We start from the raw sequence: 266008 nt of genomic DNA, 5'->3' as shown, positions 1-266008 counted from the left end.
GCTGAACTACAACAGTCCTTTTTGGCGCCGAACATGGGGCTCGAAGGGTTGAGATAATAACAGTTGCTGGTCACAGCATAGACTATTCTCAGGATTAGTTTGTCCTATCTGCACCATGCTCTTGTACTTGCTGTGTCTGTTAAAGATTGGTGCTGGTTTTTGGGGTCTGCTGTGCTCTGCCGTGATTAGAGATGTTTTCCCTGGCAGATTTGTTATTAAAACACTGGCCTTGAGTGTTATCGGTTATTTTGGTCTTGCATGAAAGCTTGTACCCAAAGTCCAGTAACACCTCATAGAGACAATTGGCAATTGTATCTCCTCCTCTGAGAGGTTTTTTATGGAGGAAATACAGAATGGCACCTTAGCTACCTTCTTCTATAATGCCGCCTCCTTCATTATAACAACTTCTCAGTCTCTTGAACATCCTTGGGTAGTTAAGATACACCTGTTGATATTGCTTTGGCAGATGGTTTCAGTTCTGTCTAAGGTTAATAAGCAATTTAAGAATATAATCCGGAGGCCTGCCCCAGGGCTCGATAGCTATGCGTGGCAGGGTATGTGGGACAGTATGGGCAAATGCCTAAGACGGAGGGCACCCCCAGTGTTCTGGGACTTCACCCGGGAACAAGTGCAGAATCCTGAAATATTAGTAGAATATTTAAGGGAAGTGTGTTGTCACCCTGGCAATCCCAGAGAGACACAAATCACTGCCATGTGCTGGGGCCTGGCCCATGCCTACTGAGCCCTGTTTAACACTATTCTGTACCCCCAAGGGGAAGAGGCGGCCTCTGGATCTAAAAAGACAAAGACAAGAAAATCGACAAGCACCACGGCCTCTCAAACCCCCACAACAGACCCTGTGGCTGCTCCAACTCCCACAAGCACTGCAGCTGAAGCAGAGGACCAACCTGTGCCAGTATCAGTCGTCCCTATAGACAGAAGAAATTCTGGAAGACAAAGCCAACTCATTTAGAAAGAAATGATGAAGAAGCAGGGCCATCACGAGGAGAGGAGGAGGAAGAGGAAAAACTCGTACAAGAAACAGAAACTACCCTGATCCCTATCCTTGAGTGAGCTGCGAGATATGCAAAGATTTTGGCGTTGTTCCGGTGAGCACATTGTCACCTGGCTGCTCCGATGCTGGGGTAACAGGGCCAGCAGTCTGGAATCAGAGGGGAAGGAAACCAAACAACTGGGTTCCCCCTCTAGGGAAGGGGGCATTGACAAAGCAATTGGAAAAGGAACACAAGCCCTCAGCCTATGGAAGTAGATTGGACATAAGGAAGGAATTCCTCACTATGAGGGTGGTGGGGCATGGGAACAGGTTGCTCAGAGAAGTTGTAGATGCCCCATCCCTGGAAGCATTCAAGGCTGGGTTGGATGGGGCTTTGAGCAACCTAGTGTAGCAAAAGATGTCCCTGCACATGGCGTAAGGATTGGAACTGAATGTTCTTTGGGTTGGAAGGGACCTTATTTTGTGATTTTATGATTCTATGATCTGTATCCTTTTCATACCTACATGGGTTTCAGCTGCAAAGTGTAGAAGCTGACATGTTCAACTGCCGCATAAAAAGAGCTTTCCTACCTGTTATCTTTGAAAAGTGCCCTGTGTCATTCTTCAGACCTTGCCTAGTAGTAAAGAATTCCTCTTGTGCTAAGAGACAAAGCTCAAACATTTTATTTTGCCCCATGTTAACTCTTGGTGAATGCAATACAGCTATAAAAATGCAGATTTGTTTGTGCAGCACTGAATATAGTACTAAACCCTTAGACCTTACTTATTTTGGGATGGTTGTTGAGGTGAAACATTAGAACAGTACGAGTAGGAGCTGGCTGACTAGCAACAGATTAGAAAATCTGTCAGTTACCTGGGAAATCAGCAGAGAACTCAGAAGTTGGAAGGAAAGAAGCAGAGAAGAGACTAAGGAGGAGACCAAGCAAAATACCTGTAGATCTAAAACCAGAAGACTTTTAACTGAGTCTTTTTTGTGAACATGCTGTAGCACTAAGCAATTTCCAAAGCAAAGTATGTGTGAAGACAGCACTTCACTGGGAGGCAGGGGAGGAAAGCAGGACAAAAGCACTTCTCAATGAACGTACTATGAATCTGTAATGCTTTTATAGTTAGCAGTGACTTCTGAAAACTAATACCATGAAGTTGCTAACAGTGGAATAAGACTTTTCTAAGAAACTAGGCATTGGAGCTGATAGCCCATAATTATTCAAAATTCATAACAATGCTGGAGGTCTTATTGTAATTTCACTGATCTGTTTGTCCTACCTTTTCTTTGTTTTTTTGGTTGGGTTTTTGATTGTTTTGTTTTGTTTTGTTCTGGCCAGTTCTTTGAAAATAATTTCCCAATACTGCGTCCTCAGGATGGGACTGATTTTTCAGAACTGTGAATTCTGTGACCTCACGAAACCGGAGTATCTTATCCTGGCAGATAAAACTACTAGGTGGAACAAAGTAATATGGGTTCTTACTAATCTGATAAAAAATAAAACCCCTTTATTTGGCAAGGTGGTATGTTTTCCATTGTCTCCTGCCCTACAGGAAGTACTTACTAGAACAAGACCATGACTTTTTTTCTATTTCAGTTCAGTGATGTCTATAAATTGAAGATGTGAGTTCTTTTCTAACATTCTTGTATTTGGAAGCAATTTTGAATTAGGAAATCCAGCCTATACATCTTTTCCCAAATCTAATCAATCTGTTTCATGGTGCTATTATATTGCTAAATTATATTTAGAGAGAATAATTCAAAGTTCTATTTCTTCAGCTGCCTAGAAGCCAAAATCCTAAAGATTGACTACCTGCTATCCTATAAATTTGTCTTTCTCTAAGCTTTAATTTGCCCATTTGTCCCTATTTGAAATAGGCCCCTTTCCCTTCCCCCAGTAAGAGCTCCCCCACTGCCAAACACTGGAGAACTAACCTTTGCTTTTTCTCGTGCTACTGAGTTTGTCATAAATGAAAATTAGTTTGTATGATGCTTGCTGATTAACAACATAAAGAATTCTACTGAAATGAAACAGAAGCTGTATTCTAAAAGTGCATGTTAATGTCCTCATAAAAAGCTACATTCTGGTTTTAAGTGCTAAAGAAGTACAACACGCATTTCTAATTTGGACAATGGTGAATACAGGTCTCACTGTTCAACACAACTCCTTTCCCTGTTTGCCACTTTGTGTACTAACTGGTCCACTATGAATGACACAGAAATTCTTCCACCACCTGATCTGTTCTCTGCTATGTCTCTCTTAGTCCGAAATTTTTGTATGACTCTTGGGAAAAAAAAAATTGTACTTTCTCATATTTAGTTCCTTTTATATTTTTAATAACTGAATGTCCATAAAGACAAAGCTTTTTTTGTATAGCTGTTGCAACCTGTTTTGGGTGGGATATTCCCAGTGTGCTTTCTTCTGAAAATTCAGCAATTGTCTTGCTATTACTTTCCCACAGTGAGTCATTTTAGACAGAGAGTGAACTTGGCAATAGCCAGCTTCATCATCCTTCTGACTTCATGTATGAATCTTCAACAGTATCCTGTATCTGTCCTAGGTGCTTTGAAGTAAGCTGTAAATTGTATATGTAGCAACAGAACAAAACCTTTTTTTAAAAACAAATTAATTTAAAAAATAAAAATAAAAAATCATCAGAATCTCATAACCAAAGAAAAGTGAGGTGAGAAAGACAAAAACAGAAGGAAGAGAAAAAGGCTCCTATTTACTGAACATTAGAAAGAGTTTAGACTGCATAGATTCTGTACTACCTTTAGAGTAAGTGGTTACAGCAATACCACAGATAAAAGTTTCCCATGCTGAAAGTAGAAACACTAATGATTTTTTTTGGAAAAAAACCCAACCCCCCCAACGCCCCCCTCCAAAGTCTTAAATGAGGGAAACTGAGGTGGTTTTGGCCAAAGAAATGAAAAGCTCCCCCCAATAGAGAGATTAGGGAGACCAAGAGGCTGTTGTAAAGACCAAAGCGTGCAGCGTGGAGCTGGAGAAAAAAATTGCTGGGATGGATACGGTTAAACTCAACTACAAACCTTTAAATATGACTTTTGTAAATCAAACCAACAAAAATAAGAAAGGATAGGGCTTAGGGAGTAGAGTACAATTGGAAAATACCTGTTAACTGATCAGGGTAATAAACCAATTACTTTTTTTTTTTTTGAGACTTCTGTGTGTGTGATTCTAGCTAAGAACTAGCAGTCACAGTTCAGAAGCTTGGGGCTCCATTCCTGTCTAATGCTGCTTTTATGAAGATCTTTAATGTCTTCCAAAGGGTAAAGCAAACCCCACTGGAAACAAGACAAGAGCGTTTAATTTCTTAGAATTACTGATGAGGTGAAAAGGATGTTGCCTTCTGGTTCAGATCTAACAAGGCATTGTGCTTGTGGTTTCCCTTACCAAAGGCAGAGTATCCACACAGTAAGCCCCACATCCACATCAGGAGATAATGGCTGTCTACCCAGTTAATGCTTCAACATGCCAATTTTTTAATTTAACCCCTTTAACTGTATCTAAAACAAGAGTCCTGACCTTTGTTCTGGTAAATCAGGATTGGGAAACAATACACAGAATATCTTTTTAAGGTCATGTGAAAATAGAAGTCTATACTTTTCCCTTATACATCAGGAATAAATAACAAGTGTTTGTGTTCTGTTCTGGTTTTCATACTCAGAAATAAACGGAACGTTATAGCAAAACTTTGGAGATCTTGCACATATGGTTTATTGTCATTAGACCACTTGAGACCTTGTCTAAATTCAAAATTGTGTCACTAACTTCAGGTAAAACTTTAAATTGAGTTTAGCCAAACTGCTTCAAAACCCTGCTTCATTTGGTTCAACTCGACCTGAGCCAGTATTTTAATTCTGATGCAAAATACACTCTGGTCACTGCACATTCATTTTCAGTTTGTTCGTTTGTTTGCTTCAAGCCAATTTAGATGACTTTCCATTGGTTTTAATAACTGCGTATGGAAAAAATACCGAACAGAATATATCTACTCAGAGTTGGGTATTAAGCTGAACTTCTCCAGAAAATACCATAACCATGGGTGCAGGAAATGGAGCGGCATAAAAATCAAGCTGCTCTGATAAACATTAGTAATTACACTCTTTAGTACCAGAAATTTATGAAAAAGAGTAGCACAGATGGTTACAGAAAGGGGAAATAAAAGCACAGGGGGAAGGAAGTGAGAAAGAAAAGAAAAAAAACAAGAGGAAAGAAGTAAGTGTTTAAAAACCCATCAGCCTAGGAAGGATTAAGAACTTAAAATTTTTTTGCTGTTGATGAAGCTCTGGCATGTGCCGAAGTGCTCTGCTGCCACAGAATTCAACGCCTCATATGGTTGTGACTAATGTGGAAAAGGAACAAGTGTGACCAAGGAAAGGATTAGTGGTTAAATATGCCTGAAATTACTTTTATCTGCAACAAACAAAAGGTCTAGGGGTGGCAAAACCGGGAATTGCCTTCAGTCTTTGGTACTCCTGCTTTATAAATCCATAAGCAGGTATTAAATTGTTTTAGGAGGAGTTTTAGAACGTTTTAGACTTCCCTGGTGAGTCAGGCTACTGTGGGAAAGTACAATTTTTATTTTAAGGTAAGGATTACGCCCCATGCGCGCTCTACCCACCAGAGACCCCTCCGTTTCCCCAATGCGCATGCGCCGGGCGCGCCCGGGCGCCCGGCGCATGCGCACTGGGGAAACAGGGCGGGCGCGTCCCCTCCCTCAGAGGCAACTCCCCTTTCTAGTAACTTCCCCGACGCGCGACGTCATCAGCGTGCGCCGCGCCGGAGCTGGACATATTTCCGCCCGCCGGCGCAGGAGCGGGTAGTGCGGGCTGGGCGCTGCGCCGTGCTGCAGGTCAGTTCGGTCTCACGCCTCCTTCATCACCCTTTCTCCCCCGCACCCCTCGTTCCGTTCGCTCCCCGCCATGTCGGAGAGCGCGGAGGGTCCCGCGGGGGGTCGCAGCCCGCCGGATTCCCCCACACCCGGGGCATCGGCTGGTCCGCGGATCATCAAAGTGACGGTAAAGACTCCCAAGGAAAAGGAGGAGTTCGCCATCTCCGAAACCAGCAGCATCCGGCAGGTGAGGGGCTGGGGGTTGTCCGGGGAGGGCCGGCGGGAGCCCCCGGGCCGGGTGAGGCAGCCCCGGGCCCGCCGTTGCTGCCCCGAGCAGGGCGAGGTCCCTTCCCGGTGACAAAGCAGCTCCTGCCCGCGTGGAGCTGCTCGGGCGCTGCCTGGCGGGCACCAGGCCTGCGAGAGGACGGCCGCCGTCTGAGGCTGGCGCGGCGAGTGAGGAAACCTACCGCTTCACCCGCTTTTCCCTGGCTTCTCCCTGCCGCAGTCCCGAGAGCCGGCCCGGGAGGAGGATGTAGCTCGCTTTCTAACTGCGAGTTGCCCCCTCGAGCTGACTCAGTCCGCAAGTAGGAGGGTGGCTGGCTGGCATGACTATAGCGAACGTATGCGGTCACCGCGTCGCAGCGCTGTTTTGCCAGCAGTTATCCTCATACAAAACTGCCTTTAAAAACAGCGAGAGGGTTACGCAAAGTTGCCTTCGTTTTAGGGAAGTCTGTCTTTAGAGTGTGTTTGTAAAATGTGCGGTACAAATAAAGTGTGCCTTTTACTGTACTTAAATGTGCTCGTTATTGATATGGTATTTAGCATGGTTGCACTGTAAGATAACCCTGAATTATTCGGGTCTTTTTTGCTTCCTTGTGGAAGCCTGTGGCCCGCGGTGCCTTTGGCTCAGAAGAAGCAGTGACACCTATTGAATCATTGACACTATTTCCTGTAACTCTTCTGTTTTTCTTGCAGGTTTTCCATGCAAATATTGTCTAGAGATTCATTTATTTAAGATTAGAAGGCTACAAATCATAGAAAAAGTGTAATAAAAGTGTAAGGTAGGGGCCCTGTAAAGCCTGCTAAAGAGTCTCCCGCTTGTGAAGTATGTATACATTGCTGTGCTAAAATACTCCAGAAAGTGAAGTTCTGTTTTATATTCAGTGTTTTTTATGTCAGTGTTTGGCTTATAAGTATCCCAGACATAAGTTTCATCGAGGTCTTCTCTCCAGCTGCCAGACGGATGAGACTACTCTCTTGTCTTCATCGGTTTTTTGGTAGCTGCAGCATTGTATGCCATCAGCTACTCTCTCTGCAAGCTTAATCTAGGCATTTCTCCCAAAGGTAAAATGACTGTGTTTGCTTTTTAATGTTGTTCACTGTGTTCCCAGCAATCTCATTCTGAAAGGGGTGCTTTTCACTTCTCTGTTCACCATAGATTTGTAGCAGCGTCAATGCAGTTTTTGTAAAAGTCTTTGCAAGTTTGGGGGTTTTGGTTTTGTTTTTTTAAAAAAGAGATTCATCTGCCGGAACTAAGCTGAGGATCACATTTGTCCTGAAAAGCAGTCTGCAGTTAGTTTGGGTACTGCAGGAATTATATAAACAGATTTACTTAGGACATGAATTTTGTTATCTGTTTGACTTTAACAGGATTGTCTCAAATGTGAGTGCCAGAGGGGCTCCCAGGTTTTCAAATAAGCAATTATCTTAAAAAACTGAAGTAGTTATACAGGCTAGCCAGAAAACTAGTTTTTTCTGAAAGCACCCATGTAAGTTTAGGTAATTAATAGAGTACGCTGCTTAAAATGTCTTTGTTGTCCACAGATATATTAAACTCTGAATGTTGTCTCCCTTGGAAGCTGCTGTTAACGGATTAGATCTGCAGTTCTGTTTTGATTCCTGTGAAGTAAGATTACCCCTGTGGGTTGCCTGTTTGCTTGGAGTCCTAGACAATGTCATACGTAGTGCTAAAAAATGCGCTCTCCCTGTAGTGTGACTAGTATTGGTGGTTTCTCTTAAACTGTAAAAATGAGCTGATGTTTATAATAAGCATCAACAGTAGATGTGATGTTTCTAGAGCCAGCCTTGAAAATGGGTTAATCTTAAATAAAAAGCAGGTTGAACATCTGTTCAGAAGCATCTGGGATCAGCAAGTGGTTTGTTCTGTTGGCGTAGGTGGGTCTACAATGCCTGCCATATTTTCAGGGTGAAAAAAACCCTAAGCAACCCTAAACTCACACAGCAAAATAAAACCCATTCAGCTGCATGTTTCTGTAGCTAATGTTATGGCCTAGTGAGTTGACTTGTTTATTTGTTTGCAGTCACTTCAGAGTACTTCCAGAATAAAAATCCAGATTTTTAGGTAAACATTTTGGGTCATCAGGGCCAAATTTAGGGCTACACAAAGTGTATTTTATGTTGTTCCATTAATGTAGATCAGGTCTGCAACCATCCCAAGCTAGGGAAGTTTTTTCCCTATGTTGGAACACTTCAGCAACGTAGGATTTGTTACTGCTGATCCTGTGTTGTGAAGCTAGAACAGTGAGCATGTGAGCTGGAATGGAAAATAGCCTTCAAGTAGAAAGCTACTCGGGGGTTCAGTTGGTAGCAAGTGCCACCCATCTGTCTCTTTCTCTGGAACCTATTTGATTGTGCTGAGAACAGTTTGGCACAGTATTAGGAGAAGGACCAAATATTTGCTTCGTTAACTGCGTGTGATACTGATCTTGCTCTGTGCAAAGGCTTCCTGAATACATGGTGAGTAAAGATGAGTACCTGTAAGCCTGCTGACTTTAGCTGACCCCGTCAGTGCTGACTTTTCAGCTCAGTAAAACTGTTTCTTTTGCCTGCTGTCTTTTCCAGGGTCATGAATTAGCTTTCTGTTGGCAGCAAGGCACTTGAGTATGTGAATTGTTTATAGTATCAGGTTTTCCATTGTTTGGTGTCTCAGCCTTGAAAGACATCTGTGTGACTTTTTATAGAGTCTGCCTTGCAACACACTCTGACTATTAACGTTTCTTAAGCTATTTTTTCCTCAGTTTGGAAGCTTGATTGAAATTGTTTTAGAGCAATGGTAGATGGCTATTTGGTAGAATGAAAACCTTTAGGAGAAGGTATATTGACTTTCCTGGTAGTTGGCTTAGTTCAATGTAAATCGAAAGTATCAGTTATCTAACTGTGGTACTTAGCAAGTGTTTTCTGATAAGTGATGGGCAGATATAGTAAAATAAGAATACCTTTTTGAAAAAATACTGTGAAGTGTCTTGCGGGCAGATACTTTTCTGCAGGGTAACAGATGCATTTTGATATTTCAGTTTTTAATCCTTTTTAAACTTTACCCATGTCAAGTAGGGCTTTCCTTCCGCCTGTGATTATAGAAGAAGGTAGCTAAGGTGCCATTCTGTATTTCCTCCACAAAAAACCTCTCAGAGGAGGAGATACAATTGCCAATTGTCTCTATGAGGTGTTACTGGACTTTGGGTACAAGCTTTCATGCAAGACCAAAATAACCGATAACACTCAAGGCCAGTGTTTTAATAACAAATCTGCCAGGGAAAACATCTCTAATCACGGCAGAGCACAGCAGACCCCAAAAACCAGCACCAATCTTTAACAGACACAGCAAGTACAAGAGCATGGTGCAGATAGGACAAACTAATCCTGAGAATAGTCTATGCTGTGACCAGCAACTGTTATTATCTCAACCCTTCGAGCCCCATGTTCGGCGCCAAAAAGGACTGTTGTAGTTCAGCCCCAGTTGGCAACTGAACACCACAGAGCTGCTCACTCACTCTCCCCCCTCCTGTGGGATGGGGAGAGAATTGGAAAAGCAAAAGAAAAAAACCCAACAAAATATAATAAAAAAGGGGGGAAAAAACCAAAACTACAAATGATACGACTGCTGACCGACACTGCCAGCCCCCAAGCCACGATTGCAGCCTGCTGCACCCAGCCGGCTCCCCCCTGTTAACATACTGGGCATGATGTTATTGTGATAAAATATCCTTTTGGCCAGTTTGGATCCGCTCTCCTAGCTGTACTCCCTCCCCTCCCACCTTCTTGTGTACCCGGCAGAGCATGGGAAGCTCGAAAAGTCCTTGACTAGTACAAGCACTGCCCAGCAAGAACTAAAACATCGGTGTGTTATCAGCATTGTTTTCATACTAAGTCCAGAGCACAGCACTACGCCAGCTGCAGTGAGGAAAATCAACTCTACCCCAGCTAAAACATGGCACCTCAGAAGCAGCACATTAGATCCTGATAATTAGAAGAAGACAAACCCACAAGTATTGATAATGGTTTTGGGGTTCTGTTTTAGAAATGTATGGGTGATTCTCATCCTGCCTCAGCAAAAATATAAGTCTGCGAACCTAATCTGTTATTGGTGGTATTTTTGACTAGTAACACTAAACAGCAGGCTCATTTGCAAAATACCTTGCACGGTAACCTGGGTTTTATGTGACAGTCGTCTGTGAATGAAGTGCCAAACAGAGGGCTTGCTCTTGCTTATACCTTGTTATTTCAGAAGTCCCAAGCTTGTGCTGAATGCAAGTGAAGCTGATGAAAAGACCTGACGTTGTTGTTGTTGTTGTTTTTTCTTGTTAGGCTTTTTATGTTAATATGCCTCTGTTAGCCAAAATTGGCTTAGTATTCTTGACAATTTTATTACTCTGTCTGGAAAGAGATCTACTGTGCATTTGGATCATGCATGTATGCTGCTATAGAGGTTATTTTGGGGGTCTTGGTATATTGGGTGTTGCATTCATGTCTTACTGTAGAGTTGCTTTTTTCAGATCATCTAAATGACATTACATGCAAGTAGGGAAAAGGAAATGTATAGCCTTTGATGCTCATATACTGGTAGTATTAAGTACTGTTTGGTTATGTTGTATAAATGTTTTGCTTCCTTGACCTTATGAGTAAATAATAGCTTCTAGAAATGCACGACAGGGCTTGGTTTAAGGTAAAGTAATAAGAAGGACATCAAGGTACCTGAGTGTGTCCAGAGAAGGGCAACCAAGATGGTGAAAGGTCTCAAGGGCAAGACTTCTGAGGAATGTCTGAGGTCACTTGGTCTGTACAGCTTGTAGAGGAGAAGGCTGAGGGGTGACCTTATTGCAGTCTACAGCTTCCCCAAGGTGGGCAATGAAGAGGGAGGTGCTGGTCTCATCTCTCTGGTGACCAGTGATAGGGCAGGAGGAAATAGTGTGAAGCTGCCTGAGGGAAAGTTCAGACTGGACATTAGGAAAGACTTTTCACTGGGAGGGTGGGTGGTCACTGCAACAGGCTCCCCAGGGAAGTGCTAATGGCACCAAGCCTATCCAGATCCTCCCTGAACTCTGGATGATGCTCCTAGTGGTACCGTTTAGTTTTAGGTAGCCCTGCACAGAGCAGGGAGTTGGACTCTGTGATCCATATGGATCCCTTCCAATTTGACTTACTCTATGAATATTGTTTATACTACAGCATCAGCCTTCCAGTGAGAATTAAGTTGTGGTTCTCACTGTTACAACATGTTGTGGAAAATACAATAATAAATAAGTTTGGGTAAATTGCATTGCTCTTTGGTTTGGCACAGTATGGTAGTCCTTATCCTTATGCATTAGCTTTGTACCAAATCGTGAGTATTTCTGCTGGTTTTATGTTACTTTGGAATGTGTATTAGGAATAATTAACCAGAAGAATGCAGATCTGGAAGCAACTGCCTGAATAGTTGGTCTGCAGAAGAGGGTCTAGAGTTTACAGCTGTTAAAGTCAGTGGTGTTACACATTTTTCCACATGGATTTCTCACTTTTTCTTATAAATATGAATATAGCTTTCAGAATGTGGGGTTCATCCTGTTGTTCCACTAAGTATAGATAAGAACTGGTGTGGAATATTTTGGCCGGTTTTGAGCCCCACACTTACAAAACAATGTAATTAGCTTTGAAAGTCCAAAGAGTGGTGGGAATGATCAGACTAGAAGAAGGCCCTCAAGGAAAGATTAGTCTTGCTGCAACCCTTTATTCTAAGGAGAACAACAGTCTGCTTGCATTGTCCATTGTGGGCAGGACAATGAAGAAATAAGATAGTGAAATAATGGAATAGGTTTTTTGGAAAAAGCTGCTGGGGGCCTTAGAACAGACTAGATAAACATGTCAGGAGTAATTCAGGTAGGTAGTCCACTTTGGGAAGGAATGGACTGGGTGACCTTCTGGAATACATGCTAGTCTAAATATAGCCAGTACAAAGGCTGCCTTAAAAGTTGTTTCCCCAAGAACTGGAACCTGTCCTGTGTGAGTAGACTTTTGACTAACCAAGGGCAACCTCCTGCCCGAACAGATTTCTTACCTTTGTTGTGTCTCAGACTGTCTTTTTTTAATCTGGGTTTTTTTTCCACTTCCTATACTATAAAACCTTTCAGTTAGAGACTCAACCTTCAAAGCGTAATACAGTGGGATTTTACTTTTAGTCCTGCGTGTTATAAAATGTAATTATTAATAACTAACTGCAAAATGAATCTTTTCCTATATGGAGTGAGAATTCCGTAGGATGTTTGGGGTGTTTTTTAAAGTAGTGTGGTCAACTTAATTTTAAAATGTTCAATAGGCTGACCTTCTGAATGGATTTCTAAATGCCTGGGATCGCTTTAAAAATACTTAGCCTAGTGACTAGTCTTGTTAAGTAAATTTATCTGGCTTTCTTACAATCAAGTCATTCCTTAGTGGTGTTCTTCAATATCTTTCCTTTTAAATTTTGTGAACTTTTTGCTCTTGGTAAGAGCATTTTTCCAGAGTATAATAAATCTCAGTCAGAATTCAATCAAAGCTTAACCTGGTTATTATTGGCTAGGAGGGCAAGAAGGTATACAGTGGGCTTCCATGTTCAGTTGTTTTAATGAGGACATGATTGTCCTGGTCAGGTGAAGAATGTGGCTGTTCACCATGCCCTGGGCTGCAGTCTCATTTCATGTAGATATGTCATCAGCTGAATGAGAAAGCAGAGCTACCTGATAGGTAACTTTTGCTTGTGTGGAAACGAATGCTAGTTTTGACGCATGGAAGGCAGTAAAAATGTGTCTGAGAGGATACTTCACTGTGCAGTTCCAGCAAAAGTGTGGACAGACTTACTTTACTTGTGACATTGCATCCTCAGTCTTTCAGCAATGGGTGCCTTCAGTGGTGTGTGTGTGTGTATCTATATCTCTTAGTGTATACTTGCTAGTATATCATTATATACATACTTTACAGTGTGAATATATATGTATATCTATAAGTGGTATGTATACTAGTATATACTTTTTGTCATGGATGCATGCCTGATTGAAGTCACAGTAGTCTTCAAGTGGAGTCAGATTTTTGTAGATAGTTACAGAACTAGTGATCTAGATCTGAAACTCTTCTGGTACTTATTGTACAAAAAACCCACAACTATTTCCCATCATTCTATGGACAAAAATTGAGAAAACTTAATAAAGAATTTCTAGATTGTGTAAAAATATGCAGTGCAAGTGGGGTAATACATTAAATGTGAACAAAACAGCCTGTCCTTATTAAAAAAAGTATAGTTCAGTATTCAATTACATAAATGTATAATCTTAACTTTTTTCTTTAGTTCAAGGAAGAAATCTCTAAGCGTTTCAAGTCCCACATTGATCAGCTTGTGTTGATATTTGCTGGAAAAATTTTAAAAGATCAAGATACTTTGACTCAGCATGGAATTCATGATGGACTCACTGTTCACCTGGTTATCAAAACGCAAAACAGGTAACCTTCCTAATGAGTGATCTTCTGTTTACCTTGAAGAAGTAGAAATATTCTTAATTCTTAAGTTTTCTGTTGGACAAACCTGGATTTGGCCAAATCACTTTTATCAGCTCCTTAGTCAACAGTTGGCGTAGAAAACCAGTCTGAAATTACAGTGCTTTTTTGGGGGTTTATCTTGTATTTTAATTGGAGTCATGTTTCTAAAATGGAAGTCTCTCTTCTGTTATTTCTTTTTTGTTTTAGTGCTGAGTACTAGCTGTGTTTTGGCTCTGTACTCCTCAGATAGCAGCACTTATTGTCCATAAAGATATGTTGTGCAGCTTGTCTTTTCACATGTGAAAACATCCAGTGAATCCTTATTCAGTGTTTTGGTAAAACAAGGAAAGAAAATTTTTGAGAACTGCTTTAGTGCAACTAATTTATTTCACTGAACAGAAAGAATTGAATTTTAAAATAGTTTTTGTTGTTGTATAGGTGAGGAAACTTTAAAATGATGAAAGTTACATGAATTGAGCTATTTCATAGAATCATAGAATTATTAAGGTTGGAAAAGACCTCTAAGATCAAGTCCAACCATCAACCCAACACCACCAAGCCTCCTAAACTATGTCCTGAAGAGCCATGTCTACACCTTTTCTGAACACCTCCAGGGATGGTGATTCCACCACCTCTCTGGGCAGCCTGTTCCAATGCCTGAGACCACTCCTTCAGGAAAGATATTTTTCCTAATACCCAATGAAAGTCTCCCCTGATGCAACTTGAGGCCATTTCCTCTCATCCTATCACTAGTTACTTGGGAGAAGAGACCAACACTTACCTCACTGCAGCCTCCTTTCAGGTAGTTACAGAGAGCAATAAGGTGTGCCTTCAGCCTCCTCTTCTCCAGGCTAAACAACCCCAGCTGCCTCAGCCAATCCTCATAAGACTGGTTCTCCAGACCCTTCACCAGCTTGTTGAAGTGCTGGAGTGTGTCAAGAAAAGGGCAACGTCCTTCTTGTAGTGAGGGGCCCAAAACTGAACACATTATTTGAGATGCAGCCTTACCAGTGCTGAGTACAGGGGCACGATCACTTCCCTACTCCTGCTGGCCACACCATTCCTGATACAAGCCAGGATGCTCTTGGCCACCTGGGCACACTGCTGGCTCATGTTCCACCAGCTGTCAACCAGCACCCCCAGGTTCTTTTCTGCTGAGCAGCTTCCCAGCCACTCTTCCCCAAGCCTGTAGTGTTGCATGGCGTTGTTGTGGCCCAAGTGCAGGCCCCAGTACTAGGCCTTGTTAAACCTCATACAGTTGTCCTCAGCCCATCGATCCAGCCTGTCCAGGTCCCTCTGCAGAGCCTTTCTACAATTGAGCAGATCAACACTCCTACCCAATTTGGTGTCATCTGCAAACTTACTGGGGTCACACTCAATCCCCTCACCCAGATCACTGATAAAGATGTTAAACAAGACTGGCCCCAAAACTGAGCCCTGGGGAACACTCCTTCTGCCCTGGCTGCGAACTGGATTTAGCTCTGTTCGCCAACTACAAAACGCATGCATGATGTCATCTGCACATTACTTCCTGTGGAGTGCCCAGACATAAAAGCTTCAACTAAAAAATCCTTACAGCAAGTTGGGTAAGATTCTGTTGAGGGATATATATCTTGCTTCGTCAATAACGTGTGTGTTCTAGACTGAAAGTTGTCTTTCTCCTGTTCTATGTAAGCCTTGTTTGTGGTAAGGGTCTCCTCCTATAGGAAGAGATCAGGTGATGAAGGAAAGAGCATGGAACTTAGGAGAGAAAAGATTTCCCTTTCCAGGCCTCAGCATGTCACAGAGGCCTATTACTAACTGTTGTGGTTTGACACCAGCTGGTGACCAAGCACCACACAGCCACTTGCTTACTCCCCCTCAGTGGGATGGGGGAGAGGATCAGAAGAGTAAAAGTGAGAAAACTCGTGGGTGAAATGAAGACAGTTTAATATGTAAAGGAAAAGCCCCACATGCAAGCAAACAAAACAAGGAATTCATTCACCACTTTCCATTGGCAGGCAGGTGTTCAGCCATCTCCAGGAAAGCAGGGCTCTATTTTCTTGGGAAGACAACGTTCAGAGTGATGGTGTTTCCCTTGCTTCCTCCTTCTTCACCCAGCTTTGTATGCTGAGCATGATGTCACATGGTCTGGAATATCTCTCTGGTTATTTGGGGTCAGCTGTCCCAGTCGTGTCCCCTCCCAGCTTCTTGTGCACCCTCAGCCTGCTTGCTGGTGTGTTGGTGTGAGGAGCTTACATTCTGGCAGGACTGTCTTGTCTGTCCTGGAGTTCTCTCTCTGTCAAAACCCTTTTGTCTGCACTCGCAGAGGTCTCACTTCCTTCCCCTATGCCTCCCCATCCTGAAATGTAGAGCTGATAGCCATCCCAATCTTATACCCAGTAGTAGCTAATACTGCAATTTTGTGCTTCGTGCATCTGAACTTACGTTCTGCTGTTGTAATGACTTCTGCTTTTTTTTGCCTCCAGTCTTGAGTATGGCAGAGAGGCTTCAAGAGTAGTGATAGCAGGATGCTTTTAACTTGCAGAACCTTCAGAGGGTCATACGTTGGACCTACAATTACTATACACACTGAAATAACAGTGCCGGTCTTGTACCTTCTTGCACTTTGCCTCTGGGCAAAGGAACATCTTTGCGCAATGCCACATTTATGGCTTTTGGGGAATTTTTGGTGTCCCTGCATTGGTCCTGTCAGCATTGCAGTCTATGTCTCAGTTCTCTCCCACTTTTTGTATAACTTTAGAGGAGTATTACCATTACGTTCAGGATGTTTTAATCATGTCTCCGACAGGGATGTACAAACAAAAAATTACAGACCCTTTGCATGTATCTACCCTATTTTCAAATGAGGCAGTAAGGTTTTCACCTACTAGCTTTGCTTGAATAAACTAAAAGTATGCTCATAAGACCTGCTAAAAAGAATTCCCAGCACAATGGAATTCAGCTTTGAGAAAGTATAACATAGCCCTGAACCATCTCAACATTCTTTTTAGTAAGGTACCTGGATTTTATGCTTGACCCAAAAGACAAGACTTAGACCCTGCCAGTGTGGCCTGGCAGTTGCTGATTTTTAGCCATGAGTATCAAGACTGGATTGCTACAAACCACTGTACACTATACCATTTACTTTTCTGTTGACTGCTGCTGCTACTGTTGCTGCCATATGTCTGAATAAACAAAAGTTCTTTCCAAAACTAGATTTGAGGATGATCCTTTCCCTTCTAAACAATATTAGACGTGTAACTTTCAAACAGGAATCCTCATATATCCCAGACAATCCTTGTTGAAAAAAAAAGGTAATTTTATAACAGCACTACGTTTTCTAGAATGATGCAGGCTTCCAGTATGATCTTGTAAGCTGGCCTATACAGTGTCAGTGTAGCAGTGAGTGATTAGCAATGGGCAGTGCAGATGCATTGAATTTCTGAATACAGAGTTCGAAGTCAACACCTGTAATTCGTTCACAAGTAACAGGAGGAAACATAACAGCAAAGTGGATATAAAAGATCATGTGCACTTGGCAGGAATTTCAAAGTCTTGAGGCTTACAGATTTGACACTCAAACCATTATCTTGAGTGTATATATCTCCAGCTTCCATAGAAGCACTATGAACTGCAAGTTTTCAGGCTTGTCTACTTTTCTGTACTGCTTTGAGAACTTTCCTTGTCTGTTACATGAAAAGGTATTCCTGTATTTAATGGCATTATTTAAATTAACTTATTAATCTTGCAACTCTTAAACTTGCTTTTTTAGATCACAGGAGCACCCAGGTCAACAAGGAAATGCCACTGGGAGTACTGCTACTACATCAACATCAAGCAGTAGTACCTCAACAGCAGCTTCAGCAAGTAGTAACCCTTTTGGCTTGGGTAAGAATATTTGTTAGGTAGCATAGTGGGTATCTTTACTTGGATTCAGGTAACTGTCCCTGAAGCTTTATTATAATGTAGACAGAACTTTAAACAAAAAAAAAGGCAAAAAACTTATTACAGATATCTATGTTACTGGATGTAGAAGGTTTCTGATCAGTAAGTTATCAGAGGACGGTTGTTTTCTTAATTTTATATGTGCTGTTTTTCCTTCAGTAGTAAGGTGCCACTGATGTTATATTCTGGGACTATGGGTAATGAAAATCCTTCCAGTGTCCTTGTGCTCCTTAAAAGTGCATCTGAATTGCTGTGAGGAGAGTATTGATGAAGTTGGACCTGTAACATGAAGCCAAGATCTGGAACAAAAGTAACAAAATTGCTGCTAAACTTAACAATTCAGTGTTTCTCAGGTTCTGAGTCTGATAGTGATATCAGTCTTCTCTTTCATGAATAAAGAGGTTGCAGTCTGTTGACTTAAAAACACTATTTCTGTAATCACAGTAGGGTTTTTGGTTCATTGTTTTTTCACCTCATTTGCTTTTAGGGGGTGGGTAGGAGTAGAATTGGAAAAGCTAACCAGAGTAAGCAATTGCTTTCTTAGGTGTAAACAGTTCTTCAGACTGACTAGTACCTTCTGAAACTTTTTGTTTGGACTTGGCAAAGGAGGGGAATTCAAAGCATAATTAGTTCTTGGTGCATTAGTAAGAAGAGCTCTATTTTTAATTAGAATAGGGAATATGAGTCATATTGGGAGATCTCTCTTGGTTGTAGTCTAACCAAGAGGAGACAGATAAACAATGATTTTAAATGCATTGGAAAGTGTTGCAGGGTGGGGGGACATACAACTTGTTAAAATTCTAACAGCTTTTCTTCTCATTTTCCACAGCTAAGATGCAAGGGATGTCTGAGTTTTGGGGCCCTAAATGTTGTGTGTATTTCCGAGGCGGTTTGTTGGATTTTTAGTTATATATCTTGTTATTTAAAGAAGCAAACTCTTGGTGGATAACTCCTTAACAGCCTTGCAAAGATGGACTTTCCATTCTTTTTCACTATTTTGAAGTGTGGGATGTTTCAAGTATTTTTGTGTTTAGAAAGAACCTGGGTATGTTAAAAGTATACTATAAGCTGAAAGTTCAATTATATTTTTTTTCATCCTTTTAAAGGTGGCCTTGGAGGTTTGGCAGGTCTGAGTAGCCTGGGATTTAATACATCAAACTTCTCAGAGTTGCAAAGTCAGATGCAACGGCAACTTATGTCCAACCCAGAAATGATGGTTCAGATAATGGAAAATCCATTTGTTCAGAGCATGCTTTCAAATCCTGAGCTGATGAGGCAGTTAATTATGGCTAACCCTCAAATGCAGCAACTGATACAGAGAAATCCAGAAATCAGTCACATGCTGAATAATCCAGATATAATGAGACAGGTATGTAGATCTCTCTAAGTTCATGACCTTTGATTATACTGTAACTGTGAACAACAGAGCAGGAATTGGACACGCTTAGTCAAGTGCTTAAACATTCTTTAAGTATTTAGGCTTGTTAAAAAAATCCATAAAAGGATGCTGTAGGCAGCTGATATTTGTATTTCTAGTTGTTAATGTCTGAAATAGACTGATAATTCAGAAAATCTGCAGAATAGTTTTGAAAGACTCTGAAGGCTGTGTAATCATGTCTTCTGAGGTTAGAGTTAGATGTCCCTGTGTGTACTTGAAATCTTTTGTTGTATAGATGAGTTTACCAGAAGTAGTAATTCTCCAAAATACCACACATTTTCATTTAACTTCTGAGTGCTTTCAAAATTAGATAGTATGTAAGATACATTGTGTGGCAGAAGATATCAAAAAACAAATGGGTACTTTTGAAAATGTAGGTATTTATTTTAAAGTTCATATTATAGTCTGCCTGCTGTAACTATGCTAGAAATGGTAGGAGTATATTGTGTTGAAAAGATCAAGAAAGAAGAAAATAGTTCATTCAATATTTTTCTCCTCTTCAGCCAGTGCTTCCTGACCTGACCAACATAGTGACAATTGTGGTAGAATGCTGGCTAAATATCTAATTCAGTTGACTCCCACTAATCTGACATCTTGATTTGACTTTAGCCATAACTTCAAACTGGATAATACAGTAGTAACTGAGTTATTGCCAAATGCTGATGTTTTCACTTTAGAACTGATTTCTTATTAATACAGATTAAATGTTCCACTTCCCTAGACACTAGAACTTGCTAGAAACCCTGCAATGATGCAAGAAATGATGCGAAACCAAGACCGAGCCTTGAGCAACCTAGAAAGTATACCAGGTGGATACAATGCCTTACGACGTATGTACACAGATATTCAGGAGCCAATGTTGAATGCAGCACAGGAACAGGTGAGAGAAGATTGCAAGTGCCACTGAAAGTAATTTTTTTTTTAAATAAAGGCATGTAGGTAATGTATATTTCTAAATGTATACTTGACAAAAGATTTCTTGGGACTTGAAGTCAATACATGGCCTCTTCCTCTTGAGAGGAAAGCTTTAAAAACTCTATGCTTTTCTAAGCTTGAAGAAATACAGATATCACTTTGTGTGTTTGAGAAGTTATTTTGAAGTTAATGGATTTCTGTATTATGTAAATTTGAATTCCTTCCATTCTTTTCCCTAAAATTCTGAGGTCCAGGAAATTTTTTTAAGGCTGTGTTTAGCAGCTGCGAACCCAAGACAGGAAGAAAAAACGACTTTGAGGTTGGAAACCAGCATGAAAGTTATAATTCTACTGTGATCAAAATACCCATGTAGTCGCAACACTGCTTTCAAAAAGAAATGTGATTTAATGTTTTTTGGAGGTGCTAGTATCTTTCAATGTTGGTGTCTTTTCAGAATATTTACAGTTAATTACTGCAGGATGGTGAGTATAACTGATCAAGAGCCATCAACATTTATCTTCATGTGTAATTTTGGAAAGGTAACTTGCTATTTATAGCAGACTAAAAAGTGGTTTACTTTAGTAGATGATACATGTTTGCTTTCTTTCCTCTATAGTTTGGAGGTAACCCGTTTGCTTCTCTAGTAAGCAATGCACCAACAGGAGGGGACAGTCAGCCATCTCGTACAGAAAATAGAGATCCTCTACCAAACCCGTGGGCTCCTCAGTCCAGCTCACAGGCTTCCACAACAGGTACCAGCACCAGTGGTGAGAGCGGTGGCAGTAGTAGTGCTGGAAACAGCACCTCTGACAGTGCGGGACAGGGCTCAACTGTACCAAATTTGGGACCTGGACTAGGAGGTATGTGTGTGATTGCAGTTACATATATTTCACATACTTGGGAGTTTGCTGAAATGATTCTTTCATTAGAAAGAGGTTTTGGTTCAAAGCTTTTATTGCTATTTACTTTCGTAGAACGTTGGACTAGTATGAAAGTCCCCTGTAGTAAAACAAACATGAAGAGTAAACTTGGATAATAGTACTTGTGTATTGCCCTAAAATAACAAAGGTGGAGAATCTCTATGTGAATAATAGTATTCTTCTTTGGAGGCAAATGTGAAAACAGCTAATAATGTGGGTACTTTGGTACTGCTTGTGGGATACAACCTCTGTCTTAACTTCTAGGGTAGATGCATCTCTCTAAGCAGAACCACACTGAGGTGTATTTCAGAGACTAAAATTCTTAGAGACCAAGTGCTTATATCCTCGTTTTATGTAGTCTAATTCCTGTGATAATAGTCAGGATGTTTACTAAAGTGGCCTCTTACTTTTTTTAAGCTGGTATGTTCAACACACCAGGAATGCAGAGCTTATTACAGCAAATAACAGAAAACCCGCAACTTATGCAGAATATGTTGTCTGCACCCTATATGAGAAGCATGATGCAGTCATTAAGCCAAAATCCTGATCTGGCAGTACAGGTAAATGCATTTGGTGTAGTAATGTATTGTGTGAATTGAAGAAAAACAAAAAAAGAGTTGCATCTCTGATACAGTGAAATTTTCAGTTATGCAAACATCTCAACTGTGGTAAATGGCCCAGTTTTTAGTGTTAATGCCTAACTCACTGAAATTACTACCTACCTACACTTAAGAATTTGTTGCAGAGAGCTTCTTCAATTTGTAGTTGGACATCACACTATTCATGCTTCTAAAATAACTTGTAAGTTTGTGTGTTATGTACAGCACTAAGCTTCTGACCCAGCATAAGAACGAGTTAGACAAAACGAATACTGTGGTTGTAAATTAATGTAGATCTGCCAGTAAATAAATACCCCACTAGCTTGGGAGGAAAGACATGACAAGGAGAGGAGTTGATGCCATATCTAGTTGTTATTCTGGTTTTAACTTGTCTTTTGTGACCTGTGCTCACTGTAAAAGTGCAGGTGGTGTTTTATGAATGGTATTATAGAAGTGCTTTCAAATTTTACTTAAGTAATATCCAAAGTCAAATCCTGAACTGAGATTAAAAAATAATATCTTTTCTGTGTTAAATACTCACTTGGAAAGTATCCCTGACTTCAGATGATGTTTATAGGGAAATTATTATTTAGATCTGTAGTGGAGGCTGAGCAGAAAAGGATTTTCTTGTAATGAGGTTGTCTTGGCAAGGATCTGGCAATTCATTCACTTAAAAGATCGAAACAAAAACCAAATAATACCAAAATAACAACAAAACCAAACCAACAACAACAAATAATGCCTGCAACATGTTCTGGCTGGTGGTTTGTAATAAGTTTAAGCCAAAGTAGTAGATGATGATTATTCTGTGAGGTTGTGTTCATAGACTATTGGCATGTAAGTTGTTGTCTTAAAACCCCCTGTGGTTTTTACTGCTTTATCTTTGAAGCGAAATATTTTTTCCCCATAGATGATGTTGAATAATCCTTTATTTGCTGGAAATCCTCAACTTCAGGAACAAATGAGACAGCAACTTCCTATTTTCCTTCAGCAAGTAAGATGAGATACTAGCTGTTAACATGCCTGCAAGTCAATGAGCAATATTTTTAGTAAACTAGTGTGTGTCTGTGGCTAAAAGCTAGATTCTGTAATATATTCGTATTAGCTTTAGACACCACCTTAGATTGCCCCTTGATAATAAATTCTGGCTTAATGTCTCTATCCCCTTCATCAGTTAAACCTGACTTTTAGTGGATATTTTTGTCTGTGGCTAGCACAGCTGCTTGGATTTGCTCTTGCTTCTTTGCTTGCAAGGAATAATTTTTCTTCCTACACATCAGCCAAAGAACACCAGCTTGTGACGTGATTTGTATCATAAATTAAAAGATCAGTACTTTACCTACTGCTAGAATAAAGTTTCACTATGCTTTTCTCATACCTCTTCAGACCTGCCTTAAGTGTTTGGGTAAAGAGATCTTGCAGCATACATTGAAAGACCCAAGTCATTACCTAATTCAAAAGAAGTGGGTTCTGAAGCCTTTTGCCTGTAAAGGCTGCTGTACTGCTATCTTCCCCTCGTAACACTGTGCCTGCAGTGCAGGTATATGCTTGATATTAGCTGTCACAGTGTGTAGTAGTACTGTGTTCCCTAAATAGGAGCAAGCAAGACTTTTTTAGAAATTGAAAACTTAATGCAATGCATGAGTTCTATCATTAGGCAGTCCTTGCAAATTAGTGTAGATGTGCATTCCTGAGATCTGATTGTACACAGGCAGTTTTGTAAGTAATTAATACATACATGAATTACAGTAGCAAGTTCAGTGTTCAGAAGAAACTGTTTAAATTGTTTCAACCACATGAAGGGCTATAGTGTTTTGTAATGCCACCACTTGTGATGACTCAGTATTTGAAGAGCAAGCACTTCATGTATGTTTTGAAATCTATGCATAAATGGTAATTAATGAGGCCACAGTAGGAATAATTTGTTTCCTCTGGGTATCTCCTTCTATGAGTATCACCTTGGGGTTTATTTGCACAGCTAGTTTCTCTGTTGTATTCACTATGTTAGGTCAGATGATCAGCAGCATTAGCAGGTAAAGTGAAGTGGAAAAATATCTGGGTATTCGCAGAATGTTGACAATATTGCAGCTCAGTCTTCCTTGCTTATCCACTGGTGTTTGTATTATGGGATCGGGTGACAGAAACCATAGAAAGTTCCTCTCCGTAGTGGAAGGCAGTTTTTGCAATAAAGGGCAATTGAGTAGTAGAACTAGGAAAACTCACCTGTGAGCTGCTCCATCTGCAGCTTTTATATGACTCTTAACAAGAGTTGCAGCTACTTAACAGCTGGAATTAATAACATTAATAGAGACATGATCCAGGTCACCTAAGTGCTCTGAGAATTGTTGGGCCACCATTTCTGTGAAACAGCTGCAAATATCAGACGGTAAGTTGTGATTTAAATATTTTCTAAAATTAAATGCAGCAGCTTTCTTTGGAGAACCCAAAATGTTTCCCTCTTTAAAATTTAGGTAAACTTTGCCAGCTATATATTTAGTTATTCTCTGACTTTAAGCTGTCAGGAAAATAATAGTCCAAGAGATTAACAACTTGCCATGCTAAAGTCTCATTATGTACCCATATTCCAGACTAGAGGTTTTCATGTCCTATTCTGCAGTTCTCCCTTGCACCAGAGGAAGTTTGTCCATAATATGCGCATTTCTATGTGAATCAAAAATGTTTTTGCAGAGAAGGAATTTGGTCTAGTTGCCAAGTGAAGGCTGCTAAGATTAATAAGCTTGTCTGCTCTTTGAAGTAGGTCTAGCTACCAAGACTGTCACTTGTGTGTGAAACATTACTTTTCACTTAGCTGCAGCACCTCTAAGCAGAGGTGAGCATAAGCCATTAGTTTTGCTTTTGTATCTGAAATACTCATGTTTCTGGACATTTAATTTCAGAAATGCCTTTTAATTATCTGTGGATGTGAAAGCCAGTTCTTAACTGAAGTCACACTAGAGTGAGGGCCCTTGAATATTACACATTTCACAGAATCAGAATCACAGGTTGGAAGGGACCTCAGGGAATTTGCTTGCTACTACGTTTTGCAGTGCATATATTCGCATTTCTCTGGTGCTACAGATACTAAAATAGTCATGCTCAAACTGCTGTGGTCTGAATTTAGCTAGGAAAAAAAAATTATTGCAGAACTTTTTCTTAGGTATCTCTTGGTAAAATTTCATTGTGTTCAGTGTTGTTGCTTACCACTAGTATGATACAGGAGAATGATGTTGGACTAATAACAGTCCTATGGCTTTGAAAGATGAAGTCTGCTAGAAGAGGTAATGAAAAATACTTTTCCTAATGTACTTCTCATTTGAAAGACTTTGTCCACATCTAGAGAGTTCATTCATGACCTCCTATGAAAGTTTAAAAAAAAAACACCAAAGCATTTCCTGTAAATATTCAAATACAAAGTTGAAAAACAAGTTCTGAAATTATGTTAGGCTCTAAAAAAATCTAGTGATAAAGATTAACTTTGAACATCTGCATATGATTAAGAGTTTCTCTCGTTTTCTTAGATGCAGAATCCTGACACCTTATCAGCTATGTCAAACCCTAGAGCAATGCAGGCTTTGCTACAGATACAGCAGGGTTTGCAGACACTGGCAGCAGAAGCACCGGGGCTTATACCAGGGTAAGAATCAGTCTTATCAATTTAGACAAGAACTTTTCTCTTGTGTTATGTTGTTCATTCTTCTTACATGTAGAGATTTACACAGTTTTTATTAAAGACTCCTCTTCCTGCCTCTTCTACTTTTTAACTAAACTTGTATTAGAATTTGTCACATTTTGCCTGCCATCCACTTCTAAATAGTGATGACTCTGGTCTTTGTCTTAGTACTTTACTTAAATTGTCATTCCCTCTTTGACAGGATTTTTACTCAGTAATTAAACAAATGAGAATAGACAAGCCAGTATTTATTATTCAAGTGCTATATTTCTTTTTCCGCAGATTTAATCCTGCATTAGGTGGATTGGGAAGCACTGGAGCTCCTATAGGGTCCACTGTACCTAGTTCTGTTCCCAGTGAAAGTACAAGTCCAGTATCAGGAACTGCTGAGCCTGGTCACCAGCAGTTTGTTCAGCAAATGTTGCAGGCACTTGCTGGTGCAAATACTCAGGTAAAGTACATCACTATATTCTAGATTTTTTTTTTAAATTCTTCCTTTATTTTTTCATTATAAACAGCTAGAAGGGAGGCTGATAGTTGAGAGGAAAGCTCTCTGGATGCTTCTCGTCAAAGGAGAGCAGAGGAGGGTTAAAAGTGGTATTGCAGCCATGCAAGTAAATGCTGGAAAACATAAAATTTGAGTAAAAGTGTCCTCTGAACAGTTGATGATTTTTTTTTTATAAACTCATCTTCATACCCTTGAACTTCTGAAATACTTGGAAAGCTTGAGGCAGATTGAGATGCTAAGGTTCACTGGCAAATGAAGTGTGGGCTGAGGCAAGAGAAAAGCTTAGGCATATTGAACGCCATTACCTCTGTGGGTTTTGTCTGTGTTGCTGTTACACTCTCGCTGTAACTAAGTCTCTCACCTACACTTTGAAATAGCCATGCTTTGGTTAGTTAGAGCATAGACTTGTTGTGTGGCTTCACTGGCATCCTGCAAGTCCAGTCTGCAGTGCATTCTGTTAACATACTGAGTGGGACTATCAGTTTCCAGAGAGGCATTTTGTTAATACTGTGTGGGATTAAGGGTTTCCAGAGAGCTCCAGAAGTCAACCAAAGCAGCATTGCCAGTAGTTGTAGGGTGATGAGCAAGACTGCATTTAAAGGAGACACGCTGTTAACTCTCGTGAGTGCTGTGAGTGTGAGTGTGAGTACCACCTTTACACTGTGGTACATACTCAGTGTAATAGCAGGCTGCTGGTGGAAGGGGTGGTCCTGCTTTTTCCTCCTCTGTTGCCACAGGGTGAGCTAGTTCAGCTTGCTGATCTGATAGACTTCTTCTCTTGTTATCTCACCATGAGAAAGCCATATTATCATTCATTTTGACTTATTATGCTGTCAAATCTTAAACCAGTGGTCAACATTCTGTTTAGTTTTGCTTAGAAGCAGGTGGGGGCCAGTTCTTAAATTTCACATTACATCTTTACATTGTATTGGTTTGGAAACCACATGCAGACTGTAAATACTGGTAGTGATGTCATGATGTATGAAACTGAATTAGAACAAAAGCAAAATTAGCAATAGCTGCACAAGTTTTGTGTTGGTATCTAAATCGACCCCGTGACTTCTCAGTACTAGTCCAGCATATTTGTGCTGGTTTTTCCTGGGATAGGGTTCACTTTCTTTACAGTAGCTCGTATGGGACTATAACTTTGCTATAATTCTTCTGATTCAAAAATGCCTCTGAACTGAAGATCATAGCACTGAAATCATGCAGAATTTTGCCGTGAGTTTATGTGAGCAGGATCATCCCATAAAGCACAGGTGACAGTTTGCCTTATACTGTAGCTTTCTAACAACTAGACTTTTGGTAACTTTAGTCAACAAATACTTGGAGCATTAAAAAAGAGGTGAATTTTATGTCAAGGAAGTAAAAAAGCCTGTGATATTCACCATTGCTGACAGTGACATCATAATCCTTGCTCTTTGTCATTGCTAGGTTGAACTTTATTCCATTTAAAAAAATCTATATGCATATGTTTAAGAATCTGTTCATAGGACATGAATTTATGCAATTTAATTTTAATTTTTTTATCAAACAGCAGCTTTTCCTGTAGTTCAAGAATGGCATGTGTAAGTACTCTTACACTCTTACTCTTAAAATTGAAGCTGCTCTGACTTGTCAAAGAGTAATTCAAGTGTGAATTGAATTTATGTCACAGTATAGTTTTAAGATCTTGAAAAATGTCAGAAATTATTAAAGACGGGGAGTGGTGCAGGACTACCTATGTTTAAATACTGTGCTTTGCTAAATGTGTTATGCTTTTATAACTTGACATTTTGTTCTTCGCAGTTAGAAAATCCGGAAGTTAGATTTCAGCAACAACTGGAGCAGCTGAGTGCAATGGGGTTTCTGAACCATGAAGCAAACTTACAAGCTCTAATAGCAACTGGAGGTGACATCAATGAAGCTATTGAAAGGCTCCTTGGCTCTCAGCCTTCATAGCAATGTTTCTTTATCTTGAAAAATCTAATTTATTTTTGATAACAGCTCTTAAATCCTTAAAATATTTGCTTTATTTCATTCTGACTCTTGGGATTGTCTTGTTACAACTGAAACTGGTCTGACACATTTTAAGGTGGAGTGCAGTAGTTTTCTTCAAACAGTGGGAATCAATGCAGTTGCATCCGTTGCATGCATCACACTTCTTTTGTTCTGCATCATTCGTGATGTTTTTTGTTTGTTTTTTTTTTAAACGATGTCACCTTCCACAGTTGGGTGAACAGGTTTTGTCTGACCTACAACTGTCCAATTTGCTTACTCCTTAAACATTAGCCTTCAGTAGTAATTTATGTAGAATACATAAATGAAAAGAAAAATTAATTGAAGCTACAATCTGTGGGTACCCATACTGCTTACTGTGATTTTGGCATGTACTTTTTTTGCTAGCAAAATGCTGTAAGATTTTACCACCTGAGTAATCTACCATTTTTTGCTTTAATTTGTATAAAAACAATATATACAATGGAGGCAGCTCATTTCTAGAGCTCTACACACTGCAATAGAATGAGATCATAAGTAACGCAAAAAACCGGGGAGAGAGGGGGAATTCGTAAGACATGTTTTTGGTGTAGAATCTTCCAGCATCTTTGGTAACCATCTCAGCAAAAATGCTTAAGCAAGTTCAGTTAAAATATACTAGAATTACAGTTCTGGTTATCTCTTTACATCTAACTGTACAGAAACTCGCATTGTAACATTGTCTCAGTATTCACAAAGATTAACTAAATTACCTCTATCATTGTGCAAATTAAAGGGGCACTGCCTTGTGCTCTGGAATAGCTTCTGAGGCTTTTTGGCTTGTTCCACCGAGATTCTAATATGTACTCTGATTTGTAATTGGAAACAATACTTTCACTCACGGTCATGTGATATTCTAATTACTTTTAACTACCATGTAAAAAATACTGTATATCTTTTGAGTTTTTATGGGTAGTTACTTCTCTTGTGCACAGGTAATAAGTGAATTAAAGACTCTTCAAGCATCTTGTCTCTGTGTGTTTGCAGTTGATGATTACCTAGAATTTGAGATGACTGACCAGCTTAAGAGTTGGCATCTGAGTGTAACCTCTGGGACTATTCACTACCTCTGGGCTAAGATTAATGAACAACTCTTTGAGAGTGAGGTCGAGGGGAGAGCATAAGAGGCGTACTAATGATGATAAAGTAGGGGTAGAAGAAATAAAAAACACTACTGTATGTTACTGAATTGCATCCGCTTTTTATTGGCCTTGCAGGTCAGTGCAGTTGTGAACATCCTCACTCAATTCCTATATTGCTTTTAAATACTTGGCTTCAACAGTCTCTTTCTTCTGATGGTACAGGTATAAGTTGAGTCTGCTCTAAAACTCATTGCTTGCAAATGGTGTAAAACTACCCATTTTAACTCCAAGTTGTTGATCAATGTGCTGGTTTTGGCTGAGAAGGGGTTAATTCTCTTCACTGTGGTGCCTGTGGTGGTTGGACCTTTCCAGCTTCGTGCAATGCGGCTAATCGCCTCAACAAGGTGGTATCCAAAGTACAGTAATAGTTTCAGCAAAAACCCCAAATACTGGATAGAACTGAAAACCAGTGTCTGCATAACAAATCTTGTAGGCAAAACATTACTCATCACAGCAGAACACAGCAGACTAAACAAACCAACATCAATCTTTGACAAAAACTGCAAAAATGAGAACATGATGCTGTGACCAGCAGCTGTTATTATCTTGAACCCTCGAGCTCCACGTTGGGCACCAAGAGAGACTCATGGTTTGGCTGGCAGCTCAGCCCCACACAGTCGCTCGCTCACTCCCCCACTGGTGGGATGGGGGAGAGAATCAGAAGGGTAACGCTCATGGGTTGGGATAATAACAGTTTAATAATTAAAATAAAACAACAAAAGATGCAATGGAAAGGAAAACAATGAGATGCAAAACCCGGGGTGGGGCGGGGGAAGGGGGAATGAACCACCAAAAGAAACTGCATGTGATGCAGCCGCCCACTGACCCAAAGCTGCCAGTCCCTGAGCAGCAACCACCCCACGCCAACGGCTGCCGTTAATTTACTGGTCATGGTGTCACATGGTATGGGATGAATGTGCCATTGGCCAGTCGGGGTCAGCTGCCGTGGCCCCGCCCTTCCCGGACCCCTGCCCACATTGCACGAAGCTGGAAAGGTCTGGAAAGGTCCGACCACCACAGGCACCACAGTGAAGAGAATTAACCCCTTCTCAGCAAAAACCAGCACAGTCAGTTTGAAGCAAAATTATAATGCGGTATAAATGAAAAGTTGAGCACACATCAGCATATAGTCTAATTTAAAAACCTTTGGAAAAGCCACGTGCAATTTTGTTGGCAGTAACTGCATTGTATTCTTCTCACAGAAGAGGAGTTTCACTCACTGTCCCGTGATCTTGTCTCTTTGCCAGTAAGTAAATTGATCAAATACTTCTGATGCATGGTACTGGAGAAAGTGCAAGATCTCTTGGTTGGCCTTGTCACGATCCACTGTTGGGTTGAACAGTTTGGCAGAGGTTAAACCCCTTTGCTTTCCAACCAAATTCAGACAATTCTTGGAGGTTGGGGGTGGCTGGGCTGAACTTCTGATTAATTCCAATGTGTTATGGTGACTACGTTCCTTTTACATTCTCAGAAACAGAATTAAGAGTCAAAATGGAGTCAAGTGCCAAGTCACTTTATTTGGCCAGAAATAGATACCCTGTGGCTCAACATTGGTGGTGAATATTGAGACAGTGATGAGAGAAAGAATACAAAGAAAGGCAGAAAGATTAGATCAATAACAAAAATTTTAGCTATGAAGGCCAAAACATTGTAATAGTATCAACTCTAAACAAGGCCAATGCCTAACATCCATAACAATTCAGTTTTCAATTAAAAAAAAAAAACAGACTGGGGAGACAAACAGTTTATGCAGTTTGGACTGTGGATGACACAGGCTGATGTACAGCTTGAATTTGTTTAATTCCATCAGGTGACACAGTGGGTAGAAACTGCATATTTGCGACAACACATCAGATTAACTGCATGAAACATGGGATGACACATGGCAAAACCAGTAACATTTCTAGACCACACAATAGGTAAAATAAGATTCGTTTAACCCAAGGACCTTCTGGAAGCCAGGAGAGCATATCAACATTCCAGCCTTGGACGGGAACATGAACTAATTTCTGTATTCCAGCAGTAATTTGTTCTACAACTTTGCCATTGTCATCAATCTTTAAACAACAATTAGAATAATTCAATTTCCCACAGACTCCACCTTCTTCGGCTAGAAGGAGAACCATGCGATGCTGATGAATTGCAGTTCGCATTTGGGTTGCCTGATCTGTCAATAGGTCTTGCAGCAGGATAATGTGATTTAGGTTGTAAATGGGTTCTTGAGCACCACTAACCCATTCATTGGGGTTCCATGTTGCGGGTCTGTAATGTCGTATGATACGTTGAGGGGTCCACACATCTTTACCCCAGGACTGGCCACTCCCATCAGTGAGGGAGGTATCAATAATTTTGGATCATTTTTCCCGCTTCAAATCATCAAATACTTGAACACCTAAATGTTTTCCACCTGCTTCTAAGAGTAAGAGAAGCTAGGGACAATCACACCAACATAACATATTTCCGACCAATTTGCTGGCAGTGCTTTATATGCATGGTTTCCACATATCCAGTAGTGTCCCTTAAGGGCCACTGATCCATTAGCAAAAGGTCCTCTCCAACGTCCTACATGGGGTGAAGGGTCAAAGTAAGGGGTAGGTTCTAAATCAAATGGGTCACTTCCACCACAAAAATATTGTGATTCCATTGTGGTGTTTTCACAGCAGGGTGAGTCTGAACAAAGTTTTTCCCACATCCCTCAATAGAGCCAGTCTATTCTGTTATGAGGTTTACAGTTGTAAGCTCCGGCTTCCTGGTCCCAAAGAAAATCATGGTCTACAGTGTCACCTCAACTGGCATTAGGTGTAAAAGACCAAAATCTGGGAAATGCATTTGTGTATCCTTTATCATTCACTCAGTCATATGTATATATGAATTCACCCTTCCTAGGTGGCTCTTCACCCACCTGAATGGCTATGCTTAATTCTGATACATCCACTCAATTGTGCTGTTGCCCATGAAGGGGCCATCCTTTTGTGTTCTAGCCAAACAATATTTACCTTTCTCAGGAAATTGTATGTGCCATGGTGAATCATGTGAGCTTTCCCATGTTTTGTTCCCATTTGCTTCACTGTACCTGCTCACCAACCATTTCGGTAGCAAAAGTATAGCTACCCAGGGCCAACCTGATAGACCAAACGGCCCTCCACCTATCCAGCATTTCATGAGATTGTAAACACCTGCTATTTGTTCAGCCAATTGCATGAAAGAATTCTTCATATCATTCCCTTCAGCCCCAGAGTCCCTGAGGGGGTAACTGATTGATCCAGGGGTCGCGGTCTGTACAATACACCAAAACAACAAAATTGACATTTTGCTCTACACATCCAGCCTAGGATTACAAATGTTATAAAAAAGATCACAAAACCACAAATGGTTACATAAATCAAATGTTGATCTTGCCACATTCAGTCCTTTCCAACCAAGGTCTCCTGTGAAATGAAACTCAGTATTGACTCACCCTGCTTGGGCTTTGTCTGCACAGTTAAAATGAGGGGACAATCCAGCAAGTGTTAATTTTGTGCTCCTTTCTCCAGGCATCTTTAGCCTTCCAGGCATGCCTAGTAAGGGGTTCAGCGAGTACGAGGGGGGTGGCCCCAATGGTAACACACTCCATACTGCCACTAACTCTCCCACTTGGGCACTGCCCTTGTCTTCGGTTATTTCCCTCTTGGTATCCACATTAATAGCCTCAGCCCAATACTTCCACTGTTTGCCCTCTCACTTGGCAGAGGCATCTGTGAACCACACATTTCGCAGCTCCTCTGAAAAAGGTGGAGCAATTTTAACAACAGAAGGGCAGTGGGGGTACCCTCCTCCAGAAGGTTTGTCACTTCTTCCTGTGTGTTTAACACCTTTGGGGAACACTACAATAATGTTCAATTTTAGCATACCATTTTCTCACACTATCCCTCTGAGCCACCCTGTCAGGGGGAGGTGTCCCTGCTAACACAGGCTTAATTACCTTAAGGGTCCCCCTAAAACTATAGGTTGTTGGTGTATGGTTTGCTCTGCTTTTCTAAGGACTAAGCTCACTGCAAACAAACCCTTTTCCCAACTGGATTATCGTTTCTCGGTGTACTTAAAACTTCTAGAACAAAACCCAATCAGTCGGATAGGACCTTCTGGTCCCTTCTGCCAAAAACAAAATAATTCCTGCACTACTTTCCCCCACACCCACACTTTCCTTCCTGACCGCTGACGGTCGGGGTTGTTGTCCCTCCTAGAGCGGCCGTAGTTCTTTCTCCTTCTGAGGTGTTTAGAATTTTTCCCTGTAATTTGATCCCGATGGGTTTCAGGGATTCAGGGAGTTCCCAGATCAGGGGAGTCATCCTCTCTGTGTCCACAGTCATCATCATTGGAGAACTCTGGTTGGGCTTGAGCTCCTGATCGTACATCATTTGGAGACAGGCTGCCTTCTGCACAAAGGAGAGAAAAGAAGAGAGAAAAAAAAATTTGAAAAAGGGTACGAGAGGGAGGGAGGGAGGGAGAGAGGGGGATTGTTGCGATAGCTATCACCACGGATCTGTGGCAGTCCATCTGCTCTGGGCGAGGGGGGAGTCCGGGTGTCTGATGCATCTTTGAAGCCAGTGGAGGGGAGGATGTTCCTGTTTATAAGGTTGCTCTCCTGCATAGTCAATAACATTCCGCATACCCCTGCCTCCCACACGGCGGTGGGGCGCATGCCCAGTACTGTCACTAGAGGGTGATAGAAAGTTCTAGAGGGTCCAAGCCCCCCCCCATATGTTGCCAGTCGGCCTTGGGCCCGGGTGTATGCGCGGGACGAGTACTCCAAGATAACAGGGCACACATTCCTGTCCGGTCAACCTTGGTGATTAAACTGTTTTGCTCAGCTGCCGCAGTAATCAGGCTTTGTTAAAGAAACTATCCTGCCAACAATGTTGAGACAAGTTTCTAGCCCCTGACAGGCCTTCAGATCGAAGTCTCATAGGTGCAGCAGCGCAGAGTGTTAAACAGAGATAAATAATAGAATCTGTTGGTAAAATTAATTTAATAAAATCAAAACCTTTTAAAAATGCCTACAGTTTGGGTACAAAATTATTATTACTTTTATTTCCTACTGGGTGATCAGGCTCACCACCACATCTTCACAGTGACTTCTCTTGGGTGGGTGGCTTTCATTGCACTGAGGACAAGGCTGTGATATGGAAGCGATACAGAGCAAGTAGATTCTGTAGAATAATCACTACCTTTTCACAATGACTGTTTATTAGGCTCTTCAAAGTAACTCATTTGACTTGACTTTACAGCGTGCCTTACTGGGACCTTGCCTTGAAAAAGCAAGACCCCCTGCATTCAGAAGGCAGGTCCTTTTAAAAACACAATCTGTAATATCCACAAAAGGCTACTGTCAAATGAAGGGGCAAAGGTGAGATGGGGAAGGGAATAATTTTTACCAAGTTTTACCAAGACACTCAAACAATGAATCTTAACAAGCATGAACACCTATCTTGAGACAACATTCAGTTCACCTACGTATTTTAATTGCACGTTACGAATTAAAAGACACTATATTTGAAGTAAAATTTTATTGCATTTCCACAAGAGATGAAGTTCAACCTAAATTTTCAATTAAGCCCTTGAGCTAAGTTTCCTTCTTGAAGTACAATTAGTATTTATCAGTACCAACTGTCAACTAGTAACAACAGTTACTTTCTTGTAAGTAGTGGTGAAACACTGAGTCATCTCTTGCATAGGAGGAATTTTAGTTTTGTCAGAAAACACAGTAACTAGAACAAGGCTGATAAGTAGGGTAGACTTTTTATTACATCTTTAACAATAAAAGAAAGATCACACTTACTGGTTTAATAGCATATTACACTGTTCCTCTTTGTGTCCCCTGCCCCTGTACTCGTTGCCCCCTTTCAAAATTATTTCTTCAGAAGTACCATACTCCCATACACCTCTTCTTTCAGAAGCAATCTTATAGTTAACTCCGAGCACTTTGTCAACTTGTATTTGAAAACTGCTGCTTGCCTCTTGGACCAGAAGAAGGGCATGTGTGCGTGAAGGTTGTCTCTTTATTTTCCTACTTTCTTCTCTTCCCCTACACTGGACCAAATGATCTCATAGGATTGTCTACACAACTGCCTTGCCTGATCATCAAACTGCTGCTAGAGAAAGTAACTGCTACAGAAAGAAAAAAGCTGGAGGTCGTGGTAGTGTGAACTGACAGGTGCCTTTAAAAAGATTTAAAATGCAAATATATTGAAATCAAATGCTGTTAGAGTGCTATTGGGAACGTGACAGCAAGGTGGCTAGTTTTGTAAAGGATGGGGGTCTGCCTACGCCTCTTGGTTCAGTGCCTGCATAATAAAATAACCACCTCAACATAGAGCTGACCTGGCAGGCGGCTGGGTCTGTTCCTTTGCTTGTGTAGGTAACCTGTGATGTTTAAGACAACTATCATTCCTGGGAGTAGTTTAATATATGAACGGATACTGCTGTTGGATCTAACATTTCATTTTTATTTCCTCACTGTAGCATTGCAAAATACTTATGCTGTAGTAGGTACAGTATCCACACAGCATGTTATGACCTGTGCTTAGCACATGTTTTTGAGGAGGTATAGTGCATGTACCTTCCACAGATAACTTGTGCTCATGGCAGAGACAGGAAAAGCAGTTTCTAACTCTGGATGTTTCCTCGTTCATTTTTGCTGCCTTTGCTAAATGTATTTCAAAATATGGACAGAAAACTTGCATCCAAATAACCTGAGCTAAATATAAATAAGATGCCCAACTAATCTGAATTGCAACTAACCTAGATACAACATCCCTGATACAGTGTTAACTTCATTTAAAAAAGAAAAAAAACCAAACCAAAAACCAAACCAACAAAACACCTAAGTAAATGAAATGTTGTAGGGTTGTGTTTGGGCAGGTAAATGAAACTTATGTACAGGGATTGTTCTGTGATCTTTTCCTTCCACTGTACAAATGCACATCATCATTAAAATCAGAGAGGGTTTGTATGTGGCTTGCATTTGGATGACTGACATCTTAATCTTTTAATTTGTGATGCACAGGATATAAGTGAACACAAGTAATGCTTTGTTGTCCTTCAGACTACCAGGAACAGACTATTTAACTACCTAAGTTGACAACAACCTTCTACACAGTATCTGGAACTGTCTCGAACTGTGGAGCTGGCATCCACAGATCGCCCTGTGAAATGCAAGGTCGCTATCCTTTTTAAGCAATTTGTGCATTCCTGCAGCCACACGTGAACAGGCTGGCAGAAACCAAGTGGGCTTTCCCTGTAGAGGGGAAAAAGCAACCACTCCTGCAAGCCCCCGTGGAATTAGCATTGTAAAGTCCGGAGACACGGCACTGTGGCAGAAGTTTAAGAAATAATAGTAAATTTTAACAGTTCTGTCCAGCAAAGTACACAAGCCTGGTTCTGTGTTGGGGAAAATAAATCAAACACCAGAGGGAGCTAATGAAAAGTTTACCAGGAGCCTTTCAACTGTCCTTTCCTAAAGGAAGAGTTAAGAGGAAAAGTGTCTGTAAGAAGTTGTATTCCTGAAGATTGAACCCTCACTTTCCAGTGAAACTAATGGCTTCTTGGTTTCTACTTTTTTGTTGTGAGGGGCAGATTCTGCAGTTTTTCTGGCTATATCTATCCCCTTCTGAGATGGAGCAAGGTAGAGGCAAACTCCCTCCTCTCCTGAGATTCTGAGAGAGAAGCACAGATGCTTGGCATTATTTTCAGATCAGCATTCTGAAAAACAACTGGTGTATTTTTAACAGCTTGCTGTGTTCATCCATGTACTGCCAGCTTCCCTTTCTTGGGAACAGGAGGATCTCATGGACACTAGGTCTGCAAAATACGACTGACTTTAGGTGCTGATAATTTCTAGTAAATGCAGAGGCTAGAATAGTGAGGGTAATGGAAGGCTGTAGGTGGGAATTACAACCTTCAAGCACAGATAATTAGGATGTAACAGACTAAAGTACTGAACTCTGGTAGTGAAAACTGCACCTGCCATTCACAAGATTAATGGCATGTTAATTTAAATGGTGGCTTCATTCTCCTGTCAGCATAATTTGAACTGTGGAAATACACTGTTTTGTTTTAAGTAAAAGCAAAAAGCCAATATATTGAAAGGTTACGGGAAAGAAATATTCCTGTCATTGGATCAAAGAGTGAGGAATACCTGGACCTAATTTGCAGAAGCATGAACTGCCTGTAAGTAAGAACATACTATTTTGTTTAGAAAAGGCTTCCAACACCCAAGGTGCTTACACAGCCTTCCCTAAGAGAAAATGGATTTTAGGTGTTGAGTACAATTTTCTGTTAGTGCCAGCCACTCTGTAAGCATGTTATACACGCTGGCGAACAGATCTGAAAATTGGAGTCTAACCTTTTTGGCACTCACACGTGAGAATGTTGCCTAATACTGTTTTTAATTTGAAGGTCTGATCATTTGTTAGTGATAGGATGGAGCTGCTTTCCCATCACTGTACAGTGACCTGATCTAGTTTTATTGTGGCTGAAAAAAAGTCGGTGTAAATCTCTACTTAATAGTGGGTATATTAGGAAAGCTCTTTGTAAAACGGTGTATTGGAAAAATATGAAGACTTCTTTAAAAGCAGAGGTACCACAAGAGGGTGCCATTTCTTCGATTTTCTTAGCTACCAAACTCACTTCTACGGTTCTGATGAGCCACTTGGTCTGTAGAGGTGCCTAGTCTCTGAAATGTGAGGGTGTTAAGAACCAGCCAGACATGCCTGGCTCTTGCACTTAACTTTGTCTCTGAGTCTTAAGCTGGCACACTGGCTCTCAGAAGACACAGGCTCTGAACTGAGACCAAGCATTTTTTTCTAGTGCTGCTGTAGCATACAGCAGCAGACTAGAACAGGTAACTGACTGGTATTCTCCCTCCAGGTCATGAACAAACAGGAAAGGACCACTTCTGACCGGGTGTGTAATGTCTACAATCCCAAATCTGTATCTAAAATTGGCTGCTTTCAGTCAGATAATGACCATTTATTGCACTGATTTAAGCACAGTAGTTTGTCTAGTAAACTGCAAAGTCCTTGCTACTCATACAAAATGAGAACCAAACCAAATGTTTTTAAACTAGTTATCCAGGTGAAAAATGGCAGAGAGATGCTGCTAAACATGAGTTTTGCTTCTACAGGAGTTCATCCATCATTCTAGAAATAAAAAGTTGCATGAGACACTAAAAATAATCCATGTGCAACTGGGCTCATGGGGATGACTCCAGCCGTGACTCAAATCTTTCTTAGAAAAACTATATGTAGTTTTCATTGTTAAACTAAAAAGGCACCTCTTGTGTAACAAGGCATAATGAACTTTTAAAGAAACCCTTATGCAATATAAAAGGGTTTTAACCTTAAATTCTGTGAGCTAAGTAACTGATTAGATAGGATTTTCTGATCACAAAAGAAAAAAAAAAAGATGTGAAAACTGTATTTGAAATAGTTTAATCTTAAGCTTTAAAGCAGTTGTATAAACACCTATCAATAAGCATATATTGGACTGGACATTGGCTGAGACGGAAGAGTAAAGCACACCAGAAAAGGGAAGTGAAGGAGAAGGTCCAACTGTGAAACAGTAAGTGTTTCTAAAAGAAGGAAAGTTCTGTCAATCTTGTATTCAGTATCTTAGATCACTGGTTGACTCTCTCTCCACTGCACTTCTGTGGGTATGCTTTGAACATGAATGATGGGAGTTCAGAGCCAGTAAGATGCCACGTATACTTTCACAGAATCATAGAATGGGTTGGGTTGGAAGGGACCTTTAGAGGTCATCTTGTCCAACCCCCCTGCAGTGAGCAGGGACATTTTCACCCAGATCAGGTTGTTTACTGTTCTAAAGCTTTCCATACAATTATATTTTGTACAGTCTCACATCCCTCCCCCTTTTCTCACATTTTTTCAGCTTTTTTGATGCATATAATAAAGAGTTCATGAAAGCTCTCATGAAGGCACCAGTGCCCTGGTGAGGTTAGCAAGGACACAAACAGAAGCTACACCTTGTTGAAAATCTGGCAGTGAGACAGTGGTAGTGTCAAGCACAGAACCTCGTCATGTGTGTTCCTGCCTCTTATACTTCTAGAAAAAAATATATTGCTTCTAAGACAGCTGCAAATTATTTCATCACTTAATAGAAGTAGTGCCCATCTCCATCTTTGACAGAGTAAAAATTAAAATGGAGAAATCAAATTATTGTCACCCTTGGCAGACATCCTGGTTTCGGCTGGGAGAGAGTTAATTTTCTTCCTAGTAGCTGGTGTGGTGCTGTGTTTTGGATTTAGTATAACGTTGGTAACACTCTGTTGTTTTAGTTGTTGCTGAGCAGCGCTTACACCAGTCAAGGCCTTTTCAGCTCCCCATGCTCTGCTGGGTGCACAAGAAACTGGGAGGGGACACAGCAAGGACAGCTGACCCAAACTGACCCCAGGGATATCTCACACCATATGACCTCATGCTTAGAATATAAAGCTGGGGGAAGAAGGAAGGGGAGGACTTTCAGAGCGATGGCGTTTGTCTTCCCAAGTAACCGTCACGCACGATGGAGCCCTGCGTTCCTGGAAATGGCTGAACACCTGCCTGCCCATGGGAAGTAGCAAATGAACTCCTTGTTCTGCTTTGCTTGCATGTGGGGCTTTTGCTTTACCTATTAAACTGTTTTTTCTCAACCCATGAGTTTTCTCTTACCCTTCAGATTCTCTCCCCCATCCCACTGGGGGGAGTGAGCAAGTGGCTGTGGGGTGCTGAGTACCATTTTCAAAAGAAGGGTCTTCCTAAAATGGGGGGTTTAACTTCGTATGGTGAAGGGTTAAAAAAGTTGTTTTTTGAAAATTTCATCTTGTATGTCTTTTACAGAGCCATGATAAAAATATCAACAGTAGTAAACCAGCTCTTAACATTGCAATTCATTTAATTATTGGAAAAAAATAACTTGTTTTGATGTAATAATCAATTTAATAATTAAAATGCTGTTTCAATTCCCTACCCTTGATATCCTTAAGGGAATTTCTGTATGTTAAATTCAGAAACTTACTCCAGAAAAGCCTCACCCTGAAAAATGCTCAATCTCCAGCAGTATTTCAGGGAGAGATTTTTCTAGATTGACAGTAATGAAGTGTTCTGGTGAACTAGGAGGCTCCAGAATATCAAACTGAGACTTGAGAAGTCCAGGTGGCATAAAATGTTCTCTCCTTTTCTCCAGGCGGCCAGCAATGATGTCTGTAGGCCCATCCAAATGAACAAAGAGAATCTTCAGTGCTGCATTTTCTCCCGGTTGCTCTGGCTGGTTGCTTTCAATTGCAGATGCTCCACTAACTAATACATGCCTATACATCTTCTTCAGTGCAGAACAGGCCAGAATTGCATCTTGCCCAGATAAGTCTTCTCTATCCAAAAGAAAAAAAGAAAAAAACAACCATCCACATGTGGTACAATAAAATGGCTCATTAGTTCTGCTGAACAAGGGAGGCAAGCCCTGGATCCTTGCTGAGGACAGCCTTGGGAGTAGTGGAATTTTTTTTGGTCATTTTGACAGGATTTTGAAACCAAATTTCCAGTGCAGGTAAAGATGTAATTTGAAAGTAAGGACAGTCTAGCCAGCCTCCTGGTAAAAATCTCCATCTTGGCAACCTTCCTTATTAGCCACCATTCTTTCCTAAATTAAATTAAATTCTAGCACAAGGAAGTATCATGATCATTTCCTTAACTGCTGAGAACAGCAGCAACTGAATATCCACATAAAACCCCATCCGTTACCTATAAAATTACTGTACTAATCTGTCTGGAGAGTAAGTGGTTGCTGAACAGCACAGAGCTTTGTTCTTAAATACATATGCAGGTACACTTCCAACACCTGTTTTCACTGTCTCAGATTTAACTGTTGTGTTAAATTTTATGTTTCCTGTTATTCCTGTGTTCCTAAATTTTGTGTTTCATTGGCAGCACTCCACATATGCCAACTTCAAGTTAAACAACGAGTTTGATGCAGCTAAATTAATGCATTGCACACGTGCTTTTTATTGGCAAGGTTTCTTAAAATAAAACAAGCATTAAACTGTGGGTGTGTCTCTTCCACTGAAAAGCAAATCCAGAATTAGTTGTCTCTATGAAGAGTGACTGAAATGTGAGCTAAGATTTGGTATAAACCTATTTAAAAATCATGCTATGTTCATCAGATTTTGGTTCACAGGAAAGTAGGAACTTACAATACTTACTATTATCACCTAGGTAGGCCAATGCCAGCCTCAGCTACTTACACGTCCTAGTAATTAAACATTGGCACTAGGCTCTTTTAAAATATACTTGATTTTGCAAGGTTTCTGGAGCTGGGCAGTGGCCTTGGGCTAGCAGGTCACATAAAACAATGGACCCAGCCTAACAATCCAGACAGATAAATTTCTCAGTGAATTAACCCATGCTCCATGGAAGTACACTCACCTGACAGGCACAAGCAAGTAACTGCCACTGTGTAAAGCCAGGCTAAACAGTCCCTGATCTCCCAGCCTTTCCTCATTTGGGAGATGCTGCCATCCCTTCATCATCTACACTGCCCTTCGTGGGATGCTCTCCAGTACGTCCATGTCTCTCTTGTAAACGGGAGCCCAGAACTGGACACAGTACTCCTGGTGCAGCCTCACCTCCCTTGACCTACTGGCACTACCTTGTCTAATGCAGCCCAGGATCTCTCTGGCCTGCTTTGCCAGAGGAACATATTGTTGGCTCATGTTCAACTTGGGTGTCTACCAAGGCCCCCCAGGTCCTTTTCTGCACAGCTGCTTTCCAGCTGGGTGCTCCCCAGTGTCCGGACTGGTGCCTGGGGTTGTTTCTCCCCAGGGGCAGGACTTTGCACTTCTTAAACTGCACAAAGTTCCTGTCAGCCCATTTCTACAGCCTGACAAGGTCCCTCAGGATCAGCCACTCTTCCCAGTTTGCTGTCTTCTGCAAACATCCTGAGAGACCACTCTGCCTCATCATCTGGACCATTAATAAAGATGCTAAATGGAACAGAACCTAGTATTGACCCCTGGGGTAAACTGCTAGTTACTGGCATCTAGCTAGAATTTGTGCCACCAATCATCACTCTCTGGGCCTCGCTGTTCAGCCAGTTTTCAGTCCACCTCCCTGTCTGCTCAACCAGCTGATACATCCATCAGCTTCTCTATAAGGATCCTATGGCAGATGGTGTCACGCGAACCTGACACCGTATCTCACTCAAATTGACAACATTTTACAAAACTTTGTCCTACTGTCGTGACTGGTGTATTTTGTGGTTATATTCTTTGTAAGTAGCTAATGTCAGGTTTATTGCTGAGCTGGATCCTTGAAGTTACTTTTACATAGACAGTAGAAAACCAACTATCATTGGCAACAATTTTCCTAATGCTATTATTCAGGGATTTAATCACCCTCAGGAGTTATTATGACAGCTTAGATTAGTCAAAATAGAACGGCTTTACTACCTGCAGGATGTTTTTACACTACTACATGCATTTCTGCTTTGGAATGCAATGGGAAAAATACTTTTGATACATTTTTTTTTGTTTTAGCCCAAATTCTTTAAAGCTATGTGTTCTCTTACCTCCTTAGTATATCATGCAATGCACAAAGCCAAGGAATCCTGTCCTAGAAAGAAAACAAGTTAGTTCAAAATTAAGAAATTGATTTGGAACAGTTGCTTCTAACACTGTAAGCATTTGACTACAGATGAAAATTAGCATTAAACTGTACAGCAAGTTCAGTTTTGATTCTTTCTTCCTAATGTGGATTTGTTACCACTGCCCAAAGGCTAACGAGAAACCCTAGGCATATTATCAATAAGATGTTTTTAGTGGAATAGTACTTTTTATATTACAGACACCTAGAAGTATCTGGTGGAAGCAGTATGTATTTATATGTCACATACACCCTGTAAACCTTTGGATGACAGTCAACTTTTCACTTGCGTCTATTATATGGTTCAAATATACAGTCCCACCTGTTATTTCTTTTTCCTTATATCTCGGCATACACACAATGCTTTGGATCGAAGTTGAGGTTTTCAGGAACAGACAGATCTAAATTTAGTTATCCGCAATAACTTAATTATATCATTTTTAGGACAGTAGCAATCACCAATAAATGTAATCCTAGCCACAATTTTGCAACGCTTTCACTCAGCAGTTAGGCAAACACAATGCGAGTGATTGATCAGCTTCTCGTTATAGTCCTATTTCAAGTTTTAAGCTCCCACAAACTTTTGTCATGCCTGTTGAGCACTGGACAACTGCTCCCATTTCATCTTTCGATGCTGTTACTGCTGGGTGCACACCAGAAATGATAATATGGACAAATAAATGCAACATTTTTTTTTGTTATTGTCATTACAGAATAACTTCCCACCGGCTTTCAAGAACACTCTCGCGATTTTGCACCTCTGGTGTTTCAGAAGAGATGCTTTCCTCTTGCTGGGCACCGCACACCCATGGTTGTTGAGTCTTTCAACTGTGAAATGCTGCTTTAGATGACATACTGGCTTATACAAACTTCCACTAGTGAAAGATTTTTAACGAGAATCTAGAATATTTTTTCAGTCGATAGAGAGTGCTTTGAAGAACTCCCTAGTTCAGCTTTATGTTTCTAGAGGTTTCCCAGAAAAAGTTCAAGCGGTGTTATCTTGTAACTTTTTTCATTTACTCAAGTCTCTGAATTTGTTAAGTATCGTACAACTAAACTCAATCACTTTTATCCGTTTAGGCTGAAGAACAGGTTGAAGGAAGCACATTCTAAGTACAAGCGTATAAAACATAAGATTGTGGAGTAATCACTGCAATAACTGGAAGTTATGAAATACTTCAGCAGAAACATTTGTCTGTCTTCGTGTATTTAACCGAAAGCAGCAGCATGCAATCTAAAGCTGCAATTCTGTATATTGATGTAGAGGGAGAGATTTCTGACAAATCCCGGATCAGCATCGAGCCCCTTGTGAGCTACCAAGCACACTTTGATAGCTTTTCTTTTTTTTAAAACAGAATCCTTTGTAACACAAAAAGCCTCCCCCTCGTGTCAACTGCAGGCCTATGCCAAGGTGAAGACAAACATGTCCGTGACTGTTCTTTCTGGGTTTATACCAGGTACCTCATCGTTTAGTGGCATCCCTTCTGCCATCTTCTTTTTATTCTCTGGAGAGTGATAATCATCTGCATCGTAGAACTTCCATCCCAGCTAAGGGAGAAATAAGTAGGATTACGGATCATTCAGCAAAAGCTGCCGAGGTAATAAGGATGCCAGAATTTACAAGGAGGGCACCTAAGGAATTACAGGCCTCCTACACCACAGCAGGAATCACCACCTGTGCCATGAGGACGAGCAGAAATCGCAAAGCCAGCGCGGCAAGCGGCAGCAGGGGCTGGTGCCGGAGGGCGCGACGCCACAGAGGGCCCTGCAGAGGGGCGGCAGCCCCCCACACCCCTTCCCCACACACCCACGGGCACGGGGAGAGGCGGGCCTCACGGCCGACGGCGGCGGACAGGCCGTGGGCCCAGGCCGCCTGCCCGCCGCCGGGAGGGGGGGAGGGAGGGGGGACAGGAGGAGGGGCAGGAGGGGGGGAGGAGGGGGAGTGGGGGGAAGAGGGGGGAGTGGGGGGAGGAGGGAGAGGAGGCCTCTCGCTGGGCGGCCCGGGCGGAGGCGCATCAGCCGCGGCGGCCGGCGGCGGTACCTTCGCGGCCAGCCGCGACCCAACCGTGGTCCTGCGGGGAAGCACAGACAGCGGGTTACAAACCCCACCGGGCAAGGGGCCCAGACCCGCCGCGGGCCGCCTCCGGCAGCGCCGAGCCGGAGCCCCCCCGGTACCTACTTCCCCGAGCCGCTCACGCCCATCACCACCAGCAGCACCATGGCGAGACCGAATCCCTCTGCGCCTTCCTTTCCCTTCCCTTCCCTTCCCTTCCCTTCCCTCCCCGCCCCTTCCTTCCTGCCGCCACGGCCGCGGGAGGTGTCTGCGGCGAAAGCGCCTCCTCCTGCCCAGGCCGCCTCCTCCCGCTGCCCCGCCGCCCGGTCCCCCGCTCCCCTGCCCCGGCACACGCCCGCCGCTCTCTTCTCCCGCCGTCGCTCCTTGTGCTGCAGTTACCCCATCCTCCCCCTGACCCTTCCCCTCGGAGCCCTTCTGTCTGCCTGGTCGGGCGCTTCTGTGCCAGCCATCCCCAGCTGTGTTCACTGTCTGCAGCCTCGGTAACGCGCGAATTAATAGAAACAACGATTCCTGCCATGTGTGTTAAAGCGTGCGTTAGCGCCTGTTGGATGCTGTTTTACCCTTCGCTTGTAAAGCTCTGCTTTTAAAATTTAATTAACCCGTTAGCCATAGAACCATAGAATGCCCTGAGCTGGAAGGGACCCACACGGATCATTGAGTCCAACTCCCTGCACAGGACAACCCCAAATTCACGTCATATCTCTCAGGGTGTTGTCCAAAGTGCTTCTTGAATAGCGTCAGGCTTGGTGCCACGACCACCTCCCTGGGGAGCCTGTTCCAGTGCTCCACCGCCCTCCGGGGGAAGAACCTTTTCCTAATACCCAACCTAACCCTCCCCAGCACATCTTCCTGCCATTCCCTCGGGTCCTGTCATTGGTCACCAGAGAGAAGAGATCAGCGCCTGCCCCTCCTCCTCCCCTTGTGAGGAAGCTGTAGACCGCCATTAGGTCTCCCCTCAGTCTCCTCTTCTCCAGCCTGAACATCCAAGTGACTTTAGCCACTTCTCATACGGCTTCCCCTCTAAACCCTTCCCCAATTTTGTGGCCCTCCTCTGGACACTCTCTAGTACCTTTATATCCCTAATGTACTGTAGCACCCACAACTGCACACAGCACTCGAGGTGAGGCCCCACCAGCGCAGAGCGGAGCGGGACAATCCCCTCCCTCACCCGGCGGCAATGCAGCGCTTGATGCACCCCAGGACATGGTTGTCCCTCTTGGCTGCCAGGGCACGCTGTTGGCTCACGTTCAACTTGCCATTGACCAGAACCCCCAGATTCCTCTCTTGGTTAGCCATGCCACAGCTAACTCAATTTCTGTATTTTTCTTAAGGATTAACCAAGTCATATTTTTAAATTGTGGCAATGCCCTTAGACACAAAGTATTTGCGCCATTAGCATGCATGTATTCTGAGCTTAAGGATCAAACGCAACACTGCTGCCGATCAGCTCTGATGGGAGCTTTGCTGGTAGGGGAGCAGCATTTGCAGTGGGAGCTGCTCCACCTGCATGTTCCAGAAGAACATGGTGCGTGGCCTGCTCTCCTGTCAGGCATGAGCAAGGCTGCTGCTGTATGTAGGCATTTATGTTGAAATATAACCAAGAAAATCTGTGGTGTTTGTGTCAGGTGCTTTGTTTTCAGCTTCCTCTCTTAAAATTCAGCTTTGCAAGATCACATTGTATCCTAGGTGGAGAAATTGCTGCCTATGGCTAATGCTGCAACAAGGACCGCAGCGTGGCAGTAGTCGGGAATAACAGAAATCCCTGCACATACAAGAGGCTTTGGGTGCGAGGCTCTTCACAGGAAAGGTTCCAGTCTAAATAAATATGGATGACATAATGTGCAAGTGGAGTAACGTGGGTTTTTTTCTTTTTTTCCTTCTGGCAAGTATTGTAGCAGGTCTGTGTCTTGCCTGGAGGTGCGGAGGGAACACCTCCCGAGAGAGACGAGGTAGAGTGAGGCAGGGGAATAGGCGTGCCCAATGGGTGTGGGATGTCCCAGACCTGCACCTCATGCTCCTGACTGATGGCCTGTGCCTGCACAGCAAGTTGTGTTACTGTAAACAGTGTTTGTTATTCTTGCACAAGCCACGTACGCCGTACATGAGTGGCAAAGTTGATTTGCCCAGTGGGCATGGTGGGCCTGGTAGGGGTTTACAGACTTTGGCAGATGGGTCTGAACTGGCACTTCAACTAAACAACCAAACATCTGGAAATTCCAGTCCAAGGTCTATGTATTCTACTTACACACAATCCACAGGCCGAAAAAGAGGTAACGGTCAATTGAGCTCAGACGTCTTGTAATGTTCCAGAGGGGCGGGCAAGCAGGTACCTAGAGTAGATGGCCTGGTGGTAGGGCGTTGGGAAGGTAAGAAGTATCCATGAAAAAACGGCAACACTGGTTGGACACCGAGGAGGCTCGTATCATATTGAATGTTGCACTGTAGCTGTAGGATTCAGCTGCTAATGCCTTAGAGACCACAGTTACCACTGTAGAATGGTGCATAGTAGGTATGTACTTTAGGTTACAGGAACTGAGTTGTTCCAAAATAGGCAGTAGTGCTAATTCTAAAGATATTGATGTAATGTTGCTTGTACAGGTCATAATTGTTTGACACAATATGATAGATCTATCCATGTTTAAAAAAGCTCAGATTTTAAAAATCATGGTGTTTTTGTAATTACTCCTCAAATACACTGTTATATGAATTTTGAAATGGTGTACCTTGCTTACTTATCCAAGGCTTCATCCATCTGTGTGAGAAATTGTGGTTTGAAATAATAAAAGAGGTCTTAAATGAACACGTTATTAATGATACTGATTCATCCAGTTAGTTTTAACTCTTTCTTTCTGCAATTTGCCTTCTGGTTTCTCTGCTATGGGACAGATAGAAAAGTATTTTTATTCTTCTTTAATTAAAAAAAAAAGTTTCATGGGCACTGCCATAACAAAAGACGTGTATTGAAATTTGAAAAATTCATTTTATGGGAAAATATCTCCCTGTTTTCATTATATACATTGGATTTCCTCTTTGGGGTTTTTCCTGTAAGGAAAGACTATCTAGGTAATTGCAAAATGAGTAAGTTCATTGCTCAGACATAAAAAAAAAAAGCAACAAAGAAAACCCACCAAAACTTTATCTAGATAAAAGATCTGATAGTGGTAGTGATTCTTAATGAACTAAACTTAATTTGTTTCTTCTTTACTACTATTTTAAGTTAGCTCCTCCTTTGAAGGAATAGATTTATTAAATGTGTATCAGTTAATTAGATTATATCACTAGTTTCTCAAATAGAAGTGCTTCTTCAAAATGAGGAAGATTGAGTTAATCCTAGTTTCTGAAGCTAAAAGGGGTAATGTGACCTTATATGAATCAAACTTTGAAAGAAATTCTCAGAAAGTACATTAAGTCTCCCAGTCTGCATGAAATTTCATTTCCTTTGCAGTGCACTTCAAATAACGTTATGAATGATGGATGTCTTGCTTTTTTTTTTTTTTACTGTTATCTGTCTCTGACTATTTAATTGAGGTTGGAACTGCCTGTATTTCACATACCTATTATGAGTTTCTTAACAAAGACCAGACCCTTCCAAGTTATTAGGCTACTACCCAAACAGCCCAGTCCTCAAATTACTAACAGGCCACAATGATTCCTTTAAGGCACCCAGTGACTGAACACAAATTATACTGTAATAGCAGCATGATTGTGCTAAAGTAATTGAATTTGCCTGCATCTTTTCAATTTCTTGGCTGATTGATTGTGAGGCGGGGGAAATGTTTCATTCTGATGAGAGTTCTTGAGAAATCCAAATCAAAAAACCCCAAAATACCTGTGGGTCGCTTCACCCCTGGAAGCATTATCACAATTGCTATTCCCATTCCCAGAATTGAAACCTTAATTGCTCTGTCACAACAAATCTTGAGATTTTGTTAGCACCAAGAGCAAGTGTCTGCCCCACCTAGAGTGCACATCCAACTGCTTTTGTAGCCACCTTATCACAATTTTATCCAGCTTGATTACTACAAAGCAGAGAAAACATCTGTTTCTCTGTTTGACAGCTTTTTTTTTTCATAATACAGAACTTTGCATTTTATAATCTAACTGCTATTTTATATCAGTGTATTTGCAGGAAGTCTTGCCAGAAGTTCTCTTTTACTCAAGCCCAGGCTAACAAATCACGAGCATTCATTGTCAGAGCTGTACAGGCAGCAGTGCACTCTGCAGATGCTGCTGCAGGGAGGGGAAAAGGAGAGGGAGAAAACTGATTGAATTATACAGACGCCAGAGCCTGTAGGCAATGTGAAGAAGGCAATTATATTCAGACTTCCTGCTGGTGTGGTTCATTTGGTTTGTGCAGATATAATTCAGGTTAGTGATCAACTGGAGAGATGACGGGATAAAACTCAGCTAAATGGTTGACTTAACAGGATCACATTGCGGACGCTTCAGTATCCACTTACGGTGTGTTTAACTAAGTTGTAGATCCAATAAGATATGTGGATACTTTTGGTTTGAGTTGAATGGGGACTTCTTTTCCAGTCTGTCTGAGTCACAGACAAAATAAATATTTTTTCCACTTAGTATTTCTTCGATAACATGGAGAGGCTTCACGTTAGTCTTCGTCATTTAACGATATATGCACATCTTAGAGAATCTATTCTGATGCTGTCATTCCATTGAAGACCATTTGCCATAATTGGCATGGGTGCCTTCTCTCTGGCATTTAAAATTATTTTTATTTGTAATGTTGGCAGAATATATGACTTGATCCTGAAGCTTTGATATAGTTATACGAAAAAGTAGTATGGTTTCATAAATTCCAGAGTACATTTACATAGCTGAAATAGGAGACAATGGAATGTAAATGTATTCCGATGTTTTGTTTATTATATTTAATAACAAGTGAAGTTAAAATATAATGCTGAAGGAGGAAGTGTCAAGAGTTAAAAGGCAAAAAATCTCAAGAATACCTACCATCATGTGCTTCTAGCTGCTAAATAATTTTCCAAATACTATATTTTCAAAATACTTTAGAAAATGGAGTTCAGTGTATTTTTTGGCTTTTTGGAGTATTTTCAGTGTCTTTCTGAGCCTCTCTGGTTTGACTAATTGTCTGATGATGAACATGTGGAATCCAGTAAAACTCTATCCTCTACTTAAATCAGCAGCCTAATTTTAGAGAAGGGTAACACGAAATATGAATGAAAGAATTTCACTTTCCTGGAGCTATTTCTATTTGCCTTTACTGTACCTGTCTCCTTCACAAAGATAACAGGAAAGGTCTGTTGTATTCAGAATATTGCCACATTCAAAGTAGAAAAAAAAATTCCCACACTAACTCCTAATTGAAACTTATCACAGTGTAATGGTGAACTACCATAAAAGTGCACAGACCCATTAGAGCTTGCCAGCAACATCCAGCACCATGGACGTCTGTTTCTTATAAAAGTGAGGGTTGAGATACATTGGGTAATTTCAACTTCCTGAATCTTAAGGAGAGAAATAGAAGCAGCTAAGGCCCAAATTTATGTAGACCTTTAGGGGTTCAAATTAAATCCTGGATATATATTGACAGTAAATACAAGTTAGAGAGTGTTAATGAGATGTGTTCACTGTGAGGAGAGTCACTGAAATAGCCTATACTGCAGTGTTCTGTTAGTCACAGTTAGTCCTCATTATGAAGTAAATCAGCTTCAGATTATGCCTGTGTTAAAACTGTACCAACACGTGCTGGTTTTCACTGGGATAGCGTTAATTTTTTTCCACAGTAGCTAGTGTGGGGCTATGTTTTGGATTTGTGCTGGGAAAAAAATTGTCAATTTGAGGAATCTGTCAAGCTGTCAGACATTTGGGATCAGTAAATTAAACTGAAGCTGTTATAGGTTTAAAAATCACATTAATTATTTGTGCTATCTTATCCCATTTTTTCATACTGAAGTGCAGAGCTTTAGGTACAATGTTCATAACATAAAATACTAGAGTTGTAAATAACTTCTCTTTTTTTTTCCAGTTTGTGGTACAAAGAACCCAGGTAAGAGGGAATGGAAGTGACTGAACTTTGTTGCTTCTAAGTGACACACGTTATTTCTCAGCTTGATTGTTGAAGCTGGAAGAATGACAAAATGAACTGAACCTAGCTAGAGGTAAAAGGAGAATGCAATACTTCATACCATATTATAAGCTGTACCTGTCCTAGCTCACTAATTTCTGCATAGAGAAGCCTAAGAAAACATTGATTTAAAAGTTAAATACACATAATTCTAAACACAGAAGGTATTGTTAATTCATTTTTATTTTTCTAGCAACAACAAAGGCAATACTACAATATGCTTATGCAACAGCTAGTTGACTCACTTTGAAGAAAATCGATGTAGATAAGCAATGGAAGATTAGCTGTCTTTTTAGATGGTTGTTCTTTCGGTTTTGAAAACATCTTAATTTTATGGGCTACAGTTTATCAGTGTAATCTGGAGTAAACCATTCAATACTAACTCCAAGTTTGCACAAGTATCTTACCGAATGTAATTGTGTATAAGAAATCAAAGTCTGTTTCCCCACATAAGAATTTCTCCATGCAACCAAAATCAATGGATTAACATAAAGAATCCCGAGAACTGCTCAACAAATCAAAATCTGTCAGAAACCCTCAGGCAATAAAATTTTATTTATCTGCCATGTTGAGAGTGTAAAAAATGGGAAAATTAGAGTGGTTTCAGTCCAAAGTAACAACTAGAGCTGCAGAAGTGTGATTCAAAAGTGACTGTGAAAGCTAAGGGATCATATCTGGTTCTTGGAGCAGAGTAAGGAAAAGACACAGATCCTCCCACCTGGCCATGGGAGGCTGCCGGCATATGCAGCGCTCACGTAAGTGTACAGCTGCTGCTTGCAGGCCACAGCCAGGTGTAATCTGGAGTAATTTCAGTGTTACTGCAGGGGCAGACTAGAAATAAAGACCACAGAGTGATGGGAAGAAGATTTTATTTTCTTTAGACTCCTCAAAAAGAAACCAGGCATAGCAAAGGAGGACACCAGGAGAACTATACTGTTCCTATTTCAGTCTAAGTGAGACTAAAAGTAGCTTCTCCAGGATTACTTTGTCACTTTGAAAGCTTCTGACCTCCACTGGAAGTATAGGTTCTGCAACAGATCTATTATTTTATCTTCTCATCTTGTATTTGCCTCCTAACACCCAGGGTGTAAAAGTTACATACTCTATATTTCAGCATTACTTACAATGGCAGCAGCACACACTGATGTAGAACCATTAATTTTGAAAGCACTCAAAGCATTAGTACGATGTAGCCACCCGCTGGTTTTGGAAATGGCAAGGAGAAAATAGATGTATCTTAAAATGCTGCTCCTACAAGGAAGTCATAAGATTACTATTACTGAGCAGTTACTAATGAATACTTTTGAAGTGTACTTTCTTAGTGTCTCTGATGTTTTTTTGCATTTGTTTAGTCGACAGCTCTTCCCTGGATAGACAAGCCTTTATTCTGCATTCACTTACAAACATACTTAGCTCTTGCACCACAGAGCCTCTCATGTGCCAGAAAGATCAGCAACAAAGGTAACTGCAGCTTTAAATCCAGTGCTTATTAGCTCTTACATAATTAAAAGAGCCAGATCAATAAAAAGCAATAGTCCTTACAGTAATTTGGAACAAATTAATGACAAAAATCAGAGGCTATAAAAAGAGCTGTATCAGAGACTGAATATTGTTGCATATTATTTTTTAAAAATCACAGTGCTAATTACTGCAATAACAGACTCTGGATAGCGATAAGATGCTGGCAAGATTAACAAACTTGAACTACCTGTTGTATATGATACATGTTTTTCCTGTACTACTTAATTTGTTCACAAAATGTACTGGGAACTTGACTTACCTCATGTGCAAAGCACAAGTTTTATTTGCTGGACTTCACCTTGATTTATGCAAATTAGACGCGGGTGTAAAATCTGATTTCTCATACAGACCCCAACTTCAAGGATCATTCCTGGTTGGAAAAGTGCTTTGCCCACATTTGAAGTTAGACAACTACCAGTGCAGACAAATGATGTAAAATTCAAATTGTACAATGGGAGTATTAAAAAACAGAATAACCCCAGAAGAAGAAAAGGAACTATAAAACCAGCCAAAACTGGTCTAAGCACTTCCAGCTGTTTCAAAGTGCATGTGCAGCAGCCATGGAAACAGGACGTTACTGCAAATGAGTTCTGCCCGTCAGCATCCAAATTCTACCCAGTAACAAGAACAGCATAAAAAACCTACAAAGCAGGTCTGTGGTGGAGATTATTTCTCTGTGCTCTCAGTAACAGGGTCTTTTGGCATGCTGAGAGCTCTTCAAAGCCTGGCTCTGAAGAGTTCGCTGGACTGGTCACCTGGTAATGTAGTTTTTGTATATTTTATGACTAGTGTTAGTGTCACAGTAATAATCAACTTTCACTCTTGGTTTTATCCTCTGTGCAATGATAAAGTTGAAAAAATGTGACTATTTGGTGTAACATTAGACTGTATTTTGAATTGAAGCCTTACTAAACATGCATTTAGGTACATACTATTAAAAAATTGACCTGTTCAAGGTGTAAGTGGGCAATACATCTTTTCTCCACCTGCCAGCACGGTCTGCAAATATACCTCTACCTACTTAAAAAATGAACTTTTTTTTGATGGGCAGACGTGCATTGTGCTATTCTTTGTCTATGCACAAACACAGTCAGGAGAGCAGAGCCCTGATTTTCATCTTGATCAGGAGATGCAGAGTAACTTTATTTGGATTACTATGTCACTGGTGCAGGAATGTTTTTTTAATTCATCATAGGCTGGGCAGACACATGGATGTTGCAACCACTCTGCATTCGGTAAGAGATAATCAAGTTCCTGTAGGTACTGAATTAACTGTAGACACTGAAACCACCAGTTGTGCCATATGCAAAACCTGTTACTCTTTCAGTGGTGGGAGCTGCAGGGTTTCTCTGCTGGTGTTAACAAGCTGGGATGCTTACTGCATGGATTGTGTGAAAGCAACTAGAGAGAACCAGTAGCAAAGAAAGTATTTGGGAATAAACATGGTCCTCAGAGGAGAGAGACTCCTTGGAGGGGCAGCTTTGGAAGCTCTGAGAGAGTACACTGCCTTCTGTTTTTTTCCTGATGATAGTATCAGAAAAACAGGACTGGCTGTGTGTTCCCTGAAAAGATAAGAGTGTACCAAGAAAACATTTCAATCTCTACTGGTAAAATCATCTTGGCAAGTCCCAGGACCCAGTCAACCATGATAATCATCTCACTGACTTTGTAGACTCCGAACCAACGGCTGGGAGCTGACATTTCCCTTCATGGTGGCCGTCTTGTGTGGATAAAAATCAATGTAAAGTTTTCTCCAGTAAGAAACTTTCCAGTGTGGTATTATGCCATACAGTTTAATTCAGACAAATGCTGATTGATATTTCAGCTTCCTGGTAACATCTGGAGGAAGTTTGCTAAGAAGTTTGTACAGTAAATTCAACCCATTATTCTCTGCTGGAAAGAAGCATTGTAGTGTTCTTCCCATACTTCTTAATCTTTGCAGAGATTGCTAAACTTCAGCAGTGGAAAAAAATGCGTACTTCTGACTTGCCCCTGCTCCCCCTATGAGCCATGGTTGTGACCACCCTTGCAGCTGCATCCAATGAATTAGGATGCCAGCAGGAGCACCGGTGCCATGCAAGCTGTGATACATCCCTGCTGATTTCAGTAGGACTTTAGGTCTTTTTGCTTATAATTGTTGCCAAATATGTCACTGTTAGCTCTGCATTTTGGAGTGGATTCGGAGTGAGAGCTTGTTTGGCTCACAGTAGAAATTCCCTTTGAAGTACAAACATGAAAACCCAGAGTACTCTGGCACTACTGTCCAATAATGTTGTATTTTACAGATCTTGCTGCCTTCTCGCTCCCGCAGTGAATATGTGATGTTTTTGTAGAGTTTTTGTAATGTAAAAGAAAGTAGAAAGCCTATGTGAATTAAAGTTTCAGCTTCTGGCTCAACTCTGCCCTCATAGCAATCAGTAGAACTTACGCTATTTAAATACCTTTTCCTTGTAAATGATGTATCTTTAAATACTCTTAGGGTTTGTTAGTACAGTAATAGGCATATAGGAATATGCATTAATATTTTATATATAGTTTTCAAATTACTAATGTAATATTCAGATGTGAGCGACCTTTTATTTCAAGATGCAAACCCCCCCCTTTTCCTTACAACTGTTGTTTGCTATAAAGTGAGATTGATTTTTTACCTTCCAAATGCTTATGTAAGATTGAAACAAAAGCATCCTCTAGGTGTGGGATCTCTCTGTATGCATAACATTTGAGGAGCTTGTCTGCTTTCATATTTTGAGTGCTGCCCGGTATGCCCAGCTCTATTGAGTTATCTCATTGCTAATTTCAGCATGGCTTCTGGATACATCTTACAAAAATACAGTGTGTGTCTTAAAGGTAATTCTGTAATTCCACTGAACAAAACAAAGTATATGCACAAAAATATGAGGCGTTCACATGAGGCAGTTTTTTGCCAGGTGAACTGGGTCCTTCAGGCCTCCAAACCTTCTTCTGTGTAACGGGGACTCTAGGACACCTAGGAACTAGCTTTCCTGTGGACCTTGTGACTTTGCAAGCGAAACTCATACTTCCCTGACTATAGTAAACTGCTCCCTTAAATACTGGTTCACTCCTAGCTCAGTCCCCACCCTCCCACTCCTTAGGATATGTTCTGGAGAAGCGTAGTGTCCAGATCATCTGTCTTCAGCTGAAATAGAGTTGGAGATCCTAACCCTACTGGAGAAGGGAACTGAGTCAAATCTAAACTGAGGGGTGGCTGAGGGAATTGGCGTTGTTTAATCTGGAGGAGGCTGAGGGGAGACCTTACCACTCTCTACAACTGCCTGAAAGGAGGTTGTAGCGAGGCAGGGGTCGGTCTCTTCTCCCTAGTAACAAGCGATAGGACGAGACGAAATGGCCTCAAGCTGCACCAGGGGAAGTTTAGGTTGGACATTAGGAAAAACATCTTCACCGAAAGGGTTGTCAAACGTTGGAACAGGCTTCCCAGGGAGGTGGTGGAGTCTCCATCCCTGGAGGTATTTAAAAGAAGGGTAGATGTGGTGCTTGAGGATATGGTTTAGCGGTGGACTTGGCAGCGATAGGTTAGCGGTTGGATGCGGTGATCTTAAGGGTCTTTTCCAACCTTAATGATTCTGTGATTCTAAACTGTGCTAGACAGTCTATTTTAATGGAGTTACTGTTGTTTGCTTATGGCACAGTGATCTCTGAGAGTCTTAGTCAGAGCTAATTGCTGTACATGCTGTTATGACCTGGCTGTGAGAACCTTGTGAGAGGCCCAAGCCCAAGGTGATAGGTAGGTGTGGGGAAGGAGGTTAGTGTGTCGTGCAGGGCATCCCTGTGGGGACAGTGAATCCTGTACCTGTTCTGCCTGTGGTGAAACCCAAGGCCTGACCCAAGGCAGGTGTGGTTAGAGCTGCACCAGTTGCATTTATGGATTAATCTTTTGAGTATTTGGAAATACATATACATATATATGTGTGTATATACTTGTTTAAATTATAAACGTTAAATTAAAGAGGTAAAGTTGCTGTGATGATCAGTCACTGAAGGGAAAACTCTTTGCTAATATGTTCTGTAATTTGGCTCCATGCGGAATCATCCAGAAATCAAAGTACTATGCAAGCTCATTAGTACTCCCTGCTATCCCTGATTCTAACCACATCTGGCAGCAATTCCTAGGTAAAAAGAAAGTATAGGCTACTGTGCCTTACTGAGATGTACTCAGCTCAAAGAAAATTCATACAGCGACCAGTGAGATGGACAAAGAATGAGAATGCAGCTGTTGCGTTCAGTGGTGACTCTCCTGAGACTGATGAATCTCAAATGCATTTCAAGCATGTACCTCCCCACCAACATTTGTTCCTACAGCCATAATTACCTGGTGTTGAGATCTCCCATCCGATCTCCCAAGCTCTGCAGTATGAAGCCAGGTGAGTGCTTGGATAGACCTCTCTACAACATGCCGTGGTCTTGGCAGCAATAGCAGCAGCTGATAACCTTCCACTGAGACAGAAGTTGGACAGGTGTATGAGCAGTGTATTTTTCTTTTTTACTCCTTCAGCTCAACATTTACCTGTAGCTGAATTGAATTTATTTTTTTAATTTACCTTTGTGTTTTCTAGTAATGGCTGTGCTATTTAATGTGAGATCCTGAAGTACCTGACTTTTCAGGTGATCCTTCCAAATGCTAGCTGCATAAGGATTGTTTGACCACCAAGATATGGCAAAAAGGGGTGCACTCAGTCAAGAATGGCTGTTAAAATAAGTTTGTGGGGTTCTCTGAACAATCTGTAATGATATGAGACATTTAAGAGCCTTCTATTTCTAGTAAAAAAAAAGGCCTATAATGCTTTTTGAATAAGGAAGGGATGGCAGCCCTAACATCTGATGCAAAACCCATCTGATGGTTTCACATCCTGCAGTTCCAACTGGGCAGAGTGTTTGCTTTCATTGCCTGGGGTTTGGTTTTTTTTTTTCTTTTTGCTATGGGATGGAGATTTTTAAAAATAATTTCATTGATTTGGTGACTTCCTGCTAGACGGCTGCTGTCTTCTGTGCTAGTAGTGACTGTATTTCTGTGGTAACTAACATATAAATCTGTCTCTTGTCTCACAGAGATCTCAGGCACCTCAAGTCTACAACCCCATGCAACGCTACAGTCTTGGGGAGGAGTGGCTGGAAAGCTGCTCAGCAGAGAAGGAACTGGGGGTGCTGGTCGACAGCCGGATGAACATGAGCCAGCAGCGTGCCCAGGTGGCCAAGAAGGCCAACAGCATCCTGGCTTGTATCAGGAATAGTGTGGCCGGCAGGAGTAGGGCAGTGATCGTGTCCCTGCTCCCTAAAGCTTCAGCTCCCTCTTCTGGTTCCCCTTTTGGATGGAGACAGGCATGCTGCAGAGACTGAAGGGAAACGTAAAGTATCTGGCTTGGAAAGTAAAGATTCCTTCTCTACTGTAGGCAGGAAAATCTGTGTTGCCTGAGTGCCAACCCACATGCGAGCTGAAATCCTGCCTCTGCTGCGCTGCCACGCTGCAGGACCATAGGACAAAAAGTGTAATTTTGCTGTTAATGAGTGGGCGTCCACAACTGGTGTCTCAGCTGATCAGGACCTTATTCCATACCTTGCACGCTGACTGCGGCTAGTGAGGTGAATACTCTGCTTTCAGTACTCACTGGTTTGCTTCACTATTCACTATGCAATTGAAAGTGTTTATCATTTATGAGAAGCATATATTTAGTTTTTCTTTTATGTTCCACATTAAAGGGCTTTGCATATTTATTAGCTGATGGCAGTGAGCATTATATACATCTCATTTGTTTGTGGTTCTCTGTATTTCCTGCTGTTAACAGTCCAGCAGAAAGCCAAAGGAAGAGTTTACAGAAGTAGCGGCACTTCGCCTTTTCCACTGGATTTTCAAAAGAACATTACATTCTCACAGAACTATTTTCAAAATATGGAAGTTTAGAGGTGATCAAGGACAACAGGCAAAATGACTTAAATACACCTTGTGCGCAACCATCAGTATCTTTTTTCTCTTTGTCTCATTTAGCCCTGGCTGTTTTTCATTTCACACCGAAAAAGGGCATTCTTTTTCAACACAGCGCTCGTCAAGGCTGGTCAACTTTAAGTGCTTTCTTTCTGCGAGGTTTTGCACAAATGTGCGTAGCTTTTTTCTGTGGTGGAAAGCATACCAGTGGAGCCACCGGGTGCTGTATTTTCTTTCCCACTTGCACAAGAAATGGGATGAGACCACTCCTCCCTAACGGACCACTCTTCTTCCCTGAGGAAACAAGTTTCCAGGACTTCCACTCTTACGTGAAGTTGCATTATGTTTTCTTCTGTTTCCGTACACCACACCCATCTTCTTTTGTAAATTTCCTTGTATATATGACTATATATATACACATACACGCCTTTCAAAGGGTCCTGCTCCCGCGTCGGGCTGCGTTGGGATGTCTCGGAGACCCACGCTGTGGGCCCTCGGGCAGCGTGCGGACCTCACTCCCCGCCGGCAGCTGAGGGGATGCCGCCCTTTGCGAGGCACCGGGCGCTCCCCTCCCACGCGAGTACCCGTCTCTCGTGTGCGCACTCAAAACCAGGCGAAGCACGCCCGTGGCGGGGAAGGCGAACAAACGCGCTGACCGTTTCCCTCTCGGGCTGCCCCGTTCCGCCGGCCCGACGGCGCGGAGCCCCGCCGGGGCGGGCTGGGGCGGCGGAGCGGGCGAGGGCGGAGCGGTGCCCCGCGGCCCGGGCCGGGCCGGAGCCTGACGCAGCGGCGGCCCCAGGCGCGGCGGCCCCAGGCGCGGCGGGCGGGCGGGCGGATGGCGGGCGGCGGCGGCGGGGCGCCGCGGGGCTGAGGGGCGGCGCCGCCGTGCCGCGCCGTGCCGTGCCGCGCCGTGCCGCGCCGCGCCGCGCTGTGCCGCGCCGTGCCGCGCCGCGCCGCGCTGTGCCGCGCCGTGCCGCGGTCGGCCGGGCGCCGCTGCAGGCTGGCCCCCTGCGGCTGCCTGCGGGGCGGCGGCGGCGGCGGCGGCGGGCGGGCTGCCGGGATGATCCGGTTCCGGAGCTCCAGCATCAGGTCGCTGAGCCCGGAGATGAAATGCACCGTGCGGCTGCTGGACGACTCCGAGATCTCCTGTCACATCCAGGTGCCGGCGGGGAGAGGGGCGGCGGCGGAGGCTCGGCGGGCGGCGGCACCCCGGGCCGGGGGCGCGGAGCCGGGCCGGGATTCAGGCGGCGGGCTCGGCGGCGCGGAGCCGGTCGGAGGGCCCGGGCGGCGGCTCGGCGCGGCGCGGCGCGGCGCGGCCGCGGCGGGGGCTGCCCGCACGCCCCGTTCCCCTGCGCGGGGCTCCCCGCACCTGCGGCGCGTCTCCGTGGCGCTGCGCCACGGCGTTGCACAGGACGGCAGCGAGCCCGCCCGGCCGCTGCGGGAGCCGCGGGGTCCGCCGCGCTCCCCGCCGGCGGGGCATCGCCGCGGGAAGGAGCCCGCTGGGCTGCGGCGGGCCCGGGAGCTGCCGGCCCGGGCGGGGAGGGAGACCCTCGGCGGGGGAGCGCCCCGGAGGGCGCTGCTTGCTGCCAAGGGGATCCGCGGTCAGGACCTGCGCTGCGCGGCCGGGAAAGCCCTGGCTTGGGAGCAAGGCCCCGCGGCGTGCGGGGTCAGGGAACGCTGTTTCTGAGATAGCGGGCAGAATTCAAAATGAAGTGCTGCTCCCCCTTCCTCCTAATTTAAGGCAAAAGATAACTTACAGGAGGATTTTCGGTGATAGTAAGTTGTGCAGTTGGAAGGAAAGCAGCTTTGCTGTAGTCCCTCTTTCTCATTACTTTAGTCCCTTTCAAGTCATAAGGATAAGGAGGCGAAGAGTATGGAGTCTGAATTTCTGGTGGAGCAGCAATGTTTGTAGTGTGTGCAAGCAGGGGTATTTTAGGCGTCCTAACAGATCCGAACTCTGGTGCATTATGGAAGTCTTGCAGATTCTTAAACTGTGAGCATTAGAAAACAAGTCCCCCTGTTTGAAAATTCCATGGCATTCATAGAACCACGGAGATGAGCTTGGCATCTGGATTGGAAGATGTGAGTGGTCCTTTGGGAAGTTGTCACTCACAGTTGGTCCTTCTATCTTTCTGGTAGCATGAAATATCCACAGCTTTACATCAAGTTGGTGGTCTTATACATGGACCAACTATGGCTGAAAAAAATTAAGTGCCATGAGATGCAAGCTATGTTTTTACCTGGACCAAATTCTGGTTTTTATTAGTTCCAAAGGACCCAGAATAGAACAGGTCCAATTGGACAGGACCTACAGTGATCACCCAGTCTAACTGCCTGACCAGTTCGGGGCTGATCAAAAGTTAAAGCATATGATGAAGGCCATTGCCCAGATGCCTTCTTTTTAAGGCACTGACAGGCTTGGGGCGTCAACCACCTCTCTAGGAACCCTGTTCCAGTGTTTGACCACCCTCTTGGTAAAGAAATGCTTCCTAATGTCCAGCCTAAATCTGGTGCAGCTTTGGACCATTCCCATACAGCCTGTCGCTGGATCCCAGGCAGGAGAGATCAGCACCTCCCTCTCCACTTCCCCCCTCAGGAAGCTGTGGGGAGCAGTGCGGTCACCCCTCAGCCTCCTTTTCTCCAAACTAGACAAGCCCAGAGTGCTCAGCCTCTCCTCACAGGACATGCCTTCCAGCCCTGTCACCAGCTTTGTTGCCCTCCTCTGGACGCATTCAAGGACCTTCACATCCTTCTCAAATTGTGGGGCCCAGAACTGCACACAGTATTCAAGGTGAGGCTGCACCAATGCTGAGTACCACAGGATAATCACCTTTTTTTGACTCTGTTGTGCTTGGTGCACCCGAGGTTGTGGCTTGCCCTCCGTGCTGCCAGGGCACGCTGCTGACTCGTACCGAGCCTGCTGTCAACCAGCACCCCAGATCCCTTCCTGCAGGGCTGCTCTCCAGCATTTGTCTCTCAGTCCATATTTGTGTACTTGTTACACTCAGATAGCATGTAGTGTGGAAGTAACAGGATATTACTGAAACATCTTGTACCTGTATCATTGTAGTGCTCTTATTAATTAATAGTGTGGTTATGAGATCATGGCTTTAATGGGTAAGAAACAGGATGGCCTTCAGAGTTTTTGTTCAGAGATTAATGCAAGCTTTGCATAATTTATTTGGCATCTTTAAAAATTAAGTGTCTTTAAACAATGGTGAATTTAAAGTCAAAATCTTGAGATGGTATCATTGCAGATCTGTGATTTATAGCGCTCAACAGATTTATATGTACTAGGAGTATGCCCTTCCACGCCCCCAGGGTAGAAAAAAAACAGTCATTACTTTAGGTGTTACATTGTGCAAGGTGAGGTGATGAGCTCAGAACCAGCTGAATCCTATTGCATTGTTGTGGCTCCTTCCACATGTAATCCATGCAGGGGAAAAGTGCTTTACACCACAGTTGAAAATGTTTTAACTATTATAGTTCTAAGGGTAATCCTGAAAATTGAATTCTATTATAAACTTGTCTATAACTTGTTTTCCTGAGTCTGTGCACTGGCCAAAAATATTTAAACTGTGGGAATGGCTCCTGTTGTTTTTCCCTAGGATTTTTTAGGTACTGAAATTCTAAATGTAAATGCAGATCCTAGTGTGAGGAGTTACTTTGCTCTTCGTCACTTGAGCAGAAACATGGAATTAATGATGATATTTCATAGTTCTGACTTACCTTTCACTATTCCCTGTGCCACATGTTTCAAACTGCTTAATCCTATTTGTTGATAGCTACCTATGACTCTGTGTACAGAGGATGTATAATTTAGCTGTATAGTTTATTTATCCTCTTATATGTGCATAGCTGTTAAGATCCTAGACTAACGAATCTCAAACCACTCAACTTTTTGTCTTTAGCCTCTCAGTCAGATCTGTATTTGCACTTCATAATGTGAACAAAGCTCGCTAGGAGCTTTCACAATGACACAATTTTATTTTTGAATGGAAAAAAAAAAAAGGTTGCAACTTAGTTGTGTATATGCATTATCGATGCATATTCAGTGGGACAAAATAGCGCAGACGATGTGCTGCTGGGTTAAGGGCAGAGATACCAGGGTTGTGCGAGCTGGAACATGTTGGACAGCTGTGTTTTGGTCATTAGGAGGATAAGAAAGCCTAATTCTACAACACTGAGAAATGCCAACAGAGTCTCTTAAGGACGTGGGATGCAGTAAGGAACGGTGGTGACTGAAATTCTAGCTGTGCATTTTCAGGGTGAAAGGAGGGGAGATATGCAACTAATTTGGATGGTGATATGTGTAGCTGATGATTTGCTGCATTTTAGCATGTTAAATTTCGTCAAACCCTACTTTTTCAAGCGTATCTTTCCAGCAGTTGGCTTGTACACATAGGCTAGTATCAGAGGGTCCCAATACCACTTCAGCGCAGAGGTGACTGCTAATTAAAATCTTTGCAGATGCAGTGTAGGTCTTTGGCCCTATGAAATGTGCAACCAGAATTGTGTGTTACTCAGCTAAAATGTTAGGAAGTAGCATTAGGAAAAGTAAGCGGGAGCAGATGTATTTAGGTGCTGCATGTGATACTGTAAGTTGGCAAAAATAAGAACCTTCTAAAACTCAATTTGTAGTTTTAGACATATATAAGAAGTTTGGGTTTTTTTGTCTCCCTGTGTAAATTTCATAGTAAACATTATGTAGTAAAAAAATATTTTTTTCTTTTTACTATTAAAGTTCTTTCAAAGTGGTGTTTCAGCAAGCCAAGAGGGTAATAGAGCCTGCTGTTGAAAATTACATTTTATAGCAACGAGTCTGGTGACAGCATATGGGGTGGTGTGGGGAGAATCAGAGATGAATCATGCATTTGCAGACTCCAGCCAACTAGCTACCGAGCTGTGCGGCTGCCATGTAGGTCACCAAGTTGCTCAAGGCTAGGTTTGCAGCTTAAAGGTCGGGATTCAGTGTGTCATCCTCCTCATCTGAGAGACTTCATGACTGCAAATTAGCTGAAGTGGTGGCAGACATGAGAAAGGGCTGGGGCCCGAGGGACGCTTAACTAATTCTTGTGATGACATTTATTTTCCCATGTTTTTCGGCTGGTTGTGAAGCCTCTCTGGGACCCCGATGTCGGGCAGACTTACAGCAGCAGTTGGGTGAAGTTGTAGTGGCACAGCTAAAATGGGGAGGTTATGAAAAACAGCCTGAAGGGTCAGCGGCCACTGTCTGTTGCCATGTGCAAGAGAGGTGACCTGCTTGCGCAGGCTGCCTGATAAAGCACAGACCAAGGCTAGAAAGAGGGCAGTGGGGGAAGCAGGTCTTCATAACTATTGGAAAAGTGTCTGGAGCAGCAGGAGGACCTCCTTTCTGGATATACTAATGAGATACTTGTTTTCTAAGTAATTGACATAACAAGCACTTTATTCTCTTTTTTGCAGGCTTCCTGCAAAAACTTAAAAACATCTAACTGACCTTTTAGTAACAATAGGCTAAACATCTTAAACAGTAAGGAAAAATAGATTTTTTTTTTTTTGGTCTGGCTTGTTCTTAAGATTACTTGTGCTTATTTCAGTTGTGACTAAAGTTAACTGTCAGGGTTCTGTTATGGTAGACTGTTTGTTATGAGATACATAAGTACAGCCTGGGTTCAGTGGTGCCACTGGCGTGCTCTTATTTAAAGCATTTATTTAAGGCATGGGTTTCAGTATATCTTGTTTAACTGAAGTGACTCTCGAGCATGCTACTGTTCCTCTAGATTTTTTAAAATATGAGCATGTATTAGTAACCATTATAACTCTAAATTTATTTCTCTATATGAGGTTAATAAAAAATTATAAGCTCACTCATGAAAAATGCTACATTTAATGTATTACTGAATTTTTAAATTAATGCAAGGTTTAATTTCTCCTTGAGCTGGTCAGGTCCAGCTGTGGCAAAACTGGCAATGAGGTTGGCATGAATGAGGCTTTTCTCTCAGCTGGAGCTTATTATTGACAGTGGTAGTGAACTTTGCTGTCTGTGTGTTCATTTGTAGAAATACTGTATGACTGGATCTTCTTGTGCCTCAGCCCATATGTAAAATTATGTAGCGATGGGGCCTTTATTATGCCACAGGTTTTGCATTGTATGAGCTTTTCCAAACAAATATCTGTATAGATATCCCCCAAAATATCACCTGGCTACACTACTGATTTTTTTATATATGTATCTAAATGATTACTTGATTGCCATTTAAAAGAACAAACTTGAATTTCTGTGTATGTCCAGCTTTTGAGCAAGGAGAAGACATAATTTTTGAAAACTGGTTTAGAAATCAGGAAGAAAACAAGCAGACCAAAGCTTTGATTTACATGTGGTCTGTTCTTAGACCTTTTACCTTCTTTTGCATAAGTAAAAATGAGCATGATGAAATCTGAGAAGGCTCATTTCTTTCTGCTGTTGGTGGTCCAATAGTGTAAGATGGCCTCATGTCTTTTTAATCTTAATTCAGAAGCAGTTTATATGCAGTTTGAGTACTGCTTCCTGTAGTTTGGTATTATGTTTTAGTTTGATTTTTTTCTTTTTTAAAAAATGGGATATACACTGCCCTGTCTAGTTCTTTTCGTGGCACATTGATGACTGGAAACTTACCTTCTTGCTTAATATTTTCTGCTTGGTCTGTCTCTTGTGGGCAGATGCTAAATTTAATAGAAATCTGTTAACTGAAGAACTCTCTTTAAACTTCCCATCCCTCAATAAAGTGCAAAAGACAGAATAACATGCTGAAGCAGGCTATGAGGTAAAAGAGCAGTGCCCATCAATCTTACTGTTAAGATATGATGAATGTGTACGATTTGGAAAAATAAGTGGGAGAGGGAAGGCAGCATGAGAAATGAAAACAGCAGAGAGGCCAGAGATGAGAAGAAGGCAGAGAACCTTAGCTGCGGAAAGGGAAAGGTTAAGGGATTATGTAGACAGCAGGCAGGAGATTTAGTGAATTTATATTTATCCTGTAAGTGATGTCAGAACCGTAACCAGCAAGCGCCTTGAGCTGCTGGGATGATGCTGTAACAGTTCAAAATAGTAAGACGAGAGAAAGAAGGGGATGTAAGTTAGGATGGATTCTGTGCTGTGTTCTGTTGACGTATTTTAGAAACCGCATACCAGGGCTTGCATTTCTAACTTCATGCTTGAGCCTCTAATTGTACAGTTACAGCAGCTACTCTTGGTGAGAGTTGCAGATGAGAAGCCTCTGTAATTAGGCTAAGCCTATGGATTAAAGCTATGTCTGTTGTCATTTCATGTGTTTGATTAAATTTGCAGTAACATGTTTTCTTTTTAAAAGCACTTATGGATATGCTCTTAGCTCCTTCCAGGGCTGCAAAGGAAACAAGGAGTAGAAAGTGCTACCAGAAAGTTACTAGGGTGTCTCGAGTTTTCATTACCAAATTAAGAAATTGATTGTCTTGATGGGTTTTGCTAAGTGTTTGTGAAACTCAGTATGCCCCATCCCTGGCAGTGTTCAAGGCCAGGCTGGATGGGGCTTTGAGCAACCTGGTCTAGTGGGAGGTGTCCCCGCCCATGGCAGCGGGTTGGAGCTAAGTAATCTTTAAGTTGGCTTCCAACCCAAACCACTCTATGATTCTATGCTTTATTTACTTTGGTTTCTATATCTCTGGTAGGGGGAAGGCACATATCTATATGTAATGCTTAACATGTCACTACCAATGCACAAACTCTGTTGTTCTTTCTTGTTACTCTTAAATGAAAATACTCGCCAAGTTGGTTTATGCAGGATTTTATCCAATATATACTAACTGCAGCTGAGCTGCTTGTGTTGGATAAAGCTTATTAGTGATGTTGAATTAGTTTTTGTCCACACTCCATGTTGTCTGATTAATGAACAAAATCTGAAAATTCACTGTCCTAAAGACAATGCTCCTACCTTTCATTTTAACTGTGTATTTCCTGTGTATTGCAGTTGACATTGTCATTCATGTTTTGATTGCTAGTAAACAAAGGTGGGGGAACTTGCATGTGTGCTTAAAGACTTGCCTGATCCAGGGTTGAAGGTGAATGTGTGTTTCAGTAAATACAAGCAGACTAGATGATAAGTATTTCAGTAGATTGTTGAGGTGTAGGGCTGCAGTGTGGAGGAAAAAAATGTGAAGAATGCAGGTATCCTTAGACAAAGTTAGCTAGTTAGCAGGGATAAGCTAAAAGGATAGCCGCTGGTTTAAAATGTAGCCTTTTTACTTTTATTCACCTTTCATTTTTCTTACAGCTTTGAATAAAATTTTTTACATTCTCTGTTGTCATGCATGTTTGGACACTGGCTGAACAGTAGGGGTGGAGCTGTAGTAATAGTAAAAGTCAACTGGAAAATCAATAATACAGTGCAGCACAGCTTAGATCTCCAAACTGCAAATCATTGGTTTGATCCCGTGAGGTAGAAAGTTACTCCTGTAAGATACAGGGCGCTTTATGCTTGCAAGAACTTCATACGCTCTTCCATCTTGAAAGGGCATTTGGCACCTCATGAGGCTTAGTCTTCTTGCACCTTGAGATGCTTTTGCCTGTCTAGGCACCTTCAGCACACTGATACAGATCTAAAATAGGAGGCTGCTGAGAAGCAATCTTTTGGCAGAATTAATTGACCTAAGAGTAGAGCCAAAATGAATCATTGGTGAGGAAGTACTGTGTTTTCACTTTTTGGCTGTATTTGCGTAGATTGAGGTTTCTGTATAGGTCAGGAATGATATGGTAATGTATATAAATTAATCTGAAATGACCTTTAACAAAAGAAGATATTAGTGCCTTTTCCATGGGAAGGTGAAATAGGGGGTCTGGATTTTGCCTGGATGGTTGTTGCTGGTCCCCTGGAACAGAAAGTATATTAAAAACTCAAGGTTTTAAAAACTCAAGAATGGGAGAAATGGCAGCTGATTTTTCTCTTCTCCCTCAAAAAAAGCAGGTGGGTTGGGAAGACTGGAAAGCAATTCTTTCCGTAATAAAATGCTTGTTTCCTGTAGCACAAGTGTCTGTCCTTCTGGGTGTTTTGGCTCATTAAATCAAATGTACTGAAAGTGGCTCTCTTTTTCTTATTCTCTGTTTTTGCACACCTGCTCCGCTCCCTGTTGTGGATAATATCAACCTGTTGGCAAGGTTCATAATGTCCAAATAATCTTTCTGTCCTTTTCCTGTTGAAGTCAAGCTGTCACCAAATTACTTTTGCTGTGTATTTCCCAGCTGCATATGGAAAATACCTCCTCACAGTTTTTCCTTCAGCTGAGGCTGCCTGTCTGTTTCTTCATTCTTTGTTTGCTTAAATACAGCCTCATTTTTCTCCCTAGCCTTGCTTTCTCGGAGATCCTTGCTAGAGATCCTTGCTAGGCCTTACAAATGATCTTTTTGTTCCTATGGGATTACCTTGTTCTCACTCTGTTTCTTGTTTGACCGTGAAAACACACTTGTAATAATTCAGCAGTAATTAAATTAATACTAAATCCCTTTCTTTGTGGCATAAAACTAAAAAGAAGAGGCAACAAGCACTCTTTATTCCTTCAGTCCTCCACTGCCAGTTTATTTTATCCTTTCCAGCTACAGGCACTCAGTTCATAAAAGTGTTCCTGTTTTCCTCTTTTCAGGGTTTAATATGTTGTTTTTGATGGAGCTGTGTTGATAATCAGCTCTTGCCATTTCAGTGTGTTGACCAGATAGATGCTGTTCTCCAGCTCATGGTTAATTATGGCAGTAGTAGGCCAAGTGTGAACGGTAATCATCCTGTTCATGGTTGCCGTTCACAGGAGTTGCTGAGAAACTTGATTAAGGAGGACCCAGGGATGAAGAATGAATGTTGATGCTCTAGTACTGTTACATTTGGAGGAAAAGTTTCCCCTGACTGAAAGTAATGATGGAAACTTGAGATGAAATGGATCATACCAATCTATATAAGGTTAAGTGTATATATTTAACTTTTCAAGGTTGCTCACAGCCGGAAATGAGGTGTGGGCTATATGACTGTTGTGGTTTAACACTAGCAGGCAACTAAGCACCACAAGCCGCTCACTCACTCCTGGGGGAAAGAATCAGAAGGGTGAAAGTGAGAAAACTCGTTGGCTGAGATAAAGACAGTTCAATAGGTAAAGCAAAAGCTGCCTGCAGAAGCAAAGCAAAACAAGGAATGCATTCACTGCTTCCCATGGGCAGGCAGGTGTTCAGCCATCTCCAGGAAAGCAGGGCTCCATCACGCGTCAGTTACTTGGGAAGACAAACGCCACCACTCCAAATGTCCCCCCCCTTCCTTCTTTTCTCCGGAGCTTTATATGCTGAGTGTGACATCATATGGTGTGGGATATCCCTCTGGTCAGTTGGGGTCAGCATCGCAGTTGTGTCCCCGCCTGGATTCTTGTGCACACCCAGTCTGCTCGCTGGCAGGGTGGGGTGAGAAGCAGAAAAGTCCTTGACTCTGTGTAAGCCCTGCTCAGCAGCAACGAAAACATCTCTGCACTGCCTTCAGCACAAACTCAAAATATAGCTCCATACCAGCTACTGTGAAGAAAATTATCTCCATCCCAGCCAAAACCAGCACAATCCCATGAGTTCTTTTTCAGCAGAAGGGTTTGCAAACAGAAATAACTCGTGTAATAATTGGAATTCTGGCCATTTAAAATAGTTACAGTAAGAAACATAAGTATTAAGTGGCTGTAAAATGATTGCTCTTTAAAGTCTTCCTTTAGTAAAATGTTAAATGAGTCAATATCTTCATTAAAAACACTTGTTATTTTTCCCTTGTTTACTTAAACCTCAAGAAGAAATAAACAATCTGGACTGAAGACATGCTTTGCTCCCTGCAAACATATTATCTCACAGTGATATTTTCCCCATGGCAACTCTCCTTGGAAGAGAATTGTGCTTTAAAAAAAAACAACAACCAAACAGAAAAACAGGATTTGCACCTGGCTATTTTTTGTCTTGATATTGTAGTACATCAACTTACTGTAAAAGGGCATATGTTGCGAAGATAACTTTGAGTATTTCTGATAACACTGTGTAAGACCTCTTTCCTACAGTCAGTCTGTATGCCTGCTTTTTCTGCCCTTACATATAACTGCAACAGAAACAACAAAAAAATAGGATTGCAAAGCGAAAAAAACCAAACAAACAATCCTGTCATCCCCTCAAACCCATACATTATGAGGAGAATCTACAAAAGGGCTTCATTATTTATTAAAGACACTAAAAAGCAGTCACGAACAATTTCAAGTTAATGGTGAGATCCTGTGTATACTGATGCATAAAGTTCAGACTGTAATCATGTATTTGTATTGTTTCCAGGCACGAAGGCTAGTCAGATGTTTTTGTCTCCAAAACAGAGTGCCTGCTTGTGAACTGCTCTTTGGGAATCATTCCTGGACCCTTCTATCTGCCAGGCAATGTCTGGGAACCGGGTAGCAGGAATGCTAATTGGCACAGACCAGATTTTTGTCAGGCAATGCCCTACCAGTTTGCTAGCATGGGTACCCCAAAATGCTTGGAAACTTTTAGTAGCGTTAGTATAGATGCAATCTTGGTTTTCAAAAAGAAAAAAAAAAAAGAAAAAATGATTTTGTGAATGACTAAAGATGTATTTTATAGTTCTGATACTAAACATGTGAAACGGTAACTGTGTTCCTAACAGTGTCCTTCTAAGTGCAAAATCTGAAGTATTGTGTGGAGCATCTTGAACAGTTGGTGGTGGTTAAACTATGGGTAGCATTAGTTTTAGTAGGTGCTTACAAAATAGCTGTGTTTAGGATCTGTGGCTGTAATCTTGGATTTGAACCTGTAATCTCTTCTGGGATGACAGATTCTTGATTTTTTTTTTTTTTTTTTTTTTTAATGCTTTTAGCAACAGTGTCTAGTACAAAAGTACTCTGCAGGATCGGGAGATCAGGACATCAGTTGGTGGTTTTTTTTTGGTTTTGGTTTTGTTTTTATTTTTACGGACAGAAACTCCAAGCCCTATAGTGAAATGATAAATGAGGCGTGGCTATTTCTTTGAACAGTAGTTGCAAAAGCGCAGATGAGAGGCTCTACGGAGTGCTATGCATGCCACAGAGATGCTATAGAACATACTTTTAATCCTATTTCTTTACGTTTTTCAGAATAAAATACAGCTAATCCTTCACTTCCGCTCTGTTACTTTAAAACTGGGTAACAAAGGTAAATACTTCGCGGTCAGAGAGTGATGGTTGCTCTTGTGTTAGATGGGACTGCTATCCAGGGTGTGAATTGAACTCTGAAGCTGTGCAGTGCCAGCCTGAACTTAGGTGACTTCAAGGATTTATCTCCAGATGTTAAGTGTGCCAACAGGTGGAGTGCATCAGACACACTGGCTCTCCTGCTCTATGTGAATTTTCATTAGCTCCATCCGGGGAAAAGAAGGAAACAGCAGAGGCTTTTACAGACGGTGCCGTGAATGATTCAGCATGCAGACTCAGCCGTTCACATGAAATCGTTCCAGCAGCTTGCGGTGCCCCTGCCAGTTGCTAGGTGCAGATCCAGAGAGGCTTTTCTGTTTTGACTGGAGAATCCACTCATGGTGCCAGGATTTCCGGATTAGTTTTCTCAGAGGGTCTGGCAGTTGTTACTTTACAGCCACCAGAACGGAGAAGACTTGAGTGGGAATCATCAGTCCCCAAACCAAATGATGCTGCTAACTCGTGGGCATTAAAGTAGAAAGAGTGGCACATCTAAGTGAAAGATGAACAATAATGTACACAGTTTCAGGACAATGTGTTCAGGACAGTTCTGGTTATTTTTTGTGTGTGGATTACATGCACCAAATAAGTAGCAGTTTTCATCCTGTATCTTTTTGACATTCAGAGGCTGGTTTGTATCTTGCCCAGAAGAGTTTATGATGTAATTTCAGGGGAAACACAGTAAGAAAGTGCTTAGTTCATGTTGTGATGATGAGACTGCACGAAGTAATTATGTAGTTGGTCTGAGTTTTAACTTAAGTAAAGGGATGAAAATACTACTGTAGAAGAAGAAATTCCAGCACTTGGATGCTGGTATGTATGGGGAAGAGAGCAAGACTCTAGTTGTGTAGAGATTTCAGCGGTTACATGGTGCATTGCAGAGAAGATGGCAGTATTGACTACACCCTTCCAGTGTTTGCCCCTGTTTTTTGTCTTACTGTGTCATGAAAAAATAGATACAAACTGAATGTTTTTGTATTCATATCTCCAACTAATGTCTTTTTACAGTTCTTTTTTAGTCTGGGAATATTTATGCTGCTGCTTTGTTATCAGAGATTGTAATCCAAAAAACACAAAAGAGTTGTATTTCCTTTTCAGTTTTTCCATATATAGCTGGTATTCTGAGGATGTAAGAACTTTTGTTTGCATTTCCATTAACTTGCTTTTAAGAGCTCTGGCTGGCCATATCTTTCATTAATCAGGAAATAGAAGATGCAGATATGGATTTAGGTGCCTTCTCCTTCTTTCTTCTTCTCCCCACCATCCAGAGGTGGAGCTTTTGGTCCTTTTGAGGGCACTGATTTCCAATAGCGATTTTGGTGCTCTCCTTCTGCTTAGCCAAGCTGTGCTTTGGTGGTAGTCCACGAAAGTTGAAAACTCTACCAGGAGTTGGCAGGTATGGCCCAAGTGATAATATATACTTCTTGATGTCCAGGCAGGATGCTAGTTAAGCCTGTGATGTCCTCGCTCTTCTCCTGCCCTAAACTGACCTCTGTGGTTCTCTTACTTCTTGCCTGTCTCAATATTACTAGTATTATTTGTATTACCCTTTTTTTCTATGAAGTAAACCTCTTTACTTTCAGTCTTGGCCACACAGGTAATCTGCTGAGGGGGGAACTTCCTTTTTTCTGTTCACTGCATCAAAACTGGTTTTTATCCCCTGTCCTAGTTTCTGGTTCTTTAAGGGACAAGCAGGTAGGCACAGTGACATATAAATCCTTCTTGAAATTCCGAACTGGTTGACTTGACAGTACTCTGAGAAGAAAGAGCTACGTTTGTGGTGAACCTGCAGAGCTGGTTTGTGCCCTATATAATGTTTGGTGCTTCTCTGAGAGATACAGAAGGAATTGCATTTTCTGACCTCTCTCTGCCTCCTCTCTCTCCAGAGGATTCACTGCTTACGCAGAAACCAAAATGTTTGCTGGAGGAGGATTCTGAGGGTTTTATCCTGCAGGCTGAATGATGAAGGAAAGCTATGAATCCGGGGGAAGCCAGTTTAATGAATTCTGTTTTCCTATTGTGTCCATACAGATTGCATACAAAGCAATTAAAATTGTTTTGTAATTAAAATTGGATCAGCTTCTACAGAATATTGTTTTTCTCATTTTGAACTATGTAGCCTTTCCCATGTATTCCTGAAATAGAACACCTAAATATATGCTTAAAAAGGACGGAAATAAAAGGGAAAGTACTGTCCTCCCGAAGGTGCACTGGAATTCCTGTAGCAGTATTTCTTGCAGAAATACCATGAGTTGAGTTTTCTTGCCGAGAGAGAGGTTTCTGCTTTATGAACAAGATAACTGTGTATTTCTGTTCAAAGTAAACATCATTCTGACACATTTCATGACCGCAAGATATTTTATGCGCTTACTGGAATAAACAACACACAGGGCTGTCTCGGGCACTTAGTCAATGGATAATATTGTGCCTGCTTTTACACATCTTTCAGCTAAACCAGAGATCAAAACCAAACTCCAGCACTTCAGGGCATGTGGGGAGGATTTTTGACACTCTGGAGGAATGCAAGCCTGTAAAGCCTTAATGATTGCTCTTTCATCTATGCAGATTTGCTTTAACTGGTGCCAGATCTGCTGCAATATTGATGACATCCTTCACCTTGTTAATGGCCCAAATGTAACGGACCGCATGCTGGTAGTCTAATTTTGTTTTTTATGTGGGGAGACCACAAACGGTGAAGATTGCATATAAGGATGTGAACTATGACTACAAATTTGGCATGTAACATGCTTTCTGTTAAGTGCATGAAAAATGTTTAAAACTCTGATTTGCATGCACTGGGCATATCCCATGGCTTAGCTGTCATGAGCAATTTTATTAAGCAAATTCTGGAACAATTCCCTGACAGTGAGGCAGTTAATAAAATGTATATATGTATATGAGAGTGCATAGAGGTACAGATCGCCTGTTGCCTTCCGTCCATCTTGGTCTGTGTGGTTTGGGATTTTGGTGAAGCATTTGGCATTAGAGCACAGCAGTAGTTGTTGAAAAATTAAACAAGTTATATGAATGTTTAGCCCGACTGAGCAGTAATGGAGTTCAGGTTTACTGGTTTACAATATGGGATCAAAAATGCCTGAAGCGGGACTGCAATGATCCATGGTCATAGTCAGGGCTGCTCCTGGGAAATGGGGTGCTCATGTGTTCCAGTCCTCAGAGGAATAGGAAACGCTTTCCATGACTTTTTGTGGTCGTAGTGGAACCTTTTATCCTCAAATGTCTATATATGGGATTCCCATAGGGCATGCTGAGAGGTGTGTATCTGGATTTTAAGGATAAAAGCTGCTCTTGGGAGAGAAAGAGGCTGTAATGGAAGTTGTTTCCTTTCAGCACTGTATGAGTTCTGCAAGAATGACTACAAAATTTGCAAATCTGGGATGGAAACACTAATGCTCTGTATATGTAGATACATTCACGTGGGAACATCTTCCCTGAGATTCATAAAGAGCATTTAGTTCCTCAGGTGACTGTGTGGGATGGAGTGTCTTGCATTGAAATGGAACTTGTCTGCCGCAGAGCTCATCAATGAGAATGCGTTTTGCTACGGGTTGTGTGGAAAACCAATTATCATTCATATTTATTGTTTGCCTTCCTGAGCCTCTCCTGCTTTGCAGAGAGAGGAGATGGAGCTTGTATTGATCACAGCGTAGCTGTAACACTCTTCCTGGGCTTGCAGAGTCACTGTGTCTCTCCAAAGTGACTGGGAAAGAAGTAGCCATCCAGGCTGTCTCTACATTGTCACTACTCCAGAGCTGGAGGGGATTAAGTGATAAATGTCTTTTTCTGCTGGGTGGGATAGATATTGTGTCCCAGGGGGATGTTAAGCATTAAGCTTTCCTGTGTCTTGTGATTCTCACAAGCAGGGCTATGGACGCTGTGCACGGAGTGTTACTGCCAGACCTCAGGTACTCCAGGTCATCTGAAGCGTTATGTTTTTCTATGTTATTTACAAAATAACCATCAGGACTGCAAACAGAGAGCACAGGACGGAGAGCATTCAGAATTTCCATAAATTACCCTATATGCCTTTCAGGTGCTTATAATTTGGCGAAGGCAGAATCATGTTTCTTTTGGAGCCCATTGTTCCGCAGCGCTGGTATTGTCACAGATTTTCAGTGAACCCTTTTCTGCTTTCATGCAAAAGGAACTGATAATATTTTTCCTCCATGCTAGTTATTTGTTTTTCTCTCAGGATTTGCCATTATTAAAGGATAAATGTGTGTCTTAGAAGCTTGGGTGACTTTCATTAAGAATGTCTGCTATTACATTTCTGTAATTTAAAAAAAAACAACCACACCAAGCAACCAAAACTCAGATGCTTTGGTTGTCTCAGTATATCTAATGAATGCAAGGAGCTTTGAGCCAACATGCAAATGGCCGCTTGACACAAGGAATGAAGCATGTGGAGTGCATTTCCATGGGTGGTGATAGTGGTGTTTACTGTGTTATCACAATAGCACCTCAGAGCCTAAGGCATGGATAAGGACCCCATTTTTGCTATGCAAACACAAAGTAAGGTACACTTCCTAGTCATGTCTGAGGACACGGACATCCGGTGGAATAGTATGTTGCATAAATAAAACAGCTTGCTGTCAGTTGGGTGAGAAGTCTTACTTGAATCTGTATGTGCTCCTGGCTCATGGCAACCCGGAGTGAAAAAAATAGTCCGAAGCCTTTTTACCAATACATTTTAATACATTGCGGTTGGACAGTGTTCACCAAGGCAGTCAATAATCTATTAAATCTTCAGATACAGCTGAGTTATATTCTGTGCCCACATTCTTAAAATAAGACTGATGCCTAGGTGGGCACAGGCAGGAAGAGAAAGAACACTGGGCAGTGTGATGTAGGGGTCTCCACACATTGTCATCTTTGCCAAGACAAGACAGGTTTAGAAGATTATAATGGGCTGTATTTTGTGGTCCCTCCCTCCTGACAGAAGGGCTGACCTGGAAGTTGCTTGTTTTGGAAGTTCAAGAAGTGGACTGTGGGAGCTGAGAAGGGTAGATGATTGCTATCCTCTCTGACTCGGCAGGGAGGAGGCATAAAGTGAGAGGGTCCTGATAGGCAGGGGTGAATTACAATGGGGAACCGATGGATGAAGAGTAGCTGGTGGAAACAAAATCACTGGAGGGATGCACGAAGGGGTATGATGAAGTGTTAGACCAGGGAAAAGATCTTTGCATCATTGTTTGGAAAGATACCAGTGGAGCAAAGTGGCATTTGGCAGGCCAGAGGATATAATATTGGGATAATCTGTACACAAAAGGATGGTAATGAAAGAATGTTTTAGTTTATATACCCTTGTCTACTTAGGGGTTAGGAGGAGTAATGACTATTTGTAATAAGAATATGATTTTAGGAAATAAAGTAGGTGTGTGTTAGGAGAACATGAGCTTTGTCATATTTCAAAATTAATTGAGCAAGTAAGAGCTTTTTAAAAGCCTTCTTTGACAGACCAAGGATGCATGGGCTGTGAAGTTGGTTGTATTATGTACTGGGTGTGCCTCCAAGAAGGTAATAAATCTCCAGATACTTAGCAGTAGAACCCCATTTTCACTTAATAAATGATATTTTAATACTTCTTTGTTTTGAATTTGGCATGGAGAATCCTGAATGACTATGCTAGTGCCCAGTTGTGTGCTGGCAGGGTCACAGTCTTCTGGATGGTATAACCTAGATTTAGACTTGCCCTATTTTGGGATTGTCCATAATGTTATCTACAGACTTGAAAGGCAAGTCTCAACTCCATTGAGCTCTTCAACTCCTACAAAATTGCTGTACTTTTGTCCAACAAATTATGTGCACTCTGCCCTTGAATGGTATGATCTTCAGTATGATGAGCAGCTTTTAATGCTTCAAAATATATTACACTAACAATAAAAAAATGGCTGGCATCTCTAACAGTTTTAGTGTGGAAAAACTCAGAGGTTTTAACAGGGTGTTAGGGAACATTGTGGTAGGGTAGAATTGCCGGTGAGCTGTTTATTGTCTTCCAGTGCAGTTTGCTGCTTTGGAGAAAAAAGTTGAGTCACCGGGGAAAATGAAAATCCATGAAAATAAAATATGTAAATGTTTCTGTTGATTTGTACCAGGTATTTGACTAGATTAAGTTGAATTAGACTAGATTAGTTTAGTAAACTAGAATAGTTAAAATTAGGCTAGGTAACAGCCTTCTGGCATGAGGCAACAAGCTTAAATGTTAGTGCTGAAAGACTGCAATATAGGGAATTTATTTAAGTTAAAGAACTTAAATACTTTTAAATGAACATTTCACAGTTGGCTTTTAAAAGATTGTTTAATGTGATTAAGGATTGTGTGGTGAAGAATGCCAACGGACTGCGACTGTTCTCAATTCCTGACCAAAAATGTGAAGGAAAACTGGTTGCATGCTTAATCCATTATTCATGAACTACTCAGACATATTATGCGTAAGGTTTAATATGGCACACCTAAATTATGAAAGTGGTTTTCTTACTTGCAAGAAATTTCCCCTTAACTTTATTGGATAATCAGAGTGAATGCAAGTGTACATAGTGCTCTTCTTTCTGCTAATGCCAGAGATGTAGCGTGGGATACGCAAATACACATACCTTTCATTACATCTACCTTTTAGAGTACTTAAAATGTTTTCTTCATCAGTCATGACTTGGTTATATGACAGATTACATGTTTGTTAGCTGCAAAATATGTATTGAACCAGTGCCTTTGAATATGAAGGGACGGAAGTTCAGGTACTTTAAAATGCACTGAAGTCAGTTACTTTAGCATGCAACTAATTGGATGGATCAGCGCTTGTTCAACTCCTGGCAGAGTGGATTTGGAGGGAAGTTAGAAGCTACGTGTGCTGCTTTACAGCTGATTTATGTCACTGTGGGAACAAGGTTATAATTTACATCAGCTTTAGGCAAAACTGTAACATGAATAATACATAAAGCTTACACACTTCTTTAAATTTAGATTTAGGTGTGTACAACTCTTATTTGTTTAACATATTAGTGATATCAGTTAGAAACAAATCTTAATGCAAAACATCCTGCAGGAAATGGATCAGTTTTCACGTGTAAAGCACTTCAAAAGCTCAGAGTGGGAAACAAAGACAGACGTTTATATGCAGAAATTTCAGTTTGGAGAAATGGTTAACTCTTTTTCAATAAATCCTCCTAGGTGCACTGAGGTGAGTGGAACCATCTGAGGGGTCCGAGTGCAGTCAGTGGAATCAATATGGTTGAGGTACATGAGTTATATGTGAGTCATCTTTATTTCCTGAATCGTGCTTGGAATCTGGAACTGCACATGCACAGTACCTAAAAGCAGTTGCTGTCAAATACATACATGTACTGTCTTATGATTTTTTTATACTTACACTGACCAGGGCCATTTTCTTTCAGGCATGGCTTAATCTTGTTTTTTTAAATATTCTGTAAGTTGTTTCCCAGCTTGCTCTGTCGAAGTTAACTCCAGGGAAGAGGTTTGGAGTATTGTATCTGGCTCTGCTGCTGTAGATGTACTGACAGTCTTGGATTTGGGGCAAGATGAGAGGCTGCTGGTTTAAGTGTTACAGCTGTTGCCTTCAGTACCGTTCTTTCAAGAGACTGAGGGTGCACTACCAAAATCACATGAACATCACAATCAGCTTTGAAAGTTAATTTTACGTAACAACTCTGAGGCCTTGTCAGACCGAATAAATAATTTGTATGAGGCTACGTAGTCCTCATGAAGGCAGTGTTTTGCAAGCATTCAGAATGACGAGGTTGTTTGCTTTAGGTGCTATAATAAAGCTGATTTTATGCCTGATGCAAACAGAAAATGAACTGGAGTTTTCTGTGGTGATGTTGCTAGGTCTATCTGTGATTTTTTGAGTTGAAATCAAGGAAAGAGGGAAAGTTACAAGCCATTCCATTGTCATAAGGAGCCACTAATCCATGTTTTGCTTCATTTTCTGTGCACAATACATTAAGGATTAGATAATGTAATACATGGTGGAATCTAAAATTTGATATGTTTAATGGTACCGAATTAAAAAAAAAATTCCAAAATGATAAATCTTACAAAAGTTGACTGCTTTGTAATAGTATTTCTTTATCCGTTATTAACAATAGGTTTTCCTTGAAAAGCATTGTTCACCTCCATGACTTGTACAAACTTCAGAAACTGATGAGGAGAACTGAAGAAAGGCTTTTTTCCCCTTTAGCACTGTGAATGAAATGATAACAAAAAGACACAAGTTTGGAAACATACATAAAAGTAGCACCATATACAGCCCATATCTCCAACTGTACATATTGCTTTCCTTTCTTCGGCGAGTTGGTTTTTTTGCCTTTAAGTAACTTACTGGATTCCTTTCCAATCTATAGTTTAGTTTTAGTTGGTAGACATTTATTTTGTTTACTTTTCAGTTGAATTCTAGTGCCCATCGCATTAGAACAGAACACAAATGGAAATCTAGTATTGAACTCAGCTTGGTGATACTTAATAGCTTAAATAATTATGTATGTCTACTCAATACAATGGCATGGTTACGTTGGTTAACATTTTCAAGGATTATCAACTAAAGACAATTATTTTAAAGAAAAAAAGTGCAAATATTAAAATGGAATTGTTTATTTTGCATGTCAGTAATTTCCTGGTTGCTACTGCAAATCCAGCGTACTTGGACAGCGGTTTTCCATATGTGTAATGGCCGCAGCGCCACTTTGGCTTCAGGTTTTACCAGCAGAAATAACGAAGCAAAAATCCCAACCAGTTTAGAGCTGAAGATCCTTCTCTGCTACTGTAAAGTGTGCCTGATGAGGGATCTTTGTCAACGTTTTCAACTTTTGCAGTTTATATTGAGGGCTGAATTCTGCTGCTAAATGCAAACCTCTTATCGTCACTGATTGCACAGCGTAGAGTAAGTCAGGGCTGTGAACTGCTGGGCTTATGTACCAACTGTGCTGCTGTATTGCTTTCTGTTCCTGGGCAGTCCTGCCGCTGGTTTGTAAACCAGAATGAATTATCAATTTAAAGGAAACTTACAAATCTGTGTGTTGTTTTTTTTAAAATTGTTATGCTTAGGAGGAGACAAATACAAAGGTCTCGAGTATTTACATTTACTGAAATAGATTTTTCAGTGTTGGTAATTCTTCCTTGCAGAGGGTCACAAAAATGTGGCGGTCCTAATTTTGTATTATTTTCTTTTAATCACAACAAAATTATGTTTGAAAGTATTTTGAATGAAAGACACAGCATTGGGATGGAAATTCCAATTGGAAATTCTGAGAGTAGGATGTTAGTGTTTCTGGAGATACAAGCCTTACTCTGCTTATGAACTAGCTGGAAAGAATCAAACCCATTAAGGTTATTAATTTTTGTAATTATTTTAAGAGCAGATACCTAGCTTCTGCCATTTTTAGTCACATAAGCCTGATTTATCCTGTATAAAACAACTAAGTAAAGCATATTATTTAAGTGGGAAACTGTAAACACACACATATTTCAGTTGAGAAGCGGGAAATTTGGGGACACACAATCTGTCATAAAACATAATTTATAGACGGGATTATTATGAAGGTTTTTCTGATTCATGCTGAGTGCTTCACTGAGCGCTACATAATAATAGTAAAGATTGAATTACCGGTCACAGAGGATGTCCTTGTGTCAGCGAAGTGTTTTAGGTAAATGGGAAGGAGTGCACTTTATTATCTAACTGTAAAAATATTTATTTATTTGTGCCCCCCATATTTATTTATTTGTTTGTTTGTTCTAAAGAAGGCATATGTGCCTAAGGGAGGAAAAGCAGAAGCAGCATCTGCATCACTTGTGGACAATTTTTTTGTTTTTAGTGGGATTTACCTTACTTTGGGGAAGAAATCCATCACCAAGCAACATTACACAGCATTACCCACACCCTAGGCGTATAGCAGTTCCACACTGATGTCTGCCTTGGCCGTATGTGGGAAGTACCTGTATTTTACTGTATTTTTTAATACAGTAGATTTTAATCCCTGAAGGCTAGAAGCTGCTATCACCATCATCAGAAATTTTCAGCTCAATTATTTGTCTCCAGAACTAGCTGTTAGTTTAAAAAGGAAACTTTTCCTGCCCATTATCTTTTGATGTGTGGCAAAAGTCTCAGAGATTTGACATGTCTGGTCTTAAAACAGTTCTATCTATCTATGGTATTGATGGGCAGTGTTTCAGAAAGTATTTTCTTCTGATTATACACATTCACACACCCACTCTTTATATGGATGTCTTGCCTACTGGGGTGGGAGGCAGGACCTAGCTTCTGCCCTGGCTGAAGTTTTTAGCGTTGCAGTGTTAAGAACAGGAGCCTTGGCATTGCTGCAAGCGCTTTGCATGTCCTTTCCCTTGTGCAAGTCCCTCTGTGCCCCAGCACAGCAGGGTGTCTCAAAGCTGCTCTTTGAGAGATGCTGCTGTTTGGACAGGCAGCAAATAGGCAACTAGTAGGGACTCTTCTGCCCACACAGCCCTCTGCTGATGCAAATGAAAAGAGGATGAAGAGTAGCATCTACTGGAGGGGTGGCAGTGGTGGCCTGTGACTGTGCTGCCAGGACTACAGGCCACTCCTTGGTGGCCTCTGCTATAGCTGCTTCCTTGCCTTGAGGCAGGGGAGGGTGTTTCATGGGTAGCTTGGAGAAGGATGGGGTTGATTAGGAAGGGTGCTGAGGCGTTACATGGGATAGGGATAATTGGCTGCACACCTGTTGTAGGCAGTGAGGATGTCCATGGGGAGAGGTTTGTGTGTGTCTGGGGCTCCCGTATCTTGCTGTGTATAGGTCCATGGAGTGAACAGTAGGGAGCCTGAGGACTTGCTTTGTTGCTGCTGCACATGCGGCGGTCAAGGACAAGATGATACTTTTTTTGTGTAGAAAGCTTTGAGCTGTCTCTGACTCCTTCCTCTTTATGCATTTCCTTATCAGCTTCATTGTATGGGTATTCCTTCTTTGTGACTATAAAATGCTGTGCTTAAAGATTTTAGTCCTGTTTATGACATTTCTGACATTTCAGGCAGGCAGCAGTCCAGTTACATAGTGCAAACTTCATGTGTTTCCAGTCCAGTCACGATAGCCTGTCTCAAGGAATAGTTGTGGCTTGAATATTAAGAGCTGTTTACATTCTTGTTGTACAGTAATGAACAAGTTCTGCCAAAAAATTATCCATAGAACATTTTTTTTTCATTGTGAGATTCATGTTATTCTTCTAATTTCAATTAAATAGTATATCTTGGAAGTTTTTCCACTCCAGTATCAGTCCTGTGTCTGGGGGATATATTTAGAGTATAAATTGGTCTTTAGGAATGGGACAGGCCCATTGGTTTAAGCCATCCTGGATGCTTGAAAATTGAGTAACATGGTACAGATGAAACTCAGCAGGTCTGAGTTGGGCCTCTACCTCTTTGCTCTATGGATAATTCTTGGGCCAGATCTTACGGACTTTTGTTATATTAATCTCAGTTTTCTAATTTATTGCTAACTCATATGATCTAGTAATCCAGAGGCATTTGCTTTGACACTTTTCTGTTTTTTGGATACTCTCAATTGTTTGTCCTTTTTTGTAACTGCATGCTGAACATATCTTCGCAAAAGGCAAAATACTCCCATTCATATGTAATATTGCAAGATCTGTATTTTCCATTAATCTGTGGATAAAGAATCAAATCTTCCAGAATGCTTCCTGGAATACTTTGGTTTGTGGTTGTTCAGGGTTTGATTTGTTTTGGTTTGTTTGTTTTCCCCCCTGTTGCCTGTGATTTAGTTTGAGAGTGCCACAGAGACTTTGCATACCTTTGTAGCCTTAAACATGACTGAGTGTAATAGTCTAGCTTCTGTGTTTCTGAAAATCAGCAAATGATTAGGAAAACAGTATTCCACAGTATAACGAAAAAACTGAGAAAATCTGTTGTGGTCTCTTTCCTTAATAGATTTTTATTGTTTGCCATCAGAAATTGAAGGCACCTTCAGTATTCATGATCATAGTATATTGAGAGACCAGAAGGAAGCTACAGTGGTTTTTTTTTTTGTCAGCCCAGCTGTGGGTGAATGATGTATTTAACTGCTTCTCTAGAACCAAGCTCAAAAGCTTGTTTTATTCTCCTGTGAGAGCATTTTATTTGTAGCAAGCAGGATTTGTTAATTAAGATAGAATTTAAATAAATGATCGAAATGCTGATTTTGCTGTACTTGAAGCTGTACTATTTTTGAAGGCCAGACATAATAATCTGTTATGCTAATGTTTCTGATTTTTCAAAATAATCGTACTTAAATATTTATACATTTGCTTTTATTTAAAATTTAACTGGAGCCCCCCATCTTCTCTGTCAACTGTATCAGAAAGGAGTGATCAGGACTCCATGTGTACCTTTATTATGAAGAAAAATTATGTCCAAACAAAAGGACAAATGGTGGTTTATATTTAACATTTCTGATGTTAATTTTCGTGGAGTTAGTTTATTCCGTAACAGATTTTTTCACTGGTAGCTGACATTCCTCAGGTCTTTAAAGTTATGGGATATATGTATGTGGTTACAGAAACTGTTCTGTCTCTGGATTTTTGAAGCGTGAAAACTTGAATATATTTTCTTCTGTGATACAGCTATGTCAAAATATTAAGTTGCAATGGCTGCATCATAACAATGGCCTTTCTGTATTGAATACTATACTATTAGTTTATCATCTATGTGTGTGTATTTGTATCTGGTGCACAAGTTATCTTCTCCTCTGTTTCGCCAGTTTGAGGGAAGGGGGAGCCAGAAATAGGCAAATAATGTATATCAACTCCAGCTACATGGCTGGTGCTGTCGTGAGGGGTTTGGCTTTTACGACAATGGGGTGTTCTTCAACATGTTAGGGAGGGATGGAATCCACCTGTCTAGAAGGGGCAAGGGAATCTTTAGCAGTAGGCTGGCTAATTTGGTAAGGTGGGCTTTAAACTGAAGGACTTGGGGCATGGGATCCATTACAGAAATGCTCACACCAGCATGTCCAACAGGGAAGTAAGTCAGGCCAACTAGTGCAGTGACAAATGTTCCTCAGCTGTCTCCCAAGATGTAAAACAGAAGAGCAGTCACCTCAAGTGTATGTATACGAATGCACGCAGTCTAGGAAACAAAGAGGAGGAACTGGAGCTCTGTGCCTACTCAGAAGGTTACTATATCATAGGAGTAACTGAAACATGGTGGGACAACTCAAACAACTAGGGAATCGTGATGGATGGTTATAAGCTTTTCCATAAAGACAGGCAGGATAGAAGAGGTGGAGGAGTCGCACTCTACATTCAGGAAAACCTCAAATGAATCAAAGTCAGCTATGGTGACTGTGACTGCTCTATCGAATGCCTCTGGGTTAAAGTCAGAGGGGTCATCTCCAAGCACGACCTCACAGTGAGCATCCGCTACCAACCTCCTAACCACGATGACAATGCCAATGAAGAGGTACTTGGGGCACTAAAGCAAGCTTTTGGCCAACAGAACCTGGTCCTTATGGTTGACTTCAACTACCCAGACGCTTGCTGGAAGAACAATATGGCAGCTCACATGTCATCCACCAAGTTCCTGGAATGCACAGAGGATTGCTTCCTCATACAAATGTTAGATGTGCCAACCAGGAATGAGGCACTGCTGGACTTGCTATTCAGAAATCATGAAAACCTGATACTATCTCGGTTAGTGGTAGCCTTGGCTGCAGTGACCACAACAGTGTGGAGTTCAGGATTCTGCTGGGCATGCTGAAGGTCAGCTCTAAGACAAGGGTTCTAGATTTTAGAAGAGCAAACTTCAGTTCATTCAGGGCTCAGTTGGGAGGGATTTGATGGGAAGCTTCCATGGATGACAAAGGAGCTAGTGAGAGCTGGGAGTTCTTCAAGAACTCTCTCTTGGAAGCACAAAGCCAGTTTATCCCCTACAAAGGAAAGGGAAGTAAGCAGAGCAAGAGGTCCCCTTGGCTCAACCATGACCTCCTGGGTCTACTCAAATCCAAAAGAGGATACCAGAGATGGAGAAGTGGAGGATTATCTGTCAGGAGCTACAAGGGCATTGCCAGAGCAGAGGTACAGTTAGAAAAGCAAAAGCCCAGCTTGAATTGAAACTGGCTGTAGATGTCAAAAATAACAAGAAAGGTTTCTTCAGGTATGTCAACCACAAGCAGAAACAGAAGGAAAATATAGGCTCACTGTTAAACAGAAAAGGAGAGTGCTTGATGCTGAAAAGGCAGAAGTCCTCAACACGCACCTCTGTCTTTGCCAACGCTGTTGGATCCCAGGTTTTGGGAATGAAATTCCTGGTTGATCCTAACATAGACCCACCATCAGTGAAGGAAGAGTTAGTGCGTGAATTACTACAGGAGCTTGACCCCTACAAACCGATGGGCTCTGACGCCATCCACCCAAGGGTGTTGAGAGAGCTGGCTGACATCATTGCAAGGCCACTCTCCATAATCTTTGAGAAGTCCTGGAGAACAGGGCATGTCCCAGAGGACTGGAAGAAGGCAAATGTTACCCCTATCTACAAGAAGGGCTTGAGGGAGGACTTGAGGGAGGATCTGTGTAATTGTAGGCCCATCAGCCTTACTTCAGTCCCTGGGAAAGTTATGGAATGAATCCTCCTGGGGGCCATCACAAGTCAAATGAAGCATGTGATTGGGAAAAGCCAACATGGCTTCACTAAGATCAGACTGTGCGTGACAAACCTGGTGGCCTTCAACGACAGAGTGACTTGCCTGGTTGACATGGGGCAGGGAGTGGACACTGTCTACCTGGATTTTCCAAGGCTTTTGATACAGTTCCCCATGGCCTCGTCCTGGAGAAATTAATGCGTTAAGGCCTAGACAAGTGGTCTGTGCAGTGGGTGGGGAACTGGCTGACAGTCCGTGCCCGAAGAGTGGTGGTAAATAGCTTTTTTTCAAAGTGGCAACCTGTCACAAGTGGAGTCCCCCAGGGATCGATATTGGGCCCAATGTTATTCAACATCTTCAACATCTTCATAAGTGATCTGGATAACGGGATCAAGTGTAGCCTGATGAAGGTTGCGGATAACACTAAGTTGAGTGGGGAAGTGACACTCCAGAAGGGAGAGCTGCTCTGTGGGAGGATCTGGATAGGCTGGAAGAGTGGGCCAACAAGAACCTTATGAAGTTCAGCAATGGCAAGTGTAAGGTCATACACCTGGGAAAACATAATCCAGGAGTGCAGCACAGACTGGAATCCACCTGGCTGGAGATCAGCTCTGTGGAAAGGGACCTGGGGGTGCCGGTGGACAGGAAGCTCAACATGAGCGGGCAGTGTGCTGCTGCAGCCAAGAAGGCCAACAGGATGCTGGGTTGCATCAAAAAGGGCATCGCCAGCAGAGAGAAAGAAGTCGTCATCCCGCTGTACTCAGCGCTTGTCAGGCCACACCTGGAGTGCTGTGTGCAGTTCTGGTCCCCGCTGTACAAAAAGGATGTGGACAGGCTGGAAGGGGTCCAGAGGAGGGGCACCAAGATGATCACAGGCCTGGGCAGCCTGCCATATGAGGCTAGGCTGGGAGAACAGGGTTTGTTCAGCCTTGAGAAAAGGAGGCTTAGAAGGGATCTCATCACCATGTACCAGTACTTAAGGGGTAGCTACAGAGAAGATGGAGACTCCCTTTTTACCAGGAGTCCCATGGAGAGGACAAGGGGGAATGGACACAAGTTGCTCTTGGGGAGATTCTGATTGGACACGAGAGTGAATTTTTTCATACTGAGAACAGTCAACCATTGGAATAATCTCCCCTGGGAAGTGGTTGACTCGGCCACATTGGACACTTGCAAGATTCGGCTGGACAGAGAGCTGGGCCATCTTGTCTAGACTGTGCTCTTCCTAGAAAGGTTGGACTAGATGATCCCTGAGGTCCCTTCCAACCTGGGATTCTGTGATTCTGTGTGTATGTATAGTGTTGGTTTATTATTATGATCATTGATTTATGGATGGGTTATTATGATTATTGATTGGTTTATTACTGGTTTATTATTGATTCAGTTATTACGATTATTGAATGGTTTATTATTATTATTATTTATTGTTTATTATTGGTTTATTATTGCCTTATGGTTATGATTACTGATTTATGGATGGGTTATTATTATTATTGATTTTTGGATGGGTTTCAGATTCATGGATGAGGTTAAGTAGAAATGTGGAGCTGTTGGATGCTAAGCTTGATGTGTACCATGCATTTCGCAGAGCCTGTGGAGCTTAGGTCAGAATGTCTAACGGTAATGTTATTTCTTTCTTTCTTCTTGTTTATCTAATTTAAATAATGTGATCCATTCTTACATAATCCTGGTTTTATAGGAAATGTAAATATATTATTACCTAGTCTACTGAGAATCACCCACAGACCATTCTGTAACCTGTCCTACTTTATTCCTCCCTTACCAAGTCCACTAACTGGTGCAGGTGGTGAGGGTTTTCACTTACACTTGTGTTTCTTGTAATCTGTGTTGCCCTTCAGTGCACACCTCTCCACAGCACCTGCTTTTCAAAGGCATTGCCCAGGGTGACATAATACCTGATTCAGCTGCAGAAGCTAATGACACATCTGGCTCAGTTTCAGAGCCTGGGCTGGTCTTGACTTTGCTTTTTGCAATTGCAAATATATCTTCTTTCATTTCAATCTGTCACTATTTGAGCTTTTTTAATCTGTCCCACTTCTGCTCTTCCTCCAGCCCATCTCTCTTCCTCCCTGCGTATAAACTCATCTGTAAAGCTTAGATGTACTCCCCTAAAAAACTGAAGACAGAGTACGTACTTTGATGCAAGTTCTCCCAACAGGCGATTTGTAGAGAGATTACTTTCACGAGGGCTGGATGCAGCACCTGAATTGCTTGCAAGGACCAACTTCCCAAACAAGCCCCATTCAATAATTTTGTTTTTTTTTTTCTTTTTTTTCTGTGAAAATTTTGTGTCCTTATGATGATCTGTGATCATTTTATGAATTACACTTGCTTGGTCATTGAGGTGTTTACTCTGAATATCATAGTTAACAAAGGACTACATATTTAATCTGAGTCTACGGAAAGTGGACCTTGATTAATTCACTGTCCGTGAGGTTGGGCATCAGGGAGTAGTTGCTGTGTGCTGACTCTAACTCTGCAATGCCAAAAGGCACTGCACGTTTTCTAAGCAATTGGGAACTGAAGCAGTCCATTGCAGCTACTTCCCAAAGCCCTGGGAGAGCAGGGGAAGGATTTCCTGCCAGAACGTAAGGCACATTGCGTATCTGGGCCATCGGTGGAGCCTTGACAGAGTACAGAGCTGGCGGTAGACCAGAATCTGCCGTTCACAATCATTGTACGCCTTGTTTAACATGTTAGAAACCCATAAGCAGTAGCAACTAGTAAGCAAATAGAATGGTCCAAAACACTGAAGAATTAATTTGAAAAAAACTCAAAATATATGTAGGATCTTGTGTGTATAGCAGGTTTAAATTTGTGTTTGCATTGCTTGGCAGATATTGCTGTCGTTTTACAACATGTTACAATTTTATAGTTAAAAAAGTAAGCTATAGTCTACTTTTACTGCCAGTCACCTTCATGTCTGTCTTCTTTCCTCCTATGTTTTTTCTGCTTCCTTTGTAGTGCCCCCTTTTAGTAATTTGTAATGATGCTTACAGATAACTCTTATTTGAAGAAGGTGGAAAGAAGAAAAGGGGAAGAGGGCTGAGGCAAAGCAGGAAAAGTAAGACGGAGAATGGAGAGTATAATGCTGTGGTCAGACACTGGATTTTTAAAAAGTAACTACTTTTAAAGCTTTAAAGAAGCATAGCAGATGGTCAGTTGCAACTTCTTATCGTTTTCCTCTTTAACTTCTTTCGCCATATTCTGGATATATTCAAAGCTCATAATTAAGCCTGCTAGGTAAAAATAGTTTTATGATTATTCAAATGTATGGTAAACCAGAGTGAATTAACTGCCTTCCCCCCCCGCCCCGCCCCGAAGTGTGAAGGACAGCATATTTCAGCCTTGTCCTGAATAAATTTTCCTGATGCTCTGACCCAGGACTGGGTTTGTGGTTAGGTTGAATTTCCCACTCTCCCAAACTCAAATGAAGTCTCTTCCTATTTCCCATTTCCTAATTGTCATAAATTTGACTATATTGACATATATAGATATATTAATACTATTGCTTTTGTCACCTTTCATTTCTGTCACTGGCACACATGCATGCACACACATGAATGTTCAGGTATGTATTAATTTAAAAAATTATGTACAACTTCAGCAGAGGTGAAATAAATCTCATCTTCATTAAAAAATGTGTCCTAGATGAGCAAATAAAGTTGAATTAGGGTCTTCCTTTCTTGGGAAACAGTCTGATTCAGGTAAATATGGACGTCTCATAGGTGTTCTGTGTTCTCAGTGAATGTCCTGATGTGATGAGATGTCAGGATTTTCCCTCTGTTTTTGACAGAGAGCTGGTATAAGTAGCACTTGCCTCAAACCTTCTTATTTGATAAATCGATATTTTTAATGAAAACTTTGTCAGTACAACTTCTGTGCAGTTAAGAAAAAAGTGGACCAGCTTTTTATACTATAAAACTTTACATTTAATGGATTTCGTAAATTTATGTGACATGTTCATAAAAGTACAGATAGATATTATGGAAATTATCCCAGTGAATTTGGATTAAATTTTTTTTTTTTTAAATAGCTGGATTGTTGAGTTTTTCCCTTTCCCAGTTGGATACTAGGTGCTTTGTACAGCACGAATTTTATTGTATGAACAGTTAGAAGAGGACACTATTACTGGCATTTTCTGCATTTGATGTTTTAGTCTTGGTTAGATGACTTGTAAGAAAGTTTGTTTCCTGTTCTTGATAGGAAAAAAAAATCTATCTTTCTGGCATCATCTCCTATTGCTCCTTTTAATTAGTTGTCTATTGGCCATGTTTCTTTCTGTGCCACCTCAAGCCATTGAGTCTGGGATTTGAAAAGAACACACGGATGCTCATTTGCTAATATGCAAGAGCTGCATTCTCCTTAGGATGGATTTCTTCTTGCTTTACCTGTTCAGTTTCAATTAGCTGTTAGTGTAGGTGACAAAATGTACTACAGACAGCATGGCCAGTTAGTTCTGAAGTATTTTGTTGATGTGCTTCAAAGGCTTTGGGGTTTATTGAGAGTATATACCTGCCTGGGATCATACACAGTTGGGAGAATGTTATTATCTTGCTGCTTCATGGGCAGAGCTAGAAAGTCTTATAATTGTGTTAATTTTTTGAATGGGCTGTGGCCTTACAGACAAGTCATCCATCTGAATAAGGAGGGGCTTGTAACAGCTCACCCTGACATGCTTGGTGGATGCAACTTTCGTCACTTTTTAGGGTGAGTTCATACAAAATGGTGTGTTACCACCTGTTTTCTGTCAGTGGTTTCATGGAGGGGTAAGATAAAATTGCTGCAATTTATTGCACTGTTTTCTTGTGTGGCCTCGTGAGTTGAAATGTATGGTATGAGCATGGGAGGAAGGTCAATGGTTTTGCGATATGTGAGTCCTCAGCTTTTTTTTGAAGACGTAATTCACTTATCTTCTTGTGTAACTGTTTCCCTCTGTGTGATCCGATCTACTACAGTAGTAGATAAGTAAAAGGTGCGCCTGCAAGTGGGGTGAGCTGTGAAAATGCCTGGCTGCGATTCAGCTGCTACCTTCAGGGCAATTTTCAGAAGCCCATTTCCCAGAGTTAACTTGACTCCTCTCTCATATGTGAATGGGGCCTCTCTTTGTCACAGTGGGGAGCACGTGATGATGGAAAGAGCATTGGAGATCTGTGGTTGTGGAGGTCAAGTCTCTGTATTTGTCAGCCTCTCTCTTTAACAAAACCATAAAATAAAATACAGCATATGGGGAACCAGAGACATGACCAGCTGAACTGTGGCCAAGTTGCATGTTAGCAAAAGACAGCATCTGCTGTGTAATTCTTGTCAAAGGACAACACTAATTTCATTAAATCATTATTTCTCATGAGATAATTTTCTCCTTTCACTTAGCTCAATAGGTGTGGTTAATATTGTTTGCTAGGCAAGGTATGTACTGCTAAGATTGACTGAAAGGCCTTGGTGTGGTGACCAGTTAAATCTGTGGAGAAGATGGTGCAGGTTAACTATGGAGTCGTAATAAAATGATGCATAAACTTTCTATTCAGGGCATTTTCAATGAAGTACTGTAGCCCCAAAGAAGATTAAATCAGTTGAATGATTTATTGTAAAATGGAATAAGGGGAAGAAAATAATTTGAATATTGACTGTGATTCAGGCCTGTGTTATAAAGATACAGAAATTTGATAAAAACTAAAATGATAAGATGAAGTGTGTTTAGCTTTTCCAGTTGCAAACTCCAACTCACACTTAAAGGTTGTATACTGCAAAAATTGCACCCTGTTTAGTTCAGTATTTGCTGGTATTTGAACCTTCTTACACAGATAAGTGGTATAGCTAATTTTAAGCCATTAGTAGAAACTTGGATTTGATCCAAGCAGTCCTTTGATTTCTCCCAGAAGAGTCCTCTTCAGAGGTTTTGGGGTATCTTTACCTGGCACTGCATTGTGCTACTTTAACGGATGCCAAATGTTGAGTCCCTTGCTGCTACTGCTAACATAGAATGTGCTTTCCCTTGTCTGCATCTAAGAGAAGGAGAAGCTGAAGCTGCTAACAGGAGATGTTAGCAAAATGCAGATTTCATTATTTTCTGTCTTAGCTCCAGTAATTTCCCTTTATACCTCTTCTTGACTGGAGAAGCAGGAAATGGTGCTTATAAAGTGTCGTGGGCTCAAGTGGCTATTGCATATTTTCTGAGAAATGGCATTGCATGTGTGACTTCCAGTGTTCCTAAAAGCAGCTGACAAGATCTGTGAGAAGAACTCAATAATCAAAACATCTGAAAATCAATTATAAACACACTGGAAAATGCTGTTATTTCAAAATTGGTCAGTATGACTACTACCTCATGTTTTCACCATTGTAATTTAAACATAGCTCTAGCTGATACTATCATCTTCATCTAGAGTGAGTGGAGATTAACACTGCATGTCATTTGAAAGCTGTGGTTATAAGCTTCCAGCTGGAATGCACATTTGCTTTAGTTCCATCAATTCTGCAAGAACAGCCTCATGAAATAGCGTGAGGCTAGGAAGAAAATAGTACTGCAAATAAGAAATCTTCTGTTGTAAAATAAATTGGCTAGTGGATATTGCTAAGACTAATTGTCAACTTGATATTCCAGGAAACTATTTCAATCTTTAGGAATTACAGGGGTTCCAGGTTGTTTTCTGTACTTGGAATCCTGAAGTCCATGCTGAAGATAAAAATGCTAACACCAAACAGTCCAGCACCTTTTAAAACAGTCCTGGGTAGGAAGCCTTACATTCTTAATTTGGGTTTTGTTTAGTCAGTTTACAGGCCTCACTCTCAGTAACTTTAGTTAGAGCTTTACCTCTTATCCTTTCCCTAGAAGTGGTCACTGCACAGACGCTTACCAGGGCTCCAACCAGCTGAGCATTTTTTAGAGATTATCAGAGAGGTGTATTGAGGAGGGTGGGGTTGCAAGGTAAAATCAACTATTATGACATATTAGGTCTTTAGGGCAAAATAAGAGCCAAAGAGATATTAGCTTTTCCAGGACATAATGCTTGATTCCTGAGAGAGAGAACTGCAGGACAGCTAAGATTTCTGAATGTTATGTATCAGGGCTTCCTAATTTTGTGGGTCATCTTGAGAACGGTCAATTTGCTGCTTTTCTGTGGAAGACACACGAGTAAAGATGAATTTGGGTCCTGAGTGGGGTGATTGTCCCAAAAGTCTTTTATAAATTGTTAATTTACTCTAAAAGATTGTTGGACTCAAAAATACTGTTGCTGCTAGAGAATTTTTCTTCTCTGTAACTCTAATACATTACACTCAAATTAATATAATGCTGTTAGTCTTCTATTTCAAACTGTTTTCAGTTTTCTTTGATTGCTGTGCTCTATTCAGTAACATGCCAAAGAGGGCATGAGGATAAGCTGTCCTAAGGCAAGTGCTTGTCCGACCATCTTCTTTGAAGCTGTTCAAGGAATTCTGTTCAAGAGCATTCCACGTGTACACTGGCAGCATCAGTGGTGCAGTGAAGGCATGCCTCCTGAGGAGGTGCTTCTGCAAGCAGGCACAGTCTCGGCTTCTGGGAGCAGTTATGACCCCTGCACAGCCAGATGACAAGCTGACTTGCAGATCATGCACAAGTAGAAAATTCTGCATGAACATGCAGTGTTCTTGTAGCTGTAGTTGGCCTAACAGCTTGAGGGGTCCTGAAGATTGTCTACGGTGAGGTTTAACTGGGAGCAAGACTTCTGTCTATTCTTGGCCCACTAAGAAAAGTGTTCTCTAGCAAGAAGTAGGCTCTCATTAAAAAGACTTGCAAAAAATACTTTTTGTAGTGAACAATACTAGGGTGGATTTGGATTTAGGATACTGTTTTCTGATATCAACATGTTCTGAGACATAATTATAGATATCTAAAGCGACTCTAAAGGTGAACTTCTAATAAAAATCTATCCAAGATAATAAATTTCAAATAATAAGCATTAGCTGTTAGGATAAGATTTGTAAAATCCAGAAGCTCCAACTATAATATGAAAATTTGTATGCATTTGTTGCCTTTGTCTTGCCTGAATGCAAGTGGACTGTTGTGGTGGGTTGACCCCAGCTGGACGCCAAGTGCCCGCCAAAGCTGCTCGATTAATTCCCTCCTCAGCTGAACAGGAGGAGAAAATATGGCGAAAGGCTTGTGGGTCGAGATAAGGACAGGGAGATCACTAAGCAATTACTGTCACCAGCAAAACAGACTTGATGTGGGGAAATTAATTTAAGTTATTAGCAATCAAAAGCAGAGTATGGTAATGACTAAAAACCCTAAAATCTTAAAACACCTTTCCCCCACTGCTCCCTTCTTCTCAGGCTCAACCTCAGTCCTGATTTTCTCTTCCTCCTCCCCTGAGTGGTGCAGGGGGACAGGGAATGGGGGTTGTGGTCAGTTCATCACACATTGTCTATGCTGCTCCTTCCTCCTCATGCTTTTTTCCTGCTTCAGCATGGGGTCCCTCCCATGGGAGACAGTCCTCCATGAACACCTCCAGCACGGGTCCCTCCCACAGGCTACAGTTCTTCACAGACTGCTCCAGCGTGGGTCCCCTGTGGGCTCACAAGTCCTGCCAGCAAACCTGCTCCCTCAAGATCTCCTCTCTCCATGGGCCCACAAGCCCTGCCAGGAACCTGCTCCAGCACAGGCACTCCATAGGACCACACTGTCCTTCAGGCACATCTACCTCCTCCAGCGTGGGGTCCTCCATGGGCTGCAGGTAGCTATCTGCTCCGCTGTGGACCTTCATGGGCTGCAGGGGGACAGCCTGCCTCACCATGGTCTTCACCATGGGCTGCAGGGGAATCTCTGCTCTGGCACCTGGAGCATTTCCTTCCCTCCCTCTTCACTGACCTTGCTGTCTGCAGAATTGTTCCTCTCACATATTCTTGCTTCTCTCCTCTGGCTGCTGTGCCTGCGCACAGTTCTTTTTTCTGCCTTCTTAAAATTATGGAGGTGCTACCACCGTTGCTGGTGGGCTCAGCTTTGGCCAGCAGCAGGTTGACCTTGGAGCCAGCTGGAGCTGGCTCTGTCAGAAACTTCTAGCAGCTTCTCACAGAAACCACCCCTGTAGCCCCCCTCTACCAAAACCTTGCCATGCAAACCCAGTACAACTGTTGAGCTAGTACCAGCCTCTATATTTGATAAGCACAGATAAACATCTCTTGCAACGACTTGTGGAACTTGAATGCCTACCTAGGTGCACCTTTTGTGGATGTCTCAAGCCGTGGTGTCTACATTGCTTTTAATCCTGAAAGGTCAGATGAGGGAGATGCACAGAGCCATCCAACCTCTTGGCTTTGATCTGGTTTCAGGTTCAGCAAGTATGGAGCTGAGGTCCTCTTCTGAAAAATACCTTAACAAGGCAATTTGGTAAGGTGTGTTGTGAATTTTTTTACAAACCTCAACTCTGCAATGGAGTTAGCTAACAATTATAGTTTATTGAAGTGGCTAGGCTTGTCTTAGTGCAATTTCTGTCTATAGCACGTATTATATCCCTCAGAAGCATCCTCAGAGGAGGTGATTGCATTCCAGTGGTAGATGGCTTTGCAAATTATTGGGGTGTTACAGTAAACAGGAGTCCTAGATTGCTGAATAGGACCTCTTCAGAGAAGGTAAGGACATTTATGGGTTAGTGTAACTTCATGAATTAAAAGGAAATGTCACCTGTTTTGTATGTTCAGACATTGTAATTACTATCTCATAATTAATTTTAGCCTTCTTCACTTGTTACTTGGCTGGCTGTAACTCTTCTAAGCAGTTTGTTGAGGACAATATCCTGCATAATGGTCTTTGCAGAAGCAATGTAGTGGGTCTCTTCATTATTAGTAAAGAGAAAGTCAACCCTCTTTTGAGCTTTTCTGGTCATGCTACATACTAAACAAATAAAATGTTCCCTGAATAAAGCTCTGCAGCAAAGACCGAACTACCTTAAGCTGCTAGGAGGCTTAAGTAGTACTAAGAGCAAAGCTCTCTCTGTGTTATTGTTTTATTAAAGCAAGAATCTTCACCTGAACTGGTGGTACTTATTTTTCTCAGGTAAATGCTTTTGAAGGCCAAGTAGAGAAAGCTTCCAAAGGCTTTAAGTGTAGAAACATGAATGCAACAGGAAACTGAAGCTGAACTGCAAGCAGTTATATTTCCCTCATGTTTTAAATATGTACTCAGCTGTTTGACCTTGGATGATTCTGACTACATATATTTTACCCTAAGGATCTCAACTTCCAAGGATGAGATCCCTCTGTTTAATAATTTGAGGGCACTGTGATGTCTGTTAATGCTGATACTTTGGTGTTTTGATTGTTTAAAATTAATTTATTTTTATTTTCTCAATGTTTAGTATTTTAAAAAAATCTTTAATTTACAATTAATTTTAAATTAATCCATTTAATTATCACCAATTATGACAATAATGAGTAGAGCTGGTGAGATTTTTCTGTGAGCTTTCTTGTGTATCCTGTAACTGCTATTCTTTGGAAAGCAAGTGAAATATTTTAGTTCTAGTTGCTCCTATTAAAAAGAAAAAGGGTGGGGGAAGAGGGAAGAGGAGAAACAAACATAACTCTGGTTGATTGTGAAAATGGATGTAGTGATATCATATACTGCTTGTCCTAGGAAGTGCAGTACAGAAGGAATATTTAGTGGACTGCATATTCTGTTTTTCTGTAATCATATTAGTGGTGATATTTAATATAGTTGCTGGAGATGCGGCAAACGAAGTTCTTTTAATATGGTAGATATCATTCATCCTGTAATCAAAATTAGTACATGCTTTGAATGTATCTTTTGTTAACCAGTAACAGTGTCTCAAAATTTAAGAAGCTGTTCTGGTTCATGCAATATTTTTGGGGGGAAATCACCATTGACAGAAGCAAAGTTCTTCTGTCTTTAAATAGATATTCATTTTTCTCTTTTCATGACTAGACCTCATCCAGTAATGTGAAAACTATTTTTAGCGTTTGTGGGAGGAGTGTGCTCCAGTCATTCATCTTCTCGCCTCTATCTGTTGTTAAATGTGCAAGTCAGGGGAACTCTGATGCAACTGTGTGTTTCTCAGAGGATTTGTGTATGCCTTAGGGTTTGTATACATGTGGGCTTCATCACATGTTTGCAAGGGATAAATACTTCCTTCATCCGTGCTTACAAAGAGCTTTTTTGCATGTAGTCATTTATGACAGCTCCTGAGAATAGAAGCGGGGGGGGGGAGAAGATGTGCCTCTTAAGCCTAATTATATTTTGAGTTTCTGTTTTGATGAATTTTTAATCTTATTATTGGTTGATGTAGATTAGGTTTTGATACAGTGTATGTCTTAAAAGATCCTTCAGAGGTAGACTCAAAAGTTGAACAAGCTGGTTGCAGTGAGTTGTTGCTGCTGTTGCACAGGAATCGGTTCAGATATGTTAAACTTCTCAGTTACAATGAGATGTACTGATCAATATAGACAAAGTAAGCAACTAAATGTAAAATAGTATGTTATAAAACACAAATGTGCCTTAAAGGGGAATTCAGGGTTTAGTATCTTGTTTAAGAATTCTTATTTGCTAAATACAGTAGTTTGAAAATGAGCAATAAACTTGTTGCTGTAGAGTCTGGAGTAGCTTTTAAGTCAAAAAGCTGCTGAAAGAATACAGCAGAAACTGGAAATTAAATGGAGGGCAACATCTGGGGTCTTACTAGTTTAGTGATAGATTCAGAGTTGTTAACAGGGATATACTTAATGTGGAAGATCTGACAGCAAGATTGTAATTGTGCTCTGCAAAGGATGAAACTATTTTTTATGAAGAGTTTAGTGTAATTAGTCTTTAAGGGAATAAATAAAATGTTCATGACAATGTTATTTTTACAGAATTTTTTGGTATCTTTTTTTCCCTCAGTTGAACAGTAGCCTCAGTGTCAGTCTTATTCACTCATTTCATAAGTATGATTATACTGAGATGATGAATTACCACATCCAGGACTTTCCAATTAAAGACTGTCCAGCTTGTGCAGTTTTGACCTGGACTGATGGATTACGCAGGAAAGGAACAGGTTTGCAGCTGCACTCACTTTCATTTTAAGGGGTGATTTAAGGACAGTAAACAGTATACCATCTTGAACTAAATCCATAAAATATAAAAGCAAGAAGTAATTGAGCTTACATTGAGAAATTTCTGCAGTTTATGTACCTTGTACCTTGGGGGTAAAGGTAGACACCATATATACTTGTGTTGCTGCAGGATGTGCATATTTAGTCATCTCTTGATTTACACAGTAGCAGCTCTTCTGTGGAAGGGTTCATTCTGTTTCACATGCTTCCTTTTAATTGATAGTGCATCTGAAACTGCCGGCTACTATGTATGGAATTAGCTATACACCTGTAATTTGTTAAACAATTATACGATTGGATTAACTGTCCATTTCACCATTACTCGCTGTGTTCTCTTCTGCTTTTCTATAGGTGCTGTTACCTACATAACATCTGAAATGTGAAAAGTGATAGAATTAGTGCACGCCGTGCTCTTATCATCTGATGGCTGGGATAGGGAGGTCTGCCTTCCTTGCAGATTTAAAGCAATATCTATGGTAAACCTCTGGCATAGGAGTTCCTAAAAACTGAACAATTTACTTGAGACTTTTCTTTGGATAACATTTTGGACAAACTTTTATTCCTGAAGTTGTTCTTTTTAGCCTGTATTCTGATTTAAATGTATTTCTTTTCTTGTCAAGGCCACAGAAATTGGGAAAGTGCAATGAGGGAAGATGGTACAGCTCCAGCAGAGGCCTGGAAAACTCAAATTTTATCTGCTTCTGCTGCTGGTTTCTTACTTGTTTGAAAATGGATTTCTTACGTTTCCATGAATCTTGCAGCATTTTTCTTCCTTTTATTTTTTTTTTTTAAATTTTTAAATTACAGTAAGAAGTCGTCTGATTGCAAGGAATCATCAAAATGTAAAGCTGGTACTTCGCAGCTTGTTTGTCTCTTATGCTGTTATACGTACTTTACCTGGCAAAAATACTGTGCTGTGTTTTCAAGGAAGGGAGAAGGAAGCCAACAAAGAAATAATTCCTATATTGAAACCCTCACTGTAGTGAGCTGACATTTTCATACTAGCTATTTACTATGCATTTTTGAATGTCAGCTTTACTTCCTATAGAAGTCCGCATACAACCACTTAGCTTCTCTAGGGCATATACAGCCTGCTATAGGAGGAACAAGGGGTATTGCATCTTTTTAATAGATAGTTACTGATGCAATCCATCACAGTACTGCTGACTGAGAGAGAACAGTGTTAATCCTGTATACTTTCCTGCCATGTGCATTCCTCTCTTTGCTCACTTGTGTGTGTTAAAAACTGATGTATTTTCAACTGTGTTCAGAATTCAGTGTTCAAGGCAGAAAAGTAAGTATGAAGAGGTTGACAGCAATGGGTCTACAGCTAAAGAAAGTGGATGAGAGGGACTTCTATTTACCATTGAAACTGCTGCCTGATTTTAAAGCATACCAATGCCCTTCTTAGAACTTAGGTATCTATAGGTGAAAATCTTTGTCCCTCCAGTTTTGCATGAAAGCATAAATGATGTGCATTTTCTCCAGCAGCTGACCAAAAGGAAAACGTGCAAATAGCAAAAGCCAAAATTGGGGTCATGCCACCTTATCTTTGCTTCCATTTCACACTTGTTTCTACCTAACTCTCTCAAAAATTGATGTGGCTGCTCTTCTCTGGTATCCGCCTTACAGATTTGGGAGGGCTAAGCTTCTCATTTCCCTTTAGAAATCTTGATGGTTGGAACAATAAATTTGCAAATAAATGTAAAAATTTTAAGGAGCTATTTACAGACCCTAATGGATATTAATTTTTCTGAGATAAAGGCAGGTAGTTTAGACCCATTTTACAGGGGAGCAAAGACTCAGATGTTCAGAGGTTTGTCCAAGTTCACACAGGCAGGGTAAATGCTTTCTTTGGTAGTGGGAAGCTCAGACTTCATATGGGAAGCTATTGCCATATGGTGAGAGACACCCATACGGTTTGAAGTCTCGAACAGCCGTTACAGTTCTTGTGCAGTTTTTAGTAAGGTTTACACAGGTCTACTTGAAAGTGAAGTGAATATGGATAAATAACTTCAGCAGCACTATTTATGTATGTGTACCTTAAACTGGTAACAGGAGTATGCAGATCCTATCCACAGTGACACAAATTTGTAAGTGGTGTCTTGCAGTAGTGTCTGTGTTACAAAATAATTTCAGTGTCAGGGAGTCTTCCATTTCGGGGAGTCTGTGAAGCCTCTGGAATGGTTACACTAAGTTTTCAAGGCTATTTTTGTGGGGTGAAAGAAGCTAAATATTTTAAAATCTGTAGAGTATTCTCTGAGTTCTGGTATACTGATGTCATAATGATATCACTGAACTTACCGTCATTAGGCACCAGTATTTGTTTACTGCACATTTATTTAAGGTAAATTTTAAGAATGCAACTAGTTTGCATTTTTATATCAACATTTACACAACTTTTCTTTATGCTAAGGTTCTGTGTTACAGTATTTAGAATATTTAGTTGTAATAAGTTACCTTATCTTTTAAAAGAACCTGCAAAACATAAAGCAGTTGTGAAATTCGCATTTGTCTGGAACAAAGTTGTTTATCTCCATGAATTTGAATGGCATCACTGTAGTACAGGGTCACACGGGTTAACTTCTTGTGCTTACACATGAAAATTGGTATGCAAGTGGGAAGCTGAATGGCTGGTGGGAGGCTTTTATCCCTTCTCCCCAAAACAGTTTGGCAGAGCATGTATGAGAGCAATGGGACACATGCCTCTATCATCCTGTTAAAGAACAGAGCCTTCTGTTGTATTCCTGTTAAATGCAACCTCTGTGGTATTTTTAACAGGGAGTAGATTCCTTGTTCATGCATGTTTCTGAAGAAAAATGACATGCAGATGAACAAAAGTCGTAGGCAGATGCTACATCACATATCTGCTAGCCAGACTGGTGGGGAAACAAGCAGGATTGTCAGCTGGGGACACAAATTGGCATTTCTGCAAAATGTTATTCTGTTGTGGCTTGTTTTAAATAGTCTGAACAGCCTTGGGGCACTGAACTGATAAGGTCCAAAATTGGTTTGGAGAAGGATGAGATTGAGCAAGTGAGCAACAAATATAAACCTACACTGCCAAGCAGCAGGTACCTGTCTGTGTTGGCATCCTGTTGGAAATGTTTGTGTAGTTCAGTGGGAACTGGTTTGTACTGGAGACAGAAGAGGAGAAGGAAGGACTTTTTGGTAAATAGAGGATCTCTGCTAATTCACTTATATTAAGTTTAGGAAAGTGTCTCAGCGGGGAAAAAACCAAAACCCCAGGTACTGTGGCTATGGTTTCCAAAACTGGAGAGTCCCAAATTCTCAGGGTATAAATGTACAGAGGTGAGTTGCAGGCAAAGTACTGAACTTGCCTTCACCAGGAGCAAGTGAAATTCTCAATCTCAGCTTCTCAAACTTGGATTCTCAAACAGTCTCAATCTCGGTTTCCTAAACCATCCTCAAAGTGTCTTGGTTTCGTGGCTAAAATAGGAGGCATGGTGGTAATTTCCACCACAAAGATGCCACAAGAGACATGTATCTATTAATAGTTACTGGAAGTGTTATGTGACAATGAGAGGGGCAGGTTTTATGCTCTAAAATGAAGGACCGCAGAACTTTCTGCATACATTTTTGCAATATTGTGATATATGACCAATTTGGTAATGAAATGGAGACCTTCGTTAATCTGGCTTCTGCAGCTCTGATGGATAAATATCCTGCAAAGGGACTCTGTCGTGCAGATTGCTTTTACCTAGGTTCTCAGTCTGCTGAAACTGGAGGCACACGCTGAACTCTTCCTCTCTGAGGAAATCACTTCTATGTTTAAGAAGTGAATTTTCAGTGGTGTATATAAGGAGCGTTTCAGCTGTTTACTCTTTCCACATTCAATTTTTTCGTATTTATCCATTCATTTTACACTTCATGTATTAAGTAATAATTTAAAAAAAATGGTAAACCTGTTTTCTGTGATGTTTTATTTCTAGTCATGTTTTTACCGGAGACCTATTCCATCAGCAGCAATGACTTCACCTCCTAACTTGTAGATCTGTGACTAGTAGGAGAGATCAGTGGAAATCTAGTGCACGACATCTAAGTAGGAAGATTATAAAAACCTTTATTTTTTGTTGCAGAAAATACTAAACAATCTCTCTGGACAGGAAACGCTTAGTATGGTGAATATATAGCTAGGAGGAAGAAATGTGGGGAGGGAGGAAAAGTCCTGCTTAGACAACCTTTGAGTTTCTCTGATGAACCAGAAGGGTGTTTAATTTCCGCCCCCCACTCTTATTTATGTTACCTCCTTGAAGAAGTAAGCACTGAGGACTTTTACCCCTTTCATTTTGTACTGCTTTAGGCTTTCACTTCATTCCCATGGTGGCTGCAATTTTTTGAGAACTGCCTAAGAGCAATGTAAGCCATGATGGCATTTTCATTGTATTCTGTACCACCCTATTGCCACTGGTACAGTGCTTATCAGAGGGCTAAAAAGCCTGATGTAGAGACAAACTGACTGGAGAAGAATTACATGTGTACCCAAGAGACAGTTCTTTTATGGCTAGGTTAGGTAAACAAATCGACTTGGTAATGTGTTGTTCTCCCCGCTTGTTGTGTGAAATATTTGCTTATGTGCCCATAACGTTGCACAAGTCTGAGTTTCTAGAGGTTTGTAGCCATTTTCTAGACACCAAAAGAAAGTTACTTCAGCTGAAGTAGTGAAGATTCAAGTTGCAACTCAGGTCTTCCAGACTGTTTAGATGTTTCATAATCTGAATATTTGCTGTCTGTTTGTGAGCCTAATTTTTGTACGTATTTTCAGAAGACAATTTTTTACTTTACAAAAAGATGGAAAATAAATTGAGGATATCAGCTACTGTATAGCTGTAGGCCTTTCGGCTTAACCAGAACCAAAAGGAAGTGAGTGCTAAGAAATTCAGTAGTGTGTGTAGTTGTAGCGCTAGAAATAAATCAAAACTAACTGGTGTATGAGTGTGTGTATGTGCATCTGTGCAAGTAATGGCTTATGGCTAGTAATGGATCCGTCTTGCTTTCAGATAAAGGTACCTTTGTTAGCTCCTGAGGCAGGGGCCTGTGTTTTTGTTAACAGGAGACCCCGGGTGGCCATGATCCATGCTGTGTCTGCAGTGCAGAATGGCCGTGGAGTGCAGAATAGGTGACTGCTTGAAGCCCTGGGCAGAAGGTGTTCTACTTATTTATTTTATCCATTTATTTTGCACCCCAGAAGCATGTTTTTTATGTTCATTCTAGTCAGCTGCCCCTACCCAGATCTCAATGTGGGGCTTTTATGCTGCTTACCCACCAGCATGGTGCAGGAATAGAGGCTGTGGAATGACTCCCAGCTTGCTGTGGGGAGCTGAACCTTGTCCTGTGCTTGGGCTAGGCTCTGCTCGTCTGCTGGAAGAGAGCCTGAAGCACAGTAGCTTGTTGTATGCCTTCTTTAGTTCAAGCTTTGTCACTCCTGTGCCCGTTAAAGGAGAAATATGGTGTAGGAGGAAGAATGTTTAATCTTTCTCCTGCTTTCTCTCAAGTTTCTCCATCTTGCTGCTTTCCTACGTGTCAAAGCCCATTTTTTAATTCAGCTTTAGGCACATGCTGACCAAGAGGAGGCATCAGGATTTAGGCATCACCTTGTGAGACAGAAAATCAGCCAGGCTTAAAAGCTAAGGGGGGATTTGTTTAGGTAAATATAAAACCAAAACACAGGGAATAGCATGTGATGCGAAGTGTGATCACATTTGTTGTCAGCAGTTTTGAGTGCTAATGATAATTTTTTTGGCTCTAGTCCATTTCTTACCAAAATAATTTCCAACTGACTTCAAATGCAGTTGAACTGTTTGAGAAATCATTCTAAACTTCCCATATGCTTCTAGCGCATTATGTAGAAATTTTTAACTTGATTTTTAACTTGAAACTGATGATCACTGAAGGACCTATTGCCTGTGGGATTCCCAAGCGGATTCATAAGGAATGGATATTTGTGTTTTGTAGAGCCCTTCTGAAACCAGTAGCATCTCCTGTTGGCTTCAACATTTACTCCTCAAGGTAAATTTGGAATTCAGGTCCTAGTGGTGTGCACTGGATTGAATGCTAGGTTTAATTTAACCTTTCTCTGGATGGGGTGGAAAAGAAGAGGAATGTTTATTCAGGAAGGAAATATTTTTTGTTGCTCTAAAGAAAATGGCTTTTTTCTCTGAGAAAGAAAATGGACCTTTCTTTGAGAAGGTAAGTAAAAGCCCTGCACTGGAAAGGTTTATCACTATGACGACTGGATGATTTAAGGGAAGGGTCATGATCAACATCCTTTCTAGTACCCCCAATAATGCATTTTGCTTTTTTATGTTCAGTTTCAATATGTATTCAATATGAGGTTTTTAAAATTTGAAAAATACCTATGATTAATCTTGCATGTATAGTTTAGCATCACATTCTTTAGACCTTATCTACAAAATTTTCATTGATAGCTTCCCCTCAGTACCAATGTGATCTATAAAAATGGTCAGAACTGTCAGTACATATGAAGGGAACAAGAATTTCCCATCTGCTCTTGTAAAGATATATTATAATGAGATTTCCTTGTGTTTTCATAAGTATAAGTGCTGTCAGGTCATCAGTGTTCACTGCCAGTGTTCACTAACAGTGGAGCGTGAAAATGTGGAAAGGGGCCATGCTGGCAGCAGTGCTGGCCACTAAAAGTTTTATCTGGAACAGCAGAGAAGAAAATCTTACTGTTACCATTCAGCCAACATGGGAGGAATGTGCTTGATGTTAGTAGCAGGCTCAGTTCTCTTGACTGCCCATAATGGTCACCTATGCTAAAGAAAGAGGTCTTTTAAAGCAGATCATAATCCAAGTAAAATTCTAGTATCCACTGTATACTTGTTTGATTTTTTATTTGTTTGGTCATTTCTTTTATTTTTAATTTTCCTAGCACCTTTCTCATATCAAGATCCAATTTTTGTTTGTTTTGGTTTTTTTTTGTTGTTGTTGCTTGTTTTTTAAAGGTGTTTAGAAGCACCCATTCCCCAGTGCAAGAAATGGGGATCTGCTCTTGAGATCAGAGTGAGGTCAGTAATTGCCATGAGCCGTGGAGTACATGTTGTTCCATGTTACCTCTTTGTGCAGTGACACGCAGAGGAAAATTGAGGAAGAAATGGTGGTAAGTGGATTGCTGAACTGTGTGAAGCCATGGGGCAACTCCTAATAGAGGCAGTGCAGGGGAGGTATGGCTGCAGTAGTGGCCAGAGTGATGCTTTGAACTGGTAAGGCATTTAATTTCCTCATTTACTGCATGAATCACAGATGCAAAACCCATTTGCTTCATCTTTGTGTACCAGAGGAAAAGATGACTCTAAATACTGGTTTTTGCATCAGATGACTCTAAATGCTGGATTTTCTGGTTTTGTTATGTCGTGTAAATGACTTTATTTTTTGGCTTTAAGCAACAATTGTTCAATAAATACTCAGTAATATATTAGTTAGAATGTGAACTTTCTCAGCTGAAATGTATTTGGTAGCATTAGGTGTGCTAAAACATAAAGGGGAATGACTGGCATTCCCTGGAAGAAAAGATCAAAGAGTATAAGGATTGTGCAAAATAGTGATCAGTTGTGTTACTCAGTTTCCTAGGGAATTTCAAAGAAAATATCAGGCCCTGCTACTTTTCAAATATTTAAAATTTATGCAACTTATTGGTCAGCTTACTTTTGAACTAATGAACATAAAAGCAGAACTAATTAATTCGCTTTTTCATCTCTATAAAACCTAAAAATTAATCTTAATCATAATTAATGAAATTAATACACAGATGTCTTTGGCTTACATGAAAGGAGAGTGAAGAACAGAGGCTACAGCTTTCTGTTTCATTGCATAATTTACTCAATCCATTTGCCTTGAAGATGTGATCCCTCATGTTCTGCTGGTTCAAGTTCATACCTTTGCTGAACGATGCTCTGATGTAATTTCCCATGACTGCACCAACTGATACTGGGAAAAAACCTACTTTCTGTGGCTTCCCTTTGGGAGTACAGTAAGCTTTTCAAAGGCTTCTGATGCAAGTAGGTTGAAGGGATCCAGCAATCTCAAGTCAGTAGCTATTTCATTGTTGGTGGTTACCATTAGCCTCTTGGGGTGCAATGGGTGTGGCACCTTCACACTGGTGCATTTTAACACTCCTCTTAGCCGCCCATTTGTTGCTGGCAAAAAGCTATATGTATTTGCCCTGTCTCTTTCAAGTGGATGCCTCCTGGCTACTGCTGAGTCCTGTGACTGCTGACATTTTTTTCTGGTTTTCCCTGCCCTGCATGGAGGACTTGCAAGTGGACAGGGTAATCTGGGCCCACATCTTCCCCTCTGCAGACCTGTGGCTGGCCTTCCTTATACTTTTTCCTGAGAACACATGATGTGTGCTTGTGATATTACCGTGATGCATGTATTTCAGACCTTCAGAAGTCTGCGTACATGCTGTGCTGTATCTCGCAATGTTACACTGAAAACAGAATAAATTCAAGTCATGCGTAAAGAGGATAGGTAAGCATGTTAATGCAAAGAGAAACACAAGAAAGCGTGACCCTGCCTTGCTCATGTTGCATATTCCTTGAATTTTACTGGGACCAAGACAAGCAAACTTAAGCACTGAACTCTTTATTCCGTTTCAGGAGTTGTGTACAAGTTTGAGCTCCATAAATTAGCATGAAGTGGTCCTTTTGTAATGTGTGAATAGCAGCTTGCATTGTAGGCTGAGATGCTAGCCTGAGACTGAAAAATGCTGTGTGGTGCATGCTTCTTTTTCTTTTCCATCCCTCCTAGCTGTTAACTTATTCCATCCAGTGTGAAGTTACGTGAGGCATTTGACCCTTGCAGAATTAAGCTCTGAATTTTTAGAAATAAAACCAGTAAGATTTGCAGAGTGGGGTGCAGGATGCAAAATAAATAGCTTAAAAATACAGTCTTTTACAGGAGGGATCCTCTAAAATCAGCCTTTGAGCTAATATATTAAAAATACAATTTGAAAATATATTGAACTATATTATTTACTCAGAATGGTTTAACGAACTTCTCAAGTTCTTCTCACACGTGTTTTTGAAAGCAATGAAAAATTTGTCATGGCAGCCTGAAAGCCTGTGTTGCTAGCCTAGAAGCTGGCATTGCTGAGGTGGTAGCAGTATGCTGTTTTATGCTGATTCTGCTGCTGCTCTCACAGTGATGTGCTTTAGGCATGGAATACCCTGAAGTGGGTTAGTAATGAAAATCCTTGCTTTCCACCATCTCACTGGTAAAGGTGGTGTAAAGCCAGACTCAATAAACTGTCAAGACAAAGGTGAGTCTGTTGCTGTGTGCAATCTGTAGTGCCCTTGTAATCTTTCCCTCCTCTGTTAGGTGGGATGGTTCTGCTTTCCTCTGCCCCGTACAGTAGTGTGCTGGCAGCGGAGTCATCTTCCTGTCCTGGGCTGTAACCCAAATGACTGGGTGGGGGATACAAATGTTGTCCATATTTCCTTTACGTGGTCTTTAGGATGTGTTGGACTGTGACAAATGGTCAGAATAAGACCTTGAATTTTCTGTGATCTTCTCTGAGAAGCCAGTGTAGGCAAGAGAGAGTGCAGTTTATTTGCTCTGTGGTGCTTTGGGTGGGGTTAGGGTTTTTCTTCGCTTAGGATGCATGTAGGAAAGAGGTAGTGTACTTCCATAGTTGCATTTCTGAGGGGAGACGGGCTCTGGCATTCAGTGTTGCAGCTCTTGGCTCTTTATGTTGGCTCTTGGCTATATATGTGTTGCTGCTCTTTATGAGTAAATAAATTTACTCTAAGAAATACGTAACTTTATTACTTAGATGTTTTCCATGAAAGAGCTAGGCAACAGTGAGGTTTCTTTGCAAGTAGACAGATTTCCTGGTCTGTCCTTAATGCAGCTGCTTTTCAGGGAGGGGTTAGGCTATATGATGTCTATGATTTTTTGCATCACCAGGAGAAAATCATAATGTTACTTACTAAGATAAAAGTTAATAAGAATTTACCCTCTGGCTCTCTGCAGAGGGGCTGATTCTTTCTTTGGGCTAGTTGGGAGCAAGACTCTCAACTGAAATGCTGGTGATAAGTGGATGGAATGGATGGATGATCAGGTTATCAAGACGCATAATACAGCTAACGCCCCAGATGTTTTTGTTGCTGTATTTTAGGGTGTTCAGTGCTAGAAGACATGACAGAAAAGGCTTTGGAAGTCCATTGTTCCTTACTATACCAACGTAGGCATCAAAAGATGAGGAAGTGGAATACAGCTTTTTTTTTTTTTGCATGACGAAAGAAATTGCTATGAAAGCAAGTGGTAAAGCAGAAAACTGTCAAAACATAATTCATTAAATCTAGGCAATTTGTCACTAAACTTTTTTATTACCAAGCATTAAAATTTGTTAAATGGAAAAGATTATCAGGTGTTTATCATAGATCATCAGAATAAAGGCTACACTTGATGTGGCATTCAGACAGAAGATATTTTTCTGTGTTGTCTTGCTGCTGCAGTTGAAAGCAATGCTGATACTCAGTGCAAAACAGTTTTTTGGGAGTTCATATTTTTTTGTTTGAACCCATTAAGCTGTCTCAGTAAAATGTGTCATACTCATTCCTAGATCAGATATAATGCTGTAATAAATGTATTCATTTTTTCTTCCAAAATTTGAAATCTGTGATGCAAGTGACCTTTAGATGTTTGCTTTTTCACAGTCTAGGCAGAAGAATATTGCATTAGGAAAGCTGAATTTTTGTCCTTGACATGGATTAATATCTCTCTGTTCAGGAGAAGAGCTGAGTTGTGTCTAATTTATGTAGTCCTGGCAGGATGCCGTTGAAGGCTCGTTGTTTATTGATACTGTTTTGGTTGCACTGGTTCATTTGCTGCACGTAATACAGCATATTTGCTATTTTTTCCCAATACTGCTAATAGCAAGCATATGAAAATCACCCCTAAAATTGCAAGATTGGCTTATAAGAAAAGCAAACTGTATTTACACAATCGTGATGTGGGAGGCTCTCCAATGTGATGCCCCCCCTCTACAAGAAGAGCCTCAAGGAGGATCCGGAGAAGTACAGGCCAGTCAGCTTGATATCAGTACCAGGGAAGGTTATGAAGCAGTTCATCTTGAGTGACCTTGCCAGGCATGTGCAGGACAACCCAGGGATCAGGCCCAGCCAGTATAGCTTCACGAAAGGCAGGACAGCTGAGCCCAGAGAGTTGTGGTGAATGGAGCTAAATCCAGTTGTCACTGGGCACAAGTGGTGTTCCCCAGGGCTCAGTTTTAGGGCCAGTCTTGTTTAATACCTTTATCAATGATCTGGGTGAGGGGATTGAGTGTGACCCCAGTAATTTTGCCGATGACACCAAATCGGGTAGGAGTGTTGATTTGCTCAAGTGTAGAAAGGCTCTGCAGAGGGACTGGACAGGCTGGATTGATGGACTGAGGTCAACTGTATGAGATGTAACATGGCCAAGTGCTGGGTCCTGCACTTGAGTCACAACAACCCCATGCGACGCTACAGGGTTGGGGAGGAGTGGCTGGAAAGCTGCCTGGTGGAGAAGAGCCTGGGGGTGTTGGCTGACAGCCAGATGAACATGAGCCAGCAGCGTGCCCAGGTGGCCAAGGGAGCCAAGAGCATCCTGGCTTGTATCAGGAATGGTGTGGCCAGCAGGAGTAGGGAAGCGATCGTGCCCCTGTACTGGGCACTGGTGAGGCCACACCTCGAATACAGTGTTCAGTTTTGGGCCCCTCCCTACAAGAAGGGCAACGAAGTTGGTAAAGGGTCTGAAGAGCAGGTCTTAAGAGGAGAGGTTGAGGGAGCGGGCTGAGGGGAGACCTTATTGCTCTCTACAACTACCTGACAGGAGGTTGTAGCGAGGTGCGTGTTGGTCTCTTCTCCCAAGTAAAAAGCGATAGGATGTGAGGAAATGGCCTCAGGTTGCATCAGAGGAGGTTTTGATTGGATATTAGGAAAAATTTCTTTCCTGAAGGAGTGGTCTCAGGCATTGGAACAGGCTGCCCAGAGAGGTGGTGGAGTCACCATCCCTGGAGTTGTTCAGAAAAGGTGTAGACATGGCTCTTCAGGACATAGTTTAGGAGGCTTGGTGGTGTTGGGTTGATGGTTGGACTCGATGAACTTAGAGGTCTTTTCCAACCTTAATGATTCTATGGCTTTATGATTCTATAATGCAGTTTGCCTTCCCCCCCCCGCCCCACTTTCTGGTGCTTTGTGGGGGTGGGATTTCCTTAGCCTGGGGAGCATGTTTTGCTTGTTACTTTTTTAAAGTTCAACCAGAGATCCTTGTCCAGTTTTATGCCAGCTGAAAGTTTCAGGAGTAGATCAAATATCACAATAATTTTGATACAGTAATGGGAGCTGTTATCAGCAGTCCATTAGTATCACCTCTAACACTGGGTGATATGCAAAAGGAGACTGGTGTCATAAAGGTAGGATTTTGCAGCTGAGAGGTTGAGACCTGCTCCTGTTGTACCACTTGTTTTGGAATATCGTGATTTTTCTTTTGGTGATCAAAGAAAGAATCTGAAAAAAGTGTGTAAATGTTTAAGTTAATCTGTCAGAGACTTTTTTTCATGTGCATAATGCACAATCCGATAATATTTTCACAAGTAGAAGAATCTTTATGTTTCAGCTTTTTGGTAATTTTAAAGCTCTCTGGCAGAGGCCATAGTTCAAGGTAGCTGATGAGGGAGGGTGAAGTAAACTGGGAAGCGTTCTAATTAAAACGGAAGAGTCTGAAATGGCCACACAAAGTCTAAAGTGGGTGGAATTGCCACCCGCTGTAGGCAGGATCTGTTTTCTGTGTCTGTCTCCTTAGATGAGGTTTTTTTTGGGAACTTGACAAGTATAAAATTCAGCTCAAGTGTTCGGCAGGCAGCTCTGAGGATTTCCCTTGTTTCTGCCAGAAGGGAGGAGCCATGCGTATTTTTCCCCCTGATGTAGGGTAACATTTGAAAGTTGTCATGTGAGACAGGAACCGTGACCATTACACAGCTGGGGCTGACATCTGGTCCACTGTGATTTTGTGGGCAGGAGTGTAATTTTGTCCCAGGGCAAGCTGCCTGCCTGCCTTCTGTTTCACTAATCTGTCATGAACTTACTGGAAATGGCTGTTTCCAGTGCCAGTGCAAAAGGGATATCCACACTCCTTATTCTTTCCTTGGTGCTAGCTCTCCATCAGCCGTTGAAGGGCAGGGCTGTGGGCACCAGTGCAGGAAAATTGCTTTGCTTTGGAGCTTTAGTGCAACTGTGCATATTGTTGATTGAGGTCCATGGTGTGTGTGCAGTCTGCATGACTCAGCAGAGAGGTGCGTTTGGGGGTGGGGAGAGTGCCCAAAATGCATGGGGACAAGATCTGTACTTGAGCAAGGGACTGAAAACTCACCGGACTTGGGAGAGCTGTTCTTGCATCAAATAATGGCTTTGCCCCATAGTTTTAAGAAGCAGAAAGCCTTTAATTCTCACCTAAAATGACATATACAGCAAATTAACTGTTTTCAGCCTGCATTAGGCAGCTGAACTGATTATCATACAAGATTTTCCTAATGTTTGAATGCTTTGTTGTTCATTTCTTGCTTTTTGGAGAAGGGATATCTAAACTTCACAGCTGTTCAAAATATCAGAAGCTGTTGGGATGGTGAAGTTTTACATCACTTTAAAGGATGATGCTGGAAAACAAAGATGGCGTTTGAAATAGATTCTTGTGTATGTATATTGTAGGACTGTTTGGTTGCTCTGTAAAACGTTTCGCCCAATATGGCGCTTCAAGTTGGCTGCCCATAGATTTTCTAGGGATCCAGTAAAATAAGGATGAAAAGGTATTTTGAATTTTTGTAGGAAAAGCTGTGCCTAAAACTTCGGGGTGTGTTCTGTTTTGTGAGAAAGTGGATGTTATTAAATATGACAGTATATATATATTTAAAAATAACAGGTTTTGAATGCTGTCAAATAGATCATGGTCCTTCATTAAATCCATTTGATCAAAGGGTATTGTTCTAGATAGATAGCTCTTTTTTTCAGTGTTCCTGTTTTAGTAAAAATGTTCATAGGGAATTATGGTGCTCCATGGTGCTAAGCTGACAGTTAACTGAAGCGTGATTTTTTCCAAGTTTGTTTTGTAAAGCTTGTAATGCAGTAGAATAAACCAGCAAAAGAACCTGCAGATTTTCAAGCTCTTTTTTTGTAAAGCTTTAAATCAAGATTGACTGTCTTGGCTGAAGACACGCTAGAAAAAACAAAATTATTGAGCTTGACAAAAGATAAAGCTGGCTAGTGTGAGACATAAATAGGATAAAATTATATATTCCAAATTATGCAGACATCCAGGTGATCTAATAGCCTTCTATAATTTTAGAACCCTTTAGTCATTTTCCTTGACACCTTTCTTATATATTTATATATAAAGTGTGTATGTATAGACACATATGCATAAAAAAGTATGGTGTGTGTATGTGTGAGAGATATCAAAGATCCATTATAAGCTAGAAAATTGAGTGCCTTTTATGAGCTGAATACATGATGATGGTCAGCATTTTTGATCTATTGGCCATTGCTATTATAGGATCTTACATTAATATTTCAAGACTAGTATCTGCTGCTCTCCAAGACAGCTACGTATGAGTATGTGCTAGAGGGACTCAGTGGGGTCATTGTTTAAATATGTAGTCACATGTAGAAATAAATACTGGCATTTAATTATTGAAACGCCTTTCAACTACACTGTGAAGCTGGGTCCTTCAGTAGTTAATTTCTTTCTGACAGTTCTGCACTGCTAACCACCTATGCCTTCCTTCATGCCTTGCCTATAACTCAGCGTACCTTACAGTCAAATGCTCAGAGCTTGCAAGCTGATGTTCATTTACTTTTGGGTTTCTGGTTTCTGTTGAGAGAAGGTGGCAAAGACAAAGCTGCAGAGCATATTGGCTGTTGGGTGTCTTGATATGCTCTTCCCACCTGTGTGGACTGAGGCTGTCCGCCTGCTATTGCATGGTGGAGAGGAAGATGGGCAGGACTGGGATGGGTTAGAGAAGACCAGCTGGTGGAACAGGGCAGCACAAGAATGGGGTGCCACTCCTGCACTATGGTTTAAATGCCTTGGAAAAAAGGGGATCTTCCACCTTTATCTAGAAGAATACATCCTGGTTTACTGGGTCGCCCGTGTCTTTCATAGGGTTATGCTTAACTCTGATACTTTTTCAGCTGTTTTGGGAGTCCACCTATTTCCCTAAGGCTCTTTGGAGAACATGTGAAGATGGGTGGCTTTGGGTTACTGACAGAAGTGCACTTGGTGGTGAAGTCTTCCCCAGCCTTCCTTCTCCTTGCTGCTCACACTTGTAGTTAGGGCGCATGGCTAAGGATCGTTGATGCATCCCACAGGAAGGCTGCAAGGGCGCTAAAATGTGTGCTTGCTCTCTTGCCCATTCCCATGCTGCCTTGTTTCTTAGTTTATTTCCCAAAAGTACTTTTTGCTTCACTGTGTCAGGCAGAAAGAGAAATACAAAAAGTTGCCTTGTGCAATAAGACAAAGATACCTTTTCTTCTTTGGTGTCATCTGCTCATTTATATAACTTCTTCAGTTTTGAAAAGAGGATCATTATAAAATAATTGCATCCTGAGGTTTTGCAGTTAGTTTTGGTACAGCAGGTATGAAGCTGTCAGAGCTTTGCTTGTTATTATCTGTATGTCAGCCTTGTGCTGGCTTTAGCTCTTTCTTAAGAGACTTTTTAAGAGATATTTTTTTTTTTTCGCATAAGCCTGTAGCAGCCATAGATGATCTGGGTGAAGAGAAGGAAAATGTAGCCTTAGTCTGCTCCCAAATTACAAGAGGTTCAGCACAGATCTTTCAACACCCAGAGGGGAGGAAAACCTTACTTAACTTTTTATCTTGAGATAATATTCAAAGCTGTTTGCTCCTTTGTCAAGTTGCTCAGTTTTCATCCTGATGTTTGCCGCGGGTCTGCTTTTTCTCTAAATATGACAGGAATGTAAAGACAGACCTTTCTGATGCAACTGGCAAGCTAGGAACTAGCTGTATGATATATTTATGAATGTTACAATTTTTGACAGGTCTCCCCCCTCCCCCTTAACCACCTGTGTGAGAACAGGACTTTATTTCAAAAAATTTGCTTTGGTGCTTAAATACCTGTAAACAAGGAACTTTAATTTTTTTTTTTGTTAATATGTTATAATTTGAATCCTCTGAAGAGACTTGCTTGGGAGAACCATGCACTGCTTAACTGTGTACAGAATGTAGTTTTCATTGAATGGCTTTCTTATCCACCACTACATATAGTAAAATGAATACAGGTGATTCCATTCAGTATCTTCCTCTGGTAGTTTTTTGTTATAATGCGTTTTTCTCCACAAGCTCAATTTCACTAGGCAATGTGCATAGCTGAGGGAACCTGGTCAGTGTGCATGAACATCCTCTGCTTCACATGCAGTGAACTGAGCGACTTTACAATGCTTTTCTTAAATGCCAGCTACTGTGGAACATGTCTGACAACTCCCAGTGTTTAAACATTTATTCTTTAGTGTTTTTTTTCTTTTTTTTTTTCTTTCGTTTCAGCAGAGAACTAAAATGTTATAAATACCAAAGACATGAATTTGTGTCCTGAATAGACACATACAGTGTTTCTGTGAGGTCAGGGTTTGCACTGGGAAAAATGAGTTGTCATTTGGTATGTAATTCAGGGCTTTGCTTTCTATTTACTATGTGTTAGAAATGTGTGCAGTCTCCTAGGATTCATTTTGGGTGTGGGTATCTTAAAAGAAGCGAGAATAATTACTGGTGAGAAGAACCAAGTGTGATGAATTCCTAACTTAGTCAAAAAGGATGCATTTTAATAGTGTGTCAATATGTACTGTGACTCAAATATGTAGAAAACATACCACTTACTGAAACAGTAAAAAGCTAAGTCAGTTCGCCTTCGATCTGAGCTGAGTGCATGGGAACAGGAAGTCTGGGCACAGGACAGAAAGTTGCAGATGAATCTGACAGAGTAAAGGAGAAAAGTGGAATCTAGGAAGGGAGAAACAATTCATTTGTTATGGGACTTGTAAAATGTATTGTTTTATTACCGTCTTTTTTGCACCTGTGGTTAATGGAACAAGCCTGTAGAACCTTCCATTTGGATTTTTGCTTACCATTATTTAGAATGTTTTCTGTCTTTTTTGGTTATATTTAAAATAAATTCAGAAAGGCTTTGTGTTTTAAATCTGCATTATATCTAATTGTTCTTAATAAAAATAAAACAAGTTACCATAGTTGAAATTTTGTGAGGTGATGATTACAAATGCAAGGGGAGTTCTGGCTGTGCTAGCAAATGGAGATCTTATTTTAGGTAGTGCTAATGAAGCAGTTTGTGTGGCTTTCAAGGGCTGAATGACCCCCAGAAAGAGAGAAAGAATGAAAAAAAAAAAAATCAATCTACCTCCCCCTACTACAAAAAATTTGTGACTGAGAACTTTTTTTTAGCATAGAGAAGCTTGTATGACACAGAGAATGAGTTCTTTCTCTGATGCCATTAGCTAGCTTTTCTTAAATACCACCGGGGTGCATTGGTGTAGGCACTATGTCCCAAGCAATGGTTCTGGAGGACTTCTTTGTCCGGTATTTTCAATCTACCATAAATTTGGTTTTCTGAAGATTGGATGTCTAATCTGACCAATTTCATGTTGTTTGTTTTCTTTCACAACAAGCATTTAACAGCTGGGATTACTACAAGGTGGAGCCAGGGGTGAGGAGGAGAAGTATTGATGAAAGATTCTTTCCTGTGTAACAGGAGAATGTATTTATGCATGTGTGGCTATAAAGTGCTAGTTGAGCAGTTTGGAAATAGTTTTTCATGGTAAAATTTTTCCTTCAGTTTGCCCAAAGAGAGTAAAGAAATAAAACACTTTGGCAACTGGGAAATGACCCAACGTGATCCTTCAAGTTACAAAATTTCTTCAGTCAAAACACATGGAAGAAGTGAGAGCACATAGTGCGATACTAATAAAGACCAAATAGTTTTCTCAGAAAGGAGTTACTTACCTGGGCAGGTGAGCAATATGAGTCTTTGAAAGAAAAAGTGTTTTAGTGGATTCTAAGGTGGAGTAGAAGGTGGGAGAGCTTTTTGTGCATCCTCAGCCTCTTCCAGTCCATTAAAACCTTTCTGTATATCCTCAGAAGGTATTATTACCAGTGTCTTCTGAGGCATTAATTGTCTGACTATTGGACAGTTCAAGTGCATAGTGTGGTGAGGATTCCTAAGCCAAAAGTTTTTATCTAGGCCCTTATCACATCAGATTACTGTATGAGTTACACTTTCAGCTAGTTCACTGGGAACTGTTGACTTCATTACAACGGCTGAGGGTCTTGTCCATCAGGAGACATCTGTGATTTGCAGCACATGTAGAGGTTCAGAGTGTGTCAGAGTTGATACTGCCAGACCACTGACTACACAGCCGGGCCTGTGATTCTACAGCAATCCACATAATGATGGATCAAATTTCCATAATATCTAGTCATATATTCTGTTCTTTATGTAAGCTTTCAACCTCACACATCACTCTAATAGACTTTTAAATGGACATTAATCCAGCACTTAGGAAATCTTTCCCTCTAGGGATTATGTTCCGTGATCTTCCTTTTCTTTCTCCTTCCCTCCCACCCAGTGCATGCACACCTCATGTCATGCTTGCAAGCATTCATGCTGTTTTTCCCCATGAGAGGAGAGGAACATGGACGGTAACCCCAAGCTGTGGGGTGAATGAGACCAGCTGAGGCACCATTACCAGCGCTTACAGGGGCACCAATGCGCTATGGCAACAGCAGCTCCCTGGCTCTGCTCATCTCTTCTTCCCAGTCGTCCTTCTCTGCTGTGGTCATACTTTCCCACTTGGTGTGGAAACAAGAGTGTGGCTGCTCCTGCATGACCCTCACCATGCTTGGGGTTAAAAACCTTCAGATGAGCCCTGAAATGTAGCTGCAAAGGGGCATTCTTGCCCCTCACCAGGTGATCGTTTTTCTGGGAGCAGCTTAACTAAGCTGTGTCACATCATGTGATTCTCTATTCTGCCTTGTGGTCAGGGAATCATCTTGTTTGGCTAGAAGCATTTTTGCTTGCTTTTCTTTTTTAAAAATACTTCTTTTTGTATAAAAAGGGCACACTGCTGTGTGTCTGTTAGAAAAGGCGTGGTTACAGAACTGTACTTGGAGCAGAATAAGTGGGAGGCCTCATTTTCTGGGTCTGCTGAACCCACCAAGAAGATTCAGTAATGCACGGGGACAAGGGAGGTTTGTTGACCATCACCTGTACTGGAGAACATTAGGGTATTTTGTTGAAATCCTGATTTGTCTCTGAGGTTGCTTTTGTAGGTGAGAGCTGAGAACTCATTCTTAAAATTTCTTGTCTGAAATTCTTGAAGTCTTTGCTAGATGTGGTATGATGGTGTGTCCTAGCTGTATCTTCCAAGTTCGTTTTGATGTTGAGGATGCAAGAGAGAAAGCAGAGTTAGCTTTCCTGAACAATGCTGGATATTGAATAAAATGACGGATTTGTTGACAGAAGCACTCAGGTCCTTTTAAGAAATCAATAGTGCCTCAGATAGCATCACGAATGCTGCACTAATGGAAGCTGTTACCAGAAATGAGCAGTTAATGCTACAAGCCTTCTGTGAGGCTGTCACTTCAGGGACATAAAAACCTAAATGACCAAGTGTTGCCCATGTGCTGAGGGATGGAAAACGATGATGAACCCTGTAAATGAATATTGCATTTGTGGTTTCTTCCGTGCCTGCCTGCCTGGCTGGCGGTGACTTTGGAGAGCTGCAGTATGTGAACTATAAATGTTTCTTTTTGTCATTTATAATTTACTCCTGGGTCACAGTAATTTACTTGCAGAATAGCACAGAGGTCGAGAGCTGATTGTGTGAAAGCTGTTACAGTGTTCACTCCTGCCATCCAGGTTTTACTGTGTAGTAAAATACAATTTTAATTTTCCATGTGATTTTGTATTTATGATAGTTTCCATTACAGGGGACTGTCATTGTGTAATTTTTCTGTGGTGTAATTATTTGTTTTTCCTTTTCCTCTTTTATTTTTTGACCAATATCATCCTAGAATAACCTCTAATTCAAGAGAAGGCAAAAATATGCTGCTGTATGGACAAAGCTGTCCATCTGTTGCAAATGAATAGTGCAAAACTAGAGAAAAATAAGTAACCTTGAATAACCCTCTTCATTTCCCAACTGAGGTACCACACAAGAGGAATCACCTTCAACAAATGTATTTCTGACCTCACTACAGGAGATACTTCTGGGTAAATTTTCAATCCTGTGTACATTTAGCCATGCAGTTTTAACTAAGATTAATAGAGCTTCCACAGCTGCATTCGCACATGCAGCTTTGAAATTGCTGTCCACTTACTTCTCTTCTTCTCAGCTTAGATATTTTTCTCATTTTTTTTCTTTGCTTTCTCCTGTATCTTTGAGAGGTATTTGTATGTTTGTTGCCCAAATGAAACAGTGGGAAGAGGTTGGTGATTTGGTTTTTTTTTTTAATTCTTAATATATAGCACTTGGGGCTCAACTGATAATCAAGGGCTCAAAATTTGATTTTGAAGACTGATATCTTTGTAAAAATGGTGTTCTTCAAGACCCATTCCAGGTTAGCAAATGAGTTCTAAAACCAGAGAAGTATGGGTAGTTTGTGTCTCAGGCATGAAGTGTTCTTGTGGGTAAGAGTTATCAGTAGTGGCTACTAAAGTCCCTATGAAATAAAATGGGCATTAACTCTCTGATGCTGTCACTCATGTATTCACATCCTTTTCTTTTTTCCTGCTGAAAGTCTTTCCCATTTCAGCTGAGGGTAAAATAAGATGGTAATTCAAAACTGAAGTTTTACTTCTGTTAGTTTTGAGTGGGTTGTTGTTGTTGGATAACTGCATTTCTACAGTGTACACGTCTGGGAAGCTCTGTGCTGAAATTATTGGAACTAAGGGAAACATGTATTCTGGTTGCTTGTCTTATTAGGGGGTTTATTAAGACGAGATGCATCTTCCATGACTTCTCTCCAGGAAGAGAGTCAATAAATAATAGCAAGTATAGTTCTTCCCTCAGTACATGTTCATATCATAAGGTGTGTTTCTGCTTTGTGCTAGCATTACTGTACTGGGTTGTCACTCTCCTCCCTAGCGGAGGATTTTCCCGTACTTCCTCTGTTCTTCCCATTTCCTGAGCTTGTGTCTTGTTAGTCAGATCTACCTGGATGGCATTTGTAAGTAGATGGTGGTGTGGCTGAATTTCCAACAATGTAGTAGAGGGCCACTTTTTCCCTTCAGCTAAAAAAAGATAATGAAAACTCTGCTATTGGGAGCACATTCTTAGACATATTACTTAGAAAGACCTGGACATATGCAGATAAAATCTTTTTACAAAAGCTGATTTCATAACATCTTGTAGTGAAATGAGTGAACTTATACAGAACGGAATGTATTAAGAGGCACAGATTAAAAATAAATCCATCCTCTCTGTTCTAGAATTGGTAAATTTTTATACCGATTATGGTTAGGTAATTGACTATACAGAATGACATATATAATTTGTAAGGTGTAATTCATACAAAATAGTGTATGGAAGAGAACTCTTGTAATTAAGTAAATGCCAGCTGCTTTATTGCAATGTCATTTTCTGTGGTTTTCAGTAGTAGTTATTAGCACCAAATTTTCCCCTTTGTTTTAGATTTGTAGAAATATACTTAATTCCTCACTGTAAAGAAAAGAAAATTGTGTGACAAATACTTTGCTTCTAAAATAAAATCTGCCAGTTCCAAGTTGGGTTTTTATCAGTAAAGTTTGTTGTCTTTTTTTATTGTTGTTGAAACTTTAACAACAACAAAAAAGTAAATTACAGCTGGCCCTTCTTACAGTTGAGAAAAATTTCCAGTTAAATGCTGTATAATAGACTTCCACTGTATTTTCAAGTAGTTTAGAATTGAGGGTGCTGATCATGAGTGGGAAGGAAATCCTTCTGAGGGGTTATAGCATTTTAGTTGAGGAATGAAAAGGGTGTGGTTTTAATTGTTCTTTATATTTTGAAGGCATTATGCAATGTCCAGTTCTTGTGAAACATCCACAGAAGAATACTTCTATTGCTGTTTGCAAAGATGGAGCAAAAAAGGCAAAAAGGTTGTCTCTGTATCTGTCTCGGGAATAGTTACTGTCATTTGTAATTTCAGTGAATCCATAAATCCAAAGAACTGTAAGAAATTTGCCCAGGGTGCTGGAGGTTTTCAGGGTTAGGGCTGGCCCAACGTTGCCAGCTTGGAGCTGAGCCCATTCCACCTTGCTGCCTTCGGTTGCTGTAGATTGATGATTCTGTTCTTGACGTTGCTATTCAGCGAGGACTTAAAAATTCATCTAGAAGATGCTACAAAATTCGGGCATGCCAGGTTGCCTTCCTTCTCTGTGCTCTCAGCCCTCCTCCCTATTTAGCTCTGAAGGGTTGATACTAAATCAGTCCCATTCGCATGGCACATGCCCCAGTCCAATGGTGATGCTTAGTGAACTTTTCTGCTGTGCCACTGGAAACAAAAGCAAATATGATGACAGCTGCCCCAAAACTGACATGAACAGAGATTTGTTCCCAGATGTCCTTTTACAGCCACACTTCTGTGGATGAGAGCAGGCTCCAATACTGAACTGTAGAATAATTGTTGATGAAATGGAAGATGTGTGCCTGCTGGGATTCAAGGTATTTCTGTCATGAAATGCCTAGAAGTATGATCTCATCGCTGGAGGAGGATGTCTGGAGAGAAGTCAGATATGTGAGAGGTGGCAGTCAAGGAGCCAGTTTAGCTCTGTAAATCTCTTGCTTTTTATAGTTTTTGTCAGGTATTGTCAACTATACTATTACATTTTTCAATGGGTAAAGCTGCTTTTTGAATTATGTTTTTGCCTTAGAGGAACTTCTTAATTTTGTCTATTTTTCTGACCTGGTTAAGGGTTCATTCTATGGTGGTATTATGATTATTCTTGAATTAATGTATTTAATTTTTTTATATCCATAGAACTTCAAAGTAAGTTACACACTAAAGAAAACAAGTATACAAAACCAGACATTATTCTTGCCTTGCCTGAGAGACTGGACTTCCCGTTTATTTAAACAGAAATACTGGTTTAATTGTGCTTTTAATTAACTTTGTTTTGTTTTGTTTGCTTGAGTGGATTTGCGTTAGTCTTGCAAGCACTTCGTCAGGTGAGCAGCTTTACGTAGAGGGTCACTGTTGGCCGTTGTTTGCGCAAGTAAAGACACTTGTGGGATGAGGATTGAAATTCCCAGTACAAATAAACACTGTGTTTATGACTCTGCACTGCTTCTTACTAATGTCAGTGGCTTCCTGACAGAGATAAGCACAGCTGGCAGGACTTCAGTGGTTAGGTAACTGAGCAGAAGCATTGTGTTTAATCTGCTTGTGACTCTTGCTCTTCCTTGTGACGACATTCAGATAAATAGGCACAGAACTCCACAGTGAAGCAGATGCAAATAGGGAAGACATTTCACTGAATGCAAAATCTTAAACTGCTCTAAATGGTTTTCCTCTCACTTTCAGAATTGTGAAACAGTCACAGATGTTTTGTGATCTCATCTTACGTCAATTGAGAAGGGTTAAATTGGCAGAACAAGGTATACTCTCCCTTGCTTTTTAACTTCCACAAAGGTACTAGGAATGCAAAAAGAAAATAAATCCCCAAAGCAAGCACAAGACTGGGATACTGTGCTAGACTGAAAGTGCTCAAGAGCCACCGAGATCTTTTTGATTAGTTTCTGCATAACAGAGGAGTTACCAAGGAATTGGGTTACTCAGTCACACATTTGCAGAGTTGAAGAAATGGAAGCCGTAATAATAGTGTCTGGTAGTGAAAAATGAAGCATCTCTGCAATGTCTTACTCGGTTCCTAGAGCTGAGGAAGAAACTCAGTTTGTCCTGTGAGTCTGTCGATGGAGGACTCTGCACAATCATGGTTTCATGTTTCATTGGAGTGGAGAATGTCCCTTGTTCTGCTTAATTCTTTTGCAGCAGCTGCTAGTTTAATTTGATAACATACTTGTTTCAACAGAAAATAAAACTTTTGGTCCAGCTTAAAAAGCAGAGTTCAACAGTTATTTGCAAGTTGATCTTCTGTGTTCGGGGATTCTGTCATTTACATGGCATTATACCCTGTGCATGTGTTTTGGAGTTCGTTATAGGATTTTAGTGGTATTAAGGTCAGATATTCAAACGCAGCCTTAGGAAAAAAACATACCCATCTTGCCTGTGCCTGTTTATCTAAGCAAGTCAGAGTCATTCCTCCAATTATTTATAGGAATCTCCAAAAGCCTATTTTGCATGAGTGCATGGAATGGCTACATTGTAGGACTTTGTTTAAGGTCATTTTAAAGAAATGCATTTCATAGAGTATGGGTTACAGAAGTCTGAAAGAAAATATATCTCAACTGAGGTAGCCAGATGTTGTATTTGAATTAATGGACTTAGAAAAAAGTGGCTTGTTTAACTTGGTATTCTTTCACTGAAAACTATGTATTGATTACAATCCAGGACATCTTGGTTCTCTTGCTTAAACATATTTGTGAGTCTTATTTCCGCCTGGGCTGGTCAGCTGGTCATCTCTACTTGAGAACAGCTGTTGACTTCTGGGTGAACTATGGTACAATTAGAAAAGATTTGAGCTGTGAAGCTTTTAAAAAATATTACTTGACTTTTGCTCTCAGATTCCTGTGGTCTGTTGCTGACATTTTTCAGTAGTGTTTCACATATGGCTTTTTTTATAATGTCATTTTTTTCATGTTTTGACAAACATGCTGAAATGTAGCATAAAAATATTTTTCTGAATTGCTGTAAAGTACTTTATTGATATAGCAGAGTTTGTGGTTTGTTTTTGTTTGGTTGTTTTTTCTTCTTTTTTTTAGAGGATCATTTAATTGGAAAGCTTTATGGCAACTGTCTGAAATTTCAGGCAATGTTTTATAATCATTATTCTGTGACCCAAATCTGTTCTTGTGCTCTGTTGTGGATGACTGGCAGTTTCTAATTTAATTTATCCATATTCTTTCACAAATGAGTATAAACCTTGGATTTAATATTCTTTTGTACTATAATATGTAATAAGTATATAAAAAAACACAGGAGACACGAAAGATCATCAGATTCTGAAGCTCAGGGGAATTTGGAGCAGTGTTAAGAGAAATGCAGAAAATGTTTATGAATGCTCTTTGCTCAAAACAAAATGAACCATTGCCTGTCCTTCTTACCACACTATCTATTATTAATTCAGACTTGAGGTGCTCTGTACCACATCAAGCATTTTCTTCTGTGTATCAATTATGATCTGAATTTTTTCAAATTTCAGGTATTTAGAAAGCATAATAGTGGTGCATTTAGAACAGTATTTCTATGAGAACACTCATTACGTTATATATGTGCCTATTTAGCCGCTTGTATCCATCTTGAAACTTTTTAAAATATCTGGTAATGAATCACATGGAACTTGAAGCCTTACTGAGTAGCACTATTAACTGAAGTGTATACTAACCAAGGGTGAGGTGATTACCTAGTCCCTTTTACTTACCTATGGAGGGCTTAAGGATTCCTAGAGCAAGAGTTTAGCTGGGAGGCTTTTGTTCATTTGCTCTTTTTTGTTTGGTTCATTTCCATCATCTATCTTTCAAGCAAGAAAACTAGGACATCAATTCATCTTAGAAAGGAAGCGTTGTTACTGGATTGAGAAACACTGTATGTGCCCTAGACTTTTATCAGCTTCCTCAAGAACTCAAAAAAATTTTGTAATTATTTAGGTGGGTGAAGCAAAGGACCTGTTAAATGTGTGGGTTAGAATGTGAACCTATAGAAGTTAGTAGATTTACTGACTGTTCTTCCAGTAACACCCTCTAATGTTGTCAGATGAAAATGTCTAGTCTGGTTTCCTCATTTCCAGTGTTTTAAAATTTTGATTTCTTTTGTACACTGTTGTCAGTAAAGTCTATTTTCATGTTTGACGGTACCTGAGTCACCTAATAGTTGTTACTTCCCAGTCCTATTTAGTTCATTGTAGCTTGTCTTAAAACTGTGTGCAGCTTGAATTTCACATCTGTGTTCAAATTTTTTCCTACTGCCTTTGTGTTGAAATGTCACTGTGCAATTTTGTCTTAATATTTTGACTGTCTTGCTTATCACATAGTCACAAAAGTTTGCAGGCACTTAGCTAGAAGATACTTCATTGAGATACGATTGTATAAGTGCAGACCTTTTTTTTTTTCAGTCACCGGGAGAGTGGCAGTTTTTCTTTTTGTACTTTTCAGTCGCTGATACTGGCTTTGCTTTTTGAGATGAGTTTTCTCTATGCTTTTACTAGCATGCCCATACTTGTAACTGGTACAGTATAAAAGAATGTCAGTGTATTTGTTAACCACTCTTAACAGCAAACAAGTCAGTTTTTAAGTGTCCTGAGGCTGGAAAGAAGCAATTACAGAAGGAAACCTGTTGCAGCTATGTCACAGGGGACGTGGTAGCAGTGCAGGGAGCAAAGCATGAGGTTGAGTGAGCATGCACAGAAAACAGGCAAACTGTATTAACATCCTTTGACAGTGGCTGTTTAAAAATAGAAAAACAAAGTACAGAAATAGCAAGGCGCAGACAAGCCAGTGGTATCCTCCAGGCAAGTAGCAGCATATGGAAGGGTAAAGGACCACATAGTGAGGGGTAAATACATCAGAGACAGAAGGTGGAGGAAGAAAGGAGTAGCAGCAGTAGGTGGCTTACACAGTAGGAAGAGAAGCAGAGCCCCCTGTGTCTAGGAGAAAGAAATCTGTAGAGAAATTAGCAATTCCCTTGTGACTGGAAGTGAATTTGGGAGGAGATAAGGTCCGGAGGCAGCCGCAGGGGCCCTAGCGTACTGGAAGGACAGGACAGCTCTGTCTCAGTGCCTTAAGTGAGGGTGCTTTTTATTTAGTCAGTCTATTTGTTCAGTGATGGACAGGCAACTGTATCCATGTCAGAATTCCTTATTAATTGCAAAGATAGGAAAATAGAGCAGTAGTTAATGGATTGCATTATTTTCTAACGCTCCAGCCTTGATGCATGTCTCATTTTTCATGTGGGAAACAGTGGGTTGCACTGAGCAGTGGTTGTCCCAAGGCCATTGCTTCTTCTGCTCTTTAGTGTATGACCTTGGACAGGTCACGGTTTTTGCCTCAGCTACCTTGAGAAATGCAGGAGCTACCTGTTCAGTTTTGCGTAGCCAGTCATACTGTTTATGTTTTAAATTGCCTGTTAGCTTTTTAAAGGCAGGTTAAATAAGGCATAGCATTAAGGTTTTCAGGGAGTCATTTGGAAGAAAAAATTAAGTAGTTTTTTTTTAATATAATGTGATTGCATATCCTGTGTAGTTTCTATTTTGTACACATTAAACAGGTAAGTTCAAGTTGTTTCACGTTAGCAAAGGGTAGAGTCTTGCAAACTCGCTACCTCGTCCACAGTAGAGGCGTCAGTGCAGGACTGGGGTAGACAGAGTGGAAGAAATGGAGAGACCTGACACTCTGATGTAGTGAAGCACGTTCATCTGCTTAGAGTGGACTGCTTTAGGAGAACAGCTTTAGACCGGTGTTAATACTTACACACATCACAGTTCAGAACAACAAATTCACATTAGCTGGCTCAGAAGAAATGTGAAAATACGTGTAGGTTCTCCATATCAGGCAGTAGATTAAGAAGAAATGAGACAGAGTATTGAGATTGAAGAAAGCAGAAATAAAGAATGAGATTTTAACTAAACATCATGTGACCAGTAACTTTTCTTAAAGCTATAGTTACCCAGTGACAATGTAAAGATGAAAACATCTCTTTCAGTCATTTGGACATTTTTTCTTTGTACTGTAGTGCTGTCTGGGAATTAAGGGTCAGGTCTGTCTTGCTGTGGGCACTGTGATAAGAACCAGTAAGGTACTCCCTGCAAAAACTGCTTGCAAACTTGGGGGATACAAAGACACATGCTTTTTTGAAGTTCCGTATATAAATGCGTATCTGTTATGCCATTATAGCATCAGGTGGAAGTATGGTTAGTAGTAATATATTAAATACTATAGTTGTGCAGCTATTAGAGTAGCAGGAGTTTCCTGAGGCAGGAGTAATAATGATATTTTCTTAACAAATCAATTTGTGATTGTGCAGGGAGTATACTGATCGCTAATCTCCTGCATCTTTTAGGGGAGATGAATACTCAAATCCTTGTCCTCATCTGAATAACAACAGATTTCGTATGCCATTTTCCTTGACAATTCAAGTAGATTTTTAAAATATTTATAGGCAGCAAGTTCAGAATACTCAGAATAATATATCAAATTTTTCTCTTTTTACAGAGGGAAACTAAAGGTCAGTTCCTTATAGATCACATCTGCAACTATTACAGCTTGCTGGAAAAAGACTATTTTGGCGTTCGATATGTTGACCCTGAGAAGCAGAGGGTATGTATATGAACTCTGACTACATTTGATTTTAAGTAATGCTAAATTGATCTTTATTTTTCAAAAAGCAGGCAAGTTCTAATGCAAAGTTATGTATCTCTGAGAGTTTATACTCTGGCTGTAATCCACAGAGGTTCCTAAAGTGGCATTATTAAATTATTTTTCCCCTCCATTCATGTATTTAGTTTCAGGTAAACTGATATATTCTGATTTGTATAGTTCTCCTGGGCACTGAAGATAGAAAACATCTAGAGGCATGACTCAGAGGTAGCACAGGGTAGCAAAATGCTCTGACAATGCACTGAAATTTGGGATTTCTGTTTTTCTGTAGAGTAGGCTTCTTGGGAGTTGTAGGCAGGAAGCCTACTGATTTTAACAGCAGTCATTCTATTCCACTTTTCACAGGGCGCATGGACTTAGATATCTGTAATACACAAAATAGGTATGTTTTGTCAGGTTGTGGGGGGTTCTTCCAGTTAGTTCTCCCTATGAGCACCTTTACATTTGCGCAATAAAGTTTACAGGCCTGTGCTCTAGGCATTTGTATGGACAGTGATTAGTCATCTCTCTTAGTTGGAAGGTGGTCCTGCAGGTTGTATTCTGAAGGTGGTTTGCTACTGCTGTTCCCTGTTTGGTGCAGATGATTGTTACTGTTTGAGAGTGGAAAAGGATGGTCAAGACAGGAAGCAGAAGTCCTCAGGCAGTGAAATTCAGAACTGCTTCTTCACCGCGCAGTCCTGACCTGGTCTCAGGTTTAAGACTTAGATATGACTTTAAACATCATGCTGGCATATACTGGCACTTAATCTCTGGAAGCAATCACCAGTTTGAAACTGCTGTGATTCAGGAGGAGAAAAACATTTTGCTGGGTATCTCGTGCTACACCCTCATTAGTTTTGTCAAAAATCACTGGAATTAGGGAATCACCCTCTGCTCAACCTTATAGAATTGCAACAGCTTTGCAAAGCTGCAGCAAGTTGTTTCCATTGCATTCTCTTTTTAAATTAAAATAATCAGCAGAATAATTAGCAGTTATTCTGACCAGTGTACTTAATTCTTCACAATCATTAAAATTATGGAGGTGTTCACGTGGTTAGAATTGATAGAAGTAGGTAGAGTTCTGAATTAGACTATAATTAGATAGGTCTTAATGAATACTTACTTTTGTTGGGCCTTTCTCTGTCAGTCACTCAAAAATTGCTACAGAAAAGTTATTTTACTTAACAGCAATCAAGAGGGTGTTTTTAGTAAAAACTTTAATTTTTTTTTTCCAAATACTTTAAAAGAGTGATGTTTCAGAAAAAATTCTAAAAACCCACTCCTATTGGGATGCTTGTTATATCATACCTTATGTGGCTCCATTGTTTCAGAGAACTGTTAACTATATTGACAAATTCACTGTATATCTTATTCTTGTTGGCTATACAGTTGTTCTTTTACACCTTATAGTATAGCTAATTCTGTGTTAAGTTTATGGAAGAATATAGTTTATATTGAAGCTTAAGTTTTCTCCTGGTTAGCAGTAAAAGACAGCCTGAGAGAACATTTTTGTTCTTACCTGAAAAATTTTAGTTCTTCATTTCCATTTAAGACCAACAACTAAGACGACTGTGGCCATCCTGTGAAGTAGGATGGCTTATGTCAGCTGGCCCACTCTTCAGCTGGATTTTGTTAAGTAAACTTCTCAAGCTTACATTTTCCATACATGCATTTTAAATGCTGATTTATAATTACTCTCATGTTTTTAAGCATATGGATAACTTCTCTAAATTGGGTATTAGTTCTTCATTTTAAACCCACTCATGAATTAGGCCGTGAATTATAAGGGATGTTACTTTTTACAGACTTAAATGCTCTGGGTGATGAGTTGAAAGCAGCATACATTCTTCTCTTAAGTTTATTACATTTCATCAAAATAAGCTATTTTTACAGGCAGTATCTTCTGCTGTCACTCTGTCAGTTGTGTTTTTTCGTCTTTTTGTTTTTTTTTTAAAGATTACACTTCTAAATATCTATGCATGAAATGCTTTGCCTCTCTCAGAGTGGATATTTCCTCTGCAACAAACCCTGTCCTAAGGATGAAACTGCAGACAAATGTTATAATAAAGGAATACTGGGTTTATGTCATCTGGATCTTTTGAATCTTTGATCTTGTTGAAGCTTGCTTACCTGAGTCTTAACCTCTATATTGGATACTGATGCATGAATACCTCCTAGTCAGATGGAGGAAGACTGTGAAACTCTAATTACAATTCTTCTCCCATCTGCAGAAGACTGCTCTGATCTTTTTTTGATCTTAAAGAAACATACTAACCAACAATCTCCTAGCAGTTTAACAAGCATGGGACTTCATGAATAATTATGCTGGGGCCCAGGCATTGTAGCTAAAGTTCCTCAGTAAATGGCTCAGTAGAAAACTAGAGGAAATCATGATTTTGAAATGATGAGGTAGGTGATGGCTCTTTCTATAGTTTCATATTTTAGCAGTTGTGAGCTTAGCTGACTGAAATTCATGTTAACAGAAACCCAAGATTACAGAGAAGTAGTTCTTTAGGTGTGTGGTTATAGAGATAAGCTGTAGCAAGCAGAAGATGTAGTGGGGTCACAGGAGGAATGCCACATCACTGTAGCTACCTTACAGGGAAGAGTGCTTAGAGCTCTGTAGAAGAGATTTCCAAAGCTCTGTGGAATTCTTGTAGGTCCCACGAAGGAAAAAGGGAGAGACATTTTCTCCAGTACATTCTTATGTGAAGGTTAGGTGTATTACACAACAGAAACAGTAGCTCAGTAGAGATCTATAGGTGGAATTAATTAAGAGCTTCTTTCTAAAGTTAAATCTGGTGATTTGACTGAGAACAATTGCTTTGAAGGGAAGTGATAATTCATCCTAAACCAGTTCAACAATGTGGGTGACAATGTACTTCAGTGACCCGTACGCAAATAGAGAGATGCGGGTCAATGAATAAAATGAATATTGCCTAGTCTGGTTTTGGCAATAAGTCACTGGCATGATGTGGCTATGATAAAAGGCAGTGCTTCGTTTGGCCCTTAGGATTGTATTTTCAGGAAAGTATTAATGTCATTACACCCTAGTGAGACCTCAGCTACTCTCATCTAGATGTCTGCATTTAAGAAAGATCAATTTAGCTGAGTCAGGAGAAGGAGTATTAGAAAGATAAAGAGAATGGAGAGCTTGTTTTTGAGATGATATTAAGAAGAGCATAACCCATTTAGTGCAACAAAACAAAGGATAAGTGGATACGGTTATAAGTTTATCAGAGCGTAAAGTAGAAGGAAAGAGAAAGTTTAAGCAACAGAGGTGGTTTCTTAATTAAGCCAATGAGGACTGCAGCATCTGGAACAGCTATAATGGAGGCAATGGGCAAATTTTTAAACTGGATTTGTAATGAATTTTAAGAGACATATCTATGATTTTATGGAAGGGGCTTATATTAAACATTGACAGAGACTAGACACCATCTTCTGAAGTTTCCTGCAAAGAATATGTAGTAAAAGCTGAAACAAGAAAGCATAACTTTTTTTTAGGAGACATTATTGATTCTGATGCAGGTAATGTACAATTCATGTTGCTTTGCCCATTTTCTTGGAAGTGTTGAATGCCTCTGTTGTGGTTTATATTCCACTGCATAGTTTCGGTCTTTGCACAAAAAGGGCTATATCTGTGGTTCCAAATGAAACTGGAAAAATCATGCATTTAATTCTGGATTTTAGTGATTTATTCTTGATTGGTGCTTTGAATAGTTAAGCTATATGGCATAATAGTATATTAGTATGTAGTGAACACACGCATACATATATATGTATATAAAATATATAAATATTATGCAGAATTACTCCTGCTTACTCCTGCTTGCCAGTGGTGCTGGCCTCCTTTTTATTTTTATGTAATTTTTTGTGTGAAGTTTGCAGAGCTGCTCCAAAAGCTAATTTGCAGTCTTTTTGTTTTGTAATCTATTGAGGGAGCTCAAGCAGGCAAAAATACCAGCTTTAATTCATCCTAAATGTCTTCTTTCAGAGTATGCTACCAGAATGTAGCATTTTGACTTAGGATTGTTGAAACACTTGACTGAGTTTGAGATTTTAAAAATGAAATGTTTCAGTATTTTAGATGTTTCAAATGAAATGTTTCAGTATTTATTTTTAGAACATTCAGAACTTCTGACTATGTGAAAAATGTAGATAACAGAGCTAATTATCTTAGGTTGGAGCAAAATTTTGAAATATGGGAAAACAGGTTGGAAAAAGCTGTTAATTTAATAGGTTGTTTTTCAAGTATGTTAAATGTATACTCCTTCCTTCCCCTGGGTTGACTGAGCACCTTTTTTGTGTGTTGGGGCTGGCAGGAGATGGGAATAGGATGAAATAATGCAGCTACTGTTCAGCATCTCTCACTGGAGAGGTATTGAGGGCAATGGAGGACTGGGCTGAAGGAACATGGTAGTGAGGTGAAATTTATTCTTTAAGTTCCCTCAGAAGGGCATCTGAGCAGTGATTTAAAGTTGAAAATACTTAAGTTTCCTTTTTTTTTCACCCCAGTGCGTGGATTTGAGCACATGCCTGTGATTATGTTTTTGAATGTGAAAGTATGAAGTGATATTTAGGCAGAAATACCTTGGAGCTACCCATGGGGAAGGTTGGAATTGTTAGGTGTTATAAAAGGCTTTGTAGGACCCTAAAGCAACTGTGAAGTCTCACCAGTCACTGTAGAAATGTTTGAGATTGTGATCACCCTGAAGCATTAAGGAGCTTTGCCATTTGGATGTGCTGCAGGGTTGTCTGGAAGCAGCACAGCAGTGCAGCGGTTTTAGCTCTGTGCATGTATGCCTGTCAGTACGAAAACAAAGCTTTTGAATCAGTGAAGCTGCTCTATGAACACACTCCCACTATGCAGCCAATCTTGAATGGTGGCTGTGAGTACAGTGGGATTTTCTGCCTTCCCCAGACCACAGAGCCCAGGTCTGTGCATCGTTAGAAAGAATTGTGCGCAACAGATTTGCTGGTTCCTGCCAGTCTCTCCCTAAAAAACATTGCAGATACAACTCTTGTTTTGCTTTCAAGCTTAGATACACTGAAAACTGGTAGCATCTCTACACACAGGTAGTTTTTTGTCAGACTACATGTTTGTATGGTTAGTAAGGCAGCTGAAGGGTCCCATTTCTATTTTAGAGTACATAATTTCCAATGGACCTGGACAGAGTATTTGTTTAATCCTATAACCTAAGTTGTTCAGCATTTTCCCGGTCTTTACTAGTGAAGGAAATTGGAGCCTGTTGTCTAGTGAGTAATGAACGTCTTAATCATGAAGTAGCAGTTCTTTTTTTAATGGGACATGTACGCAAAATGTGCAGCAATGCCTCATCAGAGAGACCTTTTGAAAGGGTCAGCAAGTCTTGGGTGCAGCTGATCTCTGCTTTAGCAACCACAGCTATTTAATACATGTTCTTAAAAATATGCACTTAGTCTTATGTGAAGGTTGGCAGAAAGAGACAACAGATAATTTGCAACCTCAGTTTAACAAAGCTATGTCTTTCTGTAATGACTTGTAAGGCTCCATACAGCTATGTAAAGAGCTATCTGGGAGCCCTCCAGTCTCTTTGAAGGGGTGGAGCAGGAGCATTACAGTTTGAACACCAGAGTGACTGAGCCATAGGTTAATTAAAATTTCAATGCTTCTCCATGCATATGAATTTCTCGTCCTGGACAGAGTTATCGCAAAAATTATGTCCTTTTGCACAAAGTCTTGCTGTGACCCTGCTTGGTGTGTGCAGTTCAGGTCATGCTGTTTAAAAAAAAAAATACAGTAGAACTAGAAAATTAACAAAGAAAGAAGACCATGAGAATGATACCAAGTAGGAATGGATTTCATACAGAGAGATATGGATTAGCCTAGAATAATTCAGCTAGGAGGAGAGAGCAACAGAATGAGCAAGAGAGAATGAGAGAGAACAATAGGATGCAAAATGGCTTGCAGATGGTGACCAAGGAAAGATTGCCCTGTGATTCTTAGAACTAAAATGCACTTAAGGAAATTATAAAGCAATTGGTATAGAGAAATAGTTTTAAAAATATAATACCTAGTCATAAAATTCATTGTTACAGCTGTCAAAATACATAAAAAATGTGTTAAAAGTAAGTGTTTAGACAAATTGGTGAAAGTATATAAAGGCTTAGAAGTAAATTGTAATGGAGGCTGGTAGAAAAAGACCCTTTTTTTTTCTAAGTGTTTGCTTCAGGCCATTTTCAGGGACAAAATGCTGAGTTAAATGGGTACTTGCTTTTACCAGTAGAGGTGTGATGCCATGAAAAGCCAAAATCAGGACCCAATAGTCTGAAAGACTATTAAGCAGGTATTCTTTATGGCAAAGCTGGACACACAGGGGATCACCCACCCTAATGTGCGTGCCTGCACAGGGTTAGTTGCATAACTTACACAAGCTTTACATACATATTAATTAGTTTTCCTAAGAAAAGATATACATGTTCATTAATTTTCTGAGAACTCATTATCATATGCTAATGTCCTTTGCGCATGCCTGTTGGTGTCTCTAGGTGGTCATCAGGGGTCTCTGGATGAAGGATATCTCTTCCTCACTGTGTCCACTAGTTAACTTTTGCTTTCATGCAAACTCAGTTCTGAGATCACTTATATACTGTCCTTGAGGGATGGTCTGTTCTGGTTTAGCGTTTGCTTCGCAGGTCCTTGCCTTTATGGTTCTGTACTTCTGCTTTTCTGAGGTCAAATGTTGTCGCTGTAAATTTTTGTTTAAGCACTTCTTGTCTTGAAGCCTTTCTGACTCCCCTAAAGCAACAAGTTTTAGTCACAACAGCTGTAACTGTATCAGGTAGGTACTATAGCAAAATCTTGTCACAAATGAGAAGTAGTGTGAATATAAATATACACTTAATCCAGTAGTAACACTACTAACTGAAATACCTTGTGTGAAGATTAGTAACCTTGTAAACCAGATCATTCTGCATGCTATTTTAATGAAAATAAAGATGGTTTTTCATCAATTGTGAACCTGTTGGCTGTAAGCACATGGTGGCTCACACATGCATCAATATATGCAGATGTTATGGCCAGATGTTCAGCTGAGGTAGAGGTTATGGATTGGTTGAGCTACTCTCAACTTACAGCGTTGGAGTTTCTCTGAATATTTTAATGTAATAGGAATAACAGAGTGACAATTTGGAATTTTCTTTAGTAAATTCCAGTTCAGAATCATAGAAGAGGTGATTCTGTTCCATTATATGGTAGTATTTCTGGATGAGATTAATTTTTTGTGATAGCGATGTATGTTGTTTCTTTCTGCTTAGCATACCATTAGCCAGAGCCGATGCCCTGATTTTGGGAACAGTACAGAGGAACAGCTCCTTTGCTGCAACAGAACAACATTGATATTCTTGGTATAAAGGTTCTTGAAGGCATGAAAAAAATGGTGTCAGCCTCGGGGAGTGAAGAAGGAGATCTGCAGGGTGCCCTGGCTCATTTGGCATCTGCTGTGCTGGTATAGAGCAGGCACCCAATTAATTCCCTTATCCGAGCTGCCATTAGCTTTGGATACTGTTACCATTTTTTTTGTCAGACTTCTGGCAGGTGGTGACCTGGTGCAAGTTACTGCCTTGAGGCTAAAGCAAATTGATTTTGATTTTTGTTCAAGGAAAAGGTTGGGTATTAATTTTCAATATTAGTATAGGGTTGAGGTTTAACTAAAATGAATTTTATTACTTTTCTAGCAGTGTTTCAGTGCGTATCTCCAGTCTTCTGCTCTCCTCTGTCCATTAAACAAAGTTTTCAAATCCAGTCCCTGCCTGGCTAGAATATTCTTGTGACATCTGCAGGTTCTTCTGTTTCTGTTTTACTGTATGCACATCTGAGCACTTGACTGAGTATTGCTTGCTGAGGGGGATTTAAATATTCACAGCATTTGGCCACTTTTGCCCCTTCATTACTGCCCTTCTTGCAAACTCAAGGACTAAATCAAAAGCCTCTTGCATTGGAGGAGGGGAGAGACTTTTCACTGAACTTGTTGGACTTCTGGTTGGTCAGGTCCCAAGCACCTGCTTTTGGGAGGGTAGTTTTTTAGAAGGTGGGCTTTGGTTTATGCCAGTCTTGTGCAGGAGTCCATAGGAAGAAGAGGTTGGAGCACACACCTTTGTACTGTAGAGTGGCTGTTGCAATGTAGAAGAAGAACAGTGTGGGGATTTTAATGACACCTGGCCCCTTACAAAGGCTGTGAGAATAGATGTGGGACATTGTGTCCTCTTTCCTCCCCACTTTTTACCCTAAAACCCTTAACCCTGTGCTATAGTGAGATCAAGCTCCATCCTGTCTGAGCTTCTCAGGTAATGACTTAGTTTGAACCAGGTTGTTGGCAGAAGTGTCTTTACTAAAAGCACGTCAGCATTTGTGGAGTTAAATTGACTTTCTAGAATGATGGTTTTACCCTTGCGTGGTGTCCTTGCTCATCCTGAACTTTTGCTGTGGAAGCTGGTAGCACATCAGCTGCTCAGCATTTGTGGGTAAGCAAGAACACACCTGGCCTCGCTAATGACTACTCAGTGCCACTTAAAGGCTGATCAGAGGTGAGGGCTGTATTTAAAAAGTAAAAATTGCACTAGTCTGAAGCACAGCATGCAGTCACAATGAAACCTTAGTCAGAAGGCAATTCTGAGCATATTTTAGGATCCCAGGACCAAAATTATATCCATAATAGTTCGCTTACTCGCTACTGGTACTTGAAGCACCAAGACTCAGTAGCTATCCCATGACTGACCTTCAAGATTTCTTACATATCTTTCTCTCTGCGTTCCACTTCTGTGAGGATGTCAGCCTGACTATCTAGATACCCAGCTGCTACCCAAAACTCTTTCAGTGGGAGAGATTAGAAATTGATAATGTTGAACGTGAATCTCTTCACAGGCTCCTTGGTAATAGGTGCTAGCTGGATTAGGATCAGTGTCTTCTCCATTGGGCAACAACCATGTTGCTAACATGACATCAAGGAAATGGGAGGCTTAGCCTCTGCAGGAATGATTTCTGATGATCATTAAGTACTATCAAATATAAGCCAAGCTGGTTGGAGGGTGTAGGCCATCATCCAATTAAAGCAACCTTTACGGAGGACAGTGAAATACATGAGGCAAAACTGAAAGTGTGTAAGATTGTTGGGGTTTTTTTCTCTCCCTAGTTTGTGCATTTTACTGCAAGGAGAGAAATTAAAGATTCATGTCTCTGGTTCCAAGTTTATGTTTGACATGTTTGTTTTGTTTGTCTGTTTATTTGTCTTATGAGGTGTTAGCCTTACAAGAAAGAATTGGAAACACCTATGGTCTGTTCCTGCAAGGCAGTGTGGCATACAGTAGTAATGAAAATTTTTTGCAGTTGAAGATTTAAAAAGCTTTTATAATTTGGCCCGATGAGCTAACTTGAAATGTTATCTTTTCCTTTCATCTGAGGATTTTTTTTATTTGTAAGCAAAATTATTTTATAAAAAGCTTGATACATGAAAGAAGTATTTTGCAAAGCCAGATGCTTTTCAGTTGAAAATTTCTGCAGAAACCCTTCGATGGATTTATAGGAACCTTAATCTGGTCCTAGCTATAACAGCTAATTAATCTTGGAATAAATATAGCATGAATACTCTACAGCAGAGATGAGGCACAGTTATTAATTATTAATAGACAGTGCTCTAAGGCTGGAAGATAAGTACTCAGGGGAAAATCTTTCCTAAAACTCAATTGAAATACGCAAACAAATATAGGAGTGGCTATTTTCATATTTTCATGCTAGCAATGACTAGGTGTTTATCTCCCCTGACACTCACAGAGCATTAAGCTAATTGCTGTGTCTTCAAAAATCTCCACAAATTATAAGGTAACTGTTCAGTTTTCTGGAAGATTCAGCTGAATTGCCTACACACTTGCAATATTTCACCAACAGAAGGTCACCACAGAAATCTGAGCTTCTAAACACTGCCTGTCAGTTCTTTGACCTCCAAGTGAAAGTCTAGACTGATTATTAATTGCTCAGTGTCTTTTCAATCCATTTCTAGCCCATGAAAGTTAGGTCTTAGTGAAACATTTGCTTTTGGACATGTTAGCTATATCTGCGTTCCTGGGGTTTGGTGCACTGCATGAGCAATTTTATCCATATTTCCCCTTTTTCATTATTCATATGGTGAATTATGAGGGTTTTGTATTTGCAGATTGGCTTTTTTTACCTCTGACTTTTTGTTAGAATAGGTAATTGACTTTTTTAAACAGCTGTAAATGCAGACCTAGTCTGTCCTAATAATTCAGCATGGCCTTCCAAAAAGAAATATCAAAATGTGTTGTGTTCCTGCTAGATGAAAATAGCGATACACCCCTTAACTCTCAGTTTCCTGGGAACAGTACAGCAGGGCTCACTGTGGAATTTCCTTCTTGCTGTCTGAATCTTCAGCTAGGACTGCCTAGATCCTGGTGGGGTTGATGTGAGAGTATGGAGAGGTTTAGGAAAGTAAACTTGGATATTTGTGTGTCTTGCCTGGTTTCCTATCTGTGAATTCATTCTGGATTTTGTGTCTATAAAATACTGTATCAAATTTCTTAAATTGCCTTACCTTTTTTTGAACAACCCTCACCCCCCATTATTAAGAGCAAGATGTATAAATAATGTATCTGTAGGATCTAAAAAAGCACAAAATGGGCTGCATATTTCTGGTAAGCTGGTTAAACAGTCATTGATTTCTCAGTTCTGTTTCTTTCTTCTTTTCCCCAAAAAGGAGAGTTACTGGGTAGATGGAAGAGGAAAAGAAATGGTATAGGATTGTTTTTGTTGTTGTTGTTGTTTGGAGTTGTTGGGTTTTTGTTTTATTTGTTTTTTTGCGTACCAGAGTTCCATATCAGCCTCTCAGTGATAAGGGAGCTTCAAACCCTGGGAGGAACCACCCCATGCACCAGTACAGGTTGGGGGCTGACCTGCTGGAAAGCAGCTCTGCTGAGAAAGACCTGGGAGTGCTGGTGGGCAGCAAGTTCACCATGAGCCAGCACTGTGCCCCTGTGGCCAAGGCAGCTAACGCTATCCTGGGGTGCACTAAAAGGAGGGTGGTCAAGGGAGGTTATCCTCCCCCTCTTCTCTGCCCTAGTGAGGCCACAACTGGAGTACTGTGTCCAGTTCTGGGCTCCCAGTTCAAGAAAGAACTACTGGACACAGTCCAGCAGAGAGCTACCAAGATGATCAGGGGGCTGGGGCATCTCTCTTCTGAAGAAAGGCTGAGAGACCTGGGTTTGTTCAGCCTGGAGAAGAGAAGACTGAGGGGGGATCTCTTCAATGCTTATAAATATCTGAAGGGTGGGTGTTGAGAGGAAGGGGCTGGGCTCTTTTCAGTGGTGCCCAACAGTAGGGCAAGGGGCAATGGGCTCAAGTTGGAACACAGGAAGTTCCACCTGAATATGAGGGGAAAACTCCTTTCCTGGCAGGGTGCCAGAGCAGTGGCACAGGCTGCCCAGGGAGGCTGTGGAGTCTCCTTCCCTGGAGACATTCAAAACCCACCTGGACACGTTCCTGTGTCCCTGCTGAAGCAGGGGGGTTGGACAAGATGATCCGCAGAGGTCCCTTCCAACCCCTACCATTCTGTGATTCTGTGAAACAGAAATACACAGTAGTGTTTATCTCCAATATTGCTGTAAACTATATGCAAGAGTCGCTGAGCAGCCATAGCGTGTAGGCTGCAGGTATTTGAACGTTGTTCTTTCCAAGCTACTAATTTTGTCAGAAGTTACGTTCCAGAAAGCTAAGAGTTACCAATGATTTTGACTGAATTCTTGAGATGTCATGATTTTTATAATAATAATTTTCTGTCACCTGTTACCAATTCCTACAAAATCTCTTCCCTCGCCCTTTCTCTGTAGTATAATTTCTCTTAAGTTATGAGGAAAAATAGTAGCTGGGGTAGGATATTTTAAGTATTACACATGGTTTTAAAAAATGCTAGGTTTTCTTTTTGCAGTAGACAGTAGGGTTTTAGGGCTACAATGAAAAGGGTTAAAAATGAAACCCCTTAGTGCAAGGCCTTACAGTGTTGATTATGCTTATTAAAGCTGAATACTGTGCTTTTTGACCAGCTGCTTCTGCAGCACAAATCTCATTTTAGTGTGGTGATTTTTTGCTTACAGGAAAAATCCTAGTACAAATGCTGTTGGATGTGGTCAGAAGTGGCACTCAAATATCAGCATGTTCCTTTGTCAATCAAAACATCATCCTGAACAGTTCAGCCAGTGTTAGCAGGGGATGTGCTAAGGGTCTTAACTAAAGTGTTAGCCTAGCTTTTTGTCACAGAAGCAGCTGAATTTATTTTCCAGGAGAACAAAAACCCAAAGTTTTCCTGACATTTAGTCTTTCCCTGGAAAGTTATATACCAACTGGTAGGCATCCATACCTCTGTGTTGTGCATTGGCTGGCCATAGTATAAACACTTCATGGAAAACTACACTCTTTCCCTTCAGATTTTTAGTTTCTGATAGAAAAGAACAATACCTTGTGTTCTGAGGGTGCTGGCAGAGAATACAGTATTTACACGTACTTTAATTATAAGGACTGTAGAAGACAGCATTAGTGAACAGATGACATTAACATTTCTTAATAGTCTGTCCTACTGTCCAATATGACCATTCTTCTGGAAGAAATTGGCTGAAAGTGTCAGGCTGAAATGTCTGCTGTAAACTAATCACTACAGCCTGTCTTCTTTAAATTTGTCTTTGAAATATTTGTCTTATTTTTGTCTCAACTACATCTTATAAGCAGTGGTAACATCAAGTATACTTCTACAGTGCAATTCCAGTATTATAACAGTATGGAGGTGCTTTTTCCAGTTTATGTATGCCTCAGTGAAACAAGAATCCCAATTCCTGTTTTTGGTACCACATACAACTAAAAGGATGTTGTTGTCTGCTCTGATCCATATTAACCTCTGCTCTCTGCCTTGCCTTTCCAGCACTGGCTTGAGCCCAACAAGTCCATCTTCAAGCAAATGAAATGTAAGTGTTGAGTGCTTGTTTTAAACTGCTTTTGAAATGCCCAAAGGTTTTCCTGTGCTTCCATGCAGTAATTTAGAATATGCTTCATTTGTTTTCTGGTGCAAATAAGCTCTTCATATCCTATCTGGACTCCTAAAAACTCCATGATACCATCATTTCACTGCCTCTCAGTGCTCTGCACATCAAGAGCTTTCCCTTACTGCTCAAGGGTAGAGCCAGAGGCCAGCTGGCCAGTGTGTCGGGTGGCAGGTCTGGTGGGAAGACCTGTATGTTCTGACTCTCATTTTCAGTCAGATGCAGTCAGCCACTGCGAGATGGCAATAAACTATGGAGTGTGGCACTCTGCTTCTGGGTCTGACCAGTTTGCTTTCTTTCCCCTTCCCCCTGCTTCCTGACAGTGCAGAGCATTGGTTTGAGAACATTGTTACGGTCCAGCAAACTCAAATGCTATGGGTTAAGTGGTGAGCTCCTGCCACAGGCAAGTGGAAAATTACAATCGTTATTCAAAAAAGACTCCTTGAAATAGGAATGTATTATTTTAATTATCTTTTTGAAAAGTTACAGTCTGACTCATCCTTTTCATGAAATGGGCCAACTGTGAAGGCTTTATCAGGAAACAGAACTGCTTTGGTACTCAGAAGTTTATATCTAGCAGTGGAAGAGAGTGTTTATTTGGCAGTTCTGGAGTCTTCATTTAGGTCATTGGGAGTTGTGTCTTTTTAATAAAAGCTGTTGTCTACTTAGTTTTTGAAGTGAAGGAGAATTTTACTCACATACCCTTTGTATGCAGTTGTTTTCTGTTTTAAGCATAAGGTGGTTTTTTTTGTGAGGGAGGTAATGTATTTGGTTTAAAATGTGATGAGGCTTAAGAGATTGTCTAATACGTAAAAACAGTTAATCCTGGGTGTTGGCTGGACATCATGGAATGCTTCAAGAAATTCTTCCATTAATGCAGCAATAGTATATATTGCAATGTAGGCACAGGTGTGTATATAAGCATGCACACACATACCTATCGTATTCAGTGTGAACTGTTTAGTGTTTAGGTAGCTGAAGTGTTAGCTCGTAAAAAATAACTTCAAGAATGTCATGCTAAAACTAAGCTGTGCTCCTCTGCAGTGCTAGTGAAGGAAGAAAAGAGGGACTGTAATAATTACAAACTATCTTTCATCTCTTCCTTCCAGTGTGTTATCAAAAGAAGAACAGGGTTTTCTCAAAGTATCCTCTAATGTGCATTTGTATCACTGCTTTCACCCAACAAAGTGTAAGGGCTCATGCTTCTTGCTGCACTTTGCATAGCAACATATTCAGGAACTCTGCCAACAGATGCACTGAGAGTGTTTTGATTTATTTAAAACAACTCTATCTGCATATAGACGTTGTCTAGATGTGATCGATGGTACTCCATAAATTCCATAGATGCAGTGATGTGGTGGTGTCATCAGAGGACTTGTGTGACTTTTGTGGTAGAATCCTAATCAAAACTCTGAAGACTGAAAAATGAATGCATAGGAAAAAAGCAAAATAAAACGCAGCTAGTGTGAGGTTATTTATCATGATGAAAAGGTCTCAACAAAAACAGCAAAAAAGAATGAGATGCTAAGAAAGGTATTTTGTTTTCAGCTATAGATTTAGGACACAGAAGTATTGAACTATGTGATTGGCTTTTCTTGAGCAACTTCAATTTAATAGTAGTGTGACTTTAGCTTTTGTATTAGATGAAGGCCTTCAGTTGCTACAATAACCCTTTTATTAAAAAACAGAGGAGAGATGTATATATTATATGCATGTGTAGAATCCATGTAGATTATGCATAAATATATCTTTTACTCCCACAGGTTTCAAGGATGTTTTTGCAAGCATTTCACATCAGGAACCTCTTGATTTATTTTTCTAAAAATATGCTATATAAATGTAGAACACTAAACAATTTCTAAAGACATGCAAGGTTAATTTATATTTTGTCTAAAAATATTCAATTTACTGTGGAAAGGTTTAGACTCAGAAGAAGAAATTACTGATATTCATTTGAAAAGCACCGCAGTCTCAGGTGACGCAAGTAAGGACTGAAATGAGTAGCAGGTAGAAAGTGTAAAAACTGAAGCACTGAAGTGACTGGTTAATAGAACATACATTAGATATATGACTTCTGGGAGAAATGGTGGCAGACAGCTGTTTACAGTGACTGCATTAGAGGTTTCCTTTTTTTTGTCATTAAGGAATTCAGAAAATAGTGAAATGATCGGTTTTGTAAGAATGACCTTTCATTTCCTCTGATGCAAGATTAGGTTGTTTTAGTACTAATGATTTAAAATGTTCTAAATTCAGTTGAATGCTTAGATTTATGTAGGATTACAGAGCACTTGTATACATGCAGCAAAATTTGAAAAAAGCTTCATGCTTCATCTCAGCTACTGTTTACAGGGAACTTCATTTTCCCCCAGCACAGTGACAAGTTTTTCGCATATTTATTCATACAGCTCAGTATTGACAGATATTCAGAGCAGAAAACAAATGACTGGGAGTACTATTCTAATACAAATTTCAGTAGGTTCAGGCATAATCCCTCTATATAGTCGGGCTGTACAGAAATCACAATTTGGCAGCTATACATCTCTGTTGGTGGGATAGAATGTTGTATGTTTGAGGCTCTGAAGTCTGCACAGGTTCTTGTGTGATGCATTACCATTTTAATTTCTGTAGCTTTAAAAAGATTGCTTTAAGTTCATGTTTAGTAATACTGGGATATGATAGAAGGGATCTTCCAAAATATCCTATATTTTGTCTTATCACATATGAAACCATATTTAAATGTGTCCTAGTGCAACACAGGAAGAATGAATGCATGGCCTCTTTCTGTCTCGCCATCTACCTTTGGATTTTCTACCTTCACTGAAACATTTCTGTCATAACATGATGTGTAAAGTCTAGGTCTGTGCCTCAACCATTTTTACCACTAATTTTGCCTGAGAGGGGAAATTTTAGTTGCTTGAAAAATGTCCTGAACCTCTGCCAGCCTTATTTGTACTGGTTGGAGCCAGTGTGTTGAAAAACTCTCTGGAAGGTTGCCTAAGGTAGCTGCATCTTTGTCATTCTAGATAAAGACCTTTTAAAACCATTTTTTCTGTTCTTTTGCATATTTTTGAGTACACTTATTCTCTAAAGTTCCTCTCAGTTTGGCCAGCTTACAGTTTTTAACTTATATTCTGTCTAGGAATGTTTTGGTGTAAATCTTACTTGTCACGTCAGCACTAATGTTTAAGTAAAGAACAGAGTTTTCCCTTGTACTTTTCCTCTCTCTTTTTGTCATTAATTTTAAATGTTATTCTGTACAATAAGTATGCAGCTATCCTGTAACCTGCTTTGTGGGAAATATCCAACTATATGGGTTTTGTTCTTTATGACAGTGGAATAGCATCAGTTCTGTTGCTCTGATATGCAGGAGTCCAAAATTTACATGCTTTTCTTGCAGAATCACACCTCAGATGATCTGAGAGAGTAATGCAAAATGGATGTTATCCTGTGTCAGGCCATGGGAATTTGTTAAGTTAATTTCCTTAATATCTAATGCTGTCATAAAATGTGAAAGGACGTGGAATGAATCAGTGGAAACAAGAACCTAGATGCAGATATGGGTGGTGCAAAACTTTCTAAAGATTCTTAAATCTCAACAAACTTGCCATCTGTTTGTCTCTCAGTACAAATCTGAAAGCGAGTTTAATCAAATATGAGGTTCATAAATCCATGCACAATGAAACAGGAAGTTTGTGATTCCTCAGGCACTAATTTGAATGCTGTATGTTTACCTATGATCCTCATGAAGATTTAATAACATGCTTTAAAACATTATTATAACTGGTTGAGGAAAATCCACCTTGCCATGTGTTGTCCCATAACTAATTGAGTGCAATGAGGACGACCCCACAATTTGAGATTTCTGCTAGATCAGGTATCTCTAATGCATAAAATAAAGGCACTTGAGCAGTGTTCTGTCTTAAATATGCTCAGCAGGTGCTATGGATAAACAGCTGATTCATTTGGTAAGGGAAGACTGTTGTGGTTTAGCTGGCAACTCAGCCCCACACAGTCGCTCGCTCACTCCTCCACTGGCGGGATGGGGGAGAGAATCTGAAGGGTAACGCTCATGGGTTGAGATAAGAACAATTTAATAATTAAAATGTTAACAGCAACAATAATGCAATGGAAAGGAAAACAATGAGAGGGGCACAAAACCTGGGGAAGGGGGAATGAACCACCAAAACTGGCCACACATGACACGGCCGCTCACTGCCCGCTGACCCAACGCCGCCAGTTGCCGAGGCGCAACTGCCCCCCATGTGCCAACTGCCCCGGTTAATGTACTGGTCATGGCATCACATGGTATGGAGTGAGCATCCCATTGGCCAGTCGGGGTCAGCTGTCTTGGCTGTGGCCCCGCCCCTCCCAGCCTCCTGCCAACGTGGCAGAGCATGGGAGGCTGGGAAGGTCCCTGACTGCTACAGGTGCTAAAGTGAAGAGAATTATCTCTTTCTCAGCCAAACCCAGCACATTCTCCACCCCTTATTCCATACCATTTACATCATGCCCAGGTCCCATACCATCCAATACAACCTTACCAACCACCACCCCTCCCCTTCCCATCCTTTGACATAATACACAGACATCATTCCCTTAGTTTATAGGCCTTCCCTGTAAAATGTCCATAAAAATGTCCATTGAGTTCACCCAGTCCATGACTCTGATCTCCATCTATTGTATCAATCTTTCAGGGTGGGAGAGATGGTGTGTGTGGTGTTGAGTAGCTGCGTACCAAGTCAGTCACCGTTCCATCACTGCTGCACTTTGCTTGTTTCATCAAAGTTCATCTTCCATGGATTGGGAGATATGTGCTATGATATAATTGATATGCCATATAGCAACCTCAGAAGAGATGATATACAATATTACATAGCAGTTTGCATTATGCCATTCAGTTCACTGGCTGTTTTTGCCCAAAATCAAATCCCCTTGAGGCACACATCGGACTTCTCCATCCTCCCGCATCACCCACCAAGTGCATCCAGGTCCTCTAGCAAAAGCCATCCCACGAATGGGTTTGCCTTTGCCTGATGCAGGAAGAACCCAGACTGTTTTCCCCAGCATACTTTTTGCGTGCACTACAGGGACTCTATCCCCTTCCACAGTATGTAGGATTTCTGACTGGGCAGGGCCAGCTCGATTGGCAGATCCCCTCGTGTTGACTAAGCAGGTGGCTTTTGCTAAATGTGTATCCCAGTGCCTGAATGCCCCACCCCCCATTGCTCTCAGCGTAGTTTTTAACAGTCCATTGTCCCGTTCAATTGTCCCAGAGGCTGGTGTGTGATAGGGGATGTGATACACCCACTCAATGCCATGCTCTTTGGCCCAGGTGTCTATAAGGCTATTTTGGAAATGAGTCCTGTTGTCTGACTCAATTCTCTCTGGGGTGCCATGACACCACAGGACTTGTTTTTCCAGGCCCAGGATAGTGTTCCGGGCAGTAGCGTGGGGCACGGGATATGTTTCCAGCCAGCCAGTCGTTGCTTCTACCATTGTAAGCACGTGGTGCTTGCCTTGGCGGGTCTGTGGGAGTGTGATATAGTAAATTTGCCAGGCCTCCCCATATTTATACTTCAGCCATCGTCCCCCCTACCACAGAGGCTTTACCCACTTCTCTTGCTTGATTGCAGCGCACGTTTCACATTCGTGGATAGCCTGTGCAATAGCGTCCATGGTCCAGTTCACCCCTCAATCACGACCCCATCTGTATGTTGCATCTCTCCCTTGATGGCCTGAGATGTCATGGGCCCACCGAGCTAGAAATAGTTCACCCTTATGTTGCCAGTCCAGATCCACCTCAGCCACTTCAATCTTGGCAGCCTGATCTACCTGCTGGTTGTTCCGATGTTCTTCAGTGGCCCGACTCTTGGGGTCATGAGCATCCACATGATGTACCTTTACAACCAGGTTCTCTACCCGGGCAGCAGTAACTTACCACAATGTGACAGCCCAGATGGGTTTGCCTCTGCGCTACCAGTTGCTTTGCTTCCACTGCTGTAACCACTCCACAGGTCATTTGCCACCATCCAGGAGTCAGTGTAGAGATAGAGCACTGGCCACTTTTCCCGTTCAGCAATGTCTAAGGCCAGCTGGATGGCCTTTACCTCTGCAAACTGGCTCGATTCACCTTCTCCTTCAGCAGTTTCTGCTGCGTGTCGTGTAGGACTCCATACAGCAGCCTTCCATCTCCGGTGCTTTCCCACAAGACGACAGGACCCATCAGCGAACAGGGCATACTGCTTCTCATCTTCTGGCAGTTTGTTATACAGTGGGGCTTCTTCAGCACGTGTCACCTCCTCTGGTGATAATCCAAAATCTTTGCCTTCTGGCCAGTCCCCGATCACTTCCAAGATTCCTGGGTGACTGGGGTTTCCTATTTGAGCCCGCTGGGTGATCAGTGCATCCCATTTACTCCATGTAGCATCAGTTGCATGGTGTGTAGAGGGGATGTTTCCTTTGAACATCCAGCCCAGCACTGGCCGTCGAGGTGCCAGGAGCAGCTGTGCTTCAGTACCAGCCACTTCTGAAGCAGCTCAAACCCCTTCATATGCTGCCAATCTCTCTTTTTCATTTGGAGTTTAGCAGGCTTCGGACCCTCTGTATCCCTGACTTCAAAACCCTAGGGGTCGGCCTCGGGTCTCCCCATGTGCTTTCTGCCAGAGGCTCCAGGTAGGGCCATTCTCCCCAGCTGTGGTGTAGAGCACATTTTTTACATCTTGTACTGCCCAGACTGGCCCAAGGGCTACTGCATGAACTATCTCCTGTTTAATCTGTTCAAAGGCTTGTTGTTGTTCAGGGCCGCATTTGAAATCATTCTTCTTCCAGGTAACTTGATAGAGAGGGCTTACAGCCAGACTGTAATTTGGAATATGCATTCCCCCAAAACCCACAAAAAAGCATCTATTTCCTTTTGGCTACTTGGTGGAGACATGGCTGCTATTTTGTTGATCACATCCATTGGGATCTGATGACGTCCATCTTGCCATTTGATTCCTAAGAACTGGATCTCTTGTGCGGGTCCCTTAACTTCACTTTGTTTTATGGCAAAACCAGCCTTCAGAAGGATTTGGGCTATTTTCTTCCCTTTCTCAAACCCTTCTTCCGCTGTGCTGCCCCACGTGATGATGTCATCAATGTACTGAAGGTGTTCCGGAGCTTCTCCCTGTTCCAGTGCATTATGGATCAGTCCATGGCAAATGGTAGGACTGTGTTTCCACCCCTGGGGCAGTCGATTCCAGGTGTGCTGGACACCCCTCCAAGTGAAAGCAAACTGTGGCCCACACTCTGCTGCCAGAGGGATTGAGAAGAATGCATTAGCGATACCGATTGTGGCATACCACTTGGCTGCCTTTGACTCCAGTTCATACTGAAGTTCTGGCATGTCTGGCACAGCAGCGCTCAACAGTGGAGTGGCTTCGTTCAGGCTACAATAGACTACTGTTAGCCTCCACTCTCTGTTAGATTTCAGCGCTGGCCATATGGGACTGTTAAGGGGTGAGTGGGTCTTACTGATCACTCCTTGGCTCTTCAGTCGACGAATGAGCTCATGGATGGGGATCAGAGAGTCTTGGTTGGTGCAATATTGCCACCGGTGCACTGTTGTGGTGGTGATTGGCACCTGTTGTTGTTTGACCTTCAGCAACCCCACAACAGAAGGGTCCTTTGAGAGGCCAGGCAAGGTGGACAGCTGTTTAATTTCCTCCGTCTCCAAGGCAGCTACACCAAAAGCCCACCTGTACCCTTTTGGGTCCTTAAGATACCCTCTCCTGAGATAGTCTATGCCAAGGATGCACGGAGCCTCTGGGCCAGTCACAATGGGGTGCTTCTGCCACTCATTGCCAGTTAGGCTCGCTTCGGCCTCCAATACAGTTAGCTCTTGGGATCCCCCTGTCACTCCAGCAGTGCTGATGGGTTCTGCCCCTATATAGTTTGATGGCATTAAGGTGCACTGTGCACCAGTGTCCAGTAAAGCTTTGTACTACTGTGGGTCAGATGTGTCAGGCCATCGGATCCACACAGTCCAGTAAGCCCGGGGTCGGGCTTAAGGTCGGGGTAGGCTTGCCATCCCACCTCCTCATGTAGTCTCCGTGGTCACACAGGTAGAACCATAGGGTGGCCTGTGGTGTGTATCCTCTCCTTTGAGCAAAACGATGCTTATTCCTAACAGCTGAGATACTGGTCAGTACCAGTGGGGAGTAGGACACATCTTCTTTGAGTTGCTGGACCTCTCAGGATAGTTTCTCCACAGCAAAGACCAGCGAGGAAGAGAGATTCGCTTTGTAATCCCAGAGTCTATCACTCACCTCCACTACCATTGGTGCCTCGTCCCCTCTCCAGGACATTACTGCCAATGAGTTTGTATATGAGGATGGTGCGCTCCGTACAAACTTCTGCCACGTGGGTTGTATGCACTCGGCTTCATCTGGATCTTTGGATGACTGTTGATGGTCCAGGTCACCATAAATCACCTCAAGCACAGCTAATTTCTTTAGATACTGGATACCTTTCTCCATGGTTGTCCATTCTCCTGGGTGATATGTAACATCTTCTTTAAAGGGATACCTTTCCTTCACTCCAGGCAGGAGTCACCTCCAGCTGCTTAGGGCTTGTGTTCTTTTTCCAATTGCTTTGTCAAGGCCCCCTTCCCCAGAAAGGGATCCCAGTTGTTTGGCTTCTTTTCCCTCTAACTCCAGGCTACTGCCCCGTTATCCCAGCATCGGAGCAGCCAGGTGACAATGTGCGCACCTATACGAGGGCTGAAATCTTTACACATATCTCACTACTCACTCAAGGTCAGGGTTGGGTGGTCTCTCTATTTCATTTATGACTTCTTCCTCCTCATCTCCTCATGATGGCCCTGCTTGTTCATCATCCCTGTCTAAACGACTTGACATCCGCTTCCAATATTTCTTCTTGTGTATGGAGGCAACTGATACTGGTACGGGCTGATTCTCTGAGTCAGCTCCAGTACTTATCGTGGGGGTTTGACTAGCCACAGTGCTTGTCCTGGGGGTTTGAGTGGCTGCAGTGTTTGTCACTTTGCATTTCAATCCAGAGACATTCTCTTCCCCCTGGGGGCACTGAATACTGTTGAGCAGGGCTCGGTGTGCATGGGCCAGGCCCCAGCACATTGCAGTGATCTGTGTCTCTCTGGAGTTCCCAGCGTAACAACATACTTTCTCCAAATATTCTACTAGTGTTTCAGGATTCTGCACTTGTTCAGGGGTGAAACTCCAAAACACTGGGGGTGCCCACTGCCCTAGGTATTTGCCCATGCTATCCCAAATGCCCTGCCACTCGTAACTATCAAGCCTTGGGGCAGATCTCTGGGTGGTATTCTTAAGTTGCTTTCTAACCTTAGTCAAAACCAAAACAACATGCCCAAAAACTAACAATAAGCATAACTTAACTGTCTAAGGATGTTTAAGATACAAAAAGGTTGTTGTAATAAAGGCAGAGACATCATAGAAGAAAGTTGCAAAGACACCATTCTGTATTTTCTCCATACAAAATCTCTCAGAGGAGGAGGTATAATTGCTAATCACCTCAACAAGGTGGTATCCAAAGTACAGTAACATTTCCAGCAAAAACCCCAAATACTGGATAGAACTGAAAACCAGTGTCTGCATAACAAATCTTGTAGGCAAAACATTACTGATCACAGCAGAACACAGCAGACTAAACAAACCAACATCAATCTTTGACATGAACTGCAAAAATGAGAACATGATGCTGTGACCAGCAGCTGTTATTATCTTGAACCCTCGAGCTCCACGTTGGGCACCAATAGAGACTGTTATGGTTCAGTCAGCAGCTCAGCCCCACACAGTCGCTCGCTCACTCCCCCACTGGTGGGATGGGGGAAGAAAATCAGAAGGGTAACACTCGTGGGTTGGGATAAGAACAGTTTAGTAATTAAAGTAAAACAACAAAAGATGCAATGGAAAAGACAACAATGAGAGGCACAGAACCCAAGAAAGGGGGAATGAACAGCCAAAACAAACTGCAGGTGACACATCCACTCACCCCCCAGACCACCACCACCCCAGCCCCCATCAACTGCCCCGGTTAATGTACTGGTCATGGCATCACATGGTATGGAGTGAGCATCCCATTGGCCAGTCAGGGTCAGCTGTCTTGGCTGTGGCCCCGCCCCTCCCAGCCTCTTGCCCACGTGGCAGAGCGTGGGAAGCTGGGAAGGTCCCTGACTACTACAGGTGCTAAAGTGAAGAGAATTATCTCTTTCTCAACCGAAACCAGCACAAAGAGGAATATGGAAAGAACAGCATATGTTTTAGGGTTCACCAGAGATCCTTCTGCAGCATCAGTGAACATGAAGATTGTTAGAGTGTAATGGTTTTGCTTTTTATTTAAAATGAGCACTAACTTTTGGTAGGATAGTGTAGTTCAGATGAATATGTAAAGTCAAGGAGAGATGCAGGAAGTTTTCTGTAATGTTGCATTTTCAGGCCTATGAAAATAATGTAAACATCTGTTTTGGGCTTTCAGTATCCATCTGCACTCCGTGTTTAATCAAAAAAACACACCGCCAGTACAGCTCATTACAGAAGCTAGTATTTGTGCTGGATGAAAAGTAGGTTCTTAAACAGGAAACCTTCCCAAAAGTGGCGGCTGAGAATGTTCTGTTCTTTTCCCTCTTTGGTTCACATTTCTAAAACTTTTCAAATTTTTCTCCAGCTTCTAAAACCAATTTTTTCTCTTACATAAATATTTTTTCTTGTTTTTTTCAGATTGTCTTTCTATGAAGAAAATGGTAATATGAATGTATAGTTTTTCTTAGGCTTATTATTCCCTACAAACTCTTCACATACACAGAAGATGAGTGATTCAGTGGTCTTTGTATAAAAATGAATGCACATGAGACTCAGTCTCTTACACATTGGTATCTGTGCCAAGGGGTGCAGCTCCCGTATTTCTCTTCGTTCTTGTCAGAGTGTTAGAGGTTTGGTTTTTAGCTAGCAGATCCTTACTGTTTCTTGTACTTGGATAGTTTGTCTTAGTTAAATAAACCTTAAAAACATACAATCAGTTGCCTGGAAACCTTCCACACTGTGTGTCGAGTTCCTTCATGAGGGTCTAGATCATGACTGGTTTCAGTATTTTATATCATTTGAATAATTTTATTTGTTCTTTTGGCTTCATCTCTTATGTGCTGTTAGCACATAAACTGGCAAATGGATATAGCCCTATTGCAATGGAGTTTGCAGTCAGTGCTATTCTCCATGCTAAAGTCCTTTGAAATTATTGTAATTGTGAGTCTTTTTTAGTGAGAAAGCAAAGCCTGTGATGGTAGAAAATTCTAACAAAGCCTTGGGCATTTCACAACACCAGCTGCTCCTTATCTGACAGATAAAGGACCACTCTGAAAGAAAAGGCTAATAGCTATTATAAAATTGATTATATTCAGGCTAGATTTGTGCTGAAGAAATGTTCTGCAAATTGAGTTCTGTTTTGGGAGGGTTTGTTGCTAATGTTTCCACTTTAATGTGTGAATAAGTGGTAGAAAGTAATTTTGCTTTCAAGGACTTGAGGAATTGACTGGCTTGACAGGCTCATCTCTTGAGCTGATACAATTAAGTGCCTGTCTTGTTTTCCACTACAAGAATACAGTGAATGAGAGAATATGAGGTTCTCATATGTGTTTCTCCATTGCTGTAAAATCTGTAAGACAAAGGCCTTACTAAATGTTTACACATCATCAAGTGCGTTTTTGGAATCACATAAGACTTATGATCCGTTTTAAGATGGAGAGTAAACTGGAGAGCTGTGGGCATTCTCCTGTTCCCCTTTCAAGTGTTCATTTTCTGTGGCTGGTTTCCTAACTGGGAAAGAGCTACAGAAAAAGAGCATTCTGTTTCCTTCTGTAATTGCAGCGTACCTTCTTATCTCATCTCCAGAGGTGAATTAGATGGAGGGGATCATATTCTTTATAACGTTTCAAATTGCAGGTCGGGATTGTGCTATTCTTGCAGGTGTTGCTGAGAAAGGACCTCTGTTTAGCAGGCTGCAGCAGCCTTGTTTTGTGTTGCTTGCTCCACTGCTGAGGAGCAATATTGTTACAGAAGCTCAAGTTTAGGAAAATGTCTTCAAAGTAGTCTTCAAACTACCTTGCTAAATCTCCCATGTATTCTGAGCATTGGTGTATACTTCTCTCATGTACTGTCCTGCTATATGGAAAACATTTCCTGTTATAACCTTTGCTATTAACTGAATGTGCGCTATTTTTCAGTGCAGCGTATGCCATCCATTCCTCGCTATGATACTCTGTGTGTAGGGCAGCTGTTGTTTTTCTGAAGTTACCACATACAACCAGAGTGTGGCTCTTCTGCTTTAATTTTTGTATATTTTTTTCTTGCTTTTTACCACAGCCAAAGTTTCAGTTGTTTCATTGGCAGCCAAAAATTTGGGTAAAATTTATGGGTATTTTTTGGTATGTTTTTAGGGTATTGTAGTAGGCTTTTACTAGCTAGGGCCCTGCAGAACCATGCAGTAACTGCTCTTATGCCTGTTTCAAGCACAAACTATTTCTAAATCTGCCAGGATATTTAAAAGTCTTTTTTTCCTGAGGAAGAGCTCTTGCTCGTTTAATACAGGTTGGCTCTTCTATCACTTGTTTTTTTTAAGTGGAACCTTATTCTGAAAGTTCAAGTTTTTCTCCTTTGCACAGTTTAAAGAAGGCTGTTGAGAAGAGACAGAACCATTTATGATGACTTATATTATCTTTTGCTTTGTCCAGGCAACATGACTCTTTAGCGCATTTCTGGATAGTTATTTTCCTTTCCGGGACATTGAACTCAGTTTAAGTTCTAGTTTGGATGGCAGGACAGGGAAGACATAACAGTGTCGTCTGCTTTGCAGCCTATTTCCAGTCACTGAAAGACAATGCTGCAGTCGCATCTAAGATGCCAAAGCCCAGTGAAAGCAGTCTGAGTGTTTCTCTTGCCTTCAGATGGGTTGTCCAGATTTTATTAGCTTGAATGTTCAAACCATCCCTACAGAACTCTTAAGGCTTGTTTTCCTTTCTTCATGTCCTCTCATTTGTTTCTATTTGTTACAGTTTCCTTACTTTCTTTTTTTTCTGTGTTTTTCATATTCCCATCCCCATCTCTTCTGACATTCCTCATGTCTTAAATGAGTAGTTATTTTAAAAAGTAAAAAAAGAGTTAAATCGGCAGTTTTTGTTGAGGCTGACCATACTTAAAAGAAGTGCAACATGAGGTCTTGAAAGGGGAAAACATTCCTTCATCTTTAAAGCAGTTGAACACTCCAAAAGATACCAACCATAATAAAAATTGTAATGGATTTTTATTTTCTGTTGCTTTTGTACATCACATGGAACTATGTGGTATTCAGAGATGTGTTTCTGGAAAAGTGCAGGTAAATACTGCAGTGAAAGTAGCTTCAGGAGTATTATGATTGTTGAACTAATTGCCACATGCAGTGTATACAAGCCAGTGAGCTAGTAAGCTTGAGGAGATAGTACAGTCAAATGTTCTGGTAGCTTAGTGATTACTGTTGTAGATTACAACAATTAAAATGTAATTGTCTGTTTCACCTGTTCTCTTCCTCCATTTTCTCTGTGATTTTCTTTGCCCTTTTCTTCCGCCAATTTTTTCCCCCCTGTAAAAGCACTGTCTATTCAAGATGTTAGATTGGTTGTGTGCATTGAGTATACATTAACTAAGAGACTTTTAAAACTAACTAGAATATTATAGATCTGCACTTTACTATGAATTAAAGTTGCATGGGTGCTTTCCTTTAAAAAACCAAAACAAAACAAAACCACAAAACCCCAACTTGTTAAAAGTAAGGGTCTATAAATGTTGCATACTACTGTAAATGTATGCAGAAAGTTAATTTCAGAATTAAATATTTTAATAAAAGGATTATAATTCTTCACTGACGTCTTTAGGACGCGCCCAAATGATCACGTATTCCCATTTTGTTTGAAGCCTCAGCTTTTCCTCTTATTTCTGTCCATCTGAAAATGGCTGTGCTGGTAAAGTTTTGGTAAAGAGGACCCTTGCACAGCTTACTGTGCCAAGGCTCGTGCTGCTTGGACAACAGTTCTGCCTTGGTGCTTGCTTCATCCCTGTGCTCTCTTTCAGTGTCACCAGCAGGCCTGCCAATTACCATGGCCTGAGTAATATAGGTGGGTTTTTTCCCCACATCATTTACGTTTGAAGATGTGGTATTTTCCGTCTCACTTCACACTGGTATTTAAAACATGAACATTACCTGGCTACAGATAGCTCTGAGGGCTCTGTCTACCTGCTTATTGTGCCTGATGTGATACTCTTAAGCCTTCTACTTGGTTTTTATACATCTTTTATCCTAACATGATTATCACAAGCTGCCTCTTTGATTAGAATAATAGTCTTCAATTTGCTTTCTGTCCGTCCTGTAATCACTGAAAGATCACTGGCCTAGGATTCGATAATATCTTGAATGCTATCAAAGATACAACAGGTGTTCATTAATGTAAAACTGAGAGACACCGATTGCAGAACTGAAATAATTCCCATTACTGTGATTTTCTTTCCTTCTTTATTTTTGCTATTGATATCATGGCTAAGGAATCGGTAATTTAGTCTTACTAAATACTGGAAGTAGAAACAATTCTGTTGTCTCTAGCTTCATTAATCAAATTTAATGAATTATTTATTCCATTTTGCAGTCTAGGCATTATTATTATCAGGAATAAAAAATCTACATAACACCTTTATATCTCATTGTGACGATATGCAATTGCTTCCTGTTTATCAATTATAATAAAAAAAAAAAAAAAAAGGAGCAGCCCAAATGTGATTTGCACTTATTGGATCAAGCAATCAGTCTTCTGAGGTGCAAAACCATTTATAAATTGATTTGCGTAGGTTAGCTGTATTTTGCACGTGTTTTGGCCTTCTTTGTCAGAAGTTCTTTTCATATGTATATATATAATATTTATTCCTTTTGTTTAAATCCATGCCTGGTGCTTCAGAGCCACCCATCACACACGTTACTTTGTGAGACTCTTGGAGGCCACTCCTTTGGAGGGGCTGAGGCAATGTTTATTTGCTACTGTTCTCATACTTTTTCTTTATAATGTTTCAGCTCACCCACCATATACCATGTGCTTTAGAGTGAAATTCTACCCACATGAACCCTTGAAGATTAAAGAAGAGCTCACCAGGTATTTGTTTCTTTGTTTGTCTGTGCATTTGATGTACATCATTAACAAGTTCAAAATAAGACAGTTTGTTGCATTGAGTAGGGTTCTCACCATTTATGCTAGAATACTAGAGTGGACAGACATTTGCACTATCAATAGCTTTTTTATTTATTGTGATATCTGTGGATCTTAAAAAGGATTTTAAGGGGACTTTTCTATAACGTACAGAGAAGTAGTGATGCTGTTGAAGAACTTTCAGAAAGAGAGTCACAGAATCACAGAATGGTAGGGGTTGGAAGGGACCTCTGCGGATCATCTTGTCCAACCCCCCTGCTTCAGCAGGCACACCTAGAGCAGGGGGCACAGGAACGCATCCAGGCGGGTTTTGAACGTCTCCAGGGAAGGAGACTCCACAGCCTCCCTGGGCAGCCTGTGCCACTGCTCTGGCACCCTGCCAGGAAAGGAGTTTTCCCCTCATATTCAGGTGGAACTTCCTGTGTTCCAACTTGAGCCCATTGCCCCTTGCCCTACTGTTGGGCACCACTGAAAAGAGCCCAGCCCCTTCCTCTCAACACCCACCCTTCAGATATTTATAAGCATTGAAGAGATCCCCCCTCAGTCTTCTCTTCTCCAGGCTGAACAAACCCAGGTCTCTCAGCCTTTCTTCAGAAGAGAGATGCCCCAGCCCCCTGATCATCTTGGTAGCTCTCTGCTGGACTGTGTCCAGTAGTTCTTTCTTGAACTGGGAGCCCAGAACTGGACACAGTACTCCAGTTGTGGCCTCACTAGGGCAGAGAAGAGGGGGAGGATAACCTCCCTTGACCACCCTCCTTTTAGTGCACCCCAGGATAGCGTTAGCTGCCTTGGCCACAGGGGCACAGTGCTGGCTCATGGTGAACTTGCTGCCCACCAGCACTCCCAGGTCTTTCTCAGCAGAGCTGCTTTCCAGCAGGTCAGCCCCCAACCTGTACTGGTGCATGGGGTGGTTCCTCCCCAGGTGCAGGACCTTACACTTGCTCTTGTTGAGTTTCATGAGGTTCCCCTCGGCCCAGCTCTCCAGCCTGTCCAGGTCTCGTTGGATGGCAGCACAGCCTTCTGGTGTATCAGCCACTCCTCCCAGCTTGGTATCATCAGCGAACTTGCTGAGGGTGCGCTCTGTCCCATCATCCAGGACATTGGTGAATATGTTGAACAGGACTGGACCCAGCACAGAACCCTGGGGGACACCACTAGTGACAGGCCTCCAACTAGACTCTGCCCTGTTGATCACAACGCTCTGAGCTCTGTTGTTGGCCAGTTCTCAATCCACTGCAGTGTTCTCTCATCCAACCCATACTTCCTTAGCTGGTCCACGAGGGTATTATGGTGATACCAAGGTGAACAACATCCACTTCTTTCCTTTTGTCTACCCAGCCAGTCACACCATCATAAAAGGCTTTCAGGTTGGTTAAGCGTGATCTCCCCCTGGTGAATCCACATTGACTAGAACAAGTGGTCAAATGACTTGGCAAGGATTACCTTGACTTTTCTCTTGGCAAGGATTGTGGTCTGGAGTAGATTCCTTCTGTGTCTTAGTTTTTCTTTTTTTGTGTGAAATAAGCTGTGAAGTTTAATTCAGTAATGGCCCTGAGTCTTTCAACAGGAACATGAATAGCCTCACTGAATTTTGTCTTGCATGTGTCTTTAGGACCAGAAAGAAGATCGTATTTTTAAAGTACTGATAGCCCTTTAGCAAACTGATGTAGTGGTGTAATATATTTATATTTTTAAAGTACCGCTGCTGTGGAGGTTAACAAGTCTTGTTGCTTACATTGGAATTTTCCAGCCTTTGCTATGAAGACACACCTGTGCAACAGATCAGTCATACTTAAATGCATGGGAGTGATATCCTTCCTACTAGCCATTGTGAATATTCTGTTGCTCAGGGTATTTTTCAAGAAATGTAGTTAGGGGCTAAAATGTGGGAAAGTAACTGCTCTTTTGACCTGTACCAGCTGTGCAGGACTGTATGTCCACCTTACCGCATTGTTAGTTCCTTTTTGCAGGAGCATGAGAGCCTGAGCACTTGTTGCTTTGAGTTCTTCATTGATACTTTCCCCAAGCCCTGCAAATTCTTATGCTCACAAGTCACTTCATGAATGGGAGTGATCCCGTTATCCCTGGCCTCATACTGAAAGTTTCAGGAGCAGCTAGTGTTTTACTGAGTAGTAGGTTTGTGGTTCGTATAGAGCAGCTGGAACATGCAGTTCATATTATAGCTGTTTATCTTGGGTGAAATAGTGAAACTATTTAGATGAGTGAACAGGTTGTAAACCAGGAAGTCAAAGGATTTTCATTATTTGTCAGTGTTTGTCCTTGGATGAACGTTTTACTTTTTATGATCCAGAGTATAAACTTCGTATAGAGCTTCCTCATTCAAGAACCTTAATTAATTGATTTTTTGTTCCTTTTAACTACTTGGATACCCTCCCAGGAGAAGCTTTATCGAAATGCAAAGCACAAGGAATTAGCTTTCTGAAGTGTATTGTGCTGTCAGTATGTTTTAGGCTTTGCTGGAATATTCGAAATCAATTTTTAAAGTCAAGCTGCTGTATGAAAACTGGTTTACAGCCTATTGTTTAAACTAATACTATTAAGACCTTAAAAAGGAGAAATAATTTCTTTTTGTATGTCCTTGTGCATGTGACACCTTTTTGTATCTGATCAGCTTTGTAGTTTCCCACTGTTGCTATTTGGGAAGCTTTGCTTTATCTCTGCCCAGGTCTCTTAAACAATAACAAAGTATAGGAAACAAGATAGCTTCACTAGCTCCTGAAATGAGGAAGTATAGTCATGTAACTCGCATCTGAGAATTTGCTTCATCATCTAAAGCAGAGAATCAGGTTCAAGATGATGCTCTAAATTGAGTTAAATTTTTTTTCCTTGAATTGAAACAATTGATGACATTCAAGAAAAGAAAGGTCCATTAGTATTTGACAGGAAGCAGTCATGAAACCTTGATAGCTAGTTGGCTTTTTGAAAGGTTTTTTTTTTTTAAGCTCTTCTCTTTTCACCAGGCAATCATATTTGTTGCACTATGTGCTTAAGATAATTTGAAAAGAAATTAATAATATTGTCACCCTTTGACTTAAAAGCCGTCAGTACTTCATAGCTGTATATACAGTCAGCTGAGTCAGAATAATAGGGCTTTGCATTTCTGCTATTCTCCATGCCTAAGCATGTCACAGAGCTGCTCTCTTGCTTCTTCAACTGTGTAGAAATCTGACGGGTGTCTGTAGTCCCCATTTAGATAATGAAATTAAGATACAGTAAGACTCATCCTGTCACATTGTCGTACTACTCCTCGGTTCAGAATATTAATTAACCCTGTCTAAATGCCTCGTGGGGATTATTGTCGATGCAGTCTTTGTAAAAGCTTTATAGGAGGAGTAAATCTTTAATGAAGTACCGTAGAGACATGAAAGAGACATACAGATGTTAAAAAAAAATTTTTCCAGCGCTTCCGTGGGAATATCTGATGTTAAAAAATTATCTATTCAATACATGAAGCTGTGTGTGTATGTGGTAAATTGTCTGATTTCTGCGAAAATAGCGTAACTTGGATAGAAATAGTATTCAAGATTTAGACATCACTTGCAGAAAGAAAACTTGAGTATTTGTCACCTCAGATTACTGTGGCTTCATTTCTGTCTCACCTTTGGTAGTCTGGGCTGGACTGTAATCCTTCAGTTAGTCTGTGGTTTTACAGGTGGAACTATTTTCTGGAAATTAAGATGAAGAATCATGTAGCTGAAGTCATCCCTCTGTCTATGATATTATAGAAAAAAACCCATAAGAGCCTGAAAATGTGTGCACACTGCCTGTTCAGAGGCCAGGAGTGCCTTGGGCAAAGGATCGAGCCACATGCTTGCCTGTCACTGCATTTTGTTCCACTGCTAAGGACGCCTGTGAATATTGTCAGTCATGTCATACCATACCAGCTGCTTACTTTCATCTTCCCTTGTTTTAATTAACAATTGCTTCAATAGCTATGCTTTTGAAATAAAATCAGTGTCTGCCTCTGGATGTTAAGGCACTTTGAGGTGTTTTTGCTAAATAAGGAATTCCATGGACTTAGGACAAAATTTCCACCTCTCACTGCACAAGGAGGTTCTGCGTGGTCCTTGATCACTGTTTTCTCTAGAGTCAGCTGGTGTTAAGATTGCAATTCACAAGTTAACTTCCGTGGCCATGGGGGTTGTTGCCTTGACCTCTCTTGTTTCTGTAATAACAGACTACATGAAACCCCACTTCTCAACAAAGTCCTAATCTTAATACACTTCAGTACTTAGCCATCTTAACTCATCTCCTTGACTTGTATTAGCATGGCTTTAGAAGATCTGTCCTTGTTTTTGGAAATACGGCTTCCTCAGCAGTGAGGCCATACGTGTCTGAAACGTGTTCAAGAATGACTAAAGACACACTTTTTAATAGTTAAACTAATCAGGCAGTTTTTCTGATCCTTTTAAAGAATTGTGATATGATACTGGCAAGGATTTAACTTATTTTGCTTGAATCATTGGGCCTCTGAATTTATTTCAGGTGCACTGGAGGGTCAGCAGATTGCAACACAAACAGTGAATATGGATTTTGAACAGAATCTTTTAAACAGAGAAAGGTGCTCAAACTTAGTAGAAGAGTGATGTTGCTTTATGCGGTGGCATCAGGGTTTGACTTCTGCTTCATGTGTACCATCTGGAGGATGTCAGGCTCTTCTGAATGGTACATCTGTGGATTTCTAGATCTGATTGTCTAGCACTTACAGGTGATGTGAAGTCAGAACAAAGTACTTAAATTTCAGAAAGCAGCATTTAACTGCCCTCGCTGAGCATCCCTGATGAGAGTAATAACTACTAGTTTTTAATTAGGCAACATGACAAGCAGGTGCTCACACCTCCTGCCACACATACCTGTAAAACATAACTTTAGTTTATTTTCTTATTAGACCAGCATCCTCTCTGCAGCCTGTCTTCTGGGTGACACTACACAGGATTGGGGTAGAGGCCTTGTGTATATACATTTTCAGTATTACTGCTAATTTCCTTTTCTCCTAATTTTCTTTTTTTTTCATCTTTTCGGTGCATTCCAGTTGTTTTTGCAGAAAGCATGATAGGACTGATGGTGAGAGGGGGTTTTCTTTAGCTATGTATGTGGCATGCAAAGATACAAAATTGCGATGAAGGAAGTTGTAACTACAGAGGTCATTCAGTCTGCAGTACACACAGCATCCCACTACACTGTCTGGAAAGCACAAATATTTTTGCTCTGTGGCTCTCTTCACTATTTTTTGATCACAGGCCAGAGCTGGGAAAGCCTGAGATGCTGCATGTGAACAGAATGGGAACAGTCAAGGGACTGTATACAGATGGATCCAAAGACTGGTCACACTTGGGCCCAGATTTTTACTATGTTATTTCTTTTCAGTGTTCCTGGTTAGGTAATAAATAAATCAGTGTTTGCTCTTTCTTACATAATAAGGCAGCCCAAGGCCTCATGCCTTCTTATCTCCAAATCCCTACATTTTACTGTGTATATATAATTCGAATGAGATAATATAAAGTCATTTGAGGTCCCAAAGGAATGATCTAAAATGCTACAGATAATACTGTATCAACAGTAATCCATGATTATTGTAGAAAAAACAGACCTAGAAGAGGGCATGGGTGAGTAGCTGGTGGAATTAACCAAAGATGGATTATTTCAAGTAGCTTTCATCATGCCCTTTTTTCCTAATCCATATTTCCTAATCCAAGAAGCCGTTCTTCAGTCACTGGGCAGTCATAAAACAGTGTAATAAGTACTTTGATACAAGAAAAGCCGGTAAAAAAATGTTTAACCGGAAGCCATGTAAAATGACAAAGTCTTGGGGTATGTAAACATGGTAGATTCAAGACCCTGAGTGAGCTAGCCTGGGCCAGGAAGAACAATACAGCTGCATGCATGCAATGCTTGACTAGTCCTGTCTCAAACAGCTGTACTTGATATTGCCTTGTGCTGGAAGAGCCTAGTGCTTTTTCCTTCAGAAGTGGAAGGCCATTTGAGGTTGATAGTGCTCCAGCTGGTTTTTAATGCTTGACTATCAAACCATTTATTTGCAAGTTGAAGAGTCTTGCAATATGTTCTTCCTTCCAAAAGTGAGCCAATATGAGGTGGGCCTGTGCTGCTGAACTCTGTTGCAGGCATCATTTAGGAATACCTCAGCCTCTCTGGGTACCCTGTCCTGTGTTTCTTGAGATGTGCAGTGGTAGCCATGTGTTGATGCTACTGCAAGTCCACTTGTCTGTTTTGGCTTTCTTGAGGCCGTATTGGCAGTTGGCAAGTGAGTTTATAGTTTTAATAGTATTGGACTCAAAATCAGATTGAATAGCATAGGTCTTAAAAAGGAATAGAGTCATTAGTAAGAGCACTCGGTGCTGGCAGGCCTGCAGATAGCATTCCCAGTGGGGAAAAAAATGATCCAGGAGAGTGCTGGATTTTTTGGTGGAGCTTGTGCCTGTGGGACAAGGAGAGCATACACATTCAGGTGTCCTCTTGGGGTCCTCTGAGGGGAAGGCAGGAGGGCTGAGGAGATGCAGTTCAGTTGTGGAAACTTGCAGAGGGGCATCTATTCCTGTGCTGTTGTGGGGCTTTTATGTACCCAGTATTCAAAACAAAGCTTGTCCTTTACCACTCCTTTGTCCTTTTTATTCAGCAGTGAAATGAATTCTTGTGTAGCAATAAAGCTTTTTAATTTTTTTTCCCCCTGTAGCTAGTGTTGTCAAGCAGCTGGCTATCATGGTGATTTTTCACACTTTTACCTTTTCCCAAGGAAAGACCTTACACTGTAATGCATACACTGGCCAGCTCCAAGGCCAGGAGGACAAGCCCATGTAGTGCTAGGTCAAATAAGTGACAGTCGTCATCCTGACCACAGAAATGAGAGATCTGAGATTACTGGAAAGCTGTTATTCAAGTGACTTTCCCACCCCCCTCCCAGGGCAGAAAATGGACGTTTCTTTCTAAGGGAGTAATTTTAGTGTTGTAGTTTAGTTTTTGGCGATTTTGTTTGTTGGGTTTGTTTTGTCTGGGGTTTTTTTTTGTTGTTTTGTTTTGCCTTTTTTTTTTGTTTAATACTATGGATCCAGAGCTTCACTGATTATTTTGGCGATGTGGGAGAAACATAGGTTCCGGATGGAGCTGTGGGGTGCTGCTACTTTTTTTGTGTTTGAATCCTTAGCATTAGTACTTCTTTCCAGAAAGTACAGAACAAGGAAGGTGGTTCTTCCTACAGGTGCCTGTTAACACAAAGACAATCATGCAGTTCCCCAATTGGGTTAACAAGATAGTTCCTACTACTTCTGGTGTTAGATATTTTAAGAGAATAAGTTTTTTCTCTTTTCCTGTTTTTGAACGAAGATTATGTTTTGAAGTTATGATGTCTATCCTCAAAATTCCTAATGCTTCTGCTAGAATTTGGCTTATGACTGATGAGGTAGATTAAAAGGGCAACTGCTGTACTAACATCACTTTGGCATGCTTGTTGCCATGTGTATCTGTTTTACAAATGCTGTGATGGCTTTAAGCCATGCTAGTGTGAACAGAACTTTCGTATTGTTCCAGAAAAACAAGAAAACAAATAGATGATATCTTCCTGACCCAAATTCACTTAAATGTTTCTCAAATTATTTTATTAGGAATTTTAAGTTATATTTTTGCCTATTAATTTTGGTATTATTTTCTGGATCTGTTATTCATGAATATTTCTTATCACTCTTTTTTTGCACTTAGTAACACTGTTTGTCTTCACAGCCTCCTGAAGCAATTTCTTCACTACCTGCTGTGTAAGGTACTTTCCTTCATCTGCTTTAAGCAATTTCTTGATTTCACTGACTTCCCCCTAGCCTCAAGTATTCAAGGATTCAGGGAACAGCAGTTCTGTGTTTGCCTTTCTTACTACCCTCAAGATTTCATAAGACTTAATCATATTCCCCCTCAGTCACTGTCTCTCCTCTATGCTCTCACTCATTTTAGTTGTTCTTCCCTGTATCAAGCTCAACTATGTCCTACTTAAGATGCAGGGGCTAAAACATTCAAGATGTGATTACATCAAGGCTTTAAACAGTGGCAAAATGCCCCTCTGTCTTGTTCACAGCATCTTCCCTGATGATGGCCAATGTTTTATCAGCTTTTTTGGCTGCTGCTGCACCCTGGGTTCATGATTTCAGAGACCAGTCTATGATGACTCCAAGATCTGTCAACTCTGTGTTTTATTGGTAGCTAATAGACTGCTGGCTTTTCTTTAGTTTATAAGATATCAAAATACTTATCCGGTATTAGTAAGTAGACAAGCGATATATTTTTAGAGACTAGAATTATTTTCTCTATTAGTCTTATTATCTAGGTGGCACTGTAAAGCATAGAAACGGTGTTCTCTTAGTTGTGCTATTACATACTTGTATGTAGTAGTTACTGTTTAGGTTAGATTCATAGACTTTGGCAGGAAACTAGTGCTCCTGCAGTGTACTTGATGATATCTACTGCAAAAGATAGAATGCAAAGTTAGTGTCCAGAATAATATACATAAGGAACTCTCAAATTCTGCTCAGGGTGGGGGGCACCCAATCCAGGAATACTGTAAACACAAGCATTTGTCCTCTGCTACTCTGCACCTGTGTATGTGCAGCAGCATGGGAAAGAGCAGGGCAGTCAAAGTTAGACACCACGCTGAAATAACGATTTTTGAAACATTGCTGGACCTGTTGCGGTGACCTTGTCTGTCAGCTGGAAAGGCTGCGACAACACTGGGAGAAATGCTTGTTACTGGAATAAAATGAGTGAAGTGACTCGAACACAAGAAGAAAAACACTATGCGGGCAAACCACAAAGTTTGGCTCTGGGAAAGCTTTCTTGCCTCACTGAACATCTTAAAATAGATAAATAAATTGACGGTTAAGCAGTTAGCAACATGGTCTCTGGAGGTCATGAAGCCTGCTTGAAAACAAGAATAGATATTGCTGACCCTTCATCTGCAGTTGCGGGAAGGGCTTGGCTAACCTGGAGTTGAGTCATCTGTATTGCAAACAGATAATAAATGGAAATGAGGTTATTCCAATGATAGACATTTGTGAGTGTAAGCACGGAAGCATATATTTACTAGCCTGCTGGTAAGCCTGAGTACTTAGGGCTGTAAATCAGGCTATAAAGTTGTGCCAGGACTTGGAGAAAACAGCTGTGGTGGAAGGACATGAGAAGCAGCAAAATCAGATCTGATTTTGCAAGTTATTTCTGTAAGTGTAGGCAATTTTAAGTACATGCATAAACCTTACTGAACTCAGGAGTCAGGTATACATTCATAGGTCTTTGCTGATCTGGGACGTAAATTACTTTATCTGGAATAAAGGAAGTGTCTGAGGTTGAGCCACCCTTTGGCAAAGCTTGCAACTTTGGCTTTCAGTCCAAAGTGTGTATATCTCCTTCATTTGAAAGAACTCCTTAATGTCTTAGTCTTGTTCCAGACTGCCCTTCATGCTTTGAAGATGAACAGTATTGCAGCTTGCGGTGTGGGTGGTCTCTGAAAAACACATCAGACACTGATTCTGCTTTGCATGGGTATTTCTCTGCCCCTCTTATAAGTGCAAGTGCTTCCCTTGTATCCTAGCCAACAGTTTCTCCATTCTCCACCGTGAACTGTGCTCTGTGCCTCTTTTCCCCTCTTGACTATTGCCTTCTGTCTTGGAGATGTTTCTTTTTTTTATTTTTTTTTTTTTCTCAGAAGTGGAATAATTTAAATTCCACATGCAATTTCAAACCATTTGATTAAGGATTTCTATGGTTAGATACATACAGCAACTCAGTAGCACAGAACCGTAGTGACAGAAAAAATAAACTTCAGTATTTTTATTTAAAAATTTATTAGTGTAAAGGAAAGGTATATGAACAATTCAAGAAGCGTCCCCTCTCCCCCCAGACGGCCAATGAAACACTGGAACAACAAACCCCCTTTCATATAAGGGAGCAAAACCAGAGCTTCTTCCTCAGTGCTAGGGACTATATATTTTGAAACAAAGACAGATTAATAACATCCACAGCCGTCATTTATGACGGAAGCTAGCTGACACAATGGCTTGTGTTCAGCTCTGTCATCCCAGGATGATCACTGGGCAGAACTCAGCTCTGGGTCACAAATGTTCTTTTTCCTAAAATTATACATTATGTGCTGTTTTGGTTATATATCCTCTGCTTAATCTTATTTATTTTCTGTTAACATATCTCTTAGCAAAAATTGAATGTGTATTTGCATTTTCCCAGTTGTTACAGAAAGAAAATATTCCCTGGTACATTAGGGAGACAAGAGAATTTAAAATGTGTTGTACTGAAGTGTCAAAAAATTATAGTGGAAATTTTCTGCAATTTTTTAATTCTGATTTTTTATTCTGAACAACTGCAGAGTCAGTGATTTAGCTGGAGGAAATGGACATTTTTATTAGCTTCATGTAATTGACAAAAGTGCATATATTGACAGTTATAGATTGAAAGTATGTATCGTTATTGTAATTAAGCTAACTTTGGGGGGTATTTTTTGGACAAATTCTGGTAGTTTCATATTGCAAACAAGCTTAAGCAAGAAACTAGTATAATACCTATATATATTCCTGCCTGATTTCTTTCTGGGGAAAATAAAACCATGTATTTCTGTTTAAGATGAGCTCAGATAATGGAGACTACTATGGATGCAGAAATATCTTTGATCCTGGTCAGCAACAAACTATTTGCTTAGAAATGCCACAAGTATGCACACTCCCACCCAAACTCCCATGTTCATCTATATAGAATTTTAGTGGAATGCATAGAAATGAGTTTTTTACTTCATTCTGAGGGTTTTCTGTCAATGCTGCTGTTGTCTTTGATCCTAAGTGCTGCTGTAGCATCTTAGTGTCCCAAATTGTTGTACTGATGGCTGTCCCCCTGTTTTAAAAAAACTGGGTTTGAATTAATGTATGCGTGTTTTTAGGTTTATTCTCATAAAATAACAGTATACTGGGGAGGAGCGGGACTCCCTGCCATCTCACCTTCAGGAATCTAACTTGTGATTTATTGCATAGCATTTGAGAGGGAGAAAGAGAGAGGCTGCCTGACTCTTGAGTAGGTGCTTTGAGTCCATTTTTGAAGCTTGTCCGTTCTCCCTGGGCTCTGAAGATAATGGCTTGTAATAGATGGTCAAGGTGGGCAGTATTGGTGCCTCGTCCTATTACATGGGAGAGAATTTACTGCAAAACTAATTTTTCATCTTGTAAATACCAAAATATTTACAAAGTATTTACAAAGTAAATATTTTGTAAATACAAAGAAAAGTAACTGTTCATAGTGTTTGCTTCCATCCAAAGAGCTGGGGAGTCGGAATTAGCATGCTCACAGAATCACAGAACAGACCATGTTGGAAGCGACCTTGAAGGATCATCTGGTCCAGCCTTTTGTGGGAAAGGGAGCCTAGATGAGATCATCTAGCACCCTGTCCAGTTGCATCTTGAAAGCCTCCAGTGATGGCTACTCTACCACATCCCTAGGGAGGTTTGATTGGTTATCCTAGTGATTGACTGTTCTGACTGTAAAAAATTTCGTTCCTTATATCAAGATGATGGAATCACCCTGCCAACAGAAGAGCCTTTTCCACTCCCTGAGATTTATTACTGATAATCAAAACAATGTGAGGGATTTTCATATTTTTCTGCTGCTTTTTTCTACTGCCCATTTCAAGGTTGTGGCGCAAGATACACCTGGTCCTGAGACTTCAGATTCTTAGTCCTCATCTCTGCCTCATGTCTGCAAATGTAGGTTGGGCTAATATGATTTTCCAGAAGCCTATTTACTTTCATATCTCATTATAGTAATTTTCAGACTCAGAAACTACCAATGTGCGGTGTCACTGGAGATCTCTTGACCCTACAGTTCAGCTAACAGGCCATGCTGTGAAATCTTGGGATGCTCTTTCATAGGTGGCTTTTTTGGCACTTCTTAAAAGGTGAACGCACTTTGGCCTCAAGATGATGGTCACTCTGGGGAAGCACAGCCCAACTTTTCACCCTGGCAAGACTTAACAGAAGTTTTAGGATGGGGACTGCTCATTTGCCAAAGTTATGTGTAGAATCTGCATCAGTATACTGAGCCTTTTCCAGTAGGCTGTTGTTGCACATTAAGAATTTTTACCCGATCTCTCTGAGGCCTTTGGTTCACCCTGATGCAGTTCTGCTCTGTGAACTACCTGTACTGTAGCAGTACTGAATTATGGAAGTGAATTAGTGAGCTGTTACTGGACACTAATTACAGGAAAAAAACAGGGGTTGCAAAATAATAATAAAAAAAAGGCCTTGAAGTGCAAAGTTCCTGTAGAAACTTGTAATACTGTTAATGCAGTGAAGGGATGTGTTCACAATGAGTACAAATTGCTTTTCTCAGTGATAACTGTCTCGTGTTTATGTACCATTTAGTAACAATCGAAGGAAAGGAGGAAAATTTTTCTTGCCCTTCAGATAATACTTCCACCCTTTCTTGAATCAGGAACTCAGATTAAGCTTCAGATAAGCTACTTGGTGCAGGAACTCATGGTACACACAGAACCGAGTAACTTCGCCAAAGTACGCCTGGCATCAATGTTATTAAAAAAGCAGATTTTTATTGGCTACACTGTAGCTCAAGGTTAGAGAGGACTCACAGCATCAAGGAATGTCCTGAAGGTCTGCAGAAGGCACTGAGACTGACAGCACCCTCTAGATAGTTGACTTTATCTGCCAAAGCAATGCTTAAATGGTTTATTTTCCCAGAGGGGTGAAGCTGCTGAATGGCGCAGCTGTAACCAGCTAGGTGGCTGGGAAAGGAACTGAGAGAGTCACTGGGCTGTGATTTGGTCTATCACTGAGGGGCTGCTCTCCGGGGGAGAAAGCAAAAGAGAAAGTGATGGCCTCACAGCTGTGCCTCTCCACTTGCTATGTTAGAATTAATGCTGCTCCGTGGTAGGAGGGGGAGAGCAGGTAGAAGGAGCATTTTGTTTTCTTCTTCCCAGTTCTGCTGGAGGAAGAACATCTCTGAGAGGAATGGAAGAGGTTCCTCCCAGGCAGGTCCCCTGTGCCTGCCACCCCCCTGGGCCTCAGGGAGTCACTTCTTCCTCAAAACTTTATCCAGGATTCTTTGTGGATTAAGAAAAGAAAGTGAAGGAAATCCTTTCCACTGTGGTCAATGTACTATTTTATCTACAGGAATAAGAGAGAGAGACTTCATTGTGTAAACCTGTATTTAATGAGAGGAATGTGTTCAAACAAACTTACAGTACCGTAATTTATCTCATGTTACTAATGAGCATTGTAACAGCTGTACTTTTTAAATAAAGTACTCTCCATGCTATCTCTTAGTGCGTTTTTGTAACTTCTGCTGTCATTATTTCATTGTCATTGAGAAAAATCTCTGGTCTTACAGTTAGTTTTTCCTGTGGTTGAGCTTTGCCTCTTTTTCTTGCCATTTAAGGTATCAAGAGAGAGATCCAGAACAGTTGTACAACTGGTTTCACACTGATAAGTTAAACCTGTTTTAAAAAGATGACACATCATTTCCTAATTTTTAAATTATATTTCAGATACCTCTTATATCTACAAATAAAAAGGGACATTTTCCATGGCCGTTTGCTGTGTTCTTTTTCTGATGCTGCCTACCTGGGTGCCTGTATTGTCCAAGGTAAGTACAAGCAGCAGGCTTTTTAAAATACTTAACTCATAGGTATGTTCAGTAGAAAAAGAAACTCAAATCTGTTGTGGGAATATAGCTAGCAATAATGTATTTTTTTTTTTCAGTTGTACTGTTTCCCTACATTGACATGAACTGTAAAGTGTTTCAAGGAATTCAGCCATTTAGCCAACTAAAACCAAACTGGAACTTAAGAAAATTTTAAAAACAATAGGTTGTCTTAGCATTTAAGTGAAAAAGTATGGCATCAATGCTAGATTCCAGTTATAAACAAAGCAAAATTCTGTTCTGAATCCTGAATGTAAATGTAGCCTATTTCATTTGAATGAAGCAGGGAAAAGTGTCATTCAGTGCCCCTTCTTATGTTAAAGACGACCTGTGTGATGATGGAATCTCTGGCAAAAATAGTAGAGGTAATTCAAGGAGAAGAGTAATTTTTTCTCTTTTTTCCTTTTTTTTTTTACATTTTATTTTAAATTCTCCCTCTCTTTCTTCCCATCACTTCCTTAGAGCCAAATTCAGGTATGTGTCTTGGATTGCACACAGAGAAATAGTTAGCTAGATGTCTGACTGGGGACTTCATGTGTGTGGAAGTCCCCTTCATTCTGCCTTAACAGGAATTAACCTCTTAATGCATTATGAGGCAGTGTATCCAAATCGAGATTGAGCCTAGACCTTATTAAAAGAGGATTATTTAGAAAACTAAAACACCAAATGCCATGTTTAGGTACCTAAGTGACGCATCTTTTAGAAGAAGAATCAAGGACTGTGGGCCACCTTAATTAATGCTACGGTCTGTGTTTCTCTGCTAGAACAGAATTAAAAGAGTCCATATCAGCAAGGATAAATTGGTGTAGAAAAGAGGAGAATCTAGAGTGCATTGTTTTAGTTCTGCCTGGTACCAGAATGACAGGTACTCAAAGGGGAGCATTACTTATGCCTCTATTTTACAGAGCGTATTTCAGCCACAGAAAATAGTTGAGGATTGCTAATTACTGCTGCAGTTAATGAACCATGAACTTCGCTTGAAACTCATTGATTGAAGTGGCAGTTAACTGTCAGTTCTTCAAATAGGATTTCTTGAGAGATGCTGGATTCTTAAGGATCATGGAAATGTCTTGAATTACACTGTATTTACTGACTTTTTTCCGTATTAATTAATGTTGCAATTGAATTTTTCTGTTTTGTTTTGTATTTTGGATCTGTTTAGCTGAGCTTGGTGATTATGATCCTGATGAGCACCCAGAGAATTACATCAGTGACTTCAAGATTTTTCCCAAGCAGTCACAAAAGCTAGAGAAGAAAATAGCTGAAATGCATAAAAATGAATTCAGGTAATTTAGAGTGCTGTTTTGTAAAAAGACAGCTAAGAAATACTTTTATGTGTTTCCAAACAGTGTATGTTAATTTTGGAGGGTTTGTGCCTTGGATTATAATAGATGCTCTACCAATATGCTGTCTAATATGCTGTATTTGAAGTGCGGTTTCAGCTTGTGGGTTTTCTTGTCCTGTTAACCTTCATTAATCATAACTAATTCCAGCATGTGTGCTTGTAATTTAGACTGCATTTGCTTGAAATGTAGGTCTGGTTAGTGGGAGTGGCTCACATCACGGGGGCTGCTCTGGTTGACTGGTGGAATAACATCTTTCATTTAGGGATCACACATCTTCTGCTGTGAAATTTCTGTATGTAGTGCAATTATAGAACTCTTGATAGATATTGACCTGACTGAAACTTTAATTAAGTTATTTTATCTGTAGGTTGTTAACATAGTGGTGAATTGCACAGAAATGTATTTAAGTAACTTCTTTGGAACAGTAAGGAAGTGAGATTCAGAACCCTGCATGCTCTTTTTCTGTCCTAAACCTTCAACAGTGAGACAAAGGGGAATTGAGGAAAATGGATTAATCAGTCTTTCGGTTTCAAAGTTGAACGGGTCCCTGAAGTACGGTGTTTCAGGAGAGAAGTAGCAGTGCGTTGTGCAACTATACCCTCTTCAGGACTGTCAGCGAATGACACGCACGGCAGTCCTGTCTGTAGCTTGCATGATACCCTAGCCATTTCGCTTTGTTGAGGATGGTCCTTGGAAAACTTGGAGAGGAATAGGATGTGAAGAAAATCAAATGAAAGCAAACGATTAAGTACACAAAGTAGGAGGACAATATTTATTCAAAGATTACAAGGCTCTCTGCACTTGCTTAAAACCCCTATGTTTTGTTTGTATATTGAGATACATGTAATTGTTTGTTTAAGCATATGTATACTATTTATACAGAAATTAGCTTGTGAGACACCAATTTCCTGGGGGGAAAAAAAAAAGAAAATGAAAAATTCCCTTTCAGAGGAGTTAAAGCTTAAAACAGTTTGTTTTTCAGAAGCCTATCAAATATGTTGTTCAACCAAAGTGCAATGTTCATGACAGTGAGCTTGCCAGTGTTAACGTGTCTTCTCTTTTTCCCTTCCTTAAGCCTGTATGCTTTGTTTATATTTCTTTCAGCAAAACAATTTTTTAAATGGCACACCTACATCTAATATTTTAGAGCAGTCCAGGCTGCACTTTACACACACCCATAGAAACAGCCTTTTTTTAAAAAAAAAAGCCAAAACAAAACCAGAATTTCTCTTACTTTCAGTATTGTTTCATACAGTGGCTGCAGATTCTGAAAGGATAAATTCAACGTTTAGAACCCAACATCTTTCATTAATTAAGTCAAGGTACAGTTGAAAAGATTTTGATCAATTCAGTGTTTCAAGAACGTGCTAATCCTTTATTTAAAGTTAGTAGGGAAAGAAGGGTGGTTAGACAAAGCTTGTGTTTTTATACATCATAGCTCTGGGAGAGATGTAATTTTCTGTGTTGTTTTCTTCCCTGTGCATAATTCTGCCCATCCGTTGTGAATTTAATCTGCTGTTTCCTCTGTTGTGTATAACCAGGCATATTTTTTAGCTAATTTTTTAAACACCCTTTCCTGTTAATGTGATGTTCCTGATCCTGTGACGGTAAATGTTACAAGCTTTGCACAGGTCCCTCTGGGATTCTCGTAGTTGTGGATTCCTCCCATCAATGCCTGCTCAGCATGTGAGGATGTCCCCTGTATTTCTTCAGTAGTCTTGGTGGGAGACACTGTTCATTATTGCCTTTTGGAAATCAGGTGGTATCAACCTGACTTCTTTTGCCTGTGGATCTGCTGATTCCTGCCAAGAATTCCCGGAGGTGTTTGAGGCATAACTATAATTTATAACAGAACTGTCCTCACATATCCCATTTATGTATATATATGATACTTCTCTTCTACATTTTACCTATTTATGTTATAAATGTTAGGCTCAGTGGCTTACAGCTCTTCGCAGCCCTCAGGAACGGTTTTCTCTCTTTTCTGTTTCCTTTCACTTACATCAGCATCTGGTGTGCCTTACCTATTTGTCTGGTTACAAAGACAGTTTCAGAGTTCTCTTGATAGCTACTATTTGGCAATTTTCCACTGTAGCTCTGTCTTCCTAAAATGGATGATCCTGTTCCATATTTTATGTTAGACATTCACGAGTTATATAGAAGTTTTACCTTTTCCGTGATATTTAATTCCATGGATCTCTATTCTAGGAGTACAAATTAATAAAACATATCTGTCATACAATTAACTATAGAGAGAGGTCCAGTGCTAGATTATCAGATTTCCATATCTACCCGGAAAAAGCTGATCAGAAAAAACACTGAGCTTACAGGCTTCTGTTGAACTATTGATCAGCACATCTGTTTCACCACATTCAGCAAGTTCAATTTTCTGATAAGAATTAATATTTTGCTGCTCAATATTTTAAAAAATGCTGCAAAAGGTTCCCTTGGCATTTTTGTGAGAAGATACTTGAGTGACGTGTTAGCTGACAGCTAACCTATGAAGAGAGCAGAAGAGACTAAGCCATTTTAATCCAGCTGCCATTTTGCTACCTTCAGAAGAGTTACTTCTGAGTTTCAGCATGGCAAGTGAGCCTGGTTCTTTGTTTTGTTCACACATTTAAATAAAGAAGGATCATGGCATCTCTCTGCTGCAGCAGGCTCCCATATAACCAAAGCCCGGTGCCTTGGAAGGGGCCATTTCTTCACTGGATCCTGTCTTGGCATCCTCAAGTCCTGTTCACTGGGCACATCTTTTCTTCTGCTCTACAGCATGATGGAATAATTTGCCTTTTGAAAGGCGCTTGAAGACAGTGAGGAGAATGTCTGGGTAGTAGTGATAGGGCATCGTGACAGCTGCCAGTGACTTAGTGACTCATTTTATGTAATTTAAAAACCTTGTTCTTATTAATTAAAACTGAGGTATGACAGGGTGCCCCTATTTCTTATGCTTTGTGCCTGTGAGAATATCACTGGATTTTATTAAAATATGACCTTTTATGTGACTTTCCTCTGCCTAACTGCAAAAATATAAATGTGATGGACAGAAAGGCATGTCAGCTTTATTAAGCTGTGATTAATTGTCTTGTGAATTTTAAATAATTATTCTTCCCTTATTGAGAAAAGGAGAGGTACGGGAATAATTTAATTGAACCTTATCAGTGGTGGGGCAAACATCTGCCTTGACTTCATCACAATACATATTCTCCTTTTGCTGTCATTCCTAGTGAGTCCTGTTTTGAAATACAGTATACCACTGGGAGGCGAAGAGAGAATGCTCTAACTACTTAAAATCTTATATATGTGAGCGTGCAATAGGAACTGATGAGACTTGGACACTTATTCTGAAATGAATTCAAAATTTATTCTAATGTTATGTTTTTAGGTATGGTTACAACAGAGCATAGCTACTGAAGTAATAGCTACTTGCATTTCTGTTTCCCTGCTGCTCTTAACACATTGGAAAAGATTAAGGCTATAAAAATCTAGATATTCTGTGAGTGTATTCTCATACAGCTTTTTCTTCAAGTGATGTGAATGCTAATGTCCCTCCCCAGGTTGTTCATCTGCATGTCCCTTATCCTTTTAGTTAGATGTGTGCAAGTGTTTGTAAGGTTGCATTACATCACAGTGGAATGATCCAGATTAAAAAGAACTTATTTTCTTTTACTTTACTTCCATGCAAAAACACATGGAACCACTCATTCAATTCTCACCTGTTTTGGCAGTATTAAAGGTATTTAATACACTGCACTGTTCTCAGTGTATAAAGCCATAGTTCATTTTTATTTCTGGTGACTAAAAGCCCCCAGCTTAACAAAAATATAGTAAAGAATTCTATGTAGATTTGGGGAAAACCAAACCAAAACTAATTCATCAAATGAGGTTAAGCAGTCATGAAATCTTCTAGGTAGGGGAAAAGAAAGCTGAGTGAAATGTTAATTCTTCAAGCATAACAGCAGGGATTACTAGGATTACTGGGTTTTTATGTGAAAGATCACTCAGGTGATCTTATTAATCTCTTTGGGATTTGACATTTTGGTGGTTGGTTTTTTTGTTTGTTTGTTTTTTTAACGTATCAGGAGTTTGCTCCTTCCAGATGTTCCCAAAACAGTAGTACTTCTTCCATGGAAGAACTAGTGCTGTTTGTTTATTTGTTTGGGCAACCTGCATTAGTAGATGACCCAGTTTTGCTTCTATCTATTGCTATTGGATTTTGTGGGCTCCTCTTACAAAAGAATGGACTTTGTCCATACAAACGCACCTGTGTCAGTGTTGGTTCCAAATCAACTTCCATGTTGTTACAACTGTGGGATTTGCTTCAGACGACCAAATGAAAGATCAGATGTTTTTAGTGCAGTCAAATTCTTTTCTCCCTTTTCCAAGACACAAATTCCTTCCTATGAATTTATATCAAACATTATGTCCCTTAACAGAATATTTGTTACTCTGATAAAATTCCCTGGCTTTTGAAAGATAGCTGTCAGCCAGAGCTCCCTGTGGCCAGACACTCGAAAATACAGAGGTTTCCAAATATTTCCACATAAATCCCTATCAAGGGAATTTATATTTGTTGGAATAATGGGTTTTTTCCTTTCTTTTTTGAAAGGACTCTGTGGTTGAAAAAATAGATGTGTGTGTGTGTGTCCCACCTGAAAACTAATGATTCTTTTTTACTTATTTGTGATATGAAATATTACGCCATGTAATTTATATGAAAGTGTTGTGTAAGCAGCCATTAATTTATCTGAAAACCCTCTGCAAACATTAACTTTGCCCAGTAAATTATAGTTGCATGACCTTTTCAAATGCCTGTTTCCCAGACTCACCTCATATAGGTAAATGCAAGTTATTTATTATTGCTTGGGATGGCCAGTGCAGATACAGGCTCAAGAAGATTGAGTGCTACAGAATTGGCTGTTGTCTTCATTGTGTGTATCAAATACGCCAGGTTTTGCAAAAGTTGTATGTGGGAGAACACCTTTTGGGGAAAGAAAAAGTTTCCTCGGAGGGTATGAAATCACTACCATGTTCTGCTATTAATGATCTCAAAGGCAATTTAAATTTTTAAGCTAAAGTGTAGTATTTTATTGAAAACCAGAGTAGCAAATTAATAGTTGTCTTTGATCCAAGCTAAATGAGAAGTGTTGTTTAAATTTGATTTGAAGGGCATATAAAATTTTTATCCTTTGCTGCATCATCTACACTGTAACTACACAGTGGGGATTTAAGCAATTTTAACTTCCTCTGCTACCCTCACTGTTATTGTATTCCCTTCACTGTACCGTTGGTTACCATGGGTGCTTAGACTCTGGTGCCAGCAGGAGTACAGGATTTCTCTGTCTCTGCTGATTTGGCTCTCCAGCTCTTGTGCAGACATGCAGCTGTCAATGGAGCCACTGGCAAGCATAACTACAAATGTTACTATCAGAGTATATTCTGGGAGGCTGTCCTAGAAGACTTGGCAAGGGTTGCTAGAGAATGCTTCTCTTTGTGGGTGTTAATATAGTTTGATCCAAGATTAAAGCAACTTCTTGCATGCTCTTGAATATATTAAAGAGTGCTAAAACTAAATTCCCGTTTAGCAAGTCCAGAATGAGGTGGATCTTGTCTTTCATTTAAGATCTACTTGCAATTAAAACTACGTATTATCTGTTTTTATGCATTTAGAGCTGGAAGCATACTCATCTACGCTTTATATTTAGCTTCTTGTACTACCCTAATCACATTGGTATCTAACAGCCTTGTACACATGAAGGGAGTCTGATTGGAAGGACATATGGTGTGCTCCAAAACTTGGAAGTCAGGTTACACAAGACAGAAGCCACTTTGCTGGGGACTGAGGCTCTTTTGAGATTTACATGGAGGGGACAAGGGAATCTGGAAAAGAGCAGGACTTGGGCTACAGCAGGGACAGCTGACTTCCAGGCGTAAGGAGCCAAAGCCTTTGTAGTTCTCAGCTGTACAGAGTTTGCCAAGGACTTTGGAGAGCTGAGGAGGATGATGATGTGCAGTGGGAGTTCACAGGCAGATAGTCATGACAGCTGCTCTGGTCCCACCGTCATTACAGCAGCCCTGGGCTGCACTGAATGTCCTCGTCATTTCAGCCTTGATAGCCCATGCTGGCTCATTTACAGTTTCCCAGTGTAGGCATTTAGATTTATCCATCAGGGTATATGTTGGCACATGTCACTGCAACTTCACAATTATCTAATTCTATCTAATTTAGCAATCTGGTATTAAAATGCCATTGTGTTTGCTGTAATAGATGAATAATTTTTTTGTTTCTATTCTGCTGTGTTTTTTCTGTATTCTTTCACTCCATTGTTCTTATCAGTTGTCATTTGACTGAATTAGAGAGACGGCTGGTATGTGTATTTATCAGAGGTCTGAAATAACATGTTTTCCCTGTCACCTAGTCCTTTCCCTGGAGAATGATGTGTGTGTGTTGCTTTCCTCAAAACTTTGTTCTTCTGAACCATATTTTTCTTACAGAAGTGTGCTTAAAACTAATTAAAACTGTACTTGAGATTCTGGATGCACTTACCAGAAAATGGTAAGAGTGAGATGCTGTTTTGTTGGATTGGTGTTCACATGGCGCAGAGAATAATTCCAGAAGCTTTATGGTGAGGAGCAGCTTTACCTGAGCAGGATCTTAATGGAAGATGCAGTTGTAGTAGTAATCTAGAGAAAGGAACTTCACAGACAAAACAGATGTCTTTTCCCCTCTCTTTTTCCCAAAGGTCTATCTGATAAAATGAAAAACTGAAAAGATATATCAATACATGTGATTTTACTTTTAATGGGAATTCCAAGAAGTATTCAGTAGAAGGGGTAAGCTACTTGAATTGAAAAAGGTGGCTGTATTTATTGTAACATTGATAATTTTTTAGCTTTAGGAAAGATTTATTTTGTGGTATGTGTATGTGCATGCACTCCCTCCTCCCCCACCCTGGGAAGAGTGGTCATAATCATGATCCACAAATGTGGTTGTTTTCTTTACCAAGCTAGTTTTTGCCTCTCTCATGGTGACATTTGGATTCAGGTTCTGCTTATTTAGCATACTGCAGGACTCAGAGGTGTGAATTTCTACAACATAGGGATTTCTTCATCAGCTGAAAGGACCTATTTCCTGTGTCCCTTTCCTCCCTCTCTCCCTCCTCTTTATCTGGGAGAAGGCTTTACAGCCCAGGTGTGTATGGACCAGAAAGATGAATCTACTGTGATATCAAAAACAGATAGCTGAGATATCTCTGTGTCATGGGAATAGATTTGAAATTAATAATAATAGGTAAAACTGCATCTGCTCTGTAAATGCATTCGGTCTGTTGAATAGGCTTAAAGCTGTCTGCGTCACTGCATCAATTCATGACATAGAGTTGAAATACAAATACCTAAACACAGATTTCAGAGATACTGTCTCAGCCTGATCTCTGAAGCACACAAGTTATTTGAAATGTTCTGGCAGAAGGAATTACTTAAGTGGCACATGTCATTAGAGAGTGCGTGGTGTAAAATTAAACCTTATAAGCATTTAAAAGATTCAGTAGAAGAGCTTCATTATTGTTTTAAAGTGATTATTCAGGTTTTCTCATCCTAGAATTCTATTTGAGAGTAAAAACAATTTTGCAGTACAAGTTAAAATTGACGTTTGAGTGTTTTGCAGTTTTCTCAGTTTTATATGTTCCAGCAACTTTTCAGCAGTTCAGCTACTTGCTAGGTGATAAGGTCTCTTTTCATATGGAGACCCATTTAAAGGCTTTTCCCCTCCTCTCTACCAGTGTCCCAGGCAGTTCTCAGGGGAGCAGCAGTGCTGCTGCCTGGGCAATGTGCAAAGCCTGGCCTTGCTATTCTGACACACTGGGCCACAGCCTACAATGCAATTTCATTTACCAGTGTCTTCATTTAGTTCTTCTCTTTGAAATTATCACCGTCATTGTGGCATTGTCTCCAGTACAACTGAAACACTGATAATTGTAGCAGATTTGTGTTTCAGTACCACATAGTCCTCCTTAACACCTTCATCACGACTAAAAATACTAGCAGAAAGACTGTATTTAAAAACATGTTCACTGTCTGCCAAAATCTCCTGAGCTTAAAGGAAAAGTAAAAACTACTCAAGACTTTTAGCACTATAATTGTATAGCAATTGGAGTCTCAACCGCGTGTAAAAATATTTAAGGACATAACATCAAAACCTCAGCCATGGGGTAAGCTGATCTGTGATCAGTATGTGGCGTAGCTAAATGTGTTGATGCTTTATACAGAATTCTGGCTTTTTTTTAGGTTAAAAGCAAACCCAGTAAACCGTGTTCTACTGAGGGATGTCCTGTACAAGATCTCGAATATAACAATGAGAATATTTTATAGATGGAGATCTTTCTTGAAATAGTCACTGCGGTCTCCTCCAAGACTGCAGTTAACTATACCCATAGTTGCAGGGTAGTGCTAAGGGTGTTTGATGGAGACTGAGCATATGATAGTTAAAGCTTCATGGCTGGTACTTTTCCCTGTTTTGCATGGAGGTGAATATGTAGTGTTTCTAGAGGCTAGATCATTATGTACATACTTATTTATTCTTTTAAGTAGTTACATGGAAGCACCCTACAGACCATAAATACCCAGAAATTAATCGTACGTGGGGCATGCTCAAGTACAGTATTGCTATTGTATTCTGCAGCAAGTAACTTTGACACAGAAGTGAGGCAAAAAAGTGGACAATAATTATGCCTTTTATTATTAGTAGTACTGTATTAATAGTAGTATCTCACAGCACTTCATAAGTCAGTAAGAGAATCAGAGAAGATAGGAGAAGTGACTTCACTAAGGTCATTAGGAAGCAAGAAAACAAGAACAGAATTGAAAATGCTTTTTCTTTACTGTTACATAGTCTTCTCTGTTTGTTAGAAGGAATTAATGCTCAGTCCTGTGCTATGTCGTCCTTGACTTTAACTAAGTTTCACTACTTGAGTTTGTAACAGATACATACCTCAAAGGAAAGGTATGAAGGGAAGAAAATTCCAGAGTGAATTGGTGTGGGCAGCCAGCAAAATAAGCAGATCATTGCTGTGGCACACCCTGGAAGCATTCCCTGTTGAGCTTCCTGGCCTTTGAAGTGCTTTAGAGCTGGGGGCCCTGTGGGGAATAAAGAGCTTGTACATGCTCTAATGCATACTTCTCATGAGCCTAAAGGAAAAAACAGAGTGTGTTGCAGACTCCTCTGTCTTTTATTAATATCTTTGTTTCATTAACATTTTATTAGGAACTTTTAGATTGATTGAGTCCTAGGCTGAATCATTAACTCATAGCTAATAACTGTGGAGCTCTAATTTCACAAGTAATCCACAGTTTTTATTTGTACCATATACAGAAACTTTCCTGTGTAATGGTTTCTTTTACTGGGGCTGTTCAAAACCTTTGGCATACTGCTGCTCGGTGCTATAGTGGCTCCAACATATGGAAATCTTCCATTTAATGTTGAATACATACTGAAGAATTTGGGAAGTCATACCAAGGTCAAAAGGAGTGAATGCACTGAGAAAGATACCTGACTTTCCTGACAGAACTGAGTTACAGACCAGCAAAGATGCATTGTCTAAATAGTCCCTGTTTTTCCACTGTAGGAGGTATTAGTTTAAACACTTGCATGAGCGAGGAAACTATACATTTTTGTGTAAGGCTGTTTGTTGCATGTGGAAAGCTTGAAGGCTTTTTAACAAAGCCAATCAAAGGCATATCTAATGTTAAATCAGTGATTGATAAAAAAATGTTGACTTTTCTTTGCTGATAGGATTTGCTGTAGTTACATTTTTATTTAGAAAGGAACATTTCATTGCTAAGTTACGGATGAAAAGCTTATTATCAAGGCTAGAATATTAATCCCTTGATAAGGGATGAATGAGGACTTTTTCATTTGATATTGCCCTTGACTCTTTTGCTTTGTGATGTTCTTTTAAGGCTTTGCACAGTAGCCATTTCATTAGCCTGTAATCCGATAAGATCAAACTTGTCCCTGTCTTCTGCTTTTTTTTCCAAGCACCACAGCTTGTTCCACTTGATGTGAACAAAGACAGCGTAGTTTCAGAGGTTGTAGGTGAGGAGAGCATGCCAGTTCTTTTTAATGCCTCTCTTTAATAAAAACTACGATTTAATATTTTATTCCCTTTTGGAAATGCCAAAGCCCCCAAATCACATTGTTCCAAATTATTTGTCACTCTTTTAGAACTGTCAAACCAGAAGACTGACTACTTTCCTTTGTACCACCAAAGGGAGGTGGGAAAAAGATGGATTTTATGATCTTATATTTCTGTGAGGCCCAGTTTCTAATAAGCAATCAAACTGTCTCTTTGTTTTGCTTTTCACTATGCAGCATAAATGTTCAAAGTAATTTAGGTCAAGTTAGTTAATTACTTCTGTCCTGTGCAGTCGGTTGGTACCTGAAACAAACTTGTTGACTTTTTAAGGATCATTTATGGTCTTACAGTTGTGATTACACTTAAAGTTGTGATTTATTCGTGTTGAAAGGGGAGAAACAGAGTTTAGTGGAGCCATCAAAAACTTGATTGGGCAAAATAAGCTTTTTTTATTTTCTACTTGCTGCTTTTATGCTGCCTTCCCCTTAAACATTTAGCGGCGTAAATGCACATTTATAATTTTTGGTGTTCCGCTTGATACATGTTCTTCTCCATTGTAAAGTGGTGAGAAAGAGAACAAGAAAGGAAGGAGAAAGAAGGGCACTTCTTCTCTAATTTTGTCTGGTTTTTATTCTTTAAAAGCTAAATATCAACAAAAACGTGATCTGAAATAAAGTGCAAGTAGTGTAGTAACAAGGAGGACCAAAAAACACATGGAAAAAGCCAAAGAAGTACCATGGGATTGCCTGGGAGACGATGAGCAGTGAAGTAGAAATGAGAATGAATTAAAATTTTGTAACAGAAAAGGTTATTGACACTTATATTGCTACAGGGCATCAGCCTGGTAGGTTCGAGATAGGAACTGACATCCACAAGCATGCTGGACATTGTCTTAACTGATAAACTGAACTTTGGGCCAGATACTGAATGTCGTATGTCAATGCTTGTTGGTTTCTAGCTACTGGCGGAGAACAGACTTACAGGGATATTATTATACACCAGTGCACAGAACAGCTTTTAAATGCCAGTTCCTGAGTGCCATCAGTCACAGTGTGAGACTGGACCCCAAAACAATAAAGTATGACTATTGCTGTGTTCCTTGAAGATTTCTGTATAGCTCATTTTTTGGATAATTTGCATGAGAAGCATTTCTGAAGCCTGGCTTTCTAAAGGCCCTAAGCACTGCTCATTGTCATTTACCAGAATTGCTTACTGTAGTCATGCAAACAGATGAATAAAATAATACTTGGAACAGGTCACTGACAAACAGGCATTGCAAATCTGTGTTTGAGCTTATCGTAATGGCAGGAGTTAGTAGAGCAAAAATCAAATAATAAAACTTACTCTAGAACTCAAATCTTGCATGCCATGTTTCAGGCTTTAGTGTATATTCATAGTTGATTGTAGACACCCTAAAAATAGGAGCATATAATGGAAATGCTGACAGATTCTGAACTATCATGATGGTAACAGGCACTGCTATAATTAGGCATGCATCTGAGTAGACAGTGTAATATGATTGCCTTGTTTATAACCTGCGCTGGAAGGAATGTTTGTTAATCTGCACGGTCCTTTTAGATAAGTTGGGGAGCAAAAGTTTGTGGAAAAAAGATGCTGGGGTTCATTTCATATTCAGGCTGACGTGCATGTATATCAAAAGACAAGAAGTGCTTGCAGGATATTGGATAGCTCTGGTTAATTGCATAACATGTTATCTCAGGATTGAGGAAAAGCCATCAGGATTTACGTGAAACCACTAGGCACTGTACAATTCAATACAATTCAACAGGAGAAAACATGTGAAAGGTTTTCTATCTTTAAATTATAAGCACGACATGGTTAAAATAATTTGTATTTCAGTAAGAACTTTTCTTTCCTCCCTTTTTAGGCATTTATACTCTGCAGTCAAAAAGTCTTTTTCTCCTGTTTTCTTTTTGCTGTCAAACTACTGTTTCTTCTGTAATTTCAGAGGCCAGAGCCCAGCTGTTGCTGAATTTAACTTGCTCCTGAAAGCATATTCTTTGGAAACTTATGGTGTTGATCCTCATCCTTGCAAGGTAACAGTTCTTTTTACTAACATTTAATAAAATGTTGTTCTTACTAACATTTAGTAAAAAGCTGTTAATTGAATTGATTTAGCTCTGGTTTTTATCCAGACACAAATAGGGAGTAATTTATAAAAGAACTTGCCCTGGAACTGCATATTACTTTTAAGCCTTGGAAGAACATTGACTGGTAGACATTTCTGCATCAGTCAAAGGAAAAGTCTCTCCAGAGGAAGCAGAACATCACGGGAGAATTTGGTAGAGCATCATGACAAAAACTTTGGTTATACTTCTTAATTTCTTTGCATTTAATGCAAAGATTTCTCTAAATACTCCAGGCGTGAAATATTTTATGTTTGCCACTTTTTTCAAGATTCAGCGTTATTCTTGTCTGGAAGATGCAACAAATTGTTAGTCCTTGGCAGATTAGTTTTTCAAACACCATCAAAATGTGCAAATCTTAGGAAGAACTGCAAACCAAATGTACAGAGGGGAGAACCAGATATACATTTGCATATTCCTCCTCCTTGCTGTTTTTTGGTTCTCTATAAGAGGGTGATTTTAGTTACCAGTTCCGATTAGATTATCCCTTACACCTGCATTTTTATTCCTTGGTTTTATCTGCATAATCTGCAGTGTTTGTTTGTAGTCTTACTTGCTTCATGTTTTAATTGCTGTTTTTACTTTGACTGGTATACCACCTCATTTGGTGGAACAGCAGTGCTGTTGAGTTAGCTGTTCTAGTGGTGAGTGCCCTTAAACAGTCAGCTCTAACAGAGCTGCATCGGATTTCATACATACTTTGCTAGAAATGGTGGTTCTGTGTGAAATACAGGGTCTGGTTCAGAGCTCAGTGAAGTCAGTGACTTGGTAAACTTTAGTTCACAACTATACTGCAGATTTTCAGAGGGTATTGCAGAGTCTTATGTTGGCACTTAGGACAGAGCCAAAACTGGCTCAGAATTTCCTCTTTATCTATGTGGCAGGGCTTGCAGTGTGGGGTGTCAAGGGGTTCACAGCCCGTGCTTAAGGACAATTTTTCAGTCTTCTGAAAGTGAAATGCAAAGCACGGTGCTCCCCTGGCTCCTTATGACATGCTCCTTCCAGTGCCGTGAAACTGGATGAAATAGCGATAGAGGAAAAGCCATTAAGCTGTCTCAGTGTTACGCTGGCTGTTGGAAGATCACTCAAGTGAGGTTTATCTGCTACTCCAGAAGCATCACTGTTTCTCTTCCCTCTTATTTTATTGGTGGAACATAAAGCACAATGAAGTCGACTAACTTTAGCAAGGTGAGGGTCTGGAACTTGGGATAGACATGGAATCTGGTTAATACAAAACTCACCTGAATTGTTGCTCAAAAACTGTGAAGCAGAACTTTTATTGTGGAATTAAAAATTTAAAAAATGGTCTTTCCCATCTGAGAGGCAAGTATCATATCAAGTACCATATGTTCAGTTTTATACTCAATAATACTTGCTTATTGTAGTAAATGCTGTCTGTCAGCAGTACTTCCAACACAACATCTCATGGAGGAACAGTGTATTATGAAATCTTAAAAAAATATCAGTGTTGAAGCAGATATGAATCCCTGGTTTGTAGTTAGTCAGCATGATAAGGATGGGACATACACAGAAGTACTGTTCTCAGCAGAATTACTGAGTATCCCTAAAGATTCCCCATTGTCATCAGCTACAGGTAGACCAAAACAAAGCACAAAATGCTCTTAAATGCTTAGAAATAAATAAGGCCTGTGTTGCCAAGAGCAGTCTTTGCTATGTAGAGATGTACAATTTGAAGGCAAAATACATTTTGAAAAGAAAACAAAATAGAGGTAATCTATAATGGAGTAACAATTCATGCTGTCAGTAAGAAATACCTCACTGGATGAGGGGGAAATTATATTTCTTTTTTCTTTTTCAAGGACTCAACGGGGATGACTACATTTTTAGGATTCACAGCTGCAGGATTTGTAGTTTTCCAGGGGAATAAAAGAATTCATTTGTTAAAATGGTAAGCATTTGCAGTAAGAGTTGATTAATATGTCTTTCCTTCCTACTATCTTCACCTGCATTTGTTGTCTTTAAGGTGAATCCCATGAATATTCCTTTCTTGCCCCACCATGTTTCTGTTTTAAAGGATCTTAGATGAGAAGTAGAGTAATAATAATTTGATCTTGTTCTTCCTCCAGTGAAAATTATTCCACAGGGTGCATTTGTCAACATAATGCACAAATGCTAAAATTGTGTAAGTCGATTCTTCAACTATTTTGTAAAGCACTGGTGAGGCTTCTTGGCAGAGATGTCTGGAAGAGTTTACAAGAGTCCACCTGCATCTTTATTTGTGACCCTTGGAAATTGTTCTAATTCTCATTTAAGTAACCTCATTTTGAAAACTATAAACCAGCTTATTTGGTAAGCAGAGGAGGCGGTGAGAATGCCTTTGAATTTTTATTTTTTAGCCTGTCTTTTAAAGAAGTGGACATTTATGCAATTGTCCTTGGTTTGTCTGGCTTTACTTTTCTTTTCTGCTCCTGTAGAACATTTGACTTAATTGGGCAGCCTCAGCACAGTTGAGGGAGAGGTAAAACCGAGTTTCTGTAGGTGGTGTAATAGCAGCTGTCCATGCCCTCAGCAATGTCGTGCAGAGTGAGCACAGTCATGCTCAGGCAGCGATAAATCTCGTTTTAGCCCTGCCGCTAAACAAATGCCAACAGCAGTTACCTAGATGTGGCTGCTCCACTTCAGTGCTCCCAGCCTGTCTTGTGGGAAGAAGATGGGCAGGAGGTGAAGAAACAGTGAGGTGTTTTTTTGTGTGGAGCTGGACTCTTTGCTGCATATCCATAGAAACATCCCCGAAAAGTGACTATCCTGAGATCCTCAGAGATATAAAGTCAGTGTAGTCCTGTCTGTGTGATTCAGATGCATGTGGAGCTCTGGGGACGTGTCTGTCAAATACCATCCATTTGTGATCCTGGATTTGTGCTATAGTTTCCCTAGGGTTTATTTCAGGTAGCCCTAGTCATGGTGCTTGGGCGGTTTGTGCTTGTGGCATAAGGACAGTGTAACTGTAATGTCAATATATGGTGCAGGGAGGAGAGAATAGCACTTGCTGAGCATGTATCCACCATACTGTGGGAATGAGTTTCACAGCACTTATTTTTTCATGTTACCCAAGGATAGCATGTCCCTTCAGAGATCTCAGGGTATTAATTTAGTCCATCGGCATGTAAACCAGATACAAAATGAAATAGTGAGAGAGGAAAAGCCATTAAGCTGTGTCAGTGTTACACTGGCCACTGGAAGGTCGATCAAGTGAGGTTTATCTGAATGTCACGTACTGCTCCTTTCATTTCTGAGACCTAGAAGCGAGTGCTAGTAGCTTGAACTGATATTAGCTGAAATTTGGACTACAGAGTAAAAATCAAAATTCGTATTTGAGATTTCCTTTTCAATGGAAGAGCTTTCTCAAATAGAATGATTTGTTGTTTTTTAATATTAAAGCAGAACTCTTGTTATAAAGTTTCCAGGACAGCATTGTTCTTACCTCCAGAATCGTTCCCAGTGTGACCATCTGACATCCAAAATCTTTAGAGGAGTTTATGAAAAACTACAGTGTCTCCATTTTAGCTGTGGTAGGGACAAAATTTCCACTACAGTTTAAGCAGAGGCATCATATTGCCTTTATATGGTGCACCGCTATTGCGTATGTAGATTGTGCTTTTAACCTGCCCCAGTAGTAAGTGCTGTCAAACATTTTCTTTTAATTCCTGTTGTGCTCTGTCTGTAAGTAGTCAGTTACTAAGATGTGTGATATGAAACCACAAATAAATAAGGATAGAGGTAAGGTGTTGCTGGTAAAAAGTGCCTGAATCTAGAAAATTGTATGCCTTATGCAACCTATGCAGGCTGAGAGTATTGTCTTTCCCTCAATCTAATTACATCAGATTTTACAAGAATTTAGGATATAATAGGAATTACAAACTGTGTAATAAATAGAATGTAAGCATAAGCTTCTGCCTACTTTTAAGTTCCTCTTCATTTTCCAGCAGCCAAAGTTAATTATTTGAAGGTACATAGGGACGTAAAAGAAATACTCTGGGCTTATGTTCTCTACTCTAAAGAAAATTAGAATATTAATTGCTTTTATGCTAAAGGTTTTAAGACTTCTTTTGAGGCTCTTTGTCATTTGGCAGCCTGCTTGACTTTGGGAATCAGGGAAACTTGCACGCAAGTTGCTTTTCTTACCTGTAGATCTGTTTTTCCTATACTTAAATGATCTTTCTCTTTATAGGTGTGATGTCTATAAACTGAAATTTGAAGGGAAGACCTTTTATGTGTTTGGATCTCAGAAAGAGGTCAGGTTTAATATTTTTACAGAACTTCTGTATTTGATTTAGAATCAACTAAAACATAACTTTTTAACTAAGCAAAATTCTAAACAATCAATAATTGTACCTCATATTGTAACTAAAATATAGAATATAAGTGAATGTGGATATCGCTGTTGTCAAAAGAATGTCTGATTTGCAAAGGCTTGAGACTTTTCTCACTTATCATTCATGCAGTGTTGTGTTGATTGCTCATAGTTTGGGTCATCTGTGTAGTCAAGTTTTAATGGATTTTAAAGTACTAAAGCTGTACCCACCCACTCTGAAGCATGAGTGACATCTGTATATGATTGAAAATTCAGGTGGGCATTGGTAGATGCCTGGATCTATGTGAGGTATTTTTGGCTAATTATGATCATCTCCTCAAATATTGGTCAGCTGGATAGGCTGGCGTCTATCCTAAGTGGACAGGAGTCCTATCATTGGACTCTTGCTGTTGAAATCATAGGGATACTTGCCTACAGCATGCTATAACCAGTTCTTCCTCTAGGGCAGAGTGATATAGCCAAAGATTATGGCTTTGGATACAGTCTAGGTGAAAATGGAGGAAGGAAACAATGCCAGAGATATCAGGGGCTGTTTGTGTGGTTGGAAGGAGGATCTGATGGTGGGAAATAGGGAATAGGGAGAAGTGGATGGTAAGTAGTGCAGCGACTGTGCAACATGGAATATTGAATATAGAGACTTCCCTTTCTTGATTTTGGCCTGAAGACAGTTGATCAGATTTATTCGACAAGCCACTTGTACATATGCTCTTCTCTGCCCCCTCCAAGCATCCCATTTTATTTCTGAAATGGTTGCCTGGGCAGTTTAAACATCAGCCATCTATGGGTTGTACTTCAGTGGGTGAACGACAGATTGAGGCTACACAGGAGAACTTGGTCTTCAGTGTATCTGGTTCATGGTGATGCCATCAGGTACAGCTACTTCAGTCTTTGACTATTCAACATTTTCATTACTTTTATTCGCCTTTTTTTCCTTGCCCTTAGAAAAAGGCTGTGCTGTCATTCCATACCTCTACACCAGCAGCCTGCAAGCATCTTTGGAAATGTGGGGTGGAGAACCAGGCTTTTTACAAGTATGTAAACCTGAAGTCATTATCTATACTAAAAGTAAAAAAATGTGCATGTGAGTCAAAGATTGCTGAATGCGACATGTTCCGTTTCATTAGCAGAATTCAAAGTGCAAACAGAAAATATGCAAGTTAATGGGGAATATTATTTTATTTCAAGCCAGTAATATAAATTGTTTAAAATCTGAATGAAGCAGGAGGGTTTTGGCAGTGAATAATTACACTTTTTCAAGTACACTGGTTTTGCCGCTCCGTAGTGTGACATTGGATGGACACAGTACTGTACTTGTGTCTGGGAACATAGTTGTTAATCTTAGCCCTGCTGTTGAATACCTTGAGAGTGGAGGAAACAATCTGTTACGTTTGATTCTCTGGGCTCTTCTGCTGGTAGGTTATGTACTCCCACTTGAAATCCGAGGTTTAGTAAGAACTGGTTGAAAAAAAAATTCTCTGCAATGCTTGAAAAAAAGAAGAAAACGTTCTTAGATACATTTTGAAAGATGCCAGCCATCTCATTTAAAAAAACAAAAATGCCTGTAAAATGACAAGAAAAAAAGTGTGTCTTCCTCCCTATTCCCTAAAAGGGAACCTGAAAATAATTCCTCATTAAAAAGCTCTTATGCATTCTGTCTGCCCTCCACTGACTTTGTTAGATCTGTTTATTGATGCTTCCCTTTAGGCACGTAGCTTTTATTTTTGCTACATAGTCTCTCATTACAGCATCTTGCATATTTTATAAAAAATATTGTTTCTTTGTTGGAGCATAGCAACACCAGGGGGCTGCTATAAGGCTAAATAATAACTAAGTAGGAAGAATGTGTCTTCTGACATGGATGTTAATGACCTGCTTTATTTTGGAGAAGATTCCTCCTTCTGTTTCCACACTGATACAATAATATATCAATATAATCTGTTCTATTGATACATTCGTTGAAGAAACAGGAAATATGAGCTGGCACAATACAGCTGTTAATTCTCTATGTTAACGTCCACTGCATTTGAGACTGAATTAGCAAAAAGATTATCAGGAAATGTTTTCCATTAGAAGTACGTGTAAGTAGGAAAATAGTGCATGGTGTTTGAGCAGTTTTATTTTATGTTACTAGAAATAAATATTTGGAATAGGAAAAAAATTCCACCCAAAGGAGAGAAATTAGTGCTCAAAGTAAAGACATCTGAGGGGAAGTTTCTTCCTAGGCTAAACTTCACTCATACATTCCTGACTTTTCGATGTCCTACTTGCCCCAGGAAGTGCAGGGAGATGGGGAATGGGGGTTGCAGTCAATTCATAGCAGTTTATCACTGCTGCTCCTTCCTCTTCATACTTTTCCCCTGCTCCAGTGTCCTTCAGGCCACAAATCCCACCAGGAGCCAGCTCCTGTGTGGGCTTTCCAGGGGCTGCAGCTTCACTCAGAGCATGTCCACCTGCTGTAGTGAAGGGTCCTGCACGGGCTGCAGTGTAGACATCTGCTCTGGCGTGGTCTTCCATGGGCTGCAGGGGAGACAGCCTGCCTCACTGTGGTCTTCTCAATGGGCTGCAGGTATTTTCTGCTCCAGCATCTGGATCACCCCTTCCCCCTCTTTCTTCTCGGACTTTGGTGTCGGCAGGGGTGCTTCTCTCATGGTTTTTTTACTTTACAGATGTCTTCAGGGCACTACTGTCAGGTTATTTCTTCAGCACGATTGCATAAGATTATGCTTGCCTGTCTTGATATTGGTGGATCTTAAAAGAGGACTACTTCAGTAAAATGAAGATTGGTAGTGATAGTCAATGGAGAGGAACCTGGCTGATAGACTGGAAAATAGTAATGGTTAATATGCAGAGTGCAGAAAAATAACAACAATCCTCCAGACATGAAACTGAAGCCAAAGCAATCTGTAAATAAAGGTTTAGGATAGCAGTTTTGAAACAGCAGAGTTTTCATACATTTCAGAGAAACTGAGCTGTACAGTGTAGACTGTTACTTACTTAACAGCACTGGATAAATCCTGTCTGATTATGTTTTGTATTATATCAACAAGGTATTCTAATTAGATCAGAACAGATTTAGCCAGGGTGTGTAAGTAATTCATGATAATGACACTTGGCAACAGCTTGAAACTTGGAATTTAAGATAAGGTCATGATCTCTTGGCATGTCTTGAAAAACAGAGCTTTAGTCCTGTCAGAATCCAGGCTCAGAGTTGACTGTTGTGATTATTTTCACATAGATAAAAAGCTAGTAGGGTCTAGGAATGAGAGACTTGGTATGAAATCAGCTTGCCATTTTGAAGGCAGAGAATATCAAGGAGATGGTGTGTCTGAGGTACTCTTCCATGATCTTTGTGATAAAAGACTGTGATAAAGGGTTGCTCTGTACTTCGTTGATTAGAGAGAAGCAGTAGGATATGATGTAGGCTTCGAAGAAGTTGACTGTATAGAGGCATTGGAACTGCAACTACTTTTGGAGACAAGTGTTACAACTTTTTATTATTTCTTTGCTTTACTACTGGGGAAGTGGAAATAGCCATATCTTCCCACAAACAAGGTAATGGTAGGGCAAACTTGTCCTAAGGGTGTTTGGTGTACCATGGTCTTTCCTTCATCCTGTCAATGAAAGTCTGTAGAGATGCAGCAGCTGTCAGCATTTAATTTTCTTGGTTTCCTATCCGTGTAATCATTTGGTATATGTTCAGTTGTTCTGTACTGTCTGAATGGTTTTATGTACACTTCATATTCTATTTTGTATAAAGGCCTTAAAAAATGTTGGAAAGCCCAATTACTGAATATTACTTTGTGGTATAAAAATAACAAAGCTTGTAGTTGGCCTTGTTAATTTTTTCATAACAGGTTCCTTCTGTGCTGAAAATGTGACAGCCTTTGTTCTTTTTCTTCAAGGTATGCAAAATCCAGTCAGATCAAGACCATGTCCAGCAGCAAGATATTTTTTAAAGGCAGTAGATTTCGATATAGGTGGGTGTTAGCTGTTTGTTTTTCATGGTAAACTAATTCAGAAAGTAAGAGAAAACATCAGCAATTACTCATGGCAAACTGAGGGCTTTCCTTCTTGTTCATACCTAATCCAGGTCAGGATTCAAAAGATTTTCGGTTGTCTTTTTAGTGTCACTTATAAAATAAACTGGAGGCTTTATGCAGACTTCTCTCAAAGACTAGTTTTACCAGAACAGGGCTCCACTTCTGGTGCAGTTTCTGGAAAAACAAGGATGTGTTGCTAGTGTAGCGTTTGTATGTCCCCTGTAACTGGGCAACTCCAGACCAGGGGTGCATTAGCGGGACAGTCCAGTCCCACTCCTAGTGTTCTACTACAAAAGCCTAATTTTTATTCAGTGTCTTTGCAGACAAGTGGTCAGCAGAACTTTTGATCGGGGTCATTATATATCCACTACATGGGATTATTTTTTTTCCTTTTCCTTTTCATCTTTTGAATGTAACCTAATTGTTCATGTATATATAGTGCTTGGCATGTAATGAGCTTATCTTAGTATTTGCCTGAATATTTATTTCGTGTTTTAATGCAGTGGAAAAGTAGCCAAAGAGGTTGTGGAAGCAAGCTCTAAAATCCAGAGGGAACCTCCTGAAGTTCACAGGTATGTCTTGACATTCAATATTAAAGTTTAAGGACTAAGGAGCACTATTGTCCTCTACAGAGAAATTCTCTCTCCTTTACTGGGAGAGGTAATGACTGTCATTCTGAGCTTCCACAATGAGGCATGCAAGCCTGACAATAGTATATTGTCTCCTGCACAAGGGAACTTAATCCGTGCTGCTTCAAAGCTGGGCTTAATCAGTCAGTCAGATAAGTTGCTTATATTATTTTCTATGTTATGACATAGACTGTTATTACATGATCCTGACGGAAAAGTACACTCTCATTTCTTTCCTCGTTCTTGCCCAGTTTTGAAAGATTCTGTTTTGTGTGGGTATATGGGTATGTTTAAAGGTATACTTGATAGTTTTTCCATAATGCAGTCAGATTAAAAAGGAAGAAGTTCATTCAGTAAAGAGAAAAAATATTAAAGAATATTTTTTGGAGGAAAAAGATTTGGCTTTTTAGAAATAAGCAGATGGACTTTGCAATAACACTTTCTGGTCCTTATCACTCATTGTAGTGACAATGTAAATTGATAAGAACCTAACTGAAGTCCTCTGGAAGAGGAGAGAGATCAGCAGGAAAAAGCTATTTAAAAATTTTTTTAAAGGTTGCTTAACTTTCTGGACATTCTACAGATGTGGAATTGTGATCTACATATCCCTACTTTTATTGTGATGTTTTTTCAGGGGTGTGGGTGTGTGTGTTTGGTTTATTTTTTGTTGAATATGGCTATTCCATCTATATTTGAGAGAAAAGTAGATTGTCTTTACTGAAGGGTAGGAATATATTTGCCGCAAATGTTTATAAATATGTTGTCCAGCCCTACTATGTAATTCATAGTAAGGCCATGCAGGGATGCTTTTGAAGATGTTTTGCAATTTACATTTAGAAATGGGGTAAGTAATGGTCTAGAATATGTTAACTGAAAACACAGAAGGCAGAATATAGGTCCATTGTTGAGGCAAGGCAGATTACTTGGGCACACAAATGCATTTTAAATGAAAATAGTTACTCACATAAGGAAGTAGTTTACTGTCTAGTTTCCATAGGTTTTCTTTCTTCCATATGATAAAAAAAGATTTTCACATGAAATTCTTTGTCTTGTGTTTTCCTTTTCTTTGCATATTGTTTAAAACTCTTAGTGTACATAAAGCAACAGATCAGAGGGCAAATAATTTTATAGAGCAATATCATATGGATTTAACACCCATAAATAGTAATGTATATTTCTTATTATTAACCTTCTTAAAATGCTTGCATTTAGAATATTATGGAAGCTCCAAGTTCAGTTTCTTAGAAAGACTAAGGAAAAGTCTAACGATTTCAAGTGTTTTTATAATGGAGGTCTTGAAATGGGAGACACTGGTAGATAGCTTGTCCTTCTAATAGAACAAGTAGGCAAAAAAACCCACAAATTTTTCAGCTCAAACAAAAGCAAGCTTAAGAAACATGTTACTCTGTGAAAGAGGAAAGGAAATTGTTTTTCAGATGCAAAACATTTAGAGAAAATGATACAGTTGAAGGTAAATATATACATTTATATATATATATATATATAAAAAATCTTCTCTCCCTGCGTCCCCTCCCTCAAAGTTAATTCAGTGGGACTCAAAGTTAATTCAGTGGGACTACGGCCACATTGAGGAAGAAACATGCAGTTGTGAGGACGTTACTGTTCAATATCTTTGTGTTTGGATATTACGCTTCAAGCACTATAGACTGAAAATCTGTTGGAGTGTGTAGTCACTAATGCGGTGGCAAGTTCTTCTGTCAGATACACAGTGAATGATTTAATATTTTGCTTCCGGAGTGTGCCTGAAAGAGGGTTCTTTGTAAATACGTATGGATATGAGCCTTGTGGGTGTTCCCAGGCACAATCTCTACTTTGAGGGTTGCTTGACAGCTCTTTACAGCAAGCACAAAGACCCAGGGGATGCATAACAAGCCTGTGGAGGTACCATTGGAATGGAGTGGTTGTAGTTGCAGTAATCTGAGTGAAAAATCTACTTGGATACTGAAAATTTAAACTAAATAATTGTTAGAGACTGCTCACAGAATGCAAATGAAGACATAAGGAGCTTTGGGCATATGTTAATGGGCAAGGAATCATGGCAGTTGAGCAAGAAAGCTTCTTTACCCCCACAGAATATTTAATGACAAGTAATGTGACTTAGAGTAGGAGATCCTGAGTTTACCTAAGCCCTTAGCAATGCACAGTCCCTTCTTTTCAATCGCAAGAGGTGCTTTGTTCAGTTTGTTTATGTGGAATTTTAAGTCGAGTCTTTGTGCAAACTTGAAATGCATTTTGTGAAACTTCAGCACTCTACCTATGTACCATTTGAAGTCAAGTAGAATCCTCTTCCCTTTCATCTTTGCTTTTGTCAAAATATTTTATCATGTAGTGGTTCAGAATTATTGCAGGATTCTTGCTTCAGACCTGTATCATGTAAGTGCTAGATGACTTATTCTAAAGAGCCATTTTATATTCTCAGTAATATGATTTTAGGGTAATGAGCCTCATGACTGAAGCAAATCAGCAGCATTCCTCAAACTCACCTTAGAAAGTTCAACACCTGCTACCAGGAAAGCCTGTTAGAGCAAAGTCAGACGAGAAAGAAAACTAGCCTGAGCAACCTGGAGACATGGTGTAGAGGCAGTGTCTGGTGTGAATGAGAATGAAAGCACTGTGCATCTGTTAACTGAAGAGATACGGTTGTTTCTGCTTTAGTCTTTAGGCTGCAGTGCTCAAACCATAACAAATCCTTTACCCAGTCCTGGAGGCAATGGAACAATACCAGGAAAATTATTTGTATCCGCTCTACCTTGCCCTTACTTGAAGCCAAATACTGCTGTGCAGTGTGGAAGGCAGCAACATGATGAAATCCTGCATGAGATGAGAAGGAGTGAGGCTGTGTAAAGGGAAGCAAACGAGCATAAACCCATCTCTTACACTTCAGATGTTGAAAGGTGTATGTCTGCTGAGGGTGCAACATAACACGGCTGAAAGCAGCGTTCAGTGTGCAAGGCCTATTGTAATTTATGTAAAACAATTCTGAGATGAGGTGTATTGGACCACAGTTGTTTTCTTGTGAATAAACTGATCCTGTTTTACCTGTTCTTTTAGAACCAGCATTACCCAGAGTCGCAGCTCTCCCTCATTGAACAAGCAACTCATAATCAACATGGAACCTCTGCAACCCCTCCTTCCTTCTCCCTGTGAGGAGGAAGAGGTTCCTTTAGATGAAGGTGAGTTGCTTACCCAATTCCTGCCGAACACTACCAATATTTATTACAAAATGCATGGAGAAGGGTGTGTTACTGACTGAGGGATATGGAAGAAATCTAATAATTTCCATTAGGAGTACACCATTAAGCCTCTGCACGTCTTCCTGGGAAATGGCCACTAGTTCAAGAAATTGTGCACAAGCCTCGTGAGATACATTGTGAAGAAAGTTACTGCTATTAATCTTTCTGTTTTAAAAATCTTTTTTTTTAGATTGTCAGGTGAAAGGAACTTAACGGGAAATAAATAACTCAACATAGCACCATTTTACTAAATAGTAACTGCAGTTACTCAGGAGTAAAAACTGGCAGTTTACTGCTAGGTGTGTTGTTTGTCTTGCTTCCCTTTACTTTTATATTTCTTTCTGTATGTTCTAATGTCAGGAAAAACTCTCTGCTAATTTAATCCCATTGACAAAAAGGGATGTTATTTGAAGCTCAGCTAGGAAAGTCTCTGCTAATTTAATCCCATTGACAAAAAGGGATGTTATTTGAAGCTCAGCTAGGAAAGTCTCTGCTAATTTAATCCCATTGACAAAAAGGGATGTTATTGGAAGATCAGTTTGAATGCATTTTGTAGAACAAAGTTTTCCATGTATTTGTTTATTTGGTATTTTTAAAGACACATTCAACACCTCTCTTTTTGAGATGCAGTCATTACAAAGAATGGTATGAACATCTTAGACAATTTAAATGAGGATAACTGCATTCTTCCTAATAAAAAGGAAGCAAGCCAAACAAAACTTTACAGTGTTTCTCACTTGAGGTGTTGCGAGCTAATTGTTTCGGAAGTTGGGAAATACAACCTCTGCTGTTACTTTGTTGTGGTCAATTAATGGGAAACAGAAAACAGCTGAGCAAGTATGTTCATTTTCATGGGACTATGTCTTAATTTCATTTTATAGAAGTCATATGAACATGTTTTATTCATTCTTTGGAGTTTCAACACTGAATGTAGTAAGAACAGGGTGAATTAGATTGACTGTGTACTTAGCTTATTACGCTGCATGACATGTAGTTAATTTTAACAATTTCTTGTTTACCTCTGCTGTGAAATACCTGTGGCTGAGAATTCACTTTCTCGCAGCCAAGTATGAAGCACTGTGTTCCTCCCAGGCAATTGCCACCACCGCAGAGTAGCAACAGCTTGCTGCTTGTAAGACTGCTGTGCCACACTTACAACTCTGAGCAATGAAATCCATTTTTGGAAACTGCTGACTTACCGTTGCTATACACTCACCAGAGAGTGCTGATTTCAAATGCATGCATTACATAACTTTGAAAGTCATGTTTACTTTTAGTCAGACAGATTGTTGGTACTACTATGATTTAATAGAAATATTTGTTGGTGGGTTTCCTGTAGAATATGTCATGCAGAGTTAAATACCACCAGCTGCTAAGTTAACAGTACTTAGCTCTTTTACAGTACTTTCCTGCAGTGAACTTGGCTATATTATCAAATTGCAGCTTGAACTGGTCTCACAGCTCTCTGACACTGATGCTGGCTCTCTTCCCCACATGCACTCGATCCAATTCTGTGAATTCCCATCTTCTCCTTTGCACCAGCACTAATCACCTTAGAGTGAACTGGGAGAAGGAGTTTAAAAAACAAACAAACAAAAATTAAAACAAACAAACAACAACCCACAAACTGTAACACTAGTGGGCGGCTCAGCCTTCAAGTGGCTCATCAGAGAGGGTTGGGCAAGGTCCTGTGCAAGTGCAGGAGCAGGAGGTGGGGGGGGGGGAAGGCAGCTAGCCCTGAGACTGACTCAACTGCATTGGGAAACTGCTTTTAGCATGCTATACATGTGAAACAGCCTTGGCATCTCCCTAAACGTCCGGGCCTGAGGTGAGGGTGGACACCCTGGAGTGCTTTCCAGAGGGCCTGCAGATGCTGTTGAGAGCACAGTGCAGCCATGCCTAGGTCAGATGTCCCTACGCTGTATTGGCTGGCTAATGCAGCTTCCAGGACCCATGCTTATATTTCTGCAAGGTGCTGCCATATTCGTACAGATGTTGCAGCTGCTGATGGCTGAGACCTTCGCACGGTGCTGCACTCTGCTGTGTAGATGGGCCCAAGCAATTCGTTAGCAGCGCTGGCTGTAATGGTGCCATCAGCTGTACATACCTTGGGCAGACTCAGGAGAGTGCACAGCTTTGCCTTTTAACTGAGCAAATCGCACTTGTTCTTAATTTTTAATTGGCTTTATATATTGTGAGCAAAACACATGGCCAAAAATATGGTCACCTTAGTGTCTTGAGTAAATACCTCTGCTTCCTGAAACTTCTGGAGAGATGAACTCTGAGATCGCTGAGCCTGGGAGGTATGAAACTGAACTAACAGAAACTGCCAGGTGAGAGGGAAGATTTCGTGCCAATTGCTTGATAGTTGCTAGGGGACAAAGCTATGGTGATAGCAGAGTCTGCAGAGGATTTTGAGCAGCTTCAGACTGCCGTGTTGTCCTTAGCATAATCCTTTCAGATGGAAAATAAACACAATGCAACCAAATATTGAAAAACAACTAAAGCCCAGCTATTCTCCTGTAAGAAATTCCATCTTATAAATCTACTCTGGCTGTCATGCTGGAGTGAAGCTGTACTGCAAAAAAGCCCAAATTGTCCAGTGGTTTTGCAGACATTTAAGAAAGGGTATGCTGACGAAACATGGTCATAAATGACCACTGGTAGTGGAAAGATAGATACTGGATTCCAATGATATCCCTGTAACAGTTACTTTAGCAGTTGACACTTATGCAAGAGGATTTGAAAATAAGTAATGACATTTTACTTTTTATTGTAATGGCAGGCAAAAATACGCTGAGTTTGTCTATTGGTGTCTCATTCTTCAAGAGGCAGTTCTTCAGTCTGCCCTCAGAGGCCGTATACAGTTGTCCAATTACTAATTTAAGCACCCAGATTTGCATTGGTATTCTTACTTAAATATGCTTTTATTCCTGTTTCGAATTACACTTATGTGACTTACCTAAGGGATTGGCTACCAGCCATGCATATTTTATCAAATTTAAAAACTAAGCTCAAGTCTTCATGCCTTAGGTTTTGCAGGTCATCTCTCAGTGCTTTGTTGCTACTGCTTAAGAGTCTTCAGGCTTTCACATTCCTTGTTACTGACTCTTGTTTTGCACTAATATCCTTTCTGTCTCCGGAGTAGGAAAGAGGCATGGTAGTGTAAATATGCAACCATAAAATTACTGTTGTGCATAGAATGTTGTGCATATCTCATGGAATCAGATTTTATATGTAGGAGTGTTAGATAGGCTTGGAGAGATCATTTCTACCTTTTGAACCTAAAAGACATTCTTCAAAAGGCACCTAGCTGCAAAAGTTTTAAGTGTATCCAGAAGTGGAATTGCAAAATTCATCTTTGTCACAGATGGCCAAATTAGGTCCTTCTGAATGGTCCTGTTAGGTCCTCCCCATGGTCCTTGCTCCATGTGCGGTTGAACATGGTCCTACACATGGGTTAGGGCAATCCCAAGCACAAATACAGGCTGAGCAGAGAATGGATTGAGAGCAGCCAGATGGAGAAGGACTTAGGGGTGTTGGTTGATGACAAGCTCAACATGACCTGGCAACGTGCAGTTGAAGCCCAGGAGGCCAACCATATCCTGGGCTGCATCAAAAGAAGTGTGGCCAGCAGGTCAAGGGAGGCAATTCTTGGCCTCTGCTCTGCTTTTGTGAGTAGAGGTACCTGGAGTACCACGTTCAGCTCTGGGGCCCCCAACATAGGACGTGGACCTGTTGGAGCGAGTCCAGAGGAGGGTCACAAAGATGGTCAGAGGGCTGGAGCACCTCTCCTTTGAGGACAGGCTGAGAGAGTTGGGATTGTTCAGCCTGAAGAACAGAGAAGGCTCCGAGGAGTCCTTACAGCAGCCCTCTGGTATCTGAATGGGGCCTACAAGAAAGCTGGAGAGGGACTTTTTACAAGGGCATGTAGTGATAGGACAAAGGGTAATGGCTTTAAACTAAAAGAGGGTAGATTTAGACTAGATATAAGGAATAAATTCTTCACCATGAGGGTGGTGCAAGTTTCCCAAAGAGTGTTCTGGTCTCAGGAGATCTTAATATCACTGCATGCATCATCATGTCTGTGTTCAACAAACTAAGTTGGATTTACAGTCCTCTAACCATTTAATAGAGCCCTACAAGGACTGAAAACAACTTTTCTACAAGCAAACCTTTCACTGCAAGGTAACAGTACCTAACACTAACAACAATTAGCTCTGCCAGCTTTCCTTTTCAACTTATTTACAAAATCTTGGATTTCCAGTTGCCTACCATCCATGTGTCTACAAAATAAGATTGCTACTTTTGTTACAAAGAAAACAATGTTTCCTCCATCACCATAATAAGGTACCTCTAAAATCTGAAGACAGGTGATATACTTCCTTTCACAAATACGTTAAAATTGTTATGCTTAAATAGAAGTTTCCTGCTCACTATTTTCAGTGAACAGGCTGGGGAAGGATGCTCGTTTTGAAGAGTGTTCTATTAGTTTTAGTTTTCTTGTTTTAGGACGGGATTATTTTTGCATTTGTAAACCATACTTTCTGATTTTAAGGGAAGTTAACAGCAGTTAACTATCTGCTGTTTTCTGTCCCCTCTGTAACGGGGCATGAATGCTAAGGGTCTCTCTGTCACAGTTCCCACCAGTCATTGGCCTTTCAGCTGTGTAAAATCTAGAGAAGCAGTTTAGGAAGGAGGAGAATGACAAGAGCTGCAAAATCAATTAGTTACTGAGAGTGGACCTGTCGACTTGCTGGCTCTCTTCTGCACACGGAGTCGCAGTCAGCTCTGCAGGAGGGAAGCAGGCTCCTTGTCTGGAAAATCTTTGTGGAAGAACATTTTACAACCATTACACAGGACACGCTGCCAATGTCAGATCATGCAAAGTCTTTCTCTCAGGAGACAGAGCCTGTTCCTTACTTGCTGAGAGTTAGTAGCAGAGACAGAGAGTTGCCGACTCAGTGCAAGATTTCAATGTAGTCTCCCTTAGATTTGTATACATGGTTTGTGGGCAGTGACTTGAAATATCACAGTCATTCCTCTTTTGCATGAGCATGGTCACATGAAACATAAACGATACATGTTTATTCATTGGCATGAACGTGCTTCAGTTGGAAATCATGCACAGCCTTGTCCAGGTGGTATTTTTGTCCTTGATTAGTCTTTGTTTTCTGTATTGGACATGGTGGTGGTTACTGTGAGAATTGGTGCTCTCCAGTTTTTGTAGCTATGTCCACAGTGAAGATTCCAGCCTTTAAGTGCGATTAATTTAATGATCCTCTTTTGGTTGCTATAACAGTTATGAGAATAAAGATGAGAAAAGCAGACAGAATCTTACTTTTGAAGTGGTGACAAAATGGAGATAGAAAGCAAAGGGGTGCTTGATCTTTCCTCAGACCAACATGGAAGTGCTTGCAGAGAAGGAATGGAAGAGAGAAGTGTTTGCCCTACAGGAGCAAGGAGTAAAAAGAAGCACTTCTGGATATTCATACTATATGGGCCGCACAGGGCAAAGGAGCCACCATAAAGATGCATTCCAAAAGCTCCACTGACACAGACCTCTTGCATGAGAGAAATCACTTGGTGTAAAACACACATTTGCATGACTGTCTATCCTACTCTCTTCTTTCCCACATACTCACATGCACATCACTGATTTTATGGTTCAGTGGGAATAAGGACGTCAGATAACGAAGAGTCAGATGGCAAGACGTGTTGTAAACATGAAAGGTAAGTATTCTGGGAAGTAGGAGACTACCTCCCCTCCAGTGCACTCCTTCCAGTTTATCTCTTCTCTGTGGTTTCAGTGAAGCCAGTAAGAGCCTGTTTCCCACTGGGAGAGTGTGATGCTGTGCACGTGGTTGCAGTCCAGCTTCCAGCTGGAGCAAGTTAGCAGCAGCCAGCATATATTCGTCATGCCTTTTTTAGGAGCCTGTGTATTTCTGCTGGACAGGGAAGTGCCAAGCTTTCTGAACCAACACTTCTTTCTGGTGGATACAGATGTATCCAACAGATGTCCATAAGTGGGAACTGGAGCACATGTACAAAGAGAGATATTTTTGCTAAACTTAGGAATCTTCTCTTCTTGTTTATACATATGCAGGTCAGCTTTGATTCTGGGCTTGAAATGAAAGCGTTTTCATCTCATTGGTTTGCCTTGTGACTAAGGTTTGTAAGCACAGTGTAGGATTTTTCCTTTTGTATTTATAAATTTTCCACAAATACTTTCCAGGCAGTGGTGGGGAACTGACATCAGTGGCCAAATTGAAGCTCTACAGAAAAATAATGGCCACAGTGTCATTTTGTTCTACAAAGAACAGACCCTAAATGCTGGCCTTTTGTTTCACTGTTTTGATGCCTTGGATATTTTTATGTTTGTGTGTGTGGTTCAGCTGTTATGCTAGCAACTGCTAACTGAGATGGATGCTGTGGAAGTTTGTGTTGTACGTTATGAGGCATTTGGAAATGTTTAAAAATAACCTCTCGTTCTGTTCCATGCTGGGATATTTTTGTTGGCCATGTTAGAAGCTTGTCATTTGATTCATTGAGAGTGACTTGTGTTAGGCTCTTAGAACTCAGTGGGAACTTAATAAAAGGTCAAAGCTGGTATGGGTAGAGTCTTTACAAGGCTTTGAGAAGAGGAATAAATAGTCAAAATGGTGAAATGTCTTGTAAAAATCCAAACCAAGAGAAGCATTCATTTACGGATGGTCAACCACTGCAACAAGGAAGTGTGCGTTCGATTACTGCGGCATGGCTCCAAGATCACAGCCAGAAGGGCTGGTAAATTTACATTAATTTTACTCAAACCTTTCCTTCCCTCCCCACCCCAAGTTTATTATGTTAATAGTGGCCTCTTGGAAAGGAACTATACTGTCAATGACAGTGTTACATCGGGTACAGTAAAGAGTAAGGATGAATTACTGACAGAAGCAGGGTTGCAAATGAGGAATGAATGAGGTGAAACTTAAATGACATTTGTTGTAATATCTTATATAAATTGTGGATTTATTTGTTAATTGCTAACAAATGAGTGCCTGGAATTTTGTCTTTCCAGTTTTCTTGGGCTGAGGGGGAGAAATACCTTGAAACGGATCATTTCTCACAAAAGTAAATTGTTCATAGATTAGCAGAATTTGTTGGTAGCAGAGTTTGAACTTGAGCTGAATTCAGCAGTGGATACAGTTTAGCATTTTACTGCAATTGAGTGGGTTGGGTTGTGAGATCATAACTTTGTTATTTTTTATTTTTCAGATATCAAATAATTTAATATACTGAATAATAATACTGTGGGGAGGGTGGTTAGGGAAAGGGGTCTCATCTGGATCCATTTTTCACTACACAAAATAGAAATGCAACCCAAGGGACAAAAAGAATTCAGTATTGCTTTGCATAACAACCAAAACGAAGGGAGTTTTTTTCTTTTTTTTATATCAGAACCCTTTGCCAAAGATAAATTGGCCCCTTTATAAATCTGTATGGCTCTGTTTCCTTAATGAAGTAAGAAATTTCAAAGTGTGTTTCTCCATGCTTTCTGTGGTACTATTTCTGATATTTTTGCATAAATAGGTTGACAAATTTAAGTTTCCACCTATATAAAACTGTGCCCTTGTATTGAGTCTTCATTTCAGAAATAAGTATTTACAGAAGAATTGACTGAGAATTCTTTGGCAAAGACTAGAATATTCTCACACTTTTGGCACCTGAAAATCAGAAGACAGTAAGTGCAGCAGATATGGGAGGACCTGCTTATTGCAGTGATTTGTCTCTGAGTAACAACAGCTCCTGTCTGTCTTTGCTTTCTGAATTCACCACTTGGGAATCTGTAGCGTCTATGAAAATGCCGCTAACTCCCTGTATTCAAGAATGAGTAGCAAAGTTGGAAAAGCATTAGCATTTACATGTATTTTGTGTTCTTACACCTCAGAGGTTCAATGTTGGCTCTAAATAGACACAAGCCATTTTCTTGGTTTAATATGACACCAGCCTAGTAACAGATTTGTGTACTGGGGCTATGCTGGTTCTTAAAAACCTTCATTTTGCAGTACTGTTTATAGGATATTATTCCTTTTGGTGTACACATGTATAAAACCTGTATACCAGCATATAAAACCTATGTATCAGCATATGAAACCTAAGGACTGGAGTTAGCTTGTGCAAAACTCATGGCAGGTGGCATAAGTCCTTGGGAGAACCCTGTTGCTGAGCAGCGATGCTGAAATGTCCCACTTGTCCTTTTCTCAGGTGCTAAGCTTTTACATCAGTGCCTAGCTCTTTTCAGCTTGCTCTCTTTGGCTTGGTGCTAGACACTGAGTCGCTGCAGTCCCTCCACCGACTCCTCCCCTTTCTCTGAGCTGCTGACAGGTGTATCTTGCGTTCTCATTCCATGATACACAGTTCTCTCTCCCTGCTACTCCCCATAGCCTTTTCTCTACTTAATCCTGGTTCGAAAGGGCTCCTTCCAGGGCAAGGGGAGGTTAGAGACAGGCACCCCACAGTGCCCGCTGCACTGCATTCTCTGTTTTGCTTCTGTCTCTGCACTTCGGTTGCCCTTTGCGGGGTGTGAGAAGCAGAGTGGCTGTCTCCAGTGGCTGCACTAGCTGTGGCATTAGTTCAACACCGTGACACACAATGCAGCTGGGAGGCCAGTTGTAACTCCGCAGAGTCACAGTGCTTGCAACTGATGTGAGTTGGCAACTCTGACAGGGCTTTGCTCCCTTCTAGAACTTCCCGTAAGACTAAAGCAAATGGGAATGGCCAGCAGGAAAGCCAGGTCACTGCCTAAAAAGGAGTTACTATAAACTGTCATTGATTTACTCCCCTTGCAAAGCTAGAACAGGTGTCTTCTGTGGCATGGGATGTGGGTAAGGTAGGGATCTTTGTCCTCCTACTTCTGAGAGCTGGACATCTGGCCATAATGTGGATCCTGCTTTGATATAGATCCTGTGTAAGGGAATATCTGAGTTTAGTGCAATTCTAGATTCTGTTTCCCTTTCCTATATTTTCTTTGTGATATCCTTGCACTTTGCTCATGTGAGAAAGTCACCCTCTCTGTTCCCCTAAAAGGTCATTCTATTCATAGTACAAATAAATTTTGTCCGCATTGAAAATAAGGAATGCACAATATTTCTAGAGGAAATAGCAAAAGGGATAGGAAGGAACTGTCCTAATTGCAGCCTGGCTGGCCTCGTCTACACATCTATATGAAGAATTACCAGCACTGCTCTTTCTGGACTGTATCTTATTTTTCAGTTCTCTGTTTAAAAGAAGGAAATATTCACATTTGTTCCTTTCTCCACTATACAAAGCCTTTATAGATGTGTATTTGTGTTTGCACGTCTGGTAAGTAAAGCTGTGTGTAATATGTAGTATATCTGGCCACCAGACAAGTGACCTGATTTTCTTAATAAGCAGAGAATACATTTTTCTGGGGTGCTGTATTTCCAGCAACTGCAGCTTCTTAAGAATGGTGGATCTAGGGCTGCCCTTCATCCTGCTAATCCTCAGCTGCTGGTTTTGGCCGCTTTGGAAGCACTAGCAGCTGACAGCATTTGTATGAGACTTCTTGCGTGTTCATGTTCACACCAGGTGACCACAGTGAACTTGTGTTTTATTCAGCTGCTCGTGCTCCTATCTGCTATAGCAAGTTAGAGGTTTGGAGCAATCCCAGTATTTGGTGGAAGTACTGTGTTTTGGCTAGCGTAATGAGATATCTCTGGCTCTCTAAAATTTGTCCAGTTGCCAGAAAAGTGTAGTGAATTTTTGCTATAGATATATAAGAAATAAAATTGAGCTTATTTACTTGATATTCCAGTAATATGTATTAACAGATTCTGATCTATGGAATGTAAATTGCCGATAAAAATATAAAATGAAGACTGGAAAGAAGTCTTTTCAAATGTAATTTGATACTCAAATCATAGTCCTTTAAATCTAAATACAATATAAATTTTAGCTAAAGAAACAGTACACTTTTCAAAATTTACCCCCCAAAATTATACAAAATTGTAGCCTTATAAGGGTAGCAGCAAAATAATTGTTCTATATAAATAGGAGCAAAGGATTTGCAGCAACGTTGTAGAGTAATCAAAGGATATTGGCTTTGGGCTTGCTTTAGCTTTTAGATTGCCTTTTTCCATTGGAAGACTTTGAGGATTAGTTTTTCTTTTAATCTGGTTTTATTATTTCAGATAACTGACTGTCTTGAAGGCTATCCAAAAGGTAAATAATCTGAAAAACCTGCTCATTTCTTAAAAATGTGTGACTGGAATATTTACTGTACTGTAGAATAATCTTGAATTTTGGTGCTGTGATGTGATATTCTTATGCCTGCACAAGCATTGTAAGTGATATGTGCCATGATGACACTAGATTTGTGTCTTTTGACACCATCAGAATTTGAGTGGCCCAACATACTTGTCTGTATATTGCAACATGACTGGAACTTTGCTGTGGGCTTACACTGACCATGGTTAATAGCTAATTGTTTCCTCAGTCCTTGACTTGAGAAAAGTGATGTTATAGGGAATATGAAGGAATGAAAAAAACAGCTTTATATATTTAATTTTTAAAATATCAAATAAGCTTGCAACAGCAGTAGTTATGTTCATTCCAAATTTTTAAATTTTTATGTTAAAATATTATTTATTTACAGTTGTATTTGGCTGATGTAAAATGCAGTTACTTTGATGTAATATGTTTCAACAACATGTACAACTGTTAAAAATTCCTTTTTATTTTTTGAACTTTTTTGTTTTGATACTAAGGAATAGAATGTAAATTTTTTACTACTGTGTTAGGAAAAGAGTTTGGGTAAGATGGATTTGCAGTAGTAATTGTTTTAGTTTCATATGTGCCTTCCTCTGATTGTGTTGCCTCTATGTTATCTGGTCAAACTAAATAGTGGACTGTAAAGTTGATGCACGCTTCAGAACTGCGACCCATTCCAATTTTAATACCACCTCTTCAGAAAACACTGATCTGAAAAGGTTTCTCTGCTGCCTTCTGTCTACAGGTTAATTACAAGGACAGTTGTTTGCCAGTTATTTGAGAAAAATGCAGTTTTAACAAAAGTTAATGTGATATTTCTTGTTTATGTTCACTGTGTATGCTACGCACCCTGGAATTTGCTCTGGGGAGGGAGAGAAGGCTCAAGAATCATAAATTGGGGTGACCTTTCTTTGCAGTAAGTAGCTGCAGCTGTCCTCTATGATGAGAAACATGATGAAGGTACATTACTGACCTTGCATCTGAGTAGGTATAGAGAAGCCTATGGCCAGGATTCTCAAATTTTGGAGGTTAAAATTAGGTCCTTTAATCCATATTGAGGTGCCAAAGTAAGTGGCTCAACTTACCTTTTACTCCTATTAAAAGAAAGTGATCCAGCATTATCTGCTGTTACAATATGCTTAGGAGAAAGATATCCCGAAATCTGTTCTCATCTCTTAGTGTTCATATACTCTTATGTCCACTTTCAATGAGTTTGCCACAGTCATCAAGAGGAGGATACAAGTGTATTTGCTAATGTAAAGACTGGTGTAGATAGTAAGTTGAGCCCAGGTGGCCAAGAAGGCCAACAGCATCCTGGCTTGTATCAGGAGCAGTGTGGCCAGCAGGAGCAGGGCAGTCATCGTGTCCCTGCACTCGGCACTGGTGAGGCCGCAGCTTGAATATTGTGTTCGGTTTTGGGCCCCTTGCTAGAAGAAGGACATTGCCCTTCTCTGGACATGCTCCAGGACCTCAACAAACCTGGTGAAGGGTCTGGAGAGCAGGTCTTATGAGGAGCGGCTGAGGGAGCTGGGGTTGTTTAGCCTGAAGAAGAGGAGGCTGAGAAGAGACCTTATCGCTCTCTGCAACTACCTGACAGGAGGTTGTAGTGAGGTGGGTGCTGGTCTCTTCTCCCAAGGAACTAGTGATAGGATGAGAGGAAATGGCCTCAAGTTGTGCCTGGGGAGGTTTAGATTGGATATTAGGAAAAATTTCTTTCCTGAAGGAGTGGTCAGGCATTGGAACAGGCTGCCCAGAGAGGTGGTGGAGTCACCATCCCTGGAGGTGTTCAGAAAAGGTGTAGATGTGGCACTTCAGGACATGGTTTATGAGGCATGGTTGTGCTGGGTTGATGGTTGGACTTGATGATCTTAGAGGTCTTTTCCAACCTTAATGATTCTATGATACTATGTTTCATGCTGAAATGTGATGAATTTCTAAAACGACTGTGATAAGAGAGGACAGAGTAGTTGAGGCAAGGAATTACTAGCTAGGCAGTCAGATCAAGCGAATGAGGAGACATCTACATTTTCTCTATTGAGGGAAAGGTTTTATTTCAGCTATGCAGATCTGCTGGCTGGGTGCTGGTGAAAGGAGCACTGCTGCTCTCTCTCCAGATCTGGATAGGCTGGAAGAGTGGGCCAACAAGAACCTTATGAAGTTCAGCAAGGGCAAGTGTAAGGTCTTGCACCAGGAAAACATAATCCGGGAGTGCAGCACAGACTGGGATCCACCTGGCTGGAGATCAGCTCTGTGGAAAGGGACCTGGGGGTGCCGGTGGACAAGAAGCTCAACATGAGCGGGCAGTGTGCTGCTGCGGCCAAGAAGGCCAACAGGATGCTGGGTTGCATCAAAAACGGCATCGCCAGCAGAGATGAAGAAGTCGTCATCCCGCTGTACTCAGCGCTTGTCAGGCCACACCTGGAGTGCTGTGTACAGTTCTGGTCCCCGCTATACAAAAAGGATGTGGACAGGCTGGAAGGAGTCCAGAGAAGGGGCACCAAGATGATCACAGGCCTGGGCAGCCTGCCATATGAGGGTAGGCTGGGAGAACAGGGTTTGTTCAGCCTTGAGAAAAGGAGGCTTAGAAGGGATCTCATCACCATGTACCAGTACTTAAGGGGCAGCTACAAAGAAGACAGAGACTGCCTTTTTACAAGGAGTCCCATGGAGAGGACAAGGGGGAATGGACACAAGTTGCTCTTGGGGAGATTCCAATTGGACATGAGAGAGAAATTTTTCACATTGAGGTTAGTCACTATTGGAATAATCTCCCCTGGGAAGTGGTTGACTCGGCCACGTTGGACACTTGCAAGATTCGGCTGGACAGGCTGTTGGGCCATCTTGTCTAGATTGTGCTCTTCCTAGAAAGGTTGGACTAGATGATCCCTGAGGTCCCTTCCAACCTGGGATTCTGTGATTCTGTGATTCCATCCCCAGTAATGTGCTTCACTCATGAGAACATCTGACAAGCCAGTTCAGAAAGAAAAACCACCAGAGAACTAACCCAAGAAGAAAAACAGTTATTTTCCTAGATTGGCTTTAGAAGCTGGTTTGCTCAGGGATGAAACAAGAGGAAGCAGAAAGGGTCTTTTTGGTTGATTTAGCCAGAATGTGAAACCTCACATGGAGCCATGGCCAGCTTATCTCATAGAGAGCAGGAAAAGGTAACAAATTACAGGGAGAGAGATCTCTCTCGGCCATTTTGAAGACTTAATAGGGGAAATGAACTTTAATAGCTAGAGTACTCTACTGAAGGGGGAATGCTTCCTGAGGACGGTGTACTGTAATGAAGAGGTTTTATGTAATTAATATAACATGACACATAAAAGAATGCACTAAGAAGGGCATCCAGAAAGTTGTCTTGTCAGGTAAGGAGAGAGCTGGCTTGTTCAAGGAGTGATTTAATCTGTGTAGGTTTAAAGGGCGGGTTTTCTGTCATTTCTTACACCTTTTAGAAATATTTGTAATATGTTATATATTTTACGTTGCATTTATTGGCATTTCATCCCAACTGGTATTAATAACTGGTATTAATGCAGCTAACAGAGCTGCAGAGGTTGCGTGGAGGATTTTGTGCTAACTGCCAGGCACTCTGACATACAGCAGAGTACTATGGCAGATATTTCCATGAGGAAGTGTTTTAACAAGATTTAAGATTCCCAGTACAGCAACCTTGTATCACAAAGTATTAATCTGCTTGTTTAATTTCATTTACAAAGTTTTGACATGTTAACTTTGTATTGGCGGATTTTTCTGCAAATACTGAGTATTTCCGGCTCTGACAGAAATGACATCATGTGCCTGTGCCTGGCTCAGGGCAGGTCTACTGCTGAGTGACCTGGTAGCGTGCAAATCTGGTATCAGTTATGAAACTGAAATTTTTGTGGATATGTCCTGTCCTGACATGGTAGTCATGGTAGGTATAAAAGGGGGGAAAAAGAGAAATTGCAAATAGAGATTGTAAGACCTTGTAATTCAAGAAATGCAAAATTTTTAACAGTTAGAAAGTCCGGGGTAAGGTAAATTATATCACCAACTTCGCTGAAGTGTAATGCCTACTGCTATTTTAATGATCAGTAGCCAATAGTGTAAGAATATTCTTTTGCTATCTAGTCAAATAGAGGGGAACTAGGTTTCAGAAGCAAAGTTAGTAATTTCAGTGCAGTGAATGGTATCTGCAGTTCTTAGGACTAATGTAAAAAAAAAATCTGACCTTTTCAAGAAAAAATGTGTAAAGGCTTCTGATCTCAAAGTGAGATTCTTTGCAGAATTTTAGTCAATTAGAGCTGAGTTACTGTTTAAAATTGTGGCTTAGAATTGTGGTGCAAAATACATCTAAGCTGTGTATCGTCCTATATTGCAGATGTCTTTATGATCAGGATTTTTGCTTTTCAATTTTGTCCTGTGTCATATGTCTACAAAGCAGTGATGCATCTTTTCCTCATAGCATGGTTCAGGTCATGCTTTATTTCCCTCATCTCAAAATTACCATAATGGGCCTTTTGTGTAGTTTGGGGTTTTTTATGTTTGCTGTCTTTTAATAGAAAACTTTAACAGAGCTTGCTGAGACCCTTTTACTTCACACTGAAAACCATTATATGTGTAGTGTAATTAGCACTGGAAATGTACTGCTTTTCTGATTAGTTGTTTTTCTGAAATAATGCATTTTGTTTCATATGACATTGTTTTAAAGTCTCTGAACCTTAATCTTTACTGCAGTAAAACTGGAATGAATCTTTAATGTTGTCAGTTTGCTATCATTTACAGAGATCTTTCACTCAAATCAAAGAATTAGGCTAATCTGAATTATAGAAAGTACTTTGACATTAATTTCCTGAGTTACTTCTTGGACAAGTCATGTAATCTTGTATTGGTTTTACCTGCTATATCCTTATCTATATGTTGCATTTGGATTAGTCATTAGTAAAGGATGGAGAGATGTTTAACGTCACGAAACAAGAAGTATTAAGCGTTATTATATATTAGTGTTGCACATGATACTGTGTTTGGTCTGTTCCTTTTGCACATAGATGGCATCTGATGATTGTAATGAGTGTTTGTTGTGGCTTAACCTGGCAGGCAGCTAAACACCACACAGCCATTTGCTCACTGCCCTCCCTCAGTGGGATGGGGGAAGGAACTGGGAAAAAGGTAAAAAGTAAAATTCATGGGTTGAGATAAAAACAGTTTAATAGGACAGAAAAGGAAGGGAAAATAATAATAACAACAACAACAATAATAGAGAATATACAGAATAGGTGATGCTCAATGCAGTTGCTCATCACCTGCCAACCGATGTCCAGCCCCTTCCTGAGCAGCGGTCACTGTGCCCCTGCCAACTACCCCCAGCTTTATATGCTGGGCATGATGTCATATGGTATGGAATAGCCCTCTGGCCAGTTTGGGTCAGCTGTCCCGGCTGTGCCCCCTCCCGGCTTCTTGCTGGTAGGGCATGAGAAGCTGAAAAGTCCTCAGTCCTTGACTGGTGTAAGCACTACTTAGCAACAATTAAAACATTTTTCTGTTGCCAACATTATTCTCATCCTAAATCCAAAGCGCAGCACTATGTCAGCTACTAGGGAGAAAATTAACTCTACCCCAGCTGAAACGAGGACAGTGTTGGGTGTGGGACAAATTCAAAACTTCCCATCACTTTGTCCGAGCTCTGTGCCCAACTCTCCTCCCTTCCACTCCTGCAACTGGCAGCTAACAGCAGTCACTGCAGTGTTGATATAGCCGCAAAACTGCTAGACTTTTTTGCAGCCTTATTGCTGTTAGTGTTAGGCTGGAAAAAGGGTAGTAAGTTTTGAGAGGAGAGAGCTGGCACAAAGAGTGGGGTCATAAGAAACATGCATAACAGTAAGGCTACGAAATACTCCTCTGCAAGGGGGAGAGAGAAGTTTAAAGGAGAGGAAGAGACTCTGAGTATGAGGAATAGAAAGATGAATGGAGGAAAAGGAGACACTAGGTGAGGGAGCTTTTTAAAGAGGTGAGGCATTTTCATTCTGCTTCAATGATATCTAATTCTCATACTGTGTGTCAACCTTCCTCTCCTTTTATCCTCTCTACTGTTAATATGAATTTATCGTGATAACCTATTGTCTCTTTTTAATGTCAAACACTATTAAGAATTCTCAACCTCAGCCATTATCTTATCACTTTCTCCTCATTCATCTCAAACAAATAAAGGTGGGTGGTGGTTCTGTTGTTACACACCAAATAGCACCAATTCACGTATGTACTAGGTACTTGTTCATATCAGAAATCTGATTGCCAGTAGAAAATGAGCTGTTCTGTTTTGTTTTGTATTACACCATTGTTAGCAGTAGCTGCATCAGAGAGAGTTAAACAGATCTGGTGTACTGCAGTGTTGTAAAAGATGTTGCCCTCGTCTGGAGCTTTTCAAAAAGCTTTTCCAGTTTTTATTAATTGTGCATGGTTTGGTTCATTATGCAAAATGATTGCAGAATCTTCTTTCCAACCTCTGCTAGATACTATTGGAAGGCTGAGTTTTCCCACCAGGAAAGCAGAAATGTAGGATCACTATTTTAATTTCCTTTTTTCAGGTATTCAGCTGCCAAAGGAAGATGAGATTTCAGTACCTGTGACTTCAAGCTCCCCAGTTAAGGACATCGGGGAGAATGTTGATCTTGCCATTGAACAGGAAGAGAAGATGAAAGAGGAACCTTTAACCATCTCAGAACTGGTGTACAATCCTAGTGCCAGCTTGCTGCCCACCCCTGTTGATGATGAGATTGATATGCTCTTTGATACCTGTCCAAGAGTAGAGAATGAGAAAGATGACACAGATTCATTTGAGGAACTGGAAGCAGATGAAAATGCATTTTTGATTGCAGAGGAAGAAGAACTGAAAGAAGCTCGGAGGGCGCTTAGGTGGAGCTATGACTTTCTAATGGGTAACATGGAGGTGAATGCCTTTGTGAAGAGTTTCTCCAGACTTCTTCTTGTAGGCCTTGGACTGTTGTTGTTTGTGTTCCCTCTTCTCCTTGTTCTCTTGGAGTCGGACCTTCAAATCTCTTTTCTCCATGAAATCCGTCAGACACCGGAATTTCAGCAGTTTCATATTGAATATTACTGCCCCCTTAGACAGTGGGTGGCTTGCAAAATAAACTTCATTCGTGACATGCTGGGCAGCTTTTAAATTTTAAATAAATATGATACAACTAAGGGCTATATTCAAAATTTCAGTTAGTGCCAGCTTTCCATAATGCCCATGGGGCCATCAGTCAGCATCTGTCTTCATATCCAGTTCATTACAGACACTTCAGGTTCTCAAGTTCCCTTTACATACTTAAATTGCCCCTTTATTTACGGGCTTATACAGTCACCTTTCAGTAACCAAAAACAAGCTTTATGTAAATTGCATTTCAGACTTCCTGCTCATCTATTACATTCTATAAGATGGGGTCACAATAAGTTTAATTGTCCTTAACCTTTCAATCCATGACACTAAACCCAATGAAACTGAAAGAAAAACCTTTTTGAATATACTCCTTAGTGCAGCAATCTCTTCTAACCAATGCCTATACAAGCAATGTTTATGCTGGGTTTTTGGTTTTGGTTTGTTTTTCTGTTTGTTTGGTTTTTTACATTTTTATGTGTTTAAAATATTTTGGTAAATTTTTAGCAAAAGACAACTTCCGATGTTATTTAAATGTACAAATTGGTAAGAATAATGCACAAGGGCATGTAGGGTGTTTTTAGGGTTTTAGCCATGATTTGTTTTTAAACTACTGGCTGGAGAATGAATGAGTTTAATATAGCTCTATACAGAGGGACTGTGGTTTGGGAAATATATAGAAAGTTCACTCAAGTTCAGTAGGGGCTGCGTGGGGGAGGTGAAAGGACACCAAGTACACAGAAGAATTTCTGAAAGGCACAGTTGTAAAGCTTGGGGAAGTGAGCAGAACTGAAAGTAATGATCCTTCCTCTTACCTGTCAGGTTGTCTTACACTTTATCAGTGCCGTAGAAAGTCTCTACAAGATCGTCCAAGTATGTTTTGGAAGAGAGTGAGTCTTCAGTCTAAATGTAGATTATTGTACATAAGATGGAAGAAGATAATAGTAAGTAGCAAAAAAATAAAAAAGAAAAAAGAAAAAAAAAAGCCAAAACCCTAGCTAAATCGGTAGGTGAGTGACCTACTTTAAAAATTATAGAGCAGAATTTATTCCTTTTTAAACGCAAAGCATTAGGCTGCACAGTTGACATGAAAGTATTCTACTGACTCACAGTTAAAGGCTTAAACACTTCAAGAGACGCATCTTCATCCTTGATGCTCATTGTTAGTAATCTCTAAGACAGCGTATTTTCTGTGCATACTAATATGCTTCCTTTTACATATAGCAGCATACTTACCCTCTTTCCCTGTTATTACGAGCCCAGTTACATGATCTAATGCTGTTTCATGTAACTTGGATTTGTATATCTAAAGATATTCCAATGTAGCTTAGAGCATATACTTAAGTAAAATCTTGTCAATGCTGAGAACATTTGAAGGCCCTCAAATGTTACCACAGAGGTTGTATTTAAGAGGAGAAAGTTTCTGTTCTTTCCCCTGCCCCAATCTTAGTGCAGATGTATTTCATATTTAAACTAGGGAACTCTAATTTTGGCCTCAGAGTCTTCTCCTGCTTAGAGATTTATGAATCGGAGACATATTTGAGGCTGTTTTATTAGATGTGCATTTAACGCGTTGTAACCACATCTCTAATTCCTACTGAATAAATTCCTTTAGTTTCGATATCAGCGAATCAGTTCTGCTTGGTTTTCTCATGTAAGCCTTTGCAAATGTCTAGTTTGAAAATGGCAATTTCCTTAGAGGATTTCTCCTTCCCTTCTAATCTTCTCCAGTTTTTAAAGGACAAATGTTACAGGGTTTAGGAGTTCCTTTTCTCAGTTGAAAACTTTTGGATTGCTATTCATTTCCCAACCAACAAAGGCTAATTTAATCAACGGCCTTTTTTCTCTTGTCTTTGTTTGTCCTTGCTGATCTGTTCCCCAGAAGAATCATTACTGATTAGTTACTTGATGTGTATTTCTTCTTGTGCTACTTGCAACTAAATGATCCTTTCCCATGAGGTCATAACCATTCAGCCTAACAGAAGTGGAGAGTGGACAAAAGTAGACATTTGGCCTTAATGGGAGATTACTCACTTGTATTGTTTCTAAAGAAAGGTGTTGGAAAAGGTGTTTGGAGTGGTGAAGGCTGTGAGAGCTGGCATCCTGCTGGACTATGGAGTCATGGTTCCACACAGACTCCTTTGTAAGTCTGATAATTATTTAAAAAAAAAAAAAAAAAAAAGATATAGATCCTATGCTCGAAAACATAGTCTTGTCCCTGTAAATTACAGCACTCCAGAAGTAGGAGTATTGTTATGCTTGATTTAACTCTGTCAGAAAATAGCTGAGTTGCATGACAACATCATCTCAGAAAATGTGCAGTGCAGTGAGGTTTTGCATAGGGTTAAATGCAAGTGTGCGTGTGCACAGGTGCCTGCCTTTACTAACCGTGTGCGTACATTCAGGCCTGGCCTTTTAAAATTCTCCCTTCCTTCCTTGATATTCTCTGGTGTTTCTAAGTAACTTAACTGAGAGTCATGAAAGTCCTATAACTTAAAGGCCAGGACCATGTAGTACACACGGAAGGATATAGTTGGGGATATTCAGACAGAGTAGCAGTCTACTATTTTATTAGTGAGGATGACAGACTTGGATTATGGAGCATCTATAGGTACAGTATTGTGTATTTCTGTCTGTGCTTGGATTATATTGTAAAATGTTAACGTACTTGAAATCTATTTTGTGGTTTGTCTAACATTTATAAACACAACTCTGGGAAGAATTAAAAATTGTTTTATTTCATGGAGACTAAGGGGAAAATATACCTGTAACTTGAGCCTTATCTTTGTACAGTAAATTTCACATTTCTATATGTCAACATCCTAATTGTTTTGTATGTTGATATGATGGCAGGAATCCCTAATAAAAATACACTGGAGAAAAACTTTCTGCAGTTATGACAGTCCGTATGGTGAAAGATGTTTCATAAATAATAGTTTTTGTTGAGAATTAGTCAGTACATGATATAGTACAGATTTCTTAACAGTCTTACAATTTTTTTAACATGCATTTTTTATTCATCGGCCGGAGAGACACTAAGGAAGTGCTTTAAAATAGGATTTTATTATGGCTTCAGATGCACTAACCAAGGGCCTAATGGTTTGGCCAGTTACCATGTAAGAGTTAGTCACAGTCTTGAATTTGCCCCGAAATAAAATTACGGCACACAGAAGACAAAGGGAGATGCCTGGTTTTAAAGTCAGGCCCTGGCTGTAGACATACGGCTGCAACCTTTTGGTAGGGGCAGATCTGTCTACAGTGTTACGCAGGCAAAGTTGTGCAGCTTTTGGATGGAGCTTGCTTAACATTAAGTTGGTTTGGAGCTCAGTGCAAAAGCATCTGGTAAGAAACATACCAGTTGTGAAGAGGCAACTGAACATCATTTTGGGGAGCTGAGGCAGAGACACCGGGGCTACTTCTTAAACACATAAAACGGTTAGATGTAGACATGCCTGTACTGTATAGAAAGTGCCAAAATCTAAATGGACTCTCTGGTGATTTGAAATGTAAAGGGCCAGGATTATATAGTACAGGTAGACCTATTATTCATTCCGTTAGATCAGCGTACGTTGTAACGCTGCTTTCAAAAGAGGTTGCATTTTCTTTAACATAAGAATACAGCACATCCTTCTCAACATAGTTTGCATTTTAAGTACCTAGTACAGTTCACGAAAATAGTATGTGTACTTTAGGTAGAAATTTCAGCATATGTCATAATAATGACACACAAAATTTCTCTAAAATTACAACTCACTGAAATGTCATGCCAAAGGTGCATTTGAAGAATTCAGGCTGCATTAAATAGTGCTAATGGTGTCTGTAGGGTAGCCGTTAGAACTTAACAACAGCCATGTTGGCCAAACTGGAGATCACAAGAACTGGAGTGCAAGAAATTTCATCTGGAAGTCAAGGTACATTTATCAACTTTTTGTTTTGTTTTGTTGTTTTGTTCTGTTGTTTTTGTTTTAATCCCAAAGGAAGTAATTGTCTGTTCTGTTTGTATGGATTTGTTGTGGGTTTTCTTCCACCTGTGTTGAATGTGTAAGAAAGCCTCTGACAGACCTTTCTGCCATCGTGGCTGTTAAATGCCATGCTACGAGACTTTGATTCCATAGTCTTAACGCCTTTCATTCTGCCCCTCTACAAAGGCAAGTCCTTCATGAGCCTTATCCTCACAGATTTGTAGGAGCTGCTCTGACGTTTTGAAGCTGTCTTGCTTGCAGTTGCTTTCTTTTAAGGCAGGTTATTGCTGTTCATCTCAGGCACATGAACTCTGCAGGAATTCAGTCTTACACTGTTAGAAAGGCTCACAGCTTGCCCTCTGCATGTCTTGTAGCTCCCTCCTAGAAAACTTGGCACTATCTGTCCCTGTGTAGTGATGCTTGATGACGTGGTGTGAATTCAAAGCTGTGGCGTAAATTCTATCATGAAAGTTTTCCTGCTATAACCAGCCACAGCTCAGTGCTTCTGCACTGAAAGGATGAACAGTAAGGCATTAATTTCTACTTCACAATCATGTAGTGGAGGAGTACACAAAAAATGGTTGCAAAAATTAAAAATGAAACACAAGCATGAAAAGTCACCCTCTCTGTTTATTTCATACTGACTTTTCCCATGTTAGTTTGCTTTTAATTTCAATGCAGATATGTGTGCTGAGCTCACAAAGTGGCAGATATTTCAGAGAAGTGAAATGGCCCCTAGAATCTTCATCAATGTCCTGATGAACAAATGCCACCTACTACTTGCTAGTCACAAAAGATGAAGAGAACATAATTGGTTTAAATGGACTAGAAATTGAGGTGAAATAGGTTAAATTTCTTTGATTGAAGAATAATTAACTATATTGATTGAATAGGGGGCATCTGTTACTGGAAAGTGCTGTAGACCAAAGAACATGGAAAGCCTCTCAATTGCAGTCCTATATATCCTATTTAGAATCTGTAATAAAAAGATCTACTAAATGTAATGTCTTCTGAAAAATCTGTTTTTCAAACCACTTTAAGGTATTTTTTAATTTTCAATATTATGCACAGGAATATTTTTCTAAAGAGAAGTTTCAAGAGGGCTGCAGGTATTTTTAAATTAACTTCTAGCGCAATGAACCGGGCAATAAAAACTTAAAATGTCACGTAATGTGTCCAGTAATTTTCTGAGATCAGGTCTTCAGATTCCTCTTCCCACAGATAGAGCTGGGTGGACATAATGAGCTACACTTCAGGTATGGGAAAAAAGGACTTCTGCAAAGCCAAATCCAAGAAGCATCTGAACACAGAGTTTGCTTAAATCTTGTTCTTGGGATCTAAGCCAGCAGCTGTAATCCTCACTCAGCGGGTATATAACCACTGGAATGCCAAACTCAGTAGCACAGCGTTTCACGGTCTCCTCATTATGACCACCCCTGTTAGTGGTTTTGCCTAGCTGATGGTCTGTGCCATTTCATTCTGAGGCCCTGATATGCCCAGAGGGATCTGTAACAACAAAGGTGATATAAGGAGATGTCTGCACTGTAGTAAACTGTCATAAAAATGGAATAAATGTCAACGGCTGGTGAAAAATAGATTGAGTCAGCTTTGCTTCATAGCTGCCTATCTGTTCTTATTTCTACTGCTTTTCTGGAATAAAACTACTGTTAAGCCAGTATAGCTGAGTTATATTTTATTTGGACAGCCCACCAAAGATATTACTAACTCTATTACCTTTGAGTCTATTATTCTGTCCTCACAATTTTCTCCGCCTCGGATGGGAAGTCCTCTTCCCTCCTTCTTCCCTCCTTCTTCCCCATGCTCAGCATCCGCCCCCCCCCCCCGCACCCCATTGATTTCCCCAAAAGTTATTCTGGAGCCTCAGAAATGAGCTAAAGCAACGTATCTTTAAAGAACATGATGTGGTATGGGTAAAGAGAGAAATGGCTGATCTCTTCTTTTCCTGTGCAAGCAGAGCCTTTGTCATGACAATAGCGTAACTGGCGCTGGTGTGGGACGGGGGCTCAGAGGCTGGAAACGTTCTATTGCCGGCCATGTACTCATGGCTTCCTCCTTCATGTATATTGTCCTTCTGATTGAAGTCTCCATTGCTGTTCTGATTTAGGCAACTGTGCTCCACAAAGCACAGAGCTCCTCCTGTCAAAATCCCCATTTCCTAAGCTTCTCTTCCTCTTCCTTCTCTCATGTGCCCCATCCCCAGCTCTCTGCTGCTCTCTTAGCCCTGTGCGAGCCTTCGCAGCCCACCGAACACCCAGCACCAGAAACATTTTGCAACTGATCTGCCATCACAGCAGTGGCGGCGCTTCCCAAAATGCAGGTGCAGACCCCTGCCGCTGGCTCACCGGGGGGCTGCAGGGCTATGCGGGGCCTGCCGGGCACACGAGCCCACGCCTGCAGCCTCACCCTGCAGCCCCGCACGTCGGCTGCGGGCTCCGGGGACCTCAACGGCCACCTCTAAGCTGCCTGAGAACTGCAGTTTGGCCATCCTGGCTCACACGGACGTGCTGCTGTAGCAGTTTCTGTCAAGAACAGGTTAGGCTAAATCTTTGGCAGTGCAGTAAAAAATGTATTTCCTTTTCATTCTTCTGTGGTTTTTGTTTTTGTTCTGTTTTTTACAAGAAGTGCAGCTTTTACACAGAAAGGGTTGTTTCTGACTGCATTTGAATAACATGAAAGTGGGAGACAGCTCTCAGTTTCTCTCCCATCCTTTTTAATTCATTACTACTTTGACTCACAATTCTCTTAAGCTGTAAATCATGTACAATTGATTCCTGTATATCGTGTGCTGAACAGTTATCATTTTGCGACTTCCATTGCAGCACTCGCTGTCCTTACCTATTTACTAAAAATCTACAATTATAGAGTCTCTGCTCTCCTGCCTGTGAATAACACCTCTGAATTTATGGTTGTACTTTGCATATTGATTTCTGAAGTCATCTGGACTCCCTTGGCAGGACAGTGAGAAGAGCATTTAGCAAAAAGCAATCAGCAGAACTCTGAAATCACAAGATATTCCGCCTCCCACCAAGGCTAGAGCTATTAATCACAAAATAACAACTTAGAAAAAGGAATACAGCAAACTTGAAATTACGTAATCATTACTGAGCATTAATAAAGCAGACCGCACATCTAGTTAAAACATTTTACAACTGTGAATGTACACCTGACAGCCTTGCTGATTATGCTGGTTTGACTCTTTCCAAAGCAAAGACTGTAATCCTATTTGCAGTTATATTTATCTACATGTTCAGCTTCCGTATAGAATATAAGAGAAAAAGAAGAAAAAAGAAATAACACAGTGGTTCATATTATTATCAGCTATAAACTGGGTTTATATGCTTCAGCAGTTATAAGCACCTCTGGTTGTTTTGTTATGAGTTTCTTCATGTTTGCTTTACCCAAATACTTCCTGGGTATGATGACAGTGTGGTAGATTTAGACTGTGGGAAATGCTGTAGTGGGTCAGACAGGACCTAGTGATGTGGGAAAAGCTGTTTTGGTAGTACTACATCAGACTGGACAAAAATCAGCAAACAGATGAGAAGGGCCTAAGCAGGACTTAGCAGAACATCCCAGAGCTGGCCACACTGGTCAAGACAACAGTAATTGTGGTCTCCTGCATCCATTTAATTGCTGCTGTGATGATAGGCAAAGCTGAAAGTGTAAATTTGAGGCTTTGAATAACATTTTGAGGTTCCTCTCCTCCCCCCAAAACAATTAACCATTAAAATAAAGGTGTTAAAGTCCTACTTATCTTGGTTAACAATATCATTCAACTCCATGGCAACTTTAAAAGGAATTTATGTAAAATGAAGTTATCCCAAATGTAACTAGCATCACCAGGTATCTTAAACTCTATTGTTCCTAATCATTTTATTGTTATTTGTAGATATAAAGAAACTAATTCATCTTTAATATTTTTTTTGTTTTTCTCATTCAGGCCACAGAACTTACTACAAGTCATATAATAAGCAAAATGGAGAAATAGTCTACATTTGTATGTTGTAAATACTTGTTCCACTGGAGTTTACTGTAAAGAAGCAAGACATTTTATGTATCTCTGTTCCATTTGTCCTGAACTGATGATGGGGTTCCATCAACTCAGGTGTTTTTAATGTATAATCCACATATTCTAATTACTTGCTTGGCTCTATCTAGATAACTTGCACCCAATATCTCTAAAATAATGACAAGGCAATGACGTTGTATTTAATTCAATACTTTTAATACTACGGCTAATTTTATGAACCTAGTTTTACATTTCCAGAAACATAATTCTTAAGTCATTGAAAAAAATATACATGCTTATTTGCTTTGAGCAGTTAAAGTCAAGGTATATGAGTACTGGTACCACGTCTGTACAGATATGGAAATAGCAAGTTTCTAAAAATGTTGTAACTAAAGCGTAAAATATATTACATGCCTTTTATGTATTTATTTATTTATTTATTTATCTATTTATTTATTTTTTTTATTTATTACATGCCTTCAAAAGGTATAAGTGCAGTATTAGAAAAAGCTGTAAGAACCAAAGCATATGCAATTCGTATAAAGGGTTAGAGATGTCAGTTGAGCTAATGTTTTTTAAGGGATTATAAAACCCAATTTTATTAGTTGTTTACTACTTGAGTTCTGAGCTTAAGCAAGACTTCGTGAATATGAAGAACTGTGCTTATCTTCTGTGTTGCTGGGGAGCAGAAATCTGTATTTACCCCTGAATCAAAACAACTGGTAAAGCACTGGACCTCATTAAAAAATGCGGTTTAAGAGTGGCCTCTTGTGGCACTACAGAATAATCCATCAGAAGTTGTCTTCCACAGAAAGACTTTTTTAAGGGTTGGATTCTGGTACTGACTTTCTTTTTCCTTTAGTTTTTTTGTTTGTTTGTTTGTTTGATTTTTGATTTTGTTTGATCTTTTATTTTTTTTTAATGACACTAAATAAATATTTGCAACCAAGTTTGAATTCGGCATTTATAGTTTTACACGTGCCTTTCATGTTTTGTTGATCTGGGAATTAGCTTTTACACTGGTTCAGGAAAACAACAACGGCATAGGTCTCCAGTGGCACCTCTTCTCACCAACTTGAGGGGACGGGGCTGGGTGGCCCCTGTGTTGGTGGAGTAGTGAGTGCGCAGCTGTTGCGCTCAGAGCTCTGCCGCTGCCGGCGGCGCCCCTGCAGGCACGGAAACACGTGTATCTCCCTATATATGCATTATATACATAGTATACCCATAGCACTTTTTCTGTGTGGGGTTAGTGAAAGCAAGCTCTGTTTAAGCCCTGGGCTGGTCTTGTGTGGTTGTAATGACCCTCTGCATCCCTCTGCCTCCCTCTGCACACCAAGCCCACCTTTGGTCATGCCTCTCAACCCACTCAGCAATGACAAACATTTATTGTATGGTCATGTTTGGCTGATGGTATCGTGGATAATTGCAGCTGGCCTCATTTCTTACGTATTTTCAGTCTAGTCAAATGGGAGATCTTTGGTCACTTTCTCACCTGCCCATCCTGTGCTTCTGAAGTTACTTTGCACCAAACATAATCACACGTGAATGTTAACTTACCACAGCACTGATGTAGCCAGTTAATGGTGACATTGGTGATGTTGTACAGCATCACAGAAGAGAAATCTGTTCATCCAGGACAGACGGTCTCTGCTGTGCATTGTCTTTCTTGATTGCTCTAAAAGTCCTAATAACACATAGCATTGCACTTCTGTATAGGAAGCTGCTCCTGAGCAGCATCTAATAGGAAGGGAGACCTGAAGCATTTGATAACAAGTTGGAAAATTTGGCTGTAGGCTAAGATGGTGCCAAAGAGTAGACATGTGAAAATAGAGGTCAGTAGTTAAGACAGTGCGGTTGTATAGCTGATGACGAGTGTAATGCCAAGCTCAAGTATTTAATTTATAAGAGATCTTTTTTTCCCCTGAGCAATCAATTACTTAAAAGAGAACAAGGTTTTGCAGTACTCTGATGGAGTGGTGTTTTCCACTGACAAGTTTCATATGAAAAGTTCCTGTCAGCCCTATTCATCTTCACATGGGTAGCACAAGTGCATCTGCTGCATTTCACCAAATGGCCAAAACTGAAAATTATCGGCTGCTTCAATTGATGCAGATGCTGTCTTTAATTTTACAGAAAAAACATAATTAATAAAGTTGTCATGGTGTCCTGTTACTCCTGACAAAGGGGATACAGAAGAAAGAGTTCACTGAGAGAAAGTTGCCAAAAGGCACATGTGAGAAGGATACTGTGGAGACCTTCCCTGGGAAAAATCAAGGGTAGTGTCCGTACAACCTATACATGCGTACTAACACACAGTGCACTGTTCTGAGCTCCAGACAGTCTCCAAGTCTGAAAGCACTGTATTGCTATGAAATATTCTTTTGCCTCATAACCTATGTAGATCAGACTTTTGATTTTTTTCTTTTTCTCTTAGTGGGGAAGAACAGGATATACTGGTAAAAACCTAAGAGAATTTGATCTGAGTCAGAGCGCTTTGGTTTTAGACTTCATTTTAGGAGGAAAAAAAAACCCAAAGAATATTTGAGACTTACCCTTAGAGAAAGCAGACAAGAAAAAGCATGTGAGAGACACTTGCTTTGAAAATTATTGTGGGCTGATAACCTGAAAACTGCGTTTCTGAGAACAGTTATTATAAAAAAGCATAGTATAATTTTCTTACCTGTTCAGATAGTGTTTGCAAGATGAAGTTAATTTCCATGTTCTTGGGTGTTATTGCTTTGTCCATATGATTTGTAAATTATTTCTGAATGCTAGTTATTTGCTTTAGTTTGCTTTTTATCAAACCTGCAAGACTCTGGGTTGCATTTCTTGCTGTGCCGGTTAAGATTTTGAGTCAACTGCTTAGTTGTTGTTCTTCTTACCTCTAGGAATTGAGAGATTGTTTGTCATTCCCCAAGGCCATGTTTAAAATGTAGAAATGCACAAAGATATTTTTACTTTTGTGGTCTAAATTAGAAGTGGAAAATAGAGAACAGTTGAAGAATTTAGAAATAAAAATATTTAGGAAAAAAGCCCTTGATATGTACAGGGAATGACAGGTCTTTGGGCCTTGAAAGAACTGTGCAGGAAGGAAACTCAGGCTGTGAAATAATGAAAAGTTATTTTCTTGGAAGGAACTTCAAGTAGCTTTTTAACAAGAAGACCTGCTTTTCTGCCCTGTCTGCCCTGTCTTCCATCTCTTATTTCCTGCTGTATCTTATTTACGTAGCTTACTTATGGCTGTAGTCATCAATCATGAAATCTGCTGTATTTTACAAAATCATACAGTGATTTTAATTTATTAAGCATTTAATTTGGTGTCTATTTTGTTATAGATGTCACTCACTCCCCATAAATACTAAAAGCATTTTTTCACGTTTAACTGATGGGTGTCATTTTGACTTGACTGTCCTTCTGACAGTCTTGTAGTGCCTCATGCTGCCTGCTCTGCTGGAATTGGATTGTGCAGGACTGGATTGTGCAGGAATTGGGCTGTGCAGACTGCTTGGTTTCACACCAGTTGCTTTGCTGATGTGGACATTGTTCCTGAGGCCAGCAGGTATGCAAGAACCCGTTGTTGGAACAGAGACTGGATGGAATAGTATTTGTTTCTTTTTCTTTGACACCTGAGCCCATGTGCCCTCTGCTCCATGAGCAGAGTAGCCAAAGGGGGAGGAGGTGAAAGATCTGTGTCAGTAGTAAGGTCAGTCTAACCTATCTTGAACCTGAGGAATGATATCACAGGGCTTGGAGTTCTGACTTTGTTATTTGCTTAATATGAGTCAGCCTGCTGAGGTGAGTTACTTGGGCAAAAGACTAAGATCATGGTGGGAACAGAAGTTCAAGGATATGCAGTGTTTCACCTAAATTCTTGGTCATATGTATTTGTTCACCTTAGTGGCTTTAAGTCTAGTGGAAGCTTAAGATTTTAAGGGTCTGACTTGCCTTGACAGTATCTGCTGTCAGTTTTACTTTGGAAGAATTTGGCCTAAGAGCAGCCTCTGAATGGGTTTGTTTTATTGATTAGATTAACTTGGAGAATTCATCTTTGGAAACACAAAGCCAGTCTTAGCTGTGCTGTCAATTCAATTGTTTCACTGCTCCCTTTTTACTTATCATTAAAATTGTGATTGGTTAGATTGTTGTGTATTTTATTGCCTTGTCTCCTAAAATGAAAAAGTAGCAATATAAATCTGAGGATAAATACTCAAAGAAGATACTTAAAAATAACCAGCACCTACTTTCAAAAGAGTACTTCGGCCTGAAAGAGACATTGCTAAAATTCCTTTATATTAAGGAAAAATTAATTATTACAGAGGTGACCCCTGAAAATGCTGTTGAGAGTAAGCCTTACCCAGGTCTTACTAATACACTCAGTCACATGCAGGATCATGTTATCAAAACATTTCCATGTTTGACAGCGTGGTCAGTCTGGAAGACAAATATTGGTGTTAAGTTGTAAGAGAGAGAAGAGAACACTTTTTAATGTAACCTAGAATACCTATATGCTTGAAATTAAGCATGTAAAACATTTCTTTTAAGATTAAGGTCTATCTCTGTAGACAAGTGTAGATAGAACAGATTTCCTGCTATTTAAATTTCTGCTTCTTTTCCTCCAGTAAGATCCAAATAGATCCCAGAGGGTTGTGGGGAATTAAGCTAAATCCAATTGGCAGCCAGGCACAAGTGGTTTTCCCCAGGGCTCAGTTTTAGGACCAGTCTTGTTTAACACTTTTATCAATGAGCTGGGTGAGGGGATTGAGTGTGACCCCAGTAAGTTTGCCGATGACACCAAATTGGGTAGGAGTGTTGATTTGCTTGAGGGTAGAAAGGCTTTCCAGAGGGACCTGGACAGGCTGGATCGATGGGCTGAGGTCAACCATATGCAATGTAATATGGCCAAGTGCTGGGTCCTGCACTTGAGGCACAATAACCCCATGCGATGCTACAGTCTTGGGGAAGAGTGGCTGGAAAGCTGCCCAGCAGAAAAGGACCTGGGAGTGCTGCTTGACAGCCAACTGGACACGAGCCAGCAGCGTGCCCAGGTGGCCGAGAAGGCCAACAGCATCCTGGCTTTTATCAGGAATAGTGTGGCCAGCAGGAGCAGGGAAGTGATCGTGTCCCTGTACTCAGCACTGGTGAGGCCACACCTTGAATACTGTGTTCAGTTTTGGGCCTCTCAGTACAAGAAGGACGTTGAGGTGCTGGAGCATGTCCGGAGAAGGGCAATGAAGTTGGTGAAGGGTCTGAAGAGCAGGTTTTAAGAGGAGAGGTTGAAGGAGCTGGGGTTGTTTAGCCTGGAGAAGAGGAGGCTAAGGGGAGACCTTATTGCTCTCTACAACTACGTGACATGAGCTTGTAGTGAGGTGGGTGTTGGTCTCTTCTCCCAGATCACTAGTGATAGGACAAGAGAAAATGGCTTCAAGCTGTATCAGGGGAGTTTTAGATTGGATATTAGGAAAAATTTCTTTCCTGAGGGAGTGGTGAAGCATTGGAACAGGCTGCCCAGAGGTGGTGGGGTCACCAGCCCTGGAGGTATTTAAAAGATGTGTAGATGGACATGGTTTAGGAGACATAGTAGCGTTGGGTTGATGGTTGGACTTGATGATCTTAGAGGTGTTTTCCAACCTTAATGATTCTATGATTCTATAATTCTATGATCTATCAGCATAGAGTGCACAAAAGAATTAATTTGCATTAATTTCTTGAGAGTATTCATTACCTTCTCAAAACAAGTGTTTCTGTAAGATTCAGTCTAATACCAATTGACAATAGCAGTAATTATGGATAAATGGGAAGAAAAAGATCCTGAGATCTTCCAAGTTACTTTGGGCCAACCTCCAGTTGCTGACCAACCACAAAAGCTCAAGGAAAAGTATTTTGAAAGCTTGGATGAGGGAGGAACAAGGGTAGACATATGTCAAGGCCAACTCCAGCTTTCTGTGTATAATAAGGATGATTATTCAAACACGTACGAAAAGACTGCAAGAAAATACGGCCAACTGTTTTTGGGCTCTCCTAATTGATAACTCTAATGAGAGCTGTGCAGAAACAATTGCTCTGACAGAGATTAAAAATAGATCTGATAGAAAGACCATATCAAAAAAGTCTCCAAAGAAGGTCTCTTAATTCAAAAGAGAAAATATAAAACATTTGTGTTCTACTTGGCTGGAAGGTAATGTTTTCTTCAGAAAAAAAGGCCAACAGCAGTGGAAAATGCAGCATGGGAAAAAAAGCATATACTAGATAATGAAGATTATGAGATCAAAAAATCCACTTTTCCCATAAAGACTGACATTTACTGTGTTTGCAAAAATATTACAAATAGCATCAATGGGCAGGCTTTCCCTCCTGAGGCAAAGGAAAAAGTAGGTAATTTGGAGGATTTGATCTTATATTTTGAAGTTTTGAAAGTACTGAAAAATCAGGAAAACAAAGAAAGATTTGAAGATATAGAAGAGGAAGACAAAATGTCAGAAGTGAGGAAGTGGATTAGCACAAAGCAAAAGGATAGTGCTCTTACTGAACCAAGTATTGACAGGATTTTTGGTAGTAAAACAGTGCTACAATCACCTGCAGAAGGTTCTGCTCTGGAAAGCAGTAATTTGGTGCTGAATTCAGGAGACAGTCTTTCAGGAAGTTGCCTGTCCTTTAACGTATTTTCCAATTATAAAATTCTCAACTCTCCTAACACAAATTCATGCAGTGAATGTGGCTGTACTCTGTTCAGTATATCAATAAACTCTGGGAAATATGATGTGGAACAGCATGCTGGTATGCAGGGAGTGCATCAAATCAGATAAACGCATCTACCTAAGTTTTGAAAAGCAACTTAGATGAGGCTCCCACAGTAAGAAAAGTGTTGTGTTGGGAGGGTGAAATATTAAGCATAGATCACAAAATGAGAGTTTTGAGTAAATATTATTTCTGTTTGAGGATGCTAAGTATGATGAGAAATCTTCTGCCCAAAGAAGGAAACGAACCACCTTGTCTCCAAAGAGAAAATGCATTCTCTGAAGAGAATATAGTTGCCAGACATCCTGAAAATAAAGGGGTTGAACAAGACAAGACTGGAGAAACTGGCAATGATTATAAATCATCCAATATAAGTTTTACTGGTAATTAAAAGATTGGTGATGTGGAACAAAAAAACATACCTCTTGAATATGAGAGCTCTTAAGCAGAATCTGCTTTAGAATGTGTTTTTCAAAGCCTTTGGATAGGCCTGAGTCAAGTAAGAACATATAGCAGAACAAATGTCAAGTTCAGATAGGTAAAGAATTTCTAACATATGCTTAGCTATAGATTTTAGTTGTGTAAACAATCATTATTAATCACCGTTAGATAAAAGTCACACATTTTGATATGACTACAATTAATTTTTTAATAAATACACTTTGTTGCTGTCTGTAATGTAGTAGTAGGCATAATTGCATTACTCTGAAAAATAGTACCCTTATTCATTGAAATGCATAATAGATTGATCTATTCCTGCATGGTCAGTTTCTGCATTAAAAAAATGTTGCCAAATAGCACCTAAAAGTTGCTCCTATAACTAATTGTTAACATTAGCACTTTTCTGTAGCCTGGTTGTACACAAAACATGCCAAATAAAGCTATTCTTGGGTGTTGTTTACAAGAGATGATGCTAAAAACTGGTTTTAATGCAGCACAATGTATTGGAGAACCATGAAACTGTGCTTAAACAAAGCAGTTCTCTTACAGTGGAGGAGAAGTCTTGCTCTCTCCTCATTAAAAGCAACACATGTCGTATTTTGCATTAAATAAATGTGTTTGGTAACATTTACTGTTGTCACATAATTTAGATAGGAACCTCTCTGGAACAGAAGTCCTTAGAACGAATGTGACTTGTCCAAGGAGGCACTGGGAGAAGTCCAGCCTTGCACAGTCATCTTACATACATGGGCAGCTGAATCCAACGTTTGCTTACTTTTTGGTTTATATTTCTTATAAGGTGTTTCTTATCTTTAGTGAATATTTCAGTGAGGGCTTTAATACTGATATTTAACACTGCAGCATCCTCAATTCTTATCTTCAGCTTTAATATTTTTCTCAATATTTAGTGTATTGCCTTAAGGTTATAATTGTCCTGAGAATGATTTGATTTAACTCAAAGAAATCAAATGACAGTTGTCTGAGTGTTGTTTTAATACACCCTCTGGTGAGGTGGTAGACTAACAATGAATGCATTCTTTTAATCAATGTTTCTGTTTGAAGCACATCCATAAATGAGACAAGATAAGTCCTGTATTTTTAATATTCCATAAGGCCTCCATAATGTCTGTGGTAAAATTTTATTCAAAGGCCTCAGAACTTCATCACTTTTGTTTAGTAGACAGCTGAATATTTAAGATGAGGAATAGAAAAAAACAACTATTAGAAGTAGAAAGCTTGTATATTTAAACAGAAGATATTGTTTAGCATGGAACAGATTTGCATTTACACTAGATGAATTTAAAATGAGTTTAAAATGAGAAAGAATTTGAAGTTGCTGACCTACAGATGAATAAAAATCAAGTTTACTGGAGGAAAGCAGTGGAAGAAGAAAAGTTTTCGGAAAATAGGTGAGGAAAAGGGCCTTGAAAAACCACTTACATAACAAGTATGTATTTTTCTATTTCCACCTTCATTACACACCTTCTCCTAAGGTCACTTACCACACCAGGAAACTGAGTGCAAGTAAACTGGCTGAGCCCTTCTGGGCTGGTGTGTTTAGAATGTTCCTGTTTTCAGAGTGCATTGTTGTTGTCTGAGTAGGTCTTTTCCCATCCTGTCTTTGTGATGTGCTTGTCAGCATCCCTGCCAAATTATTGCCCATGGAGTCCCACAAAGGCAACAGGACTCTGGACCTAGTGTGTTTCCCTGCACTCTCCTATTCAGTTGTGCACGTGCACACTTCATAAATCTCCCAGCCTGAAACTGGGAATAACAACGTGGTGGATGTCTGAAGTACTGCAAATAGTGCTTTTTAATATCTTTTTATTCTTGAGCAGTATTTGGTCTTAGTGGGAAATCTGTCCTGTTCACTGATTTTCAGGGTCTACTGTGCCAGTTTATTGCCATGGGCAAGACGTGCCACCTTTATTCAAAATCTTTTCCTGCCTTTTATCCTCATTTTACTTGAGTCTTAGCTGAAAACTTGGGTTTTTTTTGCACAAAATATAAAAAATTTGGTGTTATTGTCAGAACCTTATGACAATATTATGTTTTGAAAATAAAGTTGCAATGTAAAATTATATAGGGAAGTAATAAAAAAGTGGTGTAACAAAACAAATTTGAAAGACAAATACATTTTATTTTTGAGACACAATTTTTTCACTGAAAGTTTTGTCAAAATGGTACATTTCTGCAAAAGCTTATGTTTGCAGTTAAGTAACATCTTCCAGTGGAAAACTCCTCCACCAAAATACTTCCTCTGAACTTAGATCATCTATGCAGTGTCTGCACACAGATTGTTCTCAAATTATTATGTTCATAAGTTGCTAAAACACATGCATGCGTGCATCTTTTTCAGTTACCATGCTGGAGACTTTCATGAAGAGAGAAAAGGAAAAAGAAAGGTTCTTCAGTGGGCTGATGCTACTTTTTATTTCTCTTTTTGCTTGACAGCACATATTTCTAACCATATTGTGACCCTACTACCACCTGAAACTCTCAAAGCTGAATGTCTTTGGATCATCCCTGTCCCCCTGCTCCACCATTAATGGTTTTTAACACTTCATTGTTACTCTTTTGTTTTGATTAATGCATAACTTCTTATGACTAAACAGCAATGAATTTTAGTCCTGGCTAGGTTTATTTGATGTAGTATTAGTCATATAGAACAATGAACTCAGCAACCTGGGCAGTCTCTTCCACTCCTAGGTTCTGCTGCCAACAACTTTACATTATGAGCAAAGAATTTAAATGTGATAAAACCAAATGTTAGGACTCTGCATTATTCCTCCAAAAGTCTCCCTACATACAGTTAATTGCTGCTAACTTGCTGCTTTTTTTTCTTCATTCTGTCAGTTTTTGTTGCATGCAAGCCAAACAAATTTGAATGAGCTTTTTGTGTAATGTTGCATGAAAAAGTGTAGCAAATACTGTATAAAGCCCCATCAATTTCCTAAAAGACTTTTGAATTAATTTTATTGCTTAGAAAAAACTCCATACTTTGTCTCTATTTTTTCCTGGTTCATTCATAAAGGCAAGCAGTAATTATTTATATTAACAACAAAAAAATACAAGGCTAAAGCTTTTTTAACCCATATAGTGTAAATCCATATGCATGTATTCTTTTCCTGGAGTACTTCACTAAGAAGAAATAATGAAACTCTTCTGAAATACACTGTTGTCAGAGATTATATCCCTAGGGGAGAAGTATACTTATATTAACATTTGATTTTATTTGTTGAACAATGCTAAAATGAACACAAAGATGCTCTTAATATCAGTTGTCTAATAGATGACTAATAGATGTTAATATGAATGTCTGATTATGAAATTAGTATAAGCAATGTAACAAAAGTTTGGGTTTTCTGATAATTACATTTTAATGGGAAGAATCTGTATTCAACTCTCCAAAATAGTTAACCTATGAAAGCTAAATAATAGAATTTAAATTGCTTTCTTTGAAGAGGTAATAAGCTCATAAATATGATAGCGAATTCCTGAAGTTCTTCATATGCCTCTTAGAGTGGTTCCACATTCCTTATATGGATTTGCAACTTATTAAATTATACTGTCTCAGCAAAAAGGGACCCACTTATTAAGGCATGTAATTTACTTAATACATTCAGTAAAATACTAGTAGTACAGTTTCAGTTATGTTTTTGTCTTCAGTGTATTTTAGTACTATATTTGGCAGTCTGTAGTAGCTAATGCTCCATAATATGCTAATTAGCATACTAATAGCTCTTGATGAAAATAAATTAAAATAAAGAACTAATTTAATGAGTCTTTTTCATTTCCTGATACAGATCACACAATGTCCAAACATCAGTTTCAATTGTTATAAACAAGATGATGTTTAATGATATGTATCAAAATGGTCAATCTGCAGGTACATGAATTAAGAGCCATTAAAATGACAAGAGTCCTTAGGCTAAGTGTATGGCTAAGGCAATGGGGCATATCTGTTCATGATGTGCCAGAGTAAATGTATATGCTATTGCATATTTGTAGATAAAATACAAAATCTGATCAACACCTAGGTAGCTTGTAACTGCTGCTGATGGGTGTGAGATAAATCTCAAGGTTTCACAGTCCACGTTTTCACATGGTCTAAAATGGCCATTTAACTCTGTTAAGAAGGATGAAAATAGATTTCAGATTTTTATAGTTTAATTAAAAACAGAAATAAAGCATGGCTTTTCAATGAAAGAGGAAACCAGGTACTGGAATCTCTCAATATTCTTCAGTTTATTCCTTTCTGGTTTATTTCTCCGAATTACTGTCATTAAATGTGATGTTCGGGTAGCTGCAATCCCACTTCCAAGCAAACAAATACTATGAATAGGTAAAAGCAAGCATAAAATTTTCTTTTTATCAGCCCAGAAAGTGGAACTGGATTGCACCTATGCCTAGGAATACACAAGACCAGTGTAACATCCCCCAGTTTGGTGGTAATGATGTTGTGTTTCTTTCTTGCAAAACAGAATCTGGAGCCTGTGTGTCTGTGTTGATTACTACCCTAATCTCCAGTTACACCTGCCACCTGGTAGACAAAGTTACTGAAAGCTTGACTCTGAGCTACCAAAGGTAGGAGACTGGCCTTTGAAAAATAATTCAGAAGGTTATTAATTCAAATGTACATGATTTCTACATGTCATCTAAAAGCTTATATTCTTCTCTTGCACATGCTCCTACTTTTCCACTCTCCATGCTTTTGGAGAGACAGTCTTCTACTATCTACATACATCTGCTGAAGGGCTTTCACAGAGTTGTGCTTTGGGTTTTGGTCTTTGGTTTAAACATGCAAAGTAGTGTCAATGCATTCATCACAAGTTTACTTAGAGTAAGCATTTTATTGTTCACATTGCTGAGATAAGCCTTAATAAAGAGTGAAAATCAGAGCAGTTTTTAAAAAACTGGGAGAGTAAACAGTCCCCTGGCTGAATGTAGAATCACAGAGTCACTGAAGTAGGTGGGAAATCTGGAGCCCGTCTCATGCAGTGTCTCTGCTTGAAGAAGGGTCAACTAGAGTAGATTGCTCAGGGCCATCTCCTGTTGGGTATTGAATATATCCATGACCAGAGACCTCACAGTCGGTCTCCTTTATGGCTGTTTGCTAGACTTGGTCCAGTATGACCATGTCTCTCTTACAGTGGGGAGCCCAGAGCTGGACCCAGTTTTCCAGCTATGTTTCACCAGTGCTGAGTAGAGAGGAAGGATCACCTCCTTCAACCTGCTGGTGACACTCCCTGTAATACATCCCAGGTGGTCATTGGCCTTCTTTGTGGCAAGGGCACAGTGCTGGCTCACGTTTAACTTCTTGTCCGTAGGACCCCCCAGTCCTTTTCTGCCAAGCTGCTTCCCAGCTGGTTGGACCCCAGCTTGTTCTGGTGCATGTGGTTATTCCTCCCCAGCTGCAGAACTTTGCCTTACCCTTAGCTGAACACCATGATATTCCCATTTATCCATTTTTCCAGCCTTCTGAGACAGTGCAACCAACTGGCAGATCAACCAGATAGATTAAGATTATTTATGTACTGTTGTGGTATATTTAATTTAATTATGTATGCTGTGTAAAATGCAATGTAATACTGTCCCTGCAAAACTTCTGTTGATATTTCATATAGGAGAAGCAACTGATTTTTACTGACCCTACGCTGAATTGTCTGCTTAAGCACGCAGCTATTACTCTTATCATATAAAATATTCAGTTTTCGGTTTGTGTTCTGTATTTTCAGCTTCTGGTCCACGCTTATGTTTATGCTATCTGTGTTTCTTCACAAATCATATGATGACAATGACAATTATAGACACTTTCCAAAGCAGGAAAATGCTTATTTAACTGATTTTTTATCATACTGTTACAATAACGACTTCTTTGGCAATTCTTAAATCGTATAGCAGTCTTAAAGGGTTTTACATGCATTCTAAAGCACGCTGATTTAGAAGTCCTGGGCTTGATCAATTAGATGAAATCCTTCCATGGCAAATAATTCTTGGTTTTGTAGATTACAGAACTGGATTGTGTCCTTTTTTGTATGTCTTTTGTGCTACAAGGTGGCTAATTTATAACAGACAAATTCCAGGAAATAATCTCATGCACAAACACTTGCACAGTATACAAAAAATATATTCTTATAATAAATGAAGAAATTGCATTTCAGTCTTTCAGATGTCATGTTCACAGTGTCAGAACATTGCAAGAGATCCTGGAAAGGCTTTAACATCCCATTGCTTAATGGACTGTGTGCTTGTATTAGATGCATTCTTACTGGAAGTAATGAGGGGTCATTCAAAGAAGGAAGGCCCCAAATCAGCAATCATTTGACAGATAATTTTATTTAACTTTGACTGCGTGACTCAACAGCACTGTTTCATAGAGGCAACGCTGTTCAACAGCAATGCAACTAGAATCCATATTATTCTTCTGCCATTAGTCTAGTCACACATTCAAACAGCACAACTGAAAACTTCAGGCAGGAAGATAAAAATAGCTGGGTTTTCTTCTCCCCCTTCTGTTCTTTTCCTATTGGATTATATCTCCGAGTTAATCAAGTTGGTGGATCCCAAGCCACATATTATGAGAGGCAGCCCATTACTTCTGAGACATGATGTGTTTAAAACGATTAAACTTCTTAACATAGGGCTTGTAGTGTTTAAAGAGATTAAAAAACTTAGGAACCAAAGCATGGGATAGAATGTTTGGTCCAAGAAATACCTTCCGGGTAAATTCAAGACTGTGTGAAGATACCTCATGTCAAGACTGAATCGTTATGGTTCAGCAGCACAGAACTACTGGATTACTAGAAATAGGTTATGCACAATGACTGAGTTGAGTTGTGGCATGGATTCTTTCCAACCTTTGAAATAATTTTGTTCTATGGTCCATTACTTATCATATCCTGAGAAACTGAGAATACTGAAAATCATGTATTTGTTGATTAAGTAATTAACTTATGTTATTACCTTATGAAAACATTTTTTCATAGGTCATGTCAATTCCAGAGAAGGGAGAACCCTTCCTGGAAATTTACTGTGTCTGAGAAAGTACATCAGAAACTGCCTGCTCAAGACAGACTAGTAGCTCTTCAGAAGACTGTAAATACACATAAATAAAAATATTTATATAAGTATCACCTAATTTCTCTGCTTGCTACACCCACTGCTTTCCTTGCTTGTTCTAACTTCTGCTCAGATCTGGTGTCACGAATTCATTCAGTGACGTCCTGAGCAGCTGAATGTTGAGCAGTTGAAGCTGTTCCATCTCTTATAGTCACGTTTAAGAAGCTTACAGGAGGTGGCATAAAAACATAATAAAATAATCTCTCTTAGAAATGGTTTGAAGCTATTTTTGGATTAGTGGCTGAAGTGATATTAACAGCTCCATAAGTTTGAACGGGATACTACTGATATGCCCAGTTCCTTGAAGAGATAGTCATGCAGTCTCTAGATTTTATATCTTAAGTTCTTATACGAAGTAGTGCAGACAGTAAGTAGTGTATTAAGTTTTAGATTCTGTAAACTACATGAACATTATATGTAGGTGTATAGTGTATACATAAACATACATATCTGTTATTGTATGTGTTGATTGTAATTACTTACACAGCTTGTGTCTATAATTGGAAATAGTGTATACATTTGCAGTTTTACTATTGTTTTGCAACAAATACTAGCAATTAAGGTCCATCTGAGTTTATGACACTGTTCCCTTCCACCCACAAAGATAGTGACTCTATTCCAGTAGTTACATGATACCCTTAGCATGGATAGTTCAGCATGCTAACTATTTTGCTTCCCAAGAAAGACTCTGGGATCACATGTGGCTTTGCATCATTGCAAAAGCTATCTGGATAAAATATAGTTGCCCTATAATCACAGCGGGTTTAGACTGAGCATGTTAAGCTAAGCAGAATTTAATTTATTTTTTTTTAAGTTTATGAGTCATTCAGTTTTTCTTCAAAATGCACTTCTGGTGTTCTGCAAAGAATCACATCAACAGATTTAGTAGGATGATTTTAATGCATAGTAATTCTGTTAGAAAATCAGCTGTCAGCTGAAGTACAGAAGCTGAAGTGAAGGGCAGATACTGTGGCATTCCATGTTCTCACTTGCTGTGTTCACAGCCTTTTATGTACCAGTTTACTATGCCCAAAATTAAGATGCTCAATTAAAACTGAGACCTTCAATTCCCTACTCTGCCCAGCTATTTAGCTTCATGTATAAGTGGAGCAATGGAATGGAATTTGTCAGGCTGATGGTAAGCCAGCAGTCCTCTCTAATCCACCATGCTGCTGAATTTAAGCAGTGTTAAGCTCAGTTTAGAAAGCAGTGTCAATATTTCACAATGGTGTGTAAAAGCTTAATTTGCTCCATGCTAGAGTAATTTGTCAGCTATTAAATGTTGATCATGTAGCAATTGCAGTGACAGAAATTAATGTATAATCACAAAATACCAGTGACTGAGATAAAATACTAATTGAATGAAAGACTGGCAAATATGTGATTCATTTGGTGAGGTCTGATTTCTTAGAAATGGGAATGAAGTATTAAACCATGTAATCTGTCTGCCTCCTATTCTAGGATGATTCCCTGCAATGTTGTATCTTAGTAGTCATTAGAGCTGGCTTTGCAGAAAATGTTCCTCTGCATGCTTAGACATCTCTAAGACAGCAGTTATGCCCAAGTACAAACACAAATGAGCCTGGCACAAAATTTTGTGTCCAGTTGCCTTTGCTGGTGATTTGAAGGCCTAATAGCCCTTTGAAGGTCTGAACTAAAATGTAGACTAGACCCCCTAACGCTGTAGGGCTTTTTTGACCTTTTGCACTGGAAGTTTTTAGAAATTACAATCTGGCTAGTTGTATAGTGGGTAAAATGGAAATACCGAATTTCTCATGGAAAATTTAGGAATTTGATATTGATCCTGTTTGCCCTGTGGTGACAATGTACATATCTCAAGTTCTCATAGGGTATACCAGTGCAGCTTGACCACTACTTATGTATGTATAACTTTGGCTTTTTTTTTTTTAATCTTTCCATACTAAAAAACAATTAAAATTTCTCATAACTGTGGGATTTCAAAGTAATATCTCTTTCTTCTAGGTTCCAACTCCAAATACAGTCCAGCTTCCACAAATACAGTTCAGACTACTGAAAGAACAATGTATTGGGTAAATATGTACATCTATGCTTAGCTATATGTTCAAAATACTGCATTTTTCCTTATTTTTTCAAAAGACACCAATCAGCCTTTAGGAGTCTCTCCTAAAGATTCTTACTCTGAGATTGCAGAGGCTGAGTATCTAAGTTGACTTGAAAATTATAACAACTTGATATTTATTTGCAGAGCTGTTCTCTAACTTATTTTAACAAAATAGCTGTCTTCCAGAGTGTTGTAAGCAGTTTTTAAAGTAGGGCCTAAAGATCTTAAATCCAAGAGTCTCTGGTTCATGCTTTAGACTGTATTTCTTAATCAGTAAATCAGACAGCATTAAAATTGGTCTGAAGAACAAAAGAGAATGCTCCCATCTTCAGTATCTGACTTTGGATGCTTATTTGCTTGGACAAGAATCGATTCTCAGAGATTGTACGGTATTTGTTTGTCATCCCTTGCAATTACATGTAGCTTTAATCTACAGTAAAAGCAATAAAGGTAAAAGTGGCTTCTCGGTGTGGCTGCTTCTGCCTGATAGGTATGGCTATGCATCTTCTCAGTGCTGTCCCATAAGGAACTTTCACATGTTGCTCAAGTCTGCCACCGATTCCAGCAGCTTGCGAGGGATGAATTGTTTTGTAAGTGCATTACAATATCTGGATTAACATCAGTAAGCAGAAAGGGAAGAATTCCCCGGTGGTGGGAAATAACAAATGAAAACTCTAAGAAACACCATAGTAACCACTGAGAGATATATGAAATTTGTGAATGACATTTATGTGTTTCAAACATGTATTTATTTATAATCTAAATAACTTCGTGTTCACAGCTGTTCAGACCTAAATTTTAATTTGGCAATACAGACCCTATTCCAACAGTTGTAAGTTTTTCTAGAATAAATGTCTGTGAATATTGTATTTGCTGAAAAAATAACTCCTGTTCATGTTGTACAGTCATTGTTGTAAATAACAGGTTACCATTGAGAACTGGTGCAAATATTTTAATTTTTAGGAAATTTTTGAAGAGAAAGAACCTGCTCAGTTTTCGAGCAAATAAATGTAATATTTCATAAGCTATTAAACCCATTTCTGAAGTCATAAATTGTTAAGGTTTTCTTTGTCTTTAATGAGTTATGTGGTAGAAATCTGATGTTTGGAACAAATGTCTGTGTATCGATAATCTATGCAGATCATGGTTACAAAGAAACCTATGTCTCTCTGGAGGGGGGATGAAAAGAACTCTGTTTTCATGTGCACTGTGATATGTAATGTACCCCTTTTTATTTCAGTATCTTAAGTCTTTTTAGATATGGATCTTTTAGATATGCCTTGTTTTTCTTTTTATGTGAATCTCAGTATTACTGGAAAATTAATTCAGTCTAGACTTGTCCATGTATTCAGCTTCTGCATTAAGGGTAATATTCCATAGTGTTCCATTTTTCCTGGAACACAGAAAGACTGTTTTAATTTGCTAAACCACTTGCACTACAAAAAGGCTTTGCAAAATGTTTTGTTTTTGTCGTATGCTGTAAATCAAGACAACGATAACATGTAATGGCTAAGTAACTGCACTATATGAAACAATAACATATATTACTATGCTTGTTCTGTTCCATGTAATGTATTAAAAAATATATAATTTTTTCCTTAGCATATTTATATTTAAGTTCTTTAAATATTCTTATATAAAATTGTAGCCATTATACTTTTGGGACTATTGCAAATTCTAGTTAATAATCCTTGACAAACTGACACTTATAAATTACTTTAATTGGATTTTTTCAGTAAATGAAGTGTTTCTTTTAAGGAAAATTCTCACATATTAATCTCTTGTGATTTTCTCTCAAGGTGCCCTCTCCCTTTTATAATTTTGTTTTCATTTTTAAGTTCACCTTGACACGGTAGCTATGAATTTTCTCCAGGTACTCTAAGTACTCCTACATTCAGTACCCAGCTAAATGTATACATGAGTATAAACCAAGAATGAAAAAAAAAAAATTGGGTTTTTTTGGTACAAAAGAACACATAAATGTGTGCTATCTTGTTAGGTCTGATCCACATACTAAATTTGACACATTTTACTTGAACGAGTTTTCTGTAATGAAAAAGTCTTCCTGCTCTCCTCCTTCAGCAGAGATTTTGACCACCTGGGCTCATATGCATAGATAGGTAGAAAAACTGCAGGTTTTTGATCGTGGCATCTGGGTTCAGATCTTTGCCACAGATTTTAATTCATGACTGAGGTAAGTCACTGAACCCAAGTTTCTTCAGTTTGTTTGTAAACTTTTCCAGGATATCCCACCCATGGAAAAGTTTAACTTACTGCAGAGGAATAAAATTGAAGATTTTCCATTGTCAAACAGTATTTCTGTTTCATTGTTCTCAAGAATTTAAGTCAAAATATAATAAAATAAAAGCACTAGCAAACTTTCCTCGGAAGGCCGAAGAGGAACAGCTCAGAATGCACTGAATGACCTGAATGGTTAATAGGGGAAGTGGCTTCTAAAAAAAGAAGAAACTCCAGGCTGTGACTAAGGAAGCAAACAAAACTGTAGGTCACCTGCTGTAGGTAGCTCTGTCATGGCTTATGTCACGTTCTCTCAGTGAATTCCTGAGCAAATACTTACACCTTGCCCAAACAAACGTCAGGTGTTGCATTTCAGTGGTAGCTGAACAAATGTTCTAGCAACCAAGCGTGCTGTTCCTTTGGAGAGGCTGCGGCGGCAGCAGCAGGAGGCAGGAGCCCTGCGGGCAGGCACGCAAGTCCTGGCTCAGCCCAGGAGTATCGTTTGAGGAGCTTGTAACAGAGGAAGCCAGCAGGCCTCTTTGCAGGATCTTTGTACTCTGTTATAGACTGTCATATATCAGGTAAACCAAACTCATCAGGCAGGCATGGAAAAACCCAAGTCAGAGTCTGGGAGTTTTCCTGTGGTGCTTTCATTTTATTCTGCTTTGGATGTTGTGCATATCACAAAGAACCAAAACTTCAAAACTCAGTAAGGTTTTTTCAGTTGTACACAGTCAGTTAAATCAGAAAAAGGCTGTCAGCTTCTGTGTAGTGAGGATAGGTATGTAGTACTTCCATATGCAGCACATTATTAACTTTCCAAAATTGATTAAGGCATACCACTATGATTGACAGTAGATACTTCTGTATGAATATTTCTATGCTATCGGTGTTCTGCTACTAATAACACAAAGTTTGCAAATATGAAGGTAATGCTGATCTTGTTAGCCTGTTAGGAAGCCTCTAACAACTGACCCTAGCTTTTTTTCTGAGCAGAGGGCACTTTGTTTTAAGGGTTAGTCTGTCTTTATCTTGCCCTAACATAATACCATGTTCAGCCCCTGATGCCAACACAGTTATGTACTTCGCATGTGTATTTTTAAAATTTTCTTAAATTCCTGTATTCGTGTGTTCAGTAACTGTAGCTACTTTCCACTTTAACTATTACAGTTTCTTAACTGGTATAATTAAGTATAGGGAAATACAAGGATGAAGCCAAACCAAAGGCAGCTTTTTAAAAATGTCCCTGCTAGCGCCCAGCTCGTATGGACAGAAAGATTCATAGTAGTATAAATAGTATTCTTAACAAAACTCCCCTCCAGTTGCTGGAACAGTAAGTACGGCAGGATGCAAGAGCTACTACTCCGAACACACAAAGGTATGAAGATCCTGGGCTTCTTCTCTAACCAGCTGCGGTAGGTTATTCCGCCATTAGGGTTAATAGCATGTATTTCATGTTTAAGAATGTCTTCTTTTTAAGTAAAAATACAGATCTATATTAGCTTATCATATGTATTCTATGAGCAGACAAGTATACTATCTCACCAGGCTCAATTAGAAATAATTAAATCATTTAGCTCCACTGTAGTTTTAAGTGCAGATAGCTGCTTTGGGTTCATGGACAGTCTCTCAGCTGGTTGCGCAATACTCCGTCATACAGCAAGCGTGGAGTGGGAGGTATCTCTCTCTTTCTGTAATTTCTGCTCCTTGGTGTTTAGGGTTTATGTCCCTGAAAACGAAGTCTTTTTCTGCTTCTAATGCTTGGTTAATACTCTTAATTTCTCTTCTCAACCTGTTATTCAAATGTATTTTTAGTAGTCTGCAGTAATGGTGAATGCCATTTTCCGGAGTGATTGTCAGGCAAAGATCTGGGGACTGAGCATGAGGCAATCTCATGTAATGAGGCAGTTCTCTTTGGGAAATAGTGTTACTCTGAGCAACTAAATTATATTTGGCTGTTTAAAACAGCAGGATTGTTTAGCTCGTCTATATTGGTCCCTGTCTCCTCTTGGAGGAAACAGTTGAAAATGGGTCTTAACCAAAGTTATGGATTTTTTTTCTTAAGTTTTACACGAAGCTCTCCTAAATGCAACCCACATACTTGCATTGTACATATACATATTTTAAAAGAAACGAATCTTTGAGGTCCAAGCTCTAGAAAACAAAGTGCTATTTAATATATACACTATTTACATAAAAGAAGCTGTGTGCTTCCCAAGCTTATTAAGTCATAGTTAATTAAGTCTATCAGTAGATGTTAGCATGTCTGCCACAGCAAATTATACACACCACAACCTTAGAAAGAAGAATCCATATTTTTCTGTCTATGAAGCTCTTTAATCATCAATATTACATTTTTAAACTCTTCAATTATTATTCTTTTTCTGTGTTCCATTTTGAGGTGCTCCGGGCCCAGTCTTGGAGAACCAGCAGTTTCTGTAGACTTGAATGCATCCTGGGAGAGTTTCCTATTATCTCCAAATGAAGCCCTAGTTTGACAATATACAACATATGCCTAGGTCATTTGTATGTACAGTTCGAACTGGTGTGTACATTGTGTATAAAAGAGAAGAGATTAAATCAGTGTATCGAAATGGCTGAGGTTTGCCAAGTCACTTAACAGAAAATCTGTTTTGTACTTTCCTTTCTTCTTTTTGCAACTGCAGTTTAAGTTAATGGAGGTAAGTACTGTGATTCCTTTAAGTTTTGTTGTCAAGTCCTACAGTGGCTTTTGTCACACAGAGAAAGACGCTAAGGTGATTAACTTAAAGTAAGACAGCACATGTGGTGAGAAATAGCAGATTCTAGATCTTTTATGAATTAAGTTTGTTATTGCTGTTGTGATCACGGCTATTTATACAGGCCCTGAAGTGCATGTGCTACCCCTTGGACAAGTAAGCAAAGTATTTAAGCTTTTTTTTTAGGTTAAACTTAATGATACTTGAAGGAAAAGACAGCAAATAAATGGGAATAACTGATAATAGGATCCTCATATAGTTTTTTTTTGACATCATGAAATCCTGATCTTAAAAAAGGGAAAAGGAAGCACTCTTAAATGGCTGCAACCAGCTGTTTAAACAGTGCCCTCAAACATTTCCCATTAGTAGAACAGACAGTAGAACACTTTTGAATGAGAGTATAAACTCAGGCTGCTATGTGTTGAAAATCTATGCAATAATGAGGATATGAAAACCATATGAAATACCCTAGGAGCTATTATCCTGTATTGCTCCAGTTTGGATGCAGAGTGTAGATAGGTGTACCTTACCAGCTGAAGCTGTTGTATGTTGAAGATTTAAGTAACCTCTTTAAAATAATGCTGACAACTGTTAGGGAACATTTATGGTACCCCTCAAGGTGAATTAAACACATGTTGGTGTTCAAACATAAAACAAAAATTTAGTGAACAATGTGTTGACCAGAGCCCCACTGCAATACATGGTTCTACATGCAGTCTCCAAAGATGTGTCACAAGCAGATTCCTCATGTTCTCTTGCACCAGCACCAATCCCTTGAGTGGTTACATGGGGCACCTCAGTGTGGGTCCATCCCGCAGCCCAGCTCTGCTGCCCAAAGGTGGCTGCTGAGTTTGGGCTTCTGAGCGCTCCCATTCCAGGACAGTGTACAAGACAATGCTGAGGCTGTTTCTTGTCTATCACCAAGGAAAAGTGCACTCCCTTGCAAAGAGTGCTTCTGTCTCTGGCAGTCCTGCTTCCAGCCAGTTTAACTCCTTCTTGAATTTGGGCCTTCTTGCCCTTCTTGCCAGATAATTCCTTGGTCACAAATTGCCACTGCTGAGCAGTTACAATTAAAATTTCCCTTTCACAACTAAAATACGACTTCTTCATGGCATCCTAGATACGTTTTCTTCTGCATCCTCTTGCTCACTGAGCCTAGCAAAGTGCAATCATTTAATCCTTCATTTATCTGTCCAGCGGATTTGGGTTTCTTTTCTTTCTTACTATGTGTTTTCTATATCTCTTGATATTAATTCAAAGGCTGTTTCAGGTATTTATATAAAGGACTTTCTCCTGTTGAATCATCAGCCAAAGAAACAACATTTAAAACACAGAAGAAGGGGAGGTAATTGGGGTGACCTTTATTAGTGTCTTGCCACACCCACTGCTTTGGGCTGTGTGGAAGTTTGCCCTGCAGCAGTGTTTCATTTTGAAGTTGCTATGGGCACTGGTATACAATATGTTGCAAGCATAGACAAGGACTGAACTTTCCAGGGGGGCCATTTTTAGGGATAAGTTTCAGTTACTTGGGAAATGTCAAACCTTTAGGTTTAATTTTTTCAGTGGTAACATTCAAATTAACCTTTGCTATAACAAATCATTAGCATTTGAGCACATATTACAAGTCTTCTGGTTACTTTATTTAGATACCTGCTAGAAGTAACTCAGGATCCTTCCTGCTCAGGTTTTGCCCTGGTGATGTCCCATGCATTTGTCGTTAGTCAGTCATCTGTGGAGTCAACCAGAAAACTGAGCTTTCACACAGTGAGCAGCTCCAAGTAAAGTGTCACAGCAGGAAAGAAATAAAGTGAAACTCTGGTAGTTAAGATCCTTTCAAGCCCGAGATTAAAGAAAAGATTTTTCAAGCCAAACAAGGCCCTGCCTAGATGAAAACCTTTGACAGGTCAAGGCCGTGTTGATGGGCTAATTCAGGATATAAACTTGGAATTTAAAATATGTTCTGAAGTATGACCTGAGAAGTGTGATTTAGATCATGAGTTTACTTAAAAGGTTTTATTATGCTTGTTGCGTTAGCCCAGATACACAGAACCTCATTGAACAGGCTCAAGCAGTGCAGAACTAATTAGCTGGCATCAAAGACATTGCTTATTTGGAAGTGGATGAAGTCGACATGAACTACCTGAGCAATATGATCAGTTTCTGGGAAGCAAGCAGAGCATGACTGAGGTTGAGCTGTTCTTTACACAAAGCCTGACATATATCCTAGAGGAAATTGCTAATGTACCTTCAGTTTTTAGCAAGCACAAAGTAGTCTAAGCTTTATCATAACATTTTGAAACAAATAAAGGCATTTACCAAACACCAGAACGTATTTTTTTTTTCTCATGCAGCTAAAAGTTAGGAGCAACACTTTTTAAGAAAGTGATAGTAGAAAACTGGATGAGCAAGAAAAATGCATGGTGTTTTTGTCCCAATGGTGTTAAAGGAAACAGCTTTGTGAACACCCTGTGTGAAGAAACAAAACTGCATGAATGAAATTACTGACTTTTCATAGATTCTCCTTCTTAAAGAGATAACCTGACAAGAATCCAAGGGATGCTAAAGTCTGCTGTAGCAGCTAATCATCTTGCAGAATAACCAGTATTCAGCAAAAAAAGGTTTTTAAAATCCTTGAAAATTTTTTTGTAATAGCCTCAAATGTGCCTCATACTAAAAATGTCTGTTTTGAAAAGCAAGAAAAAAATGTTTTCCTAAAGATTTTACACTATATAATGGGCAGAATTACAGGAGTTTTCACCTTTAAATATACTCAGATGATACCTCTTGTTTGGTGTTCACTGTGTAGTGTAGTGTTGTGATTAGTAGTTTACATCAGCATTGATATGCCATGTGTTAATTAAGCTGATTGGCAGAGCTAATTAGCCTGGATGCAGCATTGTGCTGATGCAACAATGCAGCTTTTTGGAACCTAAGCTAATATTATTGCATGGTAATGTGGCGTTCCAGTTCATTAATAGTTAGATCAGCTGTTTCCCTAGCATGGTATTGCATTCCGTGGTGTAGATGTTCTCACAAGGCCTTTGCACAATGGACAATTTCTGAATACTTTCCACAAGCGTTACCATGAGGCTGGTAACACTTTGAGACTTAAGGTAAGCCAGGTTGCATTTACTGCAGCTGTTCTTCAATCCTGCATTAGTAAGACTTGCACTAAACAGGTAGGTTTGTAAAAGACATTAGTCATATTCCTTGACACTACACTTTAAAGGAAGAGAAGAGAGAGGTTTTAGAAAGTGATGCCATAATAGAGGTAGCTTATCTATAGCTTTGGGTTTCTTTGTTTCATAGAATCACAGAATGGCTGAGGTAGGAGGGACCTCTGGAAATCAGCTAGTCCAATGCCCCAACTCAAAGTGGGTCAGCGAGAGCAGGTTGCTTAGGGCTGTCTCCAGGTGGGTGTTGAATATCTCCAAGGATGGAGACTCCACAGCCTACAATGGGCAACATGTTCCAGTGTTTGATAATACTTAAATCAAGAAGTTTTTCCTATTTTAAACACAATTTCTTGCATTTCGATTTGTGCCCATTGCCTCTTGCCCTATCACTGGGTACCACCGAGAGAAGGCTGGCTTTGCCTTTGTTACACCTTCCCATCAGGTAATTATACACACTGGTCCCTCTGAACCTTCTCTTCTCCCAGCTTCCTCAGCCTTTCCTTCTGTCACAGATGCTTGAGTCCCTTAATCATGGTACATCAGTCTCCTTCAGGGCTGCTTGCTAGAGTTGGTCCAGAATGACCATGTCTGTCTTAATAGTGGGGACCTCAAAGCTCCAAATCCCAGCTCTCCAGATGTGTCTCACCATTGCTGAGCAGAGAGGAAGGATCACTTCTCTTGGTCTGCTGGTGATGCTTATCCTAATAAAAAATAGGTAGCTGTTCAGTTCCTGTTGACAAGCTGCTGGCTTGTGTTCAACTTGTCCACAGGACTTCCAGGTCTTTTTACGCCAAGCTGGTTGGTTCCCAGCCTGTTGTGGTGTATGCAGTTATCCCCCCTGTTGCAGGACTTTGCCCTTCCCTTTGTGGAACTCCATGAGATTCCTGTTTGCTCATTTCTCCATCCTGCTGAGGTCCCTCTGGATAGCAGCATAACCATCTGGTATATGAGCCACACCTCCTAGTTTTGTATCATCTGCAACCTTGCTGAGGGTTCACTCTGTCTCATCATCTAGATTGTTAATGAAGATGTTATATTATATAGGCCCCCAGATTGATCCCTAGTACTCTATTCCACCAGTGACTACTGTCCAACTGAATTCTGTGCCACTGATGCATAACCTTCTAGGACCAGAATTTTAGCCTCATCCTCTGCCACAAATGGTAAGTCTTCCATGCTCCAAACTTTCCCCCAGGTCTCAGGAAACTGAGATTCCTGGAGGCAAATCCTATCAGTAAAGCTTAGATGAAGAAAGCATTGAGCACCTCAACCTCTTCAATTTCTGTTGTCACCAGGTCCCCCGTCCCATTCAGCATCATGACTGTATTTTTGCTATTAATGTACCTGTGGAAGTTCTTCTTGCCCTTCATATCCCTCACTACATTCAACTTCAGGTGGGCTTTGGCTTTCCTAAACCTATGCCTGTGTGCTTGGACAGTATCTCTCTATTCTTGTTGAGTTACCTGACCCTGCCTCCAGCTCTTGAATGGTTGCTTTTTATGTCTGAATTTGGTCACAAGTGTTTTGTTCATCCATGCACACTTCCTGAGACCTTTACTTGATTTTCTGCTTGTCGGGATGGAGCATTCTTAAGTTTTGAGGATGTAAGCCTTGAAAATCAATGAGCTTTCCTTCACTCCTCTCTCTCCAGGTCTGTATCTCATAGGATTCTTCTAAGCAGGTCCCTGAATAGGCCAAAGTCTGCTTTCCTGAAGTCCAGCATTGTGATCCTCTTTTTTGCCGTGTTTTCTCTTCCTGGGATCCTGAACTCCACTGTGTCATGGTCACTGCAGCCAAGGCTGCCCCTGACCTGTACATCCCTGAGAAGTCCTTCCTTATTTGTAAGTGTGAAGCCCAGCAGATCATCGCTTCTCATGGGCTCCTTGATCACCTGCCAGAAGATTGTCACCAGTGCAGTCCAGAAACCTCCTGACTGCTTATGCCCTGATGGATTGCACTGGTGTAGCAAGTATTGGGGTGGTTGCAGTCCCCCGTGAGAATCAGGACCTGTGAATGTGAGGCTTCTGCCAGTTGTCTGAAGAACAGACAACTGTTTGCTGTAGGTTTTATCTTGTTACTTTTTTTTATGTTTTAAACTTATTTGGGTTATGGGTGCTAATAATACTTGTATATGCTAGCAGAATGCCAGTGGGTTTGGGGTTTTTTTTGCTAACTAATATTTTTCTCCCAGTTTCCGTCTCAGGAGTTTGTTATAATTCATTAGCTGAGGTGATATTTTCCCTGTGATTTTGTTAAGGTTCTATTAATTCTGGCATTTACATACATAAATTACCTTAACTTCTAATGGAAAAAAATTTAACGTAATTATGGCACATTAACTGTAAATTTATGCCAAGCTTCCTGGACTCCCCCTGAAGTCTCAGTGTTGGTTGCATATTCTGCTGTTAGCTGTCTTCCGTATGCTGTTCTGTGGGTGGCAGAAATGGGATTATGTTGACCTTGAAATCCTAGTGTAGTGCTTCAGCATTTACTGTATTATTCTATAATAAAAGCAAGACCTGAAGGGATTTTCCCTGCTATTTCTCCTTTATGTTAGATAATTTTTATCTCAAGTTAACACAAGGGGAACAGGAACAAATGGACAGAGAGACAAATTTTGTCTTCATACAAGCTTATAGAAGATGCAGCGAAGGGCAGTGATTCAATAGTTTGCTTGTTTTCCCTTGATGATCATAGATTATTTAATTATTTCCTCTCATTCCTTTGCTGCACTGTCAGGCCAGTGAGAATTGCCTTTGTTTCCAGCCATTTTCTGTCAGGTGGAACAAGTGTCACTCATTTTCATGTTCACCTTAACCCCACCTTCCCTTGCCATATCTCCTGGGCAGATCCAGCAGAGGATGCAGTTCCCTAGTTTTGTGTTTGTAAATCAGGAAGTATGCGGTAAAACCCAAGAGGGAATCCAGACTACTTCCTACAAAACAATATTGATTTGATTTCAAGTTTTATAGCTTCTATTATTTTAATAAAGTGACACTTCTGCCTTTATTTTGACTAGGATGGGTAACTGGCTACCTGTTGTACCTGGTCTACCTGTATGCCCTTTCTTACGATATTCTCTAAATAATTCAAGGTTTTAAAATATTGGTTATCTATGTTGCCAGCTCTTTTAGGATGGAAGTCTCAGGCTTGATGATTTCAAAAGGATTATATTTAGTGAATGTTTTCAAATATAATCCTCAGTTCTTAATGACCTGCAAATCTGTTGTACAAGTAAACTATATGGATTCTTTTCAAATACAGAACAGAAACATGTGGTGCACAATTTTGCCTTTCATGCAATATTAATAGTTTACCATCTCTATCTTGAAGTGGGATTACACCTCTGGCATTTTTTCTTCTGTTCCTTATTTACATCAGACATGTTTGCTTTTTAGGCCTTACATCTGATAATATAGATTTACTTCAGCAGTCTTTAGCTTCCTTTATAATTTTCCTGCATTTTATAATTTCAATTTTATTACCATCTATTTCCTTATTTTCACACTAATTAAATTCTCTTTGTTATTTCTAATTGTTGCTTCCAAATGCAATTGTCATTGTTTAGATGGAGATGGAACTAAGATGACTGGAATTAAGGAGTTCTGCCAATGCAACACTTGTTATATAGTTTTCTCTGAATTTTTCTTAAATTTTTTTGCATTGGAAAATTTAACCCTTTGAATAAGAAATTATGTGTAATTACTTGCTGAGGCTGTGTTCTGTATTCCCATATTGAATACAAGTGTGTCACAATAACTGATCTTTAAGCAACCACTACTTTCCAGTCCTGTAATTCATTAATTTTTATTCATTACAGTGAGTTAAAAAGTAGAGGTATTTACTGCTTTGTGCAACGCCTTTGTGTTAGTCGAAGAACTTCTATAATACAAACAAATGCGATGATTTGTTGCTCATTGCATGAAATATCGTGTACTTCACTTAATCTGAAGTCTACTTGAAGTTCTCAATTAATTTTTACCCACTACAGACAAAGTTTCGGAATAATGAGTTATTTTGTTGTCCAGTTTGATTGGGAGCTAACATGATGATTTTTTTTCCCCAAATAATGTATTTTGTTCCATTCTGTAAAGGAGAATGTGGAGAATTCTGCACATTTAATACTGAATTTGAATAGGAGTTGCATTGCTTGCTGGTATTAGTATCCTGTGTTGCTAGTTTTGGTATATCAGAAATTCTTCAGTTTTAAGTGGAGTGAAATAAAGATTGAGAACCCAGACTAAATTAAAGCAATTTACATATGCAGTCATACAAGAAATAGATAGAATAAATAAGCATACAAGGAAGTGAGCAGTCCTGCTAGAGAAATGAGCGGGCATAGATCTTGCAACTGTAGGCCAACAGTTAGATGAGAACTACTGATCTTCACTAATTATTGGACATTTCTTGACCTAAATCACTGTAGCTCCTATACCTTGTCAGATGAACTCCTGAATGCCAAAACCAGCTGACTTGAGACTAGGGTTCTGTTTTGACTCCCATGTTCTGATTTTCATTCTCAAGAGCAGGTGAAAACTATTGGTGTCCTCAGAAATTGTTCTTCTTTTTCTATTCACAGTAAATGTGTTACGACACTTTTAAGGTAAAACAACGTTTATGCTTTGGCTTCAATAATTGTCTGAAACTTGTGTATGACAAAAGCAGGATTATGTCTGGTCTAAAAAAAAGATTTGTGTTTTCATAGGGAAAAGTGAACATGAGAATGGAATAAATATGCAGAGGCAAAAAATATTCTTTCATCAATAATAGTATATAAAGATTGTTTCTAGATGGCACTGTCTGAGTATGGAATAATGTTTTTTGTCAAGTGATAATACCATATCAAATAGCAGTAAAACTTCTAAAGGATTTTTTGCTATTAGAAGACATAAAGGGCATATATGTGATTTAATTTTCTTGTATGTTTGAGGAGAACTGGCCTTTGCTTGTGAAGTAATCAAAGTTCATCTTTAGTTCATTCTGTATTCTAATGATGGATTTATTACTAGAAAAACACATTTGAACATATATTCTGGATCTAATTCTTGAAATGAAGTCTTTAAATAAATTATTTTCAACCTATTACATCATCCAAACAATGGAATAGGGATGTACTTCTTTGTGTATCATAGTAACATGAGTTTCTTTTTGCAGGAAGGCAGATTCAGATTGCAGATTACCATTACTTGAATGACGAGTGGCCAATCAGTCATCCTCAGTGTTTCACTCTTTACCTTTGCCATGATGAAAACCAGCAGCTTACTGATGAGGGGTTAGTTCTTTAATCACTGCAAAAACTCTCCTAAGGTAGTGCAAGGTTTTGTGAGGCAAAAGTTTTGGTTTTTCAGAAATATAGTACGGCTTATGTGCTCATGTATTTTTGGTTTTCAAAAAATGTGCCATTTTCTACTTCAAGTACATTCAAGGGAAGATTTATTCCACATAAAGGTCTGCTTCCTTTCTTTATACAATTTTTTAATAAGTTTATGTAAAGCATGTGACGAGAACTGTCTTTTTGGTTCCTTGTGCTCCTCCATTTGTTGTACCTACTTGTTGTCCTACACCTCAGTACTTAAATTTATGCTATTTGTGGAAGGCATGTTCTTTTGTATTTTGGACATTACTGAAAAAGTAATGGTTAAATCCTAGGAATAAGTGATAGACATTGCAGTGCAATAAAATGCATGATGATAGTTATAAATACTACTTGGATACAAAAAGGATGTATTTTAAGTATGTTATGTAGTGATAATGAACAACAGTATAGATGTGTACCTTTTTGAAGTAGTGTCCTAATGGCAATCAATTACTGCTACCCCTATTTTACAGAAAATTAGAAAACCGAAATAAAGAAGGTCTAGCTTTGTCAGCCATATGTGACTAAAAGTAAGGATTTATATTACACATTTGTTCTATTAATTCCTCATGCTTCACATCTAAAGATTTTGCCAATATATGATGCATTTTAACTTACATGGGCAAAATGCCATATTAAAATAGACACACTTTCTCATTGTATTTTGTCAGTAACTATGCTTCCTAATTTATGTAGCTTTTGGGAGTGAATTTACTACAGTCCTTCATATAAACATATGAAGTTCCACATGTTTTAGAAGAACTTGTATTTTTAAAACTTTGAGGATCTATGGCAAGATGAGTTTTTACTAGACGAGTATCTCAAATCAGCCTTTCTTAGGAACAAACAGATGGCAGAAAGGACCTGTTGGTTTATTAAGCTCTGTTTTACTGAACTGAAATAGTGACATTTCCTTGTGTTTGTATAATAACTTAGGCTTTCAGAGAAAAATGCAGACATTGACTGACTAACTATGCAGCACTCCAGTTAAGGTACATAATTCTTATCTTGGTTTTACAGCTGAGGCAAAGAACAATTAACTTGGATGAACGAGACTAAACACTGGGACAGCTTTTTCTCTAACTTGCACCTTTTATATAGCAAAGTAACTGAGTGTGTTCCTGGTTCATACCATTATAAAAGTGAGGAGATTCAGTTCCAAATAATTAATGTTAACACAGCGATGTCAATGCTAATAAAAACCTATCTCCTCATTTGGAGAACATTGCAAAAAGCTCAGTCAGGGAGTGGGACTGATAAATCTTTCTCACTAATGCAAGGGAAAGTGCACAGAAGAACCTGTAGTAAGTCTTTGAGGTGTGGTTTTAAAAACCCATTATGCTTCCAGGAAATGCAACCAGTGTAAGTAGAATTAACTTGGGTGCATTTAACAGGATGCAGATGTCTAGCTACATGATCTGTCAGTTTGCTCAGTTAACTACTACATCCTAAAAATAAGTTTGCATAAGACTGTCAGTGCAGTGAGATGCACTCTTCTAAATTCCATTTTGACGCAGTTCTTAATTTCTATGTCTGTGGTTCTTTTAAATGGTAGGGTTATTTGCATATTATAACACTGTGATTTCATTGTATAACATGTATTTGTGATTGATTACACTCACAAAGTGAGAGAGAGTATTAATGTTTCTTTTAAACTTGTGCATTCAGTTTTACAAATTTCATTAAGAAATATTGCCTACTTTGCTTTCCAACTATCTGCCTGGCCATGTGTTGAAGAAGACATCTCTACTGAAGTTCCACTACTGTGAAAAGTTTGTAAATTATTACACTCTTTGTACTTCCATTTCTCATATATAAAATGGGAATAATAACAACTGTTAGCTGTCCTATATGTTGAGGACAACTTGTCTTTGTGAGATGTTCTGTTGCTGTAGGTCTGGTCTTAGACCTGGCTTTGAATAATGGGCAGTAGGTGGTACATGGAACCAGGAATTAAACAGTTAAGTTAAAACAAACTGTTCTGCAGCTGCCCATGAGGTAAACACTGCTGTGCCAAGCAAAGCAGTTTCTGCTGGAAAAGATAATGTGACAATACAAATTAACGTGCTTGAATTAGATTTCCACAAGCACACATATCTGACATTTTATTAGAAACTCCATCACCATAACAGCAGTTAAAACTATACCTATTCTTTTTCAAAGCTGTCTTCAATTTTCTTTTAGCATACACAAATTATATTGGTATAAAAATTATTTTAAGGTCTAAAATTTATAGATGGAATTACTTGATTCTGGGTTGCTTTTGATCAGTATTAAATGATTCAAGAACTCTTTGATTTTGATTTTTTACATATGACTGAGAAAAATGTTTTTTACACAGAAGACATTTAATTTCAAAACATTCTTTACTTGGATTTCTGTTTGTTATTAGTCCTAGCAAATTTAAGTTTTTTGTGTGGAAAGTTTAAAATATTTCATAACAAATAACCACGAGGGGGAGCCCATGTCACCACGGCTTTTTGCTTAATATACTTAGCAGGCGGTCTTGTGTTGTCTAAACAGGACCTAGAGAAAAGTTACCTGATGCAGTATATTTCTGAGTGTTGCATTTATAACGGGGAAGGATTAAATAGGTGACATTCTTATTCTGAATAAAAACAGAACCAAAGAAGATACTGAAACTCATTTGACTCAGTTGGTCTCTACAGAACTCAGAAGTTTTCCTATCAACTTTAATGAGATCAGGGTTTCATCCTCAGCCTCATAAGGATAATACACACAAACCTACACAATCTTTAGTTTCTGTTGATTTTTTAAAATACATTTAAGAACTTCTAAGGATCAGAATAGATTAAGATGGTGGTCATAGCTACCATACAGCACTGATCAACCAGTGATTACAAAAACTCCTTGAAGCCCTTTGTACTGTGATGAAATTGATACAGTGCTCATCAGTATGTCAAGATTTTTCAACAGAAAAATATAGAAAAGTAAACAAAAAGCATCGCCAAGGCTTCATATTACTAAGAAATTATGTTTCAGTGGCTGGTTTACTGAAATCAATTAATTAAACCTGAGGATAATATAAAACTAGGGGGGCTTAAGATGTATAATGGCTTCCCAGAGAACAGTCTCAGAAATAGAAGATGACTTAGAGAATTTAGTGTTTTGAAACATATATTATTAGGAGCTATTCTGTGCAATTTTTAGTGTATTTGTTAACAAGATAACTACGTATTTCCAGAGGAGATGTAGCTAGGGAGTCTTATCACTAGTTACAAGAAAGTCATTCTACATAAGCAGTAATAAGAAGTGGAAGAGTAAGGAAAAATGATGTTGTATTAGGTGGGCCAAGAAAGTGATTGACAGACTATGTGGGAGAAATATTTACATCAATTTTTACATAAGGGTAACTACAGTCAATTGAATAAAATAATTGATAACAGAGATAAATGCCTAAGTAGTCAGCATCTTATAGGGAAGAAACAGGCTGTATAATACTTGGATAGCTTAGATGTTTCCAACTGATCAGGCATTCTATGCTTCCTCCTGGCTTACTGCTCTTAAAGAGCAGGCAGATGAAATCTCAGCTGTCAGCATAAGCATTTTTCATTGTGGTAGAGGAGGTTCTGGAAGACTTTAAAAGCCCTAAAGTATGCTTGTTTTTGAAAGGAGTAAAAAGAAGGAAGCCAGGAATTATAGTGTGCTAAGAATAATGTCCATCCTGGAGGAATTTTCAGATAAATAATAAAATTTCACTATTAATGGTGAAGAATTTAAAGGTGATAGCTAGCCCCTTTCTGCAATATGCTAGCAGGCCTTAGAGAGAGAGTAAGAACAAACAGGCTTTTGACATTCTTCTCCATGTTGTTCTCACAAGCAACCAAGGGAAACATGCTGGCTGCATATATCTGCGAATGAATGAAAACATGTTTGGAATCTGTGCAAGAGTAGATGGAAGTGGATTATTTTCAGTATAAGAAGAATGCTTTGAGCTCTTTACAGTCTTTGTACTTTGTCCTCTACTATTGAGAGTCTTCAGTGATGATCCTTATGCTGCTGTAGACAATTTGCTCCTTATATTTGCACTTGACACCAAACTGAGGGGCTATGCCAGAGCTTTGCCAGTCAGGATTAGATAGCACATTTGACTATGTATCAGCAATGTTATACTGCTTCTGACATCTTGCCTGTTGAAAACTCAGAGCTGCTACTGCTTGTTGTTGTGGTGGAAGATGTATCAAAAACAGGACAAAAAGTAGTGTTATAGACTGTTATTTGATATGCAAAGATGTAAATATGCAGTTGCATATGCACAAATGTAGATAAATGATTTAGCATGCTTCATATATGTATTATACCCAAAATAGGTAGTCTGTCCTAGGTACCAGCTAAGTAATGTGAACAAGTCCTTTAGCAGCAAACACAAATTGTCTGACAAAAGCAAGGATCCTGTAAACAGATTGTCAGTTATAGAAAGTAACTAGTTTTCTTCAGAACATTAGCTGTGGCTGAATACTCCCTAATGAGAATATTGGGTTGAATAGTAAAACTACTTTAAAACATAGTGGATTATTAGGAATAATTCGATTAATTTTTGCAGCAGTTCATCTTTTGTGCAATAATCATTTCATTATATGCCCTTTCTCTAAGTTTCAGATCAGTGAATTGAAAAAAAACTATTCTGCTGAAGAAGTTATGTGATCTATTTACTTGTATTTATTAGGTTTTTATTTAATAACAATATTAATTTTTAGCTCTAGTGCTGTAAAATTGATGTTTTATAAAATTTGGACTATATACTCTTTTAGGTTTTCCTATTCATTGGCCATTTAATGTAACTACATTTCAGAACAAACACAGCTTCTGTTACCAGCAATAGAAAGGATCCTAGTGGCTTCTGTGGGAGACAGGTTCTTCCTTTCCTCTTAATTCACGGACTTTGAGGTTCCTTTTAAGTTTATGTGTGGTATTCTTCCCAGTGTTTTAGAGCAAACCTGAAAAAATCTGGCCAGTTGCACATCTGTATAATGACTTGTTCCTGCATATGCAGCAGAAACTGTGACCTGGCTATAAGGCTGCTTTTGAACTGAATCCAGGCCTAGGCTGTTAGGATCTCTTTCATCGTTGCCCTTTCAACATCGTATATTCAATGGCTTCTCGTTTTCTTAGAGAGCAGTAATAAAAAGAGAGAACAAGTATATATGGAAGACTAAGGAAAGTGTTGATCAGCAGCACTCAGTCCATTGTGCATGTCTTTAGTCTATTCTCAGTGGCAAAACTACCAAGGGAGGAGAGGACCTGCAGCTAAAACTAACCAGGAGATGGCAGGAAATGCCATAAGGCAGGAATTTTAAATAAAGACAGGGGTACAGGAACTCCTGCATTTGTCACAGACCCTTTGTGCTACCTTCATGAAACTTCTCAAGGAGAAGTGAACACTCAGCAATTCCTATATTACTGTCTTCAGTTTTTATTTTATTTATTATCTGATAATGGGGCTGATAATGACAATTCTGCCCTCAGAGGTCACTGGGAAGACATATTCCTTACCTGTCAAGTGTTCTGATAACAGTCATAGAAAGTACAAAATTATCTTGGTAGGTGGGTAGAGAAAGAATGTTAGTTAAAAATCTTATATAATTTTAGATATTGTTAATGTATCTATCATATGAAAAGTGAAAGCAAGAGAAAGAAAGATGCCTGAAATATTTAAATGGAGTTCAATGAGCAAATTCAATAGAAACATTTCAACTGCAGTACCTCGCGATTTGAAGATGAACCATTAATTGGTAATTGATTATAAAATGATACAAAATGCAATAGAAATCTGTCTCAGTGGGGTTTTTTCCATAGGAGAATAAGAATAAATATTTTATTGATTTGCACAATGGGAGTTTTCTGCCAAAATAAAACTTTTCTTCTTTTCTTTGGAAATTCATATTCATATCTTGTCTTACAGAGAAATTATTTGTAACTACATGGTAAAGTTATTGGCATTTACAGTTGCTTTCATGCTACAGGAGTAAAAGGCTTCAGAGTGGGGGCAGAGGTAAATCAGTTGCCAAGGGGACAGAATGTCAAGTACAAAACACCACAGGGGATATCTGAATGGGGCAGCCGTGTAATACCTGACTGCAGTTCTCAGACGCTGGCATTCAGGGGGCTGTAACCAGGGGGAAAAAAAAAAAAAGGACTTCAAATTGCTTGGTGAGGAGCGATTAGGGGCATCCTTGTAATATGATTATCGGCTGCAAAGCTGCCTTCTGTTCAGAGCACACAGCGAAGTTTAGGTCCTGAAGGCTTCACTGCACTAAAGGCAGTTGCGATGGGGCTTTAACAGGCTGACCAGGAGGCAAATGAAGATGCAAACCCAGGTGCTGGCTATCATCACGTACACTGTAAATATACACTGGTTGTCCTTAAGAGTGAGCATGGTAAGGGTTGTCACAGTGAGAACTAACTGAAGATAAACTTCCAGTGGACTGAGAGAGCAATTGCTCACCGTTGTTAGCCCACTGCTTGTGCTCAGTAACTCCTGAGTGTCAGGACATAGCAGTGTGGGAGCTACACAATTCAACTTACAGTCTGTAAACTACTGTAATACCTACCCTTCACCCCTAAGAACAGCAGTTCTGCAGGCTCTGGACAGGCAAATAAAAGGAATATAGAACTAATTACAATTAATTTATTTTAAGTCGAATTAAAACTTCTTTAGACTTATCTCCAGGTTTTTGAACTCTTAAAATTGATAGAACCAAATATGAATCCACAAGCTTCCTCCGGTTATCACTTTATTTGTAACAGTAGACCAAGGAAACAAATGTGATCTTTACTGTCCAGTTTTTTCCTGTCAACAACACTGACTTTAATTAATGAACAGGTTGTTATGTCCTTGAATGTAGAGAACAAGGGCATTGCTATATATACTGAGGCATAACAACTTCAACTTATACTGATGTGAAACTCAGCTGCAGTTTCACCCCATCAATAAAGAGTTAAAGTTCTGCTAAGGTGCACTCCACACCTACAAAAGTACTTATTTAGTTTTGCACAATATAAAAACATGTACCTAAACACACATGAGCTAGTGCAAGTACAGATACTTTTTCACATCTAAGTGTATACTTTACATGTGGAAAATGCATAGTACGCTAAATACATAGGCTTATGTGTATGTACCTATATATTTTGTAGATGTGCTGCTAGAATCCCATTAAAAAGAACAATCTTCAGTGTCAGAAAATATTTTTTTTAATTGTGTGGACATAAAAATGAGGATGAAGGGTTCTTTTTAAAAAATAGCAACAGGATAAAAATTGCCATTTGAGAATTCTTCTGAGTCCATGTTTAGTGAAGTAAACTTTGCTAAGGCTTTCCTCTAGAATCATTCAGCACTGTTCAGCAACAAGGCTGCTTGTTCTTTTTATGTCTAGATATTGAATGTAACAAGCTGTCGTGGTCCTGTGCTGAGAGGAGATGCAGTCCTACTGCATGCAAACATCTTTTGTAAACAGCTTACATCTGTGGATAACTAGCAGGGCAGGATCTACTGATTTAATAATCACTTCTTTAGCAGAAGCTAAAGGTCAAACGTTTCACGAAAAAGTGAAAACAAGTCATAATGTCACGCACTATTGAACTCCACATGTACATCTTGTTTTGTTCACTGACATAAGTTTTCAAAAGTCTACTGTATTCACTTGGTTCTTGGTTCTCAGCTGTACCAGAGCTGTGCTCATTGTGCATGGAAGGAGGGCCTGGGACAGAGAATAAATCTTCATTCTTAATTTTCCAGCTATAAAATCCATGTACACCCTTGGGAATAGGAGCTTTCTGTGAACAGCTCTCACTTCAGGGGTGCAGCACCCTTCTGTACAGAGTGGCTGCTGTATAGAGCCACTATAGGCTTCTTGCTTAGCGGACTGGAAGCAAGAGGCATAAATATTTGCTGCTGTTGAAAGTTTTCAATGCTTTTTCTGGTTGGTTGTGTCCAGTTCCAATGCCCTGTATGCCTCCTAAGTAATGGGAAAGAGTTAGAGTAAATTAGTCCTGTCCTCTGAAGCCAGTGAAATTTTCAGCTTTGGGTTTTGTGGGCTTTTTTTTGTTTGTCTGTTTTTTTTTTTGTTTGTTTGTTTGTTTGGGTTTTTTGTTGGGTTTTTTTGTTTGTTTTTGATCCAAGACTGGAGAAATACCCATTATTTTTTGCATTTCAGTTTTCAGGGTGTTTCTGCTAATGGGTGCCAGATTACTGATGATGATTTGGTAAAAGGTAACTTCCATTCAAATGACCTTGTGCAGTGCTATTATTAGTTTATTGTGATGATGCAGTTCTTTTGGCTAAATGGCAGCTAACTTTTATCATCTGTGTTGAGCTCTCTCAATAAAGGTGTGCACGTAGATTGTGTTTACAGTGGGAGGTCAGTATTAATATAACTTCCAAGGAAAAGTTTTCATAACTGTTCCCCAAATGGGGATGTAGCTTCTGCAACACTCTGCTTGCTTAGCTGAACCATAAAGCAATATCCTATGCAGAACAACACGCCGTGATAACCTACGGTTTTGACAGCAATGTTGTGTCTACCTGAAGGCATTAATCATTGCAGTTGGTTGGAGGTGTGTTTTTTACACTCCAGAGACACACAGTTAGGCCAGAACTTTTAAGTGTAGATCGGGATTTGAGATTACGAGTAAGTGACTTGGCCGAGGGTTTGAGATCAGTCAAGAGATAAGGAAAAAAACCATTAATTTCCCTACTCTGGTGTCTCTAGTAGCCCATTTACCCCCCTTGCACTGTCCTTACATTCATTTCTGGGAAACCAGGTTTTGTTCCAGCTGTGTTTATGAGTTACACATTCAAACTACACAAACATAGTCATAACACGAATCAGTTCTGCTTGGGTATGTCACCATCAAGCTGTTCAGATTTAAGACTGCACACATTTTTCTCTAAGAGGATACTGTGTTGTAACAGAGCAGATGAAAACTGGAAAGGTAAAACTGAATGTATGAACGGCTTATTTCCTGGCTCTATACCAATTTGGATTTGTTGATATGCTGTATAACAACCTCTGTATCAACCTAACTGCATTTTCGTTTTGGGAGTATATAACAGGCATTAGATTTGAATGATTAGCTAGAAAAAAAAAAAGTAGAACCCTGTGGAACATAAGGAGTTTGTTAACTGTAAGAGCTATGTTAACATGATATTTGGGAAAATAAAGCAACAAGATACACAAGAATGAGAGAAGATGAGCTAAATTTTGCAATCATTCGGTGTTAATATATTTTTTACAATACACAGGTTTAGGAAGTGGAACGAATATACTGTGAATCTGTGTGTTACACATATATTGCTAATTAAAAAACAAAATAATTTTTTACATAAGGTATTTTGGCAGTAAGACGTAAGAATGCATGCATCACCCTGTGATAAAAGGAGATCTTGGCTGTATGGTAGCTAAACAATAAACATAATCAAGGGCATGAATTGTGACATTTTTTAACTACCCAGACAAAGGAGTACTCTGAAGCGTCCTTGTTGGCTTGTCATTGAACCTTCTTCTAATACACAGAATCAGAAAACATGGAAATCTGTTGGAGTTTGTGTGATTCTGACATTCCATTTGTTATTGCTAACAAGTGTGATGCAGTGGATGGAGAACCTCAGCCAGGTGAGACCTGTTTTACTTTTGTTTATAGTCAGTGGCCAGTTCTTTTCCTCAGAGGTTTGCTTGGGGTGGGGGCAGTATAAAAAAAAAATTGTGAATCAAATTAAGGGTTATGTAGATGTTGATGTAGGTTTCTTCTGAAATGTAGTGGAGCTGATTTTAGGCAGAAACCTTGTTTGGCTTAAGATAAGGCAGATGATCTAATTGCTCAGACAGTCACAATCATTTTGTTCAGCAGCAAATTTCTCACTATGATTTGTTGGGAGGAATAGCAGAAATGCTGCTCTCCAACCTCCCTCCTAATATTGAGTTTGTTCAGCTACCTCAGAATGTCCTCAGTGTACAATGGGGTCCTTGGATGAACCATAATTTGTTCAAAAAATTCAGCCTTGGCTCCAAAATCTGCCTGATGGCAGGGGACAGGAAAGTTCTCTGACAGTGTTTGGGCAATGGGTGAAAATACTGGCAAGTATTGACTTGAGTCAAGACTTGAGACTTGAGTCATGAGACTCAAGTCTCATGAGTCTCTTAAATGCAGCCTTTGAACAGAGCACGGTCTAAACTAATAATTTCTGCTCCTTTTCCGTGCTTGGGATCTGTACAGGAGCATGGGGTATATCACTCCTCCATCTTTATACTGATTCTTCCAGCTGAAGGGGAAAGCCAGCCTATTTCTGTTCAAATGGACAACGTCTATCCATGTTTAAACTTGCACATTAGCCAGACAGCTGTCCTCTCTGGATTCACCTTTTGCCCCGTATGACTCAGTCATGTACGTCTGTTTTGGTTTTTTTTTTTTTCCTTCTTGGCAGGATTTTTAAAATTTTGTTTGTTTCCCAGGATTGTGGAAAGTGCTTTATTTTTCGTTGCTTTCTGGGGTGCTTGTGTGGTTACAGTAAATATAAGGTGGTTCTGTGCTTACTAACTACTCAAAAGATGAGTAGTCTTCAAATGATCCTACTGATATGCATATTTTTAAGCAATGTCCTGTAAGGAAATTTCTTTCTTATTTTTTTAAGCACATGAATGGTTCCTCTTTTGTCAAGCTTAGCTGTAAAATTACATTTTTCTGTATTCAATGTATACAAATATATATGTATATACATCCACATATAAATGAATACACATTAGGAGACCTGCACTACCTTAAGTGCAAAAGGTAGCACATAATAAATTTATTATTTTAAAATAATGCCAATAATTAGTACATTTTACTCACTCAGGTATGTTAATTAACAAGGTGGACTGTAAGTTGCCTGTACTTCAGTTGAGAAATACTAGGTATGTGTGCATAGGCACTCCCTAATGTTCAGCACATGGGTGCTAAGTGCAAAAAGGCTTGGACCTACTGTGTTACCTGTACCAATGGGGTGCGACACGCCACATGCAGAGGGTCCAGTGCATGCAAGATGTGCTGGCTCACTATGTTTGCCACCTCTGTGTTTGCAGAAGCCTGAGTTGTCCAGATGTCTGGTCGCCAGAGAGAGCAGTAGCTATGATCAGGCTGCCAGGAATGCGGCAATCCTGTACAAATGGCCAAATTCTTTTTCAGCTTGTGCAAAGTTTCTGAGAAGAAAAGATTGGTTTTTTTACAATCCGCTGGGGGGAAGATTGTACATGTGGATTGCATGCGGTAGTCCCCTACTATGCAGTGCATCACGTCCTTCTTCATTTTAAAACTTATGCTTTGAAACACACAGTTTGGTGGTATCTTATATGTTTTATAAATTTGAAAAGCAGTTATCTGTGTAAAAAGGGGAAAATATCTGCTCTTCCCCGGGGAAAATTATTAGTTCCTGAAGGTTGCCTTTTGCAAGAATTTATGGACATTTTCAGAATCACGTCAATTTTCTTCAGTTAAACAAATAGCCAAAAGTTGAACACTCTAAATCAGTTTTCATCTGTTTGAATCATATTTTTAATTGTTAATACTTGAGAATTCGGCTTATGTGTCATTTATTGGTAAGGATGACATAATTCAGGTACTGTAGCAATATCATTCTGTGAAAAACTACTACTTTAGCTGCTTTTTCCAGAGAAGTTTGGGGTTGTTGTTTTTTTTCCCGAATTCAAGATTTTTTTTGTATGGTGCATTCATTCAAATAAATTACACCTGAAGAAGAAAGGGAAGTGATAGTAGGCAGCTGCACTGTCTTCAAAGAAGTTCTTTAACCTTCTGTGCAAAGAATGTGTGTTACAAGTTAGGATGATGGAAACAAAACCTTGCCCATCCATCTGATTTTCTTAAGCAAAAAGGCATGTATGTTTCAGTTCTGAGGACGCTGAAATGTTTTGTTAGTTTAGCATCTGTCTGAATTTTTTATTTAGAATGATGCAAAAATGTCTTTATATGATAAACTGCTGATCCTTCATCTGTCCTTCCTATTTCATGCCATGCAATACTATGTACTATCATAAATTAATATATATCAAAGCTTAGGGCAGGACTCTGGTCCTCACAGTAAATTGGAATTTTATCTGATGGGCTAGATCCCTGGTTAGTGTAAAGGGAACTCAGTAGGATACTAACTGGTATTACAGGAGCATCTAACTTTCCAGACTGCCTCTCAGGAGTTAATCTGGTTTGTTGTGTGTATGGTTTTACATGTCTTCTGTGGCAGGCGGGGAGGAAGGATGTTGTTATTTTTTATAAAATGAGACAAATGCAACCCAAGAGCAAAAGCAAACTCTTCAGTATAGCTTCAAAAGTAGGAAACAGTTATTTTTGAAATAACACTATTTTAATAATAAAACCTTTCTAACTCACATTATGGCATCAGTATCTTCTGTAGTACTTTTGATACAATCTTTAGTCTGTGTTTCCGCTTTCAAGGTTAGACATCTAAAATTAGGCATTTACAGAACCACTTTAAGATTGGCCTGATTTTCACAGCTGGAGAGCACAACCTGTGTAGCCTCCATACATCTCAGAGGACAAACTGGATTTCACTGTTTTTAAGAAAAAAAAAAAACCCACTTATTTGATCTGGGAGATGTCTGCACTGATGTTGCCCAATTCACGTAGAAGTCCTACAGCTAGCTCAAAGCATGAGAGCAGGGACCCCGCAGGCAGCATTGCAGAGCAGAGTTCTGCCTGCCCGGCGGCAGGTCAGTGCAGGGGAAGCTCTTGTGTTTCTTCTGGTCTCAGTCACAGTTATCCCAGGAACCTCTTCACCGCCACTGGTAGTATGTCCTTATGCATATCTGTACTGGCTTTAAACTAGCTTGGCTAAGCACTGGGATCACCATACAGAGAAATGAAGCTCAGGCTAACTGTGCAAACACATATTTAGATGCTTTGGGTGCTTATAGTGGTCACAGGTATGCTCCATGGTGCTACTGCGACGCACTAGAGTTCATTCAGCACTAGTTGAGGCGTGGTGCTGCACAAGCTGTGACCACGGCAGCAGCTGCAGACATATGCCCACGACTTGACTGTTGAATTCTTTTTCCATTTCCTACATGTCTACGTATGGCTGCATAACAGTGAGAGCAGGTGGTTGCCAAGGGCAACAAAACATGAGTTATAAACAAGGCGGCCAGGATCTGTATCCTGTAATTAAAGTTTCAGTGCCCTTCCTGACAGTTCTTCTCCAACTTCTCTTTTACCATTTTCAAAACACCTGTTCCTCTGCCTACATGTAGGTATTGTATTAAATATTAATCCCCTCTTACCTCTGACACTCACATTTTGTAAGATAGGAGTGACCATAATGATCTGCACAATGGGAAAACAGACAGAACAGGTTATACAGGACATGAGAGGGGAATTCCTCTCGTGCTTAGAAACAGTAGGAAAGGCATCAGAGGCAGAGAATACAAAATAACTGATTTTGCCTCTTTTCTTCTTAAGATGTGAAGAAGAGGCAAAAAAGAGCCACATGGGTCAAATGGGTTTCTAAAAATAGATTTTAAAGTAACAGAGAGAAGAAAAGATGTCAAAGGAAAAAAAAACCAAAAGATAAACTTTAAAGTACTATAAGAAGTATAAGTAGGATATAGTTCTGCTCAGGAGGAATGCTCTTCTCTTTTGTATCCTACTAGATTCAGGAAATGAGCACATCATAAAGTTCACAGCACACTGTGGGTTCAAACTTATGATGAGAAATTTAAACAGGGACTTTCTTATCTGAGTATATATTTGCCATGTGAAAGCAGCTGTAAGACCTACCACCTTGTCCTGCAGGGCTCCTTTGGGATAAATGAAGAACAGTATGAAGCTCCAGTCTGGTTTGTTGCAGAATACAGAAGGTGTCTAGTGGGTAGTTCCAGTTAGTCACCAGCCACACTCCACATTTTCAAGGCAGTTTGATCCCTATAAGGCTTGAGGCGCTAGCTGAGCTGCAAGTGAGGTCTTTGGTGGCTGCAGTTGCTCAGCAATAGATTTAATAGTAGAACAGTAGAGAAGCAAGTAAAGAGTTGAGACTGAAAAAATGTGTTTCATCTTCTGTTTTGTTATAGATACTCTGACCTTTGGAAAGTCACCTTTTCTTAAGTAAAAGTAAACTAACACAAGATGGTATTATCTACTTATCTTTCAGAGGAATTATGAAGACAGTTTATGTTGTGTTTCAAAGGTTTCACATATTTTATTGATGTGATCCTCCAAAGTGTCTAAGGGCGAGGGGGGAAAGTGCTCAGTGCAATGCTATTTTATAACAGTATAGTGTAGAAACAGAGAAGGAAGGTTTCCTCATTCTCTGACTCTGAGCTGTGTGGAACCTTGATTAATGTCTGTATCATCATACCACTAAGGGCAAGGCTAACCATGAAACTTTCTTGTTTAATATCTTTTTCATTTCTATTTCATTCCTCTTCTCTAATGGATTGTGTTTTGCTGTAATGTAAGTCCTGGGAGAGAGGCTGAGTCCTTTCACATTCTGAGTTATGATGTACTGGACACTGTGGCTAAAGGGCCTGTTCAGGAGAGAGAGGGGGAGTGCTGATATGTAAGAAAATAGGCGCCATCCTGAGACATGAAAGTTCACATCTTCATTGACCAAACACCACTTTATATGTCCAGAATTATGGTTTATCAGGATGAAAATTTTTGTACAATTAGATATCCTGAAGAGGTTTCCATCAGTCTGATCCCCAGAGAAGCAGATTCAGATACAGGGACTAATATTTGACTACCTGCGTCTTTCCCTGGGGTTGTTTTATAAGGTCTTGTTTTGCTTTTTCTTCCCACCTTATACCAAAACAGGATGATAGGAAGTCATCTGTTCTTCTCTACCAGTGTTTGCAGCCTTTTTGATGTGTCAGATCCAGTCTATTTAGGAAAAAGAAAATTGAAACAATTTAAAACAAGGCATTAATGATCTTGGATTTGATGCTTCTGTAATTTTGTCTTTTTCTCCCTAGACTTAGAAAACTAGAATTATTTGGCTGTCATCCTCTAACTTCCAAATGTGTAAGCTCCATGGCTTGTGGCTGTCCAGATCTGCAGATACTGAACATTGGCAGAGTCCTGAGCATTATCCATGCATGTTCATCACATATTTTGAAATATCTGAGAAAACTGCACTCACTGTGACTGGGATCAATGTAGTAAGGAAATTTTGACTTCTTGCTCTTGCCTCAATTAGGTCTAAAACAACTAGGTACAGTTTGATTTATATCTACATTATTTGCATTATATGCACATGCTGATATTTGTAATGTGTTGATATTTGCTATGCACTTGCAGCATTCTGCGTAATCCATAGGATTCACAGTAATGCCTGCGATTCTTGTTTCTCTACAGGTCTGTGAGCATGGTAGTATATAAATGGCATAATATAGTGCATGAGAATATCTCCTATATATTTTAAAAGACAGAGAATGCTAAAAATTTTGTCATGGTGTCCACCATTTTTGTGCTAAAAACTACACTTCATTGCAGGGTATTTTCTGCAGACAGAATTTCATATATAGAAAAGAGAGCAAGTTAGCAGGTCTCATTGAATATCAGTGGGAGTCATTACATACAGCTTTAAAAAAAAATATTTGGGGTAGAAAATGGAAAGTTATCCTCAGTGAGAGGATGTAAATGCTTCATATGATAATGAACAAAACACAGACAGCAAGGAAATAAGATAAATTATCATTGGAAGAACTTTTTCTATTAAGAAAATCTCTTGCTGTGAGGTCTCTTGTTGCAAATAACTATCAGTTTCTTTATTCTGGTAGCTTAAATCAATGTCTAGTTCTGCATTTTGCCTAACTGTTGATCAAATAACAGTGGCTCTTGATTTAGCCACAGAGAATGTATTGCTGGAGGTCTCTGGTCAATGAGGATGCTGTGGTTTGGGAAGATCCACCCTCTGAGTCAGGATGGTCACTGTGCTATAGCAGGCAAAGTTTGTGAAGGGAGGATTCAGGCACATCATGTTATGTATGTGTGTTAACGGAATCAATACCTGTTGTAAATTTCAATCCTAACTGTTACTACTACATATTTTATTTTATATTTTTTTTTAAAGTAAATTTTTCAAGGAGCAAGGACCATGTAACCCTAAGGGGCTGCAATGCTAAGCCTGTTTTGTTGTTAAAATTGTGTGTTATGATAACTGTCTACTATTTATCTACAGACAAGTTGTGCAAGCATGAACAGCAATAATTATTGTCTATATAAATGCAGACAAGCAGTTCACTGCTTAAAAGAGAACATTATTTTTTCTCACCTTTTAAATGTATCTAAATGAAAAAAAAAACCAGTTACAGTATTTATTTAAAGAGTAAGATACTCTGACAGCACCTACTTCAGTTAAGCTTTCCTTCTTTACCACAAAATCCTGAGTTCACTTAAGCTGTAACTTCTCATGACTCCTTCTGATTTTCTGTGTGGTTCTATGTAATTGGAACCGCAGATAATGATGAGGTAGCAGAGACTGCTTCTGTCCATCTGTCTTGGGTATTTTGATGGTGCCTGATGATAATAATCAAAGCGCTCCTTCCTCATGTTCATTAACCTCATTGCTGAATGTTTTAGCTGCACCTGCTAGTTACTCATGAAAATTGGTATCAAAGAGAGAATACAGCATTATTCTCCTAACAGACCTCTAGCATACTCACACTCATGAAATTCTCCGGCAAACAAATCCTGCTCAGGTTTATAGCCTCCAAATGAGCACATGATAGTAAGCTCCAGCAGGAAGAAAACGTTCTTGCAGTCTCTTTAGAACAATAGAATTTCATTTTGTTATTTGGTACAGTGATTTGGCATAAATTTTATTCTAGCATATGATATATATATATAGTCTGATGCAAGACATATCTTAGTAACTATTCTGCCATTTCAGCTCTTAATTGGTCAATCAGTGCTCTAAAATTCCATACTGTTGTGACATAGTTGTAAGCTTCTCAAGTTTATTATCCATCTTTGGTACAGTTCATTCATGAATGAACATGCACCACCGGGTTTTTGTCTTACGATGTAAGATTGACATTTATGAGCTGCTTAGGCATGAGAATTACAAGCAAAGCTAGTGGATCTTACATTTAGAATTCAAATGAAGCAACTTGTGTATAGAACATTAATTGTAACTCC

The 266008-nt window shown here is 40.0% G+C and overlaps 3 protein-coding genes across 8 annotated transcripts; 2 read left to right on the top strand and 1 right to left on the bottom strand.

The window, feature by feature from the left end:
* Nucleotides 1–5806: 5806 nt before the first annotated feature.
* UBQLN1 (ubiquilin 1) lies at nt 5807–28597 on the top strand. Of its 3 annotated transcripts, none has more exons than XM_064439496.1 (11): nt 5807–6104; nt 13452–13603; nt 17394–17509; nt 18673–18935; nt 19726–19884; nt 20536–20671; nt 21257–21399; nt 22349–22432; nt 24957–25072; nt 25391–25559; nt 27405–28597. In XM_064439496.1, the coding sequence occupies exons 1-11, from the start codon at nt 5949–5951 to the stop codon at nt 27555–27557; spliced, it is 1647 nt and encodes a 548-aa protein (XP_064295566.1). In that variant the 5' UTR covers nt 5807–5948; the 3' UTR covers nt 27558–28597. The 3 variants fall into 3 exon arrangements, with proteins under 3 accessions (XP_064295566.1, XP_064295564.1, XP_064295565.1); XM_064439494.1 differs by having other exon boundaries at nt 5808–6104; nt 20536–20779; XM_064439495.1 differs by lacking the exon at nt 22349–22432 and having other exon boundaries at nt 5808–6104; nt 20536–20779.
* A 5939-nt stretch (nt 28598–34536) lies between these two features.
* On the bottom strand, nt 34537–44706 carry IDNK (IDNK gluconokinase). Of its 4 annotated transcripts, XM_064438161.1 has the most exons (5): nt 44624–44692; nt 44486–44516; nt 43906–43992; nt 42371–42414; nt 34537–40178 (listed from the first exon to the last, which is right to left on the bottom strand). In XM_064438161.1, exons 1-5 carry the CDS (start codon nt 44662–44664, stop codon nt 39839–39841), a joined length of 543 nt encoding a protein of 180 aa, XP_064294231.1. In that variant the 5' UTR covers nt 44665–44692; the 3' UTR covers nt 34537–39838. The 4 variants fall into 4 exon arrangements, with proteins under 4 accessions (XP_064294231.1, XP_064294233.1, XP_064294235.1 ...); XM_064438163.1 differs by lacking the exon at nt 44486–44516 and having other exon boundaries at nt 44624–44706; XM_064438165.1 differs by lacking the exons at nt 44486–44516; nt 44624–44692 and adding an exon at nt 44100–44355.
* A 14373-nt stretch (nt 44707–59079) lies between these two features.
* On the top strand, nt 59080–213148 carry FRMD3 (FERM domain containing 3). The gene is made up of 14 exons (XM_064437931.1): nt 59080–59263; nt 125474–125578; nt 138577–138619; nt 153815–153893; nt 167515–167612; nt 168832–168955; nt 181118–181205; nt 183116–183204; nt 185485–185548; nt 186571–186659; nt 189531–189605; nt 190172–190240; nt 193370–193491; nt 210390–213148. The coding sequence occupies exons 1-14, from the start codon at nt 59165–59167 to the stop codon at nt 210983–210985; spliced, it is 1740 nt and encodes a 579-aa protein (XP_064294001.1). The 5' UTR covers nt 59080–59164; the 3' UTR covers nt 210986–213148.
* Nucleotides 213149–266008: the final 52860 nt, after the last annotated feature.

Source organism: Phalacrocorax carbo, chromosome Z (genome assembly GCF_963921805.1).
Source record: "Phalacrocorax carbo chromosome Z, bPhaCar2.1, whole genome shotgun sequence".
NCBI lineage: Eukaryota > Metazoa > Chordata > Aves > Suliformes > Phalacrocoracidae > Phalacrocorax > Phalacrocorax carbo.
This window is presented reverse-complemented; position numbering and strand designations above follow the sequence as displayed.

Excerpts from the sequence above, each read along its gene's own strand:
- UBQLN1 (XM_064439494.1), top strand. The coding sequence starts at position 5,949 with ATGTCGGAGAGCGCGGAGGGTCCCGCGGGGGGTCGCAGCCCGCCGGAT. Across the intron at positions 18,936-19,725 it reads ATCCAGATATAATGAGACAG|ACACTAGAACTTGCTAGAAA; the intron begins GTATGTAGATCT and ends CCACTTCCCTAG. Across the intron at positions 19,885-20,535 it reads TGAATGCAGCACAGGAACAG|TTTGGAGGTAACCCGTTTGC; the intron begins GTGAGAGAAGAT and ends TTTCCTCTATAG.
- IDNK (XM_064438161.1), bottom strand. The coding sequence starts at position 44,664 with ATGGTGCTGCTGGTGGTGATGGGCGTGAGCGGCTCGGGGAA. Across the intron at positions 42,415-43,905 it reads GGATGCCACTAAACGATGAG|GACAGGATTCCTTGGCTTTG; the intron begins GTACCTGGTATA and ends TTTTCTTTCTAG. Across the intron at positions 40,179-42,370 it reads TTGCATGATATACTAAGGAG|AGAAGACTTATCTGGGCAAG; the intron begins GTAAGAGAACAC and ends TCTTTTGGATAG.
- FRMD3 (XM_064437931.1), top strand. The coding sequence starts at position 59,165 with ATGATCCGGTTCCGGAGCTCCAGCATCAGGTCGCTGAGCCCGGAGATG. Across the intron at positions 153,894-167,514 it reads ATTAAAGAAGAGCTCACCAG|ATACCTCTTATATCTACAAA; the intron begins GTATTTGTTTCT and ends ATTATATTTCAG. Across the intron at positions 167,613-168,831 it reads GGGTGCCTGTATTGTCCAAG|CTGAGCTTGGTGATTATGAT; the intron begins GTAAGTACAAGC and ends GGATCTGTTTAG.